The 288358-nt window shown below is 35.5% G+C and overlaps 5 protein-coding genes across 12 annotated transcripts in view; 2 read left to right on the top strand and 3 right to left on the bottom strand.

Annotated features, from left to right (window-relative positions):
* Positions 1–33651, top strand: part of LOC138696067 (lipase 1-like) — an 88046-nt gene extending 54395 nt beyond the window's left edge. Inside the window, exons 6-8 of one of the 2 annotated variants that reach the window (XM_069820590.1) lie at positions 4121–4205; positions 24336–24478; positions 29443–33651. In XM_069820590.1, coding sequence (XP_069676691.1) covers positions 4121–4205; positions 24336–24478; positions 29443–29592 — 378 coding nt within the window. In that variant the 3' untranslated portion in view covers positions 29593–33651. Of the gene's footprint in view, positions 1–4120; positions 4206–24335; positions 24523–29442 lie in introns of both variants that reach the window. The other variant, XM_069820591.1, reaches the window with a different exon arrangement.
* Positions 33652–68030: 34379 nt separating this feature from the next.
* LOC138696066 (protein SET-like) lies at positions 68031–70461 on the bottom strand. The gene has a single exon (XM_069820589.1). The coding sequence runs from the start codon at positions 70194–70196 to the stop codon at positions 69330–69332; it is 867 nt and encodes a 288-aa protein (XP_069676690.1). The 5' UTR covers positions 70197–70461; the 3' UTR covers positions 68031–69329.
* Positions 70462–103541: 33080 nt separating this feature from the next.
* On the bottom strand, positions 103542–181141 carry Usp20-33 (Ubiquitin specific protease 20/33). Of its 5 annotated transcripts, none has more exons than XR_011331226.1 (16): positions 180995–181141; positions 180564–180648; positions 175771–175890; positions 163169–163397; positions 157767–158011; positions 154267–154646; positions 152607–152901; positions 145937–146080; positions 138580–138701; positions 137535–137713; positions 132595–132787; positions 122882–123139; positions 116308–116594; positions 111160–111552; positions 104102–105323; positions 103542–103889 (listed from the first exon to the last, which is right to left on the bottom strand). XR_011331226.1 is itself a non-coding variant. In XM_069820582.1 (16 exons), exons 2-15 carry the CDS (start codon positions 180642–180644, stop codon positions 105133–105135), a joined length of 3117 nt encoding a protein of 1038 aa, XP_069676683.1. In that variant the 5' UTR covers positions 180645–180648; positions 180995–181141; the 3' UTR covers positions 103542–104617; positions 105125–105132. The 5 variants fall into 5 exon arrangements, 3 of the variants coding, with proteins under 3 accessions (XP_069676683.1, XP_069676684.1, XP_069676682.1); XR_011331225.1 differs by having other exon boundaries at positions 103542–104227; positions 104470–105323; XM_069820582.1 differs by having other exon boundaries at positions 103542–104617; positions 105125–105323.
* Positions 181142–181234: 93 nt separating this feature from the next.
* LOC138696064 (mitochondrial import inner membrane translocase subunit TIM50-C-like) lies at positions 181235–190506 on the top strand. Of its 2 annotated transcripts, XM_069820586.1 has the most exons (3): positions 181235–181331; positions 181519–181569; positions 189402–190506. In XM_069820586.1, exons 2-3 carry the CDS (start codon positions 181522–181524, stop codon positions 190389–190391), a joined length of 1038 nt encoding a protein of 345 aa, XP_069676687.1. In that variant the 5' UTR covers positions 181235–181331; positions 181519–181521; the 3' UTR covers positions 190392–190506. The 2 variants fall into 2 exon arrangements, with proteins under 2 accessions (XP_069676687.1, XP_069676685.1); XM_069820584.1 differs by lacking the exon at positions 181235–181331 and having other exon boundaries at positions 181344–181569.
* A 2327-nt stretch (positions 190507–192833) lies between these two features.
* Positions 192834–231839, bottom strand: LOC138696065 (uncharacterized). 2 transcript variants are annotated; one of them, XM_069820588.1, is made up of 6 exons: positions 231658–231839; positions 230094–230193; positions 221472–221614; positions 200039–200103; positions 193505–193591; positions 192834–193149 (listed from the first exon to the last, which is right to left on the bottom strand). In XM_069820588.1, the coding sequence occupies exons 1-5, from the start codon at positions 231718–231720 to the stop codon at positions 193513–193515; spliced, it is 450 nt and encodes a 149-aa protein (XP_069676689.1). In that variant the 5' UTR covers positions 231721–231839; the 3' UTR covers positions 192834–193149; positions 193505–193512. The 2 variants fall into 2 exon arrangements, with proteins under 2 accessions (XP_069676689.1, XP_069676688.1); XM_069820587.1 differs by having other exon boundaries at positions 192834–193591.
* Positions 231840–288358: the final 56519 nt, after the last annotated feature.

Below are 288358 nucleotides of genomic sequence, written 5' to 3'. Positions count from 1 at the left end.
AAAAAATAATATAAATAAATAAATAAGTAAAATAAAATAGGAACTAAAATATAATTACAGCGGCAATGGAATTAAGTATATACTATAATATTAACACTAGAGAAGAATAATATCGCACGTGAAAAGTAGGATTAATATATATTTCAAAATTATATAATACAAATATAATATAGATTGATTAATTCATACACATAGGCTATAAATTTATTTAATCAAATTTAAGATATTAACACGTTTCTAATTTTCTTGTTATATGTTAGTGGGTTACATGTTAGAAGTTCTGGGTGTAATTTAGTTAAAGCATTTTTTTTTATTGTTGTTTGGAATACACCATGTAATGTAACACAGTATCATAATAATAATAATAACAATAATAATAATAATAATAATAATAATAATAATAATCAGTTCATAAGCTGAGTTACTACCAATCTTTCAACTGGAGTTACGGGGGTCTTGACAAAATTTGTAGGTAATTAATTTAACATTGTCATTTTCAATTAAACTCAAAACATAATCAAACTGGTCAGGTGAGAGTCTGAAATATTCCTTAAATTTTGTAGCGTTTTTATAAAGATGTCTCTTTATCAATGTGTTAAAACAGAATTCTGTAAACCTATTCCTGAATATTTCATTAGTCTGTAGCTTGTTCCTTTTATAATACGCATGCGAGATTTTGATATCGTCATCTCCCTCTTCTAGAATAAATAGCAACTTCATTATCTTAGATTTATTCATATAATTTTTAGGTTATGTCCGTGGCCTACATTAATTTACTTGACCATATATTGTAGATGAAGGAATAAACAAATGAGAATCTACAGCGATGTGCGTCAATAAAGAAACCACTTCTCGGCGATCATCGCCAGCGTTTATAATCGCCGACGATGTGCGTCCGACGATGATCGCCGTAAACAAACCGTACCTTTAATCATTCTTTTCCATCTATTTTCTCCTAAATTATTTGTCTACATTTCCTTTTTCTGTATTTTACAACATTTACACCACTTATTATTTCCCTACTATTCTATCCTCTATTTGGTTTCATTTGAGCAAAATCATTAATTAGTTCTTAAGCATTTATAAAAGTTTTTAATATTATACATAGTGGAATTACATTAATTCACAGAGGTAATAGATCAAGTCAATCCGAACAAAGGTTTGTCAATTAAGTTTTTTGATGCGTCCAATAGTTTTGAGAATCCAAAATGCAACATGTAACGCTGCAAAGAGTTGCAGTGCCCTTTGAGGTCATTGCTCCGCAGTGGGGGTGAGTGTAACTGCAATCGTCTATTCCACAAGACTTGCGAAAGAAGAATGTAAACAAAAACTTCTCATCAGATACGTGTCCGTTTACTTTGTAAGTTCATTTAAAGCATGAAAAACATTAATACAGTATCTCAATTAGGATATCAAACAAATAATAACAATAACAACATGATACATTAGAGCAGGGGTTCCCAACCGGTGTGTCACGCAGCCCCATGGAATGTGTCGCGGAATTTTGGAACTGAAAAATAAATTTTATGCCATCGAGAAAGTCTCTTTACAACGAATTTGTTTATTTACAACGAACTCTTTGATGGTACATTTTATTTTGAGACAGACTTTACCAATTAAATATGAATACCTGCAACAATACTCAGTTTAATTTTTCTCCCTGACGATAATTCGAATGAAAGAACACCTGCAACAATGCTTTGTAATTTGTTTACTCTTCTCATTTAGTAAAAAACAGAGTTTAGAATCGTCAGAACATATTGGTCAGTTCCGAGGGAGTGATATTGCGATTGTCCACACCTGTGGAGTAACGGTCAGCGCGTCTGGCCGCGAAACCAGGTGGCCCGGGTTCGAATCCCGGTTGGGGCAAGTTACCTGGTTGAGATTTTTTCTGGGATTTTCCCTCAACCCAATACGAGCATATCCTGGATAACTTTCGGTGCTGGACCCCGGACTTATTTCACCGGCATTATCACCTTCATTTCATTCAGACGCTAAATAACCGAGATGTTGATACAGCGTCGTAAAATAAACCAATAAAAATAAAATATTGCGATTACTTTATCAAAAGTGCTTCATTTAGATTTTACCATGGGCAAATTTTTAATTCGAAAAAGACAATCTGAATCAAGTTCTAGATTAGATGACAGTAGTGCTAATTCAAATAATGTGATAGAAAATTCCCTTCACGGCTCACAAAAACGTACTGCATTTCGTAAATATAGTGATGAATACTTGTAATATGGTTTTACGTGGCGTGGAGATGATACAAACGAAGTCCCAAGTGTCTAATATGCGGAAATGTTTTGTCAAATCAATCGATGGTGCCGAATAAACTAAAAATTAATTTAGAACTGCCGTTTTAAAATTCATACTTGTGTGAATCAGCATTTTTCTGCCGTGAAAATAGTGAAATATAAAAAAAGGAACAGGCTGCTTTATCTTGAAGATGATTTACAAATTGGTCTGTCGATCATTCCACTTATACTGCGTGTTCAGTTCAAAATGTGTCATTGTTCGCTGTATACCGTCATTTGGCTAGTCGATGAGCCTAGAGAATTCAATCTTCCTACACTTCCGCAGAGGCGGATTACCTATGTGCCAGAGAAGTTGCCTGGCAAGTACGGCGTTCATTCTGAAGAGTACTTACCGATACGAACTGTAACGCCTGTAGTGGCAGGAATGTGAACTGTTTGGAAACACTTACTGAGGTGAGTTTTTTTCTTACTGTCGGGATATGGGAGAGGTTTAAGACGATTACTTACATATTTGTTGACATTAACTTCGATGGTCAACATGGACACGGAGCATTTGATTTGTACTATGGAATGTTGCCGTACGCAACCGATGATAACAAATACCCTGCGCACGACTTGCCCGCGCAAAACACAGTTCGAAAGAGGTTATGGTAGCACACAGACTTTACAGACAGCCATCTGTTGCTACGACGTTCAAGTTATACCATACGCGTTCTAAAGTTCAGATTGAACGCCTTGATTAATAGGCAACTTCTCTGACAAAATCTGAAACTCGCTTCAAATCGCTGACTCCCAACAGTGACGTCATGACACACTTTGAAATTAATACACAGTAGAGAAAGCCTATGCAACTCACCAAGCGCACTATACTTACACGAACACTTACACATACACTCACCTTAGTACGCGACATAACACTTCACAGATACACATCATGTACAGTGTAACCCGCCGAAGTGGTGTACAACTAGAAAATGGATCACAGTTCTGCCATCTATCCGCAGTATGCGGAACCCGAATCACGCAAGTGAAGTGGGTGGGCATTGGATACACACACACACATTCATTTAAATAGGCGAGTTTTCAAAAACGATAATAAAAAATCTTCTATCGGACATCCAGTACAGATAGGTTGGGATTTTTGACACACAGGTATTGTACTTTTTTTTAATTACGTGTTAACATCGACGTAGCTACAACACTGGATATCCGACACTACATAGAAGTTATCAGTGCTTTTTGCCTGGCGGAACGCGCTGAAACGGCTTAGACCAGCTGTCATCAAAACACTGCACGCTCGGACTAGCGTCTCTTACCCGCGGACAAGACACAGGCCTAACGTGCAATCGTCGCTGCTGGCGGGTATGCTGTCTCTCTATCCCTTGTGCACGACGGAGCAGAGTTCCTTACCCTACATGCACTCTACCCATTTCAGTGAGTGCTGACGACTACTGGCTTAGACCTTGAAAGTCATAGTTGAACGAAAAGGAGGTTAAAAACGACAAAATTCCCGTGCAATAAACAGTAATCATCTCCCCTTTCGCTATAAGATATTCTACACAAGGGTGCCACCATCTTTTTTCTCCAAAAGCATGCACTGATGATGATGATGATGATTATGATGATGATGATGATGATGATGATTATTATTATTATTATTATTATTATTATTATTATTATTATTATTAAAAATCTTAAATAAGTGTGTCGCGATATCGTGGACGTTCAATAAAATGTATCGTCAGTCAAAAAAGTTTGGGAACCACTGCATTAGAGAAACAAATATACAAGCACTGTACAAACTCTTCTTAAAATGAATTTTCATATCATTAATGACCAAATGACATTTACTATGTTCGTAGACTCTACTACCCACGATCATTACACACAACTGCGCTGGGACATCTACAAAAACCTTACTGCACTACAGCCAGTTAATAACTTCAGGTAAGTGAACTTCCAGAATCTAGAATTCTACATTATGAGAAAGAAAAGTTTCGCCACGGCATCTGTTTTCACTATTATATTCATTTCCTTACTTCCTGAATTAAGATTTTCACACAATAAGAGGTAATTTCAATTTTATTGCTCATAACTTTGTTATATTCTATACCGCCTTAAAGATTCTACAGAGAAATATTACATAAGAAATGGGATTTACAATAAAGCATCATTGTCATAATTTCATCGTAATTTTTTTTTGTGTATTCATAATTTTCTGTTTATAGAAATAGTAAATTAGTCTCTTTCAATGCTGATGAGCAGCAGTTCTCAGCTAATGTTTTGGAATACTTATTATTAGAGCTCGGATGTTTGGCAAAATGTCTTTTTTACTGGGTGGAAGTAAATCATTGTATGACTTGAGGCTTTCCCGGCGTTTGATGTAGAATAATTCTTCTCGGGTTCTCAGCCAGGTGAGTTGGAGATTAGCTTCCAAGCTTTCGACGGCTAGCTCTGCCATCTTCTTCAGGGAATTGAAGTGATGTGGGACCATGTCTAGCCGGTATATAAGAAAGTAGGGCTTCCCGCTGCGGGCAGAGCTAGCCGTCGAAAGCTTGGAAGCTAATCTCCAACTCACCTGGCTGAGAACCCGAGGAGAGTTATTCTAAGTAAATCATTATTTGCATAAATATAAAGGTGATTTGGAGTAAATCAAAGTGATAGGGCCGATTTTATTTGGCCTATTTTACTTTTTTAATTTGTTTCTTACTAATAAATGCCTTTTGTGTCATTTTAAAGCAATATTTCTTGTTTATTTGCAATTTTCTAATTAATTGTAATGTAATGTATATGAAATTTAAATATTTGAAACAATGGCTAACTTTACTAACAATGATAAATAAAAGTAATTTATTTCGATGCTTAATCTTCTAATAATCGTGCTGTAATACTATTGATGTAATATGAATAATGATCGCCAATCCACAGTTACAGATATAATATGAAGGGTTCACAACCATAGTGAGCCAAACGCCATTTACTAAATCCGTAGAAAATAAAGGTTAAAATGAAGTTATTACCATAATTCAATGGAAACATATAGCAAGTAATATAAAGTATAGCCTACACATAAAAACTAAATGATATGTAAATCTTCATTAAACTATGGTATTCACTTAACTTTAACCCATGCTTTCTCCGTTTTTAATAAATGGCGCTTGACCCACTACGGCTCTGAACCCTTCATATTGCCATGTCTTCACGATACCAACAATCAGCTTTATAATTTGAAATATTAAGCTCGTTCTCATAGAAGTTGCCACGTAGCATTTCCAATTGTTTGCTTTCATATTTTTAAATCTTACTGTTACAATTTTGTGCTACGCGTGTTTATTATTGTAGAAGAAAGAAATTTAAGTGAGGAACAGTCAGTTATTGTCGGGTGACAGAAGGTATAAGATCGGTTAGCTAGAATGCCTGAATTCAGTAAACCATTGAAAAGCAAACTTCATGCTTACGTTAGTGAATTTGGTGCCCATGTGTTTTCAACCGATGGAACAGTTTTGTTATGTAAGGTTTGTGAAAAGACAGTTAAACACGAAGAAAAAGTCTTTTGTAAGTCAAAATGTGTCAAGTACGAAATAAATATGTGAGTTATGTCGATAGCCTATAATTTAAATTTATTGCTAAATATATTAGGCCTATGCCTTTTTAAAACGTATAATGCCTTTTTTCAAAGATTATTGTGTTTTTTTTTTTACGTTTTTATTGCCCTTTTGCCTACCTAGTGTAACTGTTATAAAAGCCTAAACATCCGGGCTCTACTTATTACATAATGTTGTTAATGTATAATGGATTCCTTTAGCTCACAAATTGTAGATCTGTTCAGAAACATTATTTCCTTCATTTATCTGTAAAACCAGTGGAATGGAATTCCTTAGAGTGGACGCGAAACTACTCGAATTTCGTGCGGGATCATTTATGTAGGCTCTCGAGTTCCTTGCGAAATGACAACTGAAATCCTTGCTGTGATTTGAAATAACATTTTACTTCCCATTTTTCACACTTAGGAATGCCAGCAACAATATCAAACATATTACTAGTGGAAATAGATAGTGTGGTGAAAGTGTTACCTGTTTTTAGGCTTAGTCACTGGTACAATTTCAATGTCATTAAAATATTAGACCTACAATAAGTTAAATTAACAGTAAAATATGAATGCCATTTTGTGCTTTCTAAAACAGTTCCTAAACCTTCACTGTTTCGGGAGATGTCTGCAGCATACTCCTTGGTGTACAGGTACTCAAGTTCCATCATCTGGTGCTTATAGTGTGGGTCAAGTAAGAATAGTTACTAAACTGCAAGTATTTCCGTCTTGTCAGTGTTGCCAATTGTTACCAGATATGAAGTAAAATCAAGATCCTACATACTGAATGACTTATTTACTACCGTACTTTACCTTTATGTTGGAAGGTTATTGTAAATAGTTCAATAATTTGTAACATATTTTTGTAGGCAAAATGTACGAGAAAGGGATCAACATGTTATAGTCCCGTCGCTCTAATTTCCGGCAGCCAATCGCGTTGCAATTCGGCTACATTTAAACGTGTGCGTCTTGTGATTCGCTGATTCATTCCTTAAGGTTCGATAAATACTTAATATAATCGCCCGCCATTTTAGCTCTTTCGTTGGCGTTCTCAGAAAGCACACGAAGACGTTATTTGCCGCTCAATTATTTGCTGAATTACACTGCGTTTGATTTATTATCATAGGAGCTACGACATGATAATGTTTAACGGTGTGGCAAATAGATTCCTCGTATGGTAGCTCGGCAACGTAAGTACAAAAATGGCGAACGATACTACCTACCTAGACTTTATAGAGCCTTCACTTTCTAAGACGTAAGCAAAGAGGCGGAGTCACGCCGGAAATAACAGCGTCGGGACTAAGTTATTTTGTCTGGCAATATGAAATTAATTGGTTTGACTAAACAATTGATTCACGAGACCTAACCTAAAAATGTATTTTGTTTGAACACGTGAAATTATTAGTACTAACTCCGAGTACCACCATGGGATGTATGCTTAAGAACACTTACTCCTAATAATTTTGCTATTCTAGTTATAATTACTGTCTCCGTGAGCATAATTCCTTCTTCATTATCTTCTTTCAATTAAATCTGAAAGAACAGAACGCCAGTAGGGGAAGTTATCCCCACTCTCGCAGCACGCGAGAGTCGCTGCCATGCTTTTTCTCTCTTTGACATTATTGTAATAAAAATCTAAACACGAAAGAAATCCATTAAAATGTGGAATGGTATTTCTATCGATTACCCACCTGTATTATCACGCCCATGTATGTTATATTTATTTACACTTATCTGACTACAGTCTTGAATTGTACCCACGATGCAACGCAACACATAAAATAACTATTATGTATTAATATTAATACTAATATTAATTAATTATTACTATGTTCAAATTTCACTAGCTTCCAGTAACCGGCTCAGAAATCTAGTAAAATTTTAATTCCATGGAACTCCAGTACCGACGTCTGTCTCAGCTGCCAACATAACAGTTACAAAATTACTACCATTTGTAATATTTGTCAGTATCAAAGTTAGAAACGAAGTTGGCAAAACAAAATTCAACCTGCAAACTGAAAAATCACCATAATCCACTAGCATATCTAGTAATGGGGGAAGAATGATTAGCCTTCACCCTTAGGGTATGAAGTAAGCTGACCCGGACTATATAGGCTTACAGACTGATGACTAGGGAATGGATTTCTGGGTGCTGAAAATAGAGATTTAGGACTTTATAAAATCCAATTTAGGACTTTCAGAAGTTTATATAAAATTAACAATTAATATTTTAATTTTCAGTAAATATTCCATTTTAGATGGAATGTATGTAGTTCAGATGCAAAAACAAAATTTAGGCCACCTGAATTTTCCAAGTTCCAGTTATAACCTACTGAGAATGTGGCTCCCAGATTTTGTTTCTGGATGTATACAAAGAACTGGTGCTCACAATGAGTACTACTGAACTGAAGGCTCAGATTATATCGGTGAAAGAAACTGATTGCTTATTGGTCAGTTTCACTTCTCATAACGGGGGTGCATTGACGCGAAAATTAATTTGTAAGCTCTTGCCTAACCTTCGATTTATCTGCTTGTACACTTTTAAGAACATCTACGAATTGAAAAATAACGGGATGGGGATGATATGACATGGTATTTGAGTATGGTGAAAGATTCACACGTATTTATTGTACGCATTTAACTTGGTGACATTTCTGCGCAGGCACATGGGGAAATTCACTCTCCTCAGTAATATAATGTAGTTTTCTCAAATATAGTCAAAGAATGCCTACACTCTCCTGTCGAACAATCTTCAATTTCACTTTCTGGAAGGAAAGAGAGACCGAAGAACAATTTTTAAAAATACTTTAATTTCCGAGTTACGTTCCTTACATTACAGTGCTGAGACCCCGGTTACTGATCTTCCGTCACCGTGCTTGACCAATATGGAATCGACATTCCTTTAAATGTAACGTAATCAATCAATTTCCGTAACTAAAAAGCTTAATTCTGCCTTTTATATTCTCTTAGTTGTATTGGGCAACACTAGCCCATGTACTTGCCTGTAAACACTTCATGTAAGAAAGGCAAGAAATTCGGTTGTGTACTTGGTTGACTCGGTAAGGAATTCGGTTGTACCATCAACCGCAACAATTTGATTTCCCCCCATCAAAACCTGCAATGCGCTGAGTTAATAGAGTATCCCGGGACTATATCGATCATTTCAGATATGATATGTAACAAACATAGAAAAATAATTTTCATATTCCTTTTGAAACACCATACGTTTTGCTACAAAGTTAAAACTGAAGTGTATTACTTTTCATAATTCTAATATTAAAAAAGAGAGAGAGAGAATCTATCGAACTACATACTGCATGATTCCGAAAATCACGGGAAATTTTCGATCACTTCCAAATCAAAATTCTAAACGTATTTTCCGTTGATAAATCCTTTCCTACCAAAAGCCCCTACACAAATTCTATAAAACCAATGTTACATCCTTGACATCTAATCCATTTATCACAGCACTTTCTTGTGAACAATACAATAGACCACAAAATTCGCAACGGATAAATTTTCGCAATTAATTAAGTTTGTAGTTTTCTGGTTGTTGAGTTCCTTCTCTTATATTCCTGTCATATATTAAATGTCATGCTCCAAATTTTCTTCTACATCGTTTCGTCCTCTCTGGCTGATTCGCGAGACATAGAATTACTTTATAAAAAAATGAACTGAAGAGGATATGTTTGGCGAAATTGTAGAGAGCCTCAGCTTAGCGAGCGAAGCCTGTACAATGGAAGAGTCAGCCACATCACTGGATTTCGAAACTACCATATTAATTTCATGGACGTGTATTGATCACAAATACCTACTTGTCTTCTGAGATGGTGTTTGGATTATAAAGGAATATATCTGTAGTCTGGAACCATTTGGTAGCCTACGCTAGTGTTCCAGTTCTGCTCCAAGCCTAGTAAATGTTTCGCCAAACACGAATTTTGTTGATTGTGGCACCGGGTTGATTGCGAATATAAGAGGTGGCAACTTCATAGTAGAAAGCTTTCATTGTTTTGAAAACTGTCCTATCCAGAAGCTGCAACGCGTGTATGGTATGCGGTGGGAAACAAAGTAATTCAATATCATGCTCTCTGCGAAACTCCAACATTCCATTCAATAGTGAGAGCTATGCCCATCTAGATTCAAGAAACACCTTCCTTGAACTCTGTTTCTTGAAAAATGCTGAAGCCATAATAAAAACACATCTTCATTGATGTAGCCAGAGTCTGTCATTTCTACAATGGAATCTGAAGGAAGATTCTTTCTGAAAACTTTTTTGAATCGTTTTCCCTTATATACAATGAAAAGTGGAATAAAACCACATCAAGCAGTGCAACACACTACTGCCGTCATATTTTCTCCTCTTCATGCATTCTTAAGCTTCGCTAATTCCGGTTTTCCTTTTCCTGCTAAAAATTTTTATGATTTATTGTTTAATGGAAATATTGTACGACAAACTTAGCTAATTTCGTGACGTAGATAATTTCGTGATATTTCTTTTTAAATTTACCACGAAATTATACCAGCGACAAATGTAACTTCGATGGTACAGTATAAATGGCAGAAGAGGACTAGAACATTGATTTTATTCACTGCACTCTTGCAGTGTCGTGAGCGGATTTTTTGTAAATTACTTGAAGACTTATGAGATCTATTGCTTTGAATTTCTGAGTGAATACACCATCCGATTTTCTTTGTTAAAAGAAGAGATTTTTGCTGTGTTTTGTGGTCAATTTTTTTCCAATTGTAAGTACTGACATTGTATACTTCTTGGTGAAAAATATATGCCTATTAATGCACTGATTATGTAACACGGCCTTATCTTGGGAGGTTATTTTCTTAGCGTTTTCCTCATCCTAAGAGGCTATTTTTTATGTTTCTATGTTATAACAACACTCTCTAGTGGAAGAAATGTCAAATGCATGAAACGTAAAATACAATATTTGAGTGTCTATTCATAGCATCTCTGAAATATTGTGCATGTCGACAATGTTGCAGATCAGGGGCCGCTCTCGAAGAGGGGCTGCGAAGCTGCAGCACCCCCAGACATTTGTGGCTCTTCTTTCGTTTTATGTTGTGAAATACATTTATTATACAGTCTCTATTTAGCGGCTAAAATTTTTAAAAAAATTTCGCTCTCAATGGCATGCACGCAATCGTAAGTGAAGTCACTTCCTCCCCTGGTACTGCCAGAGCGAAACCAGAGACAAGGACTATAGGGTGAAGCCACTTCCTCCCCTGGAGCTGCCAGTCTCGTCTCGGATGCTTTGCGCGTTAGTTTTACCCCTCTTCCCTGCTGTCTCTGGCCATGAATCCAGAGTTTCCAGGCGCTGCAAAATTTGCAGCAGTTTGTCAGTAGCGCGCAGTTTTAAATACATTTTCTTTAATGTTGTGAGTATAACAAGTGCAACAATGTTTAATTCTGTACAATATTTATAGTCGCTTCAGTTCAGTACCTTAACAATTCAGGAGAAATGTGAAATTAAGTGCCCATCAGTTGAATCTCATAATGGAAAGAGCCGCTAAACAAAATACAAATGCTCGCATATTTTTTTATAATTTATCCAGTATCCCTACTTTCTTCTCTCGATCTCCACACAGTCTGTATTAGATTAATGTGTTTCAAAGACAATTCCATCAGCTGGGGCAACAAGATTGATTTAAAATAAGAACAGTAAAAATGTTGTTCATGAGAAGAAGGAGCCATTGCTAGAATGTTTTCAAACCATAATGGAATCTGAAATATCTAACATCACAATAAATGAGGCAAGCGCCCTCTTGAATATCCTGAATTCAAATTCTGGCTCAGTTATTTTTTTCATTTATTAATGTATCATGTATATATATATATATATATATATATATATATATATATATATATACTATATATATATATTATACAACCAACTACAACATCGCCAGTTAGATATTTCTAAGGCTCAAATCTGCTTATAACAATTAAATTATGGTTTATTTAACGACACTCGCAACAGCAGGGGTTATATCAGCGTCGCCGGTGTGCCGGAATTTTGTCCGCAGGATTCTTTTAAATGCCAGTAAATCTACTGACATGTGCCTGTCTCATTAAAACACAACTTACAAGATAAGGAACTAATCTTTAAATAAAGTCAGTTGCTTGGTTTATTTTTGCATGCAGCCCCCCTTAATTCAATACCCACGAGACGCCACTGTTGCAGATGACAGATAATCAAATGCTGAAAGAAATACAATATAAACGATACGAAAGAGACAATTGATTGTGTTTTAAACAATTGAAAACTGCGCAGAGAAAGCGCATCTTTTTCTTGGCAAGTTCGATGAGAACCAGGAGGGACCAAAGCAGCAGTCAATGAAAATGACATTTCCAGTCTCTCAAGTGAGCTAAAGAGGTAGACAACGAAACAGCATCATCTTCAGGAGCCAAACAAACAAGATCTGCTTAAAGAAAAGCCGAATGATAAGCCTAATGATTTGTTGCGATCTTGCTCAGGAAATTTCGAGGACGGCAAGCGTGGCGAAAGATGGATTCAGTACGTCAGTTATGACCAGTGGTTTCATGAAACATGTCAAGGTCTTTTAACATACCAAAAGAACTTTAATTTGTTTGGATTGTAGATATGAATCTGACTGAGGAATTTAAAGTTAGACTGAACATGTCTAAATATTTTGAATTTAAGGACTCACGAAAATACCCTTGTACTATAACATCTAACCTAATGTATAAAATATTACAACAATAAGTATAGTAATTTGGTTCCTACAGCTTATTCCTAAGTACAAAGCAAAATAGTTTAATTATAAGAAAATACATAGCGTATTTCAAAAGTCAGTTCAAACATTAAACCGCTATAAATATTATAATATTTGAGATTGGGAAAAAATAAAAACATCACAGTGTTGAGCAAACAACGGGGTTCACAAAACATTGGGAAGATGTCCGCCGTTCTCTTGTTCGACGTACAGCATTCTGTCTGCGACACCATGAACAGCATTTTGCAGATGTCTTGGAATATTGGCAATTTCTTGCCAGATGGCATTTTCAATTGCAGTAGGATTGTTGGATGTGTCAGGAAAATTCGTTCTTTAAGGTAACCCCACAACCAAAAGTCGGCCGGATTGAAATCTGGAGATCGCGGAGGCCATATTGTTGGAAAGTGCCTACTGATGACATGATCGCCAAACATCTGCGTAATTGTTTTGCAGGGATGAAAATATGGGGTGGAGCGCCATCTTTCATGAAGATTACGTTTTCCATACCGTGATTCCTCAGTCTAGGGATGGCGAAGTTCTGTAACATGCTGTAGTAGCGCTCCCCGTTTACTGTAACAGTCTGTCTTATTCCATTATTGTCCACGGTTAGCGCGTCTGGCGGGAAACCAGGTGGCCCGAGTTCGATTTCCGGGCGGGGAAAGTTACCTGGTTGAGATTTTTCCGGGGTTTTCCCTCAACCCAATATCAGCAAATGCTGCGTAACTTTCGGTGCTGGATCCTGGACTCATTTCACCGTCATTATCACCTTCATTTCAATCACTAAGATGTTGATAAAGCGTCGTAAAATAACCTACTAAAAAAATTAATGGAGTTAACACGCGTAATTCAGGTTCGTTTTCCGACCAAAGTCATCAGTAGGCACGTTCCAACAATGTGGCCTCTGCGATCTCCACATTTCAATCCGGCCGACTTTTTGTTGTGGGGTTATCATAAAAAAGAACGAGTTTTCCTGATACATCCAACAACCCTACTGCAACTGAAAGATCCATCTCGCAAGAAATTGCCAATATTCCAAGACATTATCTGCAAAATGCTGTGCATGGTGTCGCAGACACAGTGTTGTACGTTGAACAAGAGAAGGGCGGACATCTTTCTAATGTTTTGTAAACCCCGTTGTTTGCACAACACTGTGATGTTTTTGTTTTTTTCCCTATCTCAAATATTATAATATTTATAGCGGTTTAATGTTCGAACTGACTTCTGAAATACTCTATATATAGAAAATGCATACCTGTACAGGCAGAATCAATAGGCAGGTTTTGGTCTGGTACAGAAACAACTCACTCCACACTTTCTCTAGCGGTTTATGACCTGAACAAAGAGACTTTTCTGTCGCTCCGTTCGAATGGTTATTGACAAGTGCTTGTCTGTCATACTACTGCGTGTTCAGTTCGAAGTGTGTCATGGCTCGCTGTATGTCGTCATGTGGCTAGTCGTTGAGCCTAGAGAATCAATCTTCCTACACTTCCACAGACGCGTATTACCTATGTGCCAGAGAAACTGCCTAGCAAGTACGGCGTTCATTCTGAAGAGTATTTACCGATACATACGGTAACACCTGTAATGGCAGGAATGTGAACTGTTTGGAAACACGTACTGAGATTAGTTTTTTTCTTACTGTCGGAATATGTGGAGAGGGTTAAGACGATTACTTACGTATTTGTTGACATTAACTTCGACGGTCAACATGGACACGGAGCATTTGATTTGTATTGTGGAATGTTGCCGTACGCAACCGATGATAACAAATACCCTGCGTACGACTTGCCCGCGCAAAACAGTTCGAAAGAGGTTATGGTAGCACACAGACTTTACAGACCGCCATCTGTTGCTACGACGTTCAAGTTATACCGTACACGTTCTCAAGTTCAGATTGAACGCCTCGATTAATAGGCAACTTCTCTGACATAAAAGGTGAAATCGCTTCAAATCGCTGACTCACAACAGTGACGTCATGACACACTTTGAAATGAACACCCAGTACTGTGCTACAGTTTGTTCGTAAATACAATATATCTCATAATAAGCAGTATTTTTAAACAACTACTAATCATCCGAGTACTGTAATCGCTATCATGTCTCAATCGGGCCCTGATATCAGAAGCCTTACTAAAGGTGTTGTTTATCAACTTCACTGTTTCTTGAAAGAACTGTGAGGACATTAAAAATGTCCTGTCATCAGGTCAGTGGCGCTTCTTTACGATCGGTCCAGAGAATTTATGCAAAAGGGAGACGAATAACAGTAAAGCAATGATCCTATGGAGCCTAATTTTACATATATTTATTTAAAGAATACACGGACAGATGTAGATAATATGGAATTTTAAATTTAAATTAATAATATTTTTTTTAGATACCGGTATTGTAACATTTTATTTTATGCTATATTAAGTTATTTATTTAAGGCATTAACAATGGAAAATTGTTTCATTATTTAGATTGTTGAAAACCATTATTAAGTTAATTTAATTTTTTTAGAAATTGTTCACGGAATAGGATAAATTTCTTAATTGATATGCTAATCATATCTCTGTCAAATGGAGTATTATATTGTAGTATTCTTGACTGCTAAATTTTTAGAAGCTTCAGTGTTTGTTATAATTAGGTAAAATACATTACGTTTGGGAATAAAATATTATTGGGATCATAAAATGAAATATTATTTAATAACTTGTCAATAATACATTAACTTGAGTAGATATAACTGTGTCTGGCGACTATTTTGTAGACTTTTTTCACTGAATATATGCTATTTCAACACTTCTTGTATTGAATTGTTGATGGACTTCAATAATACAGACGCATAAACAAGACTGAATAAAACTCTCCGTATAGAATCAGAATAGTGCTGAGTGCCCAATTTATAAAACGATTTTTTGTGTCATACTTTGTGTGTTATTTATTTTATTAAGCTAAGCCATTCGTAAGTGTGCTTTCATTACGAAACTCGTTCATGTTATAATAATATACATATTCCACAATCAGTAAACATACATTAATAGTTTGTACTTTAATGTTTAAATTTTATCGTGATTTATAAAGTTGGTAAGTATACTGCATAAACATTATTTACTATTTCAACACAACATTGTGAAAATACATAAATACAAAGTATTTGTGTAATGCTAAATATTTTATTTATATTAGTTTACATTACACTTTCATATTATAATGACTATTACACTCTTACTACGTCATACTACTTTTGACCAATAAAACGGTACGAAAGGACGTATTTCAACCAATCATGGCTGCTTATCGCACAATTTTATCGCGTCCCTAGCATTTGTTTAATTTTATCGCGTCCCTAGCATTTGTTTCTTTGTTTGCCAACATTTGAAACTGCGCTGGTCTGGACGTCAAAATATATATATAATTACAAACCACTCCAGTCGATACACAGCAGTTTCAAATATGACTCGCATTGGCATTCAAGAACAAGAATTAATAAAAATCACTGATCATACCTATGCATCTTCTGAAATCAGATTTACAAATAAATGAAGAGCACCATTCGGAAATCCTGAATAAGTTGAATAACCATGTAGGCCTAAATCAACGAGTTCCACTTCTATTACGCACACGTCCAATATAACATCAATTGAACCACCAACCATATTCAAATTTGAAAATTGTACATTCAATAATTATTCCTTTTAAAATTATTCATTCGGAAATTCGGAATAATTTCAATACACCATGTAGGCCTAAATCAACGAGTTCCACTTCTATTACGCACACGTCCGATATAACATCACTTGAACCACCAACCACATTCAAATTTGAAAATTGTACATTCAATAATTATTCCTTTTAAAATTATTCATGTTTATTTTTTATGTCATCGTCGTTGATTAAAACTTTTCTAACACTTGTGTATATTAGTTAGATTATGTTATGGCTTCTGCTATATGATATTATGGATAGTCACATATCAGAGATTGTTTAATATTAAGATTTATTGAAAAACATCTGTCAAGTGACGTTGATTACTGGGATTCGGATAATTGAAGTGGAATGTTGCATTTTAATAAAAATGAAACTGAATCAACAAAGCCTTCTTGACTAGTAACATTGCCATCGTGTATAATAGATCAAGAACTTCTCGACGAGAAGGCATTGCTCACTACTGCCATCTAGCATGCATCTAGCGTAGTATTTGTAATGTTGAGATGGTACAATAATACATTTGAAGACAGTTTATTTTCGTAAGTCAATTAATATTTTATTGTATTGGAGTACTTTGTTACTTCTAATCTTTATATACTTTCTTCTAATCGTGTAATAGTCAATTAAATCCCACTCGAGTTTTGATTTTCTCTAGATAAATCAAAACCTCTAGTGAGATTACTGTTGATAATAATGAGTAAAGAACGTAGGCCCTATTTGTAATTACTACAAATCACGTAATTATTTTATTTATTTTCTAAATTTTCCTGCAGTGAAAAGGTATCAATGGAGTTATTTGGGACAGGACCATACACCAAGCAGGTACTGAGGGGTGTAGGAGTCGGGGTAGAAAAGTAGGGGTTCGCCAGACCCGCCGATTTCTTCTGCCCCTACTATAGTTTGAGAAGGAAAAAATTTTTTTTTTTTCCAAGGTAAATCAGTTTCCACAAAGCAGCCTCTCTGCCTCTCAACACGTAAAGGTACGGTCACACGTCGCTACTTTTGCAGCGCTGCAGTACAAAAAACTGCGCAACTCTCGTACTGCGACGTGTGAACAACGGTGCAACCAGCGAATAGGGATTATAAAGAATGGACACTTCGCGTCGGTACCTTTGATGTAGCCGGACTGATTTCAATGACCTTCAAGCCAGCTAAAGCGTGAGATTCTGCTTTCTTCCTAGAGTTGGCTCTGACATCACACAAACTAGCAGTCGACACAGCGGAAATATAACACATACAATTAATACATCTAGGTACATTAGGTACTCAAATAAAATAAATTGGATCCATAAAATAATAAATCCTTCATTAACTGTAATGTCTAGACTCTAGATTTCCTTTATAATGAGAGTTGAGACGTTGACCCCAACAACAATTAAAATATGTAATGATTTGATAGCGCTGAAAACGGAAAAACAAAACTCTTACGAGAAGTATAACCATATACCTATATTATATTATTATACAAATATTAAACGAATTCGATACTTAATTTTATAATGTATTATATTATTTTATAATATAATGTATTATATCTGAAATATAAAATATTATTATTACAACTAGTTTGTCACTGAGAAATAAGAAAAAGCTGTTAACTTGAATTCATTTGAAACAAAGCGTTACTGGATTATGCAATAAGGTAGGTGATGTTTGGATCCTGTGTCTCAACTCTATTCTCAATTATTAGCGTATGCTGGATTACACTAACCTCTAGCGCTTGAAAGTGGAACTATACGCTTGAGCACAGAGAAACAAAACACAGGAAAATTCGCTCAGTGTCCATTCTTTATAATCCCTATTCGCTGGTGCAACCCGAAAAGTAGCGGCTGCCGAACCTGCTGCTCGCTACTTTATCTTGCTGCGCGCAGCTTAGAAGTGGCGACGTGTGAACAGGGTTCTCAGGGTTGCAGCCGCAGCATTTTTGATATCGGTTTTGTTGAAACTTTTGCTGCAGTTGCGACCAGTGTTGCCACCCAAATGTGTCAATGATACTTTTATTGTTTGGATATATTTTAATGTTAGATGTGATGAAAATAAATTATTTGTAACAGTTATTAAATGCACAACACAGTCTGAGCATATTTGCTGACGATATAATTCATTTTTTTTTTTCCGTAGCGTAGTTTCAAACAGGAGGGTTGCCAACATTGATTACGTGAATATGCTGTTGGTTATCATTTAATTATATAGGCATTTTTAAAAGCTTTATAGTAAAAATAATGTAAATTTCTGAATACTAGTTAGGACAGAAAAGCAAATAATAGATAAGTAAGCTTTCGCATGACTTTCTTAATAATGCGAACATAACCACAAAATGTATATTGAGAAGTCAACACGGAGTGACGGAGATGGAAACCTGCAGCATGACTGCGGCTGCAAAAGTAGCGCCTTGCGTGTGAACAGACTCGCAACCTCCAGTTGCAACTTTTGCAGCACTCGGGTTGCGCAGCACGAAAAGTAGCATGCAGAGCGCTACTTTTGGCTTACGTGTGAACACGACACGCAAATTTTGCAGCAAAAGTAGCGACGTGTGACCGTACCTTTAGTTCTCTCTCTTGTCAAACAGGAAGACATCCTTAGCATTAAAAATATGCTAAGACTAAATATTATTTCAGCGATCGATATAGCGATCTTGCAGGACAAGTTATAGGCTGATATTATAATCACCAAAGTGTTACGTAAAATTCTATCGCGTACCATCTCGCATGAATGTAATATTTTCAATGATTTGAATTCCTAAATCTGGTATCGCATACCCTAATCACGAAGCGTATTCAAATAATGTTGTTAATCCATTTTATATTTCTTTAAATGTATCATCCAATTATGAAACGACTTGTGAAGGCACACCAAACGGTAGCTCTAAATCGTGAAGTCCTTATTGGATGACTAAATTTGGATTATTGGAAAACTAAATCCTGAAATTACGTGTGATTAAATCGTTATCGAGTTCGAAATGTGCTGCGTCAGTCAAAAATACAATATCAAACCACTGTGGATCCACATGCATTTAAGCTATCGTTCGTAAAGCAAACTCATTTTGATCAAATTTATCTCTCTCAGTTCGAACAAAATTTTCATGTTATATGGACATAGTTTAAGTTGCCTCCTTAGTAATCACCATATTCGTGCGTTGTTCATTTCCATACGACAAACTTGAACAGTACTTATATTTGTTGCCACTGGATATCTTCCTGAATTCTTTGCATGTGTAACAGAACCGGCTTCGTCAATAATTTTTATAGAAGCTTCTGGAAATAACTCAATCTGTATGGAGCAACTTTTGAAACGCTACGATTACAAAACCGTCGAAAGGCTGCTGAAAAACTACGTTCACATTAGTAAATGACATTTAATAAGTCCAATACGTGTTTTCATAACAATACCATTTTTTTTAAGTAGGACTATTTTATTTATTTACTAAATCATACCGGGTTATTTCTGAATGATTCTCAAAGAACAGATTCATTTGTGTGTGGCGGAGTTGAGACTCCGTGGTGGAGCTATTCTGAATATAATAATGAAATCTGTGTGATCTGTGAATGAAATTCTCTTAAGAAAACGGTTCACCGTAGATATTAGATATTTTGTCAGTTTCTTCTGTGTAATACCAAAAAATCACATAAATTTCGTTTTCTAATAATAACTAATGGGCAATGTATTTTCATTCAAATAATTATCTCTTCATTTCTTACTAAAAATTATATTTCATAAATATCGTTTCCAGGTAAATTGACTCGTAGGTATTTAATACGAACAAAATCCGTCCAACAGTTCATGAGAAATAGTTCATAGGGAGATAGATGAATGGCATGTTCAAAATCCTTTTTTCTTAATAATAATAATAATAATAATAATAATAATAATAATAATAATAATGTTTTATTTTCGCTGGAAGAGTTAAGGCCATAAGGCCTTCTCTTCCACTCAGCCAGCCTTAATCAATAAATACATATTTAAATTACGAATATTTACACTACACTTAAAAGGTTCTCCAGCAATATTCTTCAGTTAATTTTTAACGACTAGTAGAGTACATATTTATTTAAATTTAGATAAATCTATAAAGTAAAGTAGTAACTTAATGTATGAGCTAATTTAATTCAATTTAATTAACTTGAGATTTGAGATAGCTAGTAAAATGATGAAAATTAATTTAATATAAGTTTACTATAACTGTGTTACAGGGAGAAAAAAATACATATATATATATATATATATATAATATATTCCTATAATGATAATATTAATGTAATTGCCATTAAAGGTTTTGTAAATCTATTTAGAGAAATTAATGATAATAATACGAATGGACAGATGTTAGTTTCATTATAAGCAGGGAACGGATTTATATGGACTAAAAATATATGAAATATGTAAATATATATGTAGTTATTTTTACCAAAATATGGAATTAAATATGGATTTTTACCAAAATATGGAATTAAATATGGACTTAAAATTATAAAAAAATGACTATGTACGTTAAATATTGGTACATTTTAATCAAACTAAACAAAAAATATAATGGACGTACCTTATCTTCCAATGTAGTTTCAACAAAACACAATTTTTATTGTCTGTTACCATAACAATAGGTTACAAACATTTCTTTCAAGTGCTGAAAAGTGAATCTTCTTCTATTGTCTCTGAGGATAGATTTATACTGACTAAAAGAGCGTTCGACGTCACGAGAAGTAACTGGTACATAATTCAATTCCACAATGTCTGCTGGGGATAAGTCCAAGTTAATCTTCACTGTTGATTCACCACTCATCACAGCAACAACCTTTTGTAGTTCTTCATATCCAGGGTTTTTTGAAAGTACAGTGTCCACCTTAGCTCTTACTGCATCTGCAACTTTACCTCTACCACGATTCAGTTGTTCCACAGTACTATTTATAATTTCAAAACTTTCAGATAGTGAAAGGTGCCTATTTTGGAGACTTTTGAGCGTTTTTATGATGCATGAAAATGTATGCTGAATGTGAGCTAAGTCATTCTTCACACTTATGTCACAGGTAACTGTTTTCGCAGTATCAATTGAGACTGCATCTTCAGAGTCCAATGCAAGGAGAACATTGTTAATAGAGTCTATATGTTCGGCATAATATTCAACTGCTTCTAGCCATGTACCCCATCTAGTTAAAATTGGCTTTGGTGGCAATGGAATTTCAGGGTACATTTCTTTCAACACGTTAACTCTACTGGGAGCTTTGAGAAATACTTTTTTCACTGATGAAATCAACAAATCTACTTTAGGGAAATTGTCTCTGACCACTTCTGCCACACGATGAAATGCATGCGCCACACAAGTAAAATGAGTCAATTTAGGATATACAACAGATAATGCTTGTCCAGCTTTGACCTTATAAGGGGCAGCATCGCTAATAAAGAATAACACATTATCGTACATAATACCCTTTGGCCACAGGATACCCATAGCTTCGTTGAACAGTTTAACTATAGTTTTGTTATTGCACTTTTCTAGAACATCACAATGTAAAAGAATTCGTTCAGAATATTGTTCACTTAACAAACCGATAACTACATTACCAACAAGTCTACCTTCTTTGTCGGGAGTCTCATCAATGGAAACCCAAATTGAACTATCTTTAATTTCATCTCTTATCTTCTGTATTGTCTCATCGTAGATGGATGGAGCATACGTCTTCCTAAGTGTTGACTCATCCGGGATTGTATGTTGAGTATATTTTTCAAGGAATTCCCTGAAGACCTTATTCTTTAGTTTGTAGAGAGGAATATCAGCAGAGATGAGAGAACGGCACAGGTCGATGTTAAACTCAGATCTTACATTCGATGTTGTTGGTTGTGTTAAAAACAATTGTCTCTGCTTGGAATTTAGTTGTTTGTTGGCCTGATGTTTACTAGTTGTAATGTGTTGTTGCACCAGGAACTTTTGTGTAGATGATACTGCACACTGACACAAATTACAAAATAATATTTTATTGTCAGTTGATAAACCATCTTCTTTAAATTCTGAAATGTAACTTGTTAGTTTTGATTTTAAATTGACTGAATGACGTACTTTTGGCATATTTACCGTCTTTATAGTATGATTTACAAAACTGAACCTATGTGTACTCTGACTGGCATTTAACTGTTGAGCTGCACAACTGAAGTCTGTTAAAAATTTTAAATTAAATTAATACAGTTTTGTAACTTACTTTCCCATTGTTGATAGGACTGCTAATTTTCAAATAACTCTGATGTTAAAGGGATTACTGAACATGTGTTTAAATCTCTATTGTTGAAATGTATTTTTAAAAGTTAATGGAATTTTGTTTTGTTTTATTGTTAAACCTAATATAATATGGACTGTTTTATATGAAATATGGAAAATATATGGAAATTAACGAAAATATGTACTAAACTCTAAAATATGGAAAAATATGGAAAATAAAAGTAGGATTTTTCAACCCTACACATTGTGAAACATAAAGATAATGCAAAATATAAATTATATTAGCTTTATAAGTAAATATGTATTTACATATAAATCCTTTCCCTGATTATAAGTAATAAATATTAATCAGCAATTAATTTGTTAAGTAAGAATTTATGTAATTTTGACCTAAATGAAGTTATTGTCCAATAACCCCTTACATCACTCGGTAGCGAGTTCCAATTTCTAGCAGCTGAAACTGTATAAGATGAAGAATATAAAGATGTCTTGTGGTAGGGTATAATGAGTAAATTGTTATGATGAGATCTTGTACTTAGCTGATGATATGCGGATACATTTTGAAAACGAGAAGCCAAATAGATTGGGGTAGCGGTGGGCAGAATTTTAAATAAGAGAACAAGAGAATGCAGGGCTCGTCGATCGCTTAGCCTTAGCCAAGACAGAGTTTGGAAAGACGGGGAAACATGATCATACTTACGAATATTACAAATATAACGGACGCACGCATTATGCACATGTTGTAGCCTGCTGCTCAAATTTGCATTTAGGTTACTTAATATAATATCGCAGTAGTCGAAATGCGGCATCACGAGTGTTTGTACAAGGATTAATTTTAATTTATCAGGAAGAAAATGCTTCAGTCGCTTTAATGAGTGAATAATGGAAAATATTTTTTGGAAGCGTGATTCACTTGTTCATTCCATTCCAGGTGACAATCCATATAAATGCCAAGGTTCTTCACAGTCGAGCTGTATGGAATAGTAGTATTATTTACAATTATCGGTGGCAAATTTTGTTTGTCACACTTCGATCTTTGATGTTCTATTAAGAATAGCCTGAGATTTACTAGCATTTAGATTAAGTCCGTGCGTTTTCGACCATATGGATATTGAATTCAAGTCATCATTAACTTTAGTTATAGCGTCATTTATGTAGTTCGGTCGAGTATGCAGATAGATTTGTATGTCGTCAGCATAAATATGGTGTCGGCAGTATGTTAGATTAGAAGAAATATCATTAATATAAATAGAAAATAGTAGAGGTTCTAGGACAGAGCCTTGTGGTACGCCAGTCTTCATGTTACGCCAAGTGGAATAACGATTATTAATAGACACGCGCTGTTGGCATCCACGCTAAGGCATTATCAGAAAAATGCAGTGCTCTTAATTTTGCAATTAGCAAGTCAACGTCTATAGTGTCGAAGGCTTTTTCGTTATGAGGTACACCGAAAGCCTATTTCCTGGAATACCTCGAACTCGATTTGTTTAATATTACAATACTTCGTCTTAAAACTTAGCATAAGTCCACACTTGTGGAGTAATGGTTAGCGCGTCTGGCCGCGAAACTAGGTGGCCCGGGTTCGATTCCCGATCGGGGCAAGTTACCTGGTTGAGGTTTTTTCCGGGGTTTTCCCTCAACCCAATATGAGCCAAATGCTGGGTAACTTTCGGTGTTGGACCCCGGACTCATTTCACCGGCATTATCGCCTTCATCTCATTCAGACGCTAAATAATCTAAGATGTTGATAAAGCGTCGTAAAATAACCTACTAAAATAAAATAAAAAACTTAGCATAATGAAAAATAACTTCCTGAAAAGTAAGACTGTAACTTTTGCTTCTACAGGTAAATTCCGTGCATATGACTATGGGTCTACGGAGAACATGAAGTTGTACGGACAGGCGACACCACCAGATTACGATCTGAAGAACGTAACAATGCCAATGAGTCTTTATTATGGTGACGGAGACTTGATTGTCAGTCCAAAAGTAAGTCACGGTCTAGTCCATTACGCAAGGAAAGTTCGCTACAAGTTAGTATATTGTTTTAAATTTTATCACGAAATTTTAATATGTCATATAGGTAGTTTCTTTGTATGCAATTAATTGATTCTGAGAAAATTTCATCTATCAAATTGTGTATATCGCATTGAATGAGTTCCAGTAATCCTCTATGATCTGACGGTTAGGCCTACTATGCTATACGAACCGAGGTTCCCAGGTTCGAACTCGTTCGAGGACAATAATACGAATTTAATGTTAAACCAGTGTTTTGCAAGATTTTATAAATTTAATTGTATATGAAGCAAATATTAATAAGTAGGTCATTCGACAAATAAAGATACATAGCCTATTCATATGGTACCGGTGTCTCTATTATTACGTGGATAGTCATAGTCTTACATCTCTCCAGTTATTGCGTGGTTCATGATTAGGATTTCCAACTCTGGTAAATAGAATTACCGGCCATTTTACATATGCAATATGGATAAATATATAGGCATAATATACTAAATACAGAATTTATATGATATGAGCAAAAAAGATAATAATAATAATAATAATAATAATAATAATACTTACTTACTTACTTACTTACTTACTTACTTACTTACTTACTTACTTACTTACTTACTTACTTACTTACTTACTGGCTTCTAAGGAACCCGGAGGTTCATTGCCGCCCTCACATAAGCCCGCCATCGGTCCCTATCCTGTGCAAGATTAATCCAGTCTCTATCATCATATCCCACCGCCCTCAAATCCATTTTAATATTATCTTCCCATCTACGTCTCGACCTTCCCAAAGGTCTTTTTCCCTCCGGCGTCTCAACTAACACTCTATATGCATTTCCATATACTTTGTCTTTTCGGGATTTACTTCCAAACCTATCTCTTTACTTGCTTCAAGTAAAATTCCCGTTGTATTTAAAATTTCTTCCACGTTTGGTGTACAATCATCAAGTATTTAGACTGAAGAATACTTAAAAATTCTCGTATTATCTTCCACTGCTCAGGGTTAAAGTTTAAAATGTCCCACGAAATAGAGAAAAATCCCTTCATATGATAAAAGCTGTTACCACAAGTTTTCAAACTCATTTAATAAAATTACCGGACACAAGTAGGGCCGGTAAGGGGTTGATACCAGTCTTATGTTGAGATCCGCCAAAATTTCCGGCCGTGCCGGTGAAATACCGGCTATTTGGCAACCCTATCCATGATACTATACTTGAACATATTATCACAGTCTATATAGTACACAGTCACGAAGCTTGAGGTGATGTTTTGCATTTCTCGCGATGCAATGCTCCAAGCAGTTAGCAACTGAGAGTACTAGGAATAATAGACTGTGCGACAGTAGCGATTCTAGTGGCTAGCAACTAAAGTTCAACTGTCGTTGGATGCATATTCCCTATGTATTGAGCTTCGTGACTGTATGTACTAGACCAGCTGTCACCAGAACACTGCACCCTCGGGTTGGCGTCTTTTACCCGCAGACAAGACACTGCCCTAGCATGCATTCGTGGCTGCTGGCGGGTATGCTATCTCCCTATCCCTTGTGCACAACGAAGCATATTTCCTTACCCTCCATGCACTCTATCTATTTCAGAGAGTGCTAACGACCACTGTACTAGACTGTGATATTACAAAACATCGGAAAAGATGAAGATATATTTACATACGATTTACATACGTAGGCCTAATATCAAAATATTATATGTATGTAGAGATCTATATATTTTCGGACTAATATTTAAAATTTAAAAGCATTAAATACATGAAGTGGGTACAAATACTTATAAAAATACTGAAGTAGTAAACCAAACCTTAAACGAGGTAAATATAATAGGCCTACATGTCTACGAAACCATGAAATAATGAGACTCTTTACTTCGTTCCACAATGTCTGACTGGAGATGTAAACATTACCGGCAGAGGAGGAGAGAAATATAAATTGCTATTCAACCAATGGCAGAGGTCTCATTCCACGCTTGACTTGAAGTTGGCGGTCTAAAGAGTTCTACTCCCAAGCTGTATTTTAACAAAATTTCTAAAATTTCAGAAAGAATCCTGAATTCTGAACAACCTCATATTTCCCTTAATGTTATTAATAGATACTAGTCGTCATCCTGTTTACTATTTACACCGTTTCCCTTGTTTGTAAGTCATCATTATCACCAGCATCATCAATACAAGGGTATTTACGATTATTTAGTCCTGTCCTATATCGTTGCGAGTCTTTCGCAATCCCGTCATCCGCTATATCCACATAGTTTTGTGTAGTCCATCAACTACGTGTTACGGTAACTTATAGTTAGGGGCCAGATTTTTTATGTAATTACGTATTATATTCCTTTCAACCTAACCGTATATAAATAACAAATCTTTGCAAATATTGTAATTCCCATTAATATATTGAAATTTGATACTACATAGTTTTACATACTTACCCCACATTACATATTATGACTTGGTATTACATAAATCTATATCTTTTGGGGTTTTATTCATTTTTACTTCTCTAAAAAGGAAAAAAAAAAAAACTTCTGCTGGGGAAGTTACAATAGAAATACACAGATTTAAAAAGCCTTTTTACCTACCCAAGAAAGGATATATTTCGGGACGAAACATAACATTCCCAGTTCCAGGAAGTAATAGAGGCACTCACCCCACCACCCACTGTAAATATGAGTGAATAAAAGGCAACCTTTCTCATACAATATCTTGTATTGTAAAAATCACTCAAAAAATAGCGTTGCCTTCATGCGGTGGGGTGGGACGAGGACATGATTTGTCTCGAATTATAATTGTTCTGCTTGGGAACAAGCCGTTCTTACCAACCCTTACCAACCCTCTTCCTAATCCTTTCAGGGAAAACCCGTGTCAAGTCTGGCATGAGCCGCAATAAAGTAGCCGACTTTTGAAAAGAAGCTGAAGTAAAGGAAACGACCTAATTTAAAGACTATCAATCCATGGCTACCACCACAAACTGTGCATTAGATCAGGCTTCCATACTGTTGACGGAGATTGCGTGTGCAAATTATGTGGTGAACTGTGTCGGCAATATCACATATTAACGTGTAAGAAGGCAGAGAAATAAATAACTGACATAGGAAAAAGTGATATTTATTAGTAACTCTAACAATGCACACTCGTGCGTATTTCTCTCTTATTATAATGAAGTAAAGAAACAAACTGGAAAGATGTTGAAAGATTAAAATAAATAGCTTTTCAGGTTATTGCTTGACCTCTTTACTTTAAATTTAGTAGACCTATACGGAAATGGGATTTTCCGAGCAATTAGAAAGTATGATTCTCGGCTGGAATAATCCTACCCTTCTGAATGAGACAGGAATGTCACTTTTCAAACAACAGTTTGTAAATGCCTATAGCTTGAGATTTTAGTAGGTACTTTGTTTCTTACAGGGAGCAACTAAAATCCATGTGTCCCACATCTCTTATTTTCTCCTAATCCAGTAAAGTGAAACAGTGCTTGCAGTACTGTTGTGTCATTCATTTCACTCAGTTCTCTAGTTTTAGTACTTACAGTATAAAGTGCAAGTGAGTTTATCTACTGCTTTTAACTAACTAAAATGGCCTCTGTATCTTCAATCCTAACGACAAATATAAAATCATGAATTGCGATGGACGAAGCTTTCAATGTGTCAAGTGTGCGGTAAAAAAGTCGGGTGTTCTATGAAATCACAACTGGAAGTCTTACCTATCCTATACCTGCCAGATATTGATATTAAATATTTTCATGATTTTACATATTTTGGTACATATTCAGCTTATTTTTCTTACATAAATATGTACATATTTCACACCTTGATATTACATAAAAATCCGGTCCCTACTTATAGTACATCATCATCATCATCATCATTGGCGCTACAGCCCTTGGTGGGCCTGGGCCTCCCTTAGTAATTGTCGCCATCCGTCTCTATCTTGTGTAGCAGCCTTCCAATTCTTGCACCCCAACTTTCTGGCATCCTCATCCACTCCATCAATCCATCGCAAGTGCGGTCGACCTCGTCTTCTCTGACCTCCCGGATTTGTTATTACAATTATTTTGCAAGGTTCACTTGGGTCCATGCGTATTACATGTCCTGCCCACCTCAATCTGCTAGTTTTAACTGTACTGATTATATTTGGCTCTCCTAGAAGTCTATATAATTCATAGTTGCATCTCCTCCTCCAGAGACCTTCCTCAAATGTTGGGCCATAGATCCTTCGCAGAATCTTTCTTTCGAAAATCTCCAGTCTTTTTTCATTGTTTTTGGAGATTGACCACGTTTCTGCCGCATATGTCAAAACTGGTCTCACTAATGTTTTGTAAAGAATAACTTTTACTTTCCTGGATAGAGCATTCGAACTAAAGTGATATTTCAAGCCGAAATATGCTCTGTTTGCTTTCATTAATCGATTAGAGATTTCTTTGGACATGTTATTATCGCTAGTGACCACTGATCCTAAATATGTAAAGTTGTCAACTTTCTCAAAATTATAATCTGATATCTGCAGGCTGATACTTATAGTACAAGAGAGTAAAATTAGAGTTCATGCGCGAGTGGAATGTTTAGTGCCCGAGACGAAGCCGAGGGTGATAATATTTTCCATGAGCGCATAAGATCTGTTTACTCTTGTGTGTTATATATTAGTTTACTCATTACTGGTATCTAAATTTAATTTTAAATTGTAGGCCTACGTTTTTTCTTTGTAATTTGTTGTTTGTCATAGAGCGAGTTTTTTTATTATTATTTAATTCACTGATGTGAATAAAGCCATTGTTTAGATTCCTAAGGATGGTAAAAGAAAGACCAGTTTAGATATCAGTCATGGATAAAAGACATTTTACACTAATGTTCCTGTGTATTTTCTGCTCTGTGTTTCAGTTTTATTGTTACTGTTTGTAAGAAATATGTCCTGTACATTTTATAATATTATTACAGGACGCGAAGAAGCTCGCTGATGAATTACAACACGTTGTAGCTACGATACGAGTTCCACACCGAGATTTTAACCACATGGATTTCATTGTCGCCAAAGACGTGAAGCAACTAGTTTATGATTCTCTCCTGAGCTTCATGAACGTATACTGAGAAACAATGTTTCGGAGACAAGGCGAGGGTGATCCCAGATGTAATGTACACTGCGCATACACTCCCATATCCAGGGTGCGAATTAAGATTTCTGATGGGGGGGGGGGGATAGAACCCTAGATAGAGAATGCCATACATAAAATTATTATTATCCTCATTCGATACGGCTCAGTGCTTGGTCGCACTGAGTTGTCTGTCTTATTATTATTATTATTATTATTATTATTATTATTATTATTATTATTATATCATAGGCGGAGAGAGAATTGTTTCCTTGGGGGGGTGGGGAGCAAAACCATAGAATTCTCATATAATGAGGTTATGAGGGACATCATTTACCTCCTCCCCCCATTATAACTTGACCTTCGTACAGTATATCGGATTATGATTACTTAAAGGTATTTTCGAGGGCATGTTTCTTGCTGTGTTACATCTACATCCGCGTTGTTTCGGGCCGAGTTGTATAGGGCTTGAACTGTAGGTTCAATAGGGCGTAACTTAAAACAATGTCCCTCTTTTTCTCTCTCGTACAGAAACACATGCATACATCAATAAAATTACGTAACAGTGCTAACAGAAACTTTTTTATATGAAGTTTACCTTCCTGACGATATCATATGAAATGTAAACTCTAATGATTTTAATTAATTTCGTCTTTAAGTTTACACATTATACCGGGATCATTTCTTTTTTTTTCTGCATTGTTCTGCAGTATGTTATTCATATTTCTCCAAGTGGCGGCCTGAACATCTGCAGACTTCTAACACATGAGTACAGGCTGTTACAAAAGAAACATTACACTGCTTTCATTCCTCAAACAAGGTATAGAAATTCTTATACATTCAGAAATTAAAAATAAATATTACAGTCCAGACACATGACCTGAAGATATTAATTCATCAATTTAAGCACAGAAACTTAATCGGGTATTCTTTAGACCAGTGGACGTCAGCACTCACTGAAATGTGCAACGGGAAAGCGGTGCTGTCCCACATGCACCGTCGTGCAGCAGCAAGAGATAGTATACCCGCTAGCAGCTACGAGCGCACCATGGTGCACTGCGTTTTCCGCGGTAAGAGAGGCTAGCTCCAGGGTGCTCTGCGCTGACGACCCCTGCTTTAGACCATTTCCCACTACTGTACGTAAACCGTTTTTGCACAAAAGTTGGGTGCACTCAATGTCGCCAACATAGAAACACAAAATTAACTAGAATATCCAAGCATTTATGACATTTTTGCACAAAACTTTGTATATGCAGTGCACTTTCATAAATAAAAGCAAAAAGATCTTTTGAATTCAATACTTTCTAACATTAATAGAAAAAAAGAGTCCAGACAAGTTTGGAAGGGCAGTGCCCCCCCATTCCCCCCCCATAACTCTGCCTATTATTATTATTATTATTATTATTATTATTATTATTATTATTACATCCATAAGCAAGCTTAAGATAAGATGTGTAATTCCTAAGTTACTGATTGTTGTCAGCTTGCCAGTGATGATAATACATCAATATTATTTTCTTTGCTTAGTTTATACTGTACTTTATAAAGTATACTCGTAGTAAAACAATTATATTTTGTGAGGGGGGGGAGGGGTTAGAAGTTATCCCTGGCAGGGGTGTTAATAAGAATTTATGAGAAGGGGATAACTTTCCAACAGGGGGAAATCCACCCATCCCTCCCCGTTAATTCGCACCCGGCTCATATCCAGGGATATGCGTGGTTGATATTTATTGCGCTGATAGTGAGTTATTCCGAACAATTCTTTGCAAGTTTTAATGAAATTGCTTAAACACTTTTCTGTATATCAGCGATTGAAATGGACGATGGAAATAAGTCAGGTCATGTCACTGTCTCAGATCAAAGATCATTAATTGAAATAGAAATTTTACGTGGATGTACGCCAGCCGAAATTTACGAATTGCTTCGAGAGAAATGTGTGGTGAGTCTACAATAGACCATAATATCGTCGTGTGAATGCAAGAACTAGGTAACTTGTTTTTTCATATTTTGTGACATTGCCTATTTATTTATTTATTGCACTGAGGAATATGTCTCGTTTTCATTCACCTATTTGTTATATTGGAAAATAGATGTCGCTGGTATCTTTCGATCAGTTACCAAGTTCTTGCATTACATTTTGTGCGATTTTTGCTATGCTATAAAAGAGGTAACTAAAAAACGCAAATGTCGAGTTACCCTAGTTCTTGCATTCACACAACGATATCATTTCCTGATGGTCTCGACATGTCTGTGAATGTCATATTGCTACAGAATACAATCAACGCACTGGAAGACTGAAATTATCACTGGAGTTCACTACAGAGGTAATTGAAGGGTACAGAACCATAGTGGGCCAAGCGCCATATATTAAAAACGGAGAAAACAAGAGTTAAAATTAAGGGAATACCATAATTCAATGAAGCATATAGCAAGTACTATAAAGTATGCACATTAAAACTAAATGATATGTCAATCTTTATTAAATTATGGTATTCACTTAACTTTAACCCTTGCTTTCTCCGTTTTTAATAAATGGCGCTTGGCCCACTATGGTTCTGAACCCTTCAATTGTTGCCATGTTTTGGAAGAAGACAGAGGGATGACATATGCAGACATAAGGTACTAACTGTATCAGTAGTTGACACTGAACTAGTGTTTAGCACTTTCTGTTTAGAAAGTAATTATTAAGGTTTTGAATGTGTTCAGAAATGTTCTTTTGAGCTCAAAAATGTTGGCTAACTTGGCTTCTGTAAGACCCATTGTTGACTTTCTGAACATAATAAATCTGCACCATTTTCTTCTCAAAATAATTAAGGAAAAAAGTTTTTATTACATTATTATTTTGTTAATTTCTCTTTTATTTTAGTTACATGCATATTTACAGCAGCATTAAAACTTGTTGCTCTAGGCATTGAAGCACAGATAGGGGAATATATTATGTGGGAAAGGGGGGGTGTCTATTACTGGTACAAATATAAAGTGCTTGTCCCAATACTTGACAGCCCATGTCAAACACTGGTACATGTTTCTAGCACAAAATTTATATATTTATCTTACCATACTACCTATTTCTGCATTGAGTTTAAGAAATTCATTCATAGTAGAAAAATGCTTTCTGAAGATCTGGTCCAGTAATTTACACTGTCAAACACCAGTGCACTGTGTGCATCAACTACTGATATCTAAACCAATCTGCTACTTTTCACTGTGAATCATGCCACCTACAACGGGCAAAATGCTGAATTCCTCCACTGAACAAAGCATTGAATGAAGCTGGGAGGGGGATGCCACACAGCTACCAAAATACACCAAGTACCAAGAATCACTTTACTTTATAAATATAAAAGAAAATCTCCAAAGAGTCGTCGCATGGGGCCAGAGTCGATTCTGAATGAAGAAGGTTTTCTGATTAAATGGATTTTGTCTATTGCTAAAGCTGGCTTTTCTTTAACCAAAGTTGAATTGTTAGACAGTGTTCAGCACTATTTAATGAAAGAATTGAATCGATCAAATCCTTTCCTAGATGGTCATCGTGGAAAAAAATGGTATGAATCATTTCTAAAACGTAATCCTGAAGTGAAAGAAAGGGTTGCACAGAATCTTTCCTCCAGCAGGACCAGCGTGACAAAGGAAGCTATGAATAAATGGTTTGAAGAAGTCCAGAATTATCTTGCTGAACACAACTTTCAAAATATTCTTGATCATCCGACACGTGTGTCCAACACAGACGCAAGCACCTTCTTTTCAAATCCTAAAACCGAAAAAGTGTTGGTGGCAAAAGGAAGCAAGAATGTGTATCAGCAAGTAAACAGCAAGTGTGTAACAGTTTTTGTCACAGAAAATACAGATGGTAATCTAGCCCCAACCTTGATAATTTAGATATGAAAGAAACATCTCACTTGGAAGAAAATGAAACCGCAAAAGGGCAAGAAGATAATTTGGTAGGCGAAAACCTAACAAAGAAGTAGGTACAGTATCATCGACCATCATAGGAGGAGGTGAATATCAGTGAACCTAGATGTTGATACAGCGTCGTAAAATAACCCAATAAAATAAAATAAAATAAAATAAAATCAGTGAACCATCAGCATCAGATGAAAAGATTATTCCTTCCCCATTTTGATACATAAGTTATAGTCCTTGATTATTCAATGAAGATGACGAGGTCCTCATAATATGAATATAAATCATATATATATATATTGTATATATATTTATTTTTATTTTCTAGAAAAGTGTACATTTTTTTCTTACCAAGCAGAAACTGGAACTGAAAACACTGTATTGTTTATCCAGTCCTTTTACCAAACAATCTCAAAGGCCAATAACACCGGGTATAGATAAGATATATTGAGATTCCCTAGTTTTGGAACAAATCTTTTTCAAGTCAGTTGTGAAAATGGGTTGCATCACTACAGTTACAATACAGTGCATATCAGAATGAAAAGTGTGTGAGTAAAGACTATGATTTGTGTGTCTAAGACGCAGTGGCGTATACTGGTTTAAGGGTCTGGGTTACCACTGACCCTATTATTACGCAAAATATATTTTAAAATCCCTATAATAAAATTCCTTACCTATTTATATGTGAATTCCAGACGTCTTGATTGGGACGGAAATACTTTGATGACTTCGTCATGGAAATTACAGTTGGGCCGCTTGCGAAGTTTCTGTAGAAATGACTTTTCAATGGACATCAGTGCCAAGCCGGATAAACATTCTTGTGTATGAGTTGATCTACAGTAAGATTTTATTCTCTTAAACGCAGAAAATGTTCTTTCTACCGTTGCTGACGTAGCTGGTATTGTCACAATTAATGTTGCCAATTTAAGGACTTCAGGAATAACTTGGTTCAGCTGGTTTTCATATATGGCAGATAATATTTCATGGATAGGTTTGTTCGAAAAATCAAAGATTTCTGCTGAATATATTACACTTAATTCATTTTTCAAACGCACTTGATCAAAGTGACTGTTATAGGACTGAAATAATTTGTTTAGTGCCTCATTCGGGAAGTTTTCTCTATAAGCGGAAAATTTTTGAGAATTTAGAAGATGTGTGAACTGAAGCTTTCCATAATCAGAAAATCTGTCAGTAATTTCCATGTGCATACGATCTAGTATGCTGTAGTACAGCTGCCTGTATTTCAATTCATCATCTCCTTTTCTTCACTTTAATGATGGTTCCATTGTATTGTCTGAAGAATTTTCATTTTCCATATTACTCCATATGGACGGAAACCCACTACATCTGAACTCGGATATAGTATTTTTTAACTTCGATACCTCTTGCAAGCAGTATGCTATGTCTAGACTTTTTGTCTGAAGAATATTGTAGAGCACATCTGTATGTGCGAACACTCTAGCATAGACTTCAAGAATAAATATATTCTGAAACTGTGTGAAAAAATACAAATATCCTTGAGCCTGCACAATTACATCATCATCCCAGTTTTCTTCAGAGTCATTACAAATGATATTTTCAAAAAAGCAGTCAGTTGTTCTCTGTATTCCTTCACTGTATTTACAAGCCGAGATGTAAAATCCCATCTAGTTGGTGCTACTTTTGGGAGTTTCTGTTTCATAAATTCCTTGAGTTTTTCTGATCTTTTAGGAGATGATGAGAAAAATGCAGCTAAACCCGACAGTGTTTTGAAAAAAATGCGGCATTCTGGAATGGATGAAGTAGTTTGTTGCAAAACTAAATTGAGAACATGGCTGTAACAATGGACAAATAGTGCTTGAGGATACTTTTCTTGAACTTTTGTTTTTAAGCCATTAATATTTCCCGCCATAACTGAAGCACCATCGTATGTCTGTGCAATTAAGTTATTGCCGACATTGTATTCTGCTATAACACCTTCCACATGCTGAAACAAAGCAGCACCAATTTTGTCCGAACTGACATTTGTGAATCCTATAAACCGTTCTTGAACATTTGCAGTACTATCGACGTATCTTAAAACAGTGGACAATTGACTCTGATTAGAGCAGTCACTTGTTTCATCAACAACAATGGCCACAAAAGGTGTTTCTTCTATTTCAGATTTTATGTTCTTTATCATAACTCCACTTATAGCAAATATTAAGTCATTCTGAATTGCAGGAGAAGTACCACGAAATACTGTTGAACTCTCAAGATGATTGGCCAGTAAATGGTCAAATTCACTTAAGAAACTTAAATATTCAATATAATTTCCTCTATTGTCTGATTCCACACTCTCATTATGACCCCGAAAAGCCAATTCTTGTTTTCCTAGAAAGCAAACTGCGTTAATAAGATGCAGTAAAATCTCCCGATTTTTTTTCACAAGATCATTGTGTTGATTGATGTGTAGAGCGTTTTGCTTATCTAGCTGTAAATCAATTCTTGTCTTCCCAAATTTTGCAAAGTTCATGCTACTACAAATATGAGCTTTTGATTTGTCGTGTTTTAGGACTGCCGTTCGAAGGGAGTTCATATTAGAAAACCCCTCTTTTGACCACACATTAGTTTCGCGGGCTAAATAACAAACATGGCCAGCAAAATAGTTTAGACAGTTTAGAACTACCACACAACCAATTCCACTTACCATATGATGTTGAAGTGAAATGACGTGTGTATTCACGCTGTTTTTCTTTTACGTCCATGGACAAATTTAACTCAGGAGTTGGTCTTTCCATTTTCACAATTTCAACTTTCTCGTTGTATGTACGACGGTTAAAAGGCACTTTTAATAAACCTTCTATTACGCAGTCATTTTCAACACAAACCTCTCCAGAAACTTGTTCTGCCATATTTTTCACAATATCACTTAATTGGGAAATTAAGAACTTAATATTATTAACAATTAATATAACTCTTAGACACTCGAACAAATCACAAATTTAAAATACTGCACTGCAAGAACGCAATCACAATGATGAGCTAGCGTACCAAGCGTATTGTTGCTTCGCGCCTGCGAAGAAACCAATCACGAGAGCAGCAACTCACCCGGCCTACACTGCACGATGGAAACAGAAGGGAGAGGGGGACGGGCAGTTGTGCGACAGAACAGCGTTAGCGGAACGGTCACAGGCTACCCCTCGTAGCAGCGGTTTCTCCAGCGATGCCGCCTTGATAACTTGTTTCTTTTCGAGAGCAGAGAGCGCATATAAATCTAACGATTACCTTAATTTTAATTACTGTGGTAAAACTAATAATACAAAATTATTACATTATGTTATATTATAAACTTTTTCTTTTGTAATTTCCTTGGGCTACCGCTGGTAGCCCCGGTAGTCCGCAAAATATGCCCCTGCTAAGACGAATATATTAATGTGTAAATTTTGTAAAGTGAGGGTGATTGTGAGAAACATTGTGATAGTGTCCAAACATTGTTTCGAGAATAAAGAAGATTTGAGACTAAAAGAGAAAAGTGTGAGTCCAAAAAGGCGTCCATTGAAGATTCATTTGATTGTCATAAAAGAAACCAAACAAGAAACAATAGAAATGATTTCTTCTGTTTCGACATAAAAATATTTCATCAGTTATACGAAATTTATCCTATAATAGAATAATTAATTCGCGATAAAACTTGAAATATATCTTTACCGCAAACTTTTTACAATGTAAATGCGAAGCTCTGTGGTCTCTATTTAATAATAAGAGAGACTATGAAATATTCCAACAGCACAGCAAAAATCAGAGTAGACAAGGAAGGAAATGAATTCAGACTTGAAAGAGGAGTCAGAGAGGGAGACCCTATGTCCCCTAAAATGTTCAACAGCCTTCTCGAAGAACTGTTCAGAAAAAGAAAGCTCAACGATGGAATAACTATTGACGGGAAGAAACTCTCCAATATACAGTTTGCAGACGACATTGTACTTCTAGCCACGTCAGCCAAAAAACTAGAAGCAATGATAGTAGAGCTATAGAATCTCAGCACGGAAGTAGGATTCCCACAGAAAACAAAAGTCATGACTAACAACTCCAAAATACCAATCACAATAGGAAGCAGACAACTAGACTACGTGACTGAATACATCTACCTCGGCTAACTAATGTCCTTTCACAACAGACGACAGAACGAGATTCAAAGAAGAATCGGAAATGCATGGAAGAAATTTTGGAGCCTCGGTTTCATTCTGACAGACAAGACTTACAATTTCAAATTAAGAAGTGGAGTCATGAACAGCTATAGCCTTCCAGTTCTCCTATACGGAGCACAGACATGGTCTGTAACGGAAAGAGAGCGGGACATGCTGAGAAAGTGTCAAAGAAAAATGGAGAGGAAGATACTGAACGTCACACTCAGACACAGACTACGTAACGAAGACATAAAGAGACAAACACACCTCAAAGACGCAGCAGAAACGGCCGACAAGCTGAAGAAGAAATGGGCAGGACATGTGATGCGACTCAACAAGAACAGGTGGACACACATCCTTACTACATGGAACCCAAGGATTTGCAAATGCAACCCTGGAAGACAGAAGACAAGGTGGGCAGACGAATTTAGATCAAGATTCGGCCATCTATGGTCAACAGCAATGTAAACTAATCACAAAGTGACTTGCAACCCAAACAGTGACTAGTGAACAGTGGACCCTTCAGTGTTAACCCAGACAGCATCCCAAACTATTACATTACAAAAGTGACCATAAAGTTCATTCATTTAACTAACGTAAGTATTAATCATTAAGGATAGCGTAATCTTGAGACTTAAAGAGTATTAGTACACTATAAAAACGGTGTGACATGTAGATAAATAATTTAATTAATTACCAATCACTAGATTAATTAAATTTTTTAGCATATTGTAGTTTCCTCAAGCCAACATCATTAATTAATTTATGCTAATTTTATTGACATTATTATCCCTTTCTGACCACCAAAAACTTATACAATTATAACATTGATCATTGTATTATTAAATTGAATTGAATGATGTTGGTTTGAAAACGAAGTACAGTACTGTAATGGAAAACAATTATTATTCATCACAGAAGTCAGCTGAGCAGGGGAAGCAACAGAAGGATATCAACATGTCTGCGAAACTCTTACCAGATCATACATACATACATACATACATACATACATACATACATACATACATACATACATACATACATACATACATACATACATACGACAAATGTTTTAATATGAAATGTACCTCATGCAATTTTATGTATAAAAGGTATGAATCTCTCCATTATAAACATTAGTTCCAACACTAATTAATATTGTTGTTGTTCTGTCAACTGTCCTAAAACAAGTCTGAACCTCACAAGTGATAACAAGGCACCATTCATGAAGCAACTAAGTCAGGAGATAATGGAGTAGGGTGGTCAGTTCCTTTTTCCTCCCATTGCATATATCGCCGACTAGCTACATATTACACTAATCAGACTTCAGATGCAGGGTTGCCATAAACTTTGGAACCAAAAGCGGGACATATAATTAAAACACCGGCTCACTGTGCAAAAATTGATTTTTAGCTGCCATCAGAGAAAATTTGCAGCGAAAATATACTGACAGATTTCCAATAATTCTGAATACTGTTCTGTATGGTTTACAGTCTTAAAAAATTTAAGCCATTTGTCTTGAACTTTTCCGCTTTCCCATCCATGAACATCGAAGTTTGTACTCACAAAGATTTTCAAGCAAATAAACTGATCAAACACTTCAAATTCTGAAAGCTGCACTTTCTTTTTGTATTTAGGTAAGTCAATGTTTCTTCTATATCATTATATCACAACAACAAGTTCGGCTAAATCACACAATAGATACAAGTATATTGTAGTAACCTTAAACTACAAAGAAGCTGTAAATCAACTCAAAATCAGGACATCTGACCATCCCAAACGAATTTGTTGAGACACTGAGACAGTGGACACAAAAGCGGTGACAATCCCGGAAAACCGGGGCATATGGCAACCCTGTTCAGATGTACAGTCCTAGAAAAAGTTTTGTCGTACAGATACTTCATAAGTCACAGAAAGGAGCCAGTGTGCATGATCAGACATACAACGAAATGAAACTAATAAAATTTGATTATCTCAACTAGTCCTCTTGTGAAATAAGTAGATCGGATGTCGTCTGATCATGCGCACTGCCTCCTTTCTCGGTATTATAAAGTATCTGTGCGATAAAATTTTTTTTCTAAGACTGTACGGTATTGCAGTAAACATATCAAAAATAAACGCGAATAGAACTCGAAGCAATTACTTTTTTTTTTATACATTGTTGCTTTCTGTCCAAATGTGGAGGCAGTCAGCATTGCAGTTATAATTATGCCTGCAACCATGGAACCCATCTGCGATTACTTTGGCAGTCGTCTATCCTTTCGTCTCCTCTCCCAATACTAATACCGCATACACAACAATGAGATGTAGTACAATTCAAAAACGTAATTTAAAAGATAAACGGCTTTTTTAGGTACAGTACAGTTTACAGCAGTAAAATTTTTTTAAATATTCAATTTTTTTTCTCCATTACTGTACTGTATCTTATACAATAATGAAAATTAGTATGTGTAAAACAATGTCCTTCTGCTATAGCCTAAGAAAAAAATATTTTTACGATTTAAAAAAAATTATTTACATTTTTTTTTTTTTTCAAAATTAATTTCACTGTGCAGTGATAACTACAAAATGCAATATTAAGCACATTAATAAGGTAAGTTTTTCTCTTGTTTAATATTTCTGCTGCAATTTATTATTTCATTTGAATGAAATAATTTCTTCGTTAAAAGTATTGAGAATACTAAATGCATTATTGGTCACTGGGCCAGTAGCTTTCGGTATCATCTAAACTACCCTTATGTTCGAATCTACTTTACAGATAGCAATCAGTGTAGTGCAATAAAGTGTTAAAGTGCTTGATCAAGTTTTTTTTAATAGTGATGGTAACAGTACATTCAACCAAAGTAAATGATACAGTATTTGATTTTTCGGAAAGTGAGAATTTAAATTAGTAAATGTTCAGTATATCACCTCCACTTCGTAGCAACGCCATATTGTATTTTTGGTACAGGGAAAATAGGTACCTACTCGTCTTTACAGAAAAACTCACCCTTGATACTTTGTAGCAACGCCATATTGTATTTTCTCTGGACCAAACACACATTATGGTGTTGCTACTAAATGGCAGTGCCATGTTCAACATTATTAATGATAAATTAGCTTGAAACAGAAGGTATAAGTGCATATGCAGATCATCTTCAGATGTTTCAAACAATATGTTGGTGAGGTCGATTTTCTTTTGACGTTAAGAGCAGCAACATTAGAAACATTGCAATCTTCATTCTGGTTTTTGTGACGGTAGGCACCATTTTCACAGCGGAATTGAACTCAAACTTTCCACCGAGATATCTGATTGCTAGACTGTGTGTGTGTGGTGAACAGACAGTCGAACTGCAGTCATGAGACTGTTTGATCAGACTGTCAGTTCACAACTATCATCACGGACTGAATAATGTGTGGCCTGCTTTAGTTTTGATCTGTCGTTCTGAACTGACAGTCCCTGAACTGCAGGCAGACTGTAAGTGTATGGGGACTATTAGTCGTGATGTAAAGTTTTGTGTTGAGGTTATTTATAGTTGTAGACTCAATATTGTTTATTATTATTATTATTATTATTATTATTATTATTATCATTATTATTATTATTATTATTATCTTTACTTATGGCAGGTATCAGTACTTTACTTGACTGTTCGTCATTCACCCATATGAAGTCAGTTGTGTAGACGAATTTACCAACAGAGTCGATGCCCAGGTTGCACCATAGGAGGCTGGTCTACGCTACACCCACAATGAGATGAAATGATAATGATATTTTGTTGGGATGCCCCAGGAGAACTGGAGCTTCCAGAGAAAATCCCTGTGTTACTTGGACCACTGGCTTTTCCAACACAAGTCAAAAATCATAAATATGTCGAGGCATAAAGATGTTTATAAAATATTGATTAAGTTAAGCATACCAGTAGTTCGTCTTTTCTATATTAAAAAATGGAGCTACAGAGGAAAAAGGAAAAACGATAGATATTGAGCGAAGCCCAGGAAATAATCAGAAAGATGATACTTGCATGTGATGAGAAATCACGGCAAGAAAAACGTGTTCATACTATAAAACAATCGAATTTACTTTATAGTAGAACCTGGGTTATATGTAACCCAATATTATACTTAATTCTGGATTGTATGTAATTATGCATAGATCCTAGCAAAATTATATTTAATTACAGATAAGTTAATTATGAATTGAAGGAGTGAGAATTAGGTAGTCCATAGCCACATTTTTAATAAAAATGTTTTTTTGTGCGAGTTCATTTCTTACACATATGAGAAAGCTACTATTAAAATATTATAAAAATTACTCAACACATGACGTAAGTATACGCCAAAGAAATTATGATACCGCACCTAATAGCACTGGACTCTAAACCTTTAACATTTAACAAGCTCTCTTGTAAAATGTTACCTGTGTGGCTTAGGACTAGCCTATATCATTCTCACCCCTTCAATTGTATGTAATTGATTTGTATATAATTTGCCTTTGTTTGTACTCATTTTTCAAAATCGAGTTTGAATTGTACGTAATTTTGTTCATTTTGATACACAATAATAATAATAATAATAATAATAATAATAATAATAATAATAAAGTTTCATTTTAGTTTCACATGATTTGTCTTATAACTTAAACATTTTAATCATTTCCCACAATCCTAAAGGTCAGCTGCAGGTTACAGAATCATAATAATAAGCTATGTGACAGTGAAGAATACTGCCTCTTTATATCAGTGATACCAAGGTTACGGAACTCATAACAGGAAGACAACAAACTCACATAGCCCAGGAATCCAGAGCTGGCATGCTCTGTTTTTAGATGCTAGCTTTTTTTTTCTTTCATGGGACATGTTCCAAACATTTGAAAACAGTTACAGGCCACTCAGTATCTGTGTAGCAATGTGTGGCAGTAAAAGGAAGAGCTACTTGCTAGAAGACAAAGTTAACTTATATTTATAAAAAGAAGTTCAAGTAAATCAACAAAAGAAAAACTGAAATTTCCAAATAAACATGTGCCGTATAACAAAAAATTAATAATTAAGATATCTTAAAGTCTGAGTTCATAATTGAACAAACATTTTTAAAGTACTGTATATGTATGTATTGCATTTATATTAAATACTGAAATTCTAGTCACTTTCTATTGATTAAAATATATTTGAGTCACTGGGATCTTTGCTATGCTGTCTGTGTTCATCATAATAATGGGTGCTTGACTGATTGCATATCTGATGGACTCTTTCGGAACTTTGGGGTCTGGATTCAATGCATGTATACTTGTTTTTTTGAAAGATGGAACATGACAGTTAAGCGGCCGATCTTGGAACTACAGTGCCATGTTGCCAATATGGACTACCACGCTGCCAGCTGATGGAAGCTAGCAATTGTCGTTAAGATAGCTGACGTTAAAACATTCATTGACAATCGACGCGAAGATAAAAAAACAATACACAAATCGACAGAGAATCAAACACGAAACGTACCAATGCTAACATTGTGTGCACAATAAATGTCGCCAAGAGAGCTATTAAGCACTCGCCAAGTGGGAACTGTAAGTTTGGCAATTCAACTGTTGTTACCATAGCAACAGGCCTACCACGCTATGTGACATTCAGTTGTTTTTCCGATCGCAACGCTCCTGTCATGTCCCATCTTTCAAAAAAACAAGTATAGTGATGTTAACTGTAGTTTTTTTTTTTAAATTTTATAAGCATTCTTTTTGTATCGGTAGGTTGGAAGTTCAACATTCAATTCAATTTCCATAGAGTTGATGGGCGTTGTTTTGGAACATCCTAAGCAGTCTTAGTACTGAGTTTTGTATTGACATCAATTTCACTATATTTGAATGTGCTGTATGTCTCTATATTTCACATCCCTATGTTAATTTTGCTCTGATATACCAGTATGCAAGATAGAATTGTCCAATGACTAAGGCAGGGCTGGGCATCAGGAGCAGATCCAGACTCTAAACGGAGACATTTAATATTCATCCATCACTGAATCAGCGCTGAGCGATGTTCGGCAGGGAAGAAAGGGGATGAAGAGAAATCATATGGCTCCCTGTGAGAGAGTAGAATCCATCTTGTTGCCCAGCCCTGGACTAAGGTGTCCGATTCCCCTGTCTGCTTGCTGTAATTTTCAACAGGTTACGGTAAGTCTTTTCATACATTGCTGTACGGTGTTATATATGGTCTTTCCATAATAATTTTCCATCAAATGTGATGCCAAGAAGTTTGGGATTTCTATCGAATGCTAATTGCTTATTATTTATGGTTAAAGTTGGCTGATAGTTTTTAAAAGAATACTTTCGTGCAAGAACTCTGTATTCTGTTTCCTTTGAAGAAATGGTGAAATTCCACTTTGAGACCCATTTAGAAATTATATTTAAAGCCATTTCTGCTTCTGGCAACTTCAAATCAAGAGCCTTTCCATCTCTGCCAAGCAACAATACAAGACAAACCAATAGTGAAATATTAAAGGCAGAAGTACTTGAGATGGTCAACAAAATATATGATGATCACTTTTATATAAATACAGGTAGATCACTATCTGAAAAAGACAAGTCTGGAGCTAGATACTACATCTCATCAAAACATGAAAAGTACTTCATTCCATGACACAGAGTTACTAGCTATTGATGCTCTCCAATACTGCAAAGCTTCTTATGATGTACAGATCTGGATATTTACTAACTCAGAAACAACCCATCAGACAAGAATCAAATATACACTAACTGCTAATGCTTTCATAGTTATACCTATTGTGCACTTAATAAATATGCTTTCTAAAATTGGTAAATATATCAATATCACCTTTCAATGGATACCAGACCACTGTGGAGTGCAAGGTAATGAGATAGCAGATGAAATAGCAAAAAATGCATCAAAACTTTTACCTACAGATTCCCTTGTCAGAAAAATAGATAATATTCATAACACGATAAATAAGCAATGGACAGAAGATTGGTTAAATGGACAAACAGGAAGAGCACTATGGAAAATTTTGAAACAAACCAGCAATATTAAAATCTACATTGATATTCCCAGACAGGTGCAAACATTTGCTGCACAGTCTAGAATTGGACACCTTATTACGAAAGCTTACTGGCACCCTTTTAAATTATCAGAGTCACCACTATGCCAAAAATGTTTAACAGAAGAAGAAATAATAGAACACATCCTACTTCAATGTAATAACACCAGGAAAGAATGAAAAACCACTCGTTACATGAAATTCTCACCAATCCACAGCTCTGGAAATTTTCATATTTAATTTACAGTAGATATCGTGTAATCAGCCACATGTATTAACAAGTAAGAAGTAAGTAAAATATATTTAAACAAGTTAAAAGAATCCTTAAGTGGTACCAGCTCTCTATGTTCTGTTAAAATGATTCCTAGTCATTCGAAAATTATCTTAGAGTATATTCTAAAGTTATTTTTGCTTAGTTCTGAGTTGTGTATTATTTAAATTATTCCCCTTCAATTATGTGCAACGCAGGTTTTACTGTACCGGTATTACAAGAATCTGCAAGGAAGCAGTTGAAGCTGGTGAGACTTTCCTTTCAATACCAAGTAACCACAGAGAACGTCCAGAGGAAAGAAATGTTAATTTGAACGATTTTGATAAAAGAGTCATTCAAGACACTATCAGTGAATTTTATTTAGTAAAAAAATGCCCACATCCCAAACTATTGTATGCATTGAAATGAAAAAATAAACATTCCTTGGGAAGTACATTCTTCGAGAAGGGTTTCAACAGATACTGGGTTTAAATCAGGCCTGCACAACTTGTCTTTGGGAGTCAAAACCAACTTGGTCTGTCTAGTCAAGAGCCAGATCATTTCGAACGTTAAATCTTAGACAAGCCCAGTTCAGCTGTACTTAAATAAATAAGGATACACTAGTACCGGTATGTACTTACTTCTACCCTGAGATAGTATACAATATACAAGTATTCAAAACCAATCGCGGCTCGTGGTTTTAAAATTGAGGAATGCTCTAGGCTGAAATGGCAAATTTTCAGGGCTCTGAGCATGAGTATTTGTTTATTTATTTTTTGTTTATTCGTGTATTTCCGCTACTGGGAATTTTTAACAATAAGTTACTATAATATATATATATATATATATATATATATATATATATATATATATATATAACGGGCACTGACTTACCTTAATTCATTTGCTTGTAGACGAAATCGGCCCTTCTCTCTTTCTGTGCTGCAAAGTGGTCTATGACTCGTTCATTGAAGTTCGGCGATTCCAGAAGCTTTTTTTCGATGGAACATATTGCAACTGCACAAAGGCGGCATTCTTTCATTGTGTTTCGTGTGAAAGTTTTCACTCGTTTTAGAGTAGAGAAGCACCGTTCTGCCTCTCCGGTGTTTATCGAAATGGTCACTATATCTTCAAGAGTTTAACGCTCTCGGGCAAAGCATTCACCAATTTGTTTTCATAAAGACAGTTCAATAAAGTTAATAGACCGGATGCTTTTACAAAATATGTTCGGCCATATAGCACATTAAGTTCTTGACGCAGTTCTATAGGGTTCAAATTAAACAAACCAACAGCTGTTTTCAGTTCATTATCAGGGAAAGCAATGCAATGTCGGCTCAAACAACTTTGCTACCGATAGATGATCACTAAATAGAAAACCATCGTCGTGATTATATCACAAACTTCTTTCGCACACATCCTCCGAGAGTCCATAAAATGAGCCCGTTTAGCACGTGGTTGTTCCCCTTCCCAGCGATTGTCTATATCAAGTGAAGATCTGACTCGCTGAACAGGTGACACAAAGTCAGATAGGGCCTACATACTTCATTGTCTTTACAGAATCGATCTGTTTTTGCTGAAGTTCACTGAACAAAATGTCACAATGAGGCATAACTTCATTAAACAAATCTAACCAAAATAGGAAATTATCGTATTTTAGAAAACTCGTTATTCCCATGGTCTTATTCAGTGTCTTGTACTCATTGCTTTCGTCATCAATGATTTTATCCAGGCACTCCACAATTTCCTGTTCATATTTATGTACAGTAGTCACGCACAGTGATTTGAAATTCCACCTGATCGATCGATTGAGGTCTGCTGGGAATCCGTTTCTTCACAACCTCGTCAAGTACAGCAGTACGTTTAGGAGACTGAGAAAAAAGGAAGAGACTCCTTCCAGGTTACTGAAGAAAATACGCATTTGCTTATTCCTAGTTACGCAGCGTTCAACAATTAAATTTAACTGATGCGCATAGCAGTGAATAAAATGGGCACTTTCATATCTTTCTTTAACCTTCACTTGAACCCCACCATTTTTCCCACTCGACTGGACATCCATCATAACTTTGAGCAACGAGTTTTCAGGCGCCTCATTTATTTTCATTTTTTCTAGATCACTAAAGATGGCTTCACTTACACCTTTCGCACTATTAATTTTTGGTTGGACGAAACTAATAAATCTTTCATTTATACTCCTCAAAAGTTTGTATCGAACTATGAAAACCATCTGTGACAAAGTTGCGCTGTCAGTAGTTTCATCAACTTCGATTGCTATATAATCAGCTGTGATAATTCAGTTCTAATCGTATTAAGACAAATCTCGTAAATTGAATCCAATAATTAATTTTGAATAGTTTTTTCTGTTCTTTCTATGTGCTGCTTCAGAACACTATCTAATTCTGACATGAGACTAACCAGCCCACGAAAAATTCCAGGATTGTTGGAATTTTCAGTTTCGTCATGCCTCCTTAAGGCGAGCTCAAACTTGCTACAAAACTTAATGCAATCTATCAGTTTCTCTAATATGTACCGGTTCTTAGATACATTTTCATTGTATTTTTTTACACTTAGGTGGTAAGCACTACCGGTATCTAACTGACACCTAATGTCTACCTTTCCTAGTATCGGTATCGAAAATTCAATAAAACCATTTAAGTGTTTTTTTCACTTGAATTAGGTTTCTTTACTTTCGCATGAAACGATGAAAGAGCAATGGAACGGAGAAAAATTCTCTCCGGCGCCGGGATTTGAACCCGCGTTTTCAGCTCTACGTGCTGATGCTTTATCCACTAAGCCACACCGGATACTCACCCCGGCGTCGGACAGAATCGTCTCAGTTTAAGTTCCATGAAAATTTTGAAGTCTGTAATCCCAGTCTCGGTCAAATGGCTGTCATTAGAATTTGTGACAAGGTACGTGAAACAAAAGAATGCATTTTTCATTTCACATCCACACACCCACTCAGCTGCATTATGCAATTGCAATGCTCTGTTAAAATTACGAGTATAACCCCCTCGTGATTTGCATTGTTTTTGTTCTTGAACAATTTAAAGATCAAGACGAGGCGCACCAAGTTCCTTCACTTTTAATCTAGTTTCCTTGTCCAAATTTTTTCCCGATATATTGCACACAATTCATTGTTCTCAAACACTCGCAAACAGTTCTCACAATCACAAGTTCACAACCGCATACAATACCAATACCGTACTCGTATTACGAAGGACAAGCCAAAACTAATTCGCCGTTTGAATTTCCGTTGTGTTTTCCGGTTTTCCAGTCCCTGACGGAGGTTTGTAAAACTTTCACTTTACGGGATACCAATTGTGTCAAAGAATAACTAAACGACTCCATCTTATCATCGCAATATTATCCTAAAATGCCAATTAGGCCTATGACCTACAGTAAAATGAATGAGAGAGCAGGCACGTAACCTCAAGAATGGAGTATTAGACATTGTTTCTTTCCTCTTCTCCAAGAGAGTTTTTTAAAACTCAGAGCTAGAAAATGTTGGCAACGACTCAAGGCGTAGATTTCTATTTCTATAACACCCTCACAACTCAAGCTTCGTGACTTTACCACAGTCTAGTATATACAGAGCCCTGAGGATGGTGTGATGAAGCACAGAAACAGCTGTAAGCCGCACAGACTTACATAATTAACACGAGTAAGTCCGCTAGTTAATTAATTACTTATATTCAAGTGTTAAAAGTAGTGTACGCAAGATTCAAAATGGATTATTATTAACATTTGTTTTATTCTTTCTTACGTTTTTTCTGTAAACTATTTGTACTAATTGAGTTCCTTATGGTATATTCCAGTCTTTAGATCTATATTTTACTTTTTATCTATTAGTCTATGGTATTATTTTCATTTTGTACAGTGTCAACTCTTGTTATATTATTATTTACTGTAATACATTAGTATTTTGTTCTTTCGTATTTTGTTAAATTTTACTGCTTGTGAACTTTGTGACCTAGTAGAGTGTGAAGGCTCTGCCAGTATAAATAAATATAATAATAATAATAATAATAATAATAATAATAATAATAATAATAATAATAATAATAATAATAATAATAATATTATTATTATTATTATTATTATTATTATTATTATTAATTCCTCTTACAAATACTGGTAGTCATGCAGTACCTTTCACATTGGTGTTTTCATGCCTCGTAAGTGAATAAAAAGACAGATTCATTGGCTGTTTTCTGTGTTATCTTTAAGATCACAGGCACTGATATTTTCATAGATAATTTTCTTATTAGAACGTAATGTGAAAACCAGAATCATCATATATCCCTTTATCAATTCTCTCTCAGTGCTTAATTTACTAGTCAAACAGCTTATTGAGATATTTTTAAGCTTACTTCTATGGTGGCTTCATTTTAAGAAGTAACTTTTTCAAAGAAAAATTGTTTGCCACAGAGGACTTACGACTTTTCTGCTTTATTTACATTCAATTTGCTAAAATTAAGATCTTTCGTTTCAAACTGACACATTAAACTGTACAATTTCTGCATAGCTTAGATTCCTAGCAAGCAATACACAATATTTTGTCCTTTCATAATTAAAAAATATATTTGTTTGTTCACACAGGACTAAATACTCGATGTTCCGAATATACATACGCTTCGCACTCATGCATATGAAGACTGTACTCGTAGTAAGCATCAAATCGGCCATAGTCAAGAGGACGTAATTTTATGTTTCGTCGCAGCAACACCAGCATTATCAAAATCTCCAAGAATTGATCTAACACTACAGCAGCACACACTTGTTTGTGCAGTTTATTGTTAAGTTGGAGGAAAAATAACATATCAGTAATCATATAAAAGAAAACATGCTGAAATTTAACAAAGTTTTAATTTAACTCTAGAAAAGAATAACTCTATTTCATATTCCCCATATGATTCATTTCAATCAGGCAGCCGGGCCGAAAAAGACAGCTATGCGGGCCACATGTTGTGCAGGCCTGGTTTAAATGGATAGAATGTCAAAATTATAGGAAAGTTTTAATTGAATGCCTGTACATCATTGACTGGCACTGTATATATCTGAAGGCAATGTGCCAATACAGGGAACAAGACTATCATATATAATACATTCATCATACATGTAAATTAAATTACGAATATTACCCTATGTAATTTTTTGTATGTAAATGTATTATTATTATTATTATTATTATTATTATTATTATACAATGCAAAACATGAAATTAATTCCGAATACAAAAAGCAAATATGAGTCATTCATTATGTGTTTTCTGATATATTAAAGAGTAAATTAATTACAAAAAAAAAAAAAAAAAAAAAAAGCAAAATTACATGAGACCTCTAACATAGCAATGCGGTATGCACCGAACTTCTCTTTCTTGTAAAATGCTTTTACGTTAAGTGGATTGGTTAGTTCTTTATCTTTAAGGACTTATGCATTACCGTACTACTACTACTACTACTGCTGCTGCTGCTACTATGTACTATAGTCGCATTGCTGTTATTTCCGGCGTGACTCCACCTCTTTGCTTATGCCTTAGGAAGTGAAGACTGTATAAAGTCTAGGTAGGTAGTATCGTTCGCCATTTTTGTTCTTTCGTTGCCTAGCTACCAGACGAGGAATCTATTTGTCGCACTGTTAAACATTATCATGTCATAGCTCCTATGATAATAAATCAAATGCACTATAATTGAGAAAATAATTGAGCAGCAAATAACAACCTCATGTGCTTTCTGCAAATGCCAACGAAAGGGTCAAAATGGCGGGCGATTATTATATTAAGTATTTATCGAGCCTTAAGAAGTGCATAACACCATCAGCAGTGAATCACAAGATGCACATGTTTAAATGTAGCCGATCTGCAACATGATTGGTTGCCGGAAATAAGAGCGACGGAACTATAGTAATATTAATATTAATAATAATATACAAACAATAAATTGTGCCAGGTGTATTTGCAAAGTCTTCAATAATCAAGGACTCTGTCGTCTTCTACAGCCACATCTATTAGTTGTTCAGTAATTATGACACTGAAATATCCGCTATTAAATGGGGGGAGGATATAATTTGAAAGTTCCTGAATATCTTATGTTTTTCTCGTGATAATGCAACTGGTTTATTGTCTTGTTTGCAGTGGCATACGCAGAATTGTGCCAATTTTATTAAAATTGTTTACAATTTACATTATTCATATTTTAAATTTTGTGTATTACTCGTATTATTATTATTATTATTATTATTATTATTATTATTATTATTAGACCTATTATTATTATTATCATCATCATCATCAGCTGAGTATTCACATGGAGATGTGAAACTAGTTCCGAGAAGAATGTTCCGAGACAACATCATCACACTGCAGCTGCGAAGAAACATTTGCCAATGTGAAATTTTTACTAACATGCCAGATCAGGAAGAGAAAAAGGAATTGGCTGAGTCACTGGTTGAGAAAAAACTGACTGCTGAAGGATGCACTAGAAGGAATGGTGAACGGGAGAAGAGTTTGTGGCAGAAGACGACATTAAGATATATGGATTATGTGCGGAGACAAAGAGGAAAGACTGGAGAATGCTGGGTTTGCAATGAAAGACCTGCCTTGGGCAAAAACTATGAATGAATGAATTCCAATGTGAAATTTTCACTAACCTCGCGAGAATCACTATGCAACTTTTTGCTAAAAAATTGTAAAATTGAGCTTTGTGGTTGCTAAGACATATCAAAGAACCCAGAATGATAATGTGAAATTTATATTAAAAATATGAAATGTGAAATGCACAAAACGTTAAACAAACGTTTCACAATAAAGTCAGAACTCAGACTAACAAATGAGTGAATACCACTCCTAAAATGAGTTTAAAATCGACAATGCACAATATTTGACATCTGCACTGCAGAACTGCCAAAACATTCTTTTTAATATGTTTCACAACAAGTTAAATTTCATTTTGTGTTGGTTTCATTTTATTACAAGGTTGGTACTAGGCAGTAGGTCACTGAGTAATAAAGATAGCATTGTTATAATTCCAACGTGCCGCAGCACCAAGCACAGGGATTATATTGAAGGAGGGATAGGAGGACTATGCCTTATGTCGATGTAGATTTTGTTACTCTAACTGTGAAAAATTAGAGAAGAGAAAACGATTATGGACAAAAAAAATACTCAAACATAAATATGTAATTCTTCAATAAGTTCAAGGGGGGCATTCAAACCTGGTAACCCTTCCCCCCTTTGCATATGCCCCCGCTTGTTTGGAAGATAAACTTTTGATAGATGAAATTGAACGGGGTCATAAACATTGCCATAGCATTTTTGTAATTTTATCCAATAAGGTGTGTCCATACGTCCATATTGTATGGAGACTTAATGCCTAACCCCAACTTCAGTTCTACTGAGAAAACAAAATCTCTTTCTTAAAAAAATGTAGATTCTTTTATTAGTTACTCTGTTATGTGAAGTCTTCCCTATTCACCATGAATACTTCAAAGGGGGTGGATTTTCTGCACATTTTAAGAGTTTGGCATAGTGAATACTTTCCTTTTCTTCAGAGAGATTTCAATATTCACAAAATCCTGTCATAGAGTAAATAAAATGGCCTGTCAATGAAAAAAATATATACCTATATATATATATATATATATATATATATATATATATATATATTTTTCTTTAACTGTCCTGAAGGAATGTTATGAAGCCAAGTAAGTACCACATTGAGATTTTTATTTTAATTGCTGCAGTTCTCACTAAAATATGAAGCAGGCTTAGATATATTATTATGATGTACCAAAGTTCATCATAGGCTTAGATATGGTGGATTGTTGTTTTCAAGGTAATAAATTGAACAACTTGCTATCTCAGATGAATTTCTTCGCTCACAATCTCATCCCAAATGTACTTTAAGGCCTCTCCTGTTACAATGTTACGAATTCCAAAACTATACGCCCATAATTTTTTTTTAGTGTTGATCTCAGGGATTGAGAGCACCTGTTGTAAGTTTACTGCTATTGCATCAACTGAAGGATAACAGTACCTACAAAGCTTTTGATAAGAGTATACCAGTAAAATTTTGACTTGTTCCACATCTTAAAGCTTCATTGCTCATGTAAGATCTATGGAATAAAATGAATGAATGAATGAATGAAGCATCACGGTCGACCATGTCTTGGTCATTTGAAGTGTATCTTAGGTTGAAAACGTTCTTTGATAAATGTGTTTACAGTATGCACTATGGAAATGTTAAACTGCCTGATGCACCATCACCTAATTAGTGAACCTAGCAGGTATATAGGCAGAATAGGCTATTAGTTGTTAGTCTTTGTCCTCTATGTGAACAAAACATTGGGAATTCTAATGCACAAGTAGGCAGTTCAGATTCGATTGTGAACCATGCTGGAACAAACCTTATAGTTTGTAATTTAGACGAAGATTAACTGCTTTTTTCATAAAGTTATTAAAAATATTCCAGCCCCAGCAAAATTTTGGGTCCTGAGATGGCACTGCAGTTCACTCAATAACATTCACACCTCACACTTTTTCAGGTCTATTTCTGACTTCAACTGCAGTCGTGTGGCAGTTAGGGACAGCTGGTCATCCCTTGCAGAAGTTGATCTCCTACCAGATTTCAATCTTCAAGAATACCAACCCAGTTCCCAGTATCTTTGCACAGTACACAAAATTGTTGGAGTAGTACACAACATCTGAGCCACATAAAGCAAGCTGCACCATCCTCTACTAACACGACTGCTCTAGAGGCACCCTCAGGGCTTAACAGCATTTTAACTGTCTTGATTGTTGTTTAAAACTGAGTAGAATATCACTGAATTCCACAAACCACCTAGTATGCAATATTTTTCTCCAAGACATGATTTGACTTTTCAGAATTATTCAAGTGTTACGTTCTTTTTCCTCACCAGTGTAGGCCTTTAACACATTGCAAGCTCAGTTGCTGATATTATTTTTCAAACCAATTCATAACATAGCAGGATATTAGGGATATTAATGTAGTTCAATATTTGTCTAATTTCTTCACAATTGAATTAATATATTTATAGTCTAATATAAAATGTTCTGTATACCTGGTTGATAAATCTTACAGTAACTACTAAAATAAAATTGTGTTTGCTAAGAATCCTCAGTTGGTAGGGCTATTGCAGAACAAACTCATTATCAGCATACAAACGAAATTCAGTAAGTCCAATTTTGATGATTTTGAGTTATTTATATCACTATATGGTATTTTTCTGCTCTACTGATTGGTAAAATCCATAAAGTCCTGAAATAATAAACTGGCTACCGAGGATTTCTCATTTTTACAAAGTCACAAATCACAAAATGTTTAGCAGGAAAAATCCATTATTGGACTTAGTGGTAATCTCCTGTATAGTAGTTTCTCAGTGAAACCTCTCATTTACGGACATCGAAGGGATGTAACAATCTGTCTGCATCTGGGAGGTGTCCTTTATTGGGAGGGAGGCTCCCCAATCTAACAGTAAATTTATAATATGCATTATGTATCCCTTTATGCTTTAAATAAAATGTATTACTGTAGTTTAATTTTAAATACAGTATACTACAGTAAATTCTTTGCAACTTTAACTACAGTAGATAAGAATGAAAAAGGAAAATACAGTAATGTGCCATGCAATTTTATTCTAGATCTACAGTTATGCAATACTGTAATTTACATTTTTCAAATTAACCTTTACGTTCAGGTGACTTGTCTCTCGAAACAGAACAACTGATTGAAGAAAACAGAATAATCCTACTAACCCAATCATGTGTCGAATACAATATACACAAGCGCGGAAACCTTGGACCCATCAGACAGGTTAAATGTTATGACTCTATTTATCCACCCACTTCCAGTTAACAAGGGGTAGCCAGCTGGGCTAGTGGTAGTCTACGAGACCTTTATTGTCTTCTTTCATGTTATGGAATTTCTGTACAGTTCTCAAAACTAAATTGTCCATTTTTGTAATACCGTACATTAGGTCTTGAAAACCAAGTTCTGTCCACAGTCAGGGGATAAAGTAAGCTTTAGGACTGTGAAACAGCTGTCCTTGTCCGTGTAAACGAGAGTTAAATTTATCATTATTTCTATATTATTTCAGTTGGGACATGAAAATCTGTCCGTATTTGAGGAGTGTCCATATCTTTGGGGTGTCACTGAGGAGAGGTTTCACTGTATTAGTATAGTACAGACTACTCATGTGTAGCTAGAGCTCTAAGATACAGAGTCAAGCAGATCAAAGAAATCCATTGCTCTGTTGCAGTTGCCGTATCTGCAATAGTCTACTTGATGACTGACGAGACTATTAAACTTACACAAAGTTGGACCTTCGTCCTGTAAATGAAATAGGCAAACCACACACTGAATGAGAAATGTAGAAGTTCTGAGATTGAGACTTGTCTGTCATTATTAGACATCGGATTTTTAGGCACTAAAAATTGCAGTTTTAGGCGCCTAAAATAAGCTCAAAATTTGTAAAATTATGCTCTATTTTAATGAAAATAGGCATTTTAGGCACATCAAGGTATCATACTTATTTCTTTCACTGAAATTTTTAGTTATACACTAAAATACGCACAAAAAAGTATGTTTAAACATTAAAAAAGAATACTATATTATATTTATAAACAGAGCTGCACAAATTTAATATATTGAAACTAATGAAATAATGATTATTGATTGCAAGATTACTCATTTTAAGTTATTGAAATTCAGTTCCATGCTCAGACTTTATTATAATTATCTGCACAGTACACCACCAGAATTTTTTCTAAATTCTCCACAGTTAACCTTTGCCTTTTGTCACTGAGAATCATTTTGAAAGCAGAAAAACTTCTTTCAACCGAAACTGATGTGAGAGGCGCAAATTTTAAATTAGGTACAATAGAAACATCAATACTTACTGGAACATTTACACTTTCCCCCGATATCACTCTTGATACTTTTTCCAACAATGAAAATCCTACATTCTTATTTAATACGTTGTCCCACTTATTTTTAACTTTTTTCCCAGTTTCGCCCAAAGCAGAATGTATGTTCACTTGAACTTCCTTTACTATTGCTATTTGGCTACAAAGAGATTGTTTTTCACGTTCTAATTGTTCAATGCTTGCAGGTATGAAAGAAAAGTTTGATGTTATGTAGGCAATATCGTTTTTCACTCGTGAGTCATTCAGACAATCTTTCACTGCTTTCACACACGCTGCACTATCAGTTTCAGGTAATTTATCAATAACTGTGACCACTTCTTTAAAATACTTAGAATAATACACCACTGACTGAATCCAGGTTCCCCATCGTGTAACAACCGGCTGAGGTGGGAGTGGGATATCTGGAAAGTTCTCTCTGAATATTGAAATCCTGGATGGGGCTTTACAAAAACATTTTTTTGTGTTAGAAATAAACGAATTGACAAGAGGAAATTCATTCCGGATTGTTTCAGAAACCCTGTGAAGGCCATGTGCTAGACAGGTTACATGCGTGAGGTTAGGATAAAATGTTTTAAGAAGTGGAGCTGCAGCAACCATGTATGAGGCAGCATCAGTACAAAACAACAGAACTTTAGAATCGTCTATATTACCTGAGTATAAAGACTGTAGGCCTTTATTTACAAAATAAGCAATGGCTTGGCTATTCACTTTCGAAAGTTCCTTAACACATACGAGGTGTGGAATCGAAGGTCCATCAGGACTAAGTTTTCCTACTACCATATTTGCTATATACCTATTCATAGGATCTGAGGTTTCATCCACAGAGACCCATATGTAAGAATCACCTATATCCTCCCGAATGGAAGCTAAAGTTTCATTGTATATTCTGTCTAAGTAATTTTTTCTTAGGGTCGACTCAGATGGGATATTTTGTTTGCAGTATTTTTGTAAAAACTGTCTTAAAACCGGATTTTCAATTGCATTCCAGGGAATGTTAGCAGCAACAAACGCTCTGGTTAAATCAGGATAGAAATTGCTGCTGAGATTGGATGAAGTAGGCTGTGTTAGTAAAGTTTGTTGCAGTTGATTTTTCTGCTGAGCTTTAGCCTTATGAGCCACTCCTTGCACATGCTGCTTTAGGTGGCACTTCTTTTCTTGCGAAATCTAAAAATGTAAAGTAAACCGAATTAAAATAAAATCCTAATTGTTGTATTGCCGTATTTCTATCACAAAGTTAGTGGGTCCGAACAATCAAAATTTTAATGACCTGCAAATACTTTAACTATCGGAATTTAAAAGGTTAAAGTGTAGTGGTCTTAAAAAGAATTATACCTCAGGATAGCTCAGTCAATGTATAAATATTATAGGCCTACTCATTAAAATTAATAGAATTTATATATTTCAACTATTGTTACATACCTGTTTGCTACAAATCTTGCAGAATATTATTTTTCCATCATAAGTGAATTCTGAACATTCTGTTAGCCATTGCTGGATCCATGTAGATTTTGCACTTATATTTTTCGGCATTATCGCGTTAAACTTCACAGGAAAACGTCCTACCGCTCAAAACTTCTCAACACAAAAAATAAGGTGAGGGAAAGAGCAACTGTTAACGAGCATTCAAATGAACCGTTGTTATTGAGATTCAATTGGACAAAAAAGTTCCACTTATTGTTGCATTTCCTGGTAGTGTTAACACTAGGAGGGCCATTCTTTTAAATATTTTGTAACGGTTTACCCTACTAATTCGCAGTTTTACGACTTTTCATAAATATTTCAAAAACACTCTTTCTCCAAAAATTGTGATTTTATGACACTCTGAAGGGCAGTACAGCTAATCGGTTTCAGACCGAAAACAGTCATTTTTATAGTATAGTATATCTCTGAATCGGTAGCAGCACATGTTGTGATTGTTGGCTGCTTCAAAACTAAGGTTGGTTCTTTGTCGGCACTTATGCCTCCAAACATGTTAAATTCGGTGAAATCTCTTGCGAGTGTCGTGAGATTCAAAACATTTTGTTTCCTTTATCAATGGTTTCATGGCCAGTGTGAAGCAAACTTTCCACTTTTTAAATGCCTTAAATTTCGCAGTGAATGCATGTATAAATTATAAAAAGTAAGAGTAAAATGCGAAACTTTACAGTGAGTTAGGCATTTTTAGGCGAATATTAACAAATTAGGCTCTAATAACCGTTTTAGGGCATTTTAGGGCACTATAAAACTCTTTGAATACCTTTCAATTTCCATGAAACACAAATATTAATAATTATTTTTACTTTTCTCCTAAAGAAACAAAATAGGCATTTGCCCTAGAATCCGATGTCTGGTCATTATACATATTTTTGAAACCAGAAGTAACTCACCTCATATTATTTTCTGATACTTGTGGGAGACAGAATAGGAACATTCAAATAGGGGTTATTTTACTTCATACTGTTGCCTCTTACCTGATAGTGGACAACAATAGAATAAAAAGTTCATGGAAAATGTCCATTTTTCTATGGAGTAGATCCTATGCACAGTGCAATAGAGAATGCAAAGAAGAATATTGACATTTTCAGTGTTCATGAAATGGAGACTGTTTTTAAGATGTCAAGGACCACATGACATGCATAAGTTGCTATACAATGAATTTTTAGACTGATCCATAAACTGAAGCTGCAATAGTAAAAGGTGCTTCTAAATATTCATAGGCTTGTAGAACAGTAAAATAATTTCCTCAAGATCCTTGTACAAAATAGTCACAAACAGGTAAAAGATGACTGATTTGGTTTATTTTACGATACTTTATCAAGTGTGATAATTATCTAGCATCTGAGTGAAATGAAGGTGGTAACATCAGCGAAATAAATCCAGGATCCAGTGCCAAAAGTTACCCAGCAGTTGCTCTTAATGGGTTGAGGGAAATCCCCGGAAAAACCCTAACTGTTGCTCCACAGCAGTGGTCATGATGTTAACTCGACAAGAATAAAATGTTTTCAAAACCAAAAAGAACTTCCGAATGTCATTCAATAAAGATGTGGTTATAATAGACTACAAAAGGTTACAATTGCAAAGCATTACAGACAAATGAAGCAGTCAGCTGCCAATGACTCGCAGACAGAACCATTATATAGTAAGCAACTTCCAACCACAATTACGAAAAATTGATCTTTGGCTATGTAAGAAAAATACCATTTCACATGAACTACACCACTGATATGATAGCCTCCCAACCTCACATCATGCAGGAGACAGTAAGCAAGTGATGATTCTGATGAAGAAATTTATTAAATGTATACTATTTTTAATATGTTTGATGTTCATTAAGCTCACGTTTTTCTATAAAATACGTAAATAATTCAAAACATTGCTGCAAAGAAAAATTATAAGTCTCATAAATCACTTAAACGTATTATTCCAAAATGTTTTATTACAGGTGAAATAAACTAAGGTTTCGTTTCAGGCGAAATAAACAAACTCCAAGAAGACAGAAGATAGCAACTAAGTCCAGGCCATTTTTTTCATAAAACAATTGATATCAACAAAATTACAGCACATAATACTCTTTTACTATAAGAATTAATTCCAGGAAAAATAAATGCATCTTCAAAAAAATTTCAGTTCTTTTATCTTGGCTTCAATGAAAGATATTGAGTAAATAATATGACAAAATCTTTAACTTCAATTAACACAAAACTTCGATATTGTACTTAGTGAGTTTCGCTTGTATGCCGATGTCGTAGTACTGGACTCTTGGTCAGCAGTATTGGTTCTTTAGACACAGAAAGGAGTCATATTATTATACACAAATTAGCAGCAGAAAAATTACATTTCAGGTTAGATTGTTGCCAAAAGGTTAAAGATCAATATTTAGCAGTCTCCAAACATGTACAGGAAGCTTATTTTAATTCTACTTTTTAACGTGTTCTACATGCCAAAAAAAGACAAACCATGCTGTAGCAGTCATAGTATTCTATTTACCAGGGCTGTCAATGACAGATGATGTTTCGAAATTCAACATCGGAAACGACCAAGGAGTTTTGCCTTAGGAGCAGGGTTCTTCTACATCCTATAAATATGTCACAGGACTTCCAGCTTTACTTCCCTCCCAGAAGCCATAGGATTTTATTTATCTTTAAATGTACTGACCTTTGCCATGTTTGAATCTGGGACCACTGCATCCAATGGCTAGCATAATAACCATACACCTATAAAGATATTGTAAAATGTCATCACTTTGTAAAGCATTTCTCTTGGAAATATCTTTCTTATTCATTGCCCATTATATGCAACTTTCCAATATGGAGATTTCAGAGTTTTATATCTCAAAGATTTAGAATGAAAAGGAGTTCAGTATACCACTAATACCATAATCCTCCTGTATCAGAGAATACATCCCAAAACCTACTGCAGATACGCGAAATCACAGGTAATAGCAAACCTTGTAAGTTTCCTGTTGGTAGACTCCTGTGGTGGCTGAGTGGTCAGACTTCCGGCCTGTCACACAGACAACCCAGGTTCGAGTCCCAGTCAGGTCAGGAATTTTTCGTTAAAAAATCCATAGTGACACTTGTGGCAGACAAGGTAGCAGTTGGGGGTTTTCTCAGGGTTCTCCCATCTACATTATTCAGTTATCATTGCACAGCATTTCCCGATCACCAGGTGGTGACACACGGAGGGGGACGACGGGTTGCCTGCTCGAAACCTGGGTGCGCTGCGAACCTTAGTGGGTTTGGGGATGTGCCTAGCATGAAGGTTAGGTCGCAGTGCTGGGTCATAGTGCCTCTCTCCCATAAATTCAATTCCATTTCATCCTGCTGGTAGGTTGCTACAGCAGCATGTGTCAGGACAGTGAAAAGTAAATGGTGGGGATAATGCTGCAAAGGACAGTGTTCGTAATTATTGGTATTAGTGCCACAGTTTATGAATGCAGAGGGCGACTAAATACTATATTTTCTATAAAACTCTTCAGATGCCAGACACTAAAATACTTACAAAGAGATTAACTGCAGACAACTGAAACCGCAGATAAGGGGTTGATTACTGTATAAACATCTATATCAAAGTTTCGTACACAGAAAATTATTTAAGTTATTACAGCATGCATATAGCCATTGAAATATATTACTTAAATTGTATAATTTATAAATTAAGTAAAATAACTTAGTTCTTTTATTAATCCAGAGAAGTTAAAGTTCATCTTCCTAATTAACGTATCATTTGAATTTGGTATTCTTTCCTTTCAGCCTATCAAGGTTATAACTGAGGCATTCTCTATAATATGGACTTAATATTGTGAATTTGAGATACCGGTAGTGTGTCAAACATTTTAGATCTGATATAACAGCATTGCACAGAATGACATTTTCAAATGTTTCTAGAGGACGCTGTGTTTGTTGTATAGAGGATTCCACATTAAGAAAAAAGCATTGAGCATATGGGACTATTCCATCAAATGACCAGTTGCCATAGAAACGCCTACCTGCCACATAGCTTCTACAATGTTCTAGGCAAGGCCCATAAAACCGATGCTCTTTTCTTAACTTGAAATCCTTTATAGGGAAGTAATATATTGTCAAAAGAGTGTTGTGTTGTTAGGGAATCAATATATGCTGGAAACAGAAAAACGACAATGTATGTTATGGACTAGGCCATGGAAAGAAGTACATCGTTTGATATTCATAGCGAATTAATTTTCATGTTTATAGTTTCTTTAATTGTGGTTTGAAAACTTATATTTCTGATTTTGACTATATTGTGACTGGAACCTCTGCAAATATTAGCAGTGTTTTTAGTAAATGTTGAAGCATATACATTACTTTTTTGTGTGTGATTTAAAACTGCATTACTATTGTGTCAACGAATATTATGGTTGGTATAGACAGTTTATCAACAGAAATGTTATTACATATCCAGTCTGCTGTCAAAAAAATCTGAAAGTTAGAATTTATAAAACAGTTATATTACTGGTTGTTCTATATGGTTGTGAAACTTGGACTCTCACTTTGAGAGAGGAACATAGGTTAAGGATGTTTGAGAATAAGGTGCATACGACAATATTTGGGGCTAAGAGGGATGAAGTTACAGGAGAATGGAGAAAGTTACACAACACAAAACTACACGCATTGTATTCTTCACCTGACATAATTAGGAACATTAAATCCAGACATTTGAGATGGGCAGGGTATGTAGCACGTACGGACAAATCCAGAAATGCATATAGAGTGTTAGTTGGGAGGCCGGAAGGAAAAAGACCTTTGGGGAGGCCGAGACGTAGATGGGAAGATAATATTAAAATGGATTTGAGGGAGGTGGGATATGATGATAGAGACTGGATTAATCTTGATCAGGATAGAGACCAATGGCGGGCTCATGTGAGGACGACAATGAACCTCCAGGTTCCTTAAAAGCCAATAAGTAAGTAATGTTATTAGTATTACATATGGAAAATTACGTACGTTTACGATCTTGAAAGTAATTTTTAGTACCAATTTTGAAGTCTATGCTTTATGAATCTAATTATGTATCATGCCAGATGTGAACGTACAAAATAATCTTGCACTGCAATGTCCAGTTTGCAAAAAACTTTGCAAATCAAGTTTGCATGATCATCATTCAGAACCAGATGTAGGCCCATACGAAATTCAAAATTGTGGTGATTCTAATAATTCGGAAAATAATTTTAGTCCATTGAAATTATGGGAAGATAAACTTTCGCAAATCATACTAAATGGTACTAAAGATGAATTTGAAACACTTACTACAGAAGTTTTAGAATTCTTTATTAATTTTATACCAGAACTGCAAATTAAACAATAATTGCAGAAATAATTATAAATCTTCAAAAAATCCAGTCCGGAAATCAAAAAAGCGGAGAGAAAAACTGGAAACGCTATGAATATGAGCTTGCCCAGTCTAATTTTTATAACGAAAGATATAAAATTGCTCAAAAAATTTTAGAGAAAAATAATAAACACCAGCCTTGCAAAATTCCAATAACTACAATATCTGAGCACTTTGAAAATATTTTTTCTACAGAAAACAATAATTATCCGCTTTCTCTTATGGTTACAAATGCTGAGTCACCTCCCGATATTTTAGTTTCTGAAGAAGCTCATAAGGCTCTATATAACATCAAGGTAGACGGTTCACCTGGCCCAGACAGAATCACTGTTCGAGTCTTAAGACACTTAAAAACCACAAAATTTCTCACATTGCTTACTAGAACAATGCTGCATTTTTCATATGTACCTACTCGGTTAAGAAAAGGAATATTAATACATAAAGGCGGAGACACAAATAACATCCCACAATGGAGACCTATTACAATATTTTCCGTAATAAGAAGGGTAATAGAAAAAGTTCTAGAATCAAAATTACGTAATTTCATTACTCTAAGTCCACATCAGCGAGGGTTCATATCTGTACCTGGACCACATGTAAATGTTTCTCTTGTAAATGGTGGTCTCCATCACGCAAAGGCTAATAAAAGAGATTGTTTCATTATGTTTATGGACGTATCTAAAGCATTTGACTCCATTGGACATGAGCATATAAAAAGATCACTTCTGCATTCTGAAATTCCGAAAAATTTATATGGGCTTATTGAATCATTATTGACAGACAATGCAATACAAGTACAGGCTAATTTGAAGACCACCAAACCCATACCTATTAAATGTGGAGTAGCACAAGGCTCACCATTATCACCATTATTCAATTTGGCTATAAATTACGTGTTGCAAAACATCAATGAACATGAAATCACTGAACAATATGGATACAAATTATCAAAAAATCTGCAGTCTTTCTTTATCTACATTAGCTTTTGTTGATGACATAACTTTAACCAGTAAACAAGAAAATTATGCAACAACAATGCTTAATTTGGCAGAGAGCAGTCTCGCAGAGTTGGGTTTAACAATTAATCCTTCAAAAAGTAAAGCTATAGTACTAAGGAAAGAAAAATTAACACGGAAAAATTACAACTTTACAAGGTTCAAAAACTGGTTCAGTAACAGATAAAAAAAAAGACCGTATTAGATATCTTGGCATTGATTTTACTGATTAAATTTCAACTGACAAAAATAGAATTGTTAAAAATCTAACATCTGATCTTAATGGCCTTGTACAAACAAAATTATTTAAATCTGAGCAGAAATTAAAAATTATTAATGAATATGTGTGGCCTAGTCTCATATATCCCTTATAATGCGCGCCTTTAAATCAAATATCCATCGGTTTCTTAAGAGATCTTGACAAAATAGAAGTGCTGTCAAAGAAATCATGATGTTACCAGACAACACTCTAAATTTTGTTATATTCATCTAAAAAAGTTCGTGGACTGGGTATACTGTGTGCGGAATGGGAAGCCAGTATACAGCATTTTCAGCCCCTTCATGATCCACATTTTCATCATATATGGACTCTTGAAGAGTAAAATGCGGCCCTTGGAAAACTTAATTTTACTAAATCATCTCTTCCTCCAAAAACCAGTGGGAGTAAACTTAGAGAAATTCTAAGAACGAGATCTTTCCAAGCTTGGTGTCAACTGCCACATAATGGAAAAGGAGTGATTATGTATGCTGAGTGCCCTACAGCTAATTCATGGATGTCCAGCAAAAAACCTCTTTCAACATCTGAATACGTCAATGCAGTGAAGCTTTCTTGCAATCTTAGACATCAACAGGGTTAAGGATAAGGCCACGGTATTAGATCCAACCATCCGCTTTGAGAGAAACCTCTCACAGGCGGACGAGGTCAACAAAGAAAAACAAGAAATATATGAACCATACTTACCTTTCCTCTCTTCTAAATATAACATACCTGTTAATAAGTGGGTCGTCAAAGGTATCTTATTTGGAGTGAGAGGTTCCCTTCCACAGTCTACCTACCAACTATTGTCGGACCATCGGATCTGTGCCCCGTCAGCGTAGTCATTCTTGGAAAAGTTAACGCCTGTACTCACTCCATTCCACCCGCTTTCCTCCCACCACGTTAAACAGTAGGCCACGAACCTTGCCAAATAGGGATGCTGCCAAACTTCCGTCAAACAGTGTCATAAATAACTGGTCCTCCATGCTACAATATTATTTCTTTCAATCAAAATACATCTCGTATTTCTACATTTTTAAACCTAAATCCCATGTCTCGAATCACTTTCCGTAGTTTTTCTCTCCAACCTTGGAAATTATTACTTCTCTCGCAAGCTTCAGTAATTTCTTCAATGTTGAAACTTATTTCTGAACGGTATAAAATTCTTGTATCTTTCTTCTTAAAATACATCGGTTCATATCATCTACAATAATTAAAAGTTCCCTTGGTCTATTCTTCTCTGGTGATTCTAGCTTTCCATCTCCTGCACAGACTCCCTCTCTCCTGATTTTCTTTATTAGGAGTTCTGACCTGTCTATATAAATTACATAAAATGTTGTATTATAAGTATTAGTTAAGTATGTAATTTTAATACATAATCAATTGAAATAAAATAAGCCTCACCTGTGATATAATTTGCTCTTTTCGTTGCCTGATTTATAGGAAACAGATACTGACCTGTTTGTTTCTCATCACAAAATGCTATTATGTACTTGCTTAATAATATTTCTTTTGCCACTCCGTGCTACAGTATTCATGTTGAGTTGACAACACTGGACTGCAAGTGCAAATATTGTAAACTGTCCCGCAAGAAGGTCAGAATTGTGAATAGTGGGGGACAGAAAGGGAGAGAGATAGGAATGCAGGGAGAGAAATGAATTACCGAGGCTGAGAAGGAATTAGGGTTCAGGTTGCATATCTTACAGGGACACAGATCCGATGGTCCAACTTTAGTAGTGAAATTAAAATTCCAAGTCTTTCAAATACAAAACATCTTATTACACATTCTTAAGGACTCTTTACACATCATTCACTATCATCTGTATTTTCTTCTTCTTCTTCAGACCCGTTTTGCCATTAGGTGTTGGGTTCGCCTCACTCCCTCCAGACTCTCCAGGATTCCCGGTCCTTGCTCATTTTCTTAATTTCTGCCAATGTCTTGCCTCTCTTTCTTCCTATTCTTACCACTGTATCTATATTTTCAAGAAAGGTAATTTTGTCAATAAGACATTTTGGCATCAAGCGCATCCCAAATCCAAAATTTAGTATTTTTTAAATTAATAGACTTAAAAACATAACTGTTCTGTATTCTGGATCCTTGTGGTCACCCTCACTGGAGGGCTGATGATTTAATCAAGGTTAGGTTATTTCATGAGGCTTTATCAACATCTTAGGTTATTTAGCGTCTGAATGAGATGAAGGTGATAATGCCGGTGAAATGAGTCCGGGGTCCAGCACCAAAAGTTATCCAACATTTGCTCATATTGGGTTGAAGGAAAACTCCAGAAAAAATCTCAACCAGGTAACTTGCCCTGACCGGAAATCAAACCCGGGCCACCTGGTTTCACAGCCAGACACGCTAGCTATATGAAGCTAACACAAATGTTGGGGACTGAGACACATTATCAGATGCGATGCGGGGAGGAGACACGACTTTTGCTTTACAAAGCCTCGCGACAGCTTAACACGGTCTGCTTGCGACAACTGATTTGCTGGCTGTGTGGGTTTGGAAAACTGGCCTAGGCTAGAAAATGGCGTCAATGAAAGAGGGCTGTCTGTATGAGAAATTCTATTGTATTTGGTTATTATTTCGTAAGGATGCCTAATACGCCTAAAAATTTATAGGAGTGAAAGAATCTTAAAATTAAATACTGCTAATATACTGCACAAACGTCATTTTGTATGTTTATGACTACTTCACGATTCACAATAAAAAAAAAAGTATATCAATATTATTATTCACCTGGTGCTTTCGTCTCATTTGCAATTTGTCACATATTTTTAGAAACCAAATTTTTTTTTTTTAGCTTGTTAGGGCGCACTTCCGAACAGGGGCAGCAGCATTTTCCCTAAGGTTAGAGCCCAGTTTAGGTGTGTGTGTGTATTAATCGGAAAAAATGTCATATAAACATCCGTCCTATTCTCAATATTTTCTAGTCCCTAATTTTCGATTAATATAAACACACCTGATCTGGGCTGTAACCTTAGAGGAAATGCTGCTGCCCCTGTTCAGAAGCGCGCCCGTTGGTTATTTAACGACACTGTATCAACAACTAAGCTATTATGCGTAGATGAGATTGGTGATAGCGAGATGAGGCCAAGAATTTGCCGTAGATTACCTGGTATTCACCTTACAGTAGGGGAAAACCTCAGAAAAAAACCCAACCAGGTAATTAGGCCAAGCGGGGATCGAACCCGCACCCAAGCGCAACTTCAGACTGGCAAGCAAGGGCCTTAACCGACTGAGCCACACCGGTGGTTAGAAATCACATTATTGTCGTGATACTGTTTCAAAGATTTTATAGAACATATATTTCCTGTACTAAAACAACTAATTTATCTGCATCGAGTTCCATTATGAATAATGTGCATTACACACCAATATAGTACTTGTAGACAGTGAAAGCGTGCAATCATAGCCACTACTAATGCATGTGCAGTACACTGCAGCTATCAGTCTCCTCGTGACAAACTTCAAGCAGTCATTCGATGTTGTCTCTCCGTGTCTCCTTCTGTCTGCTCGCAACTGTCACGCCGTGTTTGGTTCTGTGTGCACCACATAAGAAATCAATTGGAGAGAAGTACCATGAAACAAAATGTCGCATCGTGCCACATCTGATTCTGTGTGCACCCAGCCTGCAAAATCGGCTATACAATACTGTAAAAAAGATGGTTCTTTTGTCCTTGGTATTTAAAGACAAACTGCTAGACATCATTTGAATACGAAATTTCAGCACTGCTAAAAGTGCACATGCTTAGAAGCTATTTAATGAAACTGAATTAACAGCACTTGCTAAAGGCAGTACAACATGTGTTGAAGGCACAGTGCACAAGGTGAGTTACTAACTCCATGTCCTGTATAATCTCACATAATCAAATAATTTGTCTGAACTGAATTCAACGCATCTAGTGAATAAAGTAGATTATGCTTGCTGTCCTCTGGTAGTACAGCAGTGGTGGCCAAGACATCTACTAGTCAACCGCTAAGCCATGAATGGTTGTCTGCAGCAGCCCTCAAACCCAAAAAGGTTAGCCTCCCTATAGTATAGAAATAACGACAAGGGCACACTTGAATACAAAGTTTGAAACCACTTGAATACAAAGTTTGAAACTTTTATTGGTGGCAACATATTACTTTCTTTTTTCTTTTTTTTTACAAATATGTTATCAAGCTCCATCAAAACCACGGTGACATCCAAGGCCATAAATCACTATTATCTGCAAAGTTTTAAATGGGACTGCCTCTCACCTTGAAAAGTGATGCACTAAAATTGATAGGCCTAGGTACATGTTATAAAATCACAACAAAAAAATGTGTGGTTGCTACACTTTACAGTAATTTTCACACAATACTGTATTAAGCATACTCATAGTATTTCTGATGAGGTGATGCCAGTCTTGGCTCTCTACAAAATTTTGTGGTGACGAGAAATACTTGTTTAATGGGTGGTCCTAACACCAGACCTAAATAGGTATCAAGAAAACTGCCTATTCAAGATACCCGATTCAAATCATTAAATGAGAAACTGTGGAATGTCTCCATTTTGACAGAGCTTACTACAAGTATCACTGAACATTTAAAATTAAAATTACTCCAGTGAGCCCAGAGACTTGTCAATGTTCTACAATTGTGCTTACAAAATCATCTCTCAGATCTAGCACTCTACAAACGACCAATGCTTTTTTTAAGTAAATGTTATAATAGTCCTACCATAAAACTGATGACAATTACAGTTGCACTAATCACTAGCATACAACTTATGACTAATACAAAATGTAACGTGATTCAACTTGAATGTGTTGTACATCTAACACACCAGAATTTTAACTTTAATGAAACTACTCATGCTGATTGAAGTTATAAATAATTTGCATTAATTAAGTTATATGACAATTTAAAGATCTGGCATCACCCAAAATGCCAAAACCATACAATCATTCGGAATGAGAAAATTATTTGCTTTAACTTATTACGCCGTAACGCCATTAATAAAAGTAGGAAAGCAAATGACTAAAAACAACTAAACAACATGCTATTTAGGTATATTTTGTTACCATACCGGCAACCCAGTCTTAAACAAAAATAACAGGAAAATGAATATAATATGCAATTTTCCTATCATACATAACCTTTTCTTGTTTTGATCTCTAATACAGTATAATATTGTAGATTAATTTGGCAGCCAGTAATAGAAATGTATTATCTGCTCATTCACTCAAGCAATCTGTTGTTTCCATTTACTCAGAATACATAAATTTCCCTGAAACACTCAATCACAATGATAGGAAAACTGGTTATTTTGTAGTCATCCTGCTTGTTGCACAATTCTTGGACATACAATCACTTATATCACTTTACAAACTTACACCTAGTCCTCTGGTCTTCATTCAGCACTTCAGTCATCTGCACCTTCATCATCCTCCTGCTCTCCAACATCTTCGTCCTCATCCTCAGCCAAATTGTCACCTCCGTCCTCACCGTCAATATCCTCTTCTTCCTCAACCTCTGCAAGTTCTGCATCATCCCCTTCATCATCGTCGCTGCCGTCATCTTCACCCTCCACCCCGTTCTCAACCTCGATATCAGGTACTAGGTAGTATTGAAGAGGATTTGGCCACATATCATCTTTTATGACTTCTGCAATGTCATCTGCTGATGGGTCTGCGTGGTCTACGAGCCAGCTGAATAAAGTCTTCTGTTCCAAGAATCTCTTCCTTCCCTTTCCACCATTTTTATCTTTATTCTTTTTAGACAGATCATGTCCCTCCTTCCAACGAATTACGGTACTCTGAGACGCAGGATCACCAGACGATCCAAGATGGAATTCTTTTGTGAGTACACTATTATCAAAGTAAGGATTTTCTTCAAAATGAAAATTTATTCTGTATCCAGATTTTATATCATCAAATTCTTCAACCTCCAATTTTGTCAAATAATGTAGGCAATCCTCTTCATCCTCATCAAGAATGGCCGATATTTGTGGATGATTTACAAAAGCAGTTACCCAGAAGTTTGGTATCCTTTTAATAATATCATTCCGCTTATCGAAGTATGGTTTTCTCAATTTGTTGTACTTCTGTTCAACAATGAGAATTTCTTCGCTTGCTTTCTCATTTAACGCATCTATTTCATTTTGGCAAGCGTCGATTTCCTCTAGAGCCTTCTGCGTTTCCACATCATAATCCCTACTTTCATCTGCGTCCCCTGATGCTCCCGCTCCATCAAGTTTCTTTACCTTCTTCGGCGTCGCTCCATTCGACATGGTTTGTTATTGTAAATATCACAACGTGTTCAGTGTACAAAGCCAACACTATGAACCGCTTCTGTTGTATTAAGAAAGCATGCCAGTTTCAATCACTTTTCTTATATTTCATGCACTATGCGTAATTACAGCATTAATGTCTGCCGCCACGAACAATAAACTAGAAGTACTTTTCTTCTATTTCCTTTATTCCACTGTGCAACAACACTTGCAAATTCCTCAACAACTTCGCTTATTTCCAACCGTAAATCTCTACATATTACCAACATACTTCCACTAATTTAAATTTACCAACACTAGGGCGTGTTCAAGTAAATACCACTTTAAACATTAATGGCTTCTACTTAGGGTAGAAGATAACATAATATGCTGCAGACAACTAATTAAATAATATAATATTTAAAATGAATAAAATGTGCTATTACGCCATATTCTTTTTAAATTAAAAGTTGAGGGGGAAATAAATGCCTAACCTGCTTGAATTCTGTGACGTCAGAATTTCTGCTCGACGTTCACAGTAACACCAACAATGTAGATATCACCCCAGATCACAAATGTCACTTAACAGTCCAGGGTTGCCAGATTGGGCGAAAAGTCGCGGATTAGGTTACTCCGAAGCTCTCTTTGCGACTGATTTTTACTTCAGGCGATTTGCGAATTTTTGGGCTACTAGAAATTTGGGCGAATGAAAACTTCTTGCCATTTTCTTTTAATATTAAATTTTTCTTTGAGTTTATATTTGACATGACAAGGGTTTCGATCTCTAAATCAGTGATTTCTTTTAATAACTTATATGATAATTGAAATCCACGTGAATCACCACTCATGTTAAACCACATTATTACGCCTCCACGTGTATTCGAAGGGGCTTCCTCATCTCCACTGCGTCACTTATCTGATAAAACTCCAGTGCACAGACTACAGTAGATGCAATGCAATTTGCACCTTACGTTCATTGAATAGTTCGTGGGTTTAGGCAAGAAAAATTTGATAGTTGATCAGATGTCGGTATGAGTCATTCACAGCAATAGTTATTAGCATGTCTGACCTTGAAACAAGAGGATCGGGGTTCAAATTCTTGTTGGGACAAGCTTAACCTAACTGGTTCAGATTTTTACGAGGTTTTCTCTCAACCCAATAAGAGATGCTAGATAACGATCGCAGTTGATAAAGCGTCTTAAAATAAACCAATTAAAAGTTATTTATTAGGTACCTTTTATTGTGTGTGTCATCATTTGTAAGACTATAAACAATGAGTTCATTATTTCCTCTTTCACACTGCGTATTGTAGTATTTCTCACTGCGATATTAACATTTTATATGACTGCAATGGGAAAGTGGGAAAAGTGCAGAAATATCTGTCGAGTGGAATTAGGGGCATAAAAAGTGGACTTGAAAACAATGTAGATTCATGAAAATACAAACAAAATTCAGCATCTATCTTCTTTCAATCTAAACTTAAAGATGTAACTAAGTCAGTTGCTAAATCATTAACAAAATTTGAAGTTCAGTTGACGGTTTTGTGGCGCGTCATATCGCGATAAAATTTTTTTGAATCATTTAAGCTAACTTATTAATTTAAATTGTCCAAGTATAGGAATGTAAATTTCCAACTTCATAGAACAAAATCCACTGTAATAATTAAGACGGTCATAGCCAGTAATATTCTGAAAGAGCGTATGAGATATGAAAGATGTACCAATTTCCTGAATTATTATTATTATTAACAAATGAACAGATGTATTATATAACTTCGCAATGTATCTGTTGTAGGTATTATAACAGGATTTTTGTCTCTCATTAAGATAGGAGATAATGTGAAATTAAAATGTTGGACGATTTTTTCCTCTAAAAGGCGACTTTGAAAGAAATAATTACGAATTTCCGTGAAAACAATCTGGCAACCTTGCATAACATTTTTAACTTTAGTCTGCTCACCAATGTCGAATAAATTAAAACCACCAGAATTTTGATCACATTCTTTGAACAGCTTGTAATTTTATTGAGAAGTTATTAAAAAAAATTCTAATGATAGAGAGCAGCCGATAAAATAAAATAAAAAATAATCTGTTTCTAAGAATTGACGTTAGGTTCGCTCCTAACCAAATAGATGTTTCGTATGTTTATCCAAGTACTTCTCAACTCATTATATGACTTCTTGTCCTTTAGATATGACATTTTGAAATTTTAAACTACACAGTGATTAAAGCTTTTTATTTTCATCAGAGATAAAGGCAGAAGATTCCCTAGACTCGTTAAGAGCTAATGCTTGGTAACTTTCGGCGTTGGATCCTCGACTCATTTCGCTGGCATTATCACCTTCATTTCACTCAGAAGCTAAATAACCACCGTAGTAGATAAAGTGTCGTAAAAATAAAAAAAACGAACTGTAATGGTTGCTTTAAAACAAACGGTATTGCAGCCTTCGGCAAAGTGGTAAATATGATCGCTTTGACAAGTTGCATCACAGTCTAATACATTGTATGTATGTATGTATGTATGTATGTGGACAAGCACCCAGTGGCAGTGGTATACACAATAAAATGCTAAGCAATACACAATAAATTTACAATACACAATACAATAAGAATACACAATATAATTTAACACAATAATAATAAAACATAAATAAAATACCTAATTTTACATTACAACCTACATAATTATGTATAGGCCCTACATAAATTTCAATAGTCTTTCACTTTACTCTCATCTCACTCACTGTAGTGGCACTATGACGCATTTCACTGACACTTTAGCACACATTTCACTGACACTATAGAACACATTTCATTGACGCTGTAAATTATCACTGATTGGAACTATTCACTGCACTGTAAAACCATAACTTCACTGACTAACCTCGCTTCACTGATACAACAGTTCAAATAAGTCAAATAATTACACCCTTATGCATACTTATAAACCGAACTACATTTAAACTAAACATTTCTAGTCTAAGGCCCTCTTACACGCTATTTTTAAATAATTTACAATTCAAACCAAGAAAGTAACTCGTCAGGCTAAATAAATACATGTCACCTTAAAAAATTAAATGTTAAATGTCACCTTAATTTTAATTTGCACTTTATAACTTTTTAAATTATTCTTGAATCTCCTTAAGGAAGGACAGCCCTCAAAGATCGCTGCAGGTAGGTCATTCCAATCATTTATAGTTCTATTTAAAAATGAGAATTTACCTACATCCGTTTTCTGTTTCCTACATTTGATTTTAAAATCATGATCGTTCCTACCATAGTACGTTGGCTTTTCTAACCGAGCCGTTATGTCTACTCATGCTTTCTGACCTAGATGTGCTCTATACAATGATGTTATTCTAGTTTTCCTACGTCTGTTTTCCAAAGTTTCCCATATAAGTTCTTTCATCGTATCGTTTCCATCTTCTCTTTTACCTTTAACAAATTTAGCTGCCCTATACCAGTGGCGTATACTGGTTAAAGGGTTTGGGCTACCACTGACCCTATTATTACACAAAATATATTTTAAAATCCCTATAATAAAATTCCTTACATATTTATGTGAATTCCAGACGTCTTGATTGGGACGAAAATACTTTGATGACTTCGTCCTTGAAATTACAGTTGGGCCACTTGCAAAGTTTCTGTAGAAATGACTTTTCAATGGATATTAGTGCCAAGCAGGATAAATGTTCTCGTGTATGAGTTGATCTACAGTAGGATTTTATTCTCTTCAACGCAGAAAATGTTCTTTCTACCGATGCTGACGTAGCTGGTATTGTCACAATTAATGTTGCCAATTTAAGGACTTCGGGAATAACTTGGTTCAGCTGGTTTTCATATATGGCAGATAATATTTCATGGATAGGTTTGTTCGAAAAATCAAAGACTTGTGCTGAATATATTACACTTAATTCATTTTTCAAACGTACTTGATCAAAGTGACTGTTATAGGACTGAAATAATTTGTTTAGTGCCTCATTCGGGAAGTTTTCTCTATAAGCAGAAAATTTTTGAGAATCTAGAAGATGTGTGAACTGAAGCTTTCCATAATCAGAAAATCTGTCAGTAATTTCCATGTGCATACGATCTAGTATGCTGTAGTACAGCTGCCTGTATTTCAATTCATCATCTCCTTTTCTTCGCTTTAATGGTGGTTCCATTGTATTGGCTGAAGAATTTTCATTTTCCATATTACTCCATATGGACGGAAACCCACTACGTCTGAACTCGGATATAGTATTTTTTTTTAACTTTGATACCTCTTGCAAGTAGTATGCTATGTCTAGACTTTTTGTCTGAAGAATATTGTAGAGCACATCTGTATGTGCCAACACTCTAGCATAGACTTCAAGAAGAAATATATTCTGAAACTGTGTGAAAAAATTCAAATATCCTTGAGCCTGCACATTTACAGCATCATCCCAGTTTTCTTCAGAGTCATTACAAATGATATTTTTAAAGAAAGCAGTCCGTTTTTCTCTGTATTCCTTTACTGCATTTACAAGCCGAGATGTAAAATTCAATCTAGTTGGTGCTACTTTTGGGAGTTTCTTGTTCATAAATTCCTTGAGTTTTCTGATCTTTTAGGAGATGATGAGAAAAATGCAGCTAAACCCGACAGTGTTTTGAAAAAAATGCGGCATTCTGGAATGGATGAAGTAGTTTGTTGCAAAACTAAATTGAGAACATGGCTGTAACAATGGACAAATAGTGCTTGAGGATACTTTTCTTGAACTTTTGTTTTTAAGCCATTAATATTTCCCGCCATAACTGAAGCACCATCGTATGTCTGTGCAATTAACTTATTGCCGACATTGTATTCTGCTATAACACCTTGCACATGCTGAAACAAAGCAGCACCAATTTTGTCCGAACTGACATTTGTGAATCCTATAAATCGTTCTTGAACATTGGCAGTACTGTCGACGTATCTTAAAACAGTGGACAATTGACTCTGATTAGAGCAGTAACTTGTTTCATCAACAACAATGGCCACAAAAGGTTTTATGTTCTTTATCATAACCCCACTTATAGCAAATATTAAGTAATTCTGAATTGCGACTCTCAAGATGATTGGCCAGTAAATGGTCAAATTCACTTAAGGAACTTAAATATTCAATATAATTTCCTATATTGTCTGATTCCACACTCTCGTTATGACCCCGAAAAGCCAATTCTTGTTTTCCTAGAAAGCAGACTGTGTTAATAAGATGCAGTAAAATCTCCCGATTTTTTTTTTTCACAAGAGCATTGTGTTGGTTGATGTGTAGAGCTTTTCGCTTATCTAGCTGTAAATCAATTCTTGTCTTCCCAAAGTTTGCAAAGTTCATGCTACTACAAATATGAGCTTTTGATTTGTCATATTCTAGGACTGCCGTTCGAAGGGAGTTCATATTAGAAAACCCCTGTTTTGACCACACATTAGTTTCGCGGCTGAATAACAAACATGGCCAGCAAAATAGTTTAGAAAGTTTAGAAGTACCACACAACCAATTCCACTTACCATATGATGTTGAAGTGAAATGGCGTGTGTACTCTCGCTGTTTTTCTTTTACGTCCATGGACAAATTTAACTCAGGAGTTAGTCTTTCCATTTTCACAATTTCAACTTTCTCGTTGTTATGTACGACGGTTAAAAGGCACTTTTAATAAACCTTCTGTTACAGAGTCATTTTCAACACAAACCTCTCCAGAAACTTGTTCTGCCATATTTTTCACAATATCACTTAATTGGGGAATTAAGAACTTAATAATTCACAATTAATATAACTCTTAGACACTCGAACAAATCACAGATTTAAAATAATGCACTGCAAGAACACAATCACATTCAATTGCTAGCGTACTAAGCGTATTGCTGCTTCGCTCCTGCGAAGAAACCGATCATGAGAGCGGCAACTCGCCCGCCTACAGTGCACGATGGAAACAGAAGGGAGCGGGGGGGACGGGCAGTTGTGCGAAGGACAGCATGAGCGAAACGGTCACAGGCTACCTCACGTAGCAAGCGGTTTCTCCAGCGATGCCGCCTTGACAACTTGTTTCTTTTCGAGAGCAGAAAGTGCATATAAATCTAACAATTACTTTAATTTTAATTACTATGGTAAAACTAATAATACAAAATTATTACATTATGTTATATTATAAACTATTTCTTTTGTAATTTCCTTGGGCTACCGCCGGTAGCCCCGGTAGTCCGCAAAATACGCCCCTGCCCTATACTGGATTCTTTCTAAGGAATTTATCTGATATATTCTATAGGGATCCCAACATGTAGTTCCGTATTCCATTAACGGTCGCACTAACGTTAGATATGCTATTTCCCTCGATTTGGGGCTAGCCTTTCTCAAGATTCTCATAATAAAGTGAAGTGCTCTCCATGCTTTACCCATTACATTATCAACATGCTCTCCCCAAGAAAGTTTGGAGTTTAAATACACTCCTAGGTATTTACAACATTGTACTTGCGGAATTACAACACCACTGAATTAGTAATTAAGACTAGTTTCCTCTCGGGTTTTACAAAATGTTATAGATTTACTTTTAGAACCATTTATTTTCATCCTATGCATTAACGCCCAGTTATAAATTTTATTCTAGTCTGTTTGAATAGCATGCATGTATGTATGTATGTATGTATTAGACTGTGGTTGCATTATTGGTCCAGGGTAAACAGTCTTCTATGAATACACTCGTGGCAATTATGTTTTGCTTTGGCGAAGTTTACTGAACATATTTATGCACAAGAGTTTATTTATATGCATCTCAGTGACAGTACTGTGGAAGGACATTAAGTAGGCCTAATTGAGTCATGCTTCCTATTTTCGCTGCGTATTTAAACTACATCAAAATTAATTTTATATTCATTTTGTTTAATCGATCAAATTTCGGATTGCTGCCAAGCATATTATTCTGCTATAGGAGAAATAGCAGGCAATTTCACTTCTTGCTGCCTTGATGAGTTACATAGTTTATTTCCGCAACCAACAATGAATGATACATTGAAGCAGCTAACGATTTAAGATGAACAATTTTATTTAGGACGTATATAAGATTCTTAGCCGGAGACCTAAACTGCCATATCAACCAATGTAATGTTAAAGCTGAACTTGTCCTGGGCTTTCTAACAGAAGAGGGCCTTATATTAGCAAACAACCCCGAAGAAAGAACGAATCTGAGTTATAATGGAAGCAGCACCATAGACCTTACTTTTCACAATTCATATGCCACAAAAATATACACAAAAACAATGTCAAATTCCTCTACAGCTTCAATCAGGAAACATTTCCCCATCATGACCAAATTACATCCGAAAAATATAAGAAAAAATGACACCATAAAATGAAACAGAACAAGACGACACCACAGTCTAATATATGTAATATGTATTAGACCAGTGGTTCCCAACCTTTTTTGACTGAGGACACATTTTACTGAACGCCCACGATATCGCGACACACTTATTTGTTTTTATTAATAATGCTGTAATAATAACAACCAGTGCTTTTCCTCTGGAGAAAAAAGTGGTGGAACTCTGTGTAGAATATTTTATAGCAGATGGGAGATTACTGTTCACAGCACGGGAATTTTATCATTTTTAATCTCCTTTTCATCCAACGTCTAAGCAGAATTCAAAGAAAATTTATATTAAAAATATAATTATTCACACATATTTCGATTGCATAACGAAAAATGCAACAAAAAGGCGCCAGAACGCCATTCCAGCTCATTCAGCCAGAAAAAAGCACTGATATCTTCTATATAGTGTCAGACATCTAGTGATGTAGATAGGTTGATTTTAACACGCAATCGAAAATTCTAAGAAACAAGCAGCAGCTTGAGTGGCATTAGAAAAAACCAAAGGTATGTGTCATAAATCCGAACCTATCTATACTAGATGTCCGATAAAAGATTTTTACAATCTTTTTGAAAACTCACATATTTAAAATGTGAAGTCTGAGATTGGTGGGTTGCACAGAGTTTCTCTATACGTGGTGTGGCCTTATGGTTGACAGGCCAACAAGTAAATAATCTTCAAGATGCAGCAGTTTGTTCCTTTGTTTAAACTTCACTATTTTCAAGGTAGAAAATGCTGATTCACACAAGTATGACATTGAAAACGACAGTTCTAAATGTATTTTTAGTTTATTCGGCATCATCAACTGATTCAATGAAACATTTGCGCATATAAAACACTCGGGATTTTGTTCATATTCATCTCCACGCCAGGTAAAACCATAATGCAAGTATTCATCACTATATCTAAGAAATGCAGTACGTTTTTGTGAACAATGAAGGGAATTTTCGCTCACGTTATTTGAATTAGCACTGCTATCATTTAACACAGAACTTGATTCAGTTTGCCTTTTTCGAATTAAAAATTTGTATATGATAAAATTTAAATAAACCTCTTTTGATAAAATAGTCGCATTATCACCCGCCCATACATATATACTGAAACTAACTAATATGTTCTGACGATTCTAAACTCTTGTTTACTACTTAGAGGATAGAGTAAACGAATTACTAAGCATTGTTGTGTTCACTTTCATTCGAATTACTGCCATGCAGAAAAATTAAACTGAGCATTGTTGTGTTCACGTTTCATTGGTAAAGTCTGTCTCAAAATAAAATCGTTGGTAGGCGGGAAAAGGCACATAAGTAAAAAAAATCATTTTTCAGGAGAGACTTTCTTTTTAATTTACTCTTAACCTTAATATAAGTATAATAATGAAGTAAGACCCTTTTCAATTTAAAATACAAGAAAATTTATTATTTCAAAAATTAGAAAAAATATTAGACTTGTGTGATTAGGTACAACAGAAAAATCGACTTTTTTTACCTATGTGCCTTTTCCCGCCAACCAAAGAAATGTACCATATCAAAGACTTTGTTGTAAATAAAAAATGCGTCACAGAGAGACTTTCTGGATGGCATAACATTTATTTTCCAATTCCAAAATCGCGACACACTCCATGGGGCTACACGACACACCAGTTGGGAGCAGTTGTATTAGACTGTGACGACACCTTGAACCTATCGCCTTCAACAAAAACATCGCGGAACAGCTAGCAGAAAACAGGGACGCCACATCTATCCTGGAACAAACTCTACAGACAGCTCAAATCAAAGAAATTGTCGTGGAAAGAAAATCGCAACCATGATTCGACAAAGAATGCTGCAGAGAAAGACAAGTTCTCCAATAAATAATAAAAATTTAAATTTCATTTTTTTTGGTTATTGACATTCAACTGCATAGTTATTTTTTTTTATATAATTAGTTGCACAGCACACCACCACAATTGAAGATATGAATGCAACAACTAGATAATGACCACATTTGGCGAAAATGAGTTTTTATGTGATTTGTATTGTTTAGGATTCCCTCTACAAGATGCCATTTGAATTATTCACAAAAAGTGCATACGTTTGTAAAAAGATGACATTGAATTTTAGTTACTTCCTGTTTGAATGCAAGAAAAAGATAATGAACATAATCTACTTCCTGCTATAGTCAATCTGGTCTTCTAAGATGGAAGAAAGTGAAGATCACAATTCAATGAATGTGGGTTTTTAATATGGGAAGATATTATTGTAAAAGTAGACACTCTAAAATGTACATAGGCCTATATGATGAAACCAATGGAAAAAGGGGAGCAAACGAGGCTGTATAACTCTTAAAACATTACATTGAGAACTATGTGAACAAGGAAGTCAAAGAGCTGCATATCTTTACGGACAACTGTGCTGGATTACATTGAGAACTATGTGAACAAGGAAGTCAAAGAGCTGCATATCTTTACGGACAACTGTGCTGGATTACATTGAGAACTATGTGAACAAGGAAGTCAAAGAGCTGCATATCTTTACGGACAACTATGCTGGATTACATTGAGAACTATGTGAACAAGGAAGTCAAAGAGCTGCATATCTTTACGGACAACTGTGCTGGATTACATTGAGAACTATGTGAACAAGGAAGTCAAAGAGCTGCATATCTTTACGGACAACTGTGCTGGATTACATTGAGAACTATGTGAACAAGGAAGTCAAAGAGCTGCATATCTTTACGGACAACTGTGCTGGATTACATTGAGAACTATGTGAACAAGGAAGTCAAAGAGCTGCATATCTTTATGGACAACTGTGCTGGTCAAAATAAAAACTCTGTGGTGGCCGAGTTCTTGAGTTTGCTTGCAGCATTGGGGCGATTTGTGAAAATACACCACCATTTTCCTGAGTGTGGCCATTCATTCATGCCTTGTGATAGGGCATTTGCACAAATCGAGAAACTTAAAAAGAGGAAAGAGTATTTATTTGTAACAGAAGAATGGTATAACGTTATGTCAACAGTTTCTCAGTTATTAGGGTACAACAAGAAACCATTCTTAATTTTAAAGAGCATATGGCACAATTCTTCAAGAAAATAATAAAAAATGCAACAGGATCAAGCCGATAACGGAATATCATTTATGAAGGAAGAGAAGTATCTGTTTCCATTGATCAGACCAATGTTTAAATACGCTCACAAGACTCCATATTTTAATGCTTCCAAAGCATATTGTGCTAAATTGTTACTGGATTCCAAGAAATATAATGACGTAATGAAACTTGCACAGAAATACATACCACCTGTGCTTATGAGTGGTACAATGATCTTCATACTAGTAATCACGTTGCCATGAATGAAGCAGAAATTGATGCCTCATATTCTGACTGATCACTTTGAAATAAAAATCATATTTTTCAATTTGTATTTTGTGTGTTCTATTTATTCCTTTAAGATATGATATTGTGATTATAAATAAAATTACAACATTATTTGGCATCATATCTTTATTTTTTAAACCTTGTAAACTGCTTGAGTGCAAGAAATGGATATACCCACCACATATTTTCAAATTTTTTTCATATTTACATATAAGTCACAAAACATTTAGTTGATTCTGCATTTAAAAAGGTGTGAAACGTTTTTCTCATTTTACTCAGAACTTTACTTTTGGTCATTCATGTCTTCAATTTCATTAAGGTCAAGCTTTCCTACAATAAGACTTACTACATATCTAGTCATACCCGAGGTTTCATTTATAGAGATATATATACTTGTATGTAAGAATCACCTGTATCCTCTTGAATAGATGAGACAGTTTATAATAATTGTAAATTCTATCTACGCAATGTTTTTCTTAAGATAGAGTCAAAGATGATATTTTCTTTGCAGTATTTTTGTAGAATCTTTCTTAAAACTGGATTTTCAATCGCATTCCACAGAATGTTTGCAGCAACAAGCACTCTGGTTTATTCTGCACGGAAAGTGCTGTTGAGTTTTAAGTAGATTGTGTTAGTAAAGTCTGTTTTATTTGATTTTTCTGCTGAGCTGATAATATACAGTGAAACTTCTCCAGACGATCACCCCTATTCCCGACCACAATTATCTGCACGGAATATTATTCTCATAAGACCAATGTATTTTGTCAGTCTTCAAGATGACCATCCCTTTCCCCAACCAACGACTGTGGATTTTGACCGCGAAACAATTAAGACGATCAGAATTTAAAATAAAATTAGAAATGCTGTAGTATTATTCCTATATAGTATTCTAAGAATTAAAAAAAACAGATGCTTCACTCTCGCCATGCCCACAGGCCGCTTTCAGTCATTCTATCAGTCGTCTCCGGTAGTTGTATTGTGTCGTCTTTAGAATTTTAAGAATAACGGCATTTCAGCACCAGCGAGGAACAATAAAGCCAGGTTCACTGTTCAAGTTTACTGCTAAGTCATTTTCCTAATTGCATGTCAAAAGATACAGTAAGTCTGTCTGACCATTTACAATATCACTTCTGACAAAAGGTTTAGGAAAGATGGGTTTATATGAGTTTTGACAATACAGTACCCTAACAAGTTCTTGGCCTACCTGACAAACTGGATTTAAAAGGGCAGTTAAAGATGCTCTTGGCAGTATTGCAATGCATGGTCTCTAGCTCTTGAATTAGAAAATAAAAAGCTTTATGATTCAATCAATGAAGTGGAAAAAGAATATGAAAACATTATCATCGATAAACATTTGAAAAATTTAGTACAAACATCCATTTTGAAATACACCATGAAAAATGATTAACTTGGTATGCAAAGTAATTTTTATTTCTAATTTTACTGTAGTGCTGCAGCCTACTTTTTGTTTCATTGTATGGTATTGAGAATATCACTATTAAATGTACGATTCATTGTATATGATAAGTTACGCTTGAATTTTAGTCTCTTATGAATCCTAAGAAATCTGAAAAGGTTGAGTTTGTTTTAAATCCTTCATTAGGCTATATGCTAAATTTAAATACTGTATAAATCTAAATTGTTGACACCTCCTTAAGAAGACTACCCCTCTAGACGACCACTTTTTATGTGCAATTTCTGGTGGTCGGCTTCTATATGATAATGCTTAACAAAATATCACAAATTATAGGCCACAGGTTAATTATGATACTAAAGATTGATTACAAAATTAAAGTAAATACACAGTCCTTTTACTAATTTTATTAAACCTTGCGTGCAGATACATTCATTCATTCATTCATTTCGTGTTCTGCTCAAGGACAGGTCTTTCACTGCAAACCCAGCTTTCTCCAATCTTTCCTATTTTCTGCCTTCCTCTTTGTCTCCGCCTATGATCCATATATTTTAATGTCGTCTATCATCTGATATCTTCTTCTACCCCAAACTCTTCTCCCGTTCACCATTCCTTCTAGTGCATCCTTCAGTACAGAGTTTCTTCTCAGCCAATGACCAACCAATTCCCTTTCCACTTCCTGATGAGATAAAACCTGCGTGCAGATAAAACCTTTTGATTCTGAATATAAGTCATAACTTCAGAATCATAAGGTCCTTTATTTAAGAACTGATTTTTAGAAATCTGCATCAACAGTGGTCATCCATTTTATCTTTTGTATGCCCTGTAATATTTTGCCTTTGTCAGAAGAGAACCAATTATTAATCCATAGGTTTGTAAAACGAGAGTCAATTTAAGCAAAGGCACTTGATAAAGATAGTATCTGCAAAGGCCTTTTTTTTGCAAATACATTGTCTCCTTTCTAATGTTATCAACTTTCTAATTTGCAATATACCATAGTGACTAGTTAAACACTGAAATACTATTTTCATTTGGAGAGTCCTGAGTTTACGCAGTTATTTTTTTATAGAAATAGTTCTATGCGTATATTATGTTCACGAATCTAACATGACAGCTACTAGGCTACTACAGAGTCTACCGAAAATGTGTCACAAACATTAATTGGTTTTTAGTCACAACTTAATGATTACACATAATATGATGAAAAAACAATTACATTTCAGTCAACTTACAATCTGTCATCAGATTAGTTTCTTAAGCTCTCTGATCTTCATTTCAATGAATGTGCAGCCAACTTCTCTCCCGGACTTCTAGGCCATATTAAACTCACATACTTAATCGCCATCGACCATTGCAGCTGAGGGAGTGGCGCCAAAATTAAATAAATTAAGTAAAATAATTTGCGTAATTTTGTTATCCACGATCATTCGTTACCTTCATTACCAATTGCTTATATTTGCTGCTGCTGCTGCTACCACCGCCGCCACCACTCTCCTCTACCAATAATACTACTACTACCACTACCACTACTGCTGTTGCTAATACTACTATTACTATGATATGAATTCTTGTAGAAAAATAACCTCAGTCATGTTCTTTGTTTCTTAACTAAAGTACTCTGTTTTTTTTTTTCAAGTAACAAGTGACATTACTTAAGATTTTACACACCAATTTCATTTCACATTTATTTCAACTTTTTAGGTAAGCGGTGTCGTGAGAAAATTCCAATTCGTTTATTTCTTAATACTTACAAAAAATATATAATATATTCCAGTCCAATTATTACACTGTGCTTTTAAATTCTCCAGTAAACATAAATAAGAAACTTTTCTGTCGCCAATTTAAATAAATTAAGTGTGTGAAATTAACAACATACGTACATTATAAACCAAACAGAGTGAAAATCATAAACTGCACTGAAAGTGGATGCTGACAATATAGTCCATATCCCTTATGTAATTCCATTTTACATTGGTATACTTTTCTCTACAGATCACAGAAATAAATTAGATTCCTAATGAAGCCACACAGTAATGTTATATTCATACCATACAGCTTGTAGTGTATTGTTGCAGAATTAAAAACTGTCTAACAGGAAGGAAGTTTGAATTAAAGCTACCTATTTCATTAACTTTTCCAAAAATTCAATTAATAGTTTTCATGCTTCAATCACGATTATACAGAAAAATATAACAAACGAACATTAATCTATAATTTCCTCTCTGTACTGAATACGAAAATTTAGAACAACACGTTTTTAATTAACATTTTGGATTTTGCATTCATGGTGAGATTTAATATCTTCAATGCTTCAAAACTTTAAAACGTTCCATTCTCAAAACAGTACTGCTGAAGACTTAAATAGTAACCTAATCCGTTTTGTCTAATTTGTTTTGTTGCATCAAACTAGGCTAGATCAACAAAGTAGGCTATCCTGTAAGGAGTCCCAAAACACTTGAAAAATGAAATCTCAATCTAAAATTTCTAGACCAAAAATCTTCATCATAATTCAGTTTCCTTGAAAGGTTCAAACCTCGTAAGAGCATTTGTAAGCAAAAACCACCTAACAAAGCTTTAAAACTTAGAAGATACAAAAAGTTTATCTAATGAAAGGCCTTTACTAAATTTTTAATGTTTAAACCTTTACACAGTTAAACTTTTTGCTATAAGACCAAACATCTTATTTGTCCTAAATTCAGAATCTGGGAATAAAAATGCCAATGTTTAGAATGGAATACTGTGCACTGTATAACCTTATATGATTATTCAATTTATTTTTATTGGAGTTCGAATGAGCATTTGGTCACATGTAAATTTTTACCAGAATACGTCATCTAATGCCCAGATTATGGAAAATACACGCAAAAATGATGTAAGCAAAATTAACTCACGGTTCTACAAATTCAAGCACACTCTTGCAGTTTTACGAAACATCTAAGTTTTCAAATGTATCTCAACACTCAGTGTGGATGTGACCCTTTTAATTGAATTAGGTCATACAAAGGAGATAAATAACATCCATTGTCCTAATTGTTCATATTTTATGTTAACAGTTTCTCAGTGAAGACTTACAGTGTAAACATACTTCAAGGCCTTCATCTCTCATATTCTGCTTAATCGCCTTATTTGAAGGTGAATGTAACATACAAACACAGAAAACACACACATAACACATTAATATATTTACAATATTCTGAATGTGAAACGTGCCTCACAACCACTTGTATTTTAATAAAACGTTATTCTTCTTTCTTCTTCACCTTAAAAAAACCTCTCGTCAGAACTGAACATCACCAATATACATATTTATGGTTTTACAAAGATTGTGCAGCCAAACAAAGTTTCCAAAAAGCTTTCCCTCAGCGTAATCTTAAAACTCAGGATTACTCCAGTGAGCCAATCCAATTTTATCTAATTAGGTATTGTATTCTTACAATCTGAAGGAGAAACTTGATAAAATAAGATCTTCAGGTAACAAATAGTAAAAAAACAGATTTTGTTATTTATAACCGGTCACTTTGCCGAGGTGAAGAGAAAAAGACATCATGAGCACAATGTAAACAGGAACATGTAATTTAAAATTCAACACTGTGTATAAAATAAAAAGCAAATGTATCGTATCTAATAATGTGTACAATACCTTGAAGTAATCAGTGTCAACAAGTAGAATACGAAATAAAATTGATTACCAGAAGACAAAATGGTACCAGTATGCTCTTTTTTCGAAACTTTCTCACATTAAAATGTATGGAAACTGGGGGCGAGAAAGTGAACATAATAGAATAATTTAAACTTTGCAAAAAATAATTATTCTTACAGCAAATATTGTCTAGTAAAACCTCAAATTTTAGTATTTCATGTGTTTATTCACAATTTGTAGCTTTTATTATTCTTATAAATATCCCTTCAATCCATAGTTAAAACAATGTTGTGATTGGAATGTCTTTCATATAAACAATAAACCACTAAGTTTCAACGAGAAACAAAGTAGTGTTAGAGACACACAATTCAATTATCACAACATTTAACTTTTCATTGGCTATGCTAATACTGATTTGTTTCACGACCAAAAAAAAAAAAGTTATATACATTTGAATCGGTCGGAGCTAAAAGGAATTAAGTCACTTTTGACAACCTTTCAGGAGAAGCAAAAAATATTCCACTAATAACACATATATTATATTTTTATGTTATAGAAGACAAAAGAATATTTAAAAATCTTAGTTCCTTCTTCCACCGTTCGATGCGCATGACATCAGTTGTTCAAATTGTTGCATTACCCAAAACTTCATATTTTGACTTAATTCCTTTTAGCTCTGACCGATTCATTTGTATTATTATTTTATTTTATACTGTTTTAACTGCATTTTTCCTTTTCATCAATCTTGTTGTAATTTTAAGAAGAGTTTGAAGGAAGTGTAAAAAAAAAGTAGTGGGTAATGCAACATTTTAGCTAACAATTTCACCAGAAAATAAAATCACTGTAAAGGAAATTATATATCATTAAAGTATATCTTTTATATTAGCCAGAAGAGTATTTAATTATATAAAAAACGGAGAAAGAATACAAAGAATAATTTCTATATCCCATCAGTGCCGTAATAACCTCTTTTAGCCTCGTCTGACTAGCACTTAAATTTATATCTTTTTTACAGCAAAATCCCTCGTATCCGGCAATACCAAAACAACGGCACTTTTGGTTAAGCCAAAAAAAAAAAAGTCACTCATGCAAAAGAGAAGAGTCTGACTAACATATGAATGATTTCCGTAGATTGCACATGCCGTATATTGTATTTACTCTTTACACCGTTCACGTGTAAAAACATAGACAAAAAAAACCTGTTATGTCCCTGGAGTATAGGGTAGCAACAGTAACCTGTCACTTGGACCTTGCGAACAATGCACAGAGACGATATCTTTCAATTTAATGCTTGAACTCGCCCATTTCGAAGGGGTGTTGGATGAGTCTAAATACGAAAGTGCGAAATTCTCTGTTCCTACAGCGAGTAAAAATTTCATTCGAGTGATGGATAGTATCATGGCTATTACTGCTAAGCCCAGCTGTTGCACAATGGATTCTGCAAAATGTTTTTATGCTCAAATCATCGAGTGCTACTTCATAGTCTTTACAGTTGCGACATTGGGTACACTGCTCTTCACGTCACATGACCACCACTTAAAATTGTCATAGGGTTGCGAAAACTTTAGTATTTTTTACACTATTATATATTACTGTATTACAATAATTATGAACTGATGAATGAACATTACTGTATTCAGTACTAAAAATAAACACTGTACGTATTTCAAAACTTTATTTTTAATTATCTATATGAAAATTACTAAATTTCAACATGGAAAAAAATGTTTGTGCAGTACTGCTGTATAGTATGTCTTTACATAACCTATAAACGTATTTTCCAATTATCCGGCAAAATCAGTTATCCGGCACTGGCTTTGTCCCATAGTTGCCAGATATGAGGAATTCTACTGTATTTAAGTTAATAAATATGCACTGAAGATGGTGATCAGTATAAAACTCACAAAAATGTAAATGGATTAAAGGGATGGAAATGAAAACTATAATGGTTTTGAAATACTGTTCTGTTCTTTATCTATAACAAGAGAAATTAAAAGCAAATACTAATAGGATAACAGGGAATTTTATACACACATATAAATCAAAATGTTTATAACTGATTGCAGCATATTAAATTTCTTATGAACTAACATCAATAATCAGAATTAAGGTAGGTGTTCACTAGTCAGAAAAAATTCGTTCAGTGCGCTCAGATTTTTATTATAGCATCACTCACTTGTACGCAATTCCGAATTGAACATCAATAGTGTTGTAATTTAGAGCTACAGCACATTATTTCATTGTAGTGTTATGGGTTTAACTTGGAAATAAAATGAATAGCTATGTAATTTGAACTATGAACAACATACCTCGTTGATTCATTATTTTTCCAATCTCATCTCATATGTTCTTTTTCCATATTACATTGCTATAATCCTAATTTGATAAATTGCAAAGCTCTTCATACTGCTGGACTAATAAAATTAGCTTTGCATCATGCATTTCATTTAAACCTTCAATATTTATGCGATTGGACACCTTGCAATTGATATAACTGTCATGACATTCTTTATTTTTATCATGGCCCATACAGAAATCCGTTTAGAATTCTCTGGCCAAAATTATGGATGGAATCTGCATGCAGGCAGAGGCGATATGGTGAAGTGGACAATGCTTCATTTAAAATAGAGCAAAGACTAAAAATCTGAACATGCTGAATGAATCCATTCCAGTAAGTGAGTACCTACCTTTATAAATTTGAATGTAAATTAAAATTTAACATAAAAATTCTTATTCTTTGTTTTTGTGCTCTCTCAATAATTTGTTACTGTAACAAATATGGATACTCAGGAATACTATTAACAAGAATAGATAAATCCAATGCATCAAGTTACCATGATGTCATTTTTTTTAATAAGCAACCTTTCTTAGATTAATTTGTAGTTTTTTTACCCTGTATCTTGAAGAAATATGCGGGCTGTTGAAAATTTTTGGTTTTGTCTATCTTTGATTATTATTTTAAAAAATGTGTTTAATATGAGCATGAAGAATGAGACCTACACATACTAATGATTGCTTTTTTGCATGCTCTTAATAGTTTATTGTAAAACCAAGGTAATGGCATATACCAATTAAATATGAATCACAATTTGCAAAGCCAACACAACAAAATAATTTTGCAAATATCCCTTTTCCATCTCATGTATAAGCGACTCAAGAAGTTTGACTTACATTTAAAGGAACTCATTCCTAAGGTCAATAAGTAAAAAAGTTCATGTTAACATGAATTCGATTTCCAATGATTACTGAGTTATAACAATTTAGACATTAAAAAAAAAGAGTACTCCTGAGAAAAAAAATGCTTAAAGAAATATTATTTAATTAGACCACAAGTGTATTCTACAATACATAAGGTTGGAAGCTTTCTTTCTTGAAACTGTAAGACATCTTTGTATATTTTAGTCTAAAAAAATAATTTTTGTCATTATTTTATTCCCAAGAGCATAACAAATCAATGGTACTTTATAATTGGCACACTTATATCTAGTTAAGTATGTTATTTATGTGTAAAATATGTTCCCAGCAGATTTTGGAGAATTTTACTTTCCACTTTAATGCAGTGACTGTGCAAATTGAATGAATATTTTGACCAGATAGTTTAATATAAAGTATAATCACAGTCTAGTAGTCACAAAACTTGAGATGATTTTTTGCATTTTTCGCGATACAATGCTCCTACTAAGAGTACTAGGAACAACAGACTGTGCCAGTATTATTTCGCATTGTCTGTGATGAGGCAATAGTAGCAATCCTAGCGGTTAGCAACCACCTACGGACAGGGGCAGACGCAAGGGGGGGGGGGGATTAAGGGGATATATCCCCTCTCGAAATTTTGAGAAAAATACGAAACAAGAAACAGAAATAATATTGATTTTAATTCGTGAATGTACATAGGAATTAGAGGGTTTTCCACGTAAATTCTCTTTGCTAAAATGTTAAATAAATGTATCTTTGCATTGAAAGAAATCCCTATATCTAGGATTTTTCTTGTCTCTGCTTCGCAACTCTCAGATCCACTGCCCACTGGAGAATAGCACTGTTCTCTGACACTACAAGAGATCCAACGCAAGAGGACTAATAATATAACTCATTATGAGTGACTAAGTGGCCAGGATCTGATGGAATAAGCACCATCTTAAATCACAAAGTGATTATTTTTCGTATATCATGATATGCACCTCTGCACATGTATGGACATTGTGCCGTTGTCATACATCTCTATGACGCAGTGCATGAGGGTAGGCCACTAGAGGGAACCCAAGAAGTGGAACTTAAACTGACAGGATTCGATCCGACATCGGGAGGGGAATCCAGTGTGGCTTAGTGGATAAAGCGTCAGCACGTAGAGCTGAAAACCCAGGTTCAAATCCCGGTGCCGGAGAGAATTTTTCTCTGTTCCACTCTTCCACCATCATATGATGAAGCAGAATTTCTGCACTGAAATATTATCATATGTACTTCGGTACATCATAATATAAGCCATAGAGAAACCAACATTTTTGGTATCTATGATTGTAGCTAGCCATGTTTTTAGCCTGTCACATGGTTTAGAAAGTCTACTACAGTCAGAACAGATGGACCTTAAGACATGCACTGAACTATGTGAGAATCTAGAAAGAGAACTGGAAGATTTTCGTTTAAATTTTCAGCCAGTGAACCTAAAGGCAAAAAGTGATGCTGAACTTACTGGAATTACGCTGGAAATTCCAAGAACTGCAGAGAGACAAACACAGCATTCAAACTTCAAGACAGAGAGTCCTGAAGAGTATTTTAGGCTTTCAATTCTCCTTCCCTTCTTAGACTATTTCATTAGTCAGCTCAAGGACAGGTTTTTAAATCATAAGGGAATCCTAAAGTTCATACTAACTTTGCTGCCTAAAAACATAGTGCGAGCATCAGATGAAGATTTAGAAACTGCTGTTGAGGCTATAGTAAATCAGTGGCCCAATGATGTTGATGCATCACCAGAGTCTTTCTTCAATGAATTGAAGATGTGGAGAAGAAATTTCCTTGATCAGAAAAATCTTCACCTAATGCTTACTGATTTTATATCATCTTTGAACAGGAGCAATGAAATTATTTTTACCTGCACTCACAAGGCTCTGAAACTTTTCTGCACGTTGCCTGTAACTACAGCAACACCAGAACGGTCGTTCTCAACTTTGCGGTATTTGAAGACTTACTTGAGGAGCACGATGGGAGCAGACAGATTAAATGGACTGGCCTTGATGTATATACATAAAAATGTAGAAGTAAAAGCTCATGAAGTACTGGATGAAATGTCTAAGAAGCCTCTTCGCCTTCTCCTGTAAATGCCATTCTGTTATTGTTTTTGTATTGCAGTCATTGTAAATATTAAAATTTAAAAATTGTGGTTTATTTAACAACGCTTGCAATTGCCGAGGTTATATCAGCATCACTGGTGTGCCAGAATTTTTTCCCGCAGGACTTCTTTTATATGCCAATCAATTTACCGATATGAGGCCTGTCACATTTAAGCACACTTAAATACCATCGAACTGTGCTGGGATAGAACCCGCAACTTCGAGCACAGAAGGCTATACCGACTACGCTACTCAGGCCAACTTGTAAATGTTTGTGACTCCGAAAAAAATTGTGAGTATATAAACTTATTTCTCATTATTCCATTTTTACTATCTCCTCAAATCCCTCCCCGAAAAAAAATCCTGCGTCTGCTCCTGTCTACGGATGCATATTCCCAACGTATTGAGCTTCGTGACTGTATATACGAGACTGTGGTATATACAGTCGCTCAATATGTAGTAAATATGCAAACATTAAATAGTTGCTCACCACTAGGATCGCTAATATCGCCTCATTACAGGCAATGCAAAATAGTACCGTCACAGACTATTGTTTCTAGCACCCTCAAAACTCAAGCTTCGTGACTGTATATAGTAGATTGTGGTATAATCATGTCTGGAGACAACTGAAGGTACATATTGCATAATGTTGCTCTTAGCATATTGTAACCAAAATTTGTTCACACACAGAAACCTAATTTAAAGCTAAAAAGAATGTGTGTATAATCTTTTCAATGTTAGAATAGTCCTACAGGAAACAATAGCATGTGACTCAAATAAGACCCGATTGGCAGTAGCATTGCACCATCAATTTTCAGAAGTGATCCCATCCACTATTGTACATTCCTTTTCATATTGAACACTTCCTGTTACTCATCTAAATAGGCCTAACATCACTAGTATGCATTCGTTTGTTTAGGACATAGTTACTTTGCAATTAACTAAACTATTTTAAATTTTCGTGTAAAACCAATTGCTGTCGGATAAAGCTAATGTTTAAAACCACACATACTGAGGATACAGAAGCCATGCTACCACTTGCTTATGTGGACAAGATCAAGCTCAACTTGTTACAAGAACAGACTACCTTGATATTACTCTTTGTATTCATCCACTTTCATAGTAAATAACGTACCTACAAGAATATTTTCTTTTACTTAAGATTGTACATATGAATCAAGTTATATGTTTTATCGTATTTACCAACTAAAATTGAAATTTTCTTTTAAAATAAATACAATGTTATGGTCATCAAATATGGAACTATATTTTCCTGTGTTGTGTAAGTGTTTAGACTAGGAGCCAATCACAGGTATTACAGCCACATGCTTGTGTTTATATTACAATTATTCTAACAGCGAAAAGATTATAACTATTTGGAATTGGACCCATATTTATATGAACTTCTGTAATAAATATAACTTCAGAAATAATTTCCTTAAATGAGGCGTGTAGTTGCAAAATCAGAAACATCACTTTTTTTTTTTTTTTTCGAAAATGAGTTAATGTTATATTTCATATCTTCATATGATTCTACAACTGCTATAGCACTGTTATGCTCCAAAGCCAGATACATCACACGGATTTGTATGATGAAAGAATAGTATTGGTTGCAAATCCTTGGTTCCTTGTGAACGTTTTTCTTTCATACTGGAAAATCATGTTTTAGTGATGTATCTGATTTTGCAATTAAACGCCTCAAATGAGGATTAAACTTTGTGAAGTTTATGCCTTTCACTATTCGTTCCTGCCATACATGATAATATAAAAAAAATAACAATAAGCAAGACAACAATGTGAAGTGCATATAATTCTCATTGCACAAAATTACTCCAAGCATTAAATTTTGGCAATACAATAACTGTGAAAAAAGAACGAATATGTTGTTTGTGGGAGACATCGGTTACCTCTGCTACCTACTGGGAGATGACCCTGTCCATTCTAAAAGACAGAAACTTTTTCAACTAAACTTTTGAAACAGGAGCATATTATTTACAACATGAGGGTCGTTGAAGGGATGTACAGTATACATCATGGTATAATGTCTTACTGAAATTTAGTACAACTTTAAATATCTTGCATATGCCCAATTTTGGGGTAATACAGCATTAGGAATTGTACTATACTAAAAAAATGAAGAGAAGGTTCAATTGCATAACAAAAATACTTGAGACACTATTAAGACAGCTTCATGAAATTCGGGTATAGAAAGAAAGCTAGTAAAAAATGGTGCTAAATATTATTACGCCAAATATTACCTAAGTCCACATTATGCCCAATTACACGAACAAAGACGAAAATGTTCGGTACATGGTACATGATAACAAGGATAGTGGTCACAAGAGGTACTACCAATTGCTTCACTCAGCCAAAGCACTAGATCTTGTTTGCTGTTTATTTTAATGAGATACTGTATTGAGTTTATTAATACTGTCCTAGTAGATTTTGTGAAACAGAGGACAAAAAATGTGTAGTTCGGCAATTAAGAGAAATAGTGAACAAGGCACACTATTCTGGATTCACATTGAGAGCTGAATGTAAGGTGGAATGAAGAATATTTACGAACTCCAGAAAAGAAACGAAAACATCAGAGACTTGTGTTGGATATTTAGTATGATAAATTTATAAAAAGTAGTGCAGTATGTCGAAGAGTGTCTAATTTCGTTGAAAGAAATGGGCTGCCAACAGTAAGTAAATTATTTGAGTTTGTTAACAAAAAATTTTGCATGAGATTAATCAGTGATGGCTAGTCATCATTTTTGTTGGTGGGGCCAGATATTTCACAAATTTTGCGATATGCATTAAAGAATGCACCAAGACTTTTTATTTCATTTTAGTTAATTGTTTCTACTTAAAATAATACAACTAAAACTACCACCTACATAATAACGCAAATTCAACATTAAACTCACCAATTTGCAGAATTATTTATAAAGAAGATGTGCTCGTCTATCCTCCTTTCTGGCAAACTTTCCTCATGACCCTGTTCTTAAGTTCGGGATTTGATGGAGATGCTCCTTAAGAATAGAATAGAAAGCCAAAGAATTCAGCCTATCTTGACCCATGGTGTTTCTGAGAAATGTTTTTTATCCTGTTTAATGTGCTGAAACTCCGTTCTGACTCAGCTCTTGAAATAGGTGTTGTAGTGCGATTCGAAGGGCTTTTCCCACTTCAGAGAATGAATCTTCAAAGGAGTAATCCATTAAGAAAACTGAACAAATCACACACAGAGGAAATGTCTTTAAATGTATCATTTCGATAGATCACTGATAGTTCATTAATATATTTTTCTTTCGAAATTAAAGGACTGTAATTTTTTACAAAAATATTAGCCCGGTCGGTGGGGAACTTATCTCTGTATGAAGCAAATTTCTTTGGATCAAGTATATTAAAGCTGCCAAATATATATGATTGCAGGAAACGTCAATTGAATTGGTTGATAATTATATCGCATATTTCTTTGGCATCTGCTGACAGGTTTACTTGTCTATTGAGTTTCAGCCTTTTTCTTGGAGGAAACGAATGTTCTTCTTCATCATCGACATTTATTTCATATCTGTTAATGTTCTCTCTTATTTCCATTACAGCTGACTCAAAATGTTGTAATGTGTCAGATATTCTCAATCTATTTGCACTTTGCATCTGTATTAGAGTGGCATGCAAATTAATCCGAACACGACATATTTTTACATTTTCTGTCATTGTTGGCCTCACAGCTGCTCATACCGCTTTAATTGACATCTGTAGTACGTGTAATTCCATTGTTGAAGGTCTGTCGTTATTATTTTTTTTATAATATGTGACATTTGCCTGTCGTTTTGTACTTATAAGCATTTCAGTTGTGTTGAAGACTTAATACTGCAATCCTGTGTACATTCTGTCGTCTTCACAAATGGATACAACTCCACGAAAACGGTCTAAAATTATAACATTAGCAGAGCATTCTTCTATGACACAGAGGCAAATTGCTGCAGAATGTCACATTCGTTTGACTACTGTTAATTCGATCATAAAATGATACAGGGAGACTGGATCCATCACACCCCAGAAAAAAGGAAACTGTGGCCGGAAAAGGAAGACTTCACCTGCAGATGATCGTTTGTCAGGAAAAGTAAATTAAATCCTAGACTAACTGCTGTCGACTTAACCCACGAGTTAATGGCTACCACTGGGGCGAATATTCATGTCACAACAAGCTGGACGAAGGGCTCGTAAGCCTATTAAGAAGCAACTGCTAACCCCTGTTATGTGCAAAAAACGCTTAATGTGGGCAAAATTACATCAACACTGGACAGTGAATGACTGGAAGAATGTACTTTTTTCCGATGAGTCTCATTTCGAGGTCCACGGCCACCGTGTTTCTTATGTACGGAAAGGATCCGAAGAAGTAACAGCAGCTCATCTCCAACAAGCACCCAAATACTCCCCTAAAGTAATGTTTTGGGGTTGTTTTATACATGAAGGGCCTGGAGCATTAATACCTATCAAGGGAATGATGAATTCTGACAAATATATTCACTTATTGAAAACCAAAATCGTACCCCAGCTGCAAAAATCATTTCCGGATGGCAAAGGTGTGTTCCAAGACCTGGCACCATGCCATACATCTCGAAAAACTACAGAATTCTTCAAGAAGAAGAATATTCAGGTACTCCCCTGGCCAGGCAACTCACCCGACATCAACCCCATTGAGAACTTGTGGTCAATTTGCAAAAGAAGAATGCAAAAAATGGATTGTTCTACAAAGGAGAAGATGATTTCTGCCCTCATTGGTGTATGGTTTCGTGATGAAGAACTGGAGAATATTTGTGGGAAATTAGTGGAATCCATGCCAAATCGTCTCAGAGCTGTTATTAGGAACAAGGGAGGCCACATAGATTATTGAGGTATGTCTTAGATCCTTTTTTTTATCCCGTTTGAGCGTTTTTGCATAAGTAATTACGTTGTTCGGATTAATTTGCACGCTACTGTATATTGTATAATATATCAACATGTTTTATCAAGTCATAAAAGAAATCTAGAAAAAACAAAAATTCATTATTATTTAACATTTTTTTTTAGGTCAAAAGCTTCTCTCACTGTTGTATCATTCCATTCATTTGAGTCATCTCCCTCTTCAATCCTTTCGAGCATTTCAATAGCTATGCTTTATTTCCCTTAATGGAGGATACAACTTGGGACTGAAAGTTCCATCGTATTGCTGAAATGGTTGGTATGCACTTACTGCACACAGATCGCAGTAGGTCACTGCGTTAGGTGAAGTGGAGAAGAAGGCTATGAATACAATAATATTTGGAAAAACAACTTCGCTGATTTAATGCGTCATGAACATGTATTTTTATAACTAAATTAAGTTGGTGGGCGTAGCAGTGAACAAATTTCGCATAAGGAAATGTTTTCTGCATCAAGATCTGGACCCCACCCTGGTTTCCACTCATTGCTGCAGCACCATCATATCTTGAGCTATGAGTTTATTTTCTAAATTGAAAGGTTGTAGACTTTGTTTTAGAGCCTCGTTCAGACCGTTAGCTGTGCGGTTGTTCACAGAACAACAAGTATCTGCGACACTTGCTTCCGTCCATCAGGCAGACCAGTTTGGAAGGGCCCCAATGAAACATATACTCGTAACGGTAACTTCGGAACACTTCGTGAATTTCCGTCGTTAGCGAATGCGACATTGCACGCCACACACCATTCAGTACACTGTCCTGAACAAAATTTACGTATTTTAAATGCGAAAAGAAAAATTATGGAGTACGAAATATTGGTGGGGCACGGCCCCGGTGGCCCCTAAGGACAGGCCACCTCTGAGATTAATTTTGAGTACTGGTACGTGAAAAGAAACAGAAAAATTATGATAGATGATGATTACAATATTGTGTTATGGTGTATATACAGGAAAGAAGGATGAAAATTATATATTACTAATAACACTTGGGTTAACAAAGGTCATACTAACTCTAAAATTTGGACGGACTTCACATGAAAACAAATAAGCCTCGTTTGAACTAAGCAATGGACTAAAAAACCCAACACCCAAATGGTAAAAGAAAGCACCTAATTTTGCTATACTATGTAGGAAATAATTATGAATTTTTGCAAGGAAGGGAATTCATTATGGAATCAAAAAAGACAGGACATTATCATAAAGATATGATAGGAAAGGTTTTCACTGGCTTGTCCTGACTTGGCGGGACAGTGCGGATTTTAAGACTTTTGTCTTGTGCTTCACCCTAGATCATATATACCCAGATTGCTCGGCATTATAGGTTTTGACGGTAACAACTTTTGTTACTAAGCTGCCATCTAATTGTTACATAAGGAGTGACTCATAACTCCCATTTGAATTGGATTAGCGACTGTGCTGTCATCTCGTGTTCGTTTACGGCAAACAGGTGGCGATCCTAGCAGTTGTTCTCTTCAAAGTGCAACATATTTTAACACAGGAATGAGCAATCTATATGTGATCTGGGGTTTCACCTATATGTCTCGTAGAATCAACATTCTGTACCACTTTCTAAAAATGTTGAAGTTTTAATTAATCTGTTTATTATTTAATTATTTCAATTAATTTGCATTACATACTTACTTACAAATGGCTTTTAAGGAACCCTAAAGTTCATTGTCGCCCTCACATAAGCCCGCCATCGGTCCCTATCCTGTGCAAGATTAATCCAGTCTCTATCATCACATCCCACCCCCTTAAATCCATCTTTGCTGTGGTTGTGTCAGAAAATTAGTCCCATTCCGAGGCTTATTGTATAGATTTGTAACAAGTTATTTTTTACGGTGATGGGTTGTTAGCCCTTCACCCAACCCCCAAGCTGGAGGACCACCCCTTATCGGCTGTCCACGACTGCTTATTCAATATATTCGCAGCATTAATAATTTTATTGCACAGTGACAAACGACCTCAGAATTAGCAGAATAGAAAATAAATTTTTGAAGATAAACGAGAAGATAGCTTTCATAAAACTAAGCTTAATAATTTAGGTAAATTTCTGTTCAGAGTCTAAATTAGATGGGAAAAAAAGATACAGGAACTATGTGAAGACAGATTATAATGTGAGAGAATCCTTCACTCTACAAAAGCTATTAGTTAAGGAGTAACCAAATTAGTAATATGTTAGTTAAGTAAACAAGTGAATGAATTAGAATAATAGTAAAACATTTAGGAATAGTAAATATAATGAATAGTGAGTTTATCTGTCATGTCCAGATAAGATTGATGAGAAATAAATAAATAATAATTTTATGAATTCATGAGTTTACTTCAAACAGAAGGAATGTCTGTAGTTTATAAACTGCTGCATTATTACCTGCAGCCTTACTACATCATTTCAGTTAATGGGTGAGGCGAATGTGAACAGGAAGTAGGGAACTGAAGAAAGTGAAACATTTCAACAATGGAAACAGATATTCATATAAATTATTTTAATATGTACAAGGTGAGCCAATGAAACAGGCGATTTTCATATTCGTGTCTTTTCGACTGTTGTTGGGTATTTTAATTGTTACATGCAACAATCTATTCTTCATTCAATAGTGTATAAAGCCAAAACATCGGGTTTGGTTCCAAATGTGAATCCAGTAAAGTATTTTCTGTCAGAAGTGCAGATGTAAAGTCAAAGATAATGTTATCAGATGTGCATCAGTTAACACTAGCAAGTCCAACGTGGCGGCACAAAGTGTCCATGCATTGATTTTTTCTCTCATACTCGCAACAGTATTAAGAAATAAATCTGAAAAAAATTGATATTTTCAATTCAAACATGTCAAATAATAATCTGCATTTATTCTTTAGTTATCTGCATCCACTTAATTTATATCAGGCATAATGTTCAAGGGTGCAAGAAGTGCCCTTCCTTGGTCCACCATGGTACTGTACTAAACAAGAATAATTTTATAGGCAGGGATTGGTACTCTTGATAAGTTAGTACATGTCCCACTCTTTTATTTCAAATTGTTCATTGTTGTAATGTAATATTTAGTTCCCGTTTATGTTGTTATTGCTGTGGGTAGACGTTTTGTATTGTATAAAGGTTTATAAAGAGCGAACATCACAATGAGTGTAAAGTGAATATAATGACACAGCTCCAGTGAGTGAAAGTGAAGATGACATGAATGATTCTGTGGCAGATGATACTATAAATAATACGTCCGTAAGAGAGTATGTTGCCAAATCAGGTAGACGTTACTTATCTCAACCACACCAAGGAAGACGACGCTCCACACAAAATATTATCAGAGAACGTCCGGGTTTACGACCCGAAGGAAATGTGACTAGCATTCTGGACTTTTCAAAATTTTTCACCTCCGACATCAACGCAAGGCTGAACGCATAGGAATAAAGGTAACTAATGAAACAGAAATTATGTCATTGATTGGAATTTTCATTCTCATGGCTGCCAATGATGACATGAAGCTTGACTATCAAGATTTGTGGTCAGAAAGATTTGGTCGACCAGTATATCTTGCAACAATGAGTCGAAATAGGTTTCGAGAACTTGTGAAAGTTATAAGATTTAACGATAAGGATACCAGAGAGGATTGCAGGAAGGGAGATAAGTTTGCTTCGTTTCGAGAAGTTTGAACTAATGAATGAAACATTTCTGCAGTATTATTGTCCAGGAGAGGGCGTAGTGATTGATGAGATGTTGTCGTTATTTAGAGGACGGTGTCTGTTCAAGGTGTTTATGAAGGAAAAATCTGGCAAATATGGTGTTCTCATCAGAATACTAGCTGACTGCAGAGAAAGGTATATCTTGCATATGGAGGTGTTTGCCGGCAAAATAGAAGACTACTCCAAAATCCAGGGGTCCTAAATCAATTGTGAAAAGGCTTGCGAAGCCTCTAAAAGATTCAGGTAGTAATATTACAACAGATAGATATTACACATCAGTTGAACTGGCTGAAGAACTGTACACTGATTATGGGCTTACACTTGTTGGTACAATGCAGACTAAATGCAAACATATTCCAGAGGAATTGAAAACGACAAAAGATGGGAGGTTTACTCTAGCAAATTCGCTTTCACCAATCCTGATACAGAAAACCCAGTTGTTACTTTGGTTTCTTACGTCACCCGTGAAAAGCCCAAAAAAAATCCTTGTATTACTGTCTACATGGCATAAAGACACAACTATTGAAAATGATGGAAAGAAGAACAAATCGCATATAAATTTATTCTACAATGAAACTAAAGGCAGAGTTGACACAATTGACCAGACGGCCAGAAAATATTCAACAAAAAGGGGTACTAGAAGATGGCCTCTGTCAGTGTTTTTCACTCTTATATACATGACAAACAGACATCACATCTATTTGCAAGAACTTGGACTCAAATTGATAGAGCGTAGAGTATAAGACCAGGCAAAAAATGTTAGTGGCTTGAAAACCAATGTAATGATTGCTATGGAAAACATCCTAAGCATAAAAATCAAGCCACCAGTTGCAGACACTGGAGACAATACTGCTCAACGAACTTCAAGTGTCATTGATAAAAAGAGATGCTACATCTGCTGGCAAATATCAAGTAAAGAAGAGAGAAAAAATAAACTTTCCAGAACCACAATTACATGCAGTAAATGCCACAAAAGTATATGTGGCCGTCACAACAAGAGAGTAGATATCTGTCAAACATGTTAGGGTACTTGGTGTGAAGACTCAGCCTGAAATTTTATTTCCACATGTGTATAAAAACTTGAATTTCAGGTGAAAATTAATTTTTTTATTATTTTTTTTAATAAGACTCAACTGCATTATTATATTATTTATTGCATTTATTCAATAACATTCCATTGTATTGTTGGTTTAAATATCATGAAAAGTTATTCAAATGCAGATAAAAATGTATTATTTGTGTTCTTTTGTATTAAGATCCATTGTATTATTTCTTCAGTAATTATAGTAGCATTTCATTGTATTGTTGGTCTAATAAACATCAAGAGACATTGATGCCATATAAATAATAATATTTTCATTATTGTCAGTCCAAAATAGAAGGTAAAAAATTGTTCAAAATATGTGGGCACAAAATGCCCACCCTTGGTCTAACATGGAATGGATCAAGGCATGGACCTGCTAGGGTTAAGACTCAAGTTAAATTTCAAACCACACATAGAATAAAAGCAAAGGCAAGTATTCTATTAAGTCTGGTGTTCACCACTTAAGCAAAAGCCATTGATTATCAATATCAGAAAGTTCATGAAGTATACAACATAAATCCAGCAATGGGAACATTTTTTTTTCATTAAATCTATTGGCCTTTTCATCAATGTATGCTTGTGTTGTCACAGTTTCTTATGAATTAACTATGACTGTTGAGTTTGATAATCACATGATATAGTAAATGGAAGGGGATTCGTATAAACATTAACATGAGATTTGTCATTCATTTATACACAATTAGTCTCTACAGTGAGGACATTATGAATATGCTGAAAATTGTACTGAATTTTGGTAGAATTATTCAAAATGAAATGGGGTTGGGGAGGGGACGAATGCCACATTATATCTGATCAACATAACCTCAGATACTCAAATTAGTGAAGCACTTCTAGTCACTAAATATTCGCTATAATTACAACCACTACTGGTCCACACCTGTGGACTAAAAGTCAGTGCGTCTGGCTGCGAAATCAGGTGGCCCGGGTTCGAATCCCGGTCGGGGCAAGTTACCTGGTTGAGGTTTTTTCCGGGGTTTTCCCCTCAACCCAATACGAGCAAATGCTGGGTAACTTTCAGTGCTGGACCCCGGACTCATTTCACCGGCATTATCACTTTCGTATCATTCAGACACTAAATAACCTAGATGTTGATACAGCATCGTAAAATAACCCAATATAAAAAAAAACCACTACTGCCATTTCAGATTTTAAATTTCGTATCATTACTACATTCAAATGCAACTCTTGACCGTTTACAATGATGTGTGTACTCTTAATTCTTGCTACCATGTCGTAACACAACAATTTCAGTATGATTTCGATTCTTAATATGCACTTTTCTTCTTTTGATTAATTTAACAAAATTACATTGTCCCTATATAGAGATTATATATATATATGTATAAATTAAAAATTTTGGCCCTACAAAAATATCTGTGACAGTTACCATTTTTATTATTAACAGAGAAAAATTTGCTTCAGCGCTGAGGATCAAACTCTGGTCTCCAGGTTAGTAAGGCCACTAAGGGAAAAGAACCAAAGGAGAAGGAATCGATCCAGTGGGTTGAACTTCGGCGTAGCTGAGTGGTTAGAGCGCCCAGTGGATAGAACTGGGAGATCTGGGTTTGATCCTCGGCGCAGGAGCAAATTTTTCTCCATTAATAACAAATACAATGTCCCTGCTTGCAAAAATTTGTTCCTTGGGATTCTATCAACATTTTCATAAGAGCATACTCTATTATAAATAACGTGTCATATGAGAACTCTAAACAAGTCACAATTTTCAGATAAATCAGGAGGGCACAGTCAATTCCAAACCTCGCATTTATAATCCATCAGAACCATCTTCATAAACACTTGTGAATTTCAATATTACTGTATTTTAAGAGTGATTCTGATGAGCTTCAATGGATTTGCAAACGATTTTATGAACTTCATTAAAGTGTTTAACCTCATAAAAATTAATTTAAAAAACATGCCTAACATCTCAACAGCAAATATCTCTGTTCCATGTGCCTTTGTTCATGCAAATGGGTATAGAAATATCTGGCATACATCTAGTCATAATTCAATTCTGTTACTATTGTTACCGTACAATTTCAAATTCTGAAAACCTCACAAGAAGGATGACTCATTTGATAGGTAAACAAATGTGTGAGAATTTCTTTGTACTGAATACTGAATGACATAATGTGCTTCCTGCTAAATACTACACTGGGCCACCACCACAATTTTTTCTTTTCTAATCCCATACTGCTACATACGATATAATGAAATAACAAACTGATGAAAACTCTTTCCCGAAGACTGTTAGGCCCAATGAAAATATTTCACTATTTAAAACACACTAATTTTGAATATCACTTATGAAGTATGCTACAGAATATTAACATACAAATAAATCACAATATTCCAACAAGCACATGAACAATGAATAATAGTTCCAACATTTCTCCACAACATATTTGAGACAAAAGTTAAATACAAATTCATTATATAGTATTTCTTCTTACGAAATTTAAGTTTTTTCATCTTACAGAAACCACTTTAATTGGAATGTGGATGCATTCATTCTAATCTATCCTAATAAATCTAAAGAACAGAGTAACTCTACAGTATCATGACAATATATTTTTTTTATGTTGGCACCAAACACACTGTGGAGAGAGAAAGACATGGAAAAATCTACAGGTACATATGTTTACAAAAGTGTTTCTCACAGGTGTGCTTTCCAGAGTTGAAGATTCTTAAAACAAATGGAATCTCATCAACTTCAAACTTACAAATTTCACACACAAGAAACTGTGGCTTCAATATTTACATCCATAAATATCTTACTTAAATTGACATATATTATGTAACAAGATAAATCTTTGGCATAAATTATAACTACATAAAATGGACTCAAATGAATCACGAATCTTCTCTTGCACCAATCACTGCTACTGATGAAATGTTGCTGAAAAACGAGACCAAAATAAATAATGTCATGAGAACCAGTACACTACATTCAAATCTTGCGAATTGCGTATTACTTAAGCAGCATATCGTAATTACAATTTTTGGAATGTACTATCTTCACACAATTTTTAAAGAACTATCCATTTATATCAAGTCCAAAATTAATAAAGCCGAATAAAGCAAACACAATGGAAATGGTGAGGCACTTACAATAGCTGTTTATTCTGTATTTAGGAAGGATGTACAAGAACATGGCAGTGAATTTACAGTCAGTCTCTGTCTCATGTAGCATATACTACTTTCCTGAGCGCACATTCATCGTATTCAATTTTTAATCTGTAAAAATGAAAATTAAAACTGCGTAAGAATATATTAACTTAAAGTACAGACTTTGTTTAATCTGTCTCGACATTAATGCCCATTAAAATCTGATGAAAATGTTAAAATTCATTATGAAAAGTGCAAGAAATTCATGATTCAAATGAAACCCGCTACTTCACCAATGTAACAAATACACCAACAATCAATAAAAACAAAACATAAAAAAAAAAACAATCACAAATTAGAAGGATTCAAACCTCAGATGGAAACACAACTTTCTCATAAAATACAGATAGCAAACAAAGTTGTGTATAATGCTGAAAATGTCTTCAAAAGTATTTCCAGTTGAAATTCTTAAATCACAAGTAGATCAGTCAATTGCATTTACACAAATTTCAAACGTACCTGTAAAAGAAGGATACTGTCAATATGTTAAGCAAATTGGACACTATTTTCACTCCTACAGAATTAAGTATGTCTTCTGCACGAGAATGCATGTGCTCACAAATTACAATTTTGAGTTCATTTCATTCTCAACTCTTTAAATAGTCCATCATCTTCGCACACTTAATGGCAAGAGCTTTTAAAAATATTTACAGTCCATTTATGGAAATAACACCCTGTACGATCAGCTTAAGAATATTCACGTTCAATATTTTGCATTGTGCATACGGTATTCAATCTTTGTTATGCTGCAGTGGTCATTACACACACAACTCAAAAAGTTAATCTTTCTGCTGGAATTGACAAAACAATTTCCATAAGAAATAAATAAAGTAACACTTTCGACGACTATACAAGCCATTGGAATGCCTTAAAAAAAAAAAAGGAGTTACAGATTTCCATCATTTTGGTACACTTGAAATAATTTTAGAATTCCAACAGTACTTACAAGCAGCAGAAAGTTTATACCTCAATTTTCAGTTAATAGCAACCAATGGTTCTCCACTTGTGTCTCCTTCTGCAACCTCGGATATTTCACACTGATCAACTGTTACTGTTGATGATGGTACTGATGAATTTGCAGCAACTGATGCCACTATCCGTGATCCATCATCCTTACAACAACCAGATCCTACAATCATCGATGTGTACAAATTATTTGGTTCACCTGAAACAAGCAATGATTGTCTGTTACAACAACTAGATTCTGCAGCTATCAATAGGTACAAATCATTTGTTCCACCAGAAACAAACAATGACTATCTGTTACAACAGCTAGATTCTGCTGCTATCAATAGGTACAAATCATTTGGTTCACCAGAAACAAGCAATGACTGTTACAACAACTAGATTCTGCTGCTATCAATAGGTACAAATCATTTGGTTCACCAGAAACAAACAATGACTGTCTGTTACAACAACTAGATTCTGCTGCTATCAATAGGTACAAATCATTTGGTTAACCAGAAACAAGCAATGACTGTCTGTTACAACAACTAGATTCTGCTGCTATCAATAGGTACAAATCATTTGGTTCACTAGAAACAAGCAATGACTGTCTGTTACAAGAACTAGATTCTGCTGCTATCAATAGGTACAAATCATTTGGTTCACCAGAAACAAGCAATGACTGTCTGTTACAACAACTAGATTCTGCAGCTATCAACAGCTACAAATCATTTGGTTCACCAGAAACAAACAATGATTGTCTGTTACAACAACTAGATTCTGCAGCTATCAATAGGTACAAATCATTTGGTTCACCAGAAACAAGCAATGACTGTCTGTTACAACAACTAGATTCTGCTGCTATCAATAGGTACAAATCATTTGGTTCACCAGAAACAAGCAATGACTGTCTGTTACAACAACTAGATTCTGCAGCTATCAACAGGTACAATTTGGTTCACCAGAAACAAGCAATGACTGTCTGTTACAACTAGATTCTGCAGCTATCAATAGGTACAAATCATTTGGTTCACCAGAAAAAAGCAATGACTGTCTGTTACAACAACTAGATTCTGTTGCTATCAATAGGTACAAATCATTTGGTTCACCAGAAACAAGCAATGACTGTCTGTTACAACATCTAGATTCAGCAGCTATCAATAGGTACAAATCATTTGGTTCACCAGAAACAAACAATGAATGTCTATCACAACCAAACTCTGCAGCAATGGTTGTGGACAAATAATTTAGTTCACATAAAACAAACAATGACTGTATTGTTTCAGACAAAAAATAGGTAAACAACTTCCAGGAATTAAAATTAAACTATTTTATAGGTCTGAGTGAAGGAATAATAACACACTCAATTTTGTGTATAGGTAATGATTTTCATACTTCGGTCAAAAAGAGGCTTCAGGACCAGAATCCTTTATCAGCATTTCCACAAGATCTGGATTTGGAACACCAACAGATGACTTCAGGAAATTTACATAAGCCTGGAGTAAAGCACCAGCTGTATCTTTCTTTCTCTTTTTTGTGTGTGTGTTATTTAAATATGTTGTAACAACTGTGCAGTTATGCTGAGTGCACACAGAATCAGATGCAATTTGATGTGGCACGGCGCAATGCAACATTTTGCTTTACAACGCCTCGCGACAGCTTAACACGCGACAACTGATTTGCTGGCTGTGTGGGCTTGAAAAACTGGTATAGGCTAGAAAATGACGTTAATGAAAGAGGACTGTCTACACGTATGAGAAATTCTATTGTGTTTGGTTATTATTTCCCAAGGATGCCTACGCATAAAAATCTATATGATTGAAACAGTCTTAAACTGAAATACTACTAATGTAGTGCACAAACGTCATTTTGTGTGTTTATGACTAATTCACGACTCATAATAAAGAAAAATAATATTTTACATCGGCGGCTGGGTAGCTCAGTTGGTAGAGCAGCTGGCTACGGATTGAAAGGTCCGGGGTTCGATCCCACGTGGTGACAGGATTTTTTCTCATTGCCAAACTTTCAGAACGGCCCCGAGGTTTACTCAGCCTCCTATAAAATTGAGTACCGGGTCTTTCCCGGGGGGTAAAAGGCGGTCAGAGCGTGGTGCCGACCACACCACCTCATTCTAGTGCCGAGGTCATGGAAAGCATGGGGCTCTGCCTTCATGGCATGTTATGGGGATACCTTTACCTAATATATTACATCAATAATGAGTGATAGTATAGAGTAGAGAAGTAGGTCTTACTACAGAAATTATTATTATTATTATTTGGGGCTAAGAGGGATGAAGTTACAGGAGAATGGAGAAAGTTACACAATGCAGAACTGCACGCTTTATATTCTTCACCTGACATAATTAGGAACATTAAATCCAGACGTTTGAGATGGGCAGGGCATGTAGCACGTTTGGGCGAATCCAGAAATGCATACACAGTGTTAGTTGGGAGACCGGAGGGAAAAAGACCTTTGGGGAGGCCAAGACGTAGCTGGGAAGATAATATTAAAATGGATTTGAGGGAGGTGGAATATGATGGTAGAGACTGGATTAATCTTGCTCAGGATAGGGACCAATGGCAGGCTTATGTGAGGGCGGCAATGAACCTCTGGGTTCCTTAAAAGCCAGTAAGTATTATTATTATTATTATTATTATTATTATTATTCACGTGGTGTTTTTATCTCATTTACAATTTCTCACATATTTTTAGAAACCAGTTATTGTCATGATATTTTTTCAAAGATTGTATAGAACGTATCTTTTCTGTACTAAAACAATTAATTTATCTGCATCGAGCTCTATCATGAATAATGTGGAATACACAACAACATAGTATTTGTAGGTAGTGAAAGCTTGCAATTAGAGATGAGCTTAAAAGATATTATCAAGTATCTGTGACAACTGTGACTGTGACAATTAAATATCTGTGACTTTTATCGGTGATTTTGTCACACCGATATTTTATATCGATAAGTAAGCACAATATGCATGAATTACACAGATATTTTGTCACACCGATAAAAATGAACAGGAAGTATTGAAGAGGAGTGAAATGTGAATACGATTTCTCTACACACGCCACACATCAGTGATTTATATGGGAAAATCCAACAAATAAATTGTGTACATGTACCATTAACAAATAAATACTTGCCTAACTGAACAGTAACATGTCAAAAGTTAACCTCATGTACCAAGAGGTTATATTGTAGATACTGAATCAGTTGATAATTTTTAAATGTAGTTGGGTATGGAGAAATTGAGGTTATGTGATTATCCCAATCGTTTTAAAAATGTATCCTTTTTATTGTATATAATATAACGGATAAAATATTTTTAGTCGTGCATTAACATTATAATATTGAGCCATAGAATAAAAATTAACGAAACATAAGTATTCGGAAAAACATTGGAAAATAATTACAAAACAAAACAGTTATTCAGACAGGATTTTAAAGTTGAAAATTACTTGCAAGTTGATGATTTTAACAATATCTAGACAAATATCACAAAATATCAAGTTTAGAACATTGATTAGGCCTATTAATAGGGGTGGAATGACACCCCACATGAGTACCAATGTTAGGAAGCAATGCAAGATTTCCTAAGAGTTAATAACCATAAACAACATAATGAACTTATTACAAACAATTTTACTTTAAGTTTAATTATTTTAATTAATACTACAATGCACTGTTCGTGTTAGAGCTATACATTAAAACTGGATCATACATAATTAAGAGAAGTAAAGGTAAAGTTATTAAAATAATGTTGTAGGATCCTTTAATTATTATGTTTGTAATTAAAAGTATAACAAAAATAATAAAAATAATAATATTGAACTGGCCCCCATTGAGGGTAGCTCTTACGGACTCAGTATATCCTCAAAAAAATTAATAATTGAGTGGAAAATACATTAAGTTAATGTAAATTCACAGTTACCGGTGTATGAAAATGTAAAGTTCTCGGGGAATTCATAAAATATTTATAAAACATATGTACAGACTAATTATGAAAACAAAATGTCAGACTCATGATTATATTATTATAATACGCTAATAACTTTGTAACAAATCATCACTTTGCAAAAAATATCACGAAAAAATAATCAAATAACACTGCCCGACTGTTATTGTATCATGCGCATGCGCAAACCCACGACGTAGATGAGAAAATATCAGTCACAGAGTACTGAATACGGAGCAGATTTCGATAGCGATATTTTGTCACAGATATTTTGCGTCATCAGTCACAGGTTTAACTGTGACAGAAAAATACCTGTGACAAAATATCGGTTTGTGAAATATCGGCCATCTCTACTTGCAATCATAGCCATTACAATGCATGCGCAGTAATAATAATAGTTTTATTTTCCCTGGCAGAGTTAAGGCCATCAGGCCTTCTCTTCCACAACCAGGATCAAATCACATACAGAAAAATACATACCGGTATACAAATACTGTGTTAACTTAAAATAATAATAATAGTAATAAAAATAATAAAATAAAAAGAGAGAGATTGAATACATATACACAATCAGTATCAACTTAAAAATAATAATAATAAACAAAATAATAAAAAAAGAGACTGAATATATAATCACAAACAGGAAAATACATTCTAGTATAAAAGTATTAACTTAAAAAAAAAGAATTAATACATATGAATATAATCTCACAACTAAAGGAATAGTACAATTAGTATGATCAGCACAGCATGGGTTACATTGAGACAATGACAATTACCTAGATATTAGTGTTAATGGAAAAATAAAGTAATGACTGGAATAAATAATAATAATAATAATAATAATAATAATAATAATAATAATAATAATAATACCTAAAAAACTAATTCTGTGCATTTAAAATATTTCTAAACAACCTAATTTTATAAACAACTGAGGACTAAGACTACCGTAAGGTGGGGTGACTTTGAACGCCGAGGTGACTTTGAACAGTAATGTAGCGCCTTTCTAAATTAAATGCTGTACCCTATTGCGAAAAAAATGAACTAATTTATTGACCTTAAACAGTTTTTTCGCAATTGGGTACAGCATTTAATTTAGAAAGACGCTAAATTACTGTTCAAAGTCACCTCAGCGTTCAAAGTCACCCCACTTTACGGTATCCCTGATTTCCGGCGGCAGCAAATTCCATGAGTGGGCCATGGCTATTGAGAAAGAACTTGAGTACAGAGATGTCTGATGACGTGGTATTGTACACAGCAGCTATCAAACAGTCTCCTCGTGACGAACTTCAAGCAGTCATTTGATGTTGACTCTCCGTGTCTCCTCATGTCTGCTTGCGACCATCATGCCGCATCTGATTCTGTGTGAATCCCATCATAAGAAATCAATGGGAGACAAGTACCAACAGACAAAATGTCGCATAGCGCCATGCCGCATCTGATTTTGTGTGCACCACATCATAAGAAATCAATGGGAGACAAGTACCAGCACATAAAATGTTGCGTAGCACTGCACCTTGTCTGATTCTGTATGCACATCATAAGAAATCAATGGCAGACAGTTGGCTTGGCACAGGTAAGTAACCAGGACTATCTCTCTTGCAAATACTCATGCAACTTGTCTCTCCGAACATTTTGTGCTATGCACAAATATATACTTGGCTGGGAGATTCCATATGAAAATGTGTGCGACAAGAAGTTTGCATAGCTCTCTATCTCCTCCCCCTGTCTCTTTTCCTAATTGAAAAACACATCCAACTACTCCTTTTTGAACCAATTCTGTAAACATATGAATATAACAACATTCACCAAGATTATCTTAAATAAAACTTTTAACAGTTTCTCTATCAATTAATGAGAGGTTTAGTTTCAAATTCAGCACAAATTAATTTCTACATCATTTTATAAGTGTGAAGTTTTTCAGTGCAACTCTAGAAAAGCAGCACGAGGAGGCAAAGAAGCACCCTCAAGGCCACAGAATATCCAGTGCTCATAAGTAGATAGGTCGTTGCTGAAAAAAAAAAAAAGCATGAATGATATGAAACTACTATCCCACTCCATTATGAACACCATGTACAGACTTACCTGTCTCTTGACCTTTGGATTCAATGTTTCCTCCAGGTTTATTTCCAGAAGCAGAAAGTGCAGCCATTCTTATAGTGATGTTATCTGAGCTCACACTCTGGGCTCTTCCAGCTGGACGTACAATGCCACCTGATATTCCAGAACTTCCACCATGACTTGTGATATTTTCCGTACTGCGCGCTTTAAGGGCATGAGCCATGCCCACCGGAGACTCAGGAGGAACTGATACTGTCCTTGCTGCAGTGGGAGGCGGCAAAGAGCTTCCAACACCACTACTGCTGCTAATGCTTCCAGTCCTCTGGCATGATGACCGTGAGACAACTTCTGGTCCACCACCATACACTCGGCGAAAGAAGGACCAAAGCTCTTCAGATAACTGAGCATAATCTGATCCTGAAACAATACAAAAAAATTTCAAAATTTGATATCAGAATAACACTAATCTACTGCTATATTCATACTACCACTCAAAGCTTCTACAGTCCTCTAAAACTCTGAAGTCTTTTATGGCAAGTGATGTGATTTTCTTCTTTCTTTAGCTTCCTTCCTCCATTTTCTGACTTACACTTGTTTAAAGTCATCATGTCTTACAACTCATTGCTTACCTACTAGTTTCCCTTTTTATCTCTGATCTCGTCTCATTCATCCTCACCAGACCGTCCACACATTCCAGTCTTCTCAATACATGTGTCATCAATTCAGTTTATATAATTTGTTTAGTTAGTAATATGTTCTAATTCTACATACCTCTTGTTCAATTAATTATCTATTTGAGAATTTTCTTATTTTGTCCTTATGAGATATCGTCGGTTTACATATTAAGTAAAAAATATTACTTCTAAGAAAAAGGCATTTGAATGTTCCTGATAAAACTGAATCCTCAAAACATTATTTTAATAAGTTGTTTCTCTTTATATTAAGTATTCCATTTTCCAATTATAAATTTATGTACATACATTACGTACATTATACAGAGTGTAACTAAAATGTATATCAAAATTTTAGGAGTATATTACTCTCACATAGAGGATGAAAAAATGTTATATGAACATAGGTCCGGAAATTCTGTATTTCCTTGTTGCAGCCCTTTATCTACGACTCTGCCTACATTGTATGATGCAGTACATTATTAAATAAAAATAACATACAACATGTCTTGCAGGAAGTACTCAAAATGGCCCTTGTTAGCTTGGATACATGCATTATCTCTGTGTACACTGATGTGCCAGGTATTGTTTTTGTGTGGTATGGCATCATAGCTATCATGTAATAACGCAGTTGTACTGAGCTGAGGGTTGACACATTGCTGGACAAATCATTCAAAGGATCCATGACAGAGGGATAAGTAGAGGTGGATCTATTCTTTGGCCTCTGCACTCTCTAGACCTAAACCCACTAGACTTTTATTTTAGGGTCAGAGTTATTTGAAAGAGCTCATGTATGGAACCCCAGTGCAAGATGAAGAGAGTTCTCCAAACCCATATTTTGGAAGGCTACGAGTCAATATGACATTCTTCAGGGATACATCAGCACATCTGGGATTCAATGCAACAGTTAACTAAACTAACAGTTAACTAAACAACAACAATATAATATGTATTATATTTTTTGTATTACAGTCAGAGCTTAAAAAAACGTTATATAATTTATAATAACAGACATACAAGAGTGAGAACAGGTCACATTGTCACACAATTGTACCTACACCGATTTAACATTTCTGATAATCCTACTTGTCTGTGGTCCTAGATCATATATACCCAGATAGGTCAGCCTTATAGGCTTTGAGGTTAACAACTTTTGTCAGGTTCACTACGCTGCCATCTGGCTGTTACATAAGAAGTCACGTCATAATTCCCATTTGAATTGCATTAGCGACTCTACTGCCGTCTCGTGTTCGTTTACAGCAGACGGGTGGCGATCCTGGTGGTTGTTCTCTTCAAAGTGCTGCCGATTTTAACATAGAGATGAGTTATCTGTTACATATGATCTAGGCTGTGGTGTAATAATCATGAAGAAGATCTGAAACACATTCTTGTATACTGTCCATCCATAAACCACAAAAGAAGTAAATTAAAATCATCAGTACAAGTTGCAGAAGATAAAGCCCTGCAGTATATATTGACTACATCCCAACTCTGGCTACTAGCAACAGGCATCTATAACGAACACCAATCAAAATACCCCTCATTTCTCGTGAAAAACAATAACTGAATAGACTACAGTGGTCTATAGTGGACTTTATGTTGTCAGCAAACAGCTGGATACATTAAGAAGACGGATTGATTGATCATCATACACATCAACTGTGTCATGTATGATATAGTTGGCTATAAAGAATTTTGATGGTTAATTTGTTTATTATTAACGTCATGGATGTCTTCATTGTTGAATATACACTTTTAACACTTATATAATCACTGCAGTGGCGTAACTTTTTATAGCTGGAATCCTCAGCAAAAATGATAATCTAGACCCCCTTTCCTTACTGCCATTTTTTCATGTTTTCATAAATTTATTTTTTACATCTAATTTGAATAAAACAATTTTATTTAGCATAGCAAAATACTCCATTTTTAAACAAAATTAAGTGAACAGAACTGAAAAAAATTTAAATGCTGTAACTACTATTTTACTAAGGCTATAATTACACAATAATAGCCCTACCTAAGACAAGTTTAACGTGAATCTTAGTTCAACAAGCTTTTTGAGAAGCAAATGACTCAATCAAATCATGTATATCAAGTCTTTGGGCCTTTTCACATTCAATACTTAATACACTGAGAGCACTAAGTCTTTTTTGAGCCATTGTACTGAAACAGGTAGTTTATGTTTGACTACTTGGTCGAAATACTGAGTCTATTTTAGTCAATTTCTAAACATATTTTTTAAGTTTTTTCCTTTTGCATTTTTCTGCACCACTTAAATGTTCATAATTACTTTTAAAAGGTTTCACTGTCACAAAACATGAGAAAAATGATTAATTAAATCTAGTAACAAACGAACGTGTTGCTATACAAATTTCTTTATTTAATTGGGTGTTTACTGTTTATATGCTGTGACTACGGCTGGCAATCTGATGACATGAAAATACACCACGAGAAACAATGTCTCCATCCATAAAAATCACTCTGTCACATTTTCAACATTGGCGTCACTGCCGTATGGTTGTGGACGAGTCTACTGAGGCAATCGATGGGGGTGTATGATGCGAAGTACTGGTAGTTGGATCACTGTATGTGCATCCTCGGGTCCAGTGATGGTGGTCATTACCACAGATTTCCATATGCCAGAGGGTAAAAAGAGTGGCTATGCATTATGGAAAATACATATGTGGGACTCATTTCCAAATATGTCAGTAACTACTGTACATTTTCGGGCTCCCCCACAAAGCGGGGTCTGCAAGGGTTAAGTTACGCCACTGAATCACTGATTAACTTTAGAACTTCTTTACTGTGTTAACATTAAAAAATTACCTGGCTGACTAGTTTCGAAGTAGTATTCTTCATTGTCCGAAGCCTAGACTTCGAAACTAGTCAGCCAGGTAATTTTCTAATGTTAACACAGTAAAGAAGTTCTAAAGTTAATCAGTGGTGATGGATGTGATTCTACAAGATGATTTCATAATTACAGTTTATGGACCACATATAAGTGAATGATTTCAGAATGTGCCACATATAATTCCGGATTATAATAATCCTCTCAAAAAATATAATGATGCTCGGTTTGTAACCAAGTTCCTAAAAATATTTTTCTGGATCTTATAATGGCAATAATTTGAATAAAGGAGAATTACGCACAAATGTGCATGAGTTATTAAATGGATTATTAAGGTAAGCATTCATCTTATCGAACTCCTTGTACGAATCGCACGCAACGGATATTCTAAGTGCAGTGTGTTCACTGTAATGGCTCAATCTCATCGCCTCATCAGATTCCCCTATCAGCTGTTTGAAACATGACGTCATACGATATTGACATTGCTGAAAAGAGAGGAGTTGAGGTTAGATCTATTAATTATGACTGTTTGGGAATAAGAATTTGTAATTGCTCCTTGCATCTTAATTGAAGAGGAAGAAACGAAAGAAATATTGGTTACATAATATATATGTAAGAAATGACTTGATTACTGTAATGGAAATGCATCAAATTATATAATTCTTCGCAATTTTCTACAAGTGAAATAAGTTTTCCGTCTGCCATTTTGGCGCGACACTGAACATGGCACAACATAATAGTAATAGTTGACCAATTAAAATTAATTTATTAAAGAAGGCCATGATCGCACGCATTGGAAAAGTTGCTCATCCGAGAAACGTGGATGGATTTGCCGAGGCAATGCGTGCGATATGATGTAGTGAACGCGGTTACATAACAATTACAGCAAAGATAGTCTTTTTCCGATCCGTGCGATGAGTGCGATACAATGTAGTGAATGCTCACCTTTAGTCTGCAATAACTAGAATCACTTGCCACAAAATCTGTTAAATGAAATTGTTTTTTTTTGCATTATAGGGCCTCACCCAGGATTTTTTCCCCAAAATTCCACTCCCTTGATGAAAATCGAACCCACAACAACCGAGTTCAAAGCAAAGCATGGATTTTTTTAGTAGGTTATTTTACAATGCTTTAACAACATCTTAGGTTATTTTGCGTCTGAATTTATTTTAGTAGGTTATTTTACGATGCTTTATCGACATCTTAGGTTATTTAGCATCTGAATGAGATGAAGGTGATAATGCTGGTGAAATGAATCTGGAGTCCAGCACTGAAAGTTACTCAGCATTTGCTCATATTGAGTTGAGGGAAAACCCCGGGAAAAACCTCAACCTGGTAACATGCCCCGACCGGGAATCGAACCCGAGCCACCTAGTTTCGCGACCAGACGCGCTGTTACTGTTTAGCGTCTGAATGAGATGAAGGTGATAATGCCGGTGAAATGAGTCCAGGGGCTAGCACCGAAAGTTACCCAGCATTTGGTCATATTGGGTTGAGGGAAAACCCTGGAAAAATTCTCAACCAGATAACTTGCCCCAACCAGGAATCGAACCTGGGCAACCTGGTTTCGTGGCCAGACGCGCTAACCATTACTCCACAGGTTGGACGGCAAGCATGGTAACCATGACATTACTATCAATACTAACTCACCCATTTTTAGCACTGCCTGTCCATTTTTATTAATTGTACATATTGAGGAGTTATCAATCTGTCCTGGAGGTTCTGCTTCCTTCCCTCTCACAAAGCTCTGCCACTGGCGGAACCAGCTCATTGCGATAGCAAAGATGATGACAGGACTTTCCTCTGCTTGCTGGAACTCCTTATTCAGCTGCATGAACACCTCGAGTTCGTGTTTCACTCTACGGGCCAATGCTTCCTGCTCTTGCTGGCATGTTGGACATGCATACAGCCGATTGCATGCCGGCCCACCACCAAATCTGCAACAATAAACAAACATAGCTCTTCATACTCTACTATCTTGTACCTTTTCAATACCGAAATAGAGTTGCAAGGATGGCATCAAAGTTCACAAATAACGCCATGTTTATTTAATGAAAGTGAACCTGATGTGGCCACATTACACTAGACTATCTCTTGAAGAATCAGTTTCACTCATTGGGTTATAATAATGGATTCCATTCTCTTGCCTATTAATGCAATGAAATGAGCTTCTTAAAGACACTAGTTAAACAATAATTTTTAGATTCTTATTCAATTACCGTATTTTCCAGCATACACAATGTGCTCTCTTTTTTTTTGTACACATTTTTTAAGGAAAAAAATATGTTATTGAATACAGTAATGAATTTTCTGTATTTCAGGTATAAAGTAATACGTAGGTTTACTTTCAACAAATAACTAATTTAACTAGGAAAGAATACCTTTCAATCTTCTTCGTCAAAACCCAGAAATTCATCTCCAGAGCTAAATGAAGATTCAGTTGACATCTCGGGTATGTTTAGACCATTTCCCATTACTGCAGTTATGCTGTTTTTGCACACAATTGTATATAATCAATGTCGTCAACATAAGAAACAACTCGTTAAAAGTAATGCTAATATGTAATAATCCTCTAAATACTAAATTCGGTAGGAAACGTTGGTTAATATGACGAAGGTTAGGTTTGGTTTTTTAAGGTTTTTAGAGCTTGTTCTCATTCAAATAATCTGATAAAAAATGATAGATTAAGTATAAGAATTTTTTCCACGGCCTACATTAATTTCAAGCAGACATGGTATAATTGCTTCTGTTGGTAACACAAGAAAAGGCAACATGGCGGATGTCAGTGGGAAATGGCCTAAAGTTTCTCCGAAATCTCTTCTAAATCAGAATCTGAGTCCTCATAGAATAAATTGTCTACTGTACTATCCAGTGCATTATTGATGTCACACTTCTGAAATGACTTAACAATTGCCTCAGTTTTGACAGCATCCCAAGAAGCTTTAACCCATTCACTAACTCATATAGGCATATATGACACTGCCTGCTTTTCAGATCTATTTTCAAAGGAAAAAAGTGTGTCTTATATGCCAGCAAATACGGTATATCAAACATTCCATTCTTAACCAACTGATAATAAACAGATTGTTTATAATGCGCCTTTTTTAAATGTCCTTTAGGGTTTCCAAATGGACATTAGCATACAACAATGTAATTTTAGTTGTTACAGCTACATTTTTATAAAGTTTAGGTACCTTTTTCTCAAAATATATTATACAGTAATTATTTTCAAATTTTCTACAATGATAAATCAATCTACTGGAAAAAAAATTATACATGATGAATTGATACAATGAATAATTAATAATCTTGCAAATTAAGAGTGCAAGTATCTAATACATTTTATATGCTGACTACGATTTCATCATTCCATTGTTTCTTGAAAATGTATTTTGTTATCTCGTTGCTGAAGGTATAAATCTCTTTGTTTAATATTTTCAAACTTATTATTTTATATATGTTGTACAGTATATTTAAACTTTTAATTTTACTAATTTTGTTTCATTCATACTCTGAAATTATACACAAACATCTTAACATAATTTTAAATACAGTTCTTCTTCCCAAGCTGGTAACACTACACATACATATTTGACTCAAATACAGTTACAATAATAAAAGCTTGCAAAAGAAATAATGTTTTAATAGAGTCAGGATCTTGACATAATCACAGTACTGTTTTTATTTATTCATACCACAGTTAGCAAAGAGCTGTTCATTAATTACTCACTTCGCATATAATTTCCTTTACAATTCTATCCTTCATATTCATCCATACTAGCTCACAGGATTAAGTGAAGGCACAAAATATCACATTTTCTCTCCCTAAGTAGATTCCCAATTATATAATATTCTTTTCACTATCTAAATTAACTGTAGTCTCATATGTTTTCGAGGGAAGGAATGCTAAGGTAAATAAATTAATGCTTATTCATAAAGGCTATGGACGAAGAATTACTGATGATTGAGTTGTGGGACCAGCAAGAAAGGAAGTTTCTCACGCCAGAAAAAAAAAAGCTGAGGGGATAACCTACAATTCGATATGTGCATATACAGGATGGCAAAACCAAATTAAAAGTGGCATTATCATTTTTATATTTACATAGCAACTCTTACATTTCTCCTTGCTAGTTTGACAGTACCTTGCACCTTCTTTCGTAATACAAAGGTCATACTGAAAAAGTCATGAGTAGACATCGAATTTATAAGCACTAAAAATATCTAAAATATGCATGCATTTATGCTATCAAAATCTTTAAAATATGCACTAAACATGCACTAAAAATTTTAATTTTAGGCATATGCATTTTGGTACTAACAATGTACATTCTTCCTTAGATATAATTATGGTCGTTGTAATTTGATTTACAGTACACAATGATTATTTTCTCCAAATGCTCAGGGTAAGGTTTATGAATTAACACAAGTTTGTATGCTGAGAAGGACCTTTCCACGAATACAGATGTTATTGAGCAAAATTTGAAAGCACTTACTAGCTCTGGGAAAATTTCTTCTGGAAGCACAATGTTTTCACAATGAAGACATTTATCAACAGAACATAAAATTTTAATGTCAGAATTCCTCCCTAAAACAGCACGCCATTTACCACTTAATTTTTCTGCATACTTTAAAGGAGCACTCTGAAGTTTACTCTAAACCTCCTTGAAGAGTGACGAAGATTCATGTCAAGACAAACCATATTTTTTATTTTTATTTATTTTATTTTTATTATTATTATTATTATTATTATTATTATTATTATTATTATTATTTGTGTCTTCAGCTATAACTTCGAAATATACCTTGATTACAGCCAAGTCCCTTTGCAAATATTCACTATTAAAATATTCTGTGTATGTTGAATTGACAAAGCTTCAGTTGCATTTAGTGCATCAACGAATTCTTTAACTGCATTGAAATTATCTGAATAGAGAGAGCAGCTTCAATCCACGTACCCCAGCGCGTAAGTATTGGCTCTGGGAGTAATAATAATTTAATAATTTATTTTATTTTACCTGGCAGAGTTAAGGCCTTAAGGCCTTCTCTTTCACTCAACCAGATCTACAAATGTGAAGTCTGTAAATTTTTCTTTATAAGCATTAACTCTGAATGGGGCTCACAAACACTTCTGCTTTCAACTGTAAATAGGAATGTTATTCCCCAGTAATATCACGTAATTCTGTCAATAGCACTCAGAGAGGTTCCTTAAGAGTGCCTCCATATTAAAAACTTTATTATCTTATCACTTATGTGTTTAAATATTAATTAAAAAAATTAAACATTAAAAAATACATGTATTATATGCTCGATGCATGGAAGAATGATGAAATATGCAGCAACATCGGAAATATGAAATTATATGGACTATAAAACTTCACATACAAAAACAGAAGAACATGAAACATACTGCAAAAGTTAATTCCATATCACAAGTAAAAACAAACTAAATATGCATTTGCATATAAATCCGATGTCTAGTCATAAGCTGAAACAATCAGTTTAATTTATTTTTGGGGGTGAAAAAAAACCTCAACTTATTTTTCAGACTTCCCTTTATTTTCCTATATAGTTTCCATTTCTTTTATATACTGTTTCTACTTTTGTGGGAGCTTGGAATTCCCTTACAATAGAACTCCATTCCAGCTGAACTCAGTTTGAAAATAAATGAGGCAAAAACAAAGGTTATGATACTAAATAGAAAAAGAAGGAACCAGGATGTAGATATATAGATCTCCAACCAAAAAACAAGTAGTAAATGAATTTAAATATTTAGGTGTAACTATCACGCATGACAATGAAGAGAATATAGAAATCCAGAATCGAATTACAGTCGCTAATAAAGCATATTATTCACTTATCCCTCTAATTAGATATCGTGGAGCCAATTGGAGAAGTCGTATTGAATTATATAAAACAATGATCCGTAGTATAATTATATATGGAAGTGAAAATTGGACTTTCACAAAAAAAAAAAAAAATCACAGAATGCAGTTGACAACTTTGAAAGAAAGGTGTTAAGGAGGATATTTGGACCAGTGGTAAGGGAAGGAAAATGGAGAATCCGATATAATCATGAATTATACACCTTATACAACGATACAGCTTTGTCAACTTTCATACGGATCAGGAGACTGCAATGGGCAGGACATATAGTCAGGATGGAGAAGGGAAGGATACCAAGGAGAACTTCAGAGGGGGAATATGGAGGAAAAAGAGCTGTTGGAAGACCACGGAATAGATGGGAGGATATGGTTCAAGAAGATATTACCAGTTTGCTACAACTGCGGAACTGAAAGGTGGCAGCAAGTAATAGAGAAGAATGGAGAGGAAGAATTGGGGAGGCCATGGCCCGAAGAGCCATAGATAGAACTCCGTTCAAGCATTGTGAAAATATTGATACACTGTTTTCCTGACGTCCTCTATCATTTTGAAGTATTTCTTCCCACACAGCACCAAGAAGACGATAATCGGAGGGTGCTAAGTCAGGGTTGTAGGTGGGATGCAGAAGAACTTTCCATCCCATCTTCAGAACTTCCCCCATGGTTTGACGAGCAGTGTAAGGCCCAGTGTTGTCATGCTGCAGGATGTTTATCACACAATGCACGATGGAGCTTATGAAGTGTCGTAATGTACTGAGCAGCATTAATGGTTTGCCCAGGTTCAAAGAAGTTCCACCAGAATCCAGGAAACAGAGTCCATAACTCTTCCAATTGATGGCACTACAGTCATTCTGTGCCAGCTGTCTATGGCCAAGTTATAGAAGCTAATGACGTCACAACTTGCTCATGGTGCTGTACAGAGTCTATAGATTATGGCAATGTGCTTGGTTTTTTCGTAATTAATAGGTTGCAACTTATAAAAATAATTGTTGCTCATGTCTTTCAGTATGACCCTCGTCCTTGGATACATTTCTTAACTTGCCATAACATGCTATTTTGTAATAGACTATGATTGTCTCTGATCACATTCCTTTTATAATGTTAGCTCATCATATCATCATAAAAATGTCATATGTATCACTAAATACTGCAGGTAAAATCATCATTAAATAAAACATTCCTTTTCTTACTGTAGACATTCTGCAAGCATTTTGCAGCATAAGATATGGTCCTTATTAAGTATTTTCCAATCTTACTCGGATATGCTACATTAGTTGGCTGTATGCAATCCCATCTTAAATATTTATGACAAGTCAATATAAATCAAGCTATTGCATTCCTTCTGATATAATAGTACCTTCTCATATGTTCTATCTATTTTGAATGGCTTATCCGTCTTTCAATGATGCTTTGAAGTATGACAAAATAACCACAGTAAAAATTATTCTTCTGTACAACAAATTTTGAGGATCTGTTTTGAGAATTTGTGTATGCTTGCATTACATCATAGCTACAGAAATTTGTTTTTAAAGAATATTTTGTTATACATCTTGATTACACAACTTTTAACACTATATCACTTCGGAAAACGTATTATTTGTCTTTGTGTTAAATTTTATATTACCTTGTTAACATGTTTCAGCCTGTTATCGGCCATCTTCAGAACTGGTTGTTGCTGGTCTTGGCGCCTTTTGTTTGTGTTTCTTGTGGGGGTGTGTTTGTGTAGTGTAATGTGGAGTCAAAGAGTGTGTGTGTTCTGAAATTGAATTGTGTGTTGAGAATTTCATTTGGATATGCTTTTGTGTGCCTGTATACACCTACAGAGACATCAACACAAACATGGAAATTCTACACATCCAACCAAAAAGCCAGAAACTAAAAACACTAGAACAATACGAACTATACAGACACACAAAAACACATCCAAACGAAATTCTCAACACACAACTCAATTTCAGAACACACTCTTTGACTCCACATTACACTACACAACACACTCTCACAGGAAACACAAACAAAAGGCGCCAAGACCAGCAACAACCAGTTCTGAAGATGGCCGATAGCAGGCTGAAACATGTTAACAAGGTAATATAAAATTTAACACAAAAAAGACAAATAATACGTTTTCCGAAATATTTTGTTATAGGTCAGAGGATGTTTCTACATCTATGGTGTGGAATAAAAACCCAGAAGTCTAGCTAGCACTACAATGAACATCATCAAATTCTTAAATCATACTTGTATTGCTTTTGTTTTATTTTGTCTCATCCTCAAAATATGAAGCATACATACAATATACTCTGATAACAATTTACAGTGGATATTAATCGATAAATGGAACTTACGTGTCATAAAGATACTCCCAAACTGCCTGTGAGAGAATAGTACACAGTTCATTGACATACGGTTCCCTTGCTGGATGAACACCTCCATGAATACACAAGAAGTCAGAATTGTCAATGGGACCAGGTTCAGCAAAGGTATTGAACTTGTTCACCCACTGCTTTGAAACATAGAACTGCATGAGACTTGGCTCGTGATGAGACAATTCCATTAGCTCCACTGCTCTGTGTCGCAGCTTGGCTGCAGCAGTACTGGATTTCCTGCAATCCGTGAATTACAATACTTGTAGAAGAATATTATATGAATATGGCTCACTATTAAAACAGGTAGATAAGGGTTTATTTATGAACTGGAGAACATGAAAATTACTTTCACCATTCATTCATTTCCTTGTAAAAATAGGTATGTATTAAATGTGAAAAAGTAGCTATTGCAGATCAAAAGTAAGCACGTACAATGTTTTCTCATACTATTTACGTCAGAGCAGGTATGGTGTGTCATACCATTTCCTAACATAGTACAAGCTCTCAGACATTGAGAAAAGCATATTGTCTAATCTGAAATTCTCATCAATACTGCAAACAAGCACTATCTCCAGACACTAAACATTACGAGGTCCAGCCATCTACTGTAATATTTTTTTTTTAAAAGACAGACTATCCAGGACAATGGCATCTTAGTCTTCTTCAAAGTATTTCTTTGGAGACCATACAATTACGAGTATGCTAGCTTTCCTTCCACCTTTCAAAACAGCCTGGAAAGTCCTCTTTTGGTATTGCCTTCAACTGCCTCACTGCATTCTCCTTAATCTCGACCACAGTCTGCAATCACCTCGCTTTCAATGGCGATTTTAGCTTATATTTGAGTAGGCTTTCACGGTCGGCGTCAATAGAAAACACGTTTTCCAGGCTATCAGGCCGTGGTCTGTTGGTTGTGTGACCAAACATTTCGTTCAATGCTGTGGTGGACATCTTCAGTGGTGTAGAGTACTGGGTGTGGCTGGTTCTAGTGCGCATGTCGGCTCAGAAGAACCAGCCGCACCGGTACTCTACACCACTGAAGATGTTCACCGCAGCAGTGAACGAAATGTTTGGTCACACAACCAACGGACCACGGCCTAATAGCCTGGAAAACTTTTCTCCTATTGGTGATTTTAGCGTTGAAAAGAAAAAAAAAAAAAAAACAGAACTCATTTTAACTATCTTGAGGATATCTAAGTGGCATTGCTAACAGCTTCAAGTCCTGTGCAACTTCCTTCTCTTCTTGTGACAGGAGCTAAAGACAAATTTTGTCACCACATGTTTCATGCGAGTTTCATCAAGTTCCCCAATTTTGATATCTCATGCCCAGAAGGTTACAGCCATGTTTGCATCTTCTTATATACAGGGTGGACCATTTAAGTTGATACTGTACAATATCTCCAAAACTAAGCATTGTAGAAATAAATGTCTTGAATAAAAGTTGCTTGATATTATGGGGGAAAGTAAATACCATTTGTCGTGTTTTATTTGGAGGACGTTGTGATGGTTATTTTAGGGTTAATTTAATTTTTTTAAATAGGAACCTACATTTTTTATGTTGTTTTCTCAATCCTCATAAAAAATTAAACAACTTTTGTATGAAGCACTTTGCGATTGTTCTTACACCAACATAAATAACAACAAAAATTATGAATGGCTGTGTACGAAGAGCGCAATGAATGGTTAGACCCATTCGAAACAGTCCAGCATCACAGTAGGTGAGGAGGCAATGAGACATTGTGTCCGTTGTTTTGTAACCATTTGTGGACCATTTAAGTTGATACTGTCCAATATCTTCAAAACTAAGCATTGTAGAAAGAAATGTCTTGAATAAAATTTGCTTGATATTATGAAGGAAAGTAAATACCATTTGTCGTGTTTTATTTGGAGAACATTTGGATGGTCATTTGAGGGTCAAGGTACGTTTTTTAAATGGGAACCAATATGTTTTTATTTTGTTTTCTTATTCCTCATCACAAAATAAACAGATTTTGTAAAACCATTTTGTAGTACATGGTTCTTTCACTGGTGTAGACAATTAAACGATGAAAGGTAGGTACACAGAGTATCACCACTGTACGGGAATTGTACAGTATTATTTCATAAGCATCATATCTTAGCGTAATAAATGTTCAAAATGATGCCCTTCTACAGCAATGCACTTTCCAACTCTGTGAAATTAAACATAACGTAAGCATTAACTTAACGTTACAGTAAAATCAAGAATTCATACCATCATTCACGATGGGAACATAAACATAACAGCAAACATACTTGGTAACCATGGAAACATAACAACGACGCCATTTCCTCATATTCTGTAGTATACTTCAGTCCTCCACGATTGTGTTCTGTTTGCAAATCACATAAGCATAAGCATGAAAGTTTGGAGTTTGCAAACTTTCATGTTAATGTCTTACGGTAATGTTTATGTCAATGCTTATGTGAATCATTGTGAATGATCCCATTTGGTGGCCTGCGTGCAAACTTCTGTGTTTATGTTACAGTTATGTTTAATTTTCATTGTGAATGGGCCTTTAAACGACTTGCATGGAACTGATGGTTGGTAATCACTAATTGTAGGTACGTACTACCAGTAGATCCACCTGGACTCGAAGGCGGCTGCAAATACACTAATGACAGATAAAAGGAAACTGTCCTACTGTGGAAAGTAAACAAAACAACGGACACAATGTCTCATTGCCTCCTCGCCTATTGTGATGCTGGACTGTTTCGAATGGGTCCAACCATTCATTGCGCTCTTCGTACACAGCCATTCATAATTTTTGTTGTTATTTACGTTGGTGTAAGAACAATCGCAAAGTGCTTCATACAAAAGTTGTTTAATTTTTTATGAGGAATGAGAAAACAACATAAAAAATGTAGGTTCCTATTTAAAAAAATTAAATTGACTCTAAAATAACCATCACAACGTCCTCCAAAGAAAACACGACAAATGGCATTTACTTTCCCCCATAATATCAAGCAACATTTATTGAAGACATTTATTTCTACAATGCTTAGTTTTGGAGATATTGTACAGTATCAACTTAAATGGTTCACCCTGTATATATAGGATGTAACTAAAATGTATGTAACAATTTTAGGGACACATTCCTCTCATAGAGAGTATTAAAAAATGTTATATGAACAATGATCCGAAAATACTTTATTTCCTTTTTACAGACATTTTTCTACAATTCTGCCTTACATTGTATGATGCAGTACATTATGGAAAAAAAATAGTATACCACATGGAAATGTCAATGTTTGGGCCAGGCATTGTTGGTGACGTTTTGGTGGGACCTCATGTTCTTCTACCCAGGCTCAATAGAGAAATATATAAAGTGTTCTTACAATATACTTTGCTTGTTCTGTTACACCATGTGCCGTTAGCAATACGACAAAACACGTACTTCATGCACATTGGAACTTCTGCTCAGTTCAGTGTCAATGTTCGTCGATTTCTAAACCAAATGTTCTGTGACAGATGGGTAGGTAGAGATGGACAAATTTCTTGGCCTCTGCGATCTCCGGACCTAAACCCACTAGATTTTTATTCGTGGGGTCATTTAAAAGAGCTTATGTATGGAACACTGGTGCAAAATGAAGAAAGTCTTCGAGCCCGTATTTTGGAAGACAAGACAATACAACATGCTCTAAGTATACATTAGTACATCCGGGATTCAATGCGATGGCGGATTGATACATATATTTGTGCTAAAAGGAGCCTTTTTGAGCACTTCCTGTAAGACAGATTTCCATGTGGTATGCTATTTTTATTTCATAATGTACTGCATCATACAATGTAAGCAGAGTTGTAGAAAAAGAGCTATAACAAGGAAATAAAGCATTTCTGGAGAAATGTTCATACAATATTTTTTCATCCTCTATATGATAGGAATACACCCCTAAAGTTTTGACATACATTTTAGTTACATCCTGTTTTCTAAGTTCAAACTTAAAATAGCAATGTTAGAAACAGAATAACAGATGGGCATTTTGCTTCACCTCTGAAAGTCATTTCGTCCCAATTGCAACCAGACTATGAAAAGCTTTTAGAAGTACATTCACAGTTCCACTTATTACACATTTCTTCATATTCACTGAATAAGTAATAATAGACAAATAGGGCTTAATATTACAATAGTTTTGTAAAATGTAATATTGCAATTTTTCAATAAACTATGTTGGCCCACCTCATATATTTCTTCTTTCTTTTGACTTGCTTCCATAAAGGTTTATCTATAACTGATATAAACGAAGACAAATATTTTAGCTTAAAATATTTCATAACAGAAATTTTCAAACTGTCCGACACAGCTCCTTGGATTGTTTAGATCTTAAGCCAGAAGTGCCAACAAAGTTTGGTAGAATTACAATAGCAAACCTTGATAACAATCTGTGCACTGGGGACCAGGAAACCATGGATCATCTAATTGAAAACCAATGTTCATACAGTAGTAATAGTGTATTAAAATGCTTCAAAAATAAGTAAATAAAACCCAGGATTGTATTTCATGACAATGGGTGGTGTGCATAAAGTTGTAGCATTACCTTTTGTTTTGACTGTAAAAGATAATTCAAGTAGAAGTATATACTTCGTTTTGTATGCATAAACCTGATACTACTACTACGAAGTATGCACTATGCAGCGGTAGCATAGCGGGTAGAAGAGAAAGTGTGGTAACTCTGCTAGAATCTAATGGGACTTTTAAACCCTCTGCTGTCGCCACGGCAACTGAGCGAAACTTAGGCGTGACGATCTGCGTAAGATCTCAGTTTTCCTCTTCTTACTGTGGACAGAGCTGATAGAACCTGTTGTGCTGCGAAGTTAAAGAGACATTTCTTGTATTTGAGTGATCTTTATTGTGCCGTTTATGCGAGTGATTAGTGAGTGAGTAAGAGAGTAGAAATATGCCTTGTTATTTTGTTCCCGGGTGTAAATCCGGTTATAAAAGCTGTAAGGAGGTAAGGAGTTTCTTTTTTCCACCCAAAGACAAGGCTGTTTTTCAGAAGTGGTGTAAAGCAATTCCACGAAAAGACAGAAAACTGCATGCTCGTTCCTATGTCTGTGATATACATTTTTCTGAGGATTTGATCGTAAAAGCCGACAAGTTTATTATTGATGGCAAGGCGGTAGAACTTCCACGGAAAAACTGGCGACTAACACCCGATGCAATACCACATATTTTCCCTAACTTGCCTCGATATCTTACAAAAAACGAAAAGAAGAGGAAATCCCCAACCAAAAGGACATCAATCCCTTCTCATAGAAATATGCCCTTACCTGTAAGTAACAATAACGCCCATACTTCAACAATGACAAGTCCTGACGAACTTATAAACATTCATGTTTCCGACAATAATTGCGAACATTTAAAACAGAAAATTATTGTATTAAGTAGAAAATTGAAAACAGCCAATAGAAATTTAACTAGAATTAAAAATCAATTTAGTGGAGCCAAGGCTAAAATAACTCTCTTAGAGAAGGAAGTTAATGAAATTAAGAAAAGTAAAGCGGAATGTAAATGCAACTGCAAGTTCCTGAGCAAGAAACAAAAATTAATAATTGATACCATGGTAAAGAAGTGCCAGGTCAAGGATGCAAGAGACATGCGTTATGACAGTGAATTTCTTCTAGAAAGTTTATTGTTCAAAATAAAGTCCCCAAAAGGTTATAGGCATTGTTTGAAAAGAAGAAGAAATGACTGAAGATCATCTCATAACCTGTTTAGTTCTACCTGATGGATCCACCACAGAGAAATATTGGAGAGCAAGAACGCTAATGGCTTCGTTGCCAAAGCCCGGCATTAGAAAAACAACAACAACAACAACTTATTTGAACCATGAACTCTTACCACTTCCTTCAGAAGATTATTTAAGGCGCCTCTTAAAAGGCATGAAATGTTCATATGGTGTAAATAGGCAGGCAGTTATCGCATTACAGAAGCATTTCGCTGATGAAACTGACGAAAACAAAAAAATGGGAATCCTAATTTACGATGAGGTGAAGTTACGCGAGGAGGTAGCGTTTAATAGTATTTCACTTAAGGTGGAAGGGTTTGTTAACTTGGGAGACGTGACACCCGAAAATCAGAAGAACACCTTAGCTAATCATGCGCTTGTATGCATGTATGTGCCATTACTCCACAGCTGGGTACAACCTGTTGCAGTATACGCAAGTAGAAATGCTACACCTGGAGACACATTGTCAAAAATAATTTTGCAAGTAATTATTCAGCTAGAAAGAGCTGGTGTCAAGGTGATTGGATTCACATCTGATGGGAGCCAGACAAACAAAGCCACTTGGAAATGTCTTGGCATATCTGGAAAAAATGGAAAAGTTAATTGTTCTCTCCCTAACCCCGTAGACCAGAAAAGGAAATTATGGGCGTTTTCTGATGCGGTACATATTTTAAAATGTATCAGAAATAACTTTCATGACAAGGGTATAGTACAATTTAGTAACCAGGACATAAACTTTGATGTTTATAGACGGGTATATTTTAAAGACACATCTCCTGAATTTTCAGGACTTAGGTCATGCCCCAAAATTACATCTAGTCACATTGACCCTACTTCCTTCCAGCGAATGAACGCAAAGACTAGCATTCCAGCTGTTTAGTGCGAGCTTGGCAAAGTCCATACAATAATTTAGGGCCATAAATTGTGGTGGGTTTGAGGGAAGTGAAAGTACAGAAGAATTCACAAGGCAAATGACCTTGCAGACGCACTAAACTCAAAGACTCCCTCCTCTGTACAAAGGATCCTTCCATTATAAAAATTTAGGAAACATATTACACATAATTGACAGTAAAAAGAACACGTTCGCCTCAGAAAGAATCCTTGAATTACTCAGAGTAACAATTCAGAGCACTCTCGAAATATCCGACTTCTTATGGAATTGCGGATTTAAATACATTCTGACAGCAAAATTTAGACCTTCTAGTCTAGAGCGACATTTCGGAATTATAAGATCATCCGTCTACCACAGACTTTCTACATCTGCACATGCTTCAGTCTGTCTATGTTCCAGTTAAAAATGTGCTCTCTTCAAGTGCAAATTGTGAACCCCTAATTGAACCTCCCCTTACTTCCTTTATGAGTCAAATGCGCACCCTTGCGAAAGCTACAGAAGAAACAAATAAGGAGTGTAAAGCTGCCGCCTTGAAGAAAATCAGTGATAAGTTGGTGGTTGACGATAATTCAATTGAAATGTACGATTGGGAAAGTAATCTGCCTTCTCTTACACAGAGCGACAAGTTAGCAAAAGAGTGCCTTGTGTATTATTTAGTGGGTTATATCGTAAATAAAGCAACCAGATTTACTGACTGTGTGTTCTTTGCATAAATAAGCTTCACAGTGCATCACTAAGAGAACAGAATGTCTCAGCTTTCACTAAAATTAAAGATTATGGAAGCTCGAACTCTTTTCTAACGCATCCTTCTGAAGGTGTTATGAATGTTTTAATGCAAACTGAGACAATGGTTGGTGTCAAGATAGCATCAAATAGTAGTTTGTGGGGTGATATTTTTTATGATACGCTAGACAACCTTATCGAGTACAAATTTCATGTGCCAACGCTAGGATGCAATGAAGAACATGCCATGGAAATAGTTCCTAAACTTATTTTCCATTATTTGAAGTGTCGCTTCTTTTTCCGGGCCAAGGAAATTCGGAAAGAATTTCAGTCATCAAAAATGGCGAAATCATCCCGGAAGCTCTCAAAAGTCGCAAGCATCTAGTTTCTACTTCATTAAAGGTACATGTTTAATAAAATTAGTATTTTATTTTTAATAACACTTTAGTTGTAATTAACGTAGAACTTATTTTAGTAACCAAACAAGTAGGCCTATAATTCTGCTTTATGTGTCGGCCTACAGTTGAATCTGGTTTGTAATTATATTAAGTTTGTTTATTACACTTCCACAATACAAGATGTTTCTAATCAAACATATGAGGATGTAATAACCCAAACATAGTTAATTTAATATTCTCTAATAAGTGGCATAAAACTACATAGTTAACATAATGCTATTAAATTACTTTTATTTACAAAAAAAAACTTAGATACGGTATCTCAAAAGTTCAAAACTTGCATTTGCATGGATATAATATCGAAGCTTGATTTGTAAGTCTGAGTTTCACGTAATATTTACTTTTTCCCCTTGGGTTGCGAATAAACCAGATACAACTGAAACTAATAGGTAAGCAGTAGTAAAAAAAGTATTGGTGAAAATATAATGTCCCATTTGATATATTATATTATACTTTCTTGTACACCGAAAACTATAATTTTGTGTCAAAATGTACTTACAACAACACAAAAATGTTCAGTTTTGCGAAGCTGTACTTTTTTTTTGCGTTCTCTCTGAAGCTGGCAGAATGTTCCAGTTTACTGTTGATTATTATACTCGTATTTACGATTCAGGAGTGTATGATATAACTCAAGAGTAGTTAATGTAGTAGTATTACATTTTTTAAATAAGTAAAATATTGTAATACACTATAATATACTTTTATCTAGTGGGTATTTTAAAAACATCTGCATTGACTCTAATAGCGCTCCTGAAACTGAGAACAGAAAACAGAGTGAGCGCCGCTCTGCGACGAACCGCTGGACTAGTGGAAGTATCGTCACTTTCTCTTCTACCCGCTCTGGCGGTAGTATAAACTATTAAGACTATTTAATTATATCAATTATCAACAGTACTTCGGGCTTATCTGCTAAGATTCGTTAGTTTTCGCCTTCCATGCAGTTATGTTAATTTCTTTATGGGAAAATTGATTTTTGTCCTCAAAATCTGGTTGGTATAACAAGAAAAGGGACAATTACGACGAAGTGGGAAGTATAGAAGAGAGAGCATGAGAACAACTGCTGTTTCTTAATCTACTAGCAAAATACCTAGCATTATTAAACAAGTCGCAAACTCCGCTGCAAGAAGTGATAAAAAGCCATCCAGGCTATGAAAGTTGAGGTGGAAGTATACAGCAAGGAAAAAATGGACGAAAAGCAAATTATGAAGAAAATAAATAACAAGTAAACTGAAAATCAGATATAAATCAGACAGGCCTAAAATGTTAGTCATTACATTTACATGTAACCTAAAATATTGTACGCACATGTACATTTTCATATAAATTAAATGTATTACAAATACATCATAGAATAATTTTGCTAAAAATATATTATTTTAAATAACAATAACAAAAATCAACTGTCAGATAGAATTCCAGTTATCTCAAAATCAACATTCGAGTAGTCAATTACAAAAATTGATCATACAAATTTTTTTTATTTATAAAACCTAGGCTATATAACTTCTTATAATCACGTTCTGATGGTTCTCGTCTTTCCTTGTACGATTTTCTAGCGCGAATTTGCATAAATTCTGTCATATTAAACCATACAAATGCTTATGCTGAGCTAGCAAAGTCTCAAACATGGCAGACTACGATTATTCTTAGTTAGACTTAGAAATAGAAGTATATACTTCTTAATATGTATATAAATAGTGGTTTATACTACGAATTCTAGCATAAACTAAACACGGCCTTCCAGATCAATTTTCTACTATGCAGGAAAGAATTTAGTATGGGTTTTTGTACACAAAGATCGTAGCATATATCACGAAAACCTTAATAATAGCATTTACTTCAACTTTATGCGTACCAGCAATAATTCTACTTACTTATAGAACAGAACGTAAGCCTCACAGTTCTGTACACTTTCTGGTGACACCTGTGTGACATACTGGTCATCAAATTCAAACCACTGTTCAGAAATGCAGTTCAGCGAGTAGCACGTATAGTGTCCTCCCCCTGCTGTTCCATGGTGGCATATAACTGACACCAGGTCGTAGCTTGTCACTTGTGAAACACAGTCTGTTAACAAAGTTAAATGTTATTATAGCACATGACAGTTCAGATCTTTATCATTACTGAGTTGTGACAAAGTTTCTTGGTTTTGTAATCACATGAAAATTTAATTTTCCCAATATTTGGGAACTGCTTACATGTAGTATTCGTAATTTCGAGGTTGGTGGGGCATTTGAGCAAGAAAACTTAATCAAGGTGGAAAAGTAACACAGGCATTGCAATAATCCCCATAAGGTAGGAGAAGTGAAGAGTGGGTTTATTAGAAGAGTCTGTACATTTTCGATATTTACAGCAGTAAAAAGAACTCCAGCTTTGACAACCTTCTTGATGTGGACATTTGAGTGAATGATGCAAAGTCAACTACCCACCACTGCATTAAAAAAAAACACACAACAATATTTTAATTTCTCATGCTTTCCTGCAATCTGAAAGTAATAATAGTTTATATGATGATGATGATGATAATAATAATAATAATAATAATAATATCTATTTATTTATTCTGGCGAAGCTAAGGCCATCAGGCCTTCTCTTCCACTTAGCCAGAAACAAAAGAAGCTGATACAATTTTACAGACTAACATTTAAAGAACACTAATAAAAATTTATATAGTTATACAAGCACAAGTCGAGTAAAATAATGTGAACATACTAAATAATAATTACAAAATAATATAAGGCTAGAAGTTACACTCAACGAATATGCAAGCGGTAAGTGAACCAATAATACAAATTACAAGAATAATAAATTCAAATGTAAATTATAACTATACATCACTGAGGAAAATTACATATATACACACAAAGGAGAATTAAACCTGAATACTGGTCACGTGTTTAAACAATTCACTTTTAAATTGCAGTATCGTTCGACAGTTCCTGAGGGAGCTGAGTAGGGAGTTCCAGAAACGAATTGCTGATACTGTGAAAGAGGAAGAATAGTGAGCTGTTTTATGGAAAGGTATAGATAATAAAGGGTCATTTTTAGAATGAGTACCCAGGCTGTGATAAGAGGACAAGAAATTAAAACGCACCGAGAGATAGTTAGGCGAAGAAGTTTTGATGATGCAATATAGGAAAATTAGTGAATGGATATATCTTCGATCCTGTAATCTTACCCATTGGCACTTTATTAAAACTATATGTACAGAATATCCTTCAGAAATGGAATAAATCTTACCATTCTATGGGCATTCCAATAAAGGATAAAAATGTGTACTCCCTGTTATTTTCCAACGATCAGGTGATAATAGCACAGAACAGAGAAGATGTAGAATATATAGTAAAAAAAGCTGTATGAGACAAATAAAGATGGTTGACTGAGGATAAATGCAAAGAAGACGGAATATTTAGTCGGTGAAGATGGACAGGACATGGACATACCTGGAGTGGGGAAGATACGATCTGTGGAGCACTTCAAATGTCTTGGCTCTATTAATGATATATCTGGTACATTAAAAGAGATGTAGAGGACCATAACCGTCAAGCAAGAGGTGCAATTCCAGCTCTTAATGGTGTCCTTTGGAGTCGGGAAATTCACAAGACAAAAAAAAAAAATGATTTTGAAGACCATCATTGAAAATATTTTAACATACGGAAGAGAAATGGATGGATTGCGAAGGAGATGCCGAGTTTCTAGGTTACAATGAATTAGAAATAATGTAATAAGAGAAAAAATGAACCAAACGGAATTGGTAACTGGAACACTGAAAGGTGTAGCATTGTAATGGTACGGTCACACTCAGAGGATGCCAGAAGAGAGATGGCCAGAGCACTCAGGAGAAGACAAAGACCACCTGCATATTCCGGAGAGGAGAAATTGCCAGGGCAATGTAAAAGACTAATGGAATGACAGAAGATTCTGGTGTCAGGCAATAAGAGGCAACCCCTGACAAGGGGAGAAACCTTTAAAATGAATGAAATGACACACCAAAGAGACAGCCTGAATTTGTTTATTAACACAGTATAGGTATTCATACAGTAAAGAAACTTCGCCACTTTTTCTGTCAGACATGCGCTCACATACAGCTAGCGATACAACCGGCAAGTAACTAACACTACTGTGAAACTCAGCTGTTTATATGTTATGGTGATGATACAGAAGTGAAAGATTTATTACAAGAATGAGGGTTTTGAAGGGGCCGTATTGTTCAGGCTTTAAATTGCAATGAAACCCATAATTGCATTTGTTCACTTCCTTCAAAAATCCATACATATTTTAGTGTAGGCCTAGTGGCTTACACTTGGCATCTGTACTTAACATGGTTAAGTTTGGGGTTTTTATCTTTTTATTTCGTTTTATTGTTAAGGTAAATTCTGCTGTAATGATTTCAGATGTAAAAAAATGGGTTATAAATATTCGGCGAGAGAACTTGCTAAAAATAAATACAAAATATTTGAATGCAAATTGCCATCCATGCACAGAACAAGACGAGAACAGTCAGCTTATGTATTTCAATAAGAACTTAAGAATTAAACTGATATAATCGAGCAAGATGGCTCAGATGGTAATGTTTGAGACTAGCATTCAGGAGGTCCTTGGTTCGAAGTCCGTAGCCTACCAATCTATGTTTCTTCATGGTTTTCCTCAGTCACGAAGCCAAATTTTGGATTGGAGATTTACATATCATGATTTATTATTGCCTTAATCACCAATGTCATACATATTAAAACAAAATCCAAATCAGTTAGGTACATGAACACAACTGATCTATAACACATGACAATGCAGTGCCGCGAAACAAAAATTTAATTTTACAAGTCTGTGTTGTGTATTGAAGAAGAAACTGCTCAAACTATCAAGAAGAAAAAGGAGAAGAAGAGAAGGAAGACGAAGCGATAAAATAGCTTCAAAATAGCTTTAAATTTGTAACTTATTTCATTCTGTAACATTTGCAAAGTGTAGGTCGTATTAGATATTTTTATTTTTTCATACAGAACATCTGAAAATTTGCTGTCTTATTGTATATTCGAGTTGTACTAGAATAAAGCCAATATGATAATTTATTACTCTTAGAGAATAAACTTGGCATAAAAGTACAAGGTATGTATAGCACTCACAGAAGATGCAATGAGTGAAAACTGTAGAGCTGAGGCTCCAAAGGTTTAAAAAATACACATGAGAAGGAAGGTCTTATATTATTAAAAATGTTCAGTACACAGATAGAAATTCATTGTGAGTAACGAACAAATTACTTTACATCAGCATAATCTTTATAAGATGATGGGCATGTGCGTTCTGCACAAATTGAGTGAGGACCATAAGTGTTACCATCTTGATGCTTGCAACATGCAATGGAACAGATACAACAACCCAAGTGACCACATTATTTGTATGCCAGATAGCACAGCTCTGATGTGTATATGAAGAAAGTTCCAGAAACTGTCTGCATGATCGATCGAAAAGACGCTCTTCTTCTTCTTTTTTAGACAATGTACAACCAAAGATTACAAGAACCCAATATGTAGTTGGGAAACTGTTACTTACTCATTATATTCTCCCGCTCTTACTCTAATTATCATCTTCCAAGACAGAGAAGAAGTGAAAATTAAGGAATTTCTCAAATCCAAAGACAACGGGTTTAATAGAAATGTTAATAGTTAAACAAAAAGTGCATTTCAAATTCAAAGAAAAATTTTATGAAAACCTTCAATCACAAACATACTCTTTATATGTGTCTAGAAAATTAGCAACAGCTGCATTCTGATTTCACATTTACTATTTTTGATCAGAACACCGGTTGCACAGAAAACCCAAGATTCCTAAATGCAATCAAAAAAAAAAAAAAAAAAAAAAAAAAACTCCGAAGGAAATAACATTTCAATGGATACCTAGTCATTGTAGTATACCTGCAAACGAGAAAGTCGATAATATTGCAAATCAGGCAACATATTTGCAACCAAGACCTCTTCAAGTGATATCTCTATCCAGTGCTTTTGCTTCAGTAAAGTCTCATTTTATAAACCTATGGATCAACAATTGGCTCTCTTCTGACAAAGGAAAAATTTTACAGTCTGTACAAAAGAAACCAAATGACACGGAAATGTACAAAAACTTGCACAGACATGTTCAAACATTTTTAACAAGAGCCAGAACAGGTCACATTGTCACACAATTGTACCTACACCAATTTCACATTTCTGATAATCCTACTTGTCTGTGGTGTAATAATCATGATGAAGATCTGGAACACATTCTTCTATACTGTATATCCATTAACCACAAAAGAAGTAAATCAAAATCATCAGTACCAGTTGCAGAAGACAGACCCCTGCAGTATATATTGACTACACCCCAACAGGCATTTATAATGAACACCGATCAAAATACCCCTCATTTCTCGTGAAAAACAAAAACTGAATAGACTACAGTGGACTTTATGTTGCCAACAAACAGCTGGATACATTAAGAAGATTGATTGACTGATTGATAAAACGAAAACACCTATTTTCTAAAAAGTGATAGAAGAACGTAAATTTGGAAAGTAAGAAAGAAAATGGTACAAGCTAGCTAACTCTCCGAACCACTGAACAAAAACACATTTTTAAACGGAAATAATCTAGTAACATAATACACTATAATCTGAGAAACAAAAATAGAGATTATCTGTAGGGTTCATTACAAATTATTTAATCAGTTTTTTTTTTCTTTAATCCAAGCTCTGCTGCTCATTTATGCATTCTGTCAACAAGACAAAGAATTTACCACATGTATTTTGTAGTGACACTAGATTTACAAAAAGAGTTGAAATTACCTTTATGTAAGTACGGTCGCATATCAAGTCCTTCTAAGGGGAAGGCTACGTAGTTTGCGATCTTTGCACTGAACATCAACTCATGGCGGAATCTCTTCAAGTGGATGCATAATACTTCTGGAAGTTCCAGCACTTTTGAGTACTTCACTCCGTTTCTTAATTTATTGCACTTTTCACAGCTGTAACAAAAAAAAAAAAGATATTTTTTACTGATTTATTTTACAGCGCTTTATCAACTGTTATGATTATCAAACATCTGAATGAAATGAAGGTGATAATGCCAGTTGAATGAATCCAGGGTCCAACACCGAAAGTTACTTAGCTTTTGCTCTTAATGGGTTGAGGGAAAACCACGAAAAAAATCTCAAATAGGTAATATGTCCCAAATAGGATTTGAACTCAGGTCCACTCATTTCACACTAACCGTTATTCTACAGCAGTGGACTAAGGTATTGTAAAGTTAAAATTATAAACTGTTAAAAAAATTGAAACTCTATCCCTTATAAAGGTAGTCTCCTTTCAAGTCTCTTAAATGTCAAAATCTTTGCAAGTCTATTGCAGCGGTCTTACAGTTCAGTCAAACAAATAGCTACACAACGAGAGGAGGAGGAGGAGGAAAGAACGAGAAAACAGCCAACTCTTCAGTTCTGCTCTCCCTGAGTACTTAATAGGATATGGTGGTCGTAGTTTGAATGTTGAGTAGCTATTAATAATATGATGGTAAAAGTGAACACAGTAATCAATCACCAGGTTATTAATTGTGGGAAAATTAGTTATTATTGGTTAATATTTGAAACTAAGACATGCCAGATTATTAATGTAACAGAAAAAGAGTTATCTATCAATATTTGAAACTATAACATAATCGCATAAGTATCATGACCCATCAATGTTCGGATCTATCATCAAATGACGTCACATGAAGCATTTCCCTTTCTTCCCCTCCCATACACAGGATTTGGAAATCACAGCTCCTATGCAGCTCTTCACTCAATCCCATGTAACAGCTGAAAATTAATTCCGTACCTTCACTGTAACATTTTACCTGTACATGTTGTCCCCTTTCAGCTCATCAGCTGAGAAGAAAGCAGCCAAGCAATCATGAAGACTGACTGTAGGACCCCAAAACCAGCTACGAATCCACTCCCACAACCATATCACCCAGCCCTGAAAACAAAACATACAGAAAATTCAATCCATTTGTATGTTCATTTTCATAAATCTTTAAGTTTGCTTATTATATTTCTTAATATGAGAGCCCAGTAGCAATTTCATGTCACATGAACACTGTTCAGCTTTGCTCCAATATGAGTTGATGGCATTTGTTGGAAAGTTTAATATCCTTTTGAATTTATCTCTGCAAGGATTTGCTCTCTTACAATTAAAAAGAATGTGCTGAAGAGTTTCTATTTGTGAACTGAAGACTTTTCATGTTGGGTTGTTTATTACATCGAATTTCAAGAGGTAGCAGTCTGTTATGATGTTCCCAGTCCTGACCCATGCTACAGAAATCCGTGTTCTACTATTCTGCTTACTAAATAATTTTAAGTAGTCAGATTTTTTCAAGATGACAAAAAGTGCTCTTCATGCAGATTTGTACCACACTTCTACACAAAAATTAGGTAAAACTATCTTTGACCTTATTTAGAGACCAGCTTAATGACTCATGTGATGCAGGAATGAGAGTCAAGAGTTGACGCTTCCCTGGTTATGCCATCTGCACTCTCATTACCTTTGATGTCACAATAGCTAGGAATCCATTGGACAATTATTATGTATCCTTCTGTTTTAAATATGATGCAGGAGTAAATAATCTTTGGTTCGCAAGAAGTAATCTGTGAACCAGTATTTTTTATTTATTTATGTAACTAGCTAGCTAGTGAGTACAAATTAAAATTATGAAACAAAAATGTTTCTAGCCACTACCGTGAGAGCCAGGCTCGTGTACGGTGTGGTCTTAGCCAATAATATAACATAAAATTTACAAGGACAGTTTACTAAATACAGTAAATACCTTAATTCAAACCAATAAATAACACACAAAGAGCAAAGAAAAAGAAGAAAGAGAAAAAGGGAGAAAAAACACATTTAATATATATATATATATATATATATTGATAATCAGACAGAAGCTAGTGATATTCAATAAAAACATGAATATAGTCGACAGAAATAAAAGGTAAAAAAAAATACACACATTTGTTAATAATATATATCATGAATAATTTTATAAATTTCTTTTTTAAAAGCTCCAATTTTAAAATATTTCAAATTTGGAAAATGGTTTGTAATTTTATTATAAAGTCTTGGGCCGAAACTAGCACCATGTTTAAGAGTTGCACTTGTATGAAATTTAGGCTCAATTAATGGGAAAGTAGACTTTTGTGTTCGAGTATGATATTTATGTCGATTAGATTTATGTTTTATTTGATTTCTGTAGTAGTAAGTTAGTAAACTATATTTATAAATTTCTTCAAGAATTGATACTTTAAAATCTGTATAAATTAAATTTGTTGGGTAATCCATATTTTTGGTTAGACAAATTTTTATTAATCTTCTGTGTAATAAAATTAATGGATTAAGTACAGATGATGCTACTCCACCCTAATTTATTATACCATATTGTATTAATGATTGTACTAAAGCTAAAAAATATTATTCTTAATGACTCCTTAGTCATAAAATTTCGAAGTATTACGAATTTATAAATTGTCTTTCTTATATTTGTACATATAAAATCAATTTGTTTATCCCAAGGTAAATGCTGATCTATAATAATTCCTAAATATTTGACTTGTGTGGAAGGTGTTAGATGTGGGCAATTACAATTATTATTTGTTAATTCATTACATGAAATATTATGTATTACTACTAAGTGATAATTATTCATAGGTGGAGGTAAACCTTTCTTTGTTAAAGAAAATGGAATATAGGTACTTTTATTAGTATTTAAGGACAAGAGATTAGAGTCAAGCCAATTTTTCACTACATTAATTCTATTGCTAGCATTTAAATAAGTGTTATCCCAATTTTCCCCATTAAATGTTAGTACAGTATCATCTGCAAAAGAAAATATATTACCACCATATTTCTTTAGATCAATTTTCAACAAATTATTAATCTATATTATAAATAAGATTGGTCCTGATACTGTACCTTGTGGAATGCCAATATCGATCAATTTATAATTGCTGTTACAATTGTCAATAGTATTGCATTACTACCTGCAGGGATGATTTCCTGTCAGTGAGAATGCAGATGGTCTACTTGGAGATCTCAAATGTAGACATGTGCAGTCTGAATAGCTAACAATTCGGCATCCATACTGGGTAAAGATGTTGGAATATACCTATGTTCTCTCATACACAGTGAGTCCTAAAAAACGTTCCCAATGTTTCTATTGGCCGATCAGTGGCAGGTCTGCAGTACTACTACTGCTGCTTGCATTTGCAAACTCACAGCACTTTGCCAGATTAAAACTTAAGTACTATGTTACATTAGTAACATTCAGTATTTCACCGGCACTATCACCTTCATCTCATTCAGACGCTAAATAATCTAAGATGTTGATAAAGCGTTGTAAAATAACCTACTAAAAAAATCATTCAGTACTCACTCTCCTTACAGTACCTGCTGGAAGTGGTTCCCCATCTTGTGTGATACAGTGCATAATTTACATCACACCATTCACAGAATCTGTTTCATTAAACCTATTCACCAAATTTAGTATTGTTTTTCTACATGGAGTTGGGTGGCCAGGGAATTTATTTCTAAAGCTTCCACTTCTTTTGCCACACAATTAATATAACACAGTACGTAAGTTTCAATCTGACAAAGTACTATAAGTTCGCAAATGCAAGGAATGGTGGTAGTGGGGAGGGGGGGAGGGAACTTACCGCTGGTCGGCCTACAGAAACACCTAAAATGTTCACTGGCACTCAATGTAATATACAGACTGCTTCAAAGAACCTGTTGTCATCCCTTTTTCTTGAAAATTACATAACACTGGGTGTTTACGAAAAAAATATTGTGACCAAAACCTACACAAAGAATCGATTGGTGGATAAATCGGGGTAACCAGGGTCAACTCTGAATTTTCAAATGAGAACTTAGAGTGTGTAAAGTATCATTAGATATGAATTTTAAAAAAGAAGCAATTGTCACTAAATTTTTTTCTAACTTTCAATCTTTATTCACAATCAAAGAAAACAAAAAAATAAATTGTAAATACAGTGTCTCTGTTTTGTTATAAGACTTGGTGTAATATGTATGTTAAATCAACAGTCCGAAGACTGGTTGAAACATCACAAGTGACACCACCAAGGCATCACTCATGAGGCAACTAAGCCAGGAAATAATGGGATATGATCCATATGACCTAGCCGGGAGGACTTACAGACAACTCTACTGACCATATCCCCTCTTCACCATTTAGGGCACTTATGCATGCCATGGCAGATATCATGCTGAAATGGCATTTGCTCCATTTTTGATGGAACAATTATACCGTTGTGACTCAATCCCCAGAGACTCTGTTAAAAACAGGTTGTACCATGGGACGGTAAGGATGGGATTTGAGTAGGAGAGGTTATGGAATACACTTGACTAATAAATTATGAAATTTCCATTGATGGTAAGAGGGAATTAACATTGATAACATAAAGAAAGTTCTATTGTTCTGAGTATAGCAGCATGCAATGCACATACAGAACAAATCTTTCCGTTGATGAATAATAAATGGTCTGATAATAGTTGAAGCCTACATCTAATGAAAGCTGAGTTACAAATCATTGTTCATTTTGGTTATACATATAAAGTATTTGTTGTGTATATCTACTTTTGATGCTAATGGCTTCGTTGCCAAAGCCCGGCATTAGATAACAACAACAACTTTTGATGCCCATGCCTACTTAAAACAATTCAAACCTACCCGCACAACACCAGTCGCTGTTTTCTCTCTCTCTCTCTGAAAACAGCTTGATTCGCTCTTCTCTCTTGTAAGGGAGAAAGCAAGTATTGTGCAGTGACACATCATATGCGTGCCACGTTGGCAGTGAAATACCCCCAGGCATGGGTGAAGTCAACCGTGTTCCAACCACCATGGTTCCGAGTGGGGTATAAATACAGCAAGGCCACAAGTCCACAGTCACTCATTCACTAGATGACAAAGACGTAGCTCTAACGTATCCTCAGTCAATAGCAGCAGTCTTCCAACCGACCTACGCTATGGTTGTCTTTTGTTCGGACATGTCCATACACAGCCACCACTCGGGAACAGGGAACCCTTCTGCGCCCCTGTCTCCTGTGCTCTTCCTACATCGCTGAATCTCTCTCACCTTTTTCATACTCTTTAGTTATTCCTTTCCTCTTATCTCACTACAGACCTCCGCTTTCTTATTTTCCCTGCCCTTAACAGATCATGCCTCGGCTTGTGAAAATAAATCCTCTCCTCAACACTCCCTCTAGAGTCGGTAAGTTGCGAGTTCACTCTGTTTGATCTGTCGATGATAGAGGTCACCCATCCCCGCTCCTGAAGTCGGTAAGTTACATAGTATGCTGTGTTGATCCTCTGATGCCAGGAGCTTGTTCTCGAAGTCGGTAAGTCGCACAGAACGCTGTGTTGATCCTTCGAACTAGAGAACTGACCTTCTACCTGATTCCATCTTTCTCGCTATCCTGCCCCCCCCCCCCCGATGGACAATGAAAGCAAGTCGATCTTCCCCAGGCACTCCCGTTACCTTTATCTCCCTCTCACTTCACTCTTACAGTGCTATCATCCATCATAACTCTCCGCATCAAAGCCTCAGGACGAATTTCATCAGTTGCTATCACGCCTCTCCATTTCCCCTGCCACAGAACTAGAAGGGAGACACAATTATACTTTCTTTGTTATCTCTGTAATAAACTAATGTTACTTTAAAACAGTCTTTCCTTAAACTTCACCATAGTTTCGTATCATCATCCCACCCACAAGCTACAGCCATCTTGTCCCGTCACTCCCGTTTCCCCTCCCCACCTCGACTACACGTCGGAGAGGGAATGACCACGGATACCAGTGTACGACAAGTGTAGTATTTAAAAAGTAATAGAAAATTCCGGGCCACTGCCAAAGATGTAAATAAAATATCACTTCAAATAAGACTATCTATAATCATTTTGAACTGGTACTCAAAATATTCCTTATTTTGACAAAAAATGTTGGCAACTCTACATGCGTCCTGGGGCCCATTTCACAATCCTTACAAATTACAAATTAACAATTTACAAATAACAAGTGAAAGTTTACAAATGCTTGTAAATTGTGTTTCACAATGCTATTTTATTAGTTTGTAAAGTCTGACGAACTTTACAAAATCAGCTAAAGAAATTTACAAATACGCATTATTGGTTACACAATATCGCCAACAACAGTTTACAAAAATCGCTAAGGAGCAGAGCTGAAGTCACTGTATTTTTACTATTATCGATACATATGTTTATATTTTGTACTAAAATAGATTATTCTAAGCTTGCTGATTCATATTTCACCAACAGAAAATATAAAGTATTGTTAAAAAAAATTAAAAGTATTTAGATTTTTATATATTAGCGACAATGGAGTTTCATGTGATGTGATTGGTCGAGTATACAAATACGTCTGTTACTTAAATGACCAAAGTTAGCACAATATTCAGTCAAATAAGTAAATAACAGATTTGGTCCACGTACAAATATGCAATTTATAAAATAATTACGATGTCTAAACACAAAATCAGGTTAATTTTTTGTGTTGATCCATCAGTATTTATTAATGTTGCATTCCTAACCTCTCAAACATTAGTGATCCCATCAGCAGCATAAAAATTCTGTGCTATAGTAAATAACATTTTGGTGATCAAAAACCTGCCCCGAATTTAACTCTTTTAACAACATCAACTACCCTGTGGGCACTTTTGCACACTGATATCTTAGAAATTCCATGCTTATCTGCTAACCCACGGAACTGACAGCTAGTATGCATCCAATGCAAAACAATACAGTTCTCGCTTTGAGGTTAGGGCATCACTTTTCTCTTTTGGATGTTGGATATGATGTACCATATCTTGTAGGAGAGATTCCAGCGAAACGGGACTCGAAACGACTTCAGGATACCGCGTAAGTAGTGTCGCTATTGCATTATTGAATTATTTATTTTTGGTGCAAGGAACTTCTATATTAAGTGCGAGTATTTATTAAATACAGTCTTCGCATCTAAATACTTACGCAATATTCTGAAGTATAGCGCAGGACTCATTCGAAACCTTTCATTAAATTTATACAATGATACGAACGTGTTATTAATTCTCGCCCAGAGAATTTTTCATTTGATTAGGACTAAATTCAATATCTTTGTCTGAGTCATTAGAACTCCTTTAATAACATCAAAACTGCGCTAATTTAATTCTTAATATTATCCAGTTACTCAAAAATTAATTTAATAAGTATTTCTTTATTGTATTTATTCATAATTTGTTGCAATATCAAACTTTACACATCTCAGAGGTATTGTAGAAAATGTGCTAATTTTACAAGTAAAATTTACACGTTTGTAAAATTACTCTTCATTGTGAAACAGAATACTTGTAAAGTGAGCAAAATTTAATTTGTAAAGATTTGATTTCCTTTGTAAAGTTCAACATTACAAACAAAGATTGTGAAACAGAAGTTTACAATTTTACAAGCAAAGTTTACAATTTACAAAGATTCTAAACATTGTGAAACAGGCCCCTGTTCTCAATATTGCAGCTGGGACAAAATACGAATGCATGGCTCTTATAGATCTCCTGATTACCAAGAAGCCTTGCACTATTACAGAACTATATGATCTCTAGAATGTGGAAGTTCACGCAACAGTATATTTTTATTAACTGAGCATATATTTGAAAGCTTTGTATATCCTTTCCAATCATGCCCTATAGGTTAAAATAATGTCATGCAGATGTTTCACATTTTGCATATATTGATGTTATTCGCCATAAATGCATATTTTAATTTATTTTGCATATGCAACGTTTTCGTCATTCGATCTATTTGTTTTTCTTCTCAAAACCCACATAGGGAAGATATTAATTGAAGAGTCCACTGCAAGAATGATGGATGTCATTTGGAATAAATTTTGCAGGAGAAGCAATTGAAAGTTTGAAATGCTTAGCGCTCAAAGCTTAACTGTGATTTTCCGATCATTACTGGACAATGACTGTCAGTGTTAATGCCATATAACTCTCTATATACATTCTATATGTCTTAAGCTATGCATTGATAGTCTTGGTTCATTTTTGACAAGAAAGTGACATCCATCATTCTTGCAGTGGACTCTTAAATTTTATTTCTTCATTATCAACACTTGAACAACAGACAAGGTAATATTCATTTTATTGTGTTACCTGATCTCCTGCATATACATCTGAGCAAGCAGAAAGTCCTCCTTTCTGCTGTGGTGTCAGTGTTCCTTGATGCAGCATATGTATGTGGTCTCTGCTGGGAATTGGTAATGATAGGTCCTGGAATGTTTCCACCCTTGTTGATATCTGTAACAATACAAACATTATACAAAAAAATCTACCGTAACCTTATTCTGGCGAATTTTAAGATAATTAGATCAGAAATAATTTTTATGCACACACAATATAATGTTAGACAAAATATGACCAGTTTCTATAATCGAAGTCCCCTTCAGATAGCTCTGTGCAAGTTCATGAGTGCTGGATGCTGATGACAAGTCAGTAGACAAATGGCGAGACATGAAGCTGAAACCCTTGCCCTAAAACTAAGAGATTTTAAACTTTTATGTTGTCTGGTTATATGGCACTATGTTTAAAACGAAATCAATGTTTCTATAAAACTGCTGCAAAGCATAAAAATGGAGCTGAGAATTGTCATAACAATCATACTAGCACTTACACTTAAAATAATCTGGAAAACAGATGCACATGTTGAAAAGTTATATATGCACAGGACATGGACTGAAAGACGAAGAGGGTTCCTAATGGTCTCAAGAAATGGAAGTTCATGAAGTAAATAATATCTGTGATTTTAAAGTGGATGGCTGGAGTTCTTGCTTCTTGAAATAACTATCAAACCTTTATTGTTTCATAACCTTCCTTCATCGGACTCATGCAGTGGTGATATTTGGCCGGTTCACATCATTCGGATGAACCGGTTGTTAAATTATTTCTAGGTAATATTTGAATTACCATGGACATATACTGTATATTAACACAGATACACATGAGGGAACTGGTTGTTAAACTTTTTGAATATCACCACTGAGCTCATAACAGGCTGCTTGAGATTATGTAAATGTTAGGTCATCCAGAAGAAAAGTACCAGCACACGATACAAGATGACAATTAGCAGAATTTAGATAATAGAATTTAATGGTATTAAATAGCAAATGAAGGTCAGTAGAATAACGATAATCACAGATGACAATAATTTAAACTTAACTCTAGTGTTACTGATGTTTGTAACATTTAATTATTCCCTTTTATCCCAGTTACATTTCCTGCACAGTAATGTATAAACTGTAATTATTTTAAAGAATTTAATTTCCAGAGATTCTATTCATTGTAACTGATCCTTCCTTAATGTCGAAGTTTCACGGTCATACAATAATAAAACATGAACTCGTCTCTTTCTTTTGATTAGTGTTAACTGTCACAAAAACTAAGAGAAGATAAATGGATAAGGTAATGCGATATTGATCTAAATGAGGTAAAGAGCAATGGTGAATTTTTAGAAGGGGTATGGATTGTGATTCGTTCTTTTTGTTTTATTTGTATTCAGTTTTAGATTCTACTGTGCTACTGGTCAGCTTGATGAGTTAATGACCGAATTTGGTATAATTTTTTCTATTCAATAATCCTACTTGTCTGTGGTGTAATAATTATGATGAAGATCTGGAACACATTCTTCTATACTGTCCATCCATAAACCACAAAAGAAGTAAATTAAAATCATCAGTATCAGTTGCAAAAGACACAGCCCTGCAGTATATATTGACTACACCCCAACTCTGGCTACTAGCAACAGGCATCTATAATGAACACCTATCAAAATACCCCTCATTTCTCGTGAAAAACAACAACTGAATAGACTATAGTGGACTTTATGTTGTAGCAAACAGCTGGATACATTAAGAAGATTGCTTCTCTATTTAATACCTAATTCCCTCTTTACCCTTTCCTATCCAGTCCTCTGACTGAACTCTTACTTTCTTCGACCCCGATGGTATTAGAGCATTCGAGGCTTAGGGGTTCATTTCACTTTCCTTCCTACCCTTTCTACTTTTCTGTTCCTAGTGCTGACCTGCTATGGCACTAAAATCGTCCTCCACTGCCTTAAGGAGGGAAAGCTGGTGATTAACAATATCTCCCAACTAGATCTAGTAGACCCGTCGACCAACAGCAGGTGTGTCCTCCAGACATTCTGGGGGTTGTGTGTGGATGAAGTAGCCACCTAAACGTTAAAACATGGTGTTCACTTAAATCGGCTACAACTTGCCATTTAGCCACTCCAATATGAAATGAGTACCATTAAGGTAAAATTATCCGGAGGTAAAATGGTCCCCCAATCGTCCAATATAAAAAAAGCTCGTAAAAGATTCTCCCTTCTGAAAAGACTAGCAGGAAAGAAATGGGGATGCTCTAGAAATACTTTGAACACTACATACAAAATTTTTATACAGCCAGTGCTGACGTAGTACGGAGAAATTTTAATTACAGTACTTCACCTTTCATGAACGAAATAGAACGTGTTCAAAACCAAGCTCTCAGGCTCATTACTGGTGGAATCAAAACAACTCCAATAGATTCTATGAGATTCCTCACTAATATTAACAGCATCAAAATGACAATAGAAGAAATAGCACTAATCCAATATGAAAAACTTATCAGATTACCAGGAAACAATTGGCATTCATACAGTCCTCTCTGTAGATTAAAAACTCAAAAAAGTTTCATATCCATGGTTCAAGAATTAAAAAGAAAACTTACAAATTAAACCAAACCCTTTAACTCTATTAAATATAGAATATAATCTAAATTTAACAGAAGAAATACTGAAATCAGAAGTAAACACTGAAATAATTGTCTTTAGAGACAATTAGTATTAGGTACCCTCCACAAAACTGGCTTCACTTATACACCGACGGATCCTTGATCTCCAGAGAACAAGGTGCCGGTGTAGATGTTACGTGCTGTCTCTTCTCACTTTATAGATCTCTTGGATATGGAACAACAAGTTTTGATGGAGAAATCATGCAATAAGTAAAAGTCTCCAGCAATCTGCTATGCCACATCAATAAATTTAAAAATGCAATTATATTGTCAGACTCCAAAGCAGCTATTCTATCAATAGTCTCTAGACACACACCTTTATTTCAAACAGCCGAAATAACTAAAATGCTCTCTCAATTAATATCACTCAATTCCAATGGATACCATCCCATTGTGAAATCCTGGGAAACGAGAATGCGGATGCTTTAGCAAAGAAGGGCAGCACTGCTACTTACAGACCTGTTACTAAATCTACCTATTACTCTGTGAAAAGATTTATTAAATCTACATACTTAGACTTCAACAAACAAAATTAGATAACACAATCACAAGGGAAAAAATGGAACTCTCTGCATCATAATCTCCAGTTGATTCCCGATTTACCACGAAAATCGTCTGCAGCTGCATTTAGATTGGCAACAGGCCATGACTGTTTGGCCAAGCATCTGCTTAGAATTGGAATATATCAGTCCCCTAACTGTCCATTGTGCAACTCAAACCAAGAAATGGATTCAGAACATCTCAAAATCTGTGCTTCAGTGGCTGACCATGACAATATCTGAAAAATATTGGAGTGCTAGAGGTCAAATGGCTTATTGTCAAATGCCTTGCATTAGAAAACAACACTTTTTTTTATCAATTTCGTATGTGCTACACACTTAACATTATTACTGCTCTTAAATGTTTGACATGTCTGCTTAGAACTACGTTGTCCTAACTCCACTTTTTTTTAAATTTAGATTTTTTATCAGATATTGTTATAAATGCTATGCTTATAGGTACACGTAAAAGTATTGAAATTATTAATTTTGTCGCTAAAAAGTGCCTAATTCAAAAATTTCATATTGTTCTAACTCCATTATACCCAATGGTTTAGATCCATAGTATTCCAATTCCTTGCATCCAATAAGAACAGTTCCCGCAACAGAGGACTTCAAGGTCCAATCAATCACAGTCTCTCGCACGCTATAATGTTCGACACTTACATCAGCTGTTGATGTTGTCTGAAGATAGTTTTAATATTGCCAAGGGACAAAGACATTGTATTCTTTGGCATGGAGGTGTAAGTAGAAGATATGGAAACTATATCTCTTGTGAGGGCCTTTCTTAAATGGAGAAAGTTACACAACACAGAACTGCATGCATTGTATTCTTCACCTGACATAATTAGGAACATTAAATCCAGACGTTTGGGATGGGCAGGACATGTAGCACGTATGGGCGAATCCAGAAATGCATATAGAGTGTTAGTTGGGAGACGGGAGGGAAAAAGACCTTTAGGGAGGCCGAGACGTAGATGGGAGGATAATATTAAAATGGATTTGAGGGAGGTGGGGTATGATGATAGAGACTGGATTAATCTTGCACAGGATAGGGACCGCTGGTGGGCATATGTGAGGGCGGCAATGAACCTTGGGGTTCCTTAAAAGCCATTTGTAAGTAAGTAAGATGGCCTTAAATTACTTAATTTGGTCGTAAAAATAATCCATAATTGCAGAAAATTATTTTTTGGTCAGAGTCGTGTCTACCACAAAACAAAAACTCATTTATGTCCACTGTACTTATGCACCTTTTGGAACAAAATGATCATAATGTTAACTTAGATGAACATAAGTACCAGGAACCAGTATAAAGTGCAATTCCAAAAGTGGATGCAATGCACAGTGTTTTTATTTGTAATGGGTCGTTCCATACAGTATGGTGTCTTCTGCATTTCTACTTATCTTATACAATTTTTTGATAGTCCATGTATAGTGTACAGACCCAAATTTTGTTTCTGGGTCTGTATATACTTTTTAGTATTCTTATAGAATTTTTAACTCATATCTTTATAAAGAATGAGAAAGAATATTACAGGCCTTTTAAAAAAATCTACGTGAAAAATTTAAGATGGTTAGAGAAGTTGACAGATTTAAAAGTAACAGTACGAGGGTAATTTGAAAAATTCTTGGAATGAAATAGAAAAATAACAACATATCTAATTTTTTTTTCTATGTAGTCTCCCTGTACACTAATGCACTTGGTCCATTGATGTTCCAATGCCTTTATTCCACCTCGAAAATTAGATTCCTTCAGTGCAAAATACTCGTCAACTCCAGCTATCATAGGAGAATCTCCATCCACAAAGGAAAATTTTGAGCTTAGGGAAGAGACGGAAGTCTGATGGAGCCATATCAGGCGAATAAGGCGAGTGTGGCAATAATTTATACTCAGTTCATGTATTTTTGCCATGGCAACGACACATGCGTACAGGCATGCATTGTCTTGATGGAATAGGACTTTCTTCCTTGCCAAACCTGGCCTTTTTTTTGCGTATCTTTTGCTGTAGCTGGTCCAGGAGGTTAGCATAGTATTGTCCCGTAATTGTTTGACCAGTGAGAAGATAATCTATCAACAGAATCCCTTTTGCATCCCAGGAAACTGATGCCACGATCTTTCTGGCAGATCATATTGCCTTTGCTTTCTTTGATGGTGGAGAATCAACATGTTTCCACTGCTTTGACTGTTGTTTTGTCTCTGGGGTATAGTGGTGGACCCATGTCTCATCTGTGATCACAAACCGGCACAAAGAATCTTGTTGGTTTTTCTGAAAATGGGCCAAACATTGTTCAGACATTTGCATTCTGATGCATTTTTGATCCTGTGTTAACAGTCGCAAGACCCATCTAGCAGATAATATTTTCATACCCAATTCCTCAGTTAAAATGTGACATGCCCGTTCAGATGACATCCCTACAGCTTCAGCAATTTCTCGCACTTTCAGTCGGTGATCCTCCAATACCATTTCGTGCACTTTTAAATAATTTCTGGGGTAGTGACACATCTTGGGCGACCACTACGCGGATCATCTTTTAAGCTCTCCCAACCAAATTTAAACTCGTTGGTCTACTTGGCAACAACTGAATATGGAGCAGAGTCCCCCAGTGTGTTTTGAAAATCAGCATGAATTTCATTTGCTTTCATATCTTTCTTTACGAAGTACTTTATCACTGCTTGAATCACGGTTTTTTTTCCATCTTCACAAATCATTACATGGGAACAATAATACACAGGCATCCGCACCACAACTCTCTACCCAGGGCACTGATGCGCCATGAGTTTACTCATGAAGAACGACTAATCATTACGTGAGAACCAGGTGGCGCTAGTGGTGACCTCTGATGGTAATTCCGAAAACTTCTCAAACAACCCTAGTATTTCTTTGTCTATGTTGTCTCCATATCTGAGAGATTGCAGTATCACAAAAACACAAACCATACAATAAGCATAGGAAATAGAAAGGTGAATGAGGAATGTTCAGACAACAATTTGGAAGATAAACTACAGAAATAAACTGAAATAAATTAATTAAATTATTTCCAAGAACAATGCTGCACGTAGTTGAAAGACTGAAAGAATTTTTTTTCTAAATTAAATTATTATTATTATTATTATTATTATTATTATTATAACATATTGGTAAATTAAATTAGTGTTATTAATTAGATTTAACAACTTTGTATACCTGCTATTTCGTAAATGGGGATTTTTCAAACTCCTCAAAAATCGAAATTCGAATTTTTGGTCCCAACTACTTTCTAGGCAGATTTTATTTAAGCACCTTTACACTCTTCTATCATCCCTATTACAAACTAAACACTATGGATATTTTCACAAGGTTTCCTATAATATTAGCAAATTAAGTAATGTAGACAAACACTGATAACCAGAATACCATCATTACAAGTTAACCATTAACTAAAATTAAACTAATATTAATGAGAAGAAAATGGCTTACCCTGTCACATGTAAGGCACTGTACTGAGCTCAACAGCTTTCCATCGAACACATCTGATATGATGGAACGATGTTTGACTGGAGCCTTCTTTCCCCTTAACAATGATCTCTGAGGGGATCCAGGAGCAGAGACTGAGCTAGGAGCTGTTGAGTTCGGTCCCCCGATTGGAGTACCAACAGTAGTGATAATCTGTGATGAGGACACACTGCCAGAATTCAAGTGAGTGTTCTTTGCGCTAGATGCAGTTAGCTTTGATCTTAACCTCTCTGGTGGAGGGGATGGTGACCGTGACAACCTATAACGACAGTTCACTTAATATATTTTATTTGCTTAATACTAGAATTCAGTATTAACGACTTTATTATTTACTTAGTATTTTACAATGTGGATTTGTTTATAAATCCAGAATGTGTCACCTGACTTTCACTCTGGGCCAGTGAACATCTTACTTCCACATTAGAGAAAGTATTGTAATGCTGTAAAAAAAAAATAAATTTCGAGCTTTTTGCGGAAATACACGTCTTTTAGCATCCCTACAGTGAAAAGTAGTTTTGGGCATGCACTCTGTCTGTGTACAGTGATTTCTCAAAAACTGGTCGCATTTTATTTATACACAATATCCATTGGTCAGTTTACCTGGAAATGTGCATGAAAAAAATTAATGGATTTTTTTTTTTTTCTATTTGAAATAAACACATAATACCACTCCAGTTCAAAATCGAATCGGATCCTCTCTTAATGATTTTGTATAACAGAATAAACTTAAATATGAAAAATAAAATTATAATATATAGAATTACTTATACTTTTCTCTGCAAATTCACTGTAAGTCTTGATGCTGAAAGCTGGAACACAACAGGGCACCTGGTAAATCCAAAAACAGAGAATAGCAGACTTATGTCAAGGACTTACTATCTTTTTTACAACTCCTTTATTACGCATGTGTCAACATTAAGGGAACATTACTTTAAAGATGTATAATGGACGGCAAGGAGTCTCAGTATAAATATGAAGGGTTCAGAGCCATAGTGGGCCAAGCACAATTTATTAAAAACGGAAAAAGCAAGGGTTAAAGTTAAGTGAATACCAAAGTTTAATGAAGATTGACAAGTTTTTGTTCGCGGAAAATCTCAGCAATGAGGTAATTCTTTAATAAATAAATACTAAATTATTTCGGAATATGTATGATAAGACTTTCTTGTGTTAAATTATTATCATTATTATTAAAAATAATTCGTAAATCCGTGGTGCTACAGCCCATGAAGGGCCAAGACCAACCAGCCAACTGCTGCCCTCACGTCCACATGCCGAAGCAGAGGTGAACGATCATCCAACCAGTATGGAGGTATTGTGTGGTTAGCACGATGATCCTCCCAGTTGTTATAGCTAGTTTTCAAAACCTGATTTTCGGTACCTATCGTAGCTCCCCAAGTGCATCATAATACTGGGTGGGCACTGATCCCATACACTGGCCGAAATTTCACGAGAAAATTTCTTCCCCCATGTGGACTCAAACCAGCTATCATTCCATAATGCAAGTCCTTAGACCATGACGTCACAGCATGAGACTATTAAAAATAATACCTATTATTATAATGATGATGACAATGGCAATGACAATATACTTATACATAATTAACAATAACACGCTTGTACTTACTTGCGCTTGCTCGCACTCCTGCTCCCACTGCTACCACCTCGCTCCCCTTCATCACTGAGTGAACTCCGTTCACTGACACCAGAGTCACAGGTCTCATATTCACCTTCTGATTGGCTGGAAACCCCTCCTCCACCTCCATTACCTTCTTCTCCATCGTCCTGGTCATCATCTTCATCAGATATCTCCTCTAGTGAGCCAGACCCTAATGACTTGCCTCCAGCACTCTGAGAATTCTTGTCTGGACCTCCTGCTCCACCTGATACATTTGAGACTGCAGATTCTGTTAAAGGTTCCTTGAGCTCTTCATGCAGCTGATCCATGAAGCAACGCAAGAATTCCTGTGTATCGTGTTGCTGATAGCCACGGAACATTGGATGAACCTAGACAAAAAAACACAGTAACAAATACTCGCTAATAACATTCATGACTGAACATAAAAAATTGATAAAAGCATGCAAAATCAGAAGCACTCATATTCACTCTACCAAATTCTGAGATAATTAGCAGAATATGATGTGAAGACAACTTTTTATTTACGGTTTACAGACTTCATTTTGTATTTTGGTGGAGTAATGCTCAATTTTTTCCTTCTCTCCACAAAGTTCTTTTTGTGTTGTAAGTAGTTCAATAAAATTTCATAGAAATTGGTAAAAATGTTTAATGCTTTTAATGGAAACATAATTCACGTTTATTAACATTTTATTTTTTACCTTTACTTACTTCGTTATTAATTGAGAAACAAGAATACTGTGATGATGTACAAAAATCTATTTCAAAACTTTAATGAAAATACACTTTCTACATTCCTAATATTGAAAAAGAGGTTTCAAGCATATCATCTCCTAACTTGTAGATGGCTTTTGTTCACATTCAGTATCTCAGTAAATTTGTGAGGGAATTCACATGAAATACAGTGCGTCACAGCACATTTTGATATAGTGTATGTCAGGTGACAAGCAGATCATTGCATATGTAGTTGTCATTGCAAGCTATCTTACTCTGTCAGCAGGTAAACACGTATGCAGCTTGGTTTCCATAAGCATGTGCAAGCCAGTTGTGAGGTGGCTGTGCAATGATTACATATCTACTATGTGAACATGTATACATGTCCAAAAGATACATACGTAAATTTCCTACAGCCCAGTTTCGTGTAGATACACAATATTAAATTTAGTGGACAGGTTTAACAAAACAGATTCTTTGAATAACCAGAAAAGTAAAAAGAAAACCTCGTATGCTGAAACTTTCTTGATAAATTTTGGTAAAACTGTTATCTGAAATGCATATTGGCCATGTAGTAAATCAGGATTTATTCAAAATTGGAGCAGATGCTTTTGGTCACGACTACAGTATTTTTAACATATAAATGTACAATAAACTGGCAAAAAAAAAAAGGTATAGTTTTACAAAACGAAAAAATATTTATACTATTCAACTGTGATTACCATCAAAGTTGTTGTTATTGTTGTTGTTTTCTAATGCCAAGCATTTGACAATAAAGTCATTTGACCTCTTGCATTCCAATATTTTTCAAAGATATTATCATGGTCAGCCATTGAAGCACAGATTTTGAGGTGTTCCGAATCCATTTCTTGGTTTGAGTTGCACAATAGGCAGTTAGGGGACTGATATATTCCAATTCCATGCAGGTGTTTGGCCAAACAATCATGGCCTGTTGCCAATCTAAATGCAGCTGCAGACGATTTTCGTGGTAAATCGGGAATTAACTGTGGATTATGATGCAGAGAGTTCCATTTTTTCCCTTGTGATTGTGTTATCATTACCATCAAAGTCAGTGGTTCTCAACATTTTTTTGTTCATGGCACACTGTCCTATGTAGTGAGTTCCCACGACACATTAACGTACGAGTTGGCAACAATGCAAGAGGGGACTAATGTATGAGTTGGCAACAATGCAAGAGCCTCGGTCTAGTGTGCTCACAGCTTTCTTTCACCAGTCAGATGTTTATAGACTTGCAGTCTTAAGGCCATTTTGTCCATATTCTGGCATATTTTGAGGTTGATTTTTAGTTTCACGCGTGTTATTTGTGTTATTATGTCAATCTAACTTCAGTATGGATAAGTTTTTGATTAAAAGGAGAAAAAAGTTGAAGATGAGTCGGTGACAATAATTTAACAGTAACAAAAGTGAGAACGAACCAATTCCAAGTGTAATTGTCGTGAAAGCAGCACAGAGGGTGTAGAACCTACTGGAACAGTCCATAACAACCAAGATAGTTACAGGTATTTAAACTTTGGATTTACGTTCAGTGGACCTGAAAACCATCCTGCACTAGAATGCGTCATGTATGGAGAAAAACTAAGTAACGAATTCACGGCCCATAGTAAATTGAGAATTGATTTTTGTATACCAAACACAGTAACTTATCTGGGAAAGATAAGAACTATTTTAGTCGATTGTTGTCATTGGAAGAAAAGCAAGCAAAAGCTACGAAACAGAGAAAAACTATTTCTAAAGAAGCGCATTTGGGCAGTTATAAAGTTGTCGAAATAGTAGCGAAAAAATGCAGCCCCACACTAATTTTACCTGTCTGCAAGGAAATAGTGAGGTCAGGTGACGGCACCGAGGGAATATCCATGGTTCCATTGTTAAACGATACTATTTTCCAGCGAACTGATGACATGTCTTCAGATATCCAGTACCATGTACGTGAAAACCAAAGCAACAGTTGAGTATTTCCACTACATCTCAACTAATCTACTGATATAAGTGTGAAATGTCAATTACTGAGTTACATCAGATTTGTTCATAAGGATTCGATTACTGAACAGTTCCTTTCATGTACTGAATTACCCTCAACGTAATCCAGGGCAGATGTATTGTAATTCGATATCCAGCATTTTGGAACAAAATGGGCTGGGCTTAAGACAAAATAAAACAAGAAGCATGAGAGACTTCTCTCAGTTGAACAAGAAATACATGTGTTTTTGTTTTTCAGTTCCATCACGAATTAAACTTTTGTGTAAGAAGCAAAAATAAATATTAAATGAAATTATTTTAATCACTTTTACAATAAAGTCTCAGAAGTTTCGCGGCACACCTAGCTAATCTCGTGGCAAAGTAGTGTGCCACGGCACACCTATTGAGAATCACTGACCTAAGTTATACCAGCACAGAACATTAATATCAAAATATCACGTGACGTACAGAATACTGCTAAGAATAGGAAAGTAAAAAATTCTGAGCAACACTTTCTTAAAAGGACTGGGAGACAAATAGCTCTGACTCCCACTGTCTGGCATTGAAAGATGTCCGGAGACACAATTACAACTTCTCCTTCAATAATTTGATTTTACAGCAGTGATTGTTATTTGATAAGAGAGAAATATGTAATTATTTAAAATCTCATTATAAACCACTCATCTTTTAAAATTCATACCACTTTGAAAAACCGAGTTTAGTACGAGTAAATAGAAAAATATCGAACATGAGTACAATGTACAAAAATTCTGATAAAGAAACTTTTCACACAAACTTACACTACGAATACCATAAAGGATGCCTGAAGGAACAACATAACCAGGTCGCTTGCGATGCCACATCTCTTGCACTAGTCTGTGGTAACTCCTGGACAGTCCTGGTTTCTTATCACCACTGCGATTGGCAGCAACCAAAGCAGTACCACAGTCCAAGAAAAACTGTGTCAGTGGGGGAGTGTTGGATAAGGCCTGCAGTGCCGAGTTCATGTAACAAGTGTTGCCAATGTTCTGCAAGCCTGTCAAACCTGAAAATGAATAAACTGCAGTTCAAAAATAATGAATGAGGAACAATAAAGAAAATAAAAAAAATACAAGTCTTCAGGAATCCATCAAATTCCAGCAGAATTAATACAAGAGGGTGGACATTTTTAAATTTGAAAAAAGTAAATTGCACCCGACCAATGGAAGGAGTCCATAATTGTACCTATCTTTAAGAAGAGGAGAAAGACTAACTGTAGTAACTTTCGAGGAATACCACTTTTATTTTGTCCAATATTCTTTTGAGAAGATTAACTCCTTATGTAGATGAAATTATTAGAAATCATCAATGTGGTTTTAGGCGTAATAGATGTACTACTGATAACATTTTTTGTATTGGACAGATATTGGAGAAAAAATGGGAGTATAAGGGTAGAGTACATCAGTTATTCATAGATTTCAAAAAGGCATATGACTCGGTTAAGAGAAAAGTTTTATATAATATTCCTATTGAATTTGGTATTACCAAGAAACTAATTCAATTAATTAAAATGTGTCTCAGTGAAACTTACAGTAGAGTCTGATGCTTTTCAAATTCACTGCGGGCTAAAGCAAGATATGCACTACCATCTTTACTCTTTAACTTTGCTCTAGAATATGCATTAGGAAAGTCCAAGAAAACAGAGAGGGTTTGGAATTGAACAGGTTACATCAGCTGCTTGTTTATGCAGATGACGTGACTATGCTAGGAGAAAGTCCACAAACGATTAGGGAAAACGCGGAAATTTTACTTGAAGCAAGTAAGGAGATAGGTTTGAAGTAAATCCCGGGGGGGGGGGGGGGGGGGAGTATATAATTATGTCTCGTGACGAAAACAGTACGAAATGGAAATATAAAAATAGGAAATTTAGTCTTTTAAAAGTGAAAAAATTCAGGTACCTTGGAGCAATAGTAACAAATATAAATGAACTCGAGAGGAAATTAAATGCAGAATAAATATGGAAAATGCCTGTTATTATTCGGTTGAGAAGCTTTTATCATCCAGACTGCTCCAAAAAATTCTGAAAGTTAGAATTTATGAAACAGTTTTACTACCGGTTGTTCTATATGGTTGTGAAACTTGGACTCGCACTTTGAGAGAGGAACAGAAGTTAAAGGTGTTCGAGAATAGGGTACTTAGAAAAATATTCGGAGCTAAGAGGGATAAAATTACAGGACAATGGAGAAAGTTACACAACGCAGAACTACACACACTGTATTCTTCACCTAACATAATTATGAACATTAAATCCAGACGTTTAAGATGGGCAGGGCATGTAACATGTATGGGTGAATCTAGGAACGTATATAGACTGTTAGTTGGAAGACCTGAGGGGAAAAGACCTTTGAGGAGGCCAAGGTGTAGATGGGAGGATAATATTAAAATAGATTTGAGGGAGGTGGGATATGATGGTAGGACTGGATTAATCTTGCTCAGGATAGGAACTGATGGCAGGCTTATATGAGGGCAGCAATGAACCTCTGTGTTCCTTAAAAGCTACTTGTAAGTAAGTAAGTATAACAAACCATACAGTTATATGATTCAGATTGAGTCTGTTTGTGTAGTTTATTGACATGCTGAATTCAGTTTTTACTTCATTACATGAAGCAGAAGCATGTGAAAGAATTACGACAAGGTTAAAACATATTTTGACAATCTGATGGATATATGACAATTTCAGAAAAATTATGTTTGACACTGTCACTTATTGCTGCTTTCATTATTATTTTAGCATTTGAATTTTGTTCTCAACTTTGCTGATTTTTTTGGCATGCTCCCTGTGCCAACATATTTATATATTGTCCACAATTGTAAAACTTCCTTGTAATGGAAATGCTTGGAATATTACAGCCTTCTGTATTTCTGGTAAAATATTTTTAAGGATGCTGTAACTCTGACATTCTTGTTTTAAGTACTTATGACTAGGGTCCAGATTTATATGCACTAAAAGTTCATATTTTTACTTGATATAGTTCACAAACAAACAAGCAACGTTCCCATCCTTCCAGATGCCATACTTATCATTCAGTGACTCGCATTAGTATTGTTACACCCAATTTTACGATTATCAGTAAGAAGTCTATGGTTACTTTTACTGGAACTATACCAACAGTTTGATTTTACAATATCGGGTTAGAAGCCATGTCCCAGTAAAATACTGCTTAACTGAGAGTCATCTTTATCATAGCATATCTTCTGGTGAAGTCTTAACCAGATGATATTTTAATTGTTGTATGTTCTCGTCAACTGAACAAAACAGCAGAAAGAAATTGTGTAGTTCTCTTTAAAAGTGATGATGAACAGTTTGAGGTACATGTATTAAGACTAAATAGGCCTAGATCATTATTACGAAAGTTTGGACCATCAAGAGTGTTTAAGCCATTTCGCTTGGCAAAATCTTCATTATTATTACTTTTTCGTCTTATTCATGAAGAAATTCGTCGTAAGACAGAGAGGTAAATTCTCATGCCATAATATTACGTTGTTGTTGTTTTCTAATGCCAGGCATTTGACAATAAAGTCATTTGACCTCTTGCACTCCAATATTTTTCAAAGATATTGTCATGGTTAGCCACTGATGCATAGATTTTGAGATGTTCTGAATCCATTTCTTGATTTGAGTTGCACAATGGACAGTTAGGAGACTGATATATTCCAATTCTATGCAGATGCTTGGCCAAACAGTCATGGCCTGTTGCCAACCTAAATGCAGCTACAGACGATTTGCGTGGTAAATCGGGAATTAACTGTGGATTATGATACAGAGAGCTCCATTTTTTCCCTTGAGATTGTGTTATCAAATTTTGTTTGTTGAAGTCTAAGTATGTAGATTTAATAAACCTTTTCACAGAGTAATACGTAGATTTAGTAACAGGTCTGTAAGTAGCAGTGCTGCCCTTCTTTGCTAAAGCATCCGCATTCTCATTTCCCAGGATTCCACAATGGGATGGTATCCATTGCAATACAATTCTTTTATTGAGTGTTATTAGTTGAGATAGCATTTTATTTATTTCTGCTATTTGAGACGAAGGTATGTGTCCAGAGACTATTGATAGAATAGCTGCTTTGGAGTCTGACAATATAACTGCATTTTTAAATTTATTGATGTGGCAGAGAAGATTCCTGAGACTTTCACTTATTGCAGTGATTTCTCCATCAAAACTTGTTGTTCCATATCCAAGAGATCTATAAAGTGAGAAGAGACAGCACGTAACACCTGCACCTGCACCTTGTTCCCTGGAGATCAAGGATCCATCGGTGTATAAATGAAGCCAATTTTGTGGAGGGTACCTAATATTAATTGTCTCTAAAGACAATTGTTTCATTATTTCAGTGTTTACTTCTGATTTCAGTATTTCTTGTGTTAAATATTACGTAGAATAACTCTTCTCGGGTTCTCAGCCAGGTGAGTTGGAGATTTGCTTCCAAGCTTTCAACAGCTAGCTCTGCCATCTTCTTCAGGGAATGAAGTGATATGGCCTCAAATCATACATAATATTACGTTATTCGACATTCTTTCATACTGTTTTCTGTTAATTATTAATATTTTACTAAATTCAAGAAACTAATTTGTTCACAGTAATTATTCTGTGTATTTTCAACCCTACGATTTTATGCTCTTGGAAGCATGTTGATTGTTCTTGGTGTCTTCACTGGTATAACAGGAGTTTTACAAATAGTGATACATGTAAGCACGGCCATTGAAAAATTAGCCATGTACACAAGGCTTCAGAAATGGAATGTGAAATTGAAAATAAACTAAGCTTTTTCCATATAGCAAAATTTCCTAAGTTTTGGGCAGGAGATCCATGTTCAATCCAGAGGTCAGCCAATCTGAATTTTTTTTTTTCTGGGATTTTTCCCACTCGCAAGGATGAATGCCAGATTGGAATTTACTTTCCATCTACCCCGAACATTCTGTTCGTTGTCTTTATGTGTTCGTGTTGTCTTTAGGAGGTGGTTCCAGTGTTGAGCTATCCCTTACCAGGAGAGTCCCTCCATTGTCCATGTCTCGTGTTCTTCCATTATTGAAAATGCTGCATCTTGTGTTGTTCTAATAAGTTTATTTCATAATTATGTACAAAGTCAGTAAGAAAGTAAAATAATTATATAAGACAAATTATTAAGGTTGCCTTTCTTATGGATTCCACACACTGTAAATTCATATTAGGTACCGGTACTGGTTCTCTTTCCAACCTCAATTAAACACTTGGTAGCTTGCCAAATTCGGATAACAACTGGTAAACACGGGAAAAAAACACAGGTAGATGAAACTCTCCAATTGGAAAAACGTTGTTTGTATTCTTTAACAGTAGCCAATGCATTGCCATCATAAAATGCATAAACAAAAAACATATCTGAGTAGTGACTATAGAAATACACAAATTAAATGTCAAGTGAACGTGTATTAAGTTGTGTGTGTGTGTGTGTGTGTGTGTGTGTTGCGCTGACTTTGCGGTGTTCAGATACTGCCATGTGCAAAAGATCTGGCATAACACATCAAGTATAGTATACAGAACTGCAAGAGGTTTTCTCCCCTTAATTTCTCACCAACCATTAGGCTTCAGTCACAGGTATAGCAGGTTAAATCGATGTAGGTTAGCCCAGACTACATTATCCTGAAGTATTTACATTTCTCCTGAGACACTCTGTATAAATTTCACAGTTGTATACAGTAAGAAAGAGTGTGGGAGTAGAGACGAACTCCATAGGCAAAGAATGAATGAGGTTTTACTTTAATTTGTTTTATCAGTATGAACTTATGGAATTTAGCAGAACTTCGTTACATAACGTGGATTTTAGAATTGTAATTCTTATCACACATCCAAAGATAAACTGGTGAAAATTATAGACTCGATATGAAAGAAAGCTCGCAACCATATTTTAGGTGGAGTCTCATTCCTGAAGTCACTCCCCAGTCTATTCAGAATAAATGTTGCTCACAAACACTATGTTTTAATTATATGTTCTTTTCCAGAATTTGAGTAATACCCTATGTTAAAAGAATTTTACTTCATTACATAATTATTAATTATATTACTATGATTCCCTCCTGGATTCTATGGTGCGAGAAGAAAGAAGACAAGAAGAAGTGGAGCCACAAATTAGTATTACTTAAAAGGACAAAATACTTCATCACACAAATTGTGTATCGAAATCTCACCTCTTGGTTTTCCATTGTCATCACGACTGTCTTCACTGTCACTGCTGTCTCCGGACTCTCCTCCCGCCCCCATAGTCTGAGGGCTGTACAATGTGGACACAGGACTCATGACTGAGCTGTTGGACCGACTGTGACCCAATCCATTCTCCAGGAACACTTCACTCTCACACTGGTAGCACCACAGACGGTTTGTAGACAAATTGAGTTGAATGTAGTGATTGTGACAAGTCTGCAACAGCATGAGTCATAAAATAATTGATCAAATCATCATTCACTGTCTAATAAAACTTTACATAATTTTATTGTATCTTCTGGTTTAATTTCCTTGCAGCAGAGGAATTAAAAAAAAAAAAATCACTGTACACCAATGGACCAAAGTTGACTTTGGAAAGTACAAAGTCACCATTTTCCTATTCACAGTCGACACTTTGACGAAAGTAAACTTCAATGGTGACTTTACTTCGAAGTCGCCAAAAATCTAGACTTTGACTTTCGTTCGTGGACATAAGGAAGATGGCTGATATTTGGAAAATTGTTGAATTTGCCGAGAATATTGAGGGCATCCAGGAGATTATTAAAGCTTCTCGTGTTCCTTAGTGTATTATTATACATTATAAATTCAAATCAAGGTAGAGATTTGATAAACAGACAGTATTAAATACCTTCGTCATGTTTCAACTTTCATTGGTGAATAATCAAAAAGGATTATCTGTTCCACCAATAAATAATACAATTTATTTCATCGCGATTTTATGCTACAGGTACCGGTAAAGATCAATACCTTAATATTGATTTTGACTATTTAATTCTATAAAGGATAGGTTATACAGTTAGATATGCAGTTAATTTATAATCCTGTGGTCGTCATAATAATGTTTTCTGCATATTGATTTCAAATAATTTTTAAGTAGTTTCTGCAGACATGCAGGAAATAACTATGCCAAAACAGCAGGATAATATGTCTCTTTCATAGTCTGCCATTGGTGGCATCTTCTTATCTTCTATATCTTCAGAATAAAATTATTTTACAGTGAAATAATCTGAGGGCTTAATGTGAAACTAATGTAACTACAATCAATGTTTTATTCACAACAAAATTCGATCAATGTAGAGTATCCACTGCCCACTGAACGAATATTGGTTAAACGAGCGTTGAGCAACTTCCGCCGATTTTGGAATAGATACCGATGCACTTAGGTTAGGTTAGTTTAGGCTTTTATTATCCCGTCAAGATGAAGGTGAAAGCGATTGAGTGTGATTTTTTTATTTCTATGTTGGCAGTTCAAGTACGTCGGTGTCTATTCCAAAATCGGCGGAAGTCGCCCAACGCTCGTTTCACCCGAATATTTCACACTTTTATCACTGCCAATGTTGCGCTATAAACCAATTTTCGCAAATCTAATGTAAAAGACTGCCTACACAAGCAACAAGTTATACTAAATGTTTAGGATTAGTGTAAAACTGGCCTATGTCTCCTATAGTGGGCGGGACATAAGTAACATTCACCCAAAATTCTTAACAGGCAATATTATTTCATATGAAGTCTACCATCATGTTTTGTAGTTGCACGAATTGTGTTATATACAAGACTGCTCGAACTGAGTTACTTTTTTTGTGGCCAAGTAGAAGAACAAATTATTATCGATTGGTATAAAGACCTAAAAATGTCAATTTTTGTATTTACGTTAGTTTCACACTAAGCCCTCGAATAATTATTCCGGAACGGTTAACAATCGCTTAACATGTACCAATGTTCAATTATTTCGTTGATTTGTGACTCAAAAGTTGGATTTTATTGTGGCAATGCCTACTCTATTTCAACTATCTATTAATTTAAATCGTTTAGAAGGCAGTGATTTTGATTGCCAACATTAGAACAAGATCGTCAAATCTCGACTTACCAAAGCCAAAGTTTCAGAAGTATTGTCTATGAACAGGACTTTTAACAAAGTTAAACTTTACTACGAAAGTCGACTTTGGGAAGTCTTCATCCGAAGTCTCGTTTATGAATGCGGCCCTTAGTCTCCTACAGGTAGGCTACTAATTGAATTATTTATGAGAGGGATTCTGGTTTGGATTAGCCTATTGTAACGATTTTGCAATTCATATTGGAATTTTTAGAGCCAATAAGTCTGACATTAAGGTATGTATAATATTTATTTTAAGAATTTGCGCGTGCGCGCACGCACACACACACACACACACACACACACGCACACGCACACGCACACGCACACGCGCACACACACACACACACACACACACAAACACCAAATGAAGACATCAAGAAGATAGAACCTTGGACTGAAAGAAATGAAGTGCAATTCAATGACATGAAATCCAAAGTACTGGTGGTAGCCAGTTAATGATTTTTTGAACCACAAGAGACTGCAACAAGTGGAAGTACTTGGGAATCCATTTAGATAAAAAAATCTTCACATTTAATAAACACATAGAACAGGTATCAGAGAAATCGTTGGCATTAATAAATTTGTTAGCAAGGTCAGCAAGACTGCAGTGGGGAGTGGGGCATGAGACACTTAAGACAAAATACATTGGAGCAGTAGAACCATTATTGACAATGGAGCACCTGTCTGGGCTGAAGCAATAAAGAAGCAAAGGAACCTGCAAAAATACCAGAGTGTGCAGAGACTGATGTATATAAGAATGATAAAGCATATAGAACACTCTTCTACAAAGCATCATGTATGCTGGCTGGAATATGTCGCATAGGAGTCAAAATCGAAGAAAAGATGCAAATTTACCAAATGACTCACAAAGAGATGTCATCAAAATAGACGACGCACCACTAGACATAAGTCACTGGCCACATCCTGCAGAAAGAGTGATAATAAGTAAAGTTAATACAGCAAATATATATCCTCTAGAAGTATACACTGATGGTAACAAGTTTCAAGAGCAAGTTGGAGCCGGAGCAATAATAATTAAGAATAATGTCATTAGGAGGCAGATGTTGATGACCTAAAAATCTACTTAAAATGATCATTAAAATGCCCTTAAACTAATGGAAAAATGACAAAATTAAAATAAAATGACATTTAAATATTATTCAGCGTACTCGCACCAAAACTTCTTAAAAATTAGCCACCTTGTTTCAATGACTACCCTGCAAATCTCGGAGAGAAGAAGCAACTTCCTGGAATTTGGCTACGATAAAGAAAATAACATGCAACAAAATGAAGGTTTTAAGGGAAAACTATACATTTTAATGAGGGTTTACAATGTGTTTCAATCAGGGGTGGTCCATGTCAGTGCTTTCATTCTCCGTCTCCTTCTCCTTCTTCCATGCTTCACTTTTGTTACCAGATCTTCCAAATGAGGGAGTATGAATGACAAAACAGATTGTGGGCGCAGCATGCATTCTTGCAATCTTTGTGTTAAAAATACTGTCTACTACAGCAGACATCCCTTCCAAATCATGCTGAGGACACAACGTCCTGTCCAGGACATGGTGAAAGTTTCCCACTTTCCAAACATAAATTCTAAAGACACCGTCTGTTCCAAACTCTAAAACTCAAACTTCACTCTCATTCACTTATTCAGTAGATAATTACTACTGATCTATTTGATATGAAAATGATTTCACAGACCTATTGTTAAAGAAGAAAGTAAAATGCATTTCAAATGATCTAAAAGTTCTTCAAAGTATTAAAAATGACCAAAAAATGCCGAAAAAATATAAAAATGACCTATTAGTTCAAAAACGTTAAAAAATGCAATATAAAAAATTATTTTCTTACGTTGATATTAACAAAGAAAAGATTCCTATATTAACAGGCATTGTCCTAATGTGAAAAATAAGATGACTTTTCATCAACATCCGCCCCCTAATCATAATACATAGGCTAAAATATAAACTACACCACCATTGTTCTAATAATCAAGCAAAACAATTTGCCATTCTAAAAGCACTAGAGAAATTGCAAGACATGAAAGAAATTCACCCTTCAGAAAGAAAAGTTGTTACCTACACAGAAAATAAAAAAACAATAAATTCAATTAACAACAATTTCAAGCACTATCCAATAATATAGAGGATAAGAAATCAGCTTCAAAACCAACAATGGACAGTCCATCTCAGCTGGGTCAAGGTACACATGAGGATACATGGAAACGAAATGGCAGACAAACCGGCGAAGGAAGCAGCTCTAGACTGGGAAGGAGAAATAATGTACTCAAAGAAACCAAAACAAACAATAGTCAGTGAAGAAAAAGAAAAAAGTGCAATGAAGTGGCAACATCAGCGGGCGAACTGCACAAAAGGAGCAGTCTGCCGATCATACTTCCCAAACGTGAGAGGACGGCTGCAAGTCAAGTTTATCATTCACACCGGAGTCGACTGCAATGATAACAGGCCTATCTTCACAGATTCAAGATCATCGATAATCCGAAGTGTCCTTGCAGAGCAGAAGAAAAAAACCACACAACACAAAATATATGACTGCAACAAAATACGACTGCAAAGAGATAAACTAAAGACTGGTCTAAGACAAAATGGTGGCTCATGGCCCCCAAGCGAGAAAGAACTAGTTCATAAATATGGAAAATTGTTCGCACAGTTTGTCGCAACAACAGACTTCGATGCATTGTAAATATGTAAATAGCTTATGCCAATACCAATGTGAGTGTGAATAGAGATTTTGTAAATAATTGTAAATACTATGCTGGTACTGTTAATATAGATAATTGTGATTGAAATAACAAAATATGATCAGAATTGAGTCGTAATTATCATGGATACAAGACAAGGAAAAACATGTATAAGCTTATTCCAATGACAGAATAATATTGTTAAAATATAAGCAACAATATGTTATCTGTGAAAGTTTACTGGTGGAAGATGTGTAGTTTACTTGAGAAAGTTGAATTGTAAAGATTTATGTAAGTGTATTAATCACATGTAGTATTACTCAGTAATAGAGCATGCAGAAAGATTTAAAAAAAAAAAAACACACACACACATATTTACTCACTCACTATCTTCCTTTCACTGACAAAGTCTGCATAATGTACATTAGTGGCAAAAAACCGGACCGACCCTTATGGCTGATTTCAGAGCCTTGTTCACTCCAGAGCACGATAGACTGGTAACTAAGACTTTCGTGGTTCGAATCCTGCCTTGGAAGGAAACTTTTTTTTGTTCCTTATTCAAATTTATTCCCAATACTTTTCGATTGCTGCGATATTTTACTACTTAATTAACTTATTATTCCCAGAACATGAATTTTACCAGCTTATTTTCTAATGGCTTTCGAAATGGGCTACGTCAGCAGTCGAAACTACAACAATTTCAATAGATTACTCACTATCTTGTGAATGTGGCCATGGCATGCGCAGTGGCCCATTTTGGGGACTTTGATTATTCTGTCGGTCCGGTTTTTTTTTGCCACTACTGTACAGGTACTAACACTAATATTTCTGTAGCTCAGAACACTGTATATAACATTTGTACCTAAAAAATATGAAAGACTAACTTAGTGTACAAAAAACATTTTGTGAAGCAATTTCTTTTATGTATATTAATAACAAACAAATTTACTTATAAATAATTACTATGTATGTTTGAAGAAAAAGTCCCAGATAATCGAAGCCTGATAATCAAAATACTACAATACATGTATAACATTAAAAATACAACCAGAACATTAACTTCTACCCTAGATCATATATAAAACAGATCGCTCAAGCTTATGTTAAATTTGGACGCAACTGGAAAATAACAGACGCTATGCGTCGCTAGTGTCGAGAAATGAGCTTGCGATAACAAACACTAGATGGCAGAGTACCTGAAAAGTACATAGAGTAATACGACTGTGGGAAGACTTTTTTACGTGATGCCACCTCCAAATTTCTTTCTCATTGTAAAGTGAGGTTATGTTACAATAAGACTTTGATGTGTCGCTAAATTGTAGCATACAGAAGCTTGTTTTACCCAAATTCATCAACACACATAGATGACATTTTGGTACATGGCTGATATAATGTTGTTTGCGTTCAATATATAAATCTGTCATCATTTGATGTACGATAACTAATTGTTTTTAATTTTCAGTATACAATACCTCCCTAGCAACAACTATCACAAAATACTAAAAAGAGCAGATTTGTCTGCGTTTGTTGAATGCACATCATGATGCTCACGAAAAGGCACTAATTTATTTTGTGTGACCAAGATTACAATTTTTGAATATGAAGGAAAAGCAGGTATCCCTCTTCTGAAATTTATCCGAAAGGGGAAGAATTACAACTCCCTCCCCCTACACGTTTTCATTTTACAGGTGTATTATATGATGCGATATTGAAGCAGATAAATAATAACTGTACATTTCTCGTCCACATTAAATTCAACGTGTTCATAACGTAGACTTGATATATTGCTTCATGTAGGCTACACAGCTGGCAGTGTTCTTTTTACAAATAAGCGGTCGTACTAATCATTTTCTTTTCATCTGAACTATTGCTAGAATATGCGTTTGTGTTTTTATTTGCTCTGTATGTTGTTAAATAACTACTGAACATCGTCTTTGTTTAACAAATTGTTCTAGTATTCGTTTCATATCAGTCTTACGGTATTGAATTATGTCCATAACGTGGGCGAGATATTATCAGGCTGGAAAATTCGCTCTGAATGCATTTTTTTTACACAATTTTCTCATTTTCAACAGATTTAAGATACCCTGTGCGGTTTCTCTGCCAATGCAGAGTTAATTGCAATATACGGTAATTCTGTTATTTTCCTGACACTTTTATATCCGTTCTCATAAACGTACTGATTTAGATTCTTTACCCTACTGTAGTTATTTTGCTCTCTACAAATCATCGTTAGTCAAATGAAATAGCCTATAATAGTTGTTTGTAACGAATTAGTAGACAACCTCAATCCCTCCTGACCGCCTCCCTTACGAATTTCTTTCTCGCTTTAATCAAATTTACTTTATACTGGTCCTTAAATTACTGAAACTAGTGCTGAGGTAGTTACGGTGATTTCTGAAGTGAAAATAGTTCAATTTATAAGGGTGAAATCAAAAATAATTTTTGTAGCCTTTCCTTGTCCTTAATTGGAAATTTGAGTAATTTCATATGACGACAATATTTCTTCCTTCTTCTGCAGTTAACATAATCGCAGATGGACATTTCTAAATGAAGTTTGTTACACAGAAACCTTTGAGACAATATTGACACTTGAAATTCTTTATATAGTTCATCTATAAGAGTTAAACTAGCGCTGAGGTAGTTTCCTTCATACTCCGCTTATTCACCTTGCATACATGAGTCTGTAAACAGGTTAGGTTTGGTCAGTGCTGTCATGGTAATTTTTTTCTTGGCCATACACCCCACCCCTTGTTTTCTCCCTTGAAATATATTTTACTCTCCTCTCTCTATCTCTCCAATTGCCATTTAATTATTTTTTTTAATATTAAAGAAGAAGTAAATAAATTGTTTTGCTTTACAATTTAATTGTACAAGTTTGATTTAAAGAATACACCATGTAGCACCACCATAGATGCACACTTGTCTCGATGAATCTTGGAGTGTATATTTGCAGCACTTCTTGTTTTTCAACCATTATTTTATATAATTCTGGATTTCAGTGCTGAAGAGGTGGATAATTTTTGTTTATGAACATCAAACAAAATAGGTACAGTAGGAACAGGAAGAGATGATCTAAGATCTGTATAGATCTCCACGTACAAAACTTAGGCACCATATGCCGTATGGCTCCTTACAGACAAAATTTTCATTTCCCCATACGATTAATTAAAAAAAAATTGTAGGTTCCATACGATATATGGCCTCATGTGGCCTCCATGACAGCACTGGGGTCAGTTAGTTTAGGCACTTTTACACCTTGCATATACAATCAACTGCATCTCCACAAAAAATTCCTTATAAATTGAACGGTTTTCACTTCAGAAATCACAGGAACCGCTTCACCCAGGTAAGTAGTTAGCAGTTAATCATTTCAAAGCTCTTGTTATATTATGAAATAGCATCACACAATGCTGCCAAAATAAATGTTCCCAGTGTTAAAATTACAGAGTGTAAATTTCGCTTAGGACAGTTTTTGCTCTGGAAAATTAAAGGAAACAAACAGTATATCAAACCAGCAGCTGAGACACAAAGCACCTGAAATTCGAAAGTGGTTAAAAATTTTTATATTTCGTTCTTTCTTATTTACCAGCAACAGAAGTACCGGTATCAGATTTTTTGCAGAGCTAATATCAGAGGCCCCTCCTATTAGAGAATGTTTTGAATATTATTATATTCTGGAAAACTACATTGGCACATCAACCTCCCCTCCCCCCGCCTGAATTCTGGGCTGAAGCACGAAAATTTCGAAATGTACAAACTACAGATGCGGCAGAATATTACCACAATGGTCTTCAGCAAGAATTTTGTAAGACATATCCAAATATCTTCATGGTCATTACTTACTTACTTACTTACTTACAAATGGCTTTTAAGGAACCCGAAGGTTCATTGCCGCCCTCACATAAGCCCGCCATCGGTCCCTATCCTGTGCAAGATTAATCCAGTCTCTATCATCATACCCCACCTCCCTCAAATCCATTTTATCTTCATGGTCATTATATGTATTAAAATAAAACATATATTACATGTGAAGTACCTACTAAAAATGAGAGAAATATAAATGGGAAGGACAATAAAAAAAGTGGAATGGACAAACACTAAGAAATTATTCATCTTGAATCAGTATGAACAATAGGATACTTTTTTTTGGTGCTAGTGGTATAGAATATGAAATTAAGTTGCATCAATAAGTTTTTCGAGTTTAGCATTACTTTAAGTATTTATTGTCCCCTGTTGGAAAGATGGAATTACTTTGTTTGAAACTTGATGAAATTTTATTGTACCTTAACTCAATTTATTAAGGTAAAATAAAATTCAAAATAATAACTGCAGGCCATTTTAAAATAAATCTGTTGGATGTAAATTATTTCTTAATTTATTAGGACCATAAAGGTATTGTTACAAGCCATAGATTGAATCATTTTTATCTTAATAATTTAATGTAGGATGATTATTTCGGGAATTGTTATGCTCTAAATTGTGAGGATATTTTAATACTTTTTTAAAATATAAATTTGGAATATGTTTCCAGTTAGTAAAGAGTAATTCAGAGAGACAGAGGTCTCAAGCATATTTAATGACACATGCCAGAATTATTAAATATGAAAAAAAGAGTTCTTGCACTAACATACTGTTTATAAAGTAACCAAATCTTAAGAAATACAGTATATGTACTGGTATTCTATATAAAGGCATAGGAGTGAATATAAATCTGTTTTAAGGAATTCCTATTTAATATTCCTGCTATAGGAACATGACAAAATAAATACAACGCAGCATGGAAGCTAATTCAACTTTATCGAGTATTGTTGATGAGATGTGTTATGAAGGTAGACCGAATCATTCAATATAAATGTATAAATAGGACGAATAATAATAGATTAATTTCAATGTATGTAGTATCAAAACTGAAAGCGGTAACTAGTCTATGAATGATGTCTTAACAAGTATAAATAAAATGGACTCTTGACAATTGACACACATTTGGCTTCAATAATAACTAGGACTTCAAGGAATTTATGGTAGCTCACCTGTCAGGCAAAACTCTGAATAGTCTGCATTGTCGAACTATAGAAGCGCAATTAAAAAGTATTTTTTTCCCCACCCATTACATATGATTGCTTTTTTCAAGTCCCGGTAATAACATTATTAAATTAATTATCCCACATATTTGGGTGGTGCCTTTCTCTTTGTTTCTGACATAATTTATGAGAGTTTCTCTTTTACACTTCAATAGAGAAATACAACTTTCAGTGGACAATGAACGTGTAACTCTAATGGAACTCTAAGAACCACAGCATTAATGTTTTCTTCTTTTCTTTCATGCCCTTTAGTTTTTGTTGCAGATAACATCATGCTATTGGATAATTATACATGCACCTTTCTAATAAAATTGGCATATATTTCACTGGTCTCAGAAGTAAAATTAAATGTATAATAGCTTCTCGGTGCAAAATATTTACTGAAAATTATTGTAGGATTTGAATAGAAATGCCACTTCTCAGGCAAGGTTATTCGTGGATGACTGTATAATATATAGAAAAAATTAGTGATAAATCTTGTATCACCACCTTGCAAAACTAGCTTGACGTTATTGAAAACTGGACTACAACAAATAAAATTAAAATCAATGTGAGCAAAAGTAAATCAATATGTATCCTTCTGTAAAACACAAAATTAAATTCGTCTCATATACCAATTAAATGGATCACCAGTGCCACAAGTAAACACTTAGGTACTGTATATATTTTAGTAACAAACTGGTTGAAATAAGTCACTAATATTACTAGGATAGCCTGAAAACACTACATTTCTTTATGCGTATTCTTAAGAAAGCTAACCGAAAGTCAAAAGAATTAATGTACATAACCCATGTTCGGTCCACTGCTGTGGAGTAATGGTAGGCACATCTGACCGTGAAATGAGTGGGGCCGGGTTCAAATCCTGATTGGGGCAAGTTACCTGGTTGAGGTTTTTTCCGAGGTTTTCCCCAATTGTAAGGCGAATGTCATGTAATCTATGGCGAATCCTCAACCTCATCTCGCCAAATATCATTTCACTATCACCAATCCCATCGAGGCTAAATAACCTAGTAGTTGATACAACATCGTTAAATACTCAATTTAAAAAAAAGACGTCAGATAAGCAGAGGAAGCTACAAAAGCTTGTGGTGGTGAATTTAAAGTTTCCGTGATGTTCAAGAAAGGAAAGTACTACAAATGGGAGGAAAAATAGATAGCCTATATTGGTATATTCAGCACATGATATTACACAGGAGATATCACCACATATGGTTGTAAATAACCAAGAACATTTTAAATCTGAATGTGTATTTTAGTGTAATCAAGTGTTGCTTTGTATAATAAGAACTGTAGGCACTGTGTATAAATCTCGATATGCATCTGAAAAAAATAGTAATCAACTTGGCAGAAATGTTCGTGTGTCACAATATAATTCGTAATATTTTATTTGTTAATGGCACTGTTATTTTGATTAAAGTATGTCAGCAGTTACATGTACTACACAAGTGTCTTAATTCTTTGGAAAACAACTATTTATGTCATTTGGAACAATAATATGAACATTTTCCATTTTGGTAATAAATTAAGTGGCAAGAAAATGTTCGTCACACCATATAATATTTCATATTTTTTACACGATTAATTATTCCTTTTCATTAAGATTTTCTGTTTATATTTTGGAATGCTTACGTTAAAAGACAGTGATGTCTCTTTCATAAACTCTTAAGTATTTAATTAAATATCCTGTGAAGATCATAGTTACTTCGAAAATGTTATGTGTGTCACTATGGAATGACCCATCAGTATTGTTACAAATTACAAAACCTGAAACTGTTAAAATGGGATCAGGAGTAGTGACAAAAAAATGTAATGTTTTAGGCCTACATCAACATGACTATTTTAATCCAGTGTCTAATAGTTTTTAAGATTTGAAGGCCTTTTGAGGTAAACAGTATTGAAAATGTGAGGGAAGGGGTATTTCTTGGTAATGGATTAGGCCTGTATATTTTATATTATTAACTATATATTGTTAAAGTACCTAGTAAATATCGTAATATGTATATTATATAATACTGTAAACGAGACATCACAGGCTGCAAACTAGATTATTCTTGTTTTTGTATAATTATACGAACATGTATGAAATAAACAAGACTACTATTGCTTAGGTTAGGATAGTATTACTTATATATTGTAATCAGGCTATATGCACAAATTTTCCAATATACTACTATCATAACTAAATAGGTAATGTTAACATTAATTTTCATACGTTTTTGTGGTGCAAGTTAAAATAATTCAAAGTAAAGTATAACGAAACTCCGACAACATTATAATTATGAACGTCAAATTCTCTTATTTTATTTATTTTTCAGTGTTTGGTCCCTTATTTCCCATTATTCTTTGGATTTATCTTAGTAAAATATCAATTAACGAATAAATTATGTTATACACTCAGTTGATAATATAAATAATATTCACGACAAATATATAAAAACAGAAGAGATAACGAATCATAATTTAGCCGACCGATAACTTTATAGCATGGTCTACATATTCTATATTCTATATAGGTACATTGGCTTTGCGCCGAGAGATTGTATTGCATTCTATTCAATACAAAGGCGTACTTTATCTTATCTCTTAGCTTCGCCCACGTGACAACTATATTTAGCTCCCTCGTTCCTAACTTGCCGAGGTCATATAGGCCAATAATATTTATCCATGGTCATCAGTTGTCGACAATACATACGAGATAATCTCGTAAGCAGGAAATAATCGATTTAGACCGACCAGACCGGTTCAGAGTTCGTGTCTCGTGATGGTGTTGGTCGTTGTGCCATCTGTTGACGATTATTGAACTACATCAAGCCGGCCTCGACTGCAAACCCTAAAGCCTATATAAAAGAGCTATCTGTTAGTATATATGATCTAGGCTTCTACACAACAAGTTAATAGTGTACACACCCGATTATGCAAGGTGCTATGGTCATTGTGAGCCTCTCCACAGCCAACTTTATAGCACCCACGATGGAGACACAGCCAAAGGTTAGGACCCGAGGATTCACACTCTGAACAGCGTAATACCTTGAACACAAAATTGACCAGGTTAACTCTCACACATATTTCATGTTATTATACATAAGCAATCTAAAATCTTCCAAACTACAAATTACTCGTTATCTGACTGTGACTGTGCAAAACAATTTTAACACTTTTACACAAATTTTCAGATCATTGGAAATTAGTGTTTGAAGATAAAGTAATTTCCTTACATAAAAATCTCCTCTCCGCTGCAAAGGCTATTCAAATTTGTGGCCAGAACAAGATGAGACAGATAATTCGTAAAAGATAAACTTACAAATAATAAAAAAAAAAATATTTTCACAGTCAGCTGACATGACTTATAGTGGTGCTGATATAATGATGAAAAGGCCAACGAGCACAGAATACAAAGAGTAGACAAGAAAAGCTTGGAGGTGAAGCTGCTCTTGTGGACAGTCGCCAACATGATGCTACCAAAACATTGACTCTGGTGTTGCATCGTTGTTTTAATTCATAAATGAACTAATTTCAAGATGCCTACATATGCTGCATATGGCTACAGAAACAGGTTTTCAAAGAAATTCCTGGAACAACTTTCCACAGGTAAATATGCATGTGTGGAATGTACCTATTACCAGTATAGTAAGAATGATTTAGCCTAGGTTAGTCGGTTAGATTCGTATTGTTCACGTATTAGTTTGATTAAGAGAAAGGATTAGTGAATTGATATTATTGTAATTAATTTTTATAATCACTAAATCAGACTTACACTTTGTAGACTTAGCATTTACGAGTGAAGCTAACCTAACAATCCAAGTTGGAAGTTTGTGTCGCGTGCTATTTTCAATTTTGGAAATGCATAAGATTTTAAAAAATCCCTGTGTTAAACCAATCAGAAAGGTACATCATGCAACTCATATTTTTTTTTCAAAATTGTAATTCTAGCAGTCTCAGAAAAAGAAAATTATATGTACGCACTTCTAACATTGGTAAGCTAGGACCTATCCGAACCCCCTTAGTATGGCTAATTTAATTTATAGATTTATTTTCTAATTTTCGGCAAATAACGAACACTATATTGTATACAACTCGTACAAAAGTAGCTTCATTAATTCGTGAGTCTTAGATCACTCTCTCCAGTCGTGATCTAACTTGACCCATTTGGTAATAAAGCTTCACTTTTGTTCGCCGTTATAATCTAATTATATACTATAAACGAAGAGCCTATCAAATTTTATATGGTTAAGGGTATTCCATTTTTCTCTAAACAAAACCGGGACATCTATACGAAATATTGGCAAAAGAAAGAGAATTACAATATGTGTTAAGAAACAAGTTGCATTATTAAATCGAAGCAAATGGATCAACCTATAAAAGTAATTATTATAGGTTAGCATTTTTATTGGACTAGTAGCAAAATAAGGTCAAACTGTTATCTTCCTTTTTTATCATTATTATTTGTTAACCTTCCAGAGTACCTATTAAATACCATACTGCAATTTGAAGAGCTGTCAATTTAAATAACCTGTATATATGTGATTTATCAACGACAGTTTTCCAATTTTTGCTAAAAATACATGCCTAGCGATTATGTATTATGAAATATACAAGAAAGTGTGACTCCGCCAGGAAAATAGGGACATATGGAATTCCTATTATCATAAGATCTTCTATAATGTAAAAGCTATTTTGCAATGTTTTGGTAGCAACAAGATGCCGTCAGGTCCATCGAAGCGGCTTCACTCCGTCCAATGGTATTAAGATACTAGTGTCTGCGCTATGTATTTTGTGCTTGTTGGGAAAGGCAAGGTACTCTAAGAAACCTTCCTGATAATTATAATTATTTTAAACACACAATACTAACTTACTCATAAATTAAAATACTGCGTAAGTACACTACTTCCTTACCACAATGCAGCAACCTGAGCTGTCAGCTGATGCAATACCATGTGCTGATTACGAAGGGAGTATGTTATTGATGAGTAAATGCAGAAACACTGCTATTAGCAACTGTGTCACAACCTCAGTTTATCTTAGTCTTAAAGAAAACCTAGACGAGATCAGTGTTGTACACAATGGTTCGTGTTCATAATTTGTATCTTAAAATGGCTAACAGGTATAATACAGACAGCGAATATTTATATACGATAATTGTATACTAAATTTGGCTCATGAAATTTAAAGACGACAGGAAAGATTTTCTGATGTTAAAATTTCAAGTCGTTTAATAATTCGTGACTTTGTGAATAAATTCTGAGAAACAAAAGTATTACAGATAAGAAATTTTGATGACAATGAATGTCACTTGGATAATTCCCCAAACATTTGCTGACATTCAAACAGTTTAATTCACAATTGCACTTAGCCTATTTGAAAATAGTTTTTTTTCACTATTTTGAATTTCGCAAAAACTTGTATACGTGGGAGTGGGAAAAGTTCTCGCTCGTGTGTGCGTGTGCGCCGCGCACGTATTATAATTTTGCTTTTCTGCAATAATTTTCCCTTTGGCCACAATGTAATAACAGGTGGGGAAAATTTGTAACAATTACAGAAAATCAGTTAACTAGTTGGCATCTTTGTGATCCAGTAATTCTATAAACAAATTAACATTTTGTGGATGGATTTTTAATTTAAATTTTAAAAAGTAAAGAATTAATAATGTATCGTTCTGCCACTCCTAAGACAGCTGAGCATCTATCAGGCATGGACATTATTAGACCCTCGAGGTCTTATTGAAGAATATTTTGCCACTCCTCTACGAGAAAGTTTTCCAGATCTGCAAGTTCATTGGAGGGACTTGATCTGTAATTCTATTTGCTAAACCATGCTAGGCATGCCCAATCAGATTAAGGTCTGATAATCATGCTGGGCAGTTCATTTGGATACTTTGTTGTTCCAAGCATTTCGTCCACTACTGCTGCTCTATGCACTTATGCATTAAGCAGCTCTCACAATATGCAAAAGGCAATATTTTTCTAACTTTCTCTCACATTAAAGCAACATGCGATTAGTAATGTAGTCAGTTTGAGTTTGCTATTCTGTAGTAAAAGTTACGAATGTTATCATCTGACAGAGAAAGGCCCTGTACTCAATTTGATACAAGGCCGAGTGAACCTCGGGGTCATTCTGGAACTCTGATCATAAGAAAATCCCGTCACTGCCTGGGATCGAGTCCCAGACCTTTCAAAAAATTACGAAGAGAGATACAAATTACAGGTCAAAGAGAAATTATAGTCTGCACTCAAGTAATCATTGATTATTAATTTAACGTACACTTGCATTGTCCTTGTTATTACAAACATGCAGAAAAGTTATGAACATAGCTTTTATATTGGTGTAATGGTTATATTGTGAGTGCCATCTCCATATGCAAGTGCAGGTGTTTGAGTTGAAGAAATAATTGGACATATAGGGACTACGTAGAGCTGAGGCATATGTGCATGAATATCTTGCAGAGGACAGTCACGTAAAATGGAATCAATTACATAAATAACATTGACTTTATTGACAGTCAATCATTTTTGCTAGGTCTAATAGCAAGATTTTCAAAGAATCAAGATCGGAATTGAGATTGTATGCTTTTTTATGTAGAAGCCTTTCTGTAATTTAGATCTGTACATTTGCTTCATTTCTCATGCTTTTCCATATTTTCTGTTTTCACAAGGTTAGATAGTTCATCTTCCTCTTTCTTACCTTGTTCGATAGTCCCAACTGCAATTTCAGGATTCGTATCATAAATGCATACATAAATACATATGTATTTTTCTACAATTACCACAAAATTGAAAATTTGATATTGTCTGCGGAATCATGAGACATTTTCAGAGTCTTTGGCTCAAACTTTTCACAGATCAATGCCACTAGAGGAAATGGTGCTAGGTCTATATTTGGTAATGTATGTGCCCTGGCATCTAAAATTGCGGGAAGATGGCTTGGCCCATGCCCGCTACATAATTAGCCTACTGGATTAATATTCTTGGGAACAGCTCTGAAATTAAACACAGGCCTATTTTTTGTTCTACAAAGTGAAGTCCTAGGAATAATGACAGATGTGCACAAAAGAACATCCTTTTCCAAAAGTTATAAATATTGATCTTAGGCCTACCATGTTAGCAGGCCTACAAGTAAATAGTCTATTCTTTCCCTGATCACGTTTTACGTTAAACATCACGGTACTTTTACTAGCCCTAATTACTAAACAGAATATAAGCCTACATGATTTTAATTCAAGACAAAAATCAGATCTCCATCTAGCATCTGTTAGTCTCAGCTGTTATAAAAAAAGAAAAGAAAAAGGAGTTCACTATCCAGATAATTAAAGCTATAACGTCTGCAATGCACTGCTTAATTATCTCAAAGCTTTAAAAAAAGGTCTACAGAAAAAGTTTACAACAGTAAGTTATTAACAAAATTTCTCCATGCCGTACTCGTACCTTCTACTCAACTGGTGAATTGTTTATTCCTGGAAATTCAATTGACATGCTTACTATGATAGGTATTTATCTTTGTTTAATTTTTTATTTGCTCCACATTCAAAGCAACAAGACTAGTGTAAGGCCCATGGAATATAATAAATTAAATGAAAATGTCATAATTTATTTATATCAATAAGCTGATCAGGCTTTTCATTTAAGAATAAAACTAAAATCTAACCTAGAATAGATAAAAACACAAGAACATAAGCTACATCTTAATAGGGCCTAAGTATTACTTACCTCCTTTGCTCGTTCCACTTCAGAATGGCTAAAATCTGAAATACTGCTGACATGGGGACATTTTATTCCTCTGCCTGCCATAATTCTGCAAATTTAGAATATAATCTTCAATTAATACGCGGTAATGATTTTGTTTCATTATTATTTTAACATCGTAACCAGGTGTTCTGACAAACAAATATCGATTACTTGGAGGCAAATTTTATTATGTTCTTCCCGTATATATAAACATGATTATAACTGCAATTTATGAACAACAGACTATTTGATTATTGACAAGCCATAACTGATTAAGCATTAGAGAATAATCAGCCTTGTCACCACAGTTCACATACACACATGTAGATGGGCCTATATTCGTTGCCAAACCCCCTTCGTAACAAAATAACCACAATAAATTTCAAGTACTTATCGTGAACAGGACAGCTTACCTAACCTAAATGTTATACTGTATATTATATTTCAATGTAATTAATGTAACACACTATCTCGAACGTTGCATTCATCTCCAAAAACCCATTATCATCATCATTAACGCCATAATGAACATTCTACACAAATCCTATGATACTTATGGCATGTCTTTTGGTGCCACCTAGTGGTTACATTTCTATTTCAGTAAAACATATAGGACAGGGCTACCAACTTAAATGACGTAGACTAACAGGGCAGTAACATAAATTTATAAGCACATATATTACAATTAAACAAAATCTCAAAGTGCTGCGTATAACAAGCTACATTTGAGGCGCACAGAACTTTACAAAGGTTAAAATTTTTATTTTGACCCGATTTACAATTGAAGTCATAATAATTATATATGATATAACTTAGGTTTTATAAACGTAATAATGCACCCAAGGATACCCGCCAACTTTGAATGCAATAACATTGCATTACAATTTTAACTCAATGGAAAGTTAAGAATATGAAAACAATATTGTTTCTCTTACAGATCATGAGAGAAGCTTCGGACATGGTAAAACTCGAAAGAATATTATTACATGTAAGTAATTTATATAAGACGTGCTTCCAAACTAGATAACATAGGCTCTAGTTTTAAGGAAGCAAAAAATCACGAAATATTTACGAGAGTAAATAAGATTCTAACATTGTTTTGCCAGTGCCTTGTATTTTGCCATATTTCGTTTCAGTACCAGTATATAATTTTTACTGGCCTTTTAGTCTGACGATTTTAGTCAATTATACTGTTATTTTGACAAGTAAATGTTGTTATTTAAATTTAGCTTATTTAGACCTATAGGATATTTTACCACAACCAATGAAGTTATTTTTAAGGGATGTAACAATCTCTATAATAAAATATAAAAGCTACAATAGACAGTCCTCTTGTTGGATAAGTATACGTAGGTAGTAAAGTTTCTGTGTTCCACCTATAATCGGTTATTTAACGACATTGTTTCAACCACGAAATTATCCAGTGCCATTGGAATTGGTGGTACTGAGATGAAGTATGGATTACTTGATATTTGTCTTCCAGTTGGGAAAAACCTCGGAAAATCCCAACCAAGTAATCAACCCAAGTGGGATTTGAACTCTACTTCTTCGAATTACGAAATCGCTCTACAGTTTCATAGATTAGAGGGAGAAACAGAAACTACTCTGAAATGCTTACCGTACCTTTTATTCGCTGATTTTTTTTTTTTTTCAAGGGTATTGGTTCAGGGAAAATAATTGTCTTCATTCGCTGATCAAACAGATTACTCATTTTAACTTTATATTTTGCAATAAGATCTACTGTGCTAACCAAAGTCTTTGGTTCAGAGATAGCCCAATTTATTCGGAATATATTGCATGGCCATTTTTCCTGATCTTTACAGTCATTTGGGGTAACTTTGTACCGTCCGTTTAACTTTGTACCAGTTCCTAATTTTACTAGAATATTTAATTCTTCATTTCCCAGCAAGGGAAGGCTTTGGACCTCCCGACGAGAATCATCACAAAACTTTCTGAAGTGGACAAGCATGAGACCAAAGTAACTGGTGCGAAGTGTGGCATTTCGCAATCCCCTGTAACCTATATAGACTACTCGTAAAATGGCTTGTGAAAGTGGAGCATGCACCTGTCATGTTTGTAGCCATAGAGTGTCTAACACAATTTAATGTGAGATAAGAGACATGTAAATGATAATAGAAATTATTCGTATGTACAACATAATAAAGTTGCAGATGTTATTATACATACCTCATTGCACGTCATTGTAATGTGATGTGAAAAGACAATGTTGCAAGCAAAGTTGAATCCCGCACCATGAGCAGATAATGACAGCACTGGAATCACAATAAGGAGTTCATTTGTCAAGAGCAGCAAAATTTATGTCCAACACATTATAGAACATAAGAGGTGTGTCTGTGACATCTTTCACGCAAAACGAAGCATAGGTTGGTACTGTAGTGCACTCAACTGATTGTATATAAAGAATGCAACTTGAAAATTAAGATTTTGTCGTGTAGGTTGACGACATTCTTCTCATCATAATGTATGTACTCTTCCATGCATCATACAGAACGTTTATACTGGTGAAAGAAATGGACGTCAAGAGGCTGGCACTACTTCGTGAGTTTAGGTAATATGATCTTTGTGTGCAAATTTACAGCCCTTTTGCCGAACACTTTGGTGACACACTCGTGTCGGTTTGACCGGACCATGAATCCAGAAACAGAAGTGATGTTCCCATTAGTTCCTGTTCCAGTACTTTAAGTATCCAGGATAGTATGAGAGCTGTTCACATCTTACTGGTGATACTGCTGGTTCTTAAATGCCAGGTGTGAATTACGTGTCCCATGTTATGCGGATTCCGGAATTTGGTGTACATATGTTGGCGAATTCGAGCAGTTTTGTGTTCTACTGCACCACCTGTCTCAAGAGTGATTATTATTTGCTAGCCTACAGTTATTCTGGTGATATTTTGAATTTTCGGGCAGTTGCTGCAACAGTTTTATTTGCAATCTTGACAGTCATAGACATTTTGCATTCTTTTCTGCTTCACTTTGGGAGAGTGATGGTTCATAGGAACCGGAATTAGTTGCCGTGTTGTGTACTGGAGGACTTGGCGTATCACTAACTTCAGATAAAGTGTCTGACGTTCCACCATTATCACACCACAATATCTGTCCTTCCAACATGACAGCATGACCACTGCTCCAATAGACTATACAGTTTCCGTGCAATTCACCTGTCGATTTTTATTTATTTTATTTTATTGGTTATTTTACCACGTTGTATCAACATCTCAGGTTATTTAGCGTCTGAATGAAATGAAGGTGATAATGCTGGTGAAATGAGTCCGGGGTCCAGCACCGAAAGTTACCCAGCATTTGCTCGTATTGGGTTGAGGGTAAAAACCTCAACCAGGTAACTTGCCCCAACCGGGATTCGAACCCGGGCCACCTTGTTTCGGGGCCAGACGCGCTGACCGTTACTCCACAGGTGTGGACTCACCTGTCAATGTATGTTGGAGCCTTGTTGTCAGTTTTGTCTGCATCACCTCATTCATCAGTATCTGTACTACAGCACGAGGGTTACAAGCAATTTTACAAAACACTCAATAGTCTACACGTATTCATTAGCATAGAAACAGGACTGTGTCCTGAATCATACTACCGGTCACTGATGTACACAACAGACAACTGCCAACCATGTGCCATGACGCTAGTGCCCTCAGATACATTGTGTTTGACAATTTATGGTTGCAAACATTACAGACTTGGGCTCGACTTTCATAAGCCATTTTATAGGGGTACAGACGATTGCGAAATGTCGCATTTCGCACCAGTTATTTTCGTCTCATGCTTGTCCACTCTAGAAAGTTCCGTGACGATTCTCGCCAGGAGGTCACGAAGCTTCAGTTCTTGAGGGGTACTAGGAACAATAGACTGTGCTAGTACTATTTCACATTGTCTGTGATGAGGCGATAGTAGCGATCCTAGTGGTTAGTAACTATCTATGGATGCATATTGCCTACGTATTGAGCTTCGTGACTGTATATACTAGACTGTGGTGATATTTTCAGAATGAGGCCATAGTCTAGTATATACAATCACGAAGCTTGAGTTGATGAGGGTACTAGGAACAATAGACTGTTCCGGTACTGTTTCACATTGTATGTGATGAGGTGATAGCAGTGAACCTAGTGGTTATCAACTATCTATGGATGCATATTCCCTACGTATTGAACTTCGTGACTGTATATACTAGACTGTGATGAGGCCATCTCCATAACCTACGATCTCTATGTTTTGCTTTCTATCTATTATGTCCTGTCCCTGAAGAATACTTAAGGCTCCATATGGTTAAATATTGCATTGTGTTTATAGTATCTGGTTTATGAACGATTTAATTTTATCTTACCGTTACAATAATTGTAAATGTTAATGCTTAATGCTCTCTTCTTTAAAATAGAATAATGGCCTTGATGAGATACATAAATTATAAATTGTAAATTATAAAATTAATCCGACAGTGCTGTTTTGGTTCGACTACTTCCTCTTACAAACTTTTGCATGTTATCATTAATTCTATTATAAGGGTTTAAATGTGATTATAAATGAACATAATTAATTTGTTTATTAAATAACATGAGACATTATTATTAGTAAATAAATTCAATATAAAATATAACTACCAGGTCTACTACAGAAACACTTTTAAGTTTATATTGAAGAATTGATAAGTTCTGCATAGTTTTCTTATTAATAAAATTTCTTTGACCCTGTTTACTCAACCACTGTTCTAACTTTTACACACTTCTTGAATTTTCATAATGCGGAAATTTTTAGATGGCAAGAGGTCAAAAGGGTTCTCCAAAGAAGACATTATGCAATAAAGGCAAGGTATTACAGTGAAATGCTATAGCAGGCACAAGATGATATAAACGCTGGACAATTTGATCATCGAGAAGCTGCACATTTATATTCCATCCCAAGACAAACACTAGTGAATAAATTGAATAATAAACACAGATATAAGTCAATTTCAAAAGCGGTTTTTCTATAGATGACTTTGTAATAGTCTCATATAAAAGACCACTGTTTCCTAGTAAGCATATAGTCAATGGCATTGAACTATATGGTTCCAATTCCATTTACAAAGTCAGTTGTAAAATAAAGATGGAGAGGCATTGGATGTGGTCTGACCAGTAATAGAGAAAGTTAATAAGCTGGAGCATGTATGAATTGAAGGACAGTATATAATGTTGAGACTGTGGAGAATTTGATTAGCAAATTAAAAATAACTTATAGCAAAATAAATATATCTGTGTGTGTGTGTGTGTGTGTGTGTACAAATTCAATATATGTGTGTAATAAACACACAAAAATTGTGGGCTCAACTATAGTATTTGTCCTGTTATGCTCTAACATCTGAAGGCGTGCCAACATACTTCTTGCATTTTCCAAATGGTGTTTATATTTTCTGTTCTGCTTCATTTATACACCGACGGATCCTTGATCTCCAGAGAACAAGGTGCCGGTGCAGGTGTTACGTGCTGTCTCTTCTCACTTTATAGATCTCTTGGATATGGAACAACAAGTTTTGATGGAGAAATCATTGCAATAAGTGAAAGTGTCAGGAATCTTCTATGCCACATCAATAAATTTAAGAATGCAGTTATATTGTCAGACTCCAAAGCAGCTATTCTATCAATCGTCTCTAAACACACACCTTCATCTCAAACAGCAGAAATAACTACACTCAATAAAAGAATTGTATTCCAATGGATACCATCCCATTGTGGAATCCTGGGAAACGAGAATGCGGATGCTTTAGGAAAGAAGGGCAGCACTGCTACTTACAGATCTGTTACTAAATCTACGTATTAGTCTGTGAAAAGATTTATTAAATCTACATACTTAGACTTCAACAAACAAAATTTGATAATACAATCTCAAGGGAAAAAATGAAACTCTCTGCATCAAAATCCACAGTTGATTCCCGATTTACCACGAAAATCGTCTGTAGCTGCATTTAGATTGGCAACAGGCCATGATTGTTTGGCCAAGCATCTGCATAGAATTGGAATATATCAGTCCCCTAACTGTCCATTGTGCAACTCAAACCAAGAAATGGATTCGGAACACCTCAAAATCTGTGCTTCAGTGGCTGGTCATGATAATATCTTTGAAAAATATTGGAGTGCAAGAGGTCAAATGACTTTATTGTCAAATGCCTGGCATTAGAAAACAATAATAACAACAACATATTTTCTGATCTAGTACTAGTATGTTTTATTGTTACAGTTTAATGTTCTACACTTTCAGTAAACTTTCTTTTGTGACTTCATATGAAATAAAATTTCATGTATTTTCTTATTGTATGATCAAAAGTCACCTTGAGTTTGAAGGGGAATATAGAGACTTGAGTTTAATAGTGAAAGACATACACTACTGGTCAAAAGTTTTCGATCACCTATCACAACTATGGATTTGTGGCTAAAACAGGGATTTCGTTTTGAATATTCTATCATATAATGCTAGATAGAGAAAATATTTATTTTGTTGGTCTATTTAGTTTTTCCAATGTGTTTGTACATTGACATAAAGTATATAGTTGTTTTCATAGCTGATCGAAAACTTTTGATCGGTAGTGTATGTGGTACAAAGTTACCCCAATTAGCAGTGTAACTTTGTACCACCATTAAATGTCAAATTTCTCCTATTTAAAACATGTTTTGGGATGTTTGTTTGTCTCAACTCATAAAATGTGTTTTTTTTAAATCATTTACTTTTAAACATCAATTTCAATAGAAACTATTTTAGATTAATATAAAAAATATGATAGAAGTGGTACAAAGTTACCCCAAGTGACTGTTTCTAATCTCCTTTGGTTCGAAGCTTGATACAGCATGGTCACTAATGCTGAAACAGTTTGCTTACCTGTATTCTAGAGTTTAGTAGAGAGACACAGTCATTTCTGGATAAATACCTTTCTTTTACGTTGGAGATTCGGCCAATGCGACCTCTTAATAGGTTATCAAACATCGAACAATTAGTAAGAAAATTCATGAATATGAAAGCAATTATTGTTTCCCTTATAGAAAGGAAAATATTCAGTGCAAATAATTAGGCTGGAATGGCATGAAATTGAATTTTGGGAGGGATCATTGTGACCTTTCAAAATTTATTGCTCTAACTCTGAAGCTGGGCACATCCCCAAACTCACGCCAGCTGACTACACTAAGATTCACTGCATACTCAGGTTTCAAGCAGGCAACTCTCCTCGTCCCTAGGCTAGTCCCCTCCATGAATCACCAGCTGGCATTTGGGGAATTCTATGGAATGACGACAAAGTGGAGAAATGTTCATGCCTAATATGGGGAAATGGGAGAACCCAAGAAAAACTCAAACTGCGACCTTGTAAACACATTTTTGTTTTACAAAAGAAGCTATAAGAATAGTGGCTGGTGTAGGCCTACATAAAGCTACATGATGTAAAAAGATTTTCCAAAATTTAGAAATCTTGACCTTACCTTGTGAGTACATTCTTTCCCTAATGATGTTTTATATTATATACATTTAGTACTAATCAAGACATTCATAATTTTAATACAAGACCTAAATCTACCCTCTGTTATAAAAATGGTGTTCACTATTCAGGTGTTAGTCTTCAATGCACTGCCTAATTATCTTAAAGTTTTGAAGGACCATGAGCAAAGGTTTAGAACAGAATTAACCAAATTTGTACATATTCGTACCTTCTACACAACTGATGAATTGTTTATGCTTGTAAATTGAATCATTCTACTTGCTATGAAATGTACAATTTTGTATAACTCAACTAAAATATGCTTGTAAATTGAATTAATCTGTTACTATGGATTGTATATTTTTGTATAGCTTAACTAATGAAATATGCTGTAAATTGAATAGTAATCTGTATAGCTCAACTGATGAATTGTTTATGCTTGTAATATGAAGTAATTTGCATGATATGTATTATCAATTTTTGTATATCTCAATTGATTGAATTGTTTATGCTTTTAAATTGAATTAACTTACTTGCTATGTGTTATATTTTATAGCTTAACTGATGAATAATTGTTTAGGCTTGTAAATTTAACCATCCGATTGCAATGTACTGTATATTTTTCGTAGAGACACCAACATAGCTCAGTTGGCAAACTCGTTAGCCTACTGATCCAGAGCTGCACTCAGGCTTGGGTTAGATCCCTGTTTGGTCTGATTCCCTGGTTGGGTTTTTCAAAAGATTTTCCCCAACCATAAGGCAAATACCACGTAATCTATGACGAATTCTCGGCCTCACCTCACTTCATCTCGCACAAAAAATTGTAATCTTGTAAAATTTTGACTTGTTCCACATCTTAAAGCTTCAATGCTAATGGAAGATCTATGGAATACAATAAATGAAATGAAAAGAAAAAAAATCAGCCACTGCAAGGGTCAAATATTTAGGTCATCTTACATTAGAGTATCACTGATCAGCAACTTAACCACTGTCGTTTGTCATTCAATCTTTATGTCTTACTTATCACCATTAACACTAGGCAAATAAGTATTATAAATGGTTCCATACTCTAAGAACTCAAGAATAACTGTTATAAAGGAAATGTCCTACATAGTGGTGATAGTGATGATGATAATATTGCTGCTACTGCCAATGATAATAGTAAAGAAGGGGAATTTAGTATTGAACAGTTATGCACTAAAGCTAGTTTGTTGTATTTTTTTAAGGAATTTGCATACTGCACTGTTGCTCATCTGATTAAATTCACTATTATTGTCATTCGGTTCAGTAGTTGTTATATGCAAACTGTCTGCCAATTTTGCTTTATTTGAACCAAGTTTCTGTTATGCACTCCAGGTTATGAGTAAAGCTGCCAGCCTAAGGCAACTTTATCCAACATTCAAGAACGTGCAACTCGCTTACTTCTACCAGAATGTGAAAGCTGGATGCAGAAAACTAGTGGAGCTACCAGAGAAAGGTCAGAATCCAAGGAAAAATACCATGTTAGGTACAGCCATGTTTAGCACATTGTTTGGAATGCTAGGAGCTTACATGTTGTACAAGATAGGATCTCCAAATGAAGATAAACATGGAAATATATTAACAGACGAATTCAGCCATATGTCAGTTATACCTCAATATGCTTACCGGACAGAGAAGAGACTCAAACTATTCGCTAAATTCATCAACAAGCCATCTAGAAGAAAACTACTTCCTGACCCAGTGCAATATCCCTACATTCAGCCGACCTATACACTTGTTCTGGAATTGAATGGTCTATTGATGCACCCAGAATGGACCTATGAAACAGGGTGGAGGTTTAAAAAGCGCCCCGGTGTAGATAATTTTTTGGCGCAATTGTCATCAACAGATTTTGAAATAGTAATTTTTACAGCTTGTAAGCCAATGTTCATTTGGCCCATACTCAACTCTTTAGATCCTCATCATTATATTTCTTACAGGCTTGGAAGAGATGCTACTCATTTTATAAACGGACATCATGTAAAAGACTTGAGCTCTTTAAACAGGGATCTAGCTAAGGTAATTGTAATAGACTGGAATGAGGACTCTGTACAGCTGCACCGTGAAAATGCTCTTATATTGTCTAAGTGGACAGGAGATACTGATGACCTAACCCTTGAAGCTTTGGCAGAGTTTCTTCAAACAATAACCAAAGAGAATATAGAAGATGTGAGATATGTTCTGACTCATTATAAACAGTTTAAAAATCCCTTGGCCATTTTTAAGGATAAGCAGAAGATACTGAGTGAAAAGAAAGCCAAAATTCCGCATGAAACTCTGGCACGAAAATGGTCAACGCAAACCCCACAGTTTCGTAAATTCTAATGTTATGATATGCATTACTAAGTTATATTATGATCCTATAGAAAGCATACTAAGATGTACAAAACATTGTAATTTCTTTTATCTTGTATTTTTGGTTCTAATATAAAATAAAACTGCCATAATATATTGTTCTTTGAATTTTAGAGTTCATAACATTAAGAATATTTCTTCACAATTCCCTAATGGATTTTTTTTTCCCATCGCTTTTGCTGTAAAGGCACAGTTACATATTTGGCTGCAAAAGGGTATTTGTCGAATACTGGGGAAGAGCCATTAATCCTTCCCATTGAAGGCTTTAAGGAACCAACCTGGACAAATACCCAATATCCCATCCCTACCTTCCTGTAGTGCAGCTGTTAGTAAGCATAATATTACAAGCTGAACTAAAGGGGGGGGGGGGCTAGTCATTAATTAGCACTGGTCAGCTTGATGAGTTAATGACCGAATTTGGTATAATTTTTCTCTATTCAATACTTAATTCCCTCTTTACCCTTTCCTATCCAGTCTTCTGACTGAACTCTTACTTTCTTCGACCCTGACGGTGTTAGAACATTCGAGACCTAGGGGTTCATTTCACTTTCCTTCCTACCCTTTCTACTTTTCTGTTCCTAGTGCTGACCTGCTATGGCACTAAAATCGTCCTCCAGTGGCTTAAGGAGGGAAAGCTAGTGATCAATAAGATCTCCCAACTAGATCTAGTAGCCCCTTCGACCAACAGCAAATGTGGTCCTCCAGACATTCTGGGGGTTGTGTGTGGATGAAGTAGACACCAAAACGTTAAAATATGGTATTCACTTAAATCGGCTACAACTTGCTATTTAATATGTCTTTGAAAAATATTAGAATGCAAGAGGTCAAATGACTTTATTGTCAAACGTCTGGCATTAGAAAACAGCAACAAAGAATTTGTAAAATTCACATATTTTGTCTCTATACAATTATTTAATGACAGTTGAAAATTATTTCACCAAAGTCCATCACCACAAATTGATTGTGTGAAAGGATAACTGAACAACTGCTTTCTTTGTCACTATGGTGTGCAAATGTCTACTAAAGAAAAAGAGTTCTCGTGCCATTTATCTATCTCTTCAATCACTAATTTTCCATTAATTCGTTTATGTTTAAACCTAAAAATTACTCTTGTAGGACATTTTCGATTCGGGGAATATTTTTGTGTTTTATTTCAAACAATTAAGATACTGCACTTTAGAGTATGAATCGAGAACACAAACTAGATATAATACTGTATATCATACAATACAATGCCTTATACAGAGTAAATCTAAATTCAATTGATAAACTTCCAGGAGTTGTAGAAGACACACAACTAAACAATTGCACAAAAGAAAGTGTGCTGTCAACACCTGAAGGGGGGGGGGGGGAACTAACTAAAACATCCAGACTACCAAAACGCAAATGTAATTGACTTTGACTGGAGATTGATAAAAATATATAATTGAGAATTTTTACCTAAACAAGAAAGTAGGGCCATCGGAGTAGCTCAGGAGGTAGCGTGTTTGCCTGCCGATCTGTAGATTCGCTCAGGCATGTGTTTGATTCCCGCTTGGGCTGATTACCTGATTGGGTTTTTTCCGAGGTTTTCCCCAATTGGAAGGTGAATATCAGGTAATCTATGGCGAATTCTTGGCCTCATTTCGCCAAATACCAACTCTCCATCAGCAATTCCATCGATGCTAAATAACCTAGTAGATGATAAGTACCAGGCTGCAAGAAAGTTTTGCCCATGTTACAAGAGAGAAATGATTTCAAATGAAAGACAACATTAAGACGAATACTGAAGGAAATGGGTTTCAGGTGGAAGAAGTGTGCATTGAGAGGAAAATGTTTAATTGAAGGGGGAAAGATTGTAAGTTGAAGGTGAAGATGCCTATAGAAAATAAGAAAGCTTAGGGAAGAGGGTAAACCGATTTTGTACTTCGACAAGATATTAATTATTATTTTATTTTGAAAACTAATGTTAATACAGCATATTAAAAAGGTTTTACTACCTAAATAAGTTGAAATTTTCATAAGAATTTGAATTGAACACTTTTTAAATCAGTGGTTATGTCCATCAATACCATGGGTTGACCAACAGTAATTTTTACATGCTAATCTAATCATGTTCACTTAAGGACAATGCAATGTAATAATGTTGTGCTATACGGTATTTCATAATAGAATGTGAATACACTAGAAGAGATTTATTAAAAAAATTGCTATGCCTATTTTTGTCATTTCAAAATAATATTGTTTTCGCCATTTAGCAAATGACTTATGTCACATGATATAATCCGATCCATAACAAAGGGTCTAGCTGAAATATAACTTTTTTTTTTATTGAATACTAAGATTTTCCTTTGATGCTCGAAATTCTATTTACATGGTGTGCTAATATCAGAAGATGACACAGAGATTGATAACAACATCAATAACAGCTAGTTATATGTAAACAGAAACATTTATTAAACAAAATGCGTGTTAATATACAATCCACAACAGATGAAGACATGGATTTGTCTACAATGGAAATGATTTAGACATTTAAGATTTACACTATGTTCAACATGATATGGATTTTAGCACTGTGTCATAGATGCAAAAACATTCAACATTTTGTATGCACACATTGACCCTAATATCAAGGAAGGCACGAAAAAACAGGAGAATAACTCTCATTAGTGGATTCAACAGACAGATTCCCGAGAGCTGAAATGTCGGACTTTTCTGCATCTATGACACGGTACAAAAAAGAAATATTTAATATCAGGCGAAAAAATATTAATATTAATGAATATTGTCAAATTATGTCACAATATTTCCGAAACTATTACTCCCAATAACCCTTGATCAACACCCAGAAGGTAGGAGGAAACAAAGGCGATTCAGGAAGAGGTGAATGGGTGATGTCAGAGAAGATGTGCAGGTGCAGGAAATAAGGAATTGGAGAAGGTGTGCTGCAGACAAGAAAGATTGGGCGAGAGCTGTAGGAGAGGCCAGGATCTTCATGGACTGTAGCGCCAGGAGAATGAATAAAGTACTCTCAATAACTAAACATACAACGGGAGCAAGAAGGATAAAAGAATTACGGATATAGCTAATTTCAAATTTAAGTCAAATGCTATTCATTTTTTTTAGTTGTTGGAATAGTCAACAGAGACTTCATAAGTTTGTCTGTGTTGCGAGCAGCACTGCACATGCTGGAAAAGAAAGAAATGAACATGATAGTAAAGTCAAATGTGAAATATTTTTTTCTTTTTTGCATAGTACAGATAATGTGAAAAATACTAATTTACAAAATAATTAAACCTGTACAAGCATTTATGGGCTTTCAGAGAAGTCCGACAATTAACTTATTTTTTACGATTTACATACAAAATAACGAAATCATTCTGAATGACCATTACACTGAAAGGAAAGAATCCTTAATGCATTTCCCCAACTACTACTTTCCCGAATATGAAAAGTTAAATTTTAATAACCGAACATATTCAATGTAACTTATTCAATTGTAATAGACAGAACTTACTGTAATACCCCTACCTCTATTAGAAACATCAACAACGAAATTTCTTGGTTTGCATATTAATAATACATTAAATTGGAAAAATCATATTAAAGAAATAACCCCCAAACTTAGCTCAGCATGCTTCGCAACTAAACGACATTTCATACAAGTTGAGAGGATGCAAAGGCATTTCTTTCCCCTTCTACTTGCCCTGAGTCCGTCAGTGACAGACCGGTAGCTGTTACTTCTTATACCTGCACCCCCCCAAGCTGTACACACTAGCAAATAAAATATTAAATAAAGTACATTAGTGAATATAAAATACAGCGTCACAGATGTTTGACAATTACATGTTAGAGTATATTTTTGTATAATTCTTACAACATTTTCAAATAATAATTACATTTAGGAATGTTAGTTTGTATTATGAAGTCAGGGGGAGCGACACAGTGAAGATTGTCCCAGTGTGTATGCTGTAGAGTAGCAACTAGCGGTGGGAAAAACATTTATCTTCTGTCGTCAGTAGCTTTTCAATGTGCGTGTAAATATAAACAGCAACAAAATTCAATATAAACGCTTAGTATGACTTTCGAAATATAGAGTACCGGTAAAGACTTTCAGAAATAAAATTTGTCACTGTGTAGAAAGTTAATTAGTCGAACGTTTGTGAGATGGACAGTAGCATCTTCCGCTTCACTGTTGGTAGGGAGTGTGAGTAGAGGGGAAAGCCTATCAACCAAACTGAAATGGGGTTTAGGTTGTTGCAACAATTTCTAAACAGCAAATTCTTAAAGACAATATATTTCGCCTATTTACATTCCATTATGTCTTACGGAATAATATTTTGGGGAAATTCTGCCAATAGTAAAAATATATTCTTATTAGTAGGCTTCGTATTCCAGCTACCTATAAACTGGAATGAGGTTGCCCGATTCGAAGTATATGTGACGTTACAGCGCAGGTACAGGTACGTTCGTATACAAAATAGTTACGCATCTTCCTCTAGAAAGTAAAAAACAGGACGCAGTTATACTGAGTAGTCTTATCGATCACTGCTTTTACTAGTCATATTATTTAAATAACTACAACTCTGTGGCTGATTGAAGGTTCATTGCAGAGGTAAAATGCCTTAGGTAAGACGCTCAAGCATGTATTATTGCAGAGCATAGTTGAGGATATTTGAGCTAGTATTTTTATTGTCAATATAGACAACGTTACATATAGCCTAAATTGTGTAAAATAAACGTAAAAGTAACAAAAAAACAGTGCACTGAAAGACATTGCAATACCAAATCCACAGTAAGTGTGTTGAACTAACCGAAAAGAACCAGTATGATCAAAATTTCAAAATGATGAAGCCATTAACTCGATGTTTAGCATGGATTTGTGTAGCCTACCATGATGTTCAGTGCCAACATCTCAATTAATAAATTAAATAATCTACATTTTAGGAAATTTCTAGAAAAGTATATAGAAAATTAGTGGGTTTTCAGTGATGAGTGACATAAATAGTATCCTAATGAAACATGAAAAAATATCAGAAAATAGAAATATCTTATACTACATCATACACCAATAACGTCATGTGCTATTGAAATAATTTCTTGCAATATAAAATAATTTCAAGTGACATCCGCATATGTTCAAGTTCCATAACTTACAAATGCACGTTATTATTCACTGCAAAGATCACGACGAAAATGAACATCACGGCTCAAGCATGTGTTTAGTAGTATAACTTCAAAATGTCGGGAGTTGACTGTACTCCACAAACACGCAGCAACTACCTGTTTGTTTATATCCTTATCTGTTGCATTACCTGTGTTTGGCGTACTATATACCCAATGAGTCTTTAACTTCAGTCTTTTGGGAGCTGGAATACGAAACCTACTTATTACAAAAAAGAGCCATTAAAATAATAGTTGGAGAATCATGTAGATTATTTAAAAAAAATGAGAGATTATGACCTTAACAAATCAGTACATATACTCTTTAATAAATTTCCTCTTATGTAATAAAGAAAATTTTCCAACTAATTCAGGCATACATAGTATAAATACCTGCAGAAAAAATTATTTCATACGCCATCATCAAATTTCTCATGCTATCAAAGGGGAGTATGTTACATGGCGATAAAAATGTTCAATAATCTTCCTGAGACATTAAGAATCATAGCCAAAACTCTGCATAATTTAAGGTAAAATTAAAAGATTATTTAATATTTCACACTTTCTATTCTGTAGATGAATTCTTGACATTTCACAGTACTGTGCAAACATTTTAATACTATTAAATGGTAAACATATTGCATTGTATAAAATATTATTGTCATTAAGGTATTAATTCTGTACATATGTCATATTTGCGTTTTATATGTTAAACGTAAGAATTGGACATGTTCTTTAGTCTATGCTAAGAAGTAAATTTAAGAATATTATGGAATGAATAAATCTATCTATCTACCTACCTACATGAACAGAATATTATTACATCTTCATACTGACACATATAAAGTGATTTACTTTGGTTTTGAAAAATGAGTTTGGTTTGATACAAAAATTTCATATGGAGAAATTGTAACCTATTCTACGCAAATAAGATACCTAATATATCATTCTCAGCCTTATATTATTGATACTGCATAGTTACTCCTCAAATTCCTTTTCGCAGTTATCCTCCACCTTTTTTTTTTTTTTTTTGCACATAATTCTTCCCAAGTGCAATTCTTCTCTATATTTTTGGTGTCAACATGTTCTCTCTGAATTTCTTTAAGTGCCATGTAAAAGTTCGGATGGTATTTAGTTATCATTTTACCATCATTAGACGTTTCCAATTAGCTATGGATCATTTCAGAATATAGTCTCCTCCACAAAATCCTATCAAGCCAACTTGTCATAATTCAACATGAATTCTGACCCAGCTATAGCTCCTCTCCTTTAAGCCCATTTTCACTTGGTCCAGCCATCTGTTCCTAGGTCTTCGAAATGTTCTTGTGCATTTCACTGTCATTTCCATTGCTCTTCTGGGTATTCATCTATCCGAACCAATTTAACTTCATTTTCTCTATTACGCCATTTAATTTTTTGACTCCTAATTTCTAACTTCATTTTTGGTTTTATTCCTTCTTATTTCCTTTCCTATACTTAAAAATTTCATTTCTCCTGCTTGAATTCTACTTATGACTTTTTTTAACTATGGTCCAGGACTCAGCTCTGTATGTGACTATAGGTATGTTATAATAGCATTTATACAATATAATTTTGGACCAGCTTCATGGTCTAGTGGTCAGAGCTTCTGGCTATAGTTCATGAGGTCCTGGGTTCGATTCCCGGTTAGCGCACAGGAATTTTTCCTGTGTTCGTCCATGGTCTGGAATTTAGGTTAAGTTTAGATTTAAGACCTCTCCTGGCACCACATTATCATAATCATCCTATCACATCAGGGTAATGTAACTCTGCCTTCCAGGCGCCCCAACCTCAGAAGTGGATTACAACCACAGTCTACTATATACAGTCGCGAAGCTCAATATGTAGTAAAAATGCAAACATGGGTAGTTGCCGATCGCTACTATCGCCTCATCATCGCAGAACTCTCTCCTAGCAGCCGACAAAATATGTTACACTTTCGTTGTCGTGTTCTTTTGGAAAAGTTAACATCTTCCTTCCATTATTGAAATATTAAATGCACAAAGTTAATTTATTATTTTAATAAAGTATATTAAATTATTCCACCATAAACTCGAAGATACCTGCAAGAAATAAGTTAATATAATTTTTGTTTGTGCAAAACGAACTGAAATTTACTATAATAGCTTCACTCATTCAAGATTATAGCAATAATTAACTATGAAACCAATAAATATTAATTTGCATTTCCCTTTACAACAATAATAATAATGGAAATATGAATTAATGGAGTAACTTACGTGTACCGGTACTTGTAGTGTAGGCTTACGTAGTTAACAAAGTGGGATGAGGTTAAGCAATAATAATCACACCAGAATTGGAAATAAAACGTGATCAATAAATTTTATTGTAACAGACTTTTTCTACGTCTCTAGTAAAGCAACAAATAAAAATAACAACAAAAATAACAGCTATAATTAAAAACATATCCTTTGAAGAAAAAAGTAGGCCTAAGCAATAATAATCCCACCAGAATTGAAAATAAAACGTGATCAATAAATTTCATTAAAACAAACTTAATTTTTCTACGTCTTTAGTAAAATATCACATAAAAATAATAACAAAATTAATAGCTACAATTAAAAATATATCCTCTGAAAAAAAAAAGTAGACCTAACCTTTATTTCTCTGGAAATTTAGCAGCCTAAGTGACAGAACTTTAACCAGTATCTAATGTCCTTTCGGTTAGACTGAAACATTTCATTGTGAAATTTAAGGATATAATGTATTCTAACAGCCACAAAGAACTTCAAATTAACAGTTTTGTTTCTGGTGTGATTATTATTGTGGAAACTCAGGAAACTTTCTGAATCTTTCGGAAATCGGAAAAAGAATAACTCTGGCCTCTTTTTCTTACTGTTGCTACAATTTATAGCACTACAAATGTCTCCTCCTTGTCCCATATTATTATTCCAATTATTATATTTTAGCCATTAACATTTTCATTATAACCAATAACGAACATTTCACAAGCATCAATGTGAAATATGCAACGAGCTAGCACTCGATAGAAATACGACACAATCCAAAGTCGACCATGGACAGTTTATTGTTTCTAGTTGCTAACCGCTTGGAGCGCTTTATCACGAGATTTGCAAAAAAAACCCTCCAGCTTCGCGACTGTATATAGTAGACTGTGTTACAACTAAGCCACGGCCAGGCGAGAAGACTAGAAATGTCGAAAAGACAACCTGGTGGCATTGGATTAAAAAAAAAATATATATATATATATATATATAATTTTGACTTGCTTTCATACATTGTAAAATTTAGCATTCATTCCAAGTCTGTTAGTGAATTTTTCTTGAATTTTTCCTGTGTATGAAATTATACGTCCTAAAAAAATCTGTTTCCTCGAGTTCTTTTAATAAAAGTCTTTAATTTTAATAAAACCAATATCTGTCCATCCTCTTCCAAACTTCATTATTAGGCACTTCTCTGGGATTAAATGTAATTCATATTTTTCGAATTCTTTCTGCAATTCTTCTCACTTCTTTTGTAATTTTATTTTGTCTTCCCATATTAATACACTGACCCGGGAGGGGAGGGGAGGTAACTTTAATAAAATTGAACCTATAATTCTAAGTTTGATCTATATATCTTAATGTATAATTCCAAGTTTAATCTATATATCTTAATGTCGTCTATAATCTGATATCTCCTTCTACCCTGAACTCTTCTCCCGTTCACCATTCCTTCCAGTGCATCCTTCAATAGGTAGTTTCTTCTCAGACAGTGACCCAACCAATTCCTTTTCCTCTTCTTGATCAGTTTCAGCATCATTCTTTCTTCACCCACTCTTTCCAATACAGCTTCATTTGTGATACTCTTAAATATTCCAAAAAGTATTTTTTTTTTTTTCGATTGGAAATGTTGAACATAAATAATTTTTTTATATGCTGGTAATGAAGATATGAGATTCTCTGTTCCTTAGATTATAACATATCTGCTAATGGCTTCATTGCCAGATGCAAGGCACTAGACAACAACAACAACAACAGATTATAACATATGGCTCCTAACACGTGTAAAAAATATTCACTCTTCTGCCTTTGATATTTTCTCAGAAAAGGTACATTAAAAACCAATGTTTTGAGTCACCGAAAAAAAAAAAAAAAAATATATATATATATATATATATATATATATATATATAATATCAAAGAACTCATCAATGTAGCTAAATAATTAATGCAATCAGAATGAAAATCACGTGGCATATGAAAAGACACACATATACAGATTTTTTGGAAAATTTGGTCATTATTAGTTGAATAGTTTCCAAGATAAAAAAATTTGAATGGTAACCTGTCAGTTTTGGTTACTTCAGTCTTTAAACTCCCCTTAAAGTTGTTTGCCAAATAGAATTCGAAAATTCTTGTATATGTGATGATAATGATGATGATATTGACAATTCAGAAATTAATGTAAGTATCGCTAGTTAATAAATATACCTGAGAAAGTCTTTTGTCAACTGTGGGGAAGACAACGGATGATGTAATAAAGTCAAGAAGCCAGCCTGGAACAACAATAAAAGGTCGTTAACATCTGACAAACAGTTTGTATTAGTCAACTGCATCTCATTTCTCTTACCTACTTGCAAAATCTTGAACTAATTTTAAATTTATATACATTAATATAACTCTTGTCAATACCATTTTATAGTTACAAAACAGGAAAATTTTGCCTTAAAATTCTGATACATTCTTTTGTCACATATCTATCATATATATAAAACCTGATAGTAAAAGAAAGAAGAGACAAACTTATGCAACATTTCTTAATACCTGAAAAGCCAGATTTGTATAATGCATGTTACTGTTCGTTAACAGAAAACCACACAGAAAGTGTGCATTCAATGTTGGGTCTCTGACATCTTGTCAACCCACTTGAGATATGTGGATATAAGGAGAATAATTGAGCCGGGGTCTAGTAGAGTTCCTGGCTAGCTCAGTCGGTAGAGCATTGGCGCCAAAAGTTGCGGGTTCGATGCCCGGTCCCGGAACAATTTTCCCCTTGAAATTATTCAATAATAATAATAAGAATAATGTGGGTGATCATATTATTGGGGGCCACTTGATGAAAGCTGTATTTTTAATTGAGCTTCTAAAAATATACTCGGCTATTTCCAATAAAATTATTGAAAGTGGTAAGTTTTATTACCGAAATGTGTACTTTATGATATCCAATAATAAAAGACAACAATAATACTATTGCCAATATAACAATCGGAACATGAATTTTCTAATGTCTACGCTTTTTATCAAAAACACTTCCCGTTTCACGAAATTTATTTACCAATCTTTGAATCGAACTTCGGTTTGGAACTTGGACACCAGGAAATCCCTCTTGAAATAATCACAAACTGATTCTACACATATGTATGAATCATACATGAATACTCCTTGGGGAACAGAATATCTGAACTGAGTCATATTAACTTAATTAACACATTATATTACACAGACTGTATTACATCACCAAGAACACATTCTTATCTTGTAAGAGTACAACTCACACTGACTCCTGATGCGACCTTGAGTGCGGAGGAATTTACAACTGGTTTAGCCAACTAGGCATAAACCATGAAAGTGCAGGCATGCAAAAGATTGTTTATCCAGTATAAAATTGTGTTTCAGTGCAAAAGCCAGTAACACACATACAATTTCCGAAAATCTGATTTTACTGAGAGCTGTGGATATGATACGACACTGAGAAAGACCAATGCAGTAGACAGACAAAAAGAAAAAGAATATGGCAAGACCAGGACACAACACAGATAGAGAAAAACCAGAGCGTGACAGAGAGACAAAGACAAGGAAACACGCAGGGACAATATAATGGACATAATATGTCTAAATACTAAACACGATAACCTGTCACTGATAAATTCGATCTTTTTTTACTGCTGATTTTATTCTTTTATGAACAAAGAATCCTGTTCCTAATTGGTGATTATTGTTTCCTTCTGCATGATACAACAAGTCCACGAAGTCCATTCTACATCTAGCTAGTTCTTAGTGCTACTAAGTGGTCGTGCCAGAGAATCAGTCCCATTCCGAGGCTTATTGTATGGTTTCGTAAGAAGCTGTTTTTTACGGTGATGTGTTGTTAGTCCTTTGCCCAACCACCCTTTATCGGCTGTCCACGACTGCTTATTCAATATATTCGCAGCTACCCTCCATATCTGGAGACATCTCCTCTATCCGCAACCTGAGGACGCGCCATGCCATGGTGATAGGGACCCAAAATACATGGCTCTTATGTAGCTAATATCCCAAAATGCACAGTGCCTGTATTTGGACCAAAATCATCCCAGGAATTGAGCAATCTTCAAAATTCCAGATTCGAGGAGTTTTAAACCATACTGTATGTAAAATAATCAATATGATGTTCAGTCATAAATTTGTTTTAATTGCTTTCTTGTCTCACTCTATCTCTCTTTCCCTTTCCGAGGTCTTCTGCCTTCATAACAAGCATAATAAGGAATAGAAATGACAATCTAACACTATATTCTTTTATCAAAGGTATGTTTGAGCCTTGAAAACAGAAGTGATGTAATTTCTTTAGCATCTGCGTGAGCATCATAAATATATATATATATATATATATACAGTCAACTCTGGATATAGTGAACTCGGTTATAATGAACCTAAATCATTGGTCCCAACCCGCATACTTTATAAAGCACATTAATATTTCCGTTTATATTGAATCTAAAATTAGAACTTTCTCAAGAAAATGTAATATTTTAAAATGGCCAAAATGGTAATTTAGGAAACCCTTTGTCCTATAAACTTCCAAGAATATGTTCAGGACAAAATCTCAAACCTTCTACTCATTATGTGCATTGAAAGACAAAGGATTCGTTTAGCTTCCTGGACTGTTTCAAACATGTTAAAGAGAATAGTATACACAGTGAGGGATAAAGGAAGGATTAGTTCTGATTCCTTTAAAAGAGGTTATTAGAAGAATAGGAAGAGAAAATGTTTCCTTTTGTAAAAGGGAGTAGAGTGATGACCAATGGGTAAATACAAGAAGGATCACAGTATAATGATCCTCAACCCTTCCTCCCGCATCTTTGTAAAAGTGAACCCGGGGAAATTCCAAGGATGAGTACACAGAAGGCATACCTCTAGTGGAAAGAGGTGCGAAATCGGTCAGTGCCTACTATCTACATGGCCAGATTAGATTCAAATTTCGAACTGTGAACATCAGGATGTTGAACCATAAAGTGTTCAAGTTGGAAGATAAAGAGAACTTTAGTACTGATATTGAATGTGGTGTGACCCAAATGGGCATTAATACTGTATGTATAGCAATGTGAGTAGTATAAAAACAGACACTTTGGTTTTAGTGAACCTCGGATATAGTGAACAAAATATGCTGGTCAGCAGAGGTTCACTATATTCGAAGTTGACTATATGTATATATATATATATATATATATATATATATATATATATATATATATATATATATATATACAGGGTGTTTAAAAAATACGGGGCATAATTTCAGGTATGTATTTCCCACATGTAGACAATCAAAATAGTTCATTACAACATGTGTCCGGAAATGCTTTATTTCCGAGTTATGGCCTTCACAACATTGAAATTCACCGGAACGTTTTTTTTTCCGCAGGTCGTTGCCGTCAAAGGAGACATTAAGAGGGCACTCCGACAGTTCATTCCGAGGCGAAAGTTACATTCAGTGTTGTGCAGGCGTTAGACTGTGCGACATGTATTCAAATCAAGAGCTGGCAGAGATACACTTCATGTACGGTAAGGCGGACGGCAATGCTGCGCTGGCTCGTCGTTTGTACCAGGAGAGGTACCGTACCCACAGCGACAATGTCCAGATCGGAAGACATTTGTATGTCTCCATTACCGTCTGTGCGAGTATGGAAAATGTAACTCTCCTGGTTTGGGAAGGGGACGACCAAGATCTACAACTCCAGAAGGAGATTCTGGAGACTGTGAACATGACTCCTTCTATCAGCACATGAAGGGTAGCGTTGCAAGTCAATGTTCCTCATACGACTGTCTGGAGACTGTTGAAAGAGTATCAATTGTACCCTTATCATTTGCAACATGTACAGGCCCTGTCACCAGCAGATTACCCTGCAGATTACTCTGCACGAGTTAGGTTCTGTCAGTGGTTCTTGCAGCAGTGTGGTGTAAATCCGAACTTTCCTGCCTTAGTATTATTTACAGATGAAGCACAGTTCACACGAGATGGCATAACAAATTTCCACAATCAGCATGTATGGGCATATGAAAACCCACATGCAACTGTTCCATCTCATCACCAGGTGCGGTTCTCCCACAACATGTGGGCCGGTATCATTGGTGATCGATTAGTTGGACCCCATGTTTTAAAAGACACTCCACTGATCAATCGTCAACACATTCACTTCTTGCATGATGGCGCTCCTGCACACTTCAGTCGTACGGCTCGCCGGTACTTGGATCGAAGGTTTCCTGATCGATGGATAGGTAGAGGTGGCCCAATTACTTGAGAGTTTTATTTTTTACATTTATTTTAAATTTTAATATCTTTATTCATCTGCAACTCCTAACCTAGAGAGAGAGTGGGATTGGACAGTTAAACTTCAATAAAAGTATTTTTACAAAAACGAAACAATTCTTTATTTTGTTAATCACAAAGTAACTACATTTTTTATCATCAACTCCCATTAAGAACAGTCGTAAGAATACTGAATTAATAAAATACAAATGTATTTCAATGACAGAACTTGAAGGATTGATCAGAATTTTAAACCTCTTTCCAAACGTAAATTTAATAAGAAGACAATCCAATAAGGCCATTCGAATGAAAACAAAGGATGCAGAGACCTCCTACATTAATCGTCATCTGAAAGTGGCCCAGAGTGTAACATATCATTCACATTTTGTAATCCAAGGAAACAGTGGTGCTGATTCGGAGGTATACAATGAAGTTCAAGTATGTTCTCGTTCTTTGCACTTGTCACTGCCCTAAGTACGAGGCGCATCCAGAAAGTAAGTTTCCCGATTTTTTCCCCTCGAAAGTAAACGTAATTAGCCGTGTCAATTGCGCATGCGTAACAGATCTATGATGTATCAATCATATGCCAGCCGGACAGGTCCCGCATGGTGCCAGTAGCATGGCAGCAGTGGTCTGAAATGGAAGCTCTTATTCCTTCTCCCGCCGCCTGCGAGGTTCGGTCAGTGATAAAGTTCTTTAATGCACAAAGCATTGCGCCAATTGAAATTCATCGGCAGCTCTGTCAGGTCTATGGGCCGAACATCATGAGTAACCAGATGGTGCGTCGCTGGTGTAGGCAGTTTTCCAAAGGTCGTCAAAGTGTCCATGATGAAGAGCGCAGTGGGCGACCGTCCCTCATCAATGATGATCGTGTTGAGCTGGTGCGGCAGTGCATCATGGAGAACCGTCGCTTCACGATTACGGAGCTGAGCAGCCATTTTCCGCAGATATCGCGATCCTTGTTGCATGAGATTGTCACTAAGCACCTGCTGTTCAAAAAAGTGTGTGCCAGGTGGGTGCCGAAAAACCTGACACCCAAACACAAAAAGCAACGTTTAGGAGCAGCACTGACATTTCTGCAACGGTATCATGATGACGGCGACGAGTTCCTCGACAGGATCGTCACGGGCGATGAGACTTGGATTTCGCACTTCACCCTGGAAACCAAGCAGCAGTCAATACATTGGCGGCATAGTGGATCTCCGGTCAGGACGAAATTCAAACAGACGCTGTCGGTACGGAAAGTGATGTGCATGGTGTTCTGGGACAAGAAGGGCATTCTGCTCATTGACTTCCTTCCAAGAGGTGTAACAGTGAACGCTGACCGTTTCCGTGAAACACTACGAAAATTGCGACGTGCCATTCAAAACAAGAGGCTTGAAATGCTTACTGCAGGTGTTGTGCTCCTCCATGACAATGTTCGTCCACACTTGGCGCACAGCAGCTGTTTTGACGGAATTTGGGTGGGAGTTGTTTGACAATCCACTCTACAGTCCTGATCTTGCTCCCAGCGATTTTCACGTTTTCTTGCACCTCAATGTCACACGCTGGTGGCAGAGTTCTACGACAGAGGGATACAAAAGTTGATCCCACGATACGACAAGTGTCTCAATTCTGATGGTGGCTATGTTGAAAAATAGCTGAAATATTGCTGTACCTGTTGCCAATAAATGTTTTCCTGAAAGTGTTTTTTTTAAAATAGGGAAACTTACTTTCTGGATGCACCTCGTAATTATACAGTTTCATCAAATCAGCTGAATTTATCAATCTGCAAGGTCTTCCTTTGGTTCTTTTCCCAAGGTCCAAACATGAGAAACTAACTGAATCACTAGTGATTCCTTATACAACATCTTCATATCATGATCTTTAATAAATCTAATCTCACTTTCAGCCAGCTCAACAGTTTACCTTCTTTGTTCAGTTTTCTCTTGGCAATACAATTCTCTAGGATTCGAGTTGAAAAAAAATCGTCTTGGACCGTTTTATGAGCCAAGAACTGTTTCCTTCTTAAGTGCAATAATGCAATACCAGTATCAGGTGTGAAATTTTATGCACACCTTGCAATTGTTTCAATATTTCCAAAATCCTTGTCATTTGGTAAGAACGAGTGTCTTGAGATCATGAACTTGAGGTCTATTTTTGAAATCAATAATGGTTTTCCATATTAATGCAAGCTTAATATTTCTATTTTTCCCTGTGCGTGCATCGCTGTAGGTCGTCTCTTTGCAATGGTCTTGAATGAATCTCACAAGGCAGGACCCAATTTTTTATGCAACCATTTCAGCCTATACATATACGAATGCTACAAGGATGATGAACACTGAAATTATAAACATTCATGTTACGTTTATAATGAGCATTAGTCCACACCTGTGGAATAACAGTTAGCACGTCTAGCCACGAAACCAGGTGGCCATGGTTCGATTCCCAATCGGGGCAAGTTACCTGGTTGAGGTTTTTTCCGGGGTTTTCCCTCAACCCAATACGAGCAAATGCTAGGTAACTTTCGGTGTTGGACCCCGGACTCATTTCACCAGCATTATCACCTTCATCTGATTCAGACACTAAATAACCTACTAAAAAAAATGAGCATTAGACATCGACAACATAGGGAACGCAAGAGATTTTTGAAGGTCGAAAGTGAAAACTAGTTTTGTTATGTTGCTTGGAATATTCTGTGTCTACATATAAATATATCTTTGTCTTCTCTGCCTCCATCAAATGCCACTTATGTTGGCTACATATGCTTTCTTTTTCTGGTTCATCTTGTGCTGTGCTGTAATAACCAGGCTCAAAGCTACCACTGTGAATTGTCGTTACCCATTCCGTCTGCAGAGTATGCGAATGTTGAGGGGACAAGAATCTAAAGAGAGACCTGTGAGATGTCACAGTTAACAATAATAAATACCATAAACAATTCTTATTAAGAGTCACTTTAATTAACAAATAACAAACAATCGTGAAATAGTAAGACAGAAACATAGATGCTAAGGAAAACCAGAAAAAAAAATAACCTTTCTCCCCACACCCAGGAGGCAGATAAGAAGAAAGAAGAAGCTAATAAATAAAAATGCTACTAAAAATCCTTCATATCTCCTGAGAGTGGGAGGAAAGTAGAAATCTGATACCAAAAGGGATAACTCTAACTATCTCACAAAAATCTAAAAGGTGGTACCAGCTGCCCCATTAAGTAATATAATATGGAGTAGCACTGCCTAGCATAACACACCGAACAGAAACGTAACAGTCCATGCCCAAAAAGGTTAATGGATACCTCACAAAATTTCGTATCCAGACCAATATCACTAATTGTAGAGCACAAAAAAAAAGAACAGTCTTCAAATGCAGGGGTATATATTTCATGTACCAATCTTACTTTGTCGTCTTCTTAGAAGAACGATAAATCCTAGTCGCATGGTGTGGTCTGTCAAATACCAATGGAATGGGCGACCAGTCTGGCTAAGAGTCCTCTTCGCAACTCCATATGTCGGGTGTTCTGTCATACTCCTCATATCTAGCTGCTGACAAGTGTGGTGCTAATCTTGGCTATGTTCGGTTATATTAACAAGCCCAGCGCTCTCCTGACATGGTTTCAGAGCCATTAACAAGTGTGGTGCTGTTTCGGTTCTATTCGTCACTGTCCCAAACGTATTTAATTCTTCAACAGAGGAATGTAGCAGAGGTGAGATTTACGAATTTAAAAATTTTAATGCCACCAAGTATCAGTGATTTTAATATAAAAGGAATTATTGTATTTATCAAAAATTGTCTCTGTAGATGCTTGTAGACACATTACTCCAATCACTAAAGGTGTAAAAATGTCCCCTATTACAGTGGACTACATTTGGGTTATTGTCAATGTCCCTGCCACCGCCTGCAATTCGACACATGAAGGGAGCAGAGGTGAGATGTACGAACTAAAAAATTTTAATTCTCCTGGTGGGCATGATTCGAAGTGAAAATAATTTTTGTACTTACAAAAAATTATTCAAGTTGATATCCAGTGCCTGTAGCTGCATTATTATGATGAACAGTTCAAATATTATAATTACACAGTTTCGTTACTTTAGAAACAAAACTATACAAGAATAATTTTTTTTATGAATTCCCATCACACTATTTGCTCCCACACTTAAAATCACTACTTACACATTATTTACATCTACACTCGTCTAGTTTCCAGAAGTAACAATAACTGTGCTGCAATGTTGTCTTCCTCACTGTTCATTGGTCTGGACAGCAACAAAGATATCTTCTTGTGAATCTTTTTTTTTTTTTTTTTTTTTGAGAATAAACTCTGTCGAGGTTCAAATTTTATTACCTTAGGCGCTGTATGTTCTGGGTTGGAGAGAAAAGTTAATTTTTATTTTCGGACCTGAATACAAGCAAGAATGGGTTTAATGTGTCTTAGAATGATTTCTATGTCTTCATCGGAACCAACTTGATCAACAATTTCCGTAAACTTCTGTAATAATTTCACTTTGCTCTGTTGGATGACTAGGATTTTTTTTATGGCTTCAGCATTTTGTAACTGTCTAAGAATTAGGTCTTGTTCTTCAATATCTTATCGTACACCGGTCTCCTTTGGTAGTTCCTCTCCGATGTGTAGTCAAGGTGGAGGAGGGGAAACGGGAGAGATGTGACAAGAAGGCTGTAAGTTGTGGAGTCGTTGAGTGCTGATCTCTGTGATCACCATCCTCGAGAGCTTCTGATGAGGCGCCAGGGAGTTGTTGCTTAATTTTTTTTTTTTTTTTTTTTTAGATTCCGGCAGCGGGGGTCCGGGCACTGGTAAGGCGGCAAGGCAGCCACCTCAAAAAGAGGTTGATCTGGAGTCAGTGGTGGCTGGGTGACGGGTGGCCGAGTCCCGAGTTCGATGGGGACTACTCCCCAGCTCAGTCGCCATTGGCAGTTTCTCTTCTTCCTGGGCATCAGGGGCAGCGGCGATATGGGATGAGGCGTGGGGGAGGGCCCAGGTGGTGTCTCTGGGGATGGTCCACCAAAGGGGCTAAATACTCGGGGAAGTGGTAGGAGGCGGGAATCACTGGTGTGCGTCTGCCTTGACAAGCAGATAAGCAATGCGGAGCCCGGTGCTTCGTCTTCTTGGCTGCCCGTCGACAGTGCTTTCTCGTCCCCTTTCAGGGTCTTCATGGAGTAGTTGCAGGAGGAGAAGTCATAGAAAATAATAACACTGAAGAGGAAAGTAACTGCCTTAGTTTATTTCCGAAATGATAAAGAATTGAGTCTCTCCTCGAGTCCTGGGATAGAGAAAATGGGAGAAACGTGATAGCAGTTGAGAAAGATCGCCCTGTGGCTTTGGTGAGGGGAGAGATGGCGGATGGTAACAAAGTAGGGTTTGGGAAGGAGAGAGGGAGATAGATGTGATGGGAGTGCCTGGGGAAGAATGGCTTGCTCTGATGTGCGTGGTGTAGGGGGAGGGGCAGGATAACAAGAATGATGGAACCGGGTAGACAGTTCTCTAGTTCGAAGGATCAACACAGTGTGCTGTGCGACTTATCGATTTCGAGAACAAGCTCCTGGCATCGGAGGATCAACACAACGTACTGTGCGACTTATCGACTTCAGGAGTAGGGAAGGGTGACCTCTATCATCGACAGATCAAACAGAGCGAACTCGCGACTTACCAACTCTAGAGGGGGTGTTCAAGAGAGAACTGTGGTTTATTAAAACAAGCCAGGAGAGGGTTGGAGAATCGAAACCAGGAACGTAACTGTGGGGGGAATGGAGAGAGATGGGAGTGAGCAGAGGAGATAAGAGAAGTGGAGTGGATTTGAAGGGCGCATGGGACGAAGCGAATAAAAGAAATAAGTTGAGAATATGTATGGAGAGATTCGACGAGTAGAAAGAAGAAAACAAGAAACACTAGAGATAGGGATGCGGCTTGGCTCCTGTTCCCGAGGTGGTGGTTGTGTGTTAAACACGACCAAGCAAAAGTATCACCTGCACCAAAGCGAGGAATTGGAGTTCTGGACGGGAGAAGCATGGCAGCAATCTCCGTGTCTAAGGCAGGACTCGCTGGATGTCGAAAAATTTTCTCCTTATATAGGCTCTCTGAGGCTTAGCGTGGCATCACTCCCACACTGTGGAAATTTCCACTGCTGAGGGGTGCGAAGCTGAGGTGAAGCCATGCTTTACTCATTTCCTCCCGCACAAAAGAGAGAAGGAAACAAAAAGCAAGACAACCGACTCAGTGAGATAGAAAGAACAATTGCTGTTGCTTGGCAAGGGGCAGGTTTGAATCGTTTACGCAGGACACACGGGCATAGGAATGTAACATATAACAATTTGATTGTTCCTGGATGATGAAACTACTCTCTGAAGATACGTTGTTTCCTTTACTGCTAGTCTGAGTTACTTACTTCATAGACTTCATTCCTGTTTAATGATGGCACTTTCCATATTACCCCTTCACAGATAACATTGCCTTCAGAAAGCAGTAGTGAGCGTTGGTGTCTTTGTCGAATCATCGACAGTTTGCTGATCACTTTGCCTTTATGGAGATGAATGAGTTGATCATAGAGCTTGTCTCTCACAAACATCATTATGGTGTCAATTATTGTTATGTCCAGTCTCTTTGGTTTTACCTCTCAAATGTGTTTTAGTACACCATGCATACGTTCGAGGTGCATATTTGTGTTGAATCATGCATGGAGGCAGTGACAGTAGGACCAACAACACACAGATTGCTTGTATTCGTTTTCAAAATAAAAACCGAAAGCAATGGTATCTGGATAATTTATCAGTAAAACTACAGCTTGCTGTAGCATTCTAGAAAATGCTGTTTCGTCTCTCTTCTCCAGCAACGTCCGCAGCAGTTTGTAGACTTCAGCCTGTTTCTCACGGCCATTCACTTTGGAAAAGTTTTTCCTCCATGCTCAATCAACATGCCACGTACAGAATAGGCAAAATTTAGGAGCCATCATTATCCAAACCCATGCATTGTAGTATATTTCAGCCATATCTGACATGAATACTTTTGGCTGGAGATCGTACAATTTTCAAAACTGTTAACAATAATTCTGTGACATATATATCACTTCTGTTAGAAAATATGAATGCGCAAGAAAAACCCTGAGAAAGATCAACAAGCATTAACAGAGTTGTAAGCTCGAATCCTTAATTATTAAGTCCATGAGTGCTACCGAAACATACAAAATTGTTGCCATACTGCCTAAGTATTTCCCTCTGTGTGTCATTCATCATGATGAGAATAAAGTCATCAGTATGTAATTGAGGATGAGTTTCTATGAGAATGTCCTGTGATTTGTAGAAGCACACTACATCACCAGCTGCTTCCACCTCCTTTATCCAGGATTCGACATTTGTGCAGTCATTGCTGTGTCTTATAGCTTCTGATTTTAAGCTACACTGCTCTCTATATTACAAAGGTCCTTTCTTGTAAGGAGATGGATATAGTCTAGTTCTGAATTGCTGATAGAATCCCTAACTTCATCCAGTATTTTAGTGAATGGGATTCTCATAGCTATTTTGGCTGCAATATCATTTCTTCCGGTTTGTGAGTCTTAAACAGCCCAACTCTGGCTGACGACCGACATGGGTTTTGCAGTACAAGACTGTCATTTTGCTTGATTTGTGAAATATGGGGCAATGTCCATTAATCTTGTTACTACTACCTAACATTTTACTGTAACATACATTCTTCCTCTCTGATTTGAAGTCACCATCAAGATGGCATCTAAATTACATTTTTGCAGAGCCGTCTTTTCTTATTTATATATTTTGACAGCCATACAACAAACTCACACACTTCTTTTTTCTCAGTTTCAGTCTTCCAACTGTAAAATTCTACTTCATTTGAAAACTTTAATAGTTTGCTTAAAACACAAATATCATGTTCTGACTTACAGTCATGTATAATATCCTGTTTTGTTGCCCGACTCTCTTTACAAAGACGCTTGACATTACAATGACTTTCTGTTCTTGGTGCTAAATGTTTTGCTTTTATATGACTTATTAAAGAAAATTTTGCATCACTGGTGAAGCTACGTAAATTACAGTCGAATTTTGTACTAGAACCTGCATGCTTCAACTTGATATGTAGGTATAACCCTAGATCATATATACCCAGATAGGTCGGCCTTATAGGCTTTGAGGTTAACAACTTTTGACATGTAGGCCTCTGAGTTCTGCATTCACAACTGGCCTACGCAACTGAGTAGGCCATGAAAAATATAGCTCTCCTTGGCAACGGTTTGTTGTTATTGGATTTGTATCTTTCTTACTATAAATAAAACTGTTTCTGAGTTTCATTTACTTATTATATTGTATTCACACTACAATATTGGTGATCCCAACGTGATGGAAACAGCGAACATACACGAAGATACAGAGCAAAGTTCTTTATCAACTGGTAGTGGTGACAGTCGTGTGTGCACAACGTATTTAGAAGCCACCTCCATTCTAAAAGGACGATCCAGATCTGTGCTTTGCAGTGGTGGAATTGTAGTATGTATACAGTATAATAAGTAAATCAAACTCAGAGACAGTTTTATTTATAGTGAGAAAGATACAAATCCAATAACAACAAACCGTTGCCAAGGAGAGATATATTTTTCATGGCCCACTCAGTTGTGTAATGAACACAAGCGTAGGCCAGTCGTGAATACAGAACTCAGAGCCCTACAGTCAGGTTTACTATGCTGCCATCTAGTTGTTACATAAGGAATCACGTCGTAATTCCCATTTGAATTGCATTAGCGACTGTACTGCCATCTCGTATTTGTTTACAGCGGATGGGTAGAGGTCCTGGTGGTTGTTCTCTTCAAAGCACTACCGATTTTAACACAGTGATGAGTTATCTGTTACATATATATGATCTAGGGTATAACCAAAGTTCTAGTATGACAGTGATTATATGCAAACTTATTAAGTCCGATTATAATTTGCATTTACCTCTAAATTCCGGATATGTATATAGGCCTAAATGATTTGTATATCTTATAACACAAGGGTAAAAAAGTAACAGAAACAGCCAGTCACACACATTGACAACACACAGCAAAACTTTCTGCTGACAGCAGCTGAGATTAGCACCACACTTGTCAGCAGCTAGACGTAAGTTAACTTCTCTGCTCCACCAGACACAGATGAAGTACCTCGACCTATCTTGCCTAGCGTACCTACATCACTGCATACATCGAGTGTTCTCTCATCACTGCACTACATATACTCCATCATCCCCAGGCAGAGGGGGCGAGCTATCTCACCAAACATCCTCACATCACTGCATATGTCGAGTGAAACTGGCACCAGAAAAACAAAATGAAACATCCAGAAGAATAAATATGTTAGGAATTTGAACTAACAAATGAATAATAAACAGTGACCCTTTTTTAGTTAGCCTCGCAACAGGGCAATACCAATAGAAAACAAAGGAATAGGGCAGACCCGACTGCCTCTAGTGAGACAAGAGAGAATAAAGCGTAAATAAATAAAAATACAACAAAATATAAGGAAGGAGAGGGGAATAAAAGTTTTCGGAAAAAGGAAAAACAATATGACATAGAAACCAATGTCACAATCTGGAAGAATACAAAATGAATCTTGTACAGATCTCGTATTTTATCTCTGCCTCTGTGCAACGTCACATTATGAATCGGTCATTGCAGAAAGGGGATAAGTCATAAAATCTTACTTTTGAGATAATCAATAAAAACTGTTTTCTTCTTCCAATACTGGAGTAATCATTATAAATATTTTTCTTACTTTGTTTATGAATAGTGAAGTATAATACACCATGTTAGACATCTGACATCTCAAACACTTTTGTTTAAAGTTGTTTAATCGAACCACGACTTATCCCCTTTCTGCAAGGAATTGTTAAATATAAAAGAAAAAAATATATAATTTACAATTTTTGGCTAATGTAATATTTGAAAACAAACTAAATGTTAACAATTACAATGATAACGATGTTTTTGTGTGTAATTACTACATTACTGTCACCATTTACATAATTATTTTTGCATTTTAATCATTAGTCTTACTACAGAAATGTACCAATATGTGATCTTATATCACAGTTTTAAATCAAAACTCTACTTTTAAACTAATACTTAAAAACTGCATATAGGCGAGCACAATAAAAATACACTAAACTACTACACAAAATCATCTGTTTCAATTGTTATAGAGTGTATTGTTAGACGTTGGAAGCCACGTCATTTGTAGATTCCTTGTCACAATGTGGCCAGTTCAGGATCTCTTCGTAAAAGAAAGTGTATTCCAATGGAATGTATTGCCTAACTTTCGATACGTCTCCAAGTTTTTTTCGTATTAATGGGAATTTTCCCATTGTATGCTTTTGTGTAAGCATTACTATATGTCCAGAACCTGGTTTTTTCATGCAGAATCTGTGTTTCCTCATTTCACTACCAATGAACAAACTGGCAGTCACACATCCTGGATCATCTTTAGAGTAAACAAATTCACTGAATTGTGCTGAAGAAAACATATTCTTATCTTTCCCTTTCTTCCTCAGTGTGTCTAATGAGCAGGTGGTTTTCTTGTAATACTCTGGCGACTAGTATTTAAAATTCAAAATATCAATAGTAACTGATTCTACAAAAAAAATCTGTTGTTTGTGTTTGCCTGGTGGATCAAGGTATTGTATTGCTCTGGCACATATACCCTGTCTGTCTTCCTTAGTTAGCGCTTCATTACACCAAAGTTGCGGTCACAGGGAAGAGATGAATGGCCTCGTTGTGGAAAATAATGAATGATTTTGTTAAATCTCCCCATTTCGGTCAGTGCAAGCAACAATGGAATTAAGGTATGATTTTTATTTTGCCCTCCACAGTTATCAGAGAAAAGATACAATTCCTTGACTGAAGAAGGGACATTATTTTCAATGTAGTTCAGAAGGAACACACTTCATTTGAAGATTTGTGGCCTATACCTTCATGATAGGAACAGAAGTGCGCCGTATGGTCTTTGAAATTGTGAATGTTGAAAATTGATGACCCAAAGTTGCGTCTAAACAAACAATGAGTAGTTTCTTACCCACATTGTTCTCCTGTCGTACGGGCTGCTACAGACTTCCCAATGGAATTGACGTTCCAATGCCTTCAGTTTATTCTTCTTATTTACATTTCTGCAGTAGTTAATTTCATTGTGATTACGTTTACCACTAATAACACAGTTTTCTTCCCCTGGGTCACTTACTACTTCTAGCTTATCTGTCATTTTCCTTATTAGCTGATGGGCGCGTAACTTATTAGATCCGCAGCACTCAGTTGCGTCACATTGTCAGTCAGTGCTGAAAGAAGGTAAGTCGCTGACTTGTCCCCTTTCTGCAATGACTGCGCTGCTTATGGTATTCTGCTTTGCGTTGAGAATGAGCAAATTTGTCCCATTTCTGTATGGAAATGTGTGTCTAGGTCTGGAGAAAGCAATGGCACTCTTAACTCATTTTCGCGTTTTTCATGACTTATCCCCTTTCTGCAATGACTGATTCATTTGCAGTGGGGAAGCAAGGAGTTGGGAGAAAAGTTGTAATGCTTTTCAATATGCTGACGCCCACATTGTAAGATAAGTCACTTGAAATTTAACAGCCACTGACCGGCAGAGATATAATACGTGATCTGTATCCATCACACTTTGCGCAGGTATCTTCCAGTAGCCAATGGAATGAAAGATTAAATTCCGTGTTGAATACCATTCTATAAATACTTTCTTTTGTAATATTGTCAAATGATAACCCTTTCTTCAGTTGAGTATTGTTTGTACAGGTACATTCTATGAATGTCCAATAATAATTCAGGACATAGGTATTTACGATTTGGGTTGCATGCCCTGATGTAAACACTTTCAAATCTTCAAAACTTTTCAATGTGTTTCCTGACGACATTAAGAACTAAAGCTGACGTTTTATTAATAGAAGTGTTTTTACAGAGTTCTTCTTTTGAAGCCTTTGAACTCGTCCATTAGACACAGCAAATATCTCCAAAAATATATTTTGTATACATTAACACTCTTTGTCTACACATTCAGAACATATTTATATGTGACCAACTTGGGACCTTACGATGTTTCCAAATTTGTATCAGGACGATGTTGTTGAACAGGCAATAGTCGAATTAGTCCCGAAAGGTAAGCATTCTGATGAGAATGATCTGCTAAAGCCTAAAATGGGAAAGACAGATTTCCTATCTTTTTCAGAAATCAGTTCATTACAAAAAGAAGTAAATTAAAATCATCAATACCAGTTGCAGAAGACACAGCTCTGCAGTATATATTGACTACACCCCAACTCTGGCTACTAGCAACAGGCATCTACAATGGACACCGATCAAAATACCCCTCATTTGTCATGAAAAACAAAACTGAAAAGACTACAGTGGACTTTATGTTGTCAGCAAACAGATGAATACATTAAGAAAATTGATTCATTCATTCATTACAATGTCTAACATAGCAACAGTTTTTATCTTCAAACATTTTTGCAAGTATTATTACCATTGTGATGTCCGCCTTCCCACTGTTACGAACTTAGATTTTGCTCGTTTATGTGTTAAATTAACAAGCAAATCTTTCTTCCTATTTTCCACTTGAATGAAAGGATCAGTACAACTTGAGAATGATTACGTACATGTAAACAAACAGAACTTTAACCTAAAATACTAAACAGTAATAGTGATAGCACATGATTGGAAGGGAAGTTACTAGCAGATGCTGTGAGTTACACCACTACACCGTTAATGGTGTGACGATTCCAGTTAGTGTAAGAAGATCTCAGCGCTTTATACTGGTTAATCTTTGAAATAAAATTATGACACTTCACCAATTAATAGTTAACAACCTTATACACGAAAACCTAACTGTAACTCAAAATTAATAAATTATTTAGTTACACCACTTTGCCTCTCAGGGGTCAATTACTACCTAGTGCAGTTGTGCTGTATTTCTCAGACCTTTTACTTTAACCCTCATTTACAATTTTTACTTACATCACTTCTGATTTCAGTGGTTCATTTATCCGAATTAAATACTTTTTTTTAACACCAGTATTGTTTTCCTCTTCATAGTCAGATGTCTGGGGTTCAAACTAGTAGTGCTTAATTTTAGTAATATCAAAATCTATGTGTTTATGCAGGAACAATTATTGTATTACCAGCTACAACATGTGCTTGCAATATGAACTCATACTGCACAATGAGAGGTATGCAGTAGACTTGACGTCAGTAGTATGGTAGCTAATAACTTGTAATTCGACTCTTAGTTGTCACAGAAATGTGCGGTTTTTCCATTGTTCATAGTAGACAGAAAACTATAATCTGATACGAAATTCCAACAGTGATTTTTGGTCGGAAATGGCCTCTTAAGATTAGAAAAACGATTATTATTACTTACTTACAAATGGCTTTTAAGGAACCCGCAGGTTCATTGCCACCCTCACATAAGCCCGCCATCGGTCCCTATCCTGTGCAAGATCAATCCAGCCTCAATCATCATATCCCACCTCCCTCAAATCCATTTTAATATTATTCTCCCATCTACGTCTCGGCCTCCCCAAAGGTCTTTTTCCTTCCGGCCTCCCAATTAACACTCTATATGCATTTCGCCCATACATACTACATGCCCTGCCCATCGCAAACATCTGGATTTAATGTTCCTAATTATGTCAGGTGAAGAACACAATGCATGCAGTTCTGCATTGTGTAACTTTCTCCATTCTCCTGTAACTTCATCTCTTTTAGCCCCAAATATTTTCCTAAGAACCTTATTCTCAAACACCCTTAATCTCTGTTCCTCTCTCAAAGTAAGAGTCCAGGTTTCACAACCATACAGAACAACAGGTAATATGACTGTTTTATAAATTCTAACTTTCAGATTTTTTGACAGCAGACTAGATGACAAAAGCTTCTCAACCGAATAATAACAGGCATTTCCCATATTATTCTGCATTTAATTTCTTTCCAAGTGTCATTATTAGTATTATTATTATTATTATTATTATTACTACTATTATTATTATTATTATTATTATTATACTGTATCAGGATAAGACTGCTGCTACTGCTAGTCACCATCCTTACTAACGTGGTTACTACAGTAGAACTCCGATTATCCATCACCTTATTAACCGATTGGCAGATTATCAGACTGTTTTTTATCTACAGAAAAATATAAGTAATGTATATTGTGTAATAAGAATTTTTTTATAGGGAAAGTTATTACAAGCCTTTATCGTTACCGGCATGTACAGCATGTAGTAAGAATGCTGGCAACATAAATAGTCACTTGTGGGAGGGGTGTTTTTCCCAACTTATAAAATAGTCACTATCTGCCTTCAAAGAAATAACTCCAAGAACATCATTTACAGCGTGGCCAGCTGAAGTAGTATGCAACTAGAAAATGGGTCACAGTCCTGCCATCTATCCGCAATATGGGGAACTTGAATCACGTGAAGTGAAGTGGGTAGGCATTGGATACATACATACTTGCACACAATTGCAAACTCATGCACCATCAGTCCTTGTCCAACTGTTCGAATGACTGTACTGTATAACTTCTATGCATGATATCTTCCACGAATGTCAAAACAAAACATGTTATTTTAGAATTCATTTTGAGGAATTTGTTCAGGTAAGGCTTTGAAATACAATGACTTTATTATTTTCCATCATTGACTTAACATATTATATAAAGTGTGAACCTTTATATTACGTATTTATTCTTGGGTATTAACGTTTTCGTCGTACTAAACGACATCATCAGATACCATTATTAAATTACAATATAATAATCTCTTATTTGTGTACATGCATATGCCCTTGATGTCAAAAAATTAAAAGCTTAACCTAAGTTACATAAAATATAACAGTACAAGTCTTCATGATTTAAAAATATTTTAAATTTGGAAAATATCATAAAATGTTAAATATGAAGACTTGCTTACATATAAATTAGACTGTTTTATCATACAACATTATTGTGGATATAATAAAATATCATTTTAACCTGATGATATATTGATGTATTCATGCTAAACATGCAAGTACTGAGTTATTCAGGCTTTAAATCTTTTGCTGGAAAGCAATGATGTTGATAGTGAAGGTTGCCACATCAGAAGAAATATTACTTACTTATAGTCACCATACACAGTGGCGAAGCCAGCGGGTGGACCCCAAAAAATACGCGAATTTTTGCGTTGTTTTAATAGAAAATACTCAACATTAAAACTAAACCGTGGATTCAGAGCAATAGTTACAGTCGATAGCATTAAGGTAAGAAGTCAAAAATGCATTCATTTCTTCAAGAACCAATTTAACTGTGTTGGATTGGACCTAAAAAATTGTCTGGCAGCGATAAAAAGAAGGAAGCCGTGGAGGCTACTGAATTGTTACATCAGCTAGAAAAATTTGACACCTTATTTTATTTGGTATGTTCAGACGATATTCTTGCTCTTGCAAATTCATTATAGGAAGCACCTCAGTCTCCAAAAATGGGTATTAGTAAATGTTCGTCCTTCATTAAGGCAATGATATAAAACTTTTCAAGTTCTGAAACGAAAAAAAATTCGACAATCATGTCAAGCACAAGGATTTGTAATCTAGTAATTCTATCCATTGAGAGAGAGGAAAGTTGGGATTTGTTGAAGGACCCATCATCAGCGATCGACAGATTCGTTGCTAGGAAATCTCGACAGCTCCAGTTCACCTTATGAAGCGTTTGTATAGGTATGCCTTGCATGATTATGTATCATAATTTTGCATGTTATTAAATAAGACTTCCGAGAATGAGTTTCAAGAGAGTTGACAGCAGCGGCATTGTCAGGAGATGGGTCAGGTACTTTCTAAACCCTGCATATCTGGCCCACCCAAAATAATTAGTCTGGCTACGCCACTGACCATACAACTTCCGCCCAGTCAACAAGTAACACACAGTCTTGCACATCTCCAAAAATAACTTCACAGCTTCGCTTACAGTAATATCCAACATCGCTTATAGATTGAGGGAGTCTTCTTTTAATACAAGCTATCATGGAAATCTTCTAGCCTCATAATTCTCATATAATATTCTTCCCAGACTGAAGACCGAGGTTAACTAGGTTCAAACACAACTCCACGTCACCAATTTAATATAGATGAACACGTTTCATAATAAGTAATATTTCGTCTGATGTGACAATCTTCACTATCAACATCAATGGTTTTCAGCAAAAAATTTAAAGCCTGAATAACTCAGTACTTGCATGCTTAGCATGAATACATCAATATATCATCAGGTTAAAATGATATTTTATTATATCCACAATAATGTTGTATGATAAAACAGTCTAATTTATATGTAAGCAAGTCTTCATACTTAACATTTTATGATATTTTCTAAATTTAAAATATTTTTAAACCATGAAGACTTGTACTGTTATATTTTATGTACTTGGGTTAAGCTTTTAATTTTTTGGCATCAAGGGCATATGCATGTACACAAATAAGAGATTATTATATTGTAACTTAATAATGGTATCTGATGATGTCGTTTAGTCCGACGAAAACGTTAATACCCAAGAATAAATATGTAATATAAAGGTTCACACCTTATATGATATGTTAAGTCAATGATGGAAAATAATATATTATTCATTGTAAAACATGTTATGTTAAGTACAGGAAAAAAAATGCAAATAATTGAGCTGTTTGGGAAAGGATAAACTGTGGCTCATCTCGCATCAGAATACGAGACTGGTGTTACAACTGTGTGCGATTTAATAAAAAAAAAACAAGGATAAATTGCTGTGCATTACTGTACCTCATTGTGTTTATTATTTATAACCAGCATGACATTGTATAGTGTAGTTTGTAGTATACAGATGCTCAAATCGAACTGGCGGCTCAAGGTCACGTACAAAAGTGCAAACCACGCACAAGTCACTGAATTGAGGTTAACTATGTTCAAACAAACTCCATGTCACGTGAACTAAAGCAGTGGTAATTCCTGCTGTCCCAGCTGACTTCAGTTGAGAAGAATGGTGCAGACTTCGGGTAACCACACGTGACAAATGCAGTCCATTGCTTGACCTTGAGCCGCCAGTTCGAAATGCAAAGATTATAGTGGTTATAGTATGACAGCAGCTTCAAATTACGGAACTGTAAGTGCCTATGCTCTTAATTTATGAAAAGCTTTTATTATACGAATTATACGATTTTTTCGATTAATCAGTTAGTCCACTTCCTTCATTATCATGGCTAACAGAGGTTCTAATGTAACAGAATTTACAGTTATTGCTGAACAAATCTATGTTCCAAATATAAACATGAACTTCGTAAATAGTATAGTATTCGGCATGCAGCTTAAAATATATATATATACACATACCTTCATCATGACTGGCTTCAGACAACGTGACCCTCCATTTATAAACATCAGCATAAGTTTGTTAGCGTGGATCCACTTGTGCCTCAGAAAGCATTTCCTTAACTCCAGCATCACGTAAGTGTGGGAAAATGGTGTAATAACAGCTACAGTCAAAACAGCATGAAATTAATTACATTATAGCATAAATTATGCAAATTGATACTGACTTCTAGAATTGGTCGGGAGTGCTTTATGTCAGTTCTTGTGTCAACCACATTCGGTGTCACAAACTCAGAATGCAGACCATCTCACATCACAAAATGGAAAAATTACAAACCATTGTTACTATTTAGGAAGGAAATTATCAACAATAATCTCACTAGAGGTTTTGATTTAACTAGAGAAAATCAAAACTCGAGTGGAATTTAATGACTATTACACAATTAGAAGTATATAAAGATTAGAAGAAATGAAGTACTCAATACAATAAAATATTAATTGACTTCCTAAAATTTTATTTCACTCATGTTAGCTTCACCAAAACATTTAAATGGAGCCGCCATTTTCATTTGACTGTCTGTGTGATAAACAAATTACGATCGCAAAGCATGTTTTGTAGTATTGTAAAGAATTTGCAGTTTGAAATGTTGGCAAACAAAGAAACAAATGGTAGAGAGGTGATAAAAGCAGAAGAAACTATATAAAGATTAGAAGAAATAAAGTACTCTAATACACTAAATTAGATATTGACTTACTAAAATTCTATACCAAAGACCAAAGAAGACCAAAAGACCAAAGAAGAATAAAAGAACTATTAGACTTACATCAGGATTTAGGAGAAACAGTTGAAGAATGGGAGATTCTTACGCACATATTGAAACAAGTTGCTCATGAATCTTTAGGTACAAAATACAAATGGAAAAGGAAAAAAGGACTAAGGAATTGGGATGATGAAATAACATATAAATTGAAAAGAGCAATAGCAAAAAGAGCAGTAAAAAAACACAGAGAGAACTGGAATGATTTTCCAACAAGATTAGAGGCAGACATAACACATCCAAACCCACAAACTTATAAATAAATTAAACCAAGATATAAACGAATCTCCTATGGTAAATGTAATTGATAAAAATACTTGGTTAAACTACTATACAAAACTTTGGACACAGAAGGAAACACTTGAAAATTGCCCTACATTAGATAATAATTTTGCAGAACTGTTCACAATAGAGGATTTAAATCATGCCCTGTCAAACAGCAGGAAGAACAAAGCCCCGGGAGAAGACTTAATAAATACAGAATTATACAAATATGCTACCAACGAATTTAAAGCACATTTGCTAACATGTTACAATCATCTTCTGAATGGGAAATATCCCCCAGCAAGCTGGAATAAAACTACAGTACTTATTACCTATTCATAAAAAAGGAGACAAAAAATATTGTGGAAATTATAGAGGAATTAGTTTGTTAAATGCCGGTTATAAAATATATGCAAGACTTTTACAACAAAAGTTAGATAAATTCTACAGTGACATTTTGAAGTTCAGAACAGCTTCCGACATGGCAGATCTTGTGCTGACGGCTATTTTACACTCAAATTGCTTATTGAAAAGAACAGAGAATTCAATATAGAGACACATTTTGTTTTTATTGATTTCGAAAAAGCCTTTGATATGGTAAACAGGATTAAATTACTTGAAATTTTAAAGAATGGTAATGTCTCTAATCAATTAATTACAGCAATATTTAACATATACACAGAAAATTACATTGTAGTGCAAGTCGGAGATGAAATTACTGACTGGAAACCAATTAACCGAGGAGTATCCAAGGCTGCTGTTTGTCTCCTACACTATGATATATATAAAATAATGCATGAATGGAAACAGAAACACCTTGGCAATATTTGTATCAACAGAAATTTAAATCTGGATGTGTTGCTATTTGCGGATAACATGGTACTTTTTGCAGATACGGAAGATGGCTTACAACAATCTACCGTATTGGCCCGAATATAAGCCGCACTTTTTATTCAAATTTCAAACTCGAAAAGTTGGGGTGCGGCTTATTTGCGCGGCCGATAAATTTAAAATTGAAATGTGGCGCATGTTGCTACCGGTAATTTTATCATTTTGAAATGGAGCAACAATGCCACGCGCTCGTGTTTGAAATTGTCAGCAGTCGTATGGTATATGACGCAACAATGTACCAGTCTTCATATTACAGTGATCGTACTCTTTTGTATGATAGGACAGATTAAAACAGTTTGTATGTAGCTACGGGTTAAGCCATGAGCAGAAACGTAGAAAGAAAAGCTTCAACAAGCTTGGGAATTCGGCGCAGTTATGACGCTAGTTTCAAACTTGCAGTTATTCGTCATGCTAGGAGTACGTCTAATAGAGAAGCCGGCAAAAAGTTTAGTGTGGATGAGTCTAATGTGCAGCGCTGGATCGCCTCGGAGGATAAACTGAAAAATGCCAATACAACCAGAAAATCTTTCAGAGGACCCAAGGCTGGGAAATACCCTGAACTAGAACGTAGGGTCCTTTCCTTTGTACAAGACAAAAGGAAAGAAGGGATGCCTATCTCTCGACAAGTAATCCAGGTAAAATCGTTGGAAATAGCGAAGACCCTAAACATTCCACAGACAGAATTCCATGGGAGTATAGGTTGGTGCCGCAGGTTTATGCGTAGAAGTGGCCTTGTTCTCCGACGAAGCACTTCATTAGCACAGAAACTGCCAGAGGATTTTACTGAGAAACTCATCAACTTCCAGAGGCACGTCATTGAATTGCGTCAGCGCCACTCTTACCCATTACACCAGATCGGCAATGCTGACGAGACGCCCGTATTTTGGGACATGCCGAGCAATATGACAGTTGACAATAAAGGGGCGAAAAACATATCATTGAGAACAACTGGAAATGAAAAACAAAGAATCACTGTGATGCTGGCGGTTACGGCAGATGGAGGGAAATCTGCCTCCGTACGTTATTCTGAAGCGTAAAACTATGCCCAAGGAGAATTTACCTAAGGGATTAGTGATTCGTTGCCAAGAGAAACGATGGATGACAACCGAACTAATGATGGACTGACTAGCTACGGTTTGGAATCGCAGACCAGGTGCGCTGCTCTGTAAGAGGGCTATGTTAGTATTGGATGCCTTTAAAGGTCACCTCACACCCGAAGTAAAGAAGAAAATTACTGCATTGAAGACAGACCTAGTCGTCATACCTGGAGGTATGACATCAAAATTGCAGGTGCTTGATGTCGTCGTGAACAAGCCTTTTAAAGACCATCTCCGAAAACAGTATTCGGATTGGCTTCTAGAAGGGGGTCATGCATTCACTCCATCTGGGAAGATCAAGAAGCCATCTGTCAGCCTTATGTGTGAGTGGATTCTCTCATCATGGCACACGATATCACCAGATTCAATCATCAAAGGCTTCAAGAAATGCTGCGTGTCTAATGCTCTGGATGGCAGTAAGGACGACGTACTTTGGGCGGAGAGTGATGAACAAAGTGACAGTGATGAAACAAATACCGGTACCGGTAGTAGTGAAGTCAGCAGTGACATTGGAGAAGACGGTGATTAGTTGTACAGGTATTTTTGGTGATTTACCCACGTAATACCGTAATTGAAGAAAAAGTGTTTAAATAGTGTAAACAGTTTTGTAACTGGATAATGTGACAGGTAAATTTCACTGCACTCAATTTTCCTTTTTTTCTCATTCTGCACTCAATTTTCTTTTTTTTTCTCCTTTCCCCCTAAAATTAAGGGTGCGGCTTATACTCGGGTGCGGCTTACACTCGGGCCAATACGATACTTATCAACTTCAACTCTTAGCCGAACAGTATGATATGAAAAACTCTACAAGTAAAACAAAAGTTATGGCTTTTAAAGGAAGATTACCTGTGTTTATAATAATATTGTTGAACAAGTTTCCCATTCAAATACTTTAGGATATCATGTTAGTTATGACAATGAAATTGATATATCACATAAATTCAAAATTATAATAAGTCCATGGGAATCAATAATAGAGTTTTTAAGCCATCTTTAGTGCCAAGACATACAACAATAAGAGCTTATAAAACCTTAGCGAGACCAATGGTTACCTATGGGAGCGAAGCCTGGACTACATGTAAAAGAGACATAAGCAGAATCACAGTTAGAGAAATGAAGTTCATGAGAAGAACAGCTGGATACACAAAGTTAGACAAAAATAAAAATGTAGATATCCTTCAAGAACTTCAAATCTCTTCGATTATAGATCATATAACTACATACAGAAATAATTGACAACAGCACCTTCAGCGCATGGATCGATCCCACATACCTCGTCAGATTTTGAATTACCATCCAAGAGGAAAGAGATCTTTAGGAAGACCACTCAAACGATGGCAAGAGACCGTAACAGGCCACCAGGCCTAATACATGAAAGGAAGATGATGATGATGACTAAAATTCTATCAATATTTAAAAGATTGGCTAGTTCTAAATGGGATAGTTCAAGACACACATTAAATAAAATATATAAAATCAATACTCTAATACGAGGGCTACTTTTTTACAAACCTGTGAATGACGTTACAGAATTGGGTTACAATACATTTGAAAGTACACACTCTAGTTTATTTTTCCACATAGTTTCCAGTCACATTGAGACACTTGTAGCATTTGACGAGCTTTGAAATTCCGCAATCGTAGAATTCGGCCACCTGCAACTGAAGCCAACCTACAACACTGGTTTTCAACTCTCCGTCATCATCAAAGCACTTCGAGCCAAGCAACGTCTTCATGTGCATGAAGAGATGGTAATCGCTAGGTGCCAAATCTGGGCTATGGGGAGAGAGATCCAATACTTCCCAGTTGAACTCTTGCAGTTTGGTCGCAGTATAATGCGCTGTATGCGGCCGGGTGTTGTCATGAAGGAAAATCACCCCAGAACTCAACATGCCACGGCATTTGTTTTGAATGGCCCTTTTCAAGTTTGTTAGTGTGTTACAGTAATGCTCAGCATTAATTGTGGCATTCCTCTCCAAGAACTCCACTAACAAATGTCCTTTTCTGTCCCAAAAGACATGAGTTTCCTCGTGGAAAGTGTTTGACGACACTTTGTGGGTTTTTTCGGGGAATGAGTATGGCTCCACTGCATTGATTGAAGCTTTGTTTCTGCATTCACATACCGCACCCAAGTCTCATCTCCTGTCACAATGTGATCGAGAAAAGCATCACTTTCTCTTTCGTAACGCTCAAGAAAGGACAGTGCTGCTCCCATCTGCTGAGCCTTTTGTTCCTCAGAAAGAAGTTTAGGCACCCATTTGGCAGAAAGTTTCCGGTAGCCCAAATCTTCGGTAATCACTCTGTACAGAAGAGTACGACTAATCTGTGGAAAATCCTCACTAAGCTCCAACATGGTGAACCTGTGGTTTGCTCGTCAACCAAATAAATCAGATCTGCATTCACGATACTCAATCGACCACTTCTCTCTTCATCATGGACATTGGTTCGCCCATTTTTTAACATATGGCACCACTGTCTTATGTCACCTTCACTCATTACATCTACCCAATAAACTTCACAAAGTTGGCGATGGATTTCACTAGCTTTACAGTTTTTGGCCACAAGAAATCTTATTACAGAACACACCTCACACCTGGCGGGACTTGCGATTGCAGCACACATTTTGATAGAACGTGGCTCAGAGAGGAACAAAGACATGACCTTGACTCTACCGCTGCTCGACACGTATTGCTTCAAGGTACACTCCACCGCAAGAGCGGTGCCACTGTCTCTGTTGTTACACACACTATATGAAAATGGAAGTTACTTTATGAATAGCCCTCGTAAATATCTCTGATTGAGGTTCTGGCTAATATGTACATCTATTATCAGGCAGTACATCTCACTTGATATGTCAGAGAAAAACCAATTGTTCGTATGCATCTAAAGTCTGATTAGTGTAATATGTAGCTAATCGGCAATGTATGCAATGGAGGGGGAAAGGAGCTGGCCACCATATCCCATTATCTCCTGGCCTAGTTGCCTCATAAGTGGTGTCTTGTTGATATCACTTGTGGGGGTCGGACAGTTGACTAAACAACAACTCTAATACAATTCTGAAGTGATGGTAACTGCATCTAAATCTGTCATAAACAATTCGGAATTTGTACAAAATCAAGCACTCAGAATCATCACATGAGGAACAAAATCCACACCTATGTTGGCCATGCAAGCTTTAACAACACTTGATTACATAATGACATAGAATAAAACAGCCTCATTTCTGTAGGAAAAATATGAAGACTAACCAACAACAGAAAGAAAGTACAAAGCACCTCAAAGAAAATTTAAGAGTCAGTCAGAAAGAAATTTATAAAATCAATCAATCAATCAATCAATCAATCAATCAATCAATCAATCTTCTTAATGTATCCAGCTGTTTGCTGACAACATAAAGTCCACTATAGTCCACTGTAGTCTATTCAGTGTTTGTTTTTCATGAGAAATGAGGGGTATTTTGATCGGTGTCCATTATAGGCTAAATGCCTGTTGCTAGTAGCCAGAGCTGGGGTGTAGTCAATATATACTGCAGGGCTGTGTCTTCTGCAACTGGTACTGATGATTTTGATTTACTTCTTTTGTGTTTATGGATGGACAGTATAGAAGAATGTGTTCCAGATTTTTATCATGATTATTACAACACAGACAAGTAGGATTATCAAAATGTGAAATTGGTGTAGGTATAATTGTGTGACAATGTGATCTGTTCTGGCTCTTGTTAAAAATGTTTGAACATGTCTGGGCAAGTTTTTGTACATTTCCAGGTCATTTGGTTTCTTTTGTATGGACTGTAAAATTTTTCCTTTATCAGTAGAGAGCCAATTGTTGATCCATAGGTTTATAAAATGAGACTTTACTGAAGCAAAGGCACTGGAGAGAAAGATATCACTTGAAGAGGTCTTGGTTGCAAATTTGGTGCCTGTTTTGCAATATTATCGACTTTCTCGTTTCCAGGTATGCCACAATGACTAGGTGTCCATTGAAATGCTAAAAAAATTTATTAAAAAATCAGACAAATTAAACAAACATGTATTCAGTCTTGAACCTGAAATCCTCCGCTACAACAATGTTCACTAAATTACATAGATATAACAGCAGAAACTAACCTTATAAAAAATGGCAACATAGGAATAGAAAGACTCCTTGCTCTAGAAACAATACATTCCAGAACCAATACACATACAGATAGGTCTTTGATAGACGAAAATGGTACTATGGAAGCGGTGTAATAACATGTTATCTTTTCTCATTTCACATTTCATTAGGCACAAATTCAACACATTATGAAGGAGCACTTGAAGCAGTAAACACAACATTGAAACAGTTGCTATGTCGAATCCAGTGTTTTAAAAAAGCAGTAATTCTGTGTGACTCATAGTCGGCCATTCAAGCTAACAAACAGCAGTCAAACTTTTTAAAACTATGTGAAATTCATCAGTCATTAAAACTATTAACAGAACTACAAAAACGAATTGCTTTGCAGTGGATACCTGCACACTGTGGGTTGAAAGGAAGTGAGAAGGCAGATGCCCTAGCAAAAAAAAGCACAAGAATAAAATGTACAACTAGTAAAATTTCCTTCCACTCAGCTAAGAGACTGACTAAAATAGCATGAAAATCCATTTAGAAGAATCACTAGGCTTGCCACTGCAGGTAAATCATGGCAGAATTTAGTCAACAACAGTGTCATTTCTGAGTCTCCATCCAGTGAAGCTGTAGTCTTCTAGTTGCAAACACGTGCATAAACCATCCATATTTATCTACACATTGTATCCTATGCAACAACACTGACACGATCATGAACAAGACCAATTTCTTCTCTGATCTGACGTAAAAAACATAGAAGGATCCAACAACTAGAAACTGGCAAAACACTACTGGGATGCATGACGGCAAATGGAGATCACCCAACTGCTAAAGCATTAAATACTAATGCTACTGCCATCGCCAAAACCACATTTTTTATGTATGTATTTTACTCAGTTTTAAAGGTATTAGTACTCACTGTTAAAATAATTATTTTATTTTATCTTGCACCAAAATGTAATGTTTCATCGAATATCTTACTTTTTACATTCACTGTGTCTGTGCATTTTGACCTTTTCATTTAGTGTATCAACACGAAAGTTCCCATGTCCGAATATAAACAATGCTGGGCCTACTCCTCAACATCCATTCCTCTTTCTTCTATTAGTATGATAATTGTATCACATGATCATTATTTTTAATGAATACTTTCTACTTAATTATGAGCATGAATATGTCTTAATTAATCCTTACAAATTTATATGACAACAAAAATCTCCTTATTTCCTTTTTGGCGGATTTCTACATACTGTAACGTATTAAAAGTTCCATGCAAGGAGGGTGCAACAAACTCATCGACCAATTCCAGATGATTTTAACAGAGTTTATTGATAGCTTGATAAGTAGACCCTAAGTCTAGTTTCCAAAAATTCTGTAAGAATGCTTCTCTGCCACATAGCCTATATGCAGACCAAATTACTAATATTCTTTTATATAAATAAATAAATATATAGGCCTAAGTATAGGCTATATTCGTTTGTCTTTACCAGTATTCTTTGGTGTTTGGTCTTTCGTACATTTCTTCAGTGCCGCATCTCGTTGCTTTGATTTGCTCTGACGTTTCTTCAATATAGACAAGGCCTTCCTCTTCATACATGAAAAAGTAAAACAAAAGCTCACATAATGCCTACACAAAATAAAACGAACTTCAGTCCTAAAAAATAGCAAGTAAAACAAAATATAACTAAATTTTACATATGTATTCGACAATGCGGATAAACTCCAGAACATGGATTGCACCCTTTCCCTCTTACTTCTAAATTCCAACCTTGTGCACACAAAATAAATTATTGGCACTGAAAAGTGCCTTTTCGTAAATATAATGATGCGCATTCGACACACGCAGACAAATCTGCTCTTTTTAGTATTTTAAGACATAATTTGGTAGGTGCAATCCATGTTCTAAAATTTTCCCTCATATGTTTAAAAATTAGGATTCTATTCTCTACTTTTTGCTCTGCTGGCTAGCGGGTCTACTGATAACTGTGTCGAATTATGTTCTACATTTTAACCTTCTGTCCAACATCCAGAGGGGAATTTCTGAAAAATCTTGAATGTCCTACATTCTGAGGAACATTCATTATGGTTATTAGAAGAGAAAAATTCGCTCCGGCGCCGGGGATCGAACCCGAGTCCTTGGTTCTATGTACCAAGCGCTCTAACCACTGAGCTATGCAGAAGTTCAATCCACAGCACCGGATCGAATCCCCTTCCTCTAGTGTTTTTACCTTTGTGGCCTTACTTCCTGCTCGACATATATTAAGTCAAATGCCATTATATAAGGAGCGCTCTCAATTGAGTGACTTGGTGGCCGTGATTCTACAGTATATATGCACTGCTGGGCGAAGACTCTACTTAAAGATTAATTTTTCACTTGACGAGGAAGGGATCCACTCTTCGAAACGTTGTGCTACAATTTTAAAAATTAGCAACGGAAAAAATTCCAAACAGCTCAATCATTGCACAATTCACTGTTGCTCTCCCCCTCCCCTTCATTCAGATCAATTCTTAATCATGTCAGGTGAGGAATACAATGCGCGCAGTTCTACGTTGTGCAACTTTCTCCATTCTTCTGCAATTTCATCACTCTTAGCCACAAATATTTTTCTAAGCACCTTATTCTGGAACACTCTTAACCTCTGTTCCTCCAAGTCCGAGTCCAAGTTTCACAACCATACAGACCAACCGGTAATATAACTGTTTTATAAATTCTAACTTTCAGGTTTTTTGAGAGCAGCATAATCATTATAATGGACTAAACTAGCGCCGATGTAGTTTCTTCGTACTCCGCTTATAGGCCTATACATAGCATATACGAATCTGTGACAGGTTAGGTTTGGTTTGTTAATTCAGGCTTTGTTATGCCTTGCATGTGCAATCAATTGCATCTCCACAGAAAATCCCTCACAAATTCAACCATTTTCACTTTCCAAAATCACAGGAATGATCAACTATAAGGATATGATTTAAATACATTTAAACTGCGGTCCAAAAAAAGAAGTCATTCAAAATTGTGCCACACTTAGCCTATATATCAATAACTCTACTTACCAAATGTTTCTTGTGGATGATTTTCTTTTCCCCATTTTCTTTCTTAGAATTAAGTATATTCATTTCAGTAATCACGCATTAAGTCGTAATAAAAATCTTCGAAACGCTGTACAGTGTAATCCTAGTGTGTAAATGCATCCTTTTCAAAAATACGGTCACGATCATGAACAGAGTTGCCAACTGAGGAACTACAGAACAGACTAGACAGAGTTAGAAAGAGAGCGATATATAGAATAGCCATTGCGCCGCCATGTTTGAAGACAATTGAACGAACGTCCGCCATTAATTTAAGCGCCCAAAACAAAGTGGGCGTGGCGATAAGTTAAATTGCAATCGCCAGCTGTCAAAATTTCTTTTGCATAAATCAATTAAACTGAAGTGGAAAAACTTAGTATTTCGTCAAATATGTGCTAGTAACTTAATCTAAAATAAAGACCTTATGTACTCTAAATTCAAAACACTTGAGCTATTCCTAGAAGGAATAACCTAAGCTTGTCATGTACGTATGACAAGAAGCCTAGCAAATATACTGAAAAAATATTAATATTCCTAGGTTCTTTTAAATGCGACCCGCAAGATTATCTATAAAATGAACGAGTATGATTCGGTTGATTTTATTAAATTGTTTTCCCAGTCTCTACACGTTGCAAAACTATTTATTATATCATAAGATATAATGAAAGTAGGCCCTAACTCTAACTGTAGCAAAAACCCTTTACCCCCAAGCTTGTAATTTGGGTAAAACTAAAGTCGACCGTGAGCAGTCACATACATAGACAAAGATGATGTCCAAGATCTTTTTGCATACATTGACAAAACATATGCAAGAGACCGTCTAGCAAGAGACTGAAGAGGGCTAGCTCCAAGATTTTCGCCCGCACTTTGGAATGTCTATGGCCAAGAGAAATGTTAAAATATTATGTTTTATTTAACGACGCTCGCAACTGCAGAGGTTATATCAGCCTCTTCCGGATGTGCCGGAATTTTGTCCCGCAGGAATTCTTTCACATGCCAGTAAATCTACTGAAATGAGTCTGTCGCATTTAAGCACACTTGACATCGAGCTGGCTCAGGATCGAACCCGCAACCTTGGGCATACAAGGCCAGCGCTATACCAACTCGCCAACCAGGTCGACTGGCCAAGAGATAAATAGAGTGAAGAGTACTAATAAATTATGTGGAAGTGTGGCACTTCCGTTTTCAAAAAAATCATTAGAACACATTCAAAGTTTCGGACGTTTTAGAACACATTGAAAAAATCGTCCGGAAATACGAGTACAAACGGCGATTCTACAGTTATCCGCGCGACACGTAAGCATCAGATACCTTGTTAAAAAGGTAGTCTACATCCTGAAGCAACGGTAACTAGAACAAAATGTGGGTAGATATCAAACATACTGTAAACATAACAACATTAACCTGTATTTGAAAATCATAAACTACAAAATTAAATTGTATTCGGTAGAACCACAAGAAGAAAGAGAACATTAATACCTAATGTTGAGAAGTCATCATGTTCATAGTTGAGAACATCAATATTGCTTCCACTTTCATCTTGGAGCACGTGAACTTTGATTCACAGAACTTCTTCGCTAGGCCAAGAGTTGAGCACGGGTAAACCGTGGTCCTCCAGCCGACTACCTGTATAGCAGTAAGCCCACTAAGCCTACCCGCGGTCCTCGTGAACTCTTGCTTCAGAGTTCGAGCTGGAGGCAATGAACTCTAGCCCAACAGAGACCGAGACCGCTAGCCCGCGGAGCCCAAGCAGACCTGCCTGCGAACCGCAGCGATTCCTTCACAGTTCGCTTCTTTACTTGATGCCAGGCGTGGCTCGTCTTTAGGTTCACTGGTTCACTGAACCCCCTGTCTCTTAAAGCCACTCTTTCTCTTCATAATTAGGAGTAACTATAGAAAGAAACTGCTGGATGTTCGGCTTCTTTTGGTTAGACCGTTACAGCATAAGTGAGTTATAACCAGTAAAGTCGGGCGAAATAGTTGCATCTGGGGGTTCATGCTCAGACGTGAACCAGCTAGACCTTTTGAAACAGCCTGCGGCAGTGGGAACACGCTAAGAAGTAGAGGAAAAGTGTGTTAAAAAAACGCTGTTGTCGCCAACGAAATCTGTGGCTCCAACACTGTCCTTCTCTGTCACTCACACTACCCTCGTCTGTCATTCACACTTCTCTCTCTAAAAAGCAAGAGGGCTATCCAGCTTGCTTCAAAGCTTCCTAAATAGAACAGGTTTCTCTTCTGTTAACACTTTAGAGGGGATGAGTGTGGGGGAGAACTAGCTCATGAATTTGTAAGAAATGTTGTTTTTAGCGAAGTGCTGAGGCAGTTACAACATTGTGTTCCCGCTGCGCGAACTTCCGTATAAGTACCTACCGATACTAATAGTGAAACTAGGCTAATGTTATTGTAAATACGTTTTACGTAAGAAAGTGTTTCTAGCAATAATAAAACGTGTGATTTGTAATGGTGGAAAATAGCGTTATACGTTTTACGTAAGGACGTTGTGCGTTTTTAACTAGGCCTATAATAAAACTTGTGATTTGTAATGGCGGAAAATAGTGTTAATGTTCTCCAGACAACCAACTTTTCGACTCTTCCATTAGAAAAGAAACTTGAAATAAAGGCTCTGGGAGGACCACTTCCACTTTGATCAATTTCTCAGAATCGATCATGTAAGGGGTAAATCATTTCGTAGAGTGTTCAGGCCTCAAATTTATGAAAGAACTAACTGGATCTGTGGATGTGAAGCCACAAACAAATTGTTCTGTTTCCCGTGTTTGCTCTTTGCTAAAGAAAGTGATGCTAGTTGGGTTAAAACAGGGGTGTGTGATTTAAGTCATCTGACTCAAAAAATTAAAAAACACGAAGAATATGTGGTTCATAAGAATGCAGCATTGGATCTGTCAATGCTTGGAAAAACAGATATCAGGGAACAACTCGACACTGCGTTCAGGAGAAATATTGAAAGACATAATGACGTGGTGAGAAAAAATCGGTATGTGTTATCGAAAATTATCGATTGTTTCAAGTTTTGTGGCGAATTTGAATTAGCACTGCGAGGACATGATAAAAAAACATCATAATCAAACCCGGGAATTTTTAGAGGTTTAATCAATTTCACATCTGCGTTACAAATCACATGTTGGTAGCAAATCTTTTCGACTCGAAAACACTTTCCAAATTATAACAAAATGTTCCCCGAGAAAAATCTGAAATCTGTAATAGAAACATGTCCATTTCTTAAATTACAACAACTGAAATCTGAGTTGCAAGTGATCTACATGAGAAATGACTTCAGAAAAGTGTCCGGTGTCGATCTTTTGCAATTCCTCATCGAAAATAACGTGGTAGTGTCATTCAGTGAAGTCCCGAAGCGCCTGAAAATAATAGCAACAGTACCTATGTCTGCCTCGGAAGCAGAAAGATGTTTTTCTACATTAAAGCGGGTAAAAACGTTCCTTCGAAATACGATGGAGGAAGAACGTCTAACGGCCTTAGCAATGCTATCCATTGAAAAATCCATGGTTACGGAATGTGTGGATTTCAACGAGAGAATGATCAACATATTTTCAACAAACATTCAACAGCAACACCATCCTCTTCCGAATTACTGGGTTAGGTGAGTATTTGATTCTTACAGTTTGATTTCATGTTTATTTTTTCTGAAAACGAGTTCATGTACACGAAAACAGTAATGCTATAAATTAATGACGTAACTTATTTATGAGTACCAATACTCAATATGTGAACCCCCAACATCAAAACTCACGAGCCGCTACTGCTTGATGCATAATATTTCTGTAGCATAAATAATCTTATTCATTTGGGAATAGCATCTCAAGTTTCAAACAATAGTCCCATATCTGGGTTGGGTGAAAAGAATTTTAGTACTACATCACGTTATTGTTTTACATCGAAGCTCCATAGTATAAGAATTATTTCATACTTCATATCATTTTCCTTTATTAATTGTAAAATATTTTTCATTTGTTTTAGTAGGACAACATTAATTCTGCCATTAACAAAGGGATTGCAATACCGCATATTTTATTTCAAAATACAAAGTTACACAACATGAATTATGGTACAAATTGCACAAATAAATTATTAAATCGTATCCACATATCAGACCTAAATAAGACAATTTCATATTTCAAGCGTATGATATATTCATATAGATACGTACGTTTGTATAATTTGTATTCGATACATTCCATTCGGTGAAATCGCACAGAAAGAAATTCGCCTTGTTTAAATTGTTAGCCTACTTATAAATGACTTTCACAGAAACCGGCCCTCACATAAGCCACCATCGGTCCCTATCCTGAGGTAAATTAATCCAGTCCGTAACATCATATCCCACCTCTCTCAAATCCATTTTAATACTACCCTCCCATCTATGTCTCGGCTTATCCAAAGTGTAGAGCGCTGAAATACACAACACAGTATGACGAAATGATATTGTTGTTACGTTTTCATGGTTACCAATTACCTTTACGGTTATGGACATCTATTTCAATCGATGCATTTAATATCGCGCTAATTGTGACTTGATTAGTGGTTAACAAAGCGCGTGAAATGTGAGCAGGATCAATCTACATCTGTAACAAATATCTCAAAGTAACGCTGTGACGTAGGTATAGCCTATAATGTGATCCGTAATCAAGTCTTCAGATAATTCAAGCAAGACATGGCATGAATCCTCAGTCTGCAGCCTAACGTTCAGTGATAATGAAACTTTTCATTAGAAAGATCAGTTGCATCCTTTTTATTAAATAATCTAAGGTTAGAAGTTTAATTGGCATTAAATTAACAAAGGCTATATGGTATGTATGTATATTACTTCCAGCACAATATGATTAATAACGTGGCAATAATTATATAACTTGTGAGATACTAAAATTCGGAAGGAGTATTTAGTAAAACTTTACTTTCAGTGTACTTAAAAATACAGCAAGGGACAATAAAATATAAATTCTTCCTACAATGTGATTTGTAATCAAGCCTTCGCTTACTTCAAGCAAGACATGGCATGAATCCTCAGTCTACAGCCTAATATGCAGTAGGCCTATAGTGATCATCGAAACATTTATATACCGGTATCTAATATTAGAAGTTAATTCACATTAAATTAATAAGATTTCATTCTATCCACAGTATTTCCATGTACACCTACTTATGTTTTCAGCAAAATATGGTTAATAACGTGGCAATTCTTATCAAACATATGCGATAATTAAATTATTTTCTGTGTAAATATTTCAAAATGCTTTGATTTTCAGAACAGTAGGGAACAATAGGCCCAACGTACAATCTCTTACAACAATGTGATTTGTAAAGAAGAAACACGTTAATTCAAGATAGATATGATATGAATCCTCAATCTACAGTATAACATGTAGTGATCATCAAAACGTTTCATCAGGATCGCTTTTAATTTATATTGTAAGTAGTCCTATATCTAAGATTAGAAGTTTCATTCATATTGAATGTGAATGAATGTATATTTGTCTTCAAGCAATATACATTTGGTGAGGCGGCACTTCACATTATTAGTATACAGTGCCGACTCACCGTTTTACACGCCTCACGTACAAGTCATTTAGGAAATTATTATTTTTAATTTATTACTGCAATTCTTTCACTAATCTTTTCTTGTCTGTCATCAATTCTTCCACAAGTTTACTCCTAACCCATTATTATACCAAAAATACTATAACCCCCTCCTGTATGACACATTTCCCCTCATTCAACATCTCTAAGTATTTGCACTTTTCAATACTCACTTTTCCACATTGCTACTTTTTAGGTCTTAGTTTTCTTTTCTCACGATTTATTTCCCCTCCATACCATTTCCTTAAGTCATACTGTTTTTTCACCTTGTTTTCCCCTCTTCCTTCATCACTACTCCCTGAACTATCTCCTACTTGCGTTATGCATAATTTACAATGACGCGACACACGCGACACGACACAGCGACGCGACATTACATAAATTATGGCCCAATAGGAATCAGAATTCCACTTCTCGTCAGCCTCGATGTTTCATTCATATTACATTATAAGGTTTTATTGCATATATACTATTTGCATGTAGGCCCTACGTTTCTTTCCAGCATAATATGATTAATAACGTGACAATCTTGTAGAACCTATGCGATATATAATTTCGGAAGAAGCATTTAGTACATAATTTTTCGGTATGATTATTTCAAAATACTTTGATTTTCAGTAAAGTAAGATACAATCTTTTCTTACAATATGATTTGTAATGAAGTCTCCGGTTACTTGAAGAAGGACATGGCATGAATCCTCAGTCTGCACTGCAGTAGCGGCTGGTGGTCAAAATAATGAGTGTGCTACAATTTCTATATTAGCCTACTGTATACACTTATATGTATTTATCTTAATTTGAGACTCGCCTAGTGACGAAATATGAAATCCATACGACGTTCCTTCCTACTGCAGAACCTGTCAATTACCCTGGTGTTAAACCCTTCATCTTGAAAATCATACTCTTTTCTAATGACAGTGTTACTTCACAGAATAGATCCTGTGAATTGTTGGAGGCTATGTATCGTAACAATTGAACAGCTCCATCTATATTCCGGAAGGCAGATGTTCCGTATAGAACTCAAAGTTGTGTCTTTAACACTCTTGTTCAGTACAGTATAGCTGTTGACAGCAACTTCAAGTTCGCGTTCAGGAAAATTAGGCTATCCAAAAATTTCCAGAAAATTTGCTGTTTATCAATTTTGTTGCATCTAGATAGCTTAAAGACTGGAAACGGTGATTAGTTTTCTGAATTATACGGTCACATACTTCATTGGCTTCAGTTTTCTGGGATTCCGTTCTCCGTCGCTTGCTGACTGATTCAGGAGGAACCTCAAAAACCAGGTAGACGGCAGCAGCAGTCGGACACTTGAATTACCAAATAGGCCTACATTGTAAATACTTCCGATTTCTTCCACAAACAAGCGTTCTCTCGTTACGCTTTACTTTTGCAATCTCCAAGCTGTGTTGTGCTGAAGCTGACTACAGCACTTCCCCGCGTAAAAATAGCCAATCAGGGCAGTGATTTCAGCTTCGCACATGCGCATTAATTGTCTACATTCTCATTTACAGTTTTGAGTAGCACATTGTACCCCCTGAGGCACCAAAGAGCTAAGAGCGAAGACTAAACACTCTATAACGCGTCATGAACATAACCACGGAAAATTGTCAAATGGCAGATCAGATACTATAGTTGTATTGCAAATACATTATTTCAGCAAAAATTATCATTGTGCTGTGGCACTGTAGCACATAAGAACGGGCCGCCCCTGGTCTGCAGCCTAATATATAAGTTAGTGATCATCGAAACGTGTTATCAGAACGGCAAGTTCTGTTTTTTAATATGTTTTCTATATTTAAGATTGGAATTTGATTTCGGATTAAATTGTGATGTTTTTTTTTTTTTTTTTTTTTTTCCCCCATGAATATTAGCAATTCTTCAGAACTTGTGCGATAATTTAATTCGAAACGTGTATGAAGTACAAGTTTATTTTCACTGTATGTATTTTAAAAAACTTTGATTTTTCAGTACAGAAAGGAACAATAACGTAGAATCTCTTGTTACAATATGATTTGTAAAGGAACATCGCGTTAATTCAAGAAAGATATGTCATGAATCCTCAATCTATAGCCTAACATATAAGTTTAGTGGTCATCGAAACGCATCATCAAAAAGACCAGTGCTATGTTGGAATTCGAAGTATAATTCGTATTACATTATAAAGTTTTATTCCATGCATATTATTTGCGGGTACTTTTATTTCCAGCGCAATATTTTTAATAACGTGGCATTCTTTTAGAACTTATGCGAAATTTAATTTTGGAAGGAGCGTTTAGTAGATAATTTTTCAGTGTGATTATTTCAAAATACTTTGATTTTGAGTCCAGTAAGATACAATAACGTAGAAACTTCACTGCAATGTGATTTGTAATGAAGTCTGGCGTTAAATACAGACATAGCATGAATTCTCAATCTGCAACCTAAGGTATAGTGATCATCAAAGCGTTTCTTAAGAAAAGCCAGTTCTATCCTGGGATTATAAGTTTAATTGGTATTACATTATAAGATTTTATTTTATGCATATTATTTGCGTGTACTTTTGTTTGCAGCATTATATTATTAATAACGTGGCAATTCTTATTTAAATTCCGAGTATTTAGTACATTTTTAGTTGTTCTTTGCAAAACGTGTTATGTCTACTGATAATATTTTGTTGGTTTTTTTGCGACATGTTGTTCCTTATTATCTTCTCTATCCATAAAGCTACAAATAAAGCGACTTAACGTGTTCTGTCCATGGTAGAAAACGATTGAAGAAGTTAGGTGCAGATGCAAGGTATGTTTTGTCCTCTTACTATACAGTTACATAATGTATTAATTCCTCAAATATGTAAAATGTGTTTTGTTCAATCATAAATCCTCTACTACCACTATTACATCTGCAACCAAAGTAATTACTGTCCAATAAATTATTCCTTTGTGTATAATTCATGCCATTTCTTCTTTGTTGTGGTACCATGTTATGTTAATGATTTGAAGAGAATTTTAAAAATAATGTAATGTTTTCAGCATTGAAGAACAGCTGTGTACTGATTATTGTTAACAGGAAAAGTGCTTTTGTAGATATGATTGGAGTTTTAATAGTTGCCATTTAATACAGTGAATTGACAGTAATCATGAATGAGGAAAATTAGAGTGGCAACCTCAAGCAACAAAGTAACAGCTGCTGCTCCCGACAGAGCTCGAAAAAAGACGAGAAATGAACAATCCTTGAGAGGAAACAAGGCGAAACGAATGAGGTTAGCTATGTTCAGTTACTGCCTACTGTATTCAAATATTAGTATAAATAATTTATGTTATGCTCTATGATAACTTGTTTAGTTTATTATCGTTTCTATAATGCATGTAATTTTACAATATTACTTTATATTGTTTCAGATACACTGCAAACGTTTCCCAAGACCCCCAAATTGTCAGCATCCACAAATTCAAAATTCAGATGCTTTGAATTTACATTACAGGATGTGAGATTAATCAACCAGAAGTTCTTCCAGGAGCCAGATCTACATGCAAAATGAAATGGTTCTGTAGTATGTGACGGTGCTATCACCAAAACGCAAACGATCTCGCAAGAATTCTTTCAGCAAGTCTGTATCAGTAAAATGTTACCGAGTAAATATGAAGAGAGGATAATGTTCACTCAGGTATGTACGGAGCGGTCTATGACATTCTCTACAACACTCGGCAGCAAGTGAGCCCGGCACGGTGTCAGCGCTTGTCATTCCCGGTGAACGGGATCGCACGCTACAGTCTTTCTTTCTCTGTCCCTGCTTTCTCTCTCTTTGCCTGCATTCAAGGACATAGCACATGGCCACATATTGCAACAGATAGCTGCTCTTCAGTTGTCTATCAGTTCTGTTGACGTTTGTATTGATGTACCTATGTCTTAGATGAAGACTGTGGCTTAATAACTGTGGCTTGTAAACTTTTGTGATGCCATACTAAGCCACAATCTTCATTCTTCATCTAAGCCGTACGTACATCAATTCAAACGTCAACAGAGCTCATAGACAACAGAAGAGCAGCTATCTGTTGCAATGTGTCCTTGAAGGCAGGGAATGAGAGAGAAAGCAGGGACAGAGAGAGAAAGACTGTAGCGTGCGACTATGGCGGACCCCGTTCACCGGGAATGTGCCGTAGAGAATGTCATAGACCGCTCTGTAGAAATAATTCTGTTCCTAGAAGCACTTCAAATAGGAAGGTCTCGTATTCAAAATTTATGTAACAAATTTCTCAAGCAAGGTGTTTGGTCAAAAAAAACAAGAGGTGGCATTTTTCGAAACAACAAATTTGCCCATAAGAGACAATCAGTTAAAATATTAATTCAGAAATGACCATCTCAGAGTCACTACTGCAGATCAAAAGATGTAAACCAGCCATTTAAGCATCATGTCAATTATGAATACTTTCGAAGTATATTTGTTAATGAGTACAACATAAGCTTCGCAAGTCCTGCAACTGATTGTTGTTCAACATGTTTACGAATGAAGGAGAAAATTAAAAACTGTGCAAATCCTGCAACAAAATATGATTTTCGATTACATCTTAAACTATATGAAAAGCGAACTGATGTACTTTTCTTCTACTTAAGTCTAATGAAGAAGAGCATCTTACTTTGAGCTATGACTGCCAAAGAAATTAGAATTAGTAGAATCTATTCCCATGATATCAGCCTCAACACTAAGTGCAAATTATGTAAAACATTAATAAGACCAGTCTTGCTGTATGGATCTGAAACCTGGGCAGTTGGCAGTGTCGACAATTGTAGGCTGAGTATATTTGAGAGAAAGGTTCTGAGGACGATATACGGACCAGTAAATGATGAATGCAGTTGGAGGAAAAGATATAACTATGAATTATACCAACTTTTTAAAGCACCAGATGTTTGCAGAGAAATTAAAGCTAGGAGAGTCAGATAGCTGGGCCATATCTGTAGGAAGGATGAAAATGATCCTTGCAAGAAATTGACTCTCACTATACCTTTTGGCACCAGAAAAGTAGGGAGACCTCAGCTAAGATGGCTGGATGAAGTGGAGAAGGATATAATAGCAGCAGGTGTTAGAGGATGGAAAACAAAGGTGTTAGATCGAAGGACATGGAAAAGCATCGTTGGGGCGGTCAAGGCTGGAACCTGGCTGTAGAACCAAAGAAAAAGAAGAATCTATTCCCCGTAGAATTGATGTTGTAATTAAAAGTAAAAGTTGCCCTATAAAATACTGAAATTCCCTCTCTTAAAGAGTTAATGTAAAAATAACGTGAATATTTAAAATAAGTGTTCTTTTTTTCTCAATAAGTTTTTATTATATTTATTTACTTTTCCTTCTCAGCATAAATTAGTTTAAATTTTCTTGATATATTTTTAGCATAGAATGAATACTTCTCTATGTAGATGGGTTCTGTTAAATTGTTGTGCTTTTATCAATATGTTTCATCATATGAAGCCAGTTGTGTAGACCAATTTACAGACATCATCCACGGTGCGCCATAGAAGACTGGTCTTCACTACACCCACTTTGAGAAGAGGTTGTGGGAGATTTGTTAGGATACCTCAGAGGAACAGGAGCTTCCGGAGAATACCTGTGTTAATGGATGCGTGCTTATGCCGGAGATCGAACCCGGGTTCACAGGATTGAGTCCAGCGCTCTAGCCACTGGACTATCGTGATGGTTTTGTATAATATATATAAATATTGTATATATATATATATATATATATATATATATATCTTTCCTCTTTTCTGCCTTCCTCTTAGTTTCCTTATACGATCCATATATCTTAATGTCGTCTATCATCTGGCATCTTCTTCTGACCCCAACTTTTCTCCCGTTCACCATTCCTTTCAGTGCATCCTTCAGTAAGCAGTTTCTTTTCAGCCAGTGACCCAACCAATTCCTAAAATATAATAATAAATTATTTGCAAATAAAATATAAATATTTTGTGTCTATTTATGGAATTATCCGATTTACATCTTCAACACATTGCAATATTTGGTTTCCCCGTTTGTTATAATTCTTACAACTTTATATGCAGCATGCAGAAGCCACCAGACTGAGGATCCTGATTTATGAAGGGAGAGTAAATGTAAGTGAAGGAAAAATGGAGGTAGTGCTCAAATGGTATTAATAGAAATCAAACTACTTTTGTATATTCACTAATACAATTTTTTTTGTTTTATTTTGTTTCTTTTGTTTCAGGCCCCGCTCATATCCTGTGCCTCATCGTGGCGAGCGGGTGAAACAAAGAATGATGCATGATGCCAGTATTTAATAGCTGAGAGTATTTTTTGTTATTATCCGTGACTTGCCTTATTTAGGACACTCGATATTTTAATTAATTCATATTAAGGCCTATAACAAATTTCTAAGATGTCACTTACATAAAATTTCTTAGTAAAACTTTACCTACCAACACAATAAGTACTGTAAAATGGAAAGGTTAATGCGTCCTTCTTTGGCTAAACAGGATAACTACAAGTAGTGGTACATACATAAGGCCAGGTCATGGACGCTGTTGATCGGAGACACATTAAAGTAAATTAGAGATTACAAATTGACTTATTTTGTTTTTAAATATAAATGCATCATTGGTTATAATTTGTATCACACATCATTGACTTGAAATTATTTTTTTTCAGTAGAAATATTCAACGAAGTTCACATGAAATAGGATCATAGTGAAATCTTCTTTGTATTTGTTTCCATTTTCTCCTTTCGTCCATTTTCCCTGTGACTCAAAGTTTCTTCATTTCCACACCTTCTCTGTATTCTATTGTTTCTCCTGCTGGTACCTTTATACAGCTTTTTAGACGAGTCCAGTATTTATTGCTATTCTCAGATGTGGATTTTAATGTAGCAGCTTTCTCTTGAAAATTTCTTCGTCACCTGTTTTCCTCTTATCTTCTACAGACGAAAATCTACTTCGATTACCAACAGGACATAGTCTGAGTTAATATGGTAAAGCCTTTGCATTTTTTAAGCAATTTCGGAATATTTCCTGCACCAGTATGTAGTCTAATCTGATATCTGATTTCGTACCTTGGGCATGTCCAGATGTATCTTCTTCGTTTATGTTGTCGGAATAATGTATTTTCAACATTTACTGCATTTCTCTTACAGATATTCACCAAAGATTCTCCTCTGTCATTTCTTTTTCCCAATCCGCATTTTCCAACTGTTCGTCCATTTTGTCCTCCTACTACTGCGATCCAGTCGCCCATTAGGATTACGCAGCTCCCTTCTTCTCCTTCTCAACTACCTCTTCTATCTTGTCATAGCTTTCTTCCACTTCCTAATCTGCTAATCCACTACGTGGCATGTAAATTTGCATAATAAATCCAGATATGGCAGATAAAAGAAAAAGAGATATTACAATTCTACATTAAAACCATTATAAAAAAAACAACAGATCATATTCGTTGTCTGAGGCAAAGAGCTCGTAATATATATCCTGACTTTCACTGTTGACAGCGCCATCATATAGGTCCCATTCTGAATGTGACGAGTCGGTTTCTACTTTGCCATCACCAGTCCATAACAAATCGTCCTCTGTACTATCCATCGCGTTAGAAATTCCATATTTTTTTAAGAACTTTATCACTGTTTACACTTTCACTTTTTCCCATGACAGTTGATAGTTTGAGGGTATTTTAAAGGACAGATCTAAGCAAAACCATAATATTGTGCTTCAAATTTATACCGCGTATTATCTGAAGACTATCTTATTTGCGGAAATATACGACAGTATGAATAACATTGGCGGACAACTGAATCCTATAGATTCAAAATCCCCTATATCTACTTTCACAAACTGAAGGATGAGTAGTGAAAAACTGGGGAAGTTTTCAACCTGACAGTGATTTTTAACAAACCTTTTGCTTTAAATTTAGTGGCTTTCTTAATTCAAACTATATAAATCATTATAATTCATTCTCTGCAAGCAATATGTGGGCGTAACTCAATTATGAACAAAATGGTCTTTAGGGGGTTTTGAATCTAGAGGATTCAACTCATAGTTGTCCGGCTTTTTGTTACTGCTACAGAAAAAGTGTTTATAACTCATGAAAAACAGTCATGCTGTCTTCTCCTATTATTCATCTTCTTGATTAATTCCTCGTCACGTAGGGGGAAGTCTTGCAGCGCCGGTCAGCATACAGTACCGGTCAATGTGTGTATTTAAATACCGACAACAATTAGCAGGACGTGAAATGTAGTGTACGTAACTTCTAACAGTCAATAATCACTGGTAAATAATTCAAACTTAAATCTACATTCATTCGTTAACAAAGTCCGTTGAAAGACTTTTCTGTTTGCTGTGGGGCGAATCGACTAAATCTAAATTGACTGACACCAAGGCAATTTGGTAAGTATCGTTATAAATCTTGTTTCATTCGATTCAGTCATGATTTATGAATTACTTTTGTGCATGATCCATGTTACATAACATAATGGTACTATAGAAAAAAATATTATATATTTCGCTGTGTGTCAGCCAGTACCGGTCATATTCTTACATGTAAGTTATGTTCGTTTAATATTTTTATAGGACATTCATGATGCCTCCAGTGATAAGTAGACCTTCCAAAGGAAAATGGCATCCAGATTCTATGAAACAAGCTGTAGAGAATGTGTTAACAGGCCAACTTTCTATCCGCAAAGCTGCTGAAATATACAATATCCCCAAAAATACGTTGATTGATTGTGTTTCTGCCATAAAAGGAGGTAAGGAAATTACATTCACTCCTGCACTTGGCCGTTTTAAACCCACGTTCAATGCTGAATTCGAAGGAGTTCTATTGAATCATGTGAAAGATCTATCTGATAGATTACTACCACTCACAAGGAAAGAGTTTTTGAATCTAGCTTTTCAACTTGCTGAGGCCTTAAAAATTCCTCATCAATTCAACCGTGACAAAAAGACTTCTGGTAAGCAATTTTATTTTGATTTCATGAAACGGCACCCGAATTTGTCTCTCCGAACTCCTGAATCGACAAGCCTTAATAGATCAATTGGGTTTAACAAGCCACAAGTCAATCGATTCTTTGAGAGTCTTACAAATCTAATGGAAAAATATGAATTCACACCCTATAAAATTTATAACTGTGACGAAACTAGTGTCACTACTGTACAAAAACATTTCAAAGTTATTTCGCTGAAACAGAACTGTCAAGTGGGTAAACTGACTTCGGCTGAAAGGGAAAGAAGTGTTACTGTACTATTCTGTATGAATGCTGTGGGTCAGTACATTCCACCATTTTTCATATTTCCTCGACAACGCATGAATGAAAGACTCCTCATCGGTGCTCCCAAAGAGAGCATAGGTGAAGCTCAATCGAACGTGGATCAAACTGAGAGCCCAACAGTTAAGCCTACGCTTCCATTCCCTGACATCACTTCTGCACCTAAGGCAAGTTTACTTCATGAGACTAGTCCTAATAGGCCTACTCCTACTGATAGGTCTAATGATACCACTGTTGTAAAGGAAACAATTCAGCAGCTCAGCCCAATTCCGGATGCCAGTAAGAAGCAAGAAGTTAGTTGACGCCGAAAATCTGAAAGAAGTGAGGTTTTGACATCCAGTCCTTACAAGACATATCTAGAAGAAAAAAATAATGAAAAGCTGAAGAGAGAAGTCAAGAGCCTAGTGCGTGGGAAACGTCCCTTATCAGGAAAATTCTTCCCAAAAAGCTCAAGAAAGACAACTAAGAAAAATGACGAAAAGGAGGAAACTACATGCATTTTTTGCGGGGAATCTCATGACGAAGATTGGATCCAATGTTCTTCATGCCAAATGTGGGCTCACGAAGCCTGTGCCAGCATTCCTGAGACATCTGACACGTATGAATGTGATTTTTGTCAAAAGTAATGTGTGACCGGTACTGCCTGCCAATTTTCTGATTGTATCGATTTTATGGACATTTAATTTGTTTATGTTTTGTATTAATATTAATTTCTGAATTTTTTTTTTGTAATTACCATTGAGTTCAATAATATATGTACTTACATTATATCAAAAGAGTGTGTCAAAAAGTTGAATGTTTTCTTATTTATAACCCAAAAACCTTAAGCGGTCGGTACTGCAAGACTTCCCCCTACAAGGGCACGAATTTGAGGTCCATTGATCTTACAAAGCAGAAAAGGCTGAAACTATATGTTGCAAACAATTACAATCAGTATTCAATGCTCTGACAAACTGTTTCATAAAGTCAAACTTGATGTGAAGTGAGGGAAAAATGATTCTGTCTCGGCTAACGATTGGTTCATATCATATCATAAAGTCGACCGTGGTAAAACATGACCAAACACGCTTTCAGTTTTTTTTTTTTTTTGTTACAGTAGAGTATAATTATTATCGAAATGTGAACGTGAGGCCAACAGCCTGCTGGTCTGTCTGAGCTTTTCAAGGGCTGTGGCACCACAGATTATTATTAATGTTAATTGAGCACCCACGTGCAATAATGGGGTAAGTAGTTATGAAATATATTCATACTTAACCCATTATTGCATGTAGGTGCTCAATTATGTTCTTTCATGTCCTTCCAGTCAAAATACTAACAACAATACGGCCTACCACAGAGTTTTGCGTTATTTTGGATGAGAGTGTCGAAATACAATTTTAATATTTCACTGCTATCATTGGGTTTGAAACAGAATTGTAGCGGTTTTATCCGTGTTTAGTTTAACTTTATTGCTAGTGAACCATTTATTTGATTAATAGCTTGTCTTTGAAAATAGGCCTACTTTTTATAAGCTACAGCTCATCGTATTCTTCTATAAGCAGTAAGGACACAAGGAGCAGAAATAAAGGATGCCGGTGTCGAAACACAATTTTAATATTTCATTGCTATTTGTTTTTCACTGGGTCTGGAACGGAATTATAGTGGTTTTATCCGTATTTAGTTTAAGTATATTACTAGTGAACCATTTATTTGGTTTATCGTTTGTCTTCTAAATAGGCCTACTTTTTATAAGCTACAGCTCATCGTCTTCTCTATAAGCAGGACGGACACAAGGAACAGAAATAAAATATATTACATAATTTTGTTCATTAAGAAAGTACTCAATACTTAAAGATTTTTTCTTCAGAAAATATATTAATTACATACCGGGTATTAAATGTAAGAGAAAAACACTTTTCAATAATTACAAATATACTACTTACTTACTGGCTTTTAAGGAACCCGGAGGTTCATTGCCGTCCTCACATAAGCCCGCCATTGGTCCCTATCCTGAGCAAAATTAATCCATTCTCTATCACCATATCCCACCTGCCTCAAATCCATTTTAATATTATCTTCCCATCTACGTCTCGGCCTCCCTAAAGGTCTTTTTCTCTCCGGCCTCCCAATTAACACTCTATATGCATTTCTGGATTCGCCCATACGTGCTACATGCCCTGCCCATCTCAAACATCTGGATTTAATGTTCCTAATTATGTCAGGTGAAGAATACAATGCGTGCAGTTCTGTGTTGTGTAACTTTCTCCATTCTCCTGTAACTTCATCCCTCTTAGCCCCAAATATTTTCCTAACCACCTTATTCTCAACCATACAGAACAACCGGTAATATAACTGTTTTATAAATTCTAACTTTTCAGATTTTTTGACAGCACACTGGATGATAAAAGCTTCTCAACCGAATAATAACAGGCATTTCCCATATTTATTCTGTGTTTAATTTCCTCCCGAGTATCATTTATATTTGTTACTGTTGCTCCCAGAAACCTTCAAATAAACCTCGGAATAATTACAAATATAATAATAAAAATAATACACTGCAATTACTTACGCATTAGGTATATACAACAGAGAAACCTACACTTTTCCTCTAGAAAACAAAGATTTGTTAAATCAGTGGATAAAAAACACAACAAGGGTTAAATGGCATCCCACTAAACACAGCTTCCTATGCTCTCCAAATTCAGAAGACAAATATATGTACATGCAAGGAGTAGGAGGCAGTTGTTGACAAGGCATTACAAACAATTGCTGATTTTCTTGCACATTTACAGAACAACATGCACTTCAGATCCTCACCTACGAAACGCAAAGCTTATGTTATAATAAAGACAGTGTTAATTTCATTTTATTTTTCAAGAAAATGCAGTTCACCAAAACTACAGTAAATAATTTAGGTTGTGTGAAACTGCATCATAAATTATAAACAAATGTTTTGATGGAGTACTGAAAGAACTTTTAGAAATTAACAGCTCGGAGAGACACCATTTGTCTCGTTTCATATTTATTATCCACTGTTTCAACAGTTCCTTTTTTTTTCAAAGGGAATCTGCAAGAAAAGAAAAATACTGTACACACCGCATGGTATGCCGGGCGTTGTTACACATTTATTCATGAAAAGAAATGCAGCTAATTAACAAAACTATGGACTTAACTTCATAAAATTTACATGAAATATGATAAATCAGTTGTCTTTTTCCTTTTGACATTGCAGTTACATGAAGCACATATAACAGGAATGTTTTTCTTTGTTTTTTCGTAGCTCTGCTTCCGTATACACAACATTGTAAGCAGACGAATTTTTAGGCCGGCTACACAGTATACCGAGAGATGTGTAATGTGAAATGTGCGCCGAGAAATACGTCAGATCGAAAGCATTGTTTTAAATGGAACATCACACACTACAACGAGTTTCGCGCGAGGTAAACACATTTCTCGTTCTGATCGCTAGCCCAGCGAATTTTTCAAGACACATTCGACCTCTGTCAACGATTATGATTACACATAAATATTGGGAAAACATCGTTCAGCTGTCTTAAATTCAGAAAACAGCAAAATTGTTCTAATATGTCAGATCGGCCATTGAAATTTTTCGGTGTCATACAAATAAGTATGATGCACGAGACGATAACTATAATAATACTAAATTGAAGACGTCGGAAAAAGGAATGTAACATCACATTATTAAAATATGTGATGTAGGCAGGGGCGGCCCGTCCATATGTGCTACAGTGCTACAGCACAATGATAATTTTGGCTCAAATAATGTATTTGTAATACCACCATAGTATTTGACCTGTCATTTGACAATTTCCCGTGGTTATGTTCATGACGCGTTATAAAGTGTTTAGTCTTCGTGCCTTCTTTGGTGCCTCGGGGTTCGTTGTGCTACTCAAAGCTCCGCATGAAAAATGTAGACAGTTATGCGCATGTGCGAAGCTGAAATCACTGCTCTGATGGCTATTTTTACGCGGGAAAGTGCTGTAGTCAGCTTCAGCACAACACAGCTTGGAGATTGCAAAAGTAAAGCGTAACGAAAGAATGCTTGTTTGTGGAAGAATTCGGAACTATGTACAATGTATTTGGTAATTCAAGTGTCCGACTGCTGCTGCCATCTACCAGTTAAAGTTGCTGTCAACAGCTATACCACAGTCTAATATATATATATATATATATATATATATATATATATATATATATATATATATATATATATATATATATATATATATATAAATAAGACTGTGGCTATACTATACTGAACAAAAGAGTGTTCCAGATACAAGTTGGATTTCTATACGGAAAACTTGACTTCCGAAATATAGATGGCTGTTCAATTGTCACAATACATAGTATCCAACAATTTACAGGATCCATTCTATGAAGTACCGAAGTTGTTAAATATTTTGGTTACAACACCAATGACCACTGCTGAGCCAGAAATATGTTTTTCTTCCTTGAAACGCGTAAAAACGTTTTTAAGGAACACTATGTCCCAGGATCGTCTCACTGCTCTTGCAATACTGTCAATAGAAAAGTGTATGATGTCCATGATGGAGGGGTTTAACACCAAATGACAAGTTCTGCAGTACGAAAGAACGTCGTATGGACTTCATATTTCATCACTAGACGAGACTCCAAATTAAGATAAATACATAAGTGTAGGCCTCTACAGTAGGTCGATATAGAGATTGTAGCACACTCATTATTTTGACCACCAGCCGCTACTGGATGTAGGTAGAAATTTTAAAGCATTTATTTATAACAAATTATTGAACTCAATGGCTGAATAAATGTTTATCCCTTTTTAGTGAAATGATTGTGATAGTAAATAAAGCACTAATAAAATATGCTCCTGAAATAATTTTCCTCTCTATTGAAACATGAATTTACAGTTTTGTTCGTTATGTCTAAATTCGGGGGAGGTTTTCAAATAAAAGAAGAAAATAAATATGGAAGAAGATAACCGATTTAATCAGACATTAATTAGGTTAGGTTTCTAATTTGCAATGCTAATCAACATAATATTGGCTACGAATGAAATTATGACTTCATGATCACATAATAATAATGAAAAGATATGATTTTATATTAGATATTACTGTATGTATTACTTGCTAGTCAACACGATAATTTATTAAGGATTCAGTTTTCATCATTGTAGGCCTACTCGTGATGAAAGGGTTGCATTATTGGACTGAAGAGAATGCTATTCCTGGTCATGAAAAAGTGAACAGTACCATTCCGTTTCGCGATAAAGTGAAATACAATTTCGTACATGCCGTTTAATATAGTGAGGGAATAATGGTATTTCTCCAGAAAAATTACACCAAAGAAAGGCACAATTTTCTTTCGTTTCACTAGCTTCTACGAGTTGTATAATATGATAAAAACATGGTTTTGGTTTGCAGCCACAAATATTGTACTTTCAGGATAAAAATCTTTTAATGCTTGTGTATTCTAATGCGATTTTGTAGCCCACACTTATTAAAATTATACAAATTTTATTTTTCTCTATTTTAATGGATTGTTGTAGCCCCCCTCACTTGTTACAAATATAACACTCGTTAGGTCCAAGATGCAATACTATGAAAACTGGTCATTTCCCTAGTAATCCGTGCTGGAACTATTGCGTCTGATCTTGATAATTTGTCCAAATATTTTATATAATTGGGTGCAATGAAAGAAGCTCCAACACCTCCTCTGTTATGACCACATTATCATAGTTACTGAAGGCCGTGAAAAAAAAATTGAAAACGCATAGTTCCAGAGCCACTTTCGCATCAAAGAGTCTGTCAAATACACTTATTGCAGTTTTATGCAATATAAATCTCTCATGGTAATGGAGTAACAACCAAAATTTAAATTCTCAAAGAAAATAAACAAAAGTTATATTTCATTAATTTATATTTTGCACCACGGAATTATGTACACTACTTACCATTTTAGTATTATTAACCTGTTGGTTCTTGGTTTGATCCACTACTATATTTTTTATTAAGAAATTGGATGATTTATAAGGTTCAAACTATAGGCTACAACATAATAAACATAGAAAAAACACAATTATTTGTATATTAACATTTTATTCATATTATGCTAAGAATATGAATATATCATTTAACCTTTCATATGTCTCTTGAGAAGAGATACAAAAGCCTTTGAAATGGAACGTGACATATCACAAAACTCGTATTCAAACAATATTTTCTGTTTCACAGTTTCCAACACATCTTTCAAGTCACCCACTGATTTCACCACTCGCCATTTATACTGTTGCATTGTCTTATTCTCTTTTTGTACACAAAACTATCCTTTCCTTAACTTCCTTATTCTACTTCGATAGACCCCGAATTTCATTTTCAGTATCACCTTCCAATGACATAACGGAGGTCCCAACTTCGTCTACAACTGTCACAGTAGAGAGAGGGAGAGCAAGATTTCAGCAAACTTCCGTTTTACTCTCCTTCTTTCCTGAAAACAATAATTCATATAACATAACGAGCCTACTTTACACACAGTAGTGAATAGATATACCAATATTATTATGGTTAACTATCAGTGTAATGTTCATCTAACCTTTGGTTCTTCAGGTTGCAAATATATACTGCACAGCCCCCTTTCTGAAGCATATATGATAAGGTCGTGCGATCCATATCCTCCTCCCTGAAGTGACTGGAACAAATTGTGCTGCAACGACAACACGAGGTGTCCGAATATCTTTAACCTCAGGATCCTTTGAAAAACTGTAACACAAGTTAAATTTAAATATTAATAAACTACAGATGATAACAACTCCGGATATTTACGTATGTACATTAGTCTCTCATACATATCCATGATAGGATATTCCAGGTAAATTCTTGGACTCTTTATTTCCATCTGCCATATACCACAATGGATCGACATATTTAAATTTAACAAAATATTACTCAAAAAATTTAAAACAACACAACTAGGCCATGAAAATACAATGATAGGTTAAATTAAGATGGCTACCGCGCGACACTGGCAACTATTTTCTATTCTGCACTCTTGGTTCGATTACACATTTCTCGGCGCTGCGTGTGGACGAGATTATACAAGCTGGCGCATAGAGCTTGAAAAACGAGTCTGAAGTGGTTCCCTCGTAATGCCAATTCCGCCGCTCGGAGCGCTGTTCTGCCCTATATATTCATAGCAGAACACTTAAAAGACATTGACATTTGGGATATTTAAAGGACTCATCATTGCTTATTAAATGCTTCGTACAATATTTTATGGACAATAGACGTAATTTGCAAACTTCTACTCCTCAATTATATTACAATAAAAGGCTGTCATTCTTGATATTAAAACATATTACATATAAACTGAGGGACTGTCTGCTCTGTACTTCAGTTCATACACCAAACATTTCCGGAAATAAATTAACTTGACATCTTACATATACGCACTATAGCCTACCCTTTTCACCTAATATTATTAATATTGTTATTAAATAAGATATTGCAACTAATTAAGGTGCTGCATTATCTTTAATTTCCTTGAATTCATAATTACGCATTTGCAAGAAGGCCTAACTTTTCCCTCTCTTTTAAAAAAAAAATACGGACGTCACAATAACTGAGAAGTATAATTATTGCGCGATTTTTTCTTGCAGTGGTGAAAACATTTCTATAGGCCTACTGATTAATCTATTGAGCATAGTAATAGTAAACGCTGTAGTATTTTAGTGCGTGTACGCCTACTTAGCTCTTGTAAAACGAAATTTTCACTTTTTACTTTCAACGGAACACTCACTTATATTCAGTTCTTGTATCTTGCAGTAAATTATCCATTTGTGATCATCTTTCCAATAGAGATGGGTAAAAAATAACACAACAGTTATTTTGGAACTGTTCCGGTCTCGGAACTGTTGCAAAAATGAACAGTAGGTCGGAACCTCCTGTTCCGAAATAACAGTGTTCCGACTCCGAGCTGCTCACTTGCCCAGCTGTTGCGGGCTCGCAGTACCGCGTTGCACAAGGTATGTTCCGACTCCGAGATAACAGTCGGAACGTCGGAGCTTGTTCCGATGAACCGACAGCTGCAGTTACACTGTTCTCGTTGTTCTTTATGTTATACTTGGAACTTCGTTGGATGAAGTTGGTACTTGAAACTCTCACGTGGTTGGAGGGGGGCGCATGGAAATTGAAATCCTTGCGGTGGCGCGAACTTTAATATCAACATTTGTAAGACTGGCCAATCATCTGTAATGTTATAGTAAGTATTTAATAATCTGTAATATTCATTCCCGCTTTATGGTTTATTTCACCATTAGTTGACTAATTCTGTTTTATAAACATTCTACAAAGTCATAAAGTACGCATACTATTATTAATTCATTGATCAGTTGATTCTATACAAAGGTTAAAGTCGTAAATGGTAATGAGTGGTTTAGTTACAATGTCTGTTTGTCGTTTGTTGAGGTTAAGTCTGACAAGCACAAGTTTTTGTGCTATCTTCTCTGATATCAAAGAACGACAAAAATGTTGTAGCATTATTTGTTGGAAACTACCCATATAAGTACTGATTTGGAGAGCGAGGTTTAATGCGAAGTTTAAATTACACTTTGGTAAACATGCGATTCCTACATTTTACTAACCCACTGCGGGGTTTCCAGGTTTCAGTACTGCCAATATATATATTTTTTATTTATGAAATTGTAATATTTATTATTATTATTATTATTATTATTATTATTATTATTATTATTAATATTATAACTGCATTAAGAAAAGTAAAAATAAAAATTAATGATGTTTTTTTTATTATGTAATAGAGAGAAGAGACATTAAATACCATATGTTTTAAATGTTATGTTATTTTTTTTAGTTGGCTACCATGTCTTTATAACTTTATGTACGAAAACAAAGTGTTGTATTCTGTCCTTGTAGTCAACAGCTGTTTAATTACTAACATTAAGCTTTTGAGTTCTGTCCGCATGCACAGCAATTTTCCAAATTCGATTCGAATGTGCATTGCAGTGCCATCTATAGATAAGAATGTGTACTATGTCATGCCTATGAGTGCTCCAGTGTGAGCAGCATGGTAAAGAGGGAGGGTACTGTACCGTTCGTTTGAACGACTCAACGACTCCGACTCATCACCACTGGTGACTGTTATTTCGGAACTGTTATTTGGAACATAGTATTTTTTCGGAACCGGAACAGTCGGAACTGTTCCGGGAAAAGAACAACTTCGCCCATCACTACTTTCCAATATAACCTCCCATTGAAACGCCCACTTAAAATCATGAGCTAGAATTTATTATTTTAAAAACATTTCCACGTACATACTGTTATAATTGTTATGAACCACATTACAAAAGACAACACTGTGAAATTGGATTAATTTACCAAGATCAACATCAATACCGGTAGTATAAAATCACATATAAGCCTAGGCTATATTATTTAATTACTTTGTGGTATTAATTAGAAGAATTAATTTTGAAGAATTTACAAATATGCTGAAATAATTTATGACACCTCTTATAGAAATGTAAAAATATGTATGTACATTTTGAAACAATGGGTATAGCACCACTTGAAAATGTTGAGCATTTTAACAGTAACTTGTAAATTGTTCCATCACATTGTCTATAGTGTTCATTTATTGTAGCACGTGGTTCACATACGTAAGAAGAAATGACGATGGAATGAGTCGAACACATACAGTATTCTTTAATTTTTAGCAAATGATGAAGTTGAATATATACTGTTACTTCATATCCTAACATAAGTAGAGTTGCCACCATAGATGTAACATCTGAAATGAATATAAAATAAATTAATGTATTGGTAATGATACAAGAATAAAAAGAAATTAGGCTAGACATAACCTCACAAAATTACAAACACATGCTAAAACAAAAACAAAAAACTTTACGTATCCGTATATAATAAAACTAGATATTCCAGATATAATTTGTTTCACACGATAACCACCTCAGCCTATTTCGGCAGCAGCCATTATTAGTTACAGTTTGAGGTGCATTACCTAATCTCATACTAACCTTGTTAAGTTCTCTAACCTAATTCACTGATAATTACGTAACAATACACAGGTCTAAAATACAGACAAATACACATTAATTACCTAATAAGTACAGCATGAAGATAATTCATTACTTTTGTCGGTATTTTCTAAAAGAGAAAGGGAAAACAGTAACAACATTATCTTCAATGTTTACATCACGTCGTTCACATTTTCATTAGGCCTATATCAGTAATGCTTGGTAAGTGAAACAATGCATGAAATTATTTTACATTTCGGGTCACATCATTCGAGAGTCGGAAATGCAATTCGCCACTTTTAACATAGCATTGCTTGTTATATGAGAGAACTTTAACATTTACCTTAACCTATAAAGATACGACCTGTTGGTACAGAGTTCTTCACATAGCAAAACACAGACAATTTTCGAATATAACTTAGCAGAACAAACTTCAAATAACACTGTAATATGCTTGGCATATTTATAATATTCGTACTCAATCAGTAATGCACAATTAATCGAACTATTTTCACGATGCACAATGCTTTGTAATGGTACTATTCATCATTTCATAGGGCAGAGAGGCGAACCTAGCGGCAGAAATTGTCATGACTCACAGAGACCTACTCTCGATCGTGCTATGCGCCAGCTTGTATAATCCCGTAAGCAACGGTGTGGACAATGCTGTCTCGCCCCTCTCGCGCATTTCTCGGCACACATTTCACATTACACATCTCTTGGTATAGTGTGTAACCGGCCTTACAACGGTAGGCGCTTAGTTCCAAAGACGTTATAATAGTATGATAGTATAGCTTCGTCCATCAAACACTGAAAAGTTGATTCATCGGAGAAGCAAACCTGAAAGTCGTCAAAGAAACTGATAAAAACTCTAAATTAAATACTGTATTTAATACTTAAACATAAAATTTAGAGTTTTTTATCAGTTTTTTTTTGACAATTTTCAGGTTTGCTTCTCCGATGAATCAACCTTTCTGTGTTTGATGGACGAAGCTATTTTTGTTCGTCGACGAAAGGGAGAAAATTTTGCTCCTGGATGCCTGGTTAAACCAGTTAAACACCCAATATCAGTCATGATATGGTCTGTGTTATCAGGCAAAGGTTCAGGACGACTCTATATTGTTCAGGGAACAATGAAACAAGATCAATATATCCAGGTATTGGAAAACAGGCTTATCCTTCAGCTAAACGAATGGTTCCCAAATGGGGAGAAATATATTTTTATGCAAGATGGTGCACCTTGCCACACTGCTAGGAGAGTCAAAACGTTTCTGGCTTCCAAAACATTCCACTTTTGCCATGGCCAGGAAACTCACCGGACTTGAACCCCATTGAGAGCGTCTGGAAACTCGTAAAAAGAGAGATGGCAAAAGAATTTATTACTACCAGAGTTGGACTTATTGAAAAGCTGATACATGTTTGGAATCACAATGAGAGGATCCAGGAAATAATACAGAAGTGTATTGTAAGCATGCCAAAGAGAATTGAAGCTGTAATTAAAGCCAAAGGAGGTCGTACGAAATACTGAAATTTCTGTAAAAATGAGGTGTGGTTGGTTATTTATCAATATTTCTTGAATTAACATTGTTATAATTGTAATTATACTTAATATTGTTTAAAAATTAAATACGTAATGTGAATTCTGCTTAAGAAAGGAAACCAGAGTTCAAATGAGGAAGTAATATGTAAAATATAGTAAAAATGTGAGTAATTATAATAATGTGACCAGGTACTGTAGACTTTAAAGAGCCTTCACTTTCTAAGACGTAAGCAAAGAGGCGGAGTCACGCCGGAAATAACAATGTCGGGACTATAACATCTCAGGTTAAATGATTAGAAATATGGATGATCCTAAAAGCGGAAGGGTAATGCAAATTGCTGTGTTCTTGAGTAATGCTTACAGAAACACACCAACCGATATTGTTTTTATTCATTCCCAAAACAGAAAACTGAAGCGCAACGACGCTAATTGTGAATCCATGCAGTACGCAGACGAAAGTAAATAAGGCTACACTGCTTGTAATCATAGTATTATTATATACTAGGCCTGATATAAAAAATAGAATGTATATAGTATTACGTTTATAAATAAACATTAAGTTAACAACGACAGGAATTTATCATTTAAATTTCAAAAAGTACATAATTACTGAGTTCTTTACATACATATTATGTATAATATTAGCAACAATAAATAATAATATACTTATTTTTCAATGTATTCATGTCGATATTTAATTCTTGATTTCAAGTGCTGATGGTTCACCTTGGAAACCAACACCCGCAGCAAGAATTTGCGGTATTCGTTTTATTGGGAACGAGATCAGAACACCCCCAAAACTAGCATAGTTCCCAGTATTTTTATAAAAGATTACAAGAAAAAGACTGCCTCATCTCAACTAGCTCCGGAAAGGTACGAAACAGACGCACAAAGAAGAAGAAAAGATGAAAATTTAAGTTTTACGGAAGGCGAATGCTCAACAAGTGTTATTTCGAAAAATGAAGTAACCATACAGGCAGAAGTAAATGAAACCATTCTTAGTGATTTTGTTTTTTCTTTCACAATTGAATTGTGTGAATTGTCTACTCAAGTGTCTTTTCCATTACATGCCGAACTGAAGTCACATAAGAAATGTTATGGCAAGCGTTCAGGAACAGATGATATGTTTAATGAAATACAAGGTTTCCGAAATTATTCTACAATAAAATATGAGACAAAACTACCAGACTTAATGGGAGTGACATTTGTGGTTTCGAATATATTGTTAAAATTGCTGCCAATTGAAACACAATGATACCCGTAGAATCATAATAAGAAATATTTCCAATTCTATCATTTAACCCAAAAACAGCTACCATAGATAGTCGAAACGCCCCAAGATGTAGACCATACATATTATTTTTTCCATTTTTATTAGTGAATTTCACATCGAAAGCTTTCGAAAAATTCTGTCCAAGAGTAAGATTAGTAAAGAAAATCGTCTACTCATATTTTCCAATTAAAATGAAAACTGGATTGTCGTATTCTGCTATGAGGTGATGTTCGGAGTTAATCGTACAATTATAATTATAATGTATTTTTACCGCCACTTTAATGTTGTTGACATCCCAAATGGTTGCTGTAATATTGGGCTTTGGCCTAGCAGAGAAAGTATTCAGGAAATAATGCCTGCAATATTGAAAAATGTAGAGTGACAATTAATTGTTCAGAAGTGGAACAGCCACCCAATGTGGATCAGATGGTGGCCTTCAAATCTAAATGCTACCGAGGCAGATCGAGTGACACATTCATAACAACTGATTGCGGATTATTGATTTTATTAGAAAGTGGTGATGAAGTCAGGTTTTCCCGGAATAATAACAAACCTCTCCGATAAAGGGATCATTGTTGTTACTCCACCGTATCTGCACGATGGTAAATTAACAGCTAAAGAAGTCGAAACTACTTACAGCGTTGTCAGTGTTCGAATTCATGTTGAAAGGTGCATTCAGCGAATTAAAATATACAGTATAACATTTTACACAAACTATCAATTGAATTGCTTCCGCATATTGATCTTGTTGTATATTCAACTGTCCAAAGAGAAGTCTGAACCTCACAAGTGATACCAACAAGGCACCAGTTATGAGGCAACTAGGCCAGAATATCATGGGGTAGGGTGGCCAGTTCTTTTTCCCTTCCATTGCATATATCGCCGACTAGCTACAAATTACACTACTCAGACTTCATATGCATACAAACAATATTGTTCTTCCTCTGACACATATCGTCAAGTGAGATGTACAGCCTGATAACAGATGTAGGCCTACATATCAGCCAGAACCTCAATCAGAGGTAGTATGTTGATGATATTGTTCATTATGTGTTGTGTTTTAGAGAATTTGCAGTCGCCCATTATTCCGGAAGTGTAATTAAGACTTTTAGAATTAAATCACATTAAAACACGTAATTTGTAGAGACATTATACACACAAATATTACACACGTCAAGACATCAAATATAAGTATATCAATGTTTTCGTAATATGACTGTTCACCCTCATTCAATGGTCTGAAATCTGATTTAAATGCCAAACAACTTCACTGATATTTCAGGAACTTTGTAGTTACATTTTTACACTTCTCTAGCAGTACTGAGCTTTCCACTGAGTCTATAAAATAATTAAGAACTGGAGATTGCTGGGTTTGCAGTGAAAGACCTGCCCTTGGGCAGAACACTATGAATCAATGAACCCAATCTTACTAATATTACAACTTTTTATCGGCAGAAAGCCGCATGTAATTTCTATATCACACATGACTAAGGAATGACTGCGATCCTGTAGTTAATTAGGAATTGAAACACTGCGCGGCGCCACCAGTACGATTTTGAGACCCATGCACGGTGCCTATAGATCCACCCCTAGATTATAGAGTTACTTCTATGATCTAGGATCCACAGTAGAGTCTCTACTATAGAGCCGACCGTGACTAGACTGATACCAAAAGGAGCAAAATTTCACTTCAACGGGACTAAATATTTTCTATAATCGACATGCCTTCGCAGCAACACTATAACTAGTAATAATAATAATAATAATAATAATAATAATAATAATAATAATAATAATAATAATAATTTACCTTCATCTGATGCTTCTCATATTTACAGTAAACTTCCGCGCATCACCTTCTACGAGGGCTAACCAGTTCTTATACACTTCACTTTGTAACCACTCACCACGGAAATTCTGACAATATTGAGTTTTTCCCATAGTTGAAGCTATTTTGAACTGTCGTCTGTCGATATCACAATTCACGAAGCCGCAAAGGCTGACAGCGAAGAGCGAACTAATAAATTGAATAGTCGCATGAGCCTCGATTTACGACTTACTTTTAATTTACTTTACTTTACATCAGAGATGAGCATCGTGCCTCACTTGAGAAATAATGCCTCACTGACCTTCACAGAGGTTATCGCTCTGAGTGACATCTTCACAGTCCCCGTTCCTCCCTCACGCAGCTCCTATGTGTGGGCAGGTTCTATATCAGTTTCATAAGCAATATCAGTGGTGGCATAATGGCATTATCAAAGCTGTGTGTACGCGTTAGAAAACGATTATTTCATGAGAAATGGGAGGAAGAGTTTTTTTTTTTTTTTTTTTTTTTTGCTGTTTAGAAGGGGAGAACATACGATGTATGTTACGCTCGAAAATCCTATTAGCCATTAATAAATTTAATATACAACGACATTACTCCTTATGTCATAAAGAACATGCTGAATTAGAAGGTAAGACAAATTAAATGTAATTTTTCGTACTATTCCGAAGAAAATTTGTGATCTTAACATTTGCACACTAGGCCTATACTAAATACGACATTATACCTTAAACACGCTCCATTAAAAGGTACGAGGAATTAAATGTTTTTTGTACGTATTATTTCCAAAAGAAATTTATATAAAAAAAAATATATCAAATGTGCGTAGAAAACGGAATATGATTTTCTGAAATTATTTTAGGTCGAGAACGTGCAAATCTATTAAGTAATCTTGATAAACTCCAGAATATTCAAGAAAATAAACGTAGACAACGTGATGGAATATTATTGGCTAGTTACGCAATTTCTCGCCTGTGATTTAAATCAATTCAGCTATGGAAAAACAGTAAAGAGGTTTATGATTAAAGCTGCCGAATTAATTTGCCAAATTTAATAAAAGTTTTCGAGTCTCTCACGTTAACCAAGCGTTTTCCTAATAATTCGCCACTGACCGCCTTAGCGATCATGATAAGGTGACGCAGGTCACAGCAGTTTATATTTCCCATCCTACTCTGCAGTCTCCTCTCCTAGTAAACAAACTATTTCAAATCGAGTGCCTCACGTAACCGAAAATTGTGCCTATGTATGCTTTACATTGTTGAAATCTGGCGCATGCCGACTGCTATTGGCTAGATCAGTGGATTTAGAAATATTCCTCCCCTTCCTCTAACAGTGCACCATTTATATTATTTACAAAGACGAAAGTGGTAATTATTAAGAAATGTAAACTGTTACGTAAGTTAAGGCGCGTACACACTTAGCGAACGAACGACAAACGAATGCATTCGCTGATTGAAATCGGAACGTGTGTACGTCGCGTTGCTTACGAGGTAAGCAACGGTACGTCGCAGCATGATCTAGGGTCGCAGCAAAGGCAAACTGATCGTTTGGTTTGCCTTCGAAAGTGATACGTAGCTTGTCGGTACAGAGCTATATAAATTCACATTACGTTAAAAAAGTTAAGGAGCCGGGCGGTGGATTACAAAAAGAAAACCTAGATTTTACGTCCTGAAGAGCTAGAATGCCCGAAGGGGCTTTAAAAAAAATGGGGGCCAAAGGCGAAGTACAAAAGGCTAGATCTAATAGCTCGAAAAGGGCTAAATTGGCAGCGCTGGTCAAGATCAAGAAATGACTACCAGACAGCATTGCCAAGCCATAAAAAATGTTCCCGAAACATTTGTTTTAAAATTCCGTTAAAAATCCGCTGACAAAAGTAGGGTACCGGTAAGACAACATAATAATTAATCACCTATTATGTAGAAATGCTCATAAAAATTAATATGTACATCAGAAAGCCGGAAAATATTCTCATGCGGTCATATTGTTGACCCTGTTTTGGGCAAGCCCCTACATACAATGTCTTAAATCTCCGCGCGTTTCCGTGCGTGTTTTTAAAGCGCTTCATACCGTTGCTGCAGCAAAATGAGGGTCGAAAAAACCGCAATTAGGTCAGCTGACTGCAAAATGGTGGATAATTAATATTGGCTTCTATTACTGCAGTAATGAATTTAACCTTAAAAGAACCGAACATGTTAAATAGTTTCGACTTCCATGATAATGACATAGAATTATTATTACTAGACGATTTTAACAATAATAAACGTTGCAAAAGACCAAAACACGCATTCCGTCATGATGGATCGTGCAGCAAACTCGTAAAGCGATGATTTGATTTGCTGCACGGTTGCAGCAGCAAATGTAATAAAGAAAACGGTCTTGCTGCAGCACTTTACGTTTTGCTTAAAAAAAACCGCACTGTTTTTGTTTTAAAGCGAAATGTGAAGCACTGCAGCCTGCAAGACCATTCTTTTATTAAACCCGGTTCCTCGTCCACCGCTGTGGAATAATGGATAGCACTTTGGGACAAGTTACCTGGTTGGGGGTTTTTCCGGGTTTTTTCCTCAACCAATTGAAGCAGAATTGCTGGGTAACTTTCAGTGTTGAACCTCGGACTCATTTCGCCATAATTAATTCACGTATCTCGTCGTCAACATCATACAATAGTCCGGGTTAAGTTCACAGTGCGATGCACTGTACTTGTACAAGAGCGCAGCCGTTCAGCTACTCAATCATTCACACAACAGAGTGGTAAGCACAACAAGCCTCAGGGTGCAGTGCTAGCTTTCAGGTCCCTCCTTCGTACAAGGGGGGGGGGAAGCCTGGTTACCACAGTGCTTGTTTCTGAGATGGATTGCAGTCCTACAGTATACGAACAAGGAGGAGAAGCTGAACAGAACCCCACCCAATGGACCCACATAGTCCGTGAAGGAAAGAAACAACAGCAGCAGGAACAGAAGACGTTGGTGATAGTACGGACGAAAGACGAAGATGGTAACAGACAAGAAGATGATATAAAAGCAGCAGACAAGAAAGCCTGGCTTTATATAGGAAAATTGAAGCCAAGCACTACAGTAGGAAATGTGAAGAAATACCTCAGCAAAAATGGAATCCAAGGACAAGTAGAATGTGAGGAGCTCACAATGCTAGGAGGAAACAAAGCCTTTAAAGTAGGAATCTCGTTCCACTACCTGAACATAACATCAAAAGCAAACTTCTGGTCTAGAGGGGTAATAACAGTTAGGCGTTCACACGGAGGAGGAGTGAAGGGGGATCACTTGAGTAAGACCTAGAGTGCAAAGATAATATTATGGAACACAGAAGAACTAAGGAATGCATTCCCGCATATGCCACAAGAAGTTACGCAACAAACAGACATACTGATAGCAACAGAAACCTTCCTACTAGAAGCAATTCATCTTTCGGGATACTATGCTATTCACTCATATGCAAAACTGACAGCAGACAGACCGGAAGGAAGGGTTTCATGCTTCCTCAGCCACAGAAGGCAAACTAAAACATATAAAGAAGAAAACATGGTTATAGTCCAAACACCAGTGATGACATTGATATGCCTATACATCAAGCCTGACACACACTCAAAGAAGACATACTAGAGAAACTCTCAATAGCCATTGCAAAAATAAGTAGCAAAGACACAAATATCATGATAACAGGGGATATAAACTGTTGAATCGACAAACCAAACCTGAAAACAGAGTTAGTACTAAAAATGCTGGCAGAGGAAGGTTTCACCCAGTCAACAAGAGAGAAGAGAAAACGTATTTTGCTTTCAATGGCTCAAGCACAATTGACCTCATTTTTTTATAAAGGAAATGGAATCTCAATTCAGAAGCAGGAAGGACTCTGAACCATAGGAGCAGCACCTATAAGAAAGCACATTCCAATAGCAACAGACATCATGATACAACGACCCCACTAATCCACATAAAGTCAGACAGCAAAAGAAAAACTTCGAGAAGACTGAACCTAGAAAAACTAAAAATTGGAGAAATAACGAAGACGGATCGTATCATATAGGAAGGGCAAATAAATGACGCTATCAAACTCACTTCAGATATGCTACAAAAAGCAGCCTTACCAAACGAGGGAAAATCCCAACTGTGGTTTTACAGCGAATGTTACCACAAAAGAAAGGAAATGTTAGCATCTCTACACAAGGCAAAAACATTGGGCACGGACGAAGATCTACAAAGATATGACAAGCACAGAAGAGAATATAAACAACTCCTGTAATTAAAGAAATCCGACCATATGGAAGCTGAGGCGAGAAAAATAGCAGAATCCGCAAAAAGAGATCCCTTCTTTGCACTCAGAACAAAACAGCTCCGAGACCAAAAGAAATCCCAATGAACAGATAGGAAAAGCACTTCAGAGCTATTTTGATTCAAGACAACAAGAAATCTGTTTCCAGTACAACCAGAAACCCTGCAGAAGTCCACGAAAACATAGACACACAGCAGTCAATGGAGGATAACAATCAAATAACCTCTGCAGAGATCTTACGGATTATAGAACAGGCAAAAAACAAGAAGTCATCAGGCCTAGATAAAATTTTCATGGAACACAAAACAGTCACAGGACAAATCTGCTCAATAGTTGCATAAGGTCTGGAACAATATCAGATATTTGCAAGACATCAACAATAAAAATTCTATACAAAGAGAAGGGGGAGACAAGCGACCCCAAATTTACAGGGGAGTTGCACTAGAGAATAATCTATTCAAGATTTTTTATGAAAATTTCAACAGCCAAACTAGAGACAATAATGATACCGTAATGCCAATTTGGCTTCATATGCGGCAAGAATACAATACATACAGTTAAGCATCTTTTGTAAGAAGTAGAAGAAGCTCTGATACATCTAAAGGTATAATTCCACGTGGCATTAATTTATTACAGAAAGGAGTTTGACCTGTTAAACAGGGAAATCCTAATAGTCTAACAAAGCTCAAAGATATGATGGGGAAACCCCTCCCCTTCCCATTTCATTAGAAAAAAAATCTTGAAAGTCAATTTTGTGCGAACTGATGATAGCGTCAAAACATCGGACATTACTGAACAAATAGGGTCCTATAGAGTGACCCTACGAGTCCCTTGCTGTTTAACATTGCCACAGCAGACATCACAAACATCCTACAGAACATGACAGATACAAAACTCATCCTCTATGTAAACGACATGGTACTGGGATCTCCAAACAGAGAAGAGCTCCAAGCAACGCTGATGAAACCAGAAAAATGGGTGAAGGAAAACCACCCCACAATCAACTTTGAGAAGACAGTCCAGATGACATTTAGAAAAGGAGGAAAACATTCAGAAAAGATACAAAGGTTGGATAAAAAGTTATGGCAACACTGCTATCACGTGATGATGACGGATTCGAGAGCTGCCAGCTGTGTGGACATGAACAAGAACTGTTACATGAATTAGTGCAGCCAGCAGTGACAGTACTCTGACAATCTACTGCAATGTGTAGAACGTTGACTTTCATAGGGTTAGTGCGAGAGCCCTAAGACCATGTTTACAAAACTAGAGCAATGTTCCTGGATCAAAATTGAAGTGGCACAAGGTCGTAGTGCACAAGAATGTTTTCAGGGACTGTGTGAAGCATATGGCAATGCGGCGTTGCCATGTCGCACAGTGGCACAATAGGTTAAAGCATTCCGGGAAGGCAGGGGTGCTGTTCAGGACAACCTCCGTACAGGACGACCCCACGTGAAGAACAACACAGTTCAACTCCTTGCTTCCCTGTTGGATGCTGATCGCCGAAGGACTGCATGTGAGTTAGCAGCGAAAGTCAGAGTGTCACAAAACTGTGCTCCACATTCTGGGTTACTGCAAAATTGCATAGCGTTAGATACCCCATGAAATTTCCGAGGTGCAACAATGGCACTGCCATGCAGTTGCACAGGCTTTGTTGGACCGGTACCAAAGGGAAGGTGACGACTTCCTTGGACAAATCGTCGCTTTGGATGAAACCTGGACTCGCTTGTATGAACCAAACTTGAAACACCAATCAAATGAATGGAAGCATCCCGGTTCTCCTTGTCTAAAGAAAGTGCGCCCTACACAAAGTGCTGTGAAGGTAATGTTCATTTGGCATACGACATTGATGGGGTAATACTGCACCATGCTGTACCTGCAAGGCAGACGGTAAACGCTAACTACTACTGCAGGTTCCTGCAGCATCACCTTCGTCCAGCGCTCAGGAGAAAACGACGATACTTGATGGTACAGAACCCCATCATTCTTCATGACAATGCAAGGAGTCACACTGCTGCTGTAAAGGACCTCTTGTGCCGCTGACAATGGGAGGTTCTGGAACATCCATCATACTCACCTCATATGAGTCCATGTGATTACAATCTCTTCGTCAAAGCGAAAGAACCACTGTGAGGGACCTGGTACAAGAGATGAACTTATCTATCCTATAGGGCGGACAATACGGAACATCAACAAAGATGGATGCGCTGATGGTGTACACTGCCTTCCAAACATTTGGAAAAAGGTGATAAATAAGGGATGCGACTATAATGAAAGTATGTAAATGTTGTACCCTGTGAATAAAGCCATCTCAGAAATATTGAACTGTTGCCATTACTTTTTATCCAAACTTTTGTACCTTCACTCTGAATGGCAACCGTCGAGAAGTTCAAATACCCCGGAATAACTCTACAAATCACAAAAAAACCATTTAAATGTCAAATACAAGAAAGAACACCAGCAGCCATGAGAGCTATCTTCACCATAAAGAATCTGTCAGCCCTGTCCTTAATCACAGCAATGATGCTTTTCAACATAACTCTCTGCTCACAGCAACTCACTGACTGGAAACAATCTGGGAAAAGTTATCACTCAGAGATCTGGAAAAAACTGTAAATGCCAAAATTCGTTTTCTCAAATGTGCACAGAGTGTAGGGAAAACGGCGCCAATAAGAATGATCTACGAACTGGCTAAAGAGACTATCTATATTGAGGATCTCAGAACCCGAATGTTACTGTCATCTACGGAACCCTACATTGAACACCTGAAGAGAATGGAAGCAAAGAAGAGATAGACCCAGACTTTTATGCTACACTGGACTAAAGAACTGTCCTAACATGCCTCCCCATCAGTGGCGTATACTGGTTTAAGGGTCTGGGCTACCACTGACCCTATTATTACACAAAATATATTTTAAAAACCCTATAATAAAATTCCTTACCTATTTATATGTGAATTCCAGACGTCTTGATTGGGACGAAAATACTTTGATGACTTCGTCATTGAAATTACAGTTGGGCCGATTGCAAAGTTTCTGTAGAAATGACTTTTCAATTGACATCAGTGCCAAGCCGGATAAACGTTCTTGTGTATGAGTTGATCTACAGTAGGATTTTATTCTCTTCAACGCAGAAAATGTTCTTTCTACCGATGCTGACGTAGCTGGTATTGTCAAAATTAATGTTGCCAATTTAAGGACTTCAGGAATAACTTGGTTCAGCTGGTTTTCATATATGGCAGATAATATTTCATGGATAGGTTTGTTCGAAAAATCAAAGACTTGTGCTGAATATATTACACTTAATTCATTTTTCAAACGTACTTGATCAAAGTGACTGTTATAGGACTGAAATAATTTGTTTAGTGCCTCATTCGGGAAGTTTTCTCTATAAGCAGAAAATTTTTGAGAATCTAGAAGATGTGTGAACTGAAGCTTTCCATAATCAGAAAATCTGTCAGTAATTTCCATGTGCATACGATCTAGTATGCTGTAGTACATCTGCCTGTATTTCAATTCATCATCTCCTTTTCTTCGCTTTAATGGTGGTTCCATTGTATTGTCTGAAGAATTTTCATTTTCCATATTACTCCATATGGACGGAAACCCACTACGTCTGAACTCGGATATAGTATGTTTTAACTTTGATACCTCTTGCAAGCAGTATGCTATGTCTAGACTTTTTGTCTGAAGAATATTGTAGAGCACATCTGTATGTGCGAACACTCTAGCATAGACTTCAAGAAGAAATATATTCTGAAACTGTGTGAAAAAAATACAAATATCCTTGAGCCTGCACAATTACATCATCATCATCCCAGTTTTCTTCAGAGTCATTACAAATGATATTTTCAAAGAAAGCAGTCAGTTGTTCTCTGTATTACTTTACTGTATTTACAAGCCGAGATGTAAAATTCCATCTAGTTTGTGCTACTTTTGGGAGTTTCTTTTTCATAAATTCCTTGAGTTTTTCTGATCTTTTAGGAGATGATGAAAAAAATGCAGCTAAACCCGACAGTGTTTTGAAAAAAATGCGGCATTCTGGAATGGATAAAGTAATTTGTTGCAAAACTAAATTGAGAACATGGCTGTAACAATGGACAAATAGTGCTTGAGGATACTTTTCTTGAACTTTTGTTTTTAAGCCATTAATATTTCCCGCCATAACTGAAGCACCATCGCATGTCTGTGCAATTAACTTATTGCCGACATTGTATTCTGCTATAACACCTTCCACATGCTGAAACAAAGCAGCAGCAGTTTTGCCCGAACTGACATTTGTGAATCCTATAAACCGTTCTTGAACATTGGCAGTACTGTCGACGTATCTTAAAACAGTGGACAATTGACTCTGATTAGAGCAGTCACTTGTTTCATCAACAACAATGGCCACAAAAGGTGCTTCTTCTATTTCAGATTTTATGTTCTTTATCATAACCCAACTTATAGCAAATATTAAGTCATTATGAATTGCGGGAGAAGTACCACGAAATACTGTTGAACTCTCAAGATGATTGGCCAGTAAATGGTCAAATTCACTTAAGGAACTTAAATATTCAACATAATTTCCTCTATTGTCTGATTCCACACTCTCATTATGACCCCAAAAAGCCAATTCTTGTTTTCCTAGAAAGCAGACTGCGTTAATAAGATGCAGTAAAATCTCCCGATTTTTTTTCACAAGAGCATTGTGTTGGTTGATGTGTAGAACTTTTTGCTTATCTAGCTGTAAATCAATTCTTGTCTTCCCAAAGTTTGCAAAGTTCATGCTACTATAAATATGAGCTTTTGATTTGTCATGTTTTAGGACTGCCGTTCGAAGGGAGTTCGTATTAGAAAACCCCTCTTTTGACCACACATTAGTTTCGCGGCTAAATAACAAACATGGCCAGCAAAATAGTTTAGACAGTTTAGAACTACCACACAACCAATTCCACTTACCATATGATGTTGAAGTGAAATGGCGTGTGTACTCACGCTGTTTTTCTTTTACGTCCATGGACAAATTTAACTCAGGAGTTGGTCTTTCCATTTTCACAATTTCAACTTTCTCGTTGTATGTAAGACGGTTAAAAGGCACTTTTAATAAACCTTCTATTACACAGTCATTTTCAACACAAACCTCTCCAGAAACTTGTTCTGCCATATTTTTCACAATATCACTTAATTGGGAAATTAAAAACTTAATAATTCACAATTAATATAACACTTAGACACTCGAACAAATCACAAATTTAAAATACTGCACTGCAAGAACACAATCACATTAATGAGCTAGCGTACTAAGCATATTGTTGCTTCGCGCCTTCCAAGAAACCGATCACGAGAGCGGCAACTCACCCACCTACAGTGCACGATGGAAACTTGAGGGAGTGGGGGGACGGGGAGTTGTGCGACGTGAGCGGAACGGTCACAGGCTACCCTTCGCGGCAGCGGTTTCTCCAGTGATGCCACCTTGACAACTTGTTTCTTTTCGAGAGCAGAGAGCGCATATAAATCTAACAATTACTTTAATTTTAATTACTGTGGTAAAACTAATACGGTAATACAAAATTATTACATTATGTTTTATTATAAACTTTTTCTTTTGTAATTTCCTTGGGCTACCGCCGGTAGCCCCGGTAGTCCGCAAAATACGCCCCTGCTCCCCATCCATGATTTCCATCACAATATATGCAGTGACAAGACATATAACCCCATTGATAGTTGTCAGTGTGAACTGTGTGGCCAAAAATGTGACAGATCTCACATAACAGTTGTCACAATAGACTTACTTACTTACTATTTATGGCTTTTAAGGAACCTGGAGGTTCACTGTCGCCCTCACATATGCCTACTATTGGTCCTTATCCTGAGCAAGATTAATCCATTCTCTATCATCATATTCCATCTCCCTCAAATTCATTTTAATATTATCCTCTTGGCCTCCCCAAAGGTCTTTTTCCCTCAGGCCTCCCAACTAACACTCTACATACATTTCCGGATTCACCCATACGTGCCACATGCCTTACACATCTCAAATGTCTGGATTTAATGTTCCTAATTCTGTCAGGGGAAGAATAAAATGCATGCAGTTCTGCATTGTGTAACTTTCGCCATTCTACTGTAACTTCATCCCTCTTAGCCTCAAATATTTTCCTAAGCACCTTATTCTCAAACACCCTTAACCTCTGTTCATCTCTCAAAGTAAGAGTCCAAGTTTCACAACCATACAGAACAACTGGTACTATAACTGTTTTATAAATTCTAACTTTCAATTTTTTTGAGAGCAGATTGGATGACAAAAGCTTCTCAACCGAATAATAACAGGCATTTCCCATATTTATTCTGCGTTTAATTTCCTCCTGAGTATCATTTATATTTGTTACTTTTATTCCAAGATATTTGAATTTTTCTACCTCTTCAAGGAATAAATTTCCAATTTTTATATTTCCATTTCATACAATATTCTGATCATGAGACATAATCATATACTTCATCTTTCTGGGATTTACTTCCAAACCTATTTCTTTACTTGCTTCAAGTAAAATTGCCGTGTTTTCCCTAATAATTTGAGGATTCTTTCTTAGCAAATTCACGTCATCTGCATAAACAAGCAGCTGATGTAACCCATTCAATTCCAAACCCTCTTTGTTATCCTGCACTTTCCTAATGGCATAATCTAGAGCAGTGGTATTCAACCTATGGTATACTTACCCCTGGGGATATGCAGGGTTTTCTCAGGGGGTACGCATCTCACTGACTAGTATCTAAAAATGCTGACATATTTATTTTATTATACTTGTTGATAATTGAAGACCTAACCGGAAAAAAGGATATAATATCAAATCAATTAAATATGTGACTTAGATGGAAAAAAACAATTAAACTTTAATTTATAATAATAACTGATTGCAGCCAATAGCTGAATAAACTTGTATCCTTGATTAGTCAAATGGTTCTGCTAGTAAATACAGACTAACGAAATATGTCCCTGAAATTATTTTCGTTTCTCCATGTATTAATTATATATTTGCTGATTACATCTTTATTCCTGGGAAATCTTCAATTATTACAGTTTGTATATTTTCTTTTACAATATAAAATCTTGTTTTTCCTTGCTTCAATAACATTTTACTTAATTCATTACTATTATTATAATTGCGTCAATAACTAATGCATTTATGATGATGATAATTATATTAATTTATTTTGTATACATCGATTATATTCTTTTGTTGTTCCTTACAATTGCAATGCAGTCTGAGGGTAGGGATGTGAAGAAAATGTATTTTAGGGGTACGCAAGGAAAAAGATTGAATACCACTGCTCTAGTTAAAAAATAAAGGTGATTGTGCATCTCCTTGCTTTAGCCCACAGTGAATTGGAAAAGCAATCTGACAGAAACTGACCTATACAAACTCTACTATATGTTTCACTGCAAAAGGATGGACTCAAAATACTTTCCTTGTGAAGTCTTTGATTGAATGAATTTGTAACATTTTTTTGTCAATTAAATAAAGTTTACATTTGTTACGTGATGTGAGTTAAAAAAAAAAACATCGATTTCGAAGGGCTTCTACTAGCTCGATTGCTAAAATAGATCATGTATTCTAACATTCAATGATGGTGGTGATGATTAACCATATGACAATAATGCTTCAATATTACTACAAATATTACGTAGTGAAGTACTCCGTCTTTCTGCCTTAGAAACATTACAAATCCGCTACCCACAAGACAAATGGCTGCATGTGTACACTGACGGCTCCCAAATAGAAAGACACGGGCCCACTGCAGCCGGAATTCATTGCCAACTGCTCTCTACCGATCTCACTCTAGGCAACAACCATACACCTTTTGATGGAGAAGTAAGAGCCATATGTACTGCTGTGAAACAACTGTTGTGCAGATCCTTCCCATTTCCAAACATTGTCCTCCTCAGTGACTCCAAAGCAGCGATATCTGCAATTGGAAACTACTTATTACAACCAGCTAATGATGACATTCAACAATGCAGAGAAGACATCAACGAACTAAATAAAATTGTACATCTGCAGTGGATACCTTCTCACTGCGGTATTGCCAGGAATGAAGCAGCAGACTTTGACAAAGAAAGGAACAACTATCCCCCTTTCATATCCTAACATGCTGCCATTCCATAGAGCAGCTACAAATATAAGAAGTCGAGTGAGACAATGTTTCCGTAAGAGTTTGGAGGAACAAATTAAGGATAAACACTGGAAGGACGCACTAAACTCCCCTCTCTCCGAATGGCCCAGAAGAGAAGCTGTTGCGACGTTCCACACCGCAGTCGGTCATGATTGTCTGGCTAATCACCTCCACCGCCTGAGTGTACTATCCAGCCCCCACTGCATGCTCTGTGGATGTTCAGACAACATGGACTCAAACCACATTAAGACTTGTCCAGCACTTTCATCTGTCGGCTTTGTGGATAGGTACTGGGAGGCCAGAGAAAGAATGCAGCAGTGCTGACATCCTCTCTTTCGTAGTTTCACTTTACACATTGTTCACTTTATTTTGTTTTCTATCTTTCATTTTAGTTTTAATCGCCATTGTACGGCCAATGACTCCAGTCAAGTGCCACTGCATTGAATAAAATATATATATATATATATATATATATATAACATAATGAAGCAAATTCAACTTAACTACATCATAATAGTGTGTACAAGTTAGAATGAAAATATAATGTTTTATGTATATTTTTATTTATCATTAATAATAATAAAGTTCACAAAATGATAGTAATTAAACATGATACTCCTACATGCTAACATCGTGCTGAAAAACTAACCTCAAGTGGACAAGGTTCTTATTTTGTATCAACCCAACCATGTGTTTTTCACAAAACACTTAAGTTACAGTACCAACTTAAGAAAAATGCTGAGAATCACTTTAAATATGATTATTATATCTGATGATTAGCCAAAATGTCTGGACAAGCAAAACAGTGACGAGATAAGCCAACATCATGTTATAATATACCACTACTTGATTTCAATAGTACAACTGTATTTAATTTCACAAGATGTCACGTTACAAGAATCGAAATTTAATACAATTGTAACTTAAATTGGATGAAATTTATACAAGTCTTTCGGATTCATAAAATGTGTATAAATATAAAATGACAACTATTTTGAATTCAGGTCTTTGTAGATGTTCAGAATGTAAAAATGTTTATGAGCATGAGCTTATGGATTTTTATTTAATTTGCTCACTTTTTATGTACATTGGCTTACCACTGTATTGCAATTTTGTTATTCGGAGTTACACAGGAAGATCCTTATAAAAGGAAACTGCACACTCTGACTTAATTTTGGGAAAGAATGTGCAGCGAGCAGAAAGCTTCCACATTTCTTAAGAATCTCCTTGCACAATAAAATTACTTCAATATGGAACAAACTCTTTTTGAACAGTTAGCACAGACAATTATATGCATGATGAAGTCCTACACTGTTAGAGAATAGTGGTACACTTTTATTTAACAAAAATTTTAATAACATAAAACAGTATCTTCTGTGATAGGTTATGATAGGTCCATGGAGGCAATGAAACAAATTTTTGAGAAATATGTAAATAAATAAATAGTAGATATGAGAGTAAAATGTAAGCACAATGCCGCAACAGAATTTGTCATTCAAGTAAACAGTCTCTGTGTCACTCAGTTTGCTGTTTGTAATTTCAACTAGTTAATGATTACTTTACTCTCACATCTTTAATTATGTTAATTCTACTTTGCACAATATGAAAAAGTATTAAAATATATTCAAACCCGAACTTTTTAAACTGTTTCTGAAAATATTTGTGACTAGTGGCTGAGGGGGTAAAAAAAAAGATACACTATCATGTGCTAAATGACAATAATGTTAATGTACGAAGTATTTGTATTTCAGTATCATAAACGAATCTGAAAACACATGCTGACGAAATTAAGAATATTTCTCATTCCATTTCATCATGTTGCCAAGTTGCACATGCATATCTTTATTTGTAGCAAAGCTTCCACTTTTTTGAAATTATGATCTGAAATTACTGCAATTTGCAGCACTCTTAATATTAAAACACAGTGGAACCCCGTTTATGTTTCTTGCTTGTATGATTTTTTTTATTTACATGCTATTTTTCTTTGTACAGTTTGGTTTCATGTGTAAAATTATACTTCCTATACTTCTTCTGAAGTAATCTAACATTTAAATGTTATTTTTCTGTTCCCACGAAGTCTTTTAATTGAGCACATGTACAGAACTGCCACCACCACTGCTTAAGCTTCGACAGAAACATCTAGTGGGCATAAGTGATATAATACCAACAATAGAAAATCTAGTCAAAACAGCAAAAAAGGGGGGGGGGGAGGCACCTTTGTATTATTAAAAATGTATATTTTAAATTATGAAGACAGCTCTCACTGAAATATTTGACAATACTCAATAAACATATTTGACAACATTTTAAAAAATGAATAACAATTATTAGTCTGTTGTTATACTGTAATTATACATATACAGATAGGGCTTCCAATCTCGAGTACCCCCCACTTTTCTGGAAATTCTGTATGGGAAAATCCACAATTCCCAATATTCAGGCAATCAGACTGATACTGCTTTTACCACACGATACCTGGCATTTGGGCAATCAGCTGTTATCGCAGTCCAGTGGATCTGAGGTTGAGATAGACTTAAAAATATGAAGTATAGTGTGGAATAGAGCATGTTATTACTGAATACTTTAACTAAGTATGAGTCATGTTGTGACTGTAGATTAACATTTTTGAGAAAATTTCCTGGTGTAAATGTCTCAAGCAAGTCAATAATAAAGATAATGCGTAAGAAGTTTCGCACTACTGGAACAGGAAAAGAAACAGAAGGTGGGCACTTTTAACAGATACAAAATTGGACGAAATTAGATCATTAGAAAGAATTCGAAGGAAATCTCTTAATCACCAAGGAGCACATACGGAGTTTCACGTGGATCCATATACAGGGTGATTCACGAGGAAAGATAAAAAATTTACGATGTGAATTATCAAGTCATTCCGAGTCAAAAAGTTCATATGAATATAGGTCCGTTTTCGAATGGTTACGGAGATATGGCTCTTTGATTTCACAAAAACTTCTGAGATGCCATTGTACTAACTCGCATTTAGAGACAGATAATGGACAAATTTAAAGTTTATATTCACGTATGCATACATAATTAATATTCTAGATGCCAGGGTCGATGTTTTCGCACATTTTCAAAGGTAACCCCTTCTGCTTCAATGCACTGTTGCACTTGGGCGCGAATCACGCTCATCGCTTGGGAGAGTTGCACATGGCTGTTCTTTATGCCGCATCCAAAGTATGATCGATTAGCGCCTCTCTCATTTCCTCCTTCCTTTGCTATACCAAGTCTTTCATCCAATCGCATAGACAGTAAGCACTCTTCGATATGGTACCCTTCTGTTCGGAAAGTGTCGTTCATATTCAGTGACAGCAAGCAAGGAACTTCCATCGCACAAACCATAAACATACACAATATCGGCATATTCTGTAGTCGAAAATTTATAAGGCATCTTGAAATACACAACACTTCTGGTAACTGTACCTGTATAACTACTGTACTGTAAGTAGCTGACATAACTGCTGTGAACTGATAAGCGATAGTGTATTTATGTTATGCGTGGAATCTGTGTCATTACATCAGATAAGGGCAGGTGATTGGACATTTGTAATGCCCCATTACTCGGTTTGTGAGGTGAATGAACCTATCCACGTGGCTCACAATGCAGATTCCAATTTACGTCATTCATTGCGATCCGTGACCTTGTCTCACATCTCACGTCAACAGCATAGAGATATTTTACCAAAAAAATGCATCTAGCTCCGCCATCGTTCGAAAACAGACCTATGTTCATATGAACTTTTTCACTCAAAATGGCCTAAGATATCGTATACTAAATTTTTTTACCTTTCCTCGTGACTCACCCTGTATATGCAATGATTGTCCAAGTCCCGAAAGGTGTCCCGGCTAACATTCGTGAATTCAATGCTGACAGGTAGGCCATCCTGCTTTAGCTTCTGATAGAGCCACACAGTCTGCCATTCACAGACAACCAGCCTCAAGAACTTCCTGCATCAGCACTACAAATGCATACTGCCCTCAAAATTTCACCCTAGCCTATTATATCAGTTGATAGATGAAATGAAAAGGTGGAAAGTTTGGTGAAAGGATAGAAGGAAACGAGAATACCCCAAGAAAAACCCTCTGCAACGTCTTTGTCCACCATGACCTGGCTGGGGATTGAACCTAGGCTGCGTGAATGGAAGACCAACATGCTAGCATGAGCCATAGAACTGGCATTTAAGTGGTTCAAAGACTGACTAATCCTGATAGCAACACTAGAATTCCGTTTTGTAATCATTGGTTCCTGCAGTCTGTATGTGATGAACTGTGAAAACTGGGCTTATGTTTTGTACTTACAAAGAGTGGCTCCACTGATCAGGATATGTAAATTCCCAAAACAATCATTATTGGAGTTGGGAAACACCTTATGTTACATGAGTGTCTATTAGATAACATTCATTATATTGTTCATGGCATTGCACAAAAAGAACTGGGTCAAGCATTCACCAAGTGATGCAGAGTTTCTTTAGGAGCATATGGACATCATACGAGGTGTGATTGGAAAGTTTTAAGACAGGAGCTGCCACTGCTAAATAAGAGGAGGTAGGTGAAAAAGAAAGCTTGTTTTATCCTTGAAATGTCCTGACAAGATCACCGCGATATCTTTGTCCAGTAGAGTGTGGCAGCCTGGTGAATGAAGACGTGTTTTCAGTTCTCGGCTGACTTATCAATTTCGCAAATGGATGAAAAAACAGAAAGAGTTTATGTCAAATTTTATTTTAAAACTGGGAAATCAGCTGAGTCTTATGAACTCTTAAAAACAGCTTTTGGGAATAAATATCTGAGCCAGTCAAATGTTTTTATGCAATTCAACAGATCCAAAGATGGCCACAAATCAGTTGAATATGACCTCAGGTCTGGCTGGCCTTCCACTTCAAAAACCAACAAAAACATTGTGAAAGTTCGCGAGTTAGTGTGCTCTGACCATCGACTTACAATTAGGGAAATGGCTGATGAACTAAATTTAAGTTTCTACGTGGTTCAGTCAATTTTAACTGAAGCTCTGAACATGCATTAGTGTGTCCGCGAAATTCATTCCGAAATTGTTGTTGTCATGAGCAGAAACAATACTGACTTCAAGTCTCCCAAGAACTGATTAATCGGGCCAAAAATGATCCAGATTTGTTAAATAGGGTAATTACAGGTCACGGATCATGGGTTTATGGGTATGACCCAGAAAAAAGGCATAATGATTGTAGTGGAAGAGTCCAGATTTGCCGGTTTTTTTTTTAGATTGTATGGGTATCGTGCATCATGAATATGCTCCTAGGTGGCAGACAGTCAACCAGGAATACTATAAAAGTGTCCTTGAGCGTTTGCGCGAAAATGTGCGGAAGAAAAGACCTGCACTCTGGCGAGACAAGAACTGGATCCTCCACCAAGACAACACACCGGGTCATTGTGTTCTCAATCAGGAAATTTTTGGCCAAATTCCTGTTCTTCCACAACCCTGCTATTCCCCTGATATAACCCCTGCCAACTTCCACCTGTTTCCTAAATTGAAGTTTTCGTTCAAAGGGAACTGATTTGATTCAATTGAAGACATCCAGGCAAATACGGAGAGGGTTCTCAACATGCTTAAAAAAGAAAATTTCCAGGAATATTTCCAAATGTGGAAACACTGTTGGAGTCCGCGTGTTCAGTCAGAAGGGGGCTACTTTGAAGGAGATCCATCACAATAGCCTGTAAGTACTGCTATTTTGAAATTACAAGCACAGTGTTAAAACTTTCCAATCACACCTCGTATCAAACATTTTTATTTTTTGATTTAAGGTAAGATTAAATAATGTGACAGCATTTAATTATACTTTTAATTCTGCATTTCAATCACAGAATTAAAGAGTAATCTCAATTTGCTTACCTCATGGTGAAAATGAGTCCTGTTATTGTAATTAAAGGGCTAAAAAGAGGCCAGGAAATTGCCAGTATGTGTTAAGGACACTCAAGATAGGAAATTCTGTATATTCATATGTAAATAATAATCTAGGCTTTCAACAATGAACTCTAAGGATTCAAAACCATAATTCAAACGAGGGACGAAGAGTAGATTTTTGAGGTCTAATCTAGAAACTAGTAAGTGATAGCCTGTAACAACAATCTTCTGCATACAGAAGCATAATTTTTAACAATACAATGTCACCACTAAAATAAATGTGCCATAACTTTTCATAACACAATTCACATAAAATTGAAACTTAAATGAAATCCCACATACCACTTATCACTTCTTTTTTTAATAATCTTCACATGCATTCCATCGTAAGTAACCATAAAAGACTAGTTCCTGTGCAAATAATTCTCTTTTTTCCTGTTATGTTGGGCAATATTGGAGAAGGCACTCCTTATAACCCACCAAAAACTGAACTCTAGAAGGATGTATACAAAACTCCTGTCTTCATAGTAGTCACTCTGAATCACCCTGAATTTTTGCGGTAAAAAGTACCGCATTTCTTAATTTATAAAATGTACTTTTTTGTTCTCAAAACAGGCCTTAAAACTAGTATGTATCTAATACAAAGAAGGTACAACTATGTGTATTCCCTTTGTTCTATTCCAAAGCACTGCACTGCAAGTTGGAAGGTCACAGGCTTGATTCCCTATAGATTTTGTACAGTGATCTAATCTTTCTGGACACGTCATGGTCCTGTGGTTCACTCAGCCTCTACCTGCTATTTTGTGGGCCTTGATGACCTGTAATAAGGATATCTTTACATATATACAAAGGAGAGTCTTACACACCTACAAATATTATGGTATACGAATTATTTTGGAAACACAGTCTTACTATAATTGTGGAGCAATTTTCTCGGAGGGATTAAAATTAAACATATCTGTAGAGTAATTAACCACTTTGTGCTATTTATGCCAGATTTAAAATAAATTGTTTTTTTTTTTTCCAATAAAAAATTATGCAATTTCATGTAAACACTTCCTGGATGAACTGAAGTCTACATATTAAACACGAATAAAATATTATATCCCATAGTTTAGCAGAAAGGACCATATACAAAAAGACAGATTACATGTAAAAATAACTACTTCGGTCTCTGGGATACAGAAAATGCACATTTTCGTGAGGATGGGGGGGGGGGGGGGGAAGACTCCTTGCATTATTACAATCATCTCATTTTAACGTTCCACTTTTAAGGAATACATTGAATGGATTTACAAATACACAACCTGTTTCAACGAAATTCTGAATCTATTCCAAATGTATGTGATTGATTTCTATACAAGGTATGGACACACCAGTATGGTACTAGTAGCAGTTCAATGTGACTGACAGTATGCATCAATATCTCGATTGCAAGCTTGTAGAAATGTTATTGTGTGTTTGCATATGAAAATTGTAAATTTAATTGAAGTACTTAAAATATGTTACTGTAATTTTATGAAGATGTCATATTGTGTGTTTGTATAAGATCATTCTTAACATGTGTTTGCTAATACAGTGCGTCCTCGCTAACGTTCCCAGTGTTTCTGTCAGCCATTCAGTGACAGGTGCCCACTGCTACAACTGCTGCTTGCATCTGCGCACTTACGGTGCTTTGTTGGATTAAAACTTACGTACTATGTTATATTAATAACATTCGAGTCATTCCACATTAAATTACCAAGAAAATATATGATTTTCAACCTTATCATCTCAGATTTCAATGAAATTTTGTAAGGACGTTTCTTTTCATGAAAACTAATGTGTTCTAAATTTGTACACCAATATTTACCCTGGTTTTAGTCACAGAGCATTTTGAAAACTCATAAATTGCTAATTTGACGCACATTCGTTCATTTATCATGAAATGAAGGAAGACTCATAAAGCTAATGAAACAGGCTTTTTAAATCAGCATGTTAATAAATGTACCGAAATTACTTTTTGTGTGACTTGACCATTGTTAATTTTTTTTCTTAACATAAGATAAAGAAGTAATATTTCAATAATTATTACGAAAACTCTGCCATGTGAATTTATATACATTACTCTTTCATTCATGTAAATTCCAAATTAGGAATATATCTAGATTTGAAGCGATAAATAAAAACATTTCCTAACATTACCAAAGTTCGAAATACACGTGTATAATGCAGGAAGATTCCTTATAAGTGAGTCTTTTCTCTTACCAAGGGAATGAAGGGACTGCCACTGGAATCACAGTTTATGTAGGTATAAACTATCACCTGTCTCTAGTCCAGTGCAAGTTCTTCTGTATAGTGGTTTCATATGATATCATGGAGGATTTAAATTTTATGTCTGCTGCAGTCCTCTGGGGCGCACAGTAAGTCAATTGTTGCAATGGTTATATATTCAGTGCATGAACGTGTACACATTTTAAAAACATACATATGGAAAAAGAAATTTTGTGGCAGAATAAGGGAATACTTTAGACATACATTTCCTGGCTACCCAATTCAATGTAGAAAATATTAAATTTAGTAAACAAGTTTAATGAAACAGGTTCTGTGAATAATGTTATGTGAATTATGTGTCATACAAGATGAACACTTCCAGCAGCTACTGTGAGGAGAGTGAGTACCGAATGTTATAAATATAATATAGTATGTAAGTTTTAATCCAGTGAAACGCTGTAAGTTCAAGGTTGTAAACAGTGGCAGTAGCAAGGGAAGGGGGCGAGACCTACCACTGGACATACAACAGAAACACCAGGAACATTAGCTGGGACTCACTGTAGTAAATTTAATTGGAAATTGGGGAAAAAATGGAAACATAATGTAGTTATTTGACTTAAGGGTATTTTAATTTCTGCTCTCAAATCTTTTCTTGCTTACATTAAGTGAAAACTCCCTTTAAAAAAATAGTATTTAAGGAACAAATAATTAGCCCTCTTCCCTTGAGATTCGTCAAAAGGGGCTCTACTGTACTGAAGAAGCAGGTTTTGGTCGTCCTGTTTAATGCAGGCCTTCTTTTCTTGCTTCATCACGCTTAGCTGAATGTTACATGGCATTCCAAAAGCATGAATATTAATGATACAAGCAAAAGTTACCATAACATAAGAAAACTAGTAATTGACAGGGAAGAAGTACTGGGTTTAAGAGCACTACTGGAGCTTTGTTTAGTTCTCTATTGGTGGCATGTATGTACACTGCAAGTACAGAAACTGCAGTTCAACAATGAGGTTTGTTTCTTAAATTAAATGGAAAGAAGCAAAAAGATCTGCCGAAAAATAAATAAGCCAGTCCAATAAAAGTATGTTTACACCACGAAAACTATCTTTAGTTGGTTATTTAACGATGCTGTATAAACTACTAAGTTAATTAATGTTGATGAAATTGGTGACAGCAAGATAAGCCCAAGGTTCACCATGTGCTTTACCTGACATTTGCTTACAGTTGAGGAAAATCACGGAAAAAAAAATCCAATCAGGTAATCAGCCAAGTGGGTATCAAACCCATACCCAAGCACAGCTCGAGATCAGTAAGCAAAAACGTACCTACTGCACTATGCCAGTGGCTAATTAATGGTTCTTGAAGTAGTTGCCCACATGCACGTGATTGACACCATCTTTGCAGAACTACAGAATGGATCCCATATGAAAAGTAAGCAACAATCATCTGTGATATACTTCTGGCCATCTTAATGGCGTTATACTCGTATGTAAATAACAATAGTGGACTCCAAGATTCATCCAGTTCCAGATATAAACTCTAAATTCTCAAAATTGTTAGGTATATTACAATTTTACTCCACATTAGTTCAATATTAGTTTTATACCTGTGAATATTTTACATTTATGTTACAAAATGCCTTACATGTGATTTCGTTAGAACAAATGAACAGGAACTGAAATGGACTCGTGATGTCAGTTATGTATCCACTTCCAAATAGATACTGAACCAACTAGCCATACTTCTGCTCCCATACAAATACTAAAAATGCAGAACACTTTCAAACCACTTTATTCATTACATCAATTATTTGGCTACTTAATTTAGCTTACAACTGTCCCTTATCAATTACTTCATAATTTCTCTTGTTACTTTGTATAAAGTGACACCGTTCACGTTTCAGTGTGTTGATTCTCTTACTTTTAGCTTCAACTTGCTTATTTTTGTTTTGTGTCCAGATAATGAACAGTGAAAACAAAATCGGATGCTAATCACTACTGGTAATTAACGTTTTATATGCACATCTTTACCAGTAAAAATATTCTCCCTTAACAGTTTCATGGCATGAAGCACAAACAAGGATAGTTATTGTACTAAGTCCTATCCACACAAATTTTTCCCATCACAAAATGCTGGCAATGCTGCTGGTTTCAAACTTCGATGATATACTTTTAAGTTGCTATCAATTGTAAACAGAGAGATTTTTCAATTTGGTTTTTGAGTCTCAGTACCATAAGACAAATCTCAATAGAATGGAAACGTTTTGTAGAAGTATGTTTCAGAGACTAATTTATTACAACCAGATTCAATACCTAGGTATCTATTAAAAATAATAAAATAAACTATCAACTTATACCACTGATTTAATTTGTACAAATTTACTTCTAAAATTAAAATTAAACGGGGTTACACTGTAAACACATAAACTCCAAACTGCCATCTTAATTGCAAGCTTCTCAAATATGCAACACAAAATATTGTATTTGCTCACATATATTCTATATTTGGCCACAAAACTTGAAACAATTAAATTAAATAAAATTTAAAAAATTGGCAAATATAACTGAAGCTATATGTAAAAAAGGGATGAGTAAGGAGTGTATCACTTAGTCTGCAAATGGGAGTACTGCCATACTGCTCTAATATCCTTCCTGACATTTTGAAACTTAAATGGAGAAGGCAACCATTCACCATTAATATATCTCGGTTATTCAGTAATAGCGATTAAGAGATCCGACTGTGGCTCAGCACTCATGCTTGGTCTCCCAACCAGGCGGCCCAGGTTCTATTCCTGGGTAGGTCATGACAGAATTTGTAGTGGACAAAGCCTATGCTGCAAAAGGTACTTCTCGGGATATATCAGTTTTCCTCTTTCATTCCAGCAACAATCTCCACTGCTTCTTCATTTCAATTATCATCTGCTAAAAATGGGCTAGGGCAAAGTCTTGAAGATAGTAAGGCGTCTCTAATGCTCTGGGGTCTGCAGTTTATCATGTACAGTCAACTCTGGATATAGTGAATTCGGTTATAGTGAACATTCAGCTACAGTGAACCTAAATCGTTGGTCCAGACCTGCATACATTATAAAGTACATTAATATTTCCTTCGCTTCGGTTACAGTGAACCTTGTAACCTGAAAAAATTCTTATTTGAAGTCAGATCTTCTTGTATAAAATTGAAAGAATGTGTTGAGAACAACATTCTAAGTTCCTTACTCCTTTAGTCAAAGGACAAAGGTAGGATTAGTGATTCCTAGACAATGAGCTGTACTGTAAATCCAGGCAACGCGTGACGGCCTTGCCTCATTCCAACGCCGAAGGGTTGACATTCTGTTCTCAGGCACAATACTCTACTGTTATTTCTAATCCTCCACTGTCAAAGGGTTGGCTTTTGTTCTCACAAACATTTCCTTATAACAGATAGCATCAAAACAATGGAAAATGAAATTGCCTTCTTTTATTAAAACGAGACGGACATTATGCCCAGAGCATAAATGAAGGTAAGCTTTTGATGGCTTTCAAACTCCATCAACCAAGTTTCCATTAAGCGACTCGGGAAATTCCAAGGCTGAGTACGCAGTCACACCATAACAACATTCGTCATTTCTACCTGATCATCTGTTTCTAGTGTTCCAACAGTGAATGTACTGTATAAAAATGTCGAAGTGTAAAATGTTTTCTTTGGAAGATAAGGCGAATATTGTGACACTGAATGTGGTCTTTCGAAAGCGGACGTGGGTCGACAGCATAGTTTAAGTAAATCAACTGTGAGTACAGTATAATCCATTCCACAAAAATGAAATATTCTATTTTCTTGTTCACAATTTCATTCATTTCTGTCATTTAAGGTTAGGGGAGAGACACTTCGGATATAGTGAACGAAATATGCAAGTCCACAGAGGTTCACTATATCTGGAGTTGACTGGCTTTGTCATGACTGAGGCAGAATGGCCTACCTATCTGCATCGGACTGATGAATTACATTCCTTGTAGAAAGAAAAATTATCTACAAATATATTACAACTGTATTTATGTAGGTAATTTTCACAACACAAATTAGAGGCACACTTTTGGTTTAAAAACTTACGAGTACGAAGTGTCTTATTATGTTGCATAGAACACTTTGTTTTGAAGCTAATAATTATAAGGGTGTTGAAGCTTCTGAATATTAAAAATGTGATCTACATATTGCAAAACAACAGTCAATAACATACTAAAACAAACTAAGTGAATTTAGTTTGCAACAAATTACTCAACAAGTGATTACGGCATGCCCAAACCAGTTTATTATTAAAGTTACTACTAGCACAGCACTCTACAAACAAAAGATAAACTGTCAATATTTTTAAATATAATTTTAACGTGCTAAAAAGGGTCCCTTAGTAGAAGATTAAAAAATTACAAATATTTATAGTGTTATCTGTCTGCACAATTTCACATTCACACAATAGAAAAATGTTTATTACAAATATATGCAACATTTTTTTTTTTCACTTTTTTACACCAATTTTACACAGAATTCATAAAATTATGTACCAGTTCTTATATTTTATAAATATTGCAGAGAACTGCAAACGGCCAAATAATTTTCATGAAAAGTACCAATCAATGCATTGTATTAATTTCTACGTGACCTCCACAAAAACCATGTATATATGAACAAATACAATAAAAAGAAACTGAATACTTCTTGAAAATATAATTTAAATATTACATTTTCAATATCAACCAAAAATCAATATATCTATTATGTATGAATTATTTAGTTAATTAAACTTAATGTACAGGTTTTATTGCAATTGTCTTCAAATAGAAACAAAGAAAAAGGTAGGGAGAGAGGGAGAGGGAGATGGAGAGAAAATGTGAATATATTAAATTATATTGGACGAACCTAATAACCACATTTTCTCTAAGTGCTGGACAACAATACAGCTGGCTACATACAGAACATTACTCAGTATTCATTTTTCAATAATAATTAAAATGCTTTCATTTTTCAGAATGGACCATATTAACAGAGTAGTCATGTACTCATATATCAAGCGTACTTCAGCTTCCCAATTGCATGCAGTCTATGCTGAGAACAGTTTGTGTTCCAATCAGTTTATTCACCACGGCAGTGCCCCTTTGCTTGTTCCCCACCAACTTCCTCATACAATGAATATACCAGTAACAGACAACTCTTCACTACACCAGATCAATTGGATATCAGGAGTCAATATCCTTACTTGCCTCATAAGCACAACAAAAAGAAATGGTGTATGGAATTATTTTATTAGAGGAAGGGGATAAAAAGAAGAAAAAGAAACCCTGATATTATCCTGCACAATCTCTGTGAATGACGAAGAGAAAATTTAAATTTTAAATCTGGATTAGAAGTGAAAAATAAATTAATCAAATTTAACCTGAATGGGTCTCATACAGAATTTAAAATGTTACCTATATGTGCGTAATCTAGAAGACTATTTTGTCTCTATGAACTTAAAGCAGAAGTCATATAAAAGTAAAAAAAACGGCAATTTAAAAAAAATCTGCTTTTATTAGGATCATTTTTCCACGAAAATTACTTCCAGAACACATTCTTTCAGCCACGCCTTTCTGTGTATCCTTTAATATGATACTAATGAGAATTTCAGGGATTAATCAGATAGTTACAGCTATGGAATGCTAGTTACGAGTTATAATTTCACAGTAAAAGTTGCAGAAGAGCTTCTTAGTATCTTCTTCTATTCATTATAACCCCCACACAATATCTATAATACTGTGTGTTTTAGAAAACAAAATATCTTCCTCTATACCAGTAATCATTCTCACATGTCTCAACTTGGCAGAACTCATGTAAAACTGTTAATACCACTGAAAGGCAGACCAGGGTGATGTTCCAAATTTGGCCACCTCGACTGCTGTACAGATTTTCACATAAACAGTTTATATTATTAACATGTTGCTAATGATCTGATCTAATGTTTTATGAACTATTTGGAGATATTAAAAACAAAAAGAAAAAGCCAGGTAAAAGACAGTTTTGCCAGGGACTTTGAATATTTTGACAGCAGTAGATGCTATGTATATTTGACTAGTTTACAGCAAAACAAGGAAGGTTAAAATATTCTAAGACAGAATTTAATGTTTTATGTGCACAGAGGTTTGATTCCTGACTGATATTATTGTGCATCGGCACAAGTTTACAAATATAAAGAGCTCCTAACGAGGATGGGGTAAAATATTTTAATCATGTACTGTACAATTTTGTAGTTGGTTTATTATGCTGTACTCTTGCATTCAGATTACATTTGAATATTATTTATGCATTAATCATTCAGACTCATAATTATTAATCATAACATTCTAACAATTACAAAATAAATCATTTAACAGTAAAAAGGAAAAAAATGCAATGGAAAGAAAAACATACCAGTGATATGCCTCAGAACTTTGTTACTTCAAAATCAAAGCTATTCCTAGTTTATAAATTCACTGTTCAAAGATCCCATAAAAAACGCATGAAAAATGGGGAGTAACTGGTTCCAATGCCCTTTATCCACTTCCTAGTTGGTAGATAACAGTAAATACAACATTTTCGTTCATAA

The sequence above is a fragment of the Periplaneta americana genome, chromosome 3 (genome assembly GCF_040183065.1).
Source record: "Periplaneta americana isolate PAMFEO1 chromosome 3, P.americana_PAMFEO1_priV1, whole genome shotgun sequence".
NCBI classification, from domain to species: domain Eukaryota; kingdom Metazoa; phylum Arthropoda; class Insecta; order Blattodea; family Blattidae; genus Periplaneta; species Periplaneta americana.
This window is presented reverse-complemented; position numbering and strand designations above follow the sequence as displayed.

Coding starts and splice junctions, on each gene's coding strand:
- LOC138696066 (XM_069820589.1), bottom strand. CDS start 70,196: ATGTCGAATGGAGCGACGCCGAAGAAGGTAAAGAAACTTGATGGAGCG.
- Usp20-33 (XM_069820581.1), bottom strand. CDS start 180,644: ATGGCAGGCAGAGGAATAAAATGTCCCCATGTCAGCAGTATTTCAGAT. Junction 163,398..175,770: donor ATAGCACCTTGCATAATCGG/GTGTGTACACTA, acceptor ATGCTGTTGCAG/ACTTGTCACAATCACTACAT. Junction 116,595..122,881: donor TGGGAGTATCTTTATGACAC/GTAAGTTCCATT, acceptor TTATTGTTGCAG/ATTTGGTGGTGGGCCGGCAT.
- LOC138696064 (XM_069820584.1), top strand. CDS start 181,492: ATGAAAACAATATTGTTTCTCTTACAGATCATGAGAGAAGCTTCGGAC. Junction 181,570..189,401: donor TCGAAAGAATATTATTACAT/GTAAGTAATTTA, acceptor TATGCACTCCAG/GTTATGAGTAAAGCTGCCAG.
- LOC138696065 (XM_069820587.1), bottom strand. CDS start 231,720: ATGAATATACTTAATTCTAAGAAAGAAAATGGGGAAAAGAAAATCATC. Junction 230,194..231,657: donor TCATCCACAAGAAACATTTG/GTAAGTAGAGTT, acceptor TCATGTATGAAG/AGGAAGGCCTTGTCTATATT. Junction 200,104..221,471: donor TGAAGCCAGTCATGATGAAG/GTATGTGTATAT, acceptor TTGTTGTTCCAG/GCTGGCTTCTTGACTTTATT.